At 39.9% G+C, this 288358-nt stretch overlaps 6 protein-coding genes across 9 annotated transcripts; 3 read left to right on the top strand and 3 right to left on the bottom strand.

Moving 5' to 3' along the window:
* Positions 1-68767: 68767 nt before the first annotated feature.
* On the top strand, positions 68768-77445 carry NRSN1 (neurensin 1). The gene is made up of 3 exons (XM_038129708.1): positions 68768-69150; positions 74604-74801; positions 75849-77445. Exons 2-3 carry the CDS (start codon positions 74613-74615, stop codon positions 76245-76247), a joined length of 588 nt encoding a protein of 195 aa, XP_037985636.1. The 5' UTR covers positions 68768-69150; positions 74604-74612; the 3' UTR covers positions 76248-77445.
* Positions 77446-89033: 11588 nt separating this feature from the next.
* On the bottom strand, positions 89034-144211 carry DCDC2 (doublecortin domain containing 2). Its single transcript, XM_038129463.1, has 10 exons — positions 143807-144211; positions 139462-139513; positions 126770-126846; positions 126519-126650; positions 121771-121914; positions 119782-119836; positions 118129-118303; positions 104275-104375; positions 92974-93312; positions 89034-91700 (listed from the first exon to the last, which is right to left on the bottom strand). The coding sequence occupies exons 1-10, from the start codon at positions 144097-144099 to the stop codon at positions 91593-91595; spliced, it is 1476 nt and encodes a 491-aa protein (XP_037985391.1). The 5' UTR covers positions 144100-144211; the 3' UTR covers positions 89034-91592.
* A 5884-nt stretch (positions 144212-150095) lies between these two features.
* MRS2 (magnesium transporter MRS2) lies at positions 150096-162773 on the top strand. The gene is made up of 11 exons (XM_038127290.1): positions 150096-150353; positions 150592-150665; positions 152191-152227; positions 152822-152934; positions 153353-153526; positions 154181-154311; positions 155004-155120; positions 157774-157926; positions 159023-159140; positions 159903-160016; positions 160986-162773. The coding sequence occupies exons 1-11, from the start codon at positions 150152-150154 to the stop codon at positions 161094-161096; spliced, it is 1344 nt and encodes a 447-aa protein (XP_037983218.1). The 5' UTR covers positions 150096-150151; the 3' UTR covers positions 161097-162773.
* Positions 162774-163391: 618 nt separating this feature from the next.
* GPLD1 (glycosylphosphatidylinositol specific phospholipase D1) lies at positions 163392-185861 on the bottom strand. 3 transcript variants are annotated; one of them, XM_038127287.1, is made up of 25 exons: positions 185704-185861; positions 182789-182844; positions 182211-182289; positions 179602-179699; positions 178682-178792; positions 178376-178424; positions 177842-177896; positions 177113-177220; positions 176410-176437; positions 176190-176329; positions 175185-175250; positions 174824-174947; positions 174191-174330; positions 173027-173213; positions 171951-172061; positions 170873-170947; positions 170259-170415; positions 168436-168577; positions 167787-167886; positions 167587-167680; positions 166262-166438; positions 165788-165948; positions 165494-165520; positions 165351-165401; positions 163392-164195 (listed from the first exon to the last, which is right to left on the bottom strand). In XM_038127287.1, the coding sequence occupies exons 1-25, from the start codon at positions 185798-185800 to the stop codon at positions 164118-164120; spliced, it is 2511 nt and encodes an 836-aa protein (XP_037983215.1). In that variant the 5' UTR covers positions 185801-185861; the 3' UTR covers positions 163392-164117. The 3 variants fall into 3 exon arrangements, with proteins under 3 accessions (XP_037983215.1, XP_037983216.1, XP_037983217.1); XM_038127288.1 differs by having other exon boundaries at positions 174824-174944; XM_038127289.1 differs by lacking the exons at positions 182789-182844; positions 185704-185861 and having other exon boundaries at positions 179602-179734; positions 182211-182258.
* Positions 185862-186106: 245 nt separating this feature from the next.
* Positions 186107-194619, top strand: ALDH5A1 (aldehyde dehydrogenase 5 family member A1). The gene is made up of 11 exons (XM_038126906.1): positions 186107-186145; positions 186940-187479; positions 187613-187696; positions 188562-188732; positions 188867-188983; positions 189403-189546; positions 190368-190511; positions 191254-191412; positions 192732-192901; positions 193662-193720; positions 193873-194619. Exons 1-11 carry the CDS (start codon positions 186107-186109, stop codon positions 194076-194078), a joined length of 1833 nt encoding a protein of 610 aa, XP_037982834.1. The 3' UTR covers positions 194079-194619.
* Positions 194620-198357: 3738 nt separating this feature from the next.
* KIAA0319 (KIAA0319 ortholog) lies at positions 198358-255048 on the bottom strand. 2 transcript variants are annotated; one of them, XM_038129385.1, is made up of 21 exons: positions 254730-255048; positions 242754-242918; positions 233201-233970; positions 225714-225900; positions 223413-223511; positions 222644-222741; positions 222177-222264; positions 221532-221624; positions 220778-220910; positions 218862-219090; positions 216385-216508; positions 214893-215025; positions 213813-213961; positions 211774-211925; positions 210562-210700; positions 209197-209356; positions 207992-208134; positions 206892-207014; positions 205832-205922; positions 204209-204300; positions 198358-203362 (listed from the first exon to the last, which is right to left on the bottom strand). In XM_038129385.1, the coding sequence occupies exons 2-21, from the start codon at positions 242800-242802 to the stop codon at positions 203184-203186; spliced, it is 3231 nt and encodes a 1076-aa protein (XP_037985313.1). In that variant the 5' UTR covers positions 242803-242918; positions 254730-255048; the 3' UTR covers positions 198358-203183. The 2 variants fall into 2 exon arrangements, with proteins under 2 accessions (XP_037985313.1, XP_037985314.1); XM_038129386.1 differs by lacking the exon at positions 254730-255048 and adding an exon at positions 254465-254670.
* Between the last annotated feature and the right edge of the window lie 33310 nt (positions 255049-288358).

The following is a 288358-nucleotide window of genomic DNA, read 5'->3' as shown; positions in this document are numbered from 1 at the left end:
AAACAATGTGATAAAGGTCAGCCCAATTTTCCAGCAAACTCAGGTACAAACAAACTCAGATTTGGGAGGGACAGTGTGTGTTTTAAGTGACAGCTTTTCTGTCAGGGTACAGCTGCTACAGTAGGAAGAGTACTTCAGCAGTACCATAATTCTCTTTCACCCAACCTGACCTATGCACTGAATGAGACAGCAGGCCTCAGAATACAAGGTACATGACTACATAATTTTTATCACTGCAAACACACAAGTGAGAAAAATTTTGAAATTTCGGCTGAACTACTTTAAGTACCATAACTCCTGGAAAACTGGTCTCATAACCTAAAAAATTTTGTATGCCATTGTGTGCCATATGCTCTCTCACTGTTCTTCGCTTCTTTGGAAATGAAACTCTTTGCAGAGAATGCAAGATATGGTGATAGGGCACTCATCAGCCCCTCTCTTCCCACTAAGCAATTGGTTTAATTACAACTGAGCTGAGAGGAAGAGGAAAAAGGGGTATTTTTTCCCTGCCATTTCAGTGAGTCACATAAGGTCACAAAGCACCCAGGGAGCACAAGGGCTGCTGCAGGAGGGATGACGATAAATTGCACATCCTAGAAGGTAGGTAGACAACTTGGAAGTTGTCATAAACCATCGAAAATCTCCAGAGTGCACCCAGACTTATTGCTGAGGTCTTCTGCCAGAGGACTGTGCATGAGCCACAGCATTGCAAGAGTGTTAAAAACATATGCCCCTCCCAGGGGAGGTACCTGGGCATTCCCACCTGAACATGAACCTATATTAACATATGGATTTCTGTGTTTTATGGGCCTCCCTCACCCGAGACAGATCAAGACTGCAACCATCACTTCAACCAACAGACTTCAAAATGACAACTATTGTCTCATCACTTGATCCAACAGGTGGTGATGTCTTTCCTCTCTGCTAGACTTTTCCTTCCTTTCTCTTTCTTTCCTATATCAACATCTATATCTATATCTATATCTATCTATATCTATCATCTATCTACACACACACACACACACACACACATATATATATATATATATATATACAAACACTGGTCATCCAGTGTCATCTCATTCTAATCTGCCCCCCAAAGGATCTATTAACAACATCAGCTACCCTCGCCTTCAGGAGTGGGTGATATCTTCCTCCCCCCAGTCCTTTATTTTCAAAGAGGCATGGTGCATGCCATGTCACCAGAGCCACTTTGAGAGGCAGACTCTGAGGCATATTTCTGCTGCAGAGTCTAGGCATAGCCAGGGAAACAGCCTGATTAGAGTAATTGAGCAGTAAAATGCTTCATGAGAGTCAAAGGTCTCTGAAAGCATGCAGGACAACAGAAGCAGATTGAGAGCAATGCTGTGTCCTTAAGCAGGAAGAAAAACAAAACCAAGATAAATTAATTTCTGATAATAGCTGTTGCATAAAGCTTGCTCTGTCTTGTTTATCTTAATAGCTTTTCAAGTCAGGCAAGAGGTAAAAAATTATGCAGCAGAACTACAGGAATTTGAGGAGTACTGCACACTACAAGAAAACAAATCATTTTGGAGGAGACACAAAGCAGATAAGAGCAAAACAGACACAAAGTGTTGTAGAGCTCAGAAGCCTATCTCACAAATGCAAAAGAGAGTGAGGAAAAGGGATGAGTATGCTCAGGAGAAATCCTCATCATGGCAAACCTGGCAGGTGGATCACTCTGAAGCTCCAACTTTAACACATGATCACACAACTGGAATTTGAGTAATAGAAGCCACAGAGCCTGTACTGAAGCTGAAGGAGGACTCTAAAATGGCATCCAATTAGACCTGAGCATGACAAGGCAAGTCAAACAAACTTATATCATATCTGGTACAATAAAGAGAATGAAGCCTGAGTTGTTCCACTAGCTCCATCAGCACACATGATGGGCTCAGAGAATATGCCAGATTAAAGAAACTTTACACTGCTATAATGGAAGTGGCTTGTGGCAAATCCTTAAAATAAAATGAAAGGTTTTAGTTAATCACAAATGTGTGGACAAGTACCACCAGCAGTAGCATTGACACTGAAAGGGAAGACAAGGGTGGGCAAGAAAAGCTGGAGGGCAAGTGTGATGCTCTGATAAGTCCTCCCATATGACAGAGTCTGTCTCTGCAGACATCTGTCATTTCATATATGCTCAAATATACCCAAACAATATGCAGCTTCTTTCGAATATTAAAGGGTAAGGTGAATGGTCTGAGTAAGAAAAAGGCATGAGGCTACAAAAAAAAGAACTTAACAGAGAATTGAAGAATAGAAGAATTAAAAGATGAGAAAAAGTGAAATTACAAAAAAAAAGAAAAAAATAGGTCAACAAGAGGCATGAGAACAAAACTAGTTGTCTCTGATTTATGCAGCAATTCAAGTTGCTTTTTTTTCAGGCTTGGCCTCTGGAGAAGCTCAGTCCCCAGAGCAATAACACATAGTTTTCAAAATCTGAGAAACAAAAGTGATTAAACTTTAGTTCCACCCTTGCCACAGAAGGGAAGCAACTTTTTGGGCAAAGATGGGGTAGGCAGCCATGAACATGCAGATCCATCCCAAGCAGCAACACCTGAAGAACAAGCACATCCCTTATGAACAAAGGAAAGGCTGAGCTTTCTCTGCATGGTAACCCTCACATTCTTTCCATCTCCTAAATGAAAGAGTTATACAGCACACAGAGGAATTACTGTTACAGGAGTAGATTCTTAAAAAAAAAAAAAAAAAAAAAAAACAAAAACAAAAACAAAAAAAAAAAACCTTTCTGGATGCCTCCAGTAAAAACAAATGCCTTATGTCACTTACAAACAGAGACCCAATAAAAGACTACATGCCCTGGTAGAATAACATTTTTTGGGCATAAAAATGTACTTTGAACAGTTTTCTGCAGTACTTCAAATAACAGAAAGCTGCATTTGGATTGCTCAAGGACAAATCCCTCAATGAGAGTCACAGACTGCAATACTTCTAAACACCAATGTCCTCTACAGGAGGGTGAGCCAAAGGAGTCTCTTCCTGAATGCCTGCAGCCTTCTTGCCACCTCTCCTTTTCTGTTCATTTAGCAAGGAAAAAGAAAAGAACTGCGAAGTCAGAGTTAAAAGCTCCCTTGAAATTGAATTCTGACTATTTTTTCAGCATGTGCATACATGTCAAAGAGACCTTCAGCAAACTACCGACTAGCTGTACTGCCACAAAGCCATTCCTGGCCCAGAGCTGCCATGGATTTTGGTTAATATTAAGCTCCTCCTGTCAAAATAGCAACAGCAGTCACCATTTTCTATCATGCCTCCCCAGCCATCTTGCAAATGTTTGCCAGGCAGAAGATTTTCTTCAAATTCCTTTATGAGTCAAGTTGGGTGCAATATACCAGAACAAGAAACATAATTTCATTTGGAAAGGTTATTGGCTCTCTAATTTCTATTCTGAAAGCAGATCATGTTTCCATCTACCTTTAACCAGACATTTGGGATGTTTTTTCTCCTTCCCCTTTCTTTTTTTTTTTTTGTAATGAGTTAGCGTTGACATTTTTAACAATCAGTCATTTTTCCTCTAGTACTTTTGAATATATACCAGGAATATTGTGCAAGAAACACTATTAATATGAGGAATAGATATCTGTGGATGCCACAGTAAAGGTAGAAATGCATTCAGTCACAACTTACCCATTCTCTTGTACAAAGTTTCTAAGGTTAAGATTTTTTTTAAAACATACAGAATTAACACAAATTCTATTGTACAATTTGTATATGTGCTCACATAGAAATTGTTACTATTTATGCAGAGGTTTAATTGTTTCTGCCCTCTTATGACTATAGAAGTCAAAGTTATTAGTGTAAACAGATTAATATGAATTCTATAAGCTATAGTATTTCAATAGCTCAGTCACCAGTTTTAATTAACACCAGACAGAGGTTAATCATGTGCATGTAGACTGTGTTCCTTGTCTGTTATTTATTTTCAGTCTAGGAAGAGTATGCACCAAGTAAAGTTAGAAGAGTCTAGAAAACTTTAGCACTTAATAATCCTAGCTTTAAAAAGAGAGGACATTATACAGAAGTGACTGACATCTACTGATTAAAAGACTGAATTTGATTTGCTTGCTATCCCAGATCTCATTTCTAGGAACTTCATTCTTCTTCCTACAGAAGAAAAAAAGGAAAGAGGAAGGGAAAAAGTAACACCACTAGATGAAGATAATTTGGACATTGAATTTGAAGATATGTATGTCTACAGTAGAATTCCTAAAAATGATTGGCAATGATACAGTGACTCGAGTAGTCTTTGATCATTTCAGGAAGCCACAAATACCAATGATTCACAATGACAAATATGTAACCACCTGTGAAGTGCATTCCTAGTTGACTTGTCCACATTTGCAGGTCTTACTCCCTAAGAAAAGGTTAAACTGGCTGATTCTGACATCTGCACTAAGAGCAGCTGCCTTCCAGGAACGGAGCACTTTAATCTTGTCAAGCATTGTGTTCAGCACCCATATGAATCCAATAACAAGTTATACACACTTGGTTCTTGCTTCAGTGTTGTCAGCACGGAGATGACACCCCTGCCTCTCCCCTCTAACTCAGCAGGATCAATTGGGCAAATCAGTCACCACTGAGCTTACATTTGCCTTATGCATTCCCAACAGAAAGCAGAAGACCAAGCTCTCTGCCACGTCTGCCATGTCTGCCATCATTCAAGTTAACACCAGCGAATATTTGTGAGCTTAGTGAGTGAAAGGAGGCAGCTGCCAGGCTGCACCTTCCCCAGCCAGCAGCACTACCTCCTGCATCCAGCTACACCCCTCACACCCGGGGCGCTGATGGAGCGCTGACAGCTCCACAGCAAACCAAAGATTAACTTCTCAGCTCAGATGCTCATGATGAGTGTTTTTGTTTTGGAAAGCAGTCAAGCATATGAATAATGTTTAAGTGCTTTTTTAACCCCGAGCCCCATCACAAGAGTTACTCAGTGAATAATTGCTGAGGGGAGTGTTGAGCCCAGGATATGAGAGTTTTTGCCCTTCACAGAACATTTTGAGTTGGGAGAAGTTAAAAGAGCTTCTGAACAGAATGCAATGCCAAAAGAACAAACAAAAGATACAGAAGGATTTTATAACAACAACAAGTAGCTAATATCATGCAGAATACTAATGCTTTTTAGACTAATCTTCAATTTTATTCCTAAACTATTTACTAAGTTTACTCCATTAGAGGAGGCTATTACCTAACACTATTTTACCTTCTTGGGATTATTTCTTTTTTTTTTTTTTTTTTTTTTTTTTTTTTTTTTTTTTTTTTTTGTTGATGATGGGAAGAAAAAGAGAACTCCAAAGAGTCTTTCATTTTAAAGTAGGAAACATTGTGAAACTAAAATGGTCAGGAGTGCATGGCAAGAAGAAAAAATTCTCATGGTCTCCCTGCAAAGAGGTGGTTACAGTCTCAGACAGCTCATCCTGAGCTGGGCTGCCTTGCCACCATCCTAATTTGGACAGGGGAGCAAATACCAAGCAAGTCAAGAAACCTTGTCAGACCCACCTGCCAAAGACTTGTGTAACTCTGTGCCAGTGAGGCTCCCCCACCCTACATGGGCAGAAGCATCAGATGTGATTTGGACAGATGTGATACAGACCTAGGGAAAAAAACCTTCCCTAGATGACCTGGGAGACAACCTCTAAATCACTTCATTTATATAACAAATGTGTTGTTTACGAGACGTCCAAGATTTTTTTTTTCTACTTCTACATAATAGATACGTCTATAGTACACATAAATAGCTTCACCCAAGCACAAAATAATAGGATGCAAGGATCAAAAGCATTCAGAGTCTCAGCACCACAATTCAGTGAGAGTAATGAGACTGTGTAGGGAGGAAAAGATTGAGAAAAGGCAAACCAGGGATATCTTTTACTGGCTATCAATACAAATAGCTAAACAGATTAAAGGCTTCTGGATTACATTATAAAATGGGAAACATAATGCATCACTGGACAAGTTAGCTAGACATTTAGCGTAGGCTTAACTTTATTAAGAATCAAAATACTGAAAGCTCAAATCAGACTGAGCATTGACAACTTCCAAGAACTCAGCCTATAAACAGAATAACCTTCTGAGAAAGCAGAAAAAAATGCAGACACGGCAAAGGCTTTACAATAATTTGAAGATAATTCACACAACAGAACAGAGCACAAACTGGCTTATATAAGCAAATACTAGGAAATTAGGAAACCTGGTGATGAAAGGTAGATGGCAGCAAGTATTTAATTAATGAATAAGGGAAAATACTGTGTAGTGCTAGAAAAAGTTTCATTAAATATAATGAAAGGATCTCGCTAGGAGAGGCTCACAATTGACCCAGAGATTGTGTGTGCATATGTCCTGACAGGGGATCAAGGTCCTGCCAGCGCTAGACATTACATGTGTGGGTTGTACACACACACACAGATGATTTTTCATAACAGTGAGGGAAAATTCTGGTGCTCCAGGCAACAAGGACTAAGTAGCCTGTAGCATTGCTGTGTCTGCAGTCTTCGTAGATCAAGCAGGTACAGTGAAAATCGAGAGGCAGGAAAAACGCAGGGAGACAAAGCCAAAGTGTGACTATGGAGCAGATTGCCAAACGGAGCAGAGCAACAAGCACAGCACAGAGCAGAGTTGCCCAGAGAAGCCTGGTGGTACCAAGGTTTTTCTGGTACAGTTTTCATGCAGCATGACAAACACTCTTTAGAGGCTGCATTGCATACAACAGACTAGCAGACCTCCCACTCTGAGCTGGAAACAGAGAAGGAACAGTTCTGCTTAAAGTAACTATACTACAAGTTCATCCTAAGTATCTGCTAAACTACAGAGAAGAAGGAAAGCATAAAAACAAGTTTCAAATCAGAACCATCTGCAGTGAATTGGGATTGAGTAGTGAGTGGCATCAATATGCAAACAGTTTTCTCATTTTTCAGGAGCACCTAGCACCTGTGTCTATACCAGACTTTCCATCATTTTTCAAGATCTCAAGCTTGCCAGCTGCTAGGAGAAGCTGATCTCCTTCTTTCTCCTCAAGCAGAAAAGATGTTCCCCTAGACTGTCCTATCACTAAGCATCTCTCTCACTTCTCCAGGTATGGCCTGGAACTTACCTAGACATGCTTATCACACATTCATCTTCCCAGACTAGAAATCATTTCCTGACAACATCCCCCTCAGCCCTTTCCCCTCCAGAAAATACATCCTGTTTATTTCAGCCAGTTCTACAGAGTCATAACACAGTGGTGTCTCTATATCCGTAGTAATACAAGCTCCCATGTCTCTCACCAACTCTCCCCCTCCTTTGGCTTCAGTACAAGCTTTTCTCATCTTTTCCTGCCCAGGGAAAGGGACATAAAAACCCGATTGCCACTCTTGCAGGTGTGCTTGATACATGTTGACTGGTAACATCTGTAGGTTTTGGCTCCCTTCAAACACAGGGGAGCTGTTCCTCTTCTGACTCTGTTGTCACAGTCACAATTCCACTTTCTTGAGTAAGCTTGATATTTAAAGAGTCTGGAAGCTACCAACTCCCTCCCACTGGTAGTGAATTAATGTAAGCCCAGATAATTGCTGGGTCTGTGTAACTGCATTTAGTGCTAAATTCCCTAATGAAAGTTTTTTAAAAAGAGCCATAAATTCCAAACACTATTGTCCAGAAAGTTGGAAAAAATTCCAAGAGACAACCAAGACCTCTTTTGCATTTCACTTGTACCACAGTCCCTGACTTTATATTACTGGGTATTTTCTGTGATTAGACAGTATTAAAAAATTAAAATACATATGGTGTTCATCCAAATTACTGCACAGAAACATCTTATATTGGCTAAAATAATGTATTTGACACAATCTTGACACAAAAATGCCCTTTCTCAAATACTTTGTTGTCTACCTAAGTGACTAGTATGATTGGAAAATGCATTGAGCTGTAAGTAGAGGAAGCGTGAATTGAAGAACATCATGAAGAGTTATCATTGCAGTCTTACAAGACAAGAGTTCCAGAAAAACATACACTAGAATTATATAGAATAGATTAATCCTATGTGATATTGTTGTTCAGAGATATATAATCTCTGAAGAAACTATTTGAAACTATTTAAGGAAAAATTAAATGTCATATATATAATTTTAAGACTAAATTTTCAAACACAAATCTCCAGTTTGAGGGTAGGAAAAAAAACAACCTAAAGTAAAACAACCAAAGAAAACCACCAAAACAAAGAAGCCCAGGAGGAAAAACAACTAACCATGCCCAAGATCTAACCCAAAATTTTTTTTGCCATCACCTTTCTAGTTCACTCCCAGTCTAAAGCTCAGTCTAAGTATTTGAGGTTGAGCTGACAAGAAAATAAGTTCTAATGAAAAAGAATAATATTTGGTAATACACCACCCCAAAAGCAATGTCTTAAATCACGCAAAATCACACCCAACTGTTGTTTGGATATGAAATTCAAAATACCAGATTAGTTAAAGGAGGAGGAAGGCATCTGGAAGAGAAGAGTGGAAGTAAGGAAAAAAGTCAAAAGGCTTCTGCAAACATTGCTTGGTTTCTTGCTGATCCAGAAAGCAGCAACAGCAGAATATTTTTGGGATGCTGTCTCAGTCTGTTCATCTCCTGCTGTCCACTGACTGCTTCATTTCCTGCTGTCCACTGGTTTCTGTCTTCACTAAGATATAATTTCAGCTGAGTTTGACTTTCTGCTTCAAATTCTGTGCATCCAGCCTTGCTTCCTGATACTACCCCACTACTTGCATTACAAAAGAGGTTCCACAGTGATCACAAAAGCTACAGTTGCTATGCCATATTTTTCCACCTTTGATACCTTTATTTGAACTACATTCAAAAGTTCAGACAGACAGAAGGGCAGCCACAGGAAAAAGATATAAACCATCTTTTTGTCTAATTTGTACCCTAAATAAATCACATCTTGTTTTCACTGCTTCTCTCCCTTGAAACCACTTGCATGGAACTACTCAGCTGTAGTATCTTACAAGGGTTTGGGAATGTTTGAAGCCATCAGATTGAAGACAACACAGTAGAAGTCAAAGTGGTGCAACACTTGATCATTTAAAATCTGTCAAATGGAGGGTGGCAGTTCAGGTCAGAGCAGTAAAGAAATTTTTTTGAGATGCTGGAAGGACAGTGCTGATCCTCTTTCAATAACAGTGGCTTTGCTGTAATTTAAAACAGAAAAGGAATGATACATTGAGTGCCTTGGAAAAAGTCTGGCTTTTTGCCCTAACTGATAATTAATAAAATGCTAAAAAGCACCTTGACTGCCCTCAGAGCAGAAATCTCTTCTATACAAGAGGCAGCAGCATTTGAGCAGCAGCATTTAAGACCACATGCAGTAAGAAACCCAAGTGGAGAGGTGGTTAGTCTGCTACCAAGCTAAATTGAAGGTTCTTGCATGAAAGCAAAATTCCAAAGTAAGCTGACAAAATCCCAAAGTCTCCTCATTATGTGAAACAACACCCTCATAAAGTCTGGAAGGCCATCCAGAATACAGCTTTATGGGGAGCCTCTCCTCCTCCATCAGGAAACATTATTTGCAGTTATTTCTCTCCTGTTCAATCACTTACATCCAGCAGATTACTAATAATCCAGTCTCACATATTAAAATTGACATTATTATGACCCTCACAGAGACCAAAGGATTTCTTGGCAGTACTTACTCCTCAAAAGGAAACATTTGGATTAGCTCAGTTGGTTAAAGCATGGTGCTAATAAAGCCAAGGTTGTGGGCTCAATCCCTATAAGGACCATTCACCTCAGAGTCGCATTTGATAATCCTTGTGAATCCCTTCCAACCCAGAGAATTCTGTGAACGCTTCCCTTGTTGGATGGCTTTCAACTACTCCATTCCTAACTCCAGAATCCTGAACACTTTGAAAGTTCTTTCCCCATAACATCATATTTCACCCTTCGGTTCCTGCCTCGATATTTGTCCTCTTTTGTCCTAAACTAGCAGTTACCTATACACTGTCAAAGCCACCATTGCTCATTGTACATCAGTACAAGGCTCAGTTAAAAATTCACAATACATCAAGGATGGATCATTGTGGTGAGGGGAAGTTCATTATGATCACAGAAAATGAATTGTGGAAATTAAGATCAGAAGAGACATCAGGAGGTCTCCAGTCAGTTTACATCCTTTTTTATTGTGCTTCTATGACTCACTACAGAAGATCCCATGTCCATCCTCTTGATAAGCTCCTCAGATGTATTGGCAGGCTGCTATGAGGTCCTCTTGAAGTCCTCTCTTCTTCAGGCTACACAGGACAAGTGCTCCAGCATCTTGAGGGCCACCTGCTAAACTTGCTCCAGTTCATCAGTATCTTTCTTATATTTGAGGTGCAGCAGGAATATAGGACTCCAGGATTTGCCTAACAAATGCTGATAGAGAGGGGTAATTCTGTCCTTCAATCTACTGGCAGTGCTTGCCTCTCTGCCTGGCTCATTCTCAGGTGACTTCAGTACTTACTAAGATGTGAATTTCTGCCCTCCATTAGCTAGCAGGACATGGGAACTACCCTGCACTTGCAGACCTGTAGCTGGAGAACCAGCCACTCTCCTGCTGCAAAGAAAAGGACTAAGCTTGTCATCTCCTCCATCAAACCAAATGGTTTCTGGCTGACTCTGTGCAGTCGCGAGTTCAGGCTCTCGCCTCTACAGGATCTCTGAAGATCGCCTCAATTGGTTTTTACTTCTTCCCCAGTGGTGCACATTAGCCGACCTCTTCCAGACTGACCTCAGTGTAGTGACACAAGTCCTCTATCAGTGCACACCTTGTGCAAGCAGGGACAGCAGCTCCCTCTGCCCTGACTTCAGCAAGAGGCCCTGGGCAGCTCTCTGTCCCAAACCCTTTAGGGCTGTGTCCTTCCTTTGGAGCTCCCTCAGGCTTCACGCCCTAGCTGAGGGGCAGTTCTCCAGCAAACACTGGAGACTTTACCCTGTGACACTCCTCCTCTCTAGGAGTGCTTGACACTATGCCGAGTCCCATCATGTCAAGCAGAGTCAAACCACCAGGTCTGGTTAAGCAAGTGCAAACTGGAACCAAGAGTAAACATCAGGCAGATCAGACAGATTTTTTTTTCAAGCATCCTTGTTCTTACTCTTTTTTTTTTTTAATATTTCTGTAGTAATTTCGTCATGTTTGGTCAATTTATATAATCTTTAGGTATACTCCACCAGAAGTATACATGTTCTCCACATGAAGAACTGTCTGTTCCTTCCACCCTGAATAGCTGTTACTCTAGGGAAAAAGGAGATAAATACTAAACATATGAGATCCTAACTGAAGATACACTGAGAAACATTATCTTGAGTCTTTATCAGCTAGATATAGATAAACTCTCCATATGTGCTATTCCATCCTATTGGTAACAACATTAAATGGGTGCATACAAGAAGGATGATGAGAAAGTTACTGAGCAGCCACAAAATTTCAATTTATAGTATTCAAGGACAACTAAATGCACTTCTTAGACATGATTTCCATTAAATAAAATATACACTGCTTTTCAAGTAGTAGATGCATTGAAATGCCTCTGAAAGAAAGCACAGCTTCCCACTTTTGTTACTGGACTTCAAGTATATCTGTTTTATAATTAATAATTATTGACATCACATTTAATTGGTATTGTTATTTTGCCAATGGCCTACTGAAGACTTATTATATTAATTAGTAGCAATGAGACAGTTCTAACCACCTACTGTCATTAATTTCTTAAATATGTACAATAAGATGCACACTAATTGTGACAGGTAATTGGTACCTGCCCACATTCTGCCTCCTTTGAAATTGCTCTGAAGTAGATCTAAGAGTTAATCATCACAAAACTGTACTTTTAAAACAGATTAAAAAACAGCCCTTTCAAACAAAATATTTCTGAATTTAAGCTGAAAGTTGTTCTTTTATGAGAAGGCAGAATTTGTCTATGGTCTTACAGATCCAGTTATCCATCCAAAAAGGCTGGAGGATTCCATCCAGTCCCACATTTTGCCGAAACCCACTGAAAGCTTCAGCCAAAAACACATCCTCTGTTCTGGATTTAAAGGAGTTTTGGAACAAAATATCATATCAGGTATGAGAGGCAGTCCTACACCTAGTAACACAGAGGAGAAACACCAATAAGCATTTGGAAATACAAACCTCTTGGCTTGCAAGATAAAGAAAATAGGATTAAACTTCAGCATTTCCACCACAGAAAACTGTTCTCCACATCTCTCCAGAGTCAGGCAGAAAGTGTCTGTTTTTCATTCTTGTCTGTTGGAGCTTCTCCCCTTGCTATTATTTGGCTATCCACAGATAAAAGGAAGCATAAATCCAGAATGGGACATACATGAAATACTGGTGGGTTAAAACTCTTGCTCTCATTCTTTCTTTGTATAAATACTGATTTATTCATACATTTCACTTATACTGCAAATATTTAAAAATAGCAAAAGCTCCCCATGCCCCTTTGACTGTCATTGAAGTTCTTCATTGATAAGCACTGGGGGTGAGTCAGCGCAGCAGGGATGGCAGTGTTACAGATGCTCACTGTGACCTGATGATTCCTCAGGGAACCGTGAAGGAAATTCATCTGACAGACACTGGCTGCATCCCATGTTGCCACAGCAAACACAACCTAATAAAAGCAGAATGTAGTGACTGAGAGATGCACAAGGGAAAGGGCATCCTCTGCATTCATCCATGGTCAGTAAGAAGACACATAATATTAGAATTACTGTAAATCCTGCAGTGGGAAGGGGTTGGAGGAGGGGGAAAAGGAAAAAGAAAGGAAAGTACCTTATACATAATTAGCCTTTGCCAGTAATCAAGTACAGCTTTCTGTATATCCTCAGTCCATTTCCTTTCACAAGCAAATCATTTTTGATGTAAAGAGTTCTGCACTTTATTTTTAGGCAGTTGCAGATGGGAACCAGGTGATCCACAGCAAAAGGAAGCCCTGTGTAAAAGACACGGTCTTCATTTGTGCAAGAGGAAAATTGTTTTTTATATGTTAGATGAGTGTCAGAAGAATGGTTATTCCAACAGGCAACATCCTATCCACATATGATTTGAAATTACATCCTACCTCCCGGTTTGCTGGATTAAAATACGGATCTTGAGTCTACAACTGTATGATTTCATAGCCAAGCACCTTTCTCTCCTCCCAAAGAACCTTTCGAAGCATGAGGGATATAGCCCATTCAAGGGAAATATTCACACAAGGCTTTCAACATCATAAGTCCCTACTTCATATAAAGGCCATGGAAAATAAGTTACAAACTGCTGGGAAAACTCTGAGTAAAGAATTTCCCCCCTTGTTAGATCTGCTGGCTAAGAAAAGTTCATAGTTGCAGCACTCTTTTGCTCCTGACTGTCATTTTAAGCAGCTCCATTCACATGTACAACACACAAGTAAAGTTCAAGTCTGTCTGAATGAAGATGTCATCAAGCACTAAACTAGAAATAAACAAATGCACAAAACTTTCTAGACGATCTTTAAGGTCCCTTCCAACCCAAACCATCCTCTGATTCAATGTCTGAGTTTTCAAGTCTTAGGCCTGTATAAAAAAAAATAAAGGCAGCTCTAAGAAAATGCTTTGAAAATACAACTCATCTAGTCTGACCCACAAGATGTTGGGGTCTAATGAGTCACTCCTTTGCACTCATACTTATGGTAGTCACAGGTATTTGTCAGCCTGACAAAGACATTTTAAAAAGTTAACCATGCTGAGGAGGCTGCGTTTTAAAAATTTAATTTGCTTGTTTGTTCTCTACTAGTAGGGTTCAAGCAGTCTGGATAAAAGCAAGTTGAAGATTTTGCCCACTCCTCTTGCAAAAGACACGAGGAAGTGTCGTTCATGACCATTTTCACATGCCATTTTGGAGATTTGTTATTTGTATAAACAGGTAGTTACTTACCCTCAAGAACACCATGGTCCAGATGCAAAGGCTAAGAAAGGGAGCAGCTGTGGACTCCAGTAGCATTTCCACTGATCCCTGTCCAAAGGCTGGCAGGTGAATCTCACAGCTGAATCAAAAATGTCACAGGTACTTGGTGCTATCCTTTGCCTTCAACTCTGACCATCAGCCAAGAAATTAATATATTTTTGGAAGGGAAAAGACACAAATGCACAAAAGCCCAAATTCAAACAGCCCAGCCTCTGCCTAATGACTTGCATTTAAACAATCTTGTGAATTTGGAGTCTCCACGGTTTAAATGCTCAGGGTGTGGGAGTATGAGGGAGGTCTCAGGCATAACAGTAAGGCTATACATGTATTTTTCTTCCCTTTGTTAACCTTATTTAACTGTAGCTGACTTAATCTTAAGGACCATGCTTCTGCACAGCTTGCCTCCACAATAATCCCTCCACCCTGGAAGCAGCTTACTCTTCTCCCTGAGCCATTGTCTGAGCCATTGTCTGAGGGAAGAAGCAGAGGGATGGAAAAGAACAAGCCCTGGAACTGTTTTTGCCCATCAGGACTGTCATGGAGAGCTGGAGCCATGGCTTTTGCCACCACTGGGAGATAGTGGGTATGATTAATGGTGCTTCAGGGGTGGCTGCCTCTGTAGGAACAACAGCCTTTCTCCCTCACACTTTTACATATTCTTTGCCTCTGTGAAGATGAACTGAGCTACATTTGAAAAACAAATATTGTGTATAGCTAACACAACAGTTAATAACTCCCAAAATTCAACCCCTGATGACTCTATCTCTCTTCAATCCAAATAAGCCAGAAGGACAAACAAAGATCAGACTGAGATACAGAGTGTGCAATAAAAAGTCCCACTCTAATGCCTTAACCAGCACACTTGAATGCATTTTTTAGTCATTTTTTTATTAGATCCAGTAAGCCCTGTTTATGGAAGATGACATACTTCTGAAGAGAACTTTTATAACTAAGAAATGTAGTCTGTTACTCTTGGATAAGTGGTATTCTCATTCATTTGTTAAGATTTATTAAAAACACTATACAAAACTAATAGAAACCTCTTCTGAATTTTTTTAATTAAATCATTAAAAATTATTTTAGAAGTCAGAAAACCTAGTGCAGTCATAGCATTATCACAGGCTACAGTCAAATTAGATTTCAAAATGAACAGTTCTAATTTTGAACTCGGCACACAAGGGAGAATACTCTTCAGTCAACACCTTTTCCAGGCTCCATTTTGGTTTCATATTGCTGAAGGAACGTAACTACTCATACTCAAACCATTCTATATATGTTTTTTGAAATTTCTCCTCTGGCACAGACCCTATGTATACGTGGCCATGAATTTCCACAGATGCACAGGTATTTTGAGTGCTTTCAGGCCAAGACTCTTCAGCTTGAGTGACTTGAAGAAGCAGTTTACAAAAAGCACTGAGCATCCACACTTGACAACTGAGGCCAGGCTTTCTTCTGAGAAACTCTGCGCCTTCTCTAGGAGCTGTGTGTGTCCATACACGCACATAGTCATGTATAGACTAGCACAACACACACCTATAAACTCACAAGTATATTTTCAGGAAGAAATTGCTATTCTCAAAATTTTAATGGAGAGAGATGTCACTTCTTGCGATATATTGTTAGGTTTCACAGTAATATAGCAGGTATTTGTTATCAGAATTTTACCACACACACTCATTATATATATATATATATATATATATATATCTTCCACATATATATTTTATTTTCCTGGAGCTGTCAAAATCAGTTATTTGTATTAACAAAGCAGTTGGAATAAACCCCAGTCCCTTATTTGTCCAGCAAAGCCTGCAGGGTTTTAGTTATCCTGTGAGAACAGGCTGGTTTGGTTTTTTGCACACAGTTTCAACCTGAGACCCAAACCAGGTAAAATTAGCCTAAGGATGACTTCTGTTTGCACCATTGAAGGGGAAATTCTGGGTTTCAAGAGTATGGGAACTGACCACCAGAGCTGTTTGTTGAGCATTGTGACAAAAGGTTTGGCATGAAATGAAGGAAGAAGTTACTGCTTCCCCTCTCACCTATTATGTTCTTCATTTCCTGCTAGACTGTTACTTCACCAGGTACCTTGTTCTCTTCTCCCCTGGCCTTTTTGCAGGAAAATGCAGGAAGAACAACACTGAGCATTCACAGGTTCAATTACTGGACATGCTGAAGTGCTATGAGCGAAGCCATCACTGGAATGTGATGACAGAACACTATTTTCTGCAACAAGTACTTAATGGGGAAAAATATATATAAGAGTATTTTAGTATAGAGGATGGAAAATTGGAGATTTTGTTTGCCTCCTGTTTTAAAACAATTTCAAACCATTTCTGGACCACGTTCTGGAAAGAACTCTTCTTCAAAATCTGTTTTTTCTTAGAAACCCTAAAATGACTTTAGCAAAGAGCTAGTGAGAAAAACATATCTATGTGTTATTGAATAAAAGGGCAGTACATTAATAACTGATGAGTGAAGGAAGGAGTCTGAAAGGGCTTGGAGAGTTGTCTCCTACAGCAAAAACATACTGCAAATGTGTAGCAAGGAGTCCATTCTTTAAGCCTTGTGCCTGACAGCAAAAGGCTGAAATTCAAGGTGATGACCACTGATTCCAAAACTGTATTGCTGCCTCAGCCCAAATTACCTTGAAGCCAACTTATTCAGTTCTGACAAATTATGAGCTGCAGTAGTTCAGTAATTCAGATAATCATTCAAGCATTAAGTCGCAGCTTCTCTAAGTGTCATTCTCAGCACTGCTTTTACCAGAAGTGGACAATAACGCCCATGCAAAGATCCAAGGCACCTTCTTGAGGGGTTTCTCCTGATTCTCGAATTCAGTCCTTGGCCAAACCCATCCTGTACCCCTCCAGCTGCAGGAGGGAAGGCTCCACAATAACTTTTAGTCACCAGATGGCACTAGTACAGAAACCAGACAACCACATCACCCTTCACTGCCGTAACATAAAACCATACTACGATTTATCTGGAAATATTTACTTGAAAACCATAACCTGAGTTAATTAATGCTCTGAAATACTTGTTAGAGGAGTTGCAATTTCTGATATTTAAATAAATATGGATGAGAAACTTGACAGGCACCCGCTGGGAAATTTGCTGTTTACTTTTAACTATGCAAACCAGGGTATACAGTCTCTCACTGCACCTGAAAGCATTCCACCTGAAGACAGTAGCTTTGGACTGTTACAGTCCAAAAAAAAAAAAAAAATCCACATTGCATTTAATTATGGCATGCTACTTTACAAGTGAAGGGCATCCCTACAGTAAAGGTAGCTGCAAATCTAAGGAGAAAATTAGAACTGGGGGATGCATCCCTCCCGCTCCCCACCTCCTTTTTTTTTAGCTGCATGTTGACACAATCTCTGTCATGGATACTCTATTCAACAATTCTACCCTTGAGATATTACGAGTCCTGAAAACAGACAATGTAGCTCAACTAAACTCACAGAACCTTCACCCTCAGGTTTTTACAGCAGTTTGAAGGTAGACATACATTTTTCCATATAGCATTGCCACCAGATGGAGAGTGGACTGCCCGAGTCAGTTTGCAGACTCAAATACATTAATTCAGCATTATTTGTTGGGATTCAATCCCAGAGGTGACAATTTTGGACCCACATTTTCTGGTGTACTAATTTTTCCTTCAAGTTCAAAAGTCAAATCATCCTTCCACAGGGCCCAGATAACACATAGACTTTTTTGTTAACCAAAATACCTGCTTTAAAGCTCTCCTCCCACAGGACTAAATATAAATACACATTAAAGATGCTTGTGTTATTTGGGTGTAGACAGATTGAGACATTGCCAGGACACACATTAAGCTACTGACTGAAGGCAAATGCAACATCTTGTGCCTAGCTTTGCAATTGGCTAGAAACACATTTTCTACACAAATTCTCTTCAGAGTATAGAGTTCAACACAAAAAACACATGGTCCACAAATACATAAAGGAGAAAAAATATGGCTTTTTAAATATTGATAGAAAACAGACATAATACAGTACCAAATAAATGGCATTACAGGATTCAAGCGAGCATATAGAACAAGCTTGCTGAAATAACAATTGTGTATCTCTGATTTTTTCAAGGTGGAAAGTTGTGCAATTTGTCTATAAAATGGTGATTATCAAAATATATCAATGAAGTCAAGAGTTAGAAGATTTCATATAAGTTCTATAACTATTTAATCCTAATAAGAATACATAAAGCTGCATTCAGTAGCAGGGGAAAAGTGTAGAAATGCTCATATTATTCAGGGCATGAGTGAACCTCTGAAAAAAAATCCAGAAAAAATTCAGATCATTCTGTCTCATAATTGGCTACATTTAATTCCACTAAAGCATCAAGCTTTTTCAGAAATAACATACCCTGAGCCTTTAACGCAATTTCTATGGTCACATATCCCTGCCTCTCTCTAGCAGAGCTCTCAAAGCAAAAGAAGAATTATACATAGTCATGCAGAATGAGAGCAGCAAGGGTCAGCATTTATATTGGCAATAATTGCTTAGAAGGCAACGACTGCTCAGAGACGGAAATCAGCAGCTTGCCAATTGGCCAGCATGTGCAAGCTGACATCACATGGCTCCACAGCTTATAAGTATCTTAAGATAGATCTTTGCAGCTTTCCTTCTTTTTAATCTACATAATATTAAGTATTTTAAAGAACAGAAATTGAAGGCTCACTCAGATTATAAAAAGTTACTGTCTGAAGCAGCACCAAAAACACAAATAGGTTAAGCCAAAAAACCCCAACAGAAATGAACAAAAACAAATGAAAGCCACTGTGGTGACATTCAGATTGCAGGAGGCATCTTCTGCTTTACTATTACTACTGGAAGTAGAAGGGTACTACCCACCACCCAAGAGAAACAAACAGACACCCAGCCATCCCTACACAAAAAGCTCACTAAAAACATTGGCCCCATAAACAAGACTTGGACACATAGATCCAGAAATATTTGAGTCCACTCACACAATACAAGAGGAGTAAGAGCACTTCTGTGTCTGACCAAGTTTGAAAAGAAGTCTCCCAGAGTAAAAGAAAAGAGTATAGTGTCACTGAGAAAGGTGGGCTCATTTTTTCCCATTTCTCTACGGATTTGGCCTACTGAGAGAAGGGAAAAGTGTGCCTCACCACTTCATAAAAATAAGCAAGAAATTATAATGGAGGATGGAACAGGAAAGAGAAAATGAAAGGTAACAGTTCATTTCCTACTGGAACTGGTGAGGGTGGTTAAGGTACTTTTTAACATTACATGGAAAAAAATACTTGGCACAATTGAATTCCCTTTGAGCTTGTAAACATCAGGAAAGCACCCAGTTCCCAAACTGATTATAATGGAAAATAGACTGGTTTATGCTGGTTTTTTTTTTTATACCCACACTGAGGGAAGGAAAACCAGATTTTATATGAAAGCCTAATACATATTTCAAGTGAAAAGACGTAATTCTTGTTAATAATTTTTCTTTGTGCACTACTGAGAGGTGTTTACATAGACTGTGCTATTAAAGGCAATGTAAGGCAATTAAGTTATACCTTGGATTTAAAAAAAAAAAAAAAGTCTTAGGTTTTACAGCTATCTTCAGCTCTTGAATTAATCAAAGCATATTACTAAGATTTGTCTAAATATCACCCCCCTCCTTCCCTTACAGCTCATTAAGCCTGGCCTTTTGAAATGCTGCAGCAGCTGAAGCAAGAGGCAACACAGAGAAGATAAAATGCAGCTGCTCTCCACCAGGCTCCAGGCTGCCCAGTCAGCTCCTCTGCCAGCATCTGCCTCAGGCAGCAGGGTCAGGCACTGGTGATCAGAGAGGGCACAGGTACAGGGAGGTTTGGACGCTGAAAGCAAAGCCATTTTACTTGGGCATTTATATACACAGCCTGGATTTCAGAAAGATTTGGGGGATGTGTATGGTTTCTTTGAACACACAGGTGTTGCTTTACATTTGTAAGGGTGTCAGATTTAGAAAGGCACCAGGTACCTCCCTCTGTATCACTTGTTTACTGATTGTCTGAGGTGAGAAAACTTGCAGAAGAACAACTGTGAGGCAACATTTCCCCCAAAGCAGCTGCCACACTTGGATTAGCTAGAAATACTGCCATTGGTATTCCTATTTGCTCTCAGTACGAAACAGCTGTCAAAGATGATGAAAATGAAAAATGTCACTCTTCCCTCTCTCATGGTTTCCCCTCTCCCTTCACAGCCCTGTTTCTTTGCCACACTACAGCACTTATGGAAAACTACATTCTTTAAATGTAGAAAGCTTGACAACATTGGAGATCATGGCACACGTGCCACAGTACAAGTACACTGGTGTCTGAGGACCAGTTTAAGCACAAAAGGGCAAAGAGAACAAGATGAGGAATTCCAGAAGCAAAGCCACATAAAAATCAATTTTGCACATGCTGGACCAACAAACCCTCATAGTGAGTCCCCTCTATATTCTTCCTTGATGTTCCTGATCCTTGACCTTCTGGCTAGGTTTCATTTAGGGTTGAGATTTTGTTTTTCTAATGAGAGAAAAGCAAATAATGAATTGTGTAATAGGGTCTTATTTATAATCAAGCAAAACGTGACTTTACTGGAGAGACCTTGAAATCACACACATGGTACGTTCTGCTGAAATTACTTTGATTTTAAATATGACATTGGGAGCATTATGGCAAGTAATGACATGGAGCTTTCTGTAAGTCACTGAAGAAATATTTTGCTTTGCTAATAAGTGATCCTTTTGTGAGTTATCAGCAACAACCTATGCATCTGGGCCATGACATGAAAGATCAATCTTACACCAATGTAAAAGTATTAATACTCAACTTCTCCCTACAAATCAGTTTAAGAGGATCCCAGTTCTTGGATCTTTCTCTACCTTCCTAGATGGTCAGTGATGCAGAGTGAAAGAACAAGTTATGACAACACCACCTTCTTCATGTTAGATAGTAATGCCCTGGAAGATGTAAGTGAGGGGAAGCAAAAGTCACACAAGGCGGGATTCCATTTTCTGCAGTTCCACATCTTGTTTCTGTCCTGCCACATGCCTACCCATGGAAATCAACAGGCAGAGTGTTTTCAGCAAGTGGCCCAAGAATAATTTTTTACTATGACGTTTCATGGCATTTGATGATTCATTGGAAGTGCTTGATTATGCACATTTTGATGAGCTTTTTTCACTGTGGAGGCTTGGGGGAAAAGCAGACACACAGAAAGTAAATACCTCCTCTCTGACATTGCTGTTGTAACCTTCACAAGTCAGTCTATTCATTTTAGGATCATCAGTTTTTTATTAACTTTCTTTCAGCTTCTGCCAAATATGAATTCTTTTAGGTTCCGTAGTGTAAGTTAAGGAGGGAGGGAAAAGGGGAAGGTGAACAGTTAGATTTATTCTCTATGAAAAAGCCTCAGAGTTTATCCAAGATAAAATTTGAAGAATCAAACTCCCAATGTCAAAATTCTAAGGTAAAGTTGAAATCCCTTACAACATTCACCAATCTTGGACAATACCAAGATGCATCCCCTAGCAAAGCCTGACTGAAGCTATAAAGGTGCTAGAGAACACAAAGCTTTGTCCTTTTAGGAGCACACTAAAAGTACATGAGAAATCACTCCAGGCATTAGCATTACCAGTTTACAGCTCAGATCCCTTCATATTTCAAATACATCAGTCACATACCCCTATTTAGACATCTCTCAGTCTCAGGGCACTAAAAAATCCTCTAGACAGCTTCTTTTTTACAAACAAACACAAGCAGCATATGCAAAGTATCATTTTAATGCTACATAATGGGAACTGAATTTGGTCCTGAATGCAGTGTCAAAATTCATAAAATACATTCTAACGGCTGAGTTATCTATTACTCATCTTGGATATAGTCAAAAATAAGCCAGATCCCAAATTTAGGATTTTTTTATTAATTTTCCTTTTGTTCCACACAGTGATATTACTGGAGCATTGCTTTAGATTCTGTACCATCCTGAAACCATGAGCATAATTTTTGGGTACTGTTGTATTTTTGCTTGCTACAATATAAATTTTATGGACAAACTAAAATCTTTGGTAGGAGTGCAAGAACTAATGTTAAAACAGTTCTGTGAAGGACTGCAGGCGATGTTTCTGAAGATCTAGCTGTAATGCCAAGATCTGGCACAGACTGGGTATCACAAAGTAGATTGCTCTCCATTTAATTAGAGTAAAATCAAATTTCTACCTGCATTTACACATGAGATGCTCTGTTAAAAGTGAAAGTACACAAAAAAAAGAGCTGCAGATATATGTAACACAAGGACAATCCTTGCATGGATATGCAAGGATTTAATTTTAAAGGATCTAGGCTTGAATGAATTTTCTCAGTGAAAGAAAACTCTGCAGCTACTAACATCTACATTGTGGCTTTTGTGGATGCTGTAGAAGGACTCACTGCACCCAGAAAACAGAGTACTGGCTTCTGCAACTGCATGAGTTAGCTAAATAAAAGTGTAACACTTTTAAAAACCCCTACTCAAACACATCACAGCTGCAACTGCAAAATCTCTACCAAAATAAAAAAAAAAAATCATCTCTTAAAAACTGCAAATCACAACAGTGCCTAGACCAGAGGAGAGAATGGCCCATTTTATCCCAATTAAGTTCTAATAGCAGAATGACACGTGAACAGATATCCAGTGAGTCATAGCTGAGTAACATGATTTTGTGCAACAGCAGGGAAGAATAATTAAGGAAACCAAGCTACCGTAATATGCAACACAAAAATTTACATGTGGATGAATTTAGGTCTTTTCAACTGCAACAGCAAGCATTGCTCTTTGGCTAGGTAAGCAGAGAGAAAGAACACAGAAGTAAATCAGGAATAGTCCCTTAAATGCTCAGATTGCAATTGCTCTAGAAGAACATCCTTGTTTACAGCCTTTACTTGAAAATTTTAGTGATGTTGCAAGAGAGCAAGGCACCACTTCTCTCCAGTAATTTTTTATCCAGACATTAATGATCTCCACAGACCAGCAATGCACGAAAATTAGAAATAAATAATTGATGATTTTACACAGTCTGAGCTGGCTGAGTCATCTCCAACAGGCTATTAAAACAGCATCATGAGCTCAGCTGGTGTAAAATGCCTAGAAATCCCCAGTTCTTCCTGCAACTGGAGCCTTTTTTCCATTCTAACTGAAGACAATCAGAAAAACAAACAATTCAAGGAAAATCTGAGGAGAAGTTGGCAAGGGGGGCGTTGAGCTTTTTACCCCCCCTCTTTAGACATCTGCCCCTTTTCCTTATCTAGTTTGCACAGTTCTAGTCACAACTTTCTCTGCATACCTATAGCTCTCATGAAGGTGAGGGAAACAAATAGCTGTTCCAAAAAGAAAGGCCAGCTCCCAGATCAGGACCATAAAATCAATAGCATCGCTTCTGGGATACTCTCAGGGATACAGAACAATTACAGATCTTGGCATTGTAGCAATCAGCGTTCCCTTGCCTGACTGTGAGCATAAATTCCACAGCTCTGTATTCACATTTGTTGGGGCGACTTTACCCCCATACTGCACATACCAAGAGGTTTTTACTGGTTGAACCATAAAATAAACTAAGCCAGTTTTTCCATCTCCCCAAAGTGAGGGGATAGTTATTGCTGAGCTGTGGGAATCACTGCTCAGCAACCCCACTAGAGAGCATTTCTGAGAAAGCTTTCTGAGCTATCACCACAAGGGAATAGTGGAAATCAGATTTTTTAAAGACACTAAGGCCCTTGTTACCTTGTTAAGAGAAAAGAGAAGCCCAGATTTTTCTGACTCCAAGTTGTGTTACAGAATGATAGAATCACATAATGGTTTGGGCTGGAATGGAGAAAGTTGACCCTGAGATCAGCTCAGTTGGTCAGAGCATAGTGCTAATAGCACCAAGATCACAGGTTTGATCTCCATATGGGCCATTCATGTAAGAATTGGACTTGATGATCCTTACGGGTCCCTTCCAACTCAGAATATTCTATGATTCTGTGAACAGAAGTCTACCAGCCAACCTTTTCTGGTGGTAACCCTGGTGACACTAGATAGGACAATTTCAGACAGTCTAGTATATCAGGCAAGTTTATGCACCTATTTGCAGAAAAATATTATCCTGTCTTGGTTCCAGCCAGAACCATTAGTTTTTGCAGTAGACAGGAGGGTGCATGGCTAAGAATCAGCGCTTTTCAACACCACCTCACATCATTTTCTGGGAACACAGGTGAGGGTACATGGAAGCAGTCAGGAATTGTCAGCTCTGCATGGCATTGTGATGAGCATTTGCATTTTTTACACTTTGGTCACTAATACTGTCACTGTTCCTGTTCATTTTCTTATCTCATTGCTGTTTCCAGTAAATTGTTCTTCAAGCAACTCATGATTTTCACCTTTTGTGCCACCAATCCTCCTCTCCAGTGAGAGGAGGAAGTGGGGCATGAGCGGCTGGTGTGTAATTTGGAATGGTCTCAGTGGGAACACTAAATTAGGCAATGCCATTCCTAAACCATGACATATCCACATGAGTATTGTAACTCCCCCTGACAAAGTTTGCCACCAGGAAAACAACTATCGTATAGTCCCACAGCCTGTACTTTATCATACTGTTCTTATACACACACCCCTAAATCAAGCAAGACTTGTATGAGGATAAAATTGGCATTGCCAAAATAATAAAAATGATAATAAAAAACCCCAAACAACAAAGCCCTGCTGCAAGGCCAGTTACTCAATTTGTGACCTTCTTGGAGCACAAGATGTGCTCTTGGATGTGTCAGAGCTGCTAAAAGACAGGATGGAGAAAGCACCAAGGTAAGAAGCCAAGCTGCAATTTTACCTATACCTGACAGCCTAGTTGCAATAAGCCATGAAAAGGGGCCTTGCTCTCCCATCCTCCCCCCTGGCCACAGATTCTCATTATCTCCTTTCTACAGGCTGGAAGCTAAATGGCAGATACTGCTCATGCATACAAATCTAAGTTTTCTCTGGTTTAGCAGGCTTACTGCAGCCTGTTTGGTATTAAAAAAAACCCCAAGAAACCACGTTTTTGTTTGTTTGTTTTTTTCTTAATTGCATTTAGATGCTGGATTAATTTGGCTGCACCACAAAGTCCTGTCTTTGAGGGTACTCCAGGAGCAAGTTGTTCTATAGGACCCAGCAGAGCAAGGGGCAGAATTTCTAGCTCAGGTCACAAAAGCAGACCAGTAGATGCTGAGCACTAAGCTGTGCATGTCTCTAACTCTGAAGCACAGAGGTGTCCCATCAGCAGTAGCAATTTTACTTTCATGACAGATCAAGGCTGCCCCGATGCTGATAACTGAACAGATTGTTCCCAGCACAATAAAAATAATGTACCAAGGATGATCTTGCACTATCATTGCTTTGCAATGATCTCAAACCCTGGCTTCTCATTCTTTTCCCAGTTTCTTACTTTAACATCAAAAAGTTACAGCTATGAAAATCTGAGTTAGTAAAAAAAATATTCTATCTGAATTCCTTCGGTGAAATTCTGGTTTTGAATAATTAACTGTTTCCATGCCAGAAGCCTAAAAATACTTAGTAAGAGTAGCACCCCAGACCATAACATTTTTACCCTCCTAGCTGGAAAGGGCAAAATCTTTGGAAAATTATGGCCCAATGAAAAAATTGTCCTAAGGGAAAAAAAAAGGCAAAAAAAAAAAAGGCAAAAAAAACCCCAAAACAAGCCAAAAACAACAACAAAAACCAAAAAAACAACCACACACACAAAAAACCCCCACAAACATGTCATACTTTAATAGAAAGGATTAACAATTTCTAATTAATACGACATCCAAAATCCAGAAAGTAAACCAAAATCTGGTCATTGTGAACTAAACATGTAGAGACCTGATTTTAGGCAAGATATACCTCTTCAGTGGTATCCTCTACCCATTCAGAGTCTCCCACACATCCCAGCTATCACTATATTTATACTGCTGCTACTACACTTATGCTACTGTCTTTGTGCAGCCATTTAATAAATGGCCATGAGAATATTTTATCAGTTATCCCAAAGAGATAATAACCAAAATTAATTATGCTTTTCTTAGTGTAATGATGGTTATAGATTAGGATGGGGCCAAATGTTTGGGACAAGTGAGTGCATTTAATAGAAGCCAGTTCTGGCTATAATGTTTGAAAATATACTACCCAAAGAAAAGATAAATAAGAAAATCCTAAAGTCTGTTTATGGCAACTAACCCTCATCAAATTACTGCTAATTAATGGTTCAAAATGAGTTAGAACATCCAGATCCCATTTTATTGGGCAACATTACTAGATTCTCTCTTTTTCCCTGATTCATTCATTCATTCCCTCTTTTTCCCTGAATAGAGAACCTAATGAAATTCCTTTCCTTTCTCCAGCCTCTCAAAAAACTAAAAAAATAAAACCAAAAACCAAGGGGAAAAAAAACCAAACAAAACCAATCATTAAAGAAAAAAAAAAAAAAAAAAAAAAAAAAAAAAACCAAAGAAAAAATCTACCATGCAAGGCCTCCAAGATAGGGAGAATAATTGGGTTCTTGACAAAAAATGAATCACTTTTGGAAACCTAAATAGCAAAACTACATTAAAAAAAACAGCAACTTATTTATGACTGAGAACTCTGTCTAAAGCAACACTTGCAAAAAACATCCAAGTAGAGAAAGAATAGGGAAATAAAATGGTTAAGAAAAAAATCAGGTTCCTGGAGATACCATTACAAGTGCCTAGGGGAAAAATATTACATTTTTTAAAATTAGGTACCATTTTCTAAACAATTCTTTTCTATATCCTGACAGTTTCTCAGTGCAAGATGTGCACTGCCAGAACTATCCTATTTTCCAGGACTTCTGATGGGAAAAGATATTATGCTATAATGAATCTAACAATCTTATATCCTCCATTTATAATGGACCCAGAATGCTCCAAAAATAATTGGAGTCGTTTCTTAACTTCAAGTCTTCTACTATTACCAGTGCTTAGCAGCAAAAAGAATTGAACACTTTACTAAGAAATAACATGAAAACTCAAAGAAAAACTTTCCAACATACTGTCAAGTTTTATCAGGCATGGAGTGATTAAAGTCCAGTTCAGACAGTGGTTAGATGAGCCAGAGGTAGGGGGTGTTACCCACTATATATTAAAATACTACATTGAAACAGAGCCTGGTGGAATGCAGAAAGACTGAACAGAGCTAAACAAATCTCATTAAAGACATCAGAATTTACATATCCTCCAAATATCACTTGTAGATCAAATCTTTCCTTGGAAATTGGTGAAGACTTAATATTAACATAATACTTGATATGGAAAAACAGATCAGCAATGCTACTCAAAACCTTAACGTTGCAATAAGACCTAAGTCAGTATCTGTGCATCTTTAACCTACAAAAGAAAAACAAGTCATCCATCTACTTCAACATTAATTAACCTCTAATAAGCCCTGATACATATCCATGGTAGATTTCCATTTGTCTTCCTTTCCCATAAGCAGGGTCACCCTCTTCTCCCAAGTTCTGGTCTTCCTTTGAATAAGACTCTTTTGAATAGGATCTTCATACCCCAGGCCCTATCCAAGCAATTACAAAATCTACTTGAATGTTTTCATTTGCAAGACAAATAATTTAAGTCTAATGTATTCAAATGTTACATAGAAGCAATACTTTCAGGTTGATTTGTGTTGGTTTCTTAAACATCCATGGGCATTGCAGGTTTGCATTTGCTCAGACCTCCTGCATAAACAACCTGAAATGGCTGCGATTTTGTGTCACACTTGCATTGTTTGCTGTAGCTTTATAAAAGCACAGCATTATTAATTATAGCAACATTATTAATGTATTACAAGTACATTTAATCTGATTTCTTTTTGTCCCTAACAGCTCTAGTAGAAAAAATTAACTCTCAGCTACTCTAACTACAATTCTCTGTAGCTATTTTTACTAAAAGACTGTTCACCTGTAAATGATTTCATCAGATACAATTCACAGGCATAATGTTATGAGTACATTTAATTTCTAACATCTCTAAAGAAATAAGGGCTTAGGTCAGTCAAGATTTCTGACGGAAACATGAGGACTCCTCTTTCATATTATTTGTTTATGACTACCTAGTATTTAAAATTCCAATTAGTGTGCATTGAAATATCATTTACTCCAATTCTTCTATGCTTAAAAAAATAAAACAAACAAGCCAAAAAGCCCCCAACTACAGACAGGAAACCTGCAAATAAATTAAAAAAAACCCCACAAATATATAGGAGATCAAGATTCTGTTTATTCTGACACAAAGTAAAAATTTTCCTAAAGAATATTTAGGGGTATTTTTTATACCATGAAAAAAGAAAACAATTAAAGAGGGTTTTCCTGCCTTTTTTTTTTTTTTTTTAGCCTCAGGAGATGCAATTTGCTGTTCCTGTCTGAAATAAAGTACAAATCCATTGACTGCAACATGAAAATTTCCAAGAACTCATTTGTTCAAGAACACATTTTGGTTGTTTACAAGGTGCTTGGCTAATGGGAAAAAAGTTTGGAACAGCAACGTTCAATTTTGCAATTAATGATCTATCACATCTGTTCCTTGAAAGATACTTACACCTCAGCAGAACTGATATACTTAGGCAAGTAAGGCAACAGAAACACTTCAAATGCGAGGAACAATTTCACTCTTAAGTTTTATAGCAGCCTATGTATTATCCTATTTCTTTCATTAGTAGATATTAATTAGTACTTCACAAAAGAGATCAGTCCTCTTAACCTCAGCTTCCAGGTGGGGAAAGAGATTCACATTGAAACACAGTATTGTCCAACAGGATATGGTTTGGCCCTCCCATACACTATATGACCTATCAGGTTGTATTTTGTCTTGTTTTGATTTCCTGGCTATAAACCTGATGTCAAATGCACAAACAGAGGTAATACATGCGAGAACTATATGGAAGCCGACTATAACTCAAATTTGTGGTGCAGTGGAATCAGAGCCTTTAGGAACTGAGTTTTCTAGGTTTTACATAAATAATATAAAGCTATATATCAAGAATATACTAGAAGTTAAAGTGTACACATCATCTCCCACATCTCTGACCAAAAAAAGAAAATCTGACTTTATCTTATTAGAAGTGTCTTCATTCTTCAGGCTCTAGAGTTGTGTCTAATGCCACGAGGAAACGCACAGTGAGGGTGTCATGTTTGTGCATGCCCGTGACAGCGCATTGTCAGATAGCCCTCAGGAGACATCTTTGCCTCTTGGGTGCTACAGATGTAAAGGCAACAAAACAAAGGGCAACAGATGTTGTTTTTCAAAGGGTGCACTTATGCAACTGCTTGCAACTTAAGGTTTAATACTCTTGAAAAATGCTCTGATATTGACTTGAGATTAGATAATTAATTAAACACTAAAAAAAGGCAATTGCTGAGAGGTGGCTAGCAGTTCTTTCTTCTAAAAGTGCATATTACCTTCAGAGAAAGTTTCCATGTAGACACATCTTAGTTTCTGTTGTGGAGAAAGCTAAAGAAGAATGGTCAATAAAAAAAATTTTCTTCTGTTAGCCAAAAAACATCTATGCACATCAGCCAGTTCAATTGTCACTCTTTACAGCCACAACAAATACAAGCTTCTTTAGAAAGGTGGGGAGATTAAACAATGTTTGCGATACTTGTTAAGTATTTCTTGACAAAATACTTCAGTGTGATGATAATTTGTGACAGAAAAAAAAAGCAAACCCTATCACTGCATTAGCTAAAACACACTGTATCTCACCACCTGCAGCTCTAAGAGCCATCAGCCACTCCATTTATTTCAGAAAGGACTGTTAGGAACCTCTGTTGGAAAAAGCCTCATTTCATTCAAGGTACTCTGCAAATCAAGTCCCTGATGTTCACAAGCATGAATGAACCCTGGTATAGCCCAAGAAAGAACATTTCATTCTCAGGCTGTTTCTGAATATAAGTACCTGTCTTCTTTGAAATCCCATTCTAAGAAGGGAGCAGGAAATTCCTATGGAAAGGTTAGCACTCTGATAAACTCATAAAACACTGATGGCTTCTGTGGCTTGCTGAGATCACAGGTACTTCCACATCCCCACATCATGACTGTGCTATGGTTATTAGCAATCTGAAATTAAAATACTTACTCTGAAAAGGGATCATTTTGCTGTTTCATGCTGTCAAATTAACCTGTAGGTGGGCAATGAGATTTCACTGGGGGCTGAAGGTGAATGAAAACGGAATTAAGCTGAATGCTAAATTCAGCAGTATCATAGGAAACCGGGGTCTCTGAAACCAAAACAGATGATTCTTGCAATGACTAAGTATTGGATTAGCAGCCTGAATGCTTCACCAATTTCATCTTTTTTACCAATATTATATAAAAAAAGTCTCCCTGCTCAGTTCCTGCCAGTCAAATAGCCAATCAAATGAGTAATCAACTCCAGACCAGGCTGGTGGTGTACAGATAGCAATGAAATCACCCTGTTAATATGGCATGAAGATTTCAAGGGACAAAACACTAATTTAAAGTATCCTGTTTTGTCTTTAGCAGAAGGCTACCTAGCTTGCAGTATATGGGACATAATCCAATTTTAACTTTTCTGTTGCAGTGATAGGAGGGCAATCTGCCACTGCCATTTCTACTAACCTATCTCCAAATCAGAAATTAATTAACCACAGAACTGCAAGGATAGAGTTAGCAGAACCTTCACTAGTCATTTCAGTGAGATTAATTGACAGAGTATTTTAAAACCCATTTTGACAGCAAGACAAGTTGAAACAAGGGGCTGTCCTGGCTCTGTTTTCTCTGTGCTTGTAAAAGTGTCAGATACCATGTTCCACAGGGAGGAGGGAGGCAGCAGAGAAGAAAAGTTGATCCTTCCCCAAGCACATCAGGGTGGTATATGGAAACCTTTACTCAGACACAAAGATGAATAGAATGGAAGCCATGAAAGCTATAAGCAGGCACTTCCTAGCAAATTACCGTCTTCCTGCAAGACAGCCACTCCTGGAGAGCACAGGAACAAGAAGATATGTCTGCTGGTACCTGGGCACAGCTCATTCACCTGGCAGCAGAATATGCTGCAGGCTCTTAACAACAGGAATGCAGTGATTCCCATTTTTGCCAGTAGGGGAAAAAAAGTGGGGGTTGTTTCTTGTTATTTTTAAATGCACTGCACTTTTAAAACTTTTTTTAGTAAAAATGTTTTCTAGATGAACATGGGAGATGCCTTACAAGAAAAGAGCTGTTTGCAGGGTCATTGCTCTGCTCTTCCCCACCAGAGTTGTTTGCAGAGGAGAGTGGCTGTGAACACTTTTACATGAGCAAGCTGTATATTTCTATCACACTTTGCCAGACAAGAATTCAATCTGAGTACACTGTCAAAGGAGGGCTGATGGCAGGCAAGTAATTCATTCCCTATTCCAGGCTGTTTGCTTCCAACAAGCCCATTTCATGGGATAGTTAACAGATCCTCTCATGATAAGGATGACTGCTGAAAGCACTTAGGCTGATGTTGCTTTAATACCAAATCTATATTGAGGTGTTTGACACAAGTGGTGCCATACAAAGTAGCTTACAAAGGCTGGTGGAGTGGAACAAGACATGAAACCTAATAACAACATTCCTCTGTTTCTGAAATGCCAATGAAATCTCTTGATGCAGTATTTCTAAATAGGATGCTTTCACACAGCATTTTAGTTACAGCAGATGTAACTATGCTTGCAGATTAATTTGATGGGTAAAGATTTCACTTTGAAAGTATATTTCCAATTCTTGAAGCCTTTGCACACCTAACATATCCTTAGTAACATTTATGTGGTATAATATTATTGCATTTTATTTCCTTGGGGGAAACCACCTGAAAAGTGGTTTATTGCATATGTCCTGATTTTATGCAGTGTGTAATTGTTTATATAATAAATATTTATAATGCAGGGCAATAAAATATTGTACAAAGCTTCTACAGAGAAGACATTTTCAAGCATTAATGATGAAAGTCAAACAGTTCAAACAATTCTCCAACAGAAATTTTTCCTCCTGTTTTCCAATAGTGCTTTTGACTTGGAACATCACACTTGAAATCATCCTGGCTGCTTTCACAAGCATTTCTGGAAAATCTCCTCTTTCTCCTGCCATGAAGGTCATTTAAACTTCATTTCTGCTTGGATCCTTTGAATTCTTTTCCAGGTCATTAGGTATCTAAACTCAGCAGAACTCCCATGTTATGTGTTTGTTCTAATTATCAGAAGCCCTGAGTTGATTGATTCAATAGTTGATTCATGAACCTCTTCTTTAAAAGAATGAAAAAAAAATTACTTCAATTAATCTGGTTGTAAGTTCTTTCTGTAGCCTTTCTTTTCACAAAGATACACACAGTCCCATGTCACTTGGTCAATAGAGAATGACTTGCTTGCTGCTATGCTGCTCACACTTTCACCCTCTACTTGCATTAGCAATTAAAAAGTATTAACTGAGCATATGGATTGCACTGAAAGTCAAGACCTGTTTTAAGTCATACTTAACAATTTGTTAGGAGCAACCATTGAACAGTACCATCATTATAGTATCTGTATGTCTAGTGAAAACATATATTGACTGCTTTCATCAATATTACCTTATTGCATCAACTGTTTATAAACTGCACTTCCCTGTCACCATGGAAGAGGGACAGTGCAGAACCTCAAAGTGTCAGTGGAGGCTACCATGCTTTGGTTAAAGCACATGGAGATAAGTACATGTCATCTCAAAATAATTATTAGGTTTTGGCAGTTTCCCTGAATTTTGAGAGATTGCTCACAAAGTGGCTCAGCCAAATATTCTTTGGGGCCTTTCAAGTACCTGGCAGTTTGTCCATGAACAAATTTTCAAATGTTCCCACATATCTAATATGCTGTGTTCATAGCCCAGTTAGTTTAGTGTTGAAATGGCATTCTCTCCAAACCCCCCACCAAACACTGTGAATTGAGTAAAGAATAACAGTTTTAAATATCAGATCTGAAAATGCATCCTGAGATTTTGCAAAAGCCAAAAATCTAATTCTGGGAATGGTAATTAGTACGGGGATACCTGTATTTGTCAGCCAAGAATCCACACTATTAACCTGTTTGCAATTGCACTTAACATGTTCATTGAACATACAAACATCAAATCCAGAACATGCAATTCCCTTACCAACTGCTGCTCCTTGCAGTGCTGACCAGTAGAAAGGAGTGAACTCAGATCTGTTGTGCTGAGTTCTGCCAACAACATCAAGGTGGATTAAAAAAAAAAAGTGGGGGAGGAAGAAAAAAAGAAGGAGTGTGTGGGAAAAATGCTTACACAGTCACAAAAGGGACGTGTGGTCACAACAGCCAGATGCAAATTAGTTGGTCAGTTACACGCAGGAAGGGGAAAAAAAATCTGCATACACACTGAATACTTCTACTTCACGCTATGGCCAAACCAAAACTGATGACAAATGTCAGCACTCACATGAGATATCGAGCAGCAACTCCAAAATGCCCAAGAGGCCATGACTTTTTCCTCCTCCACCTCAGATCACTGGAATTCCTCACTGGAATCCCAACAGGCAAGCACCACACTGAAGTTCCACTAGAACAAAGATAACGGTGCTGGAAGACTGTTGAACAGCTTCCAAGCCCTACATTAGTGAAACTATGAAGATATTCTTACATTCTAAAAAAGTTGATGGCCTCAGTTACGTTGGAATATAGCTGTCTGTGGTCATCAGTCTGAACTTGTCACAGCTCCTTCATGGCAACTATAGGAACTGAATCACAAAGTGTCTGGGGGAAAGTAGAATCCCAAAAAAGCCAGTGAGTCACCCTACTGTGTCCCATTACTTCAGGGGATGAGCACTATTCCCAGTACTCATGACAGTGAGCAAGCCTGACTCGTCCACCTGATTTTTTCCAACACTAAACTCGGAAACCTGCATGGAATCTTACTCATGACAGTGGGCTTAGGGATTGGTAGAACAGAAATTGTTGGAGTTTAGGAGCAGCAGTCATCAGAACTAAGTAAGGCATGCAGTGAATTTATGGTTTAATAAATTTTTATGTTCCATGGTTAGCTTGGGAAGTCCCCACAGGAACCTAAGGGACCTTCTGCACCTACTTCAAGAGGCTTGATATTAACTTTGTTTTTAATAATTAAGTATCTAATGAACAAAAGTAACAAAATAGCACTTTTGTCTGTGTTTCAGGAGTAGCAGTTGACACAGTAATGTTTTCATCTAACATGCCGTATTTCTTCAGAATACATTCAGCTGTCAGACTCTGAAGAAATGAAGAAAAATTAAAAAAAGAGAAAGAAAATTACTTTTCCTGTAAATAGTATGGAGTTTTTCCAATAATTCACGATCATAGCACTATTTCCCTCCCTACTGACACGTGGTACTGACAATGCAATGCAAATTAACAGCAGAAGGCCTTTCTGCAGACAGAATCATACAGAGTTGGACTGAAGCGTCAGCAGGACATTAAAGAAGCTACTCTAGAAAATAAAAATATATATATTTTTTAAGGGAATACCTCTCCCAGCCATATCATACTTCACAAGTGGAGTCTGAAGAACAATTTATGCCTTTTGCGAGTCCTACTTGATTTCTGAATTTCTTCTTCAGAGAGGATCTGAGTGACAGAAAACACAAACTGCTGAGTGCATGAAAACACAAACTGATCCCTTTGTACTGGAAAGGAATGAAGAAAGCAGCAGCAGCAACCAGGCCTCTTTCCTCTACCCTCTGAAACAAGTCCCAGCATGGCCTTAATTTAGCAATTTTCTAATTAATACTCGAAAAAAATGTGATATATTCATACCCAATCCAAAATATGAAAATTAAGAAGGTTTTCAGGCTGTGAAGCTAAAACATCAAGCTTCTTGCAGCTGGGCTGAATGGATTTAAGAATCCCTTAGAGTCAGCATCAACCATCACTGATGCACAAGCATAGCACAGTTTGAAGAGATTTGTGCTTAATTTGTGATTAAAGGCTTGCAATTCATAAAACAGAAAGAAGCAGAGAAAGAAATCTGCTTGTCTGTAGACAAACAGATTACAGCCTACCTGCTTTTTGTACTTCTGTCCATAACTCTGGTAGCTGGTGCTTTTCTGTGCTGATAAAACTATCATTGAATTGATTGTCTCAGTTGCTAAGGAAACCAAAGGGATGATGCTAATGGATACTATTTATGACACTGGGAACCTTTGGAAACATTTGCCATGAAAAGATGGTGTCACAAATTAGTTAAAATCTATGTCAAGTCTTAGCACAGAAAAGAGAACTAGATAGGATTTTTTCCTTTCTGTCTTCCCTCTGACATTTTTTTTTATCAGATACTTATAGCTTTATGCTTGGTTTGGCTGTCAGCACCACTTCATAGTCATTTTTCTAGCTTTATTTCAAAACACAAGGAGTTAGGTCAAACACATTCATTCTAATTCTAAGCAGCAGAGTCCAGGATTTTTTTAAAGCATCACACATGATGCAAAATAGGATTTAACTTTGGGAATGCTCTCCAGAGGATAAAATTTTTGAATCAAAACCATTGGATTTGATATGCTTCTACCTCTTCTCTTATGAACTGTAAGTTATGGAAGATTTTCATTACAGACATAGCAGATCTCATAAACCAAACTGCTATTTTACAAATTATTACTATATTTTCAGGAACCCATGATTACATTTTTTAAAAAATAATCTCCATTAAAAAGAGACAGACTTTCTAAAAGCATTAAAAAAGCATCAGGGAACAGTAAGTTATTTTTTCTCTTTCCACAAGCTATATGTTCACAGCATGAGTCATCTATCAAAAGCAACCACACAAGTCTGAACTTATACCAGTGAAGGATCAAGCTCCAGGCACTTATTTATTTACAGAAGGCTCGAGGAGTTATTTCTGCACTGGAGTCTCAGATGACCCATAGTCAGACACCTTGTTGCCATGGAAATCTCACAACACCATTATCTGCCTTGCTCCCATCCAAGATCCTCCTTTGCATCCCTGGTGATCCCTGCTTGTCACAGCTTCCCTGGGTCCCTCATTTTGGGCAGGCAGCAGCTGCTAGTAGGACTGGAGGACATTTAACCCTGTCTGGAGCTTCCAAGTCATAGGAAGGTCAAAACAATATATTTTTTTAGGATTATGATACTTGACTGAACATCTTCTGCCACTTTACATTCTCATGCACTCAGACCTCCAAAGTTGCGTCTCATTGTTTAATAACAAAGAAGTAAACAGAGAAACTAGTGTCCTCCCGTGCTGGTGAGAGAGTAGGAATTGACAATAATTAACCAATTAATAATAATTTGTTCCTGGAGAAAGGAAAGAGAAATAATATCCGATGACTACTCATTCTCATGGGAGAGCAAATCACTGAGACAATTCAGTGACAGCTTATAAGGTGCATCCAGAACAAAGCAATATAAAATCCCAAAAAAATTCTTAAAACACCAACCACCCAAAATGTTGAGAGGCACAGGAAGCATACACTCCACCTGAGCATACAATCACAAAATCTCTTGAGTTTGAAGGAACCCACAGAGATCAAACTCCCTGCTCTTTGCAGGACTACCTAAAAGTAAACCATGTGGCTTTAGATGCTTTTTGCAAAATCTCTGCAGCTGAAAATCTCTGCATAATGGGCAACAATAATTCCTCTTTTTTTTTTCTCTGCTGCACCTATGCTTCTACTTTAGACTATCCACTTCAGGATTACACATATATTTATACATGAAAAATACTGCTCTTTCCTAATAGAGCAGATAGGAACAAGTGCCTAAAATAAGTTAGAAAAAATAAGAATCTGAAAATTTACTGGAAGTATGAGACAAGAGTACATCATACCACCCCAACAAATACAGGGCATTAAAGTCATATAGAGTACTTCTCTTGGCATGACCTGGTTGCAGACATTGACCCTAGGTGACATCTGAAAACATTTAAAAAATAATAGTAGTGATTATTCTTCATACAAGTAGACAATTCCATTTTCAGAAAGATATCTCAATTTTACCCAGCCTGTAAGCATTAGAACTGCAACCTACCAAGATACACCTATTTGAAGCAATTTCAGTATGAGACCATGAGCAAGTGAAAGGGGGGAAAAAAAGTTGTGACATTTCCAAGTCAGCTCTAGGCAAAACCATTTGAAGAAAACACCTTCTCACAACTGCCCAGTGCTGCTGTTCACCTTTTAGTCTCCTCTGTGGCCTCAGGAGAGAAAGCTAAAACTGGTGTTCCTGACACTTTTACAGCTTGTGAAATTTAAATAGCTCTCTCTCTGTTCAAGATTAAAGGGTTTTTTTCAGTAGTAGTAGTAGTCCCAGCACTGAAAATTAGCCCATTCCAATTAAGGCTTCAACTAGAAGTAATGTCTCCCTTCAGGGAATACATGACATTTTAAATTAAGAAACATTCCAGCTAACAAGCCTATAAATCTCCCCAATTAACTGTATTCTCTACTATTTTATGATTCTTCTGTTCAATTTGACAATCCTAATCTCCCAGAGAGTGCAAAAAAGGATGAGACCTCTGTGGTAGTTGCTTTCCATTTGATGTACTGGAAAGGGATACAGACACTCTCTCTGACTGTACTTTTATTTGAGAGATCTGAGCCAAAGGGCACATCAAAGCCCAGTACTCTTCACTGCCATCAGGTGAAAAGGTTTCCAGTCTCCCAAAAGCCTCTGGGACGCATTTCTCACTCTCCACATGGAAGCTCTGTGGCAGCACCACTAGAAACGCAGCACCAAAGGACTCTCTCACAGGAGCGCTTTGTGCACTTCTCCACTGATTATTCTTTTACTAATCAAAGCTTTTAGGGAACACAGTCAGGGATTGTCCTAGGAAGCAGTGTCACACAGTGGTGATTGAGGGTGCCAGGTGAGATAGGCTGGAGGAAAAAGCAAGGACACCTGTCAGGAGCATTAAATGTAACTTTCCTCTCTGTTATATAGATGGTTTTGTTCCCTTTTAATATGTTAAGAGGGTAGCTGAAAAGAACTGCTAAATAGGAGATATAAAAGAGACACCTGTAAAAGTCACAAACAGAGAGAAACATAAGCCTAGCGCATGGAAAGAAAAAAAAAAAACAGTAGCTGAAGAGATCACTGTGTTTTTTGAAAGACAAATGTCAAAAGCTATCATCCTAAATTGGGTGAGGCAAGCTGGGGTATTGCCAGACATACTGTAAAAACAGAGCCTGCTGAAAGACCATGTTGGCTAACCAAGTGTGATCATGGAAACATGGAATGGTTGAAGTTGGAAGGGACCTCTAGAGACCATCTAGTCCAACCCCCCTGCTAAAGCAGTTTCACATCCAGGTGAGTTTTTAGTATCTCCAGGGGAGACTACCACTTCTCTGGGCAGCCTATTCCAGATTCTATCACTCTCATAGGAAAGTGGGTTTCAGTTTACGCCCATTGCCCCTTGTTCTGTCACTGGGCACCACTGAAAAGAGCCTGATCTCCTTTTTTTTTGAAACCCACCCTTATGATATTTATAAGCACTGATAAGATCCCCTTTTGGTCATCTCTTCTCCAAGCAAACTGGCCCAGTTCCTTCGGCCTTTCTCGTAAGAGAGATGCTCCAGTCCTCCATGCATCTTTACAACCCTTTGGTGGACCTTCTCCAGTTGTTTCTTCTCTTCCCTGAAATGGGAAGCACAGAACTGGACACAGAACTCAGATGTGGCCTCTCTTGGGCTAAGTAGAGGGTCAGGATCACCTCCCTCATCCTGCTGGCAATGCTTTTCCTAATGCACCCCAGGATCCCATTGGACTTTTTAGCCACCAGGGCACTGCTGGGTCATGGACAGCTTGTTGTTCACCAGGACCCCCAGGTCCTTCTCCATAGAGCTGTTTTCCAGCAGGTCAGTCCCCAGCCTGTCACGGCACCTGGGGCTATTCCTCCCTCAGATGCAGGACCCTGCACTTGCCTTTGTTGAACTTCATTTGGTTTCTCTCCACCCAACTCTCCAGACTGTCCAGGTCCCACTGAATGAGAGTGCAGCATTCCGGTATGTCAGACACTACTCCCAGTTTTGCATCCTCAGCACCTCTGCTCACAACCCCCTGAGCTCTGCCATTCAGCCAGTTCTCAATCCATCTCACAGTCTACAAACTCATCCCACACTTCCTGAGCTTACCTATAAGGATGTTACAGGAGACAGTGTGGAAAGCCTTGCTGGAGTCAAGGTAGACAACATCCCCTGCTCTCCCCCATCTACCCAGTCAGTCATTTCATCCTAGAAGGCTTTCAGAGAAATCAAGCATGACTTTCCCCGGTGAATCCATGCTGACTGCTCTTGGTAATTTTTCCTCTACATGTTTAGAGATGGCATCCATAATAATTGCTCCATCACCTTTCTTGGCCATAACGAAGGTGAGGCTGACTGACCTGTAGTTTCCTGAGTCCTCCTTGTGTTTTGAAGACAGGAGTGACACTGGCTTATCCCCAGTCCTCAGACATCTCTTCAGTTCTCCATGACCTTTCAAAGATGATAAAGAATGGCTTAGCAAATACATCTGCTCAGCACTCATGGGTGTATCCCTTTGGTGCCTGTGGTGTGCCCCATTTGGGCCCATAGATTCATGGTTGTCAGGTCTGCCTAAATGACCTCTAACCCGATTCTCCTCAAACAAGGGAAGGTCTTCCTTTCTCCAGACTTTCTCCCTTCCCTCCAGGGTCTGGGATTCACAAGGGCTGGCCTCAGCAGTAAAGAACTGAGACAAAGAAGGCATTCAGTAACTCTGTCTTCCCTATCTCCTGTGTTGCCAGGCCACTCACTTCATTCAGCTGGAGGTTCTCATTTTACCTACTCTTCATTTTGCTATCAATGTACTTAAAGGAGCTCCTGTTGTCACACCCCTGCACACTCTGACAATATCCCTGTATTTCTCCTAAGTGGTTTGCCTCTTTTTCCACATTCTGTAAACTTCTTTTGCCATGATCTTGTTGCTAAGCCACACTAAAGTTTTCTACCCACTCTGAGCATGCCTATGAGTAAGGAATCAAGCAGTCTTGACCTTGGAGGAAGTGATGCTCAGTCTTGGACCTGCCATAATTCAGAGGTGTACAATGTGGTTCAACTTCAGGCCATTTCCATGGGACAGTGTGCTTTGGCCTTAGAAGCTGCTAGTTCACAACACAGAGAGCAACAGTGCACTGTCCTACAGATACAACCATAAAAGAACAAACAAAATATTTCACACAGATATTTGAAAGGAAAATTTTGCTACTGTAAAAGGAAAACAAAGTAATTTTCCCAAGGCTATTGTCCCAGGCCAAACTACTGGGAAGTGTTGTGGAAAGAAAGAAAAAAAAAAAAAAACAACAAAATACATCACATGTCCTCTGAAAATGTACCATGTGTCACTACCTTCCATGAGGGTAGCATGAAGCAGTTTCTGCAGTGTGGCCTTTGCAAACCAAACAATATTTGTCTAGCACAACTGAGAACATCCCTTTACAGCCAGCTCTAGGGCCACTGCAGCCGATCTCCATTTATGAAACTACAAAAGCCTCCCTTCCCAAGAAGCTTGGGACTTCAAAAAAAGGCAGGTAGTAAAGGAAAGGAATATTCTGCTGTCCTTTTAACCTGCATCCTGAATCCACAAGTTTTAAGACAGCCTGTATATCAGGGCTGCCTCTCAGAGCAATCTAAATTTAGTAGATCCTGGACAGAAAGTAAAAAAAGACATACATATTAAGATTCCTCATTCAAAACAAAAGAACCAAAAAACAAACCAGCAACAAAATAAGCAAAAAACAAAACTGAACACCACAGCACATTCCAGTAACAACAGAAGTGCACCACCAGGTAAATGAGTTTGTGTTTACAAAACCTCTAATGTTCAATTAGGTTTATTTAGCACTGTGTATTACTTGCTGATCTTAATGTAGCTTCTTTTATGCTATTGCTGCCATGTAAAAATCTGTACAGTGATAGAAACCTTTCCACATAACCACCTTAATGAGGGTGTTTGCCCCATTAGTCAGGAAACAGTCATGCTCTAATTAATTTGTAGGAGGCAGAAAATGGGTAACATATGGCTCTACTCTTACAAAATCAAGGGAAAAAAAAGAAAACATATTTACTTGTATTTCCAATACTAAGGGAACATCTCTACACATTTTCCAAGTGTTTACCACCTCTTCTAGAGGCACATACAACATCTTTTGTAGGTACCATTCACTCTGATGTTGAACACAATGAAATCTCAGACCCAGAGGCAGACCACATGAATGACTCATTAAAACAATTATTGTCCTTATAAATCCAAACAGAAAAAAAAATAATTCAGAATAAAGGTATCTAGTTAATCCCTACCATGATTACAATACCAAGAATTATTTTATTAGCCAAAACAATGGAAATATTAACTCATATTTCAGCACACAACAAAGCAAGAAAAACATGAGATTTAACATTTCTAGCAACAAAGGTCTGGAAATGGCTTTGGGTCAGTGAGTCCTAAGTCTTGGTAAAGTTTAAGCCCCACTTAAATAAGTGAATAAATGAGGGGGAAAAATCAAAAGCAGCCATGGTCTGTGTAAAGTTTTGGGAGTGCAGTTTTCAAAATAAGGAAATCATGGATAGGTAAATTGTGAATCTTGCCTGGATATGGAAATTATGAGTTAGAAAGTCATTACAGTCTCAGGACAGTTGTTTTGTGGTACATTGCCCAATATCCAGCCTCCAACACAGGATCCCATTATTCCCCCACCTGACAAGGAAGTAGCCACAATACATTGCAGAAATGATGCGGGCCTGCCTAAGGGGAAAATCAAAAGCAGGGGCATGGAACACCTCCTTGTCAGTGGTCAAACCAATTGGCAGATAAGTTAGCTTAAAACCAAATCCTTTAAGAAGGCTCTTTTGTTTCCCTCTTGTCAGAGGCCTTTATTACTTACTAAAAGATGTTTCTATGAACTGCATATGAAGCATTTTGCTTATAACAAAATTTTTACCATCTCCAAAGTCTTCCTAGCAAGTTCTTCCATCCATTGTGAGTTGCAGAGTCTCATCTGAGCAGAGGAGGAAGTTCCCTTGTGGGAACTGGAAGAAGGATAGAGCGGCCCCCACCCCAGCATCCTGCTTCTTTTGAAAACATATAAAATTCGGAGCATATTACATGTTTGCAGTTATTGCTTCGCACTGTAAGTTGCAAATCGCCAGGACTAATCTCCAACCTTAATGTGGAGATGGGGTGAAGCGCTAAAAGTGGGGCAGATGGGGGCAGAACAGAAACATCTCAGAGGGTTCCCAATGTTCCATGGCCCAGGACCCAAGAGGTTGGAATTGCCTCCCACATCACAGATCAACCAGTAACTGGTGTATTTGTCTACACAGAGTACTGGACTTCATTGATTGGTTTTCCAGCAGAGAGGGAAATATTTAGTGCCCTAGCTCTAACTGATGCACAGATATAAGTGTCTTGGTCTGAAAAGAAATCATGTCACTTTCTCACTTGCACATGCACTCAGACACACATATGGGCTCTTTTCTCCATCCACATATTTTTGTGACTTGAGAAATGCAGCTTGATCTCAAAACTCAGTTTTATACCAGGGACAATAAGCATATATAACAGGGAAAACAACAGGCAATAAAGCAAGAAAAAGTGAAGTAAAATCAACAGACCAAGGAAAAACACTTAACGTGAGAAGTCTGTAGTTCTCCTGAAAACAACCTTGAGAATAACTACCCCATCTTACAGCTCTGAGACTTGCTACAGTGGCACTTTACACCTCTCAAGACAAAATTGTTCACTTTCTCCAGTTTCCCTTAGACTGAAATGTAGCAGAAAATGCATTCATTGCCCCAGCATGCAGACAGAATGATACTTGTTGAACAGAAAAGAATCCTAAATCATTTATTTCTTGAGAAAACTCAGACAAGAAAAGTAAACACAAATGTTATTTTGATTTACTTTGGCCTATTAAGATGCCACTATAAAGTTTCCAACTGGAAGAACAATCTTTTCTCCCCTTTCTTTTTCTCAAATAAATTAGAGAAAAAGCCATGACTTGATTTCATCAGGAAAACATTGCGCTTGTCCATACTGACTAGCTCCTACTATTGGAAACTTCAATAAGAGGGGCTGCATGTCAAAAATACTTCTTATCAAGAGAAAAAGAAATAAACAAAAAGATGCTACACTGAAGGGTGCAAAAGTTGTTGAGATTTAATATTAAAACCTTAAACTTTCAAATTAAAGCAATATTTAATAAATCAGACACAATTCCTTTTGCAGCAAAAATGCGCTGAAAAGCTGGGGAAATTTTTGTCATATCCAGAAAGATCTTGGAAAACTTCAACTTTTAGTCTCTCAATGTTACTTTTCAGACCATTGCAAATCATTTAATTAATTTCCCCCCCCAAGTCTTTCATCAGGCCTTTGGCAGTAGGTCAACTGCCACTCGTGAAAAGGCAGGAGACACAGTCAAGTGCCCAAGAATCCACAACAAACAAGACCCACTTGGTTTTCAAGGTTTACAAGGTGTTTAGAAGGAAAATAGGAGTCAGGACACTGCTCAGGTTTCTTCATTGTGAACAAAAGAAAGGTGGTTGAAGAGTGAAAATGCATGAGGGTGAAGGATGGCCATCTGCCACCTCTCCCCACAGAACATAATTTTCAAACTCCTCCCAACATATAGTCTCTGGATCTCATCCCAGCTTTTCCTCATGTACACCACCCATGCTGGCAGGTGCTTCCAGCATTCTTCACTGGATATCTCATGTTCTTCACAGCAACTCAACTCACAGGTGCTCAAAAAAAGGAAGAATTAGCAGTAGCTCTCACTCCTGACCCCTCAAAAAACAGCTAACTGATTTTGAGTCAAGAAACAGGGATGAGAGCAGTGGAAAAGCGGAAGACACAAGAGACACTGGCTATGAAAGACAGGGACAGTTGGGAACTAAAACTTGTTGATGTGAATTTTAACCCTTGAAAATGAGCACATCATAAATCCTATTCAGTGGCCTTAGCCCTCTCAAAAACACCCAATCCCAGGAGAATCGCTGGTGCCCAAAAGAATTGCCAAAGTCCAATGCCATAAGGATCCGATGCCTTATACCCCAAATATTACAAGAACTCTGTGTGATTTAAATTATATTGGGAAATCAAATAAAAAATGCACAGCAGCATCAGGATCAAAGGAGTGTGCAAGAGTATGAATTTTGTGTGCATGTGTGTGGCATTGGGTTTTGTTGGGTTGGTTTGGTTTGGGGAGGAAGGGCTGCAGGGGGAGGGAGGGGTTTTGTTTTTGTTTTTTTTAATCTTATTTCTGAAATGTGCTGTCCATATCTCAGCCAAGACAGCTGCTCACATCAATGAAGCTGCCTGGGTGTTGTAATGCTTCCAAAATGACATGCTCCATGCCTCACTTAAATGTGATAATCTACATGGGTAGCATATTTCTAAAGGAGAGAATTAGGGACACACATTCATTATGTATTGCCTACAGAGAACAAAATGGTTTGGTTTTGGTTTGTTTTTTTTTTTTAATTCTAGCACTGTGAGCTTAAGAGTCACAGCTCCTAGGTGATTAGGACAACAGCCATGGTCTTGCTCTCGGGATGGAAGCATTATTTCCTCGCACATTCCACAGCCACAGCATATATACATTGAATATTTCTATACTATATGATGCCAACACAGCTTCACAGCTCTTCCACAGTTACAAGACCTTCCTGACCTCTAACACAATTATAACTGTCACTCCTTTTCTGCCTCCTGCCTTTTTTCCATGATTCTCTTTCATTCAACATGAATTTTTTTCCATCAGTGCCCATGGTAACATCCATAGAATTAGCTCCGGGCTAGACAGTGGTCGTGAACAGCTCCCTAACCATGGAAACCTGACAAAATTTATCACAAATATAAGATGTTCCACAGAAGTAAAAAGCACAACAGCGCTTCTTTAACTCTTTTGCAGATCCTTGGCACATTGTGGTAGAGCAATTTGTAAACATGGCAAACTGCCTGTCTTGCCTTTTTACATTTATAAGCATATGGATGGCCCTTAATGGCACGCTCAAAGATTCTAAGACTATAAATTAAACTAAATAGTTACCTTTACATCAGCCATCAAATAATATGTGGGTCACATTGCTGTCAAAGATGCTACTGTGATAAATATGTGCAACAAACAGTCTGCCTCGTGATGAAGAATACATCTAAACTGTTTCCCACTAGAAAATTTTGAAGATGCATGCTGGATATTTAAAACTTGCAGCAGTTACAAATAGGAATTTTGGGTATAGGGGGATTGCTTGTAATTTTTTAAGTAACTTTAGGTATGAAATTGGGATGAAGGATGACACAATCATATTCCATAGAAATAATGTTGATAGCTTGAAATCCTGCAGTGATTTCTTTTAAAACAATCACCAATTGTCTCCCGGAGTGTCTGTTTACTGAGAACATCAAATAATTAAGTTTACAGTGGTGAATCAGAATGAGTAGCAGAGCCAGACTTATTTGGGAAGCAATGAAACTATAATTGGACTAGAAAACATTGAATGCAATAAAACACAGATATGCATGCTGTTAGGAGGTTCCACACAGGGGCAGAGAAACATTTGGCACGCAGCAGAGAAGACAATGCACAATAAAGTCCATGCTTGGCTGCTACAGGATGCTCAACTACACAGTTTCTCCTCTCCTTCAACCAGTTTAAGATAGCTTTTCCCCAGAACACAGAGAATCACATCCTTAACTTAACCTCAGATGCCATTGAAAAGCCTTTGCCTTTATATTTCTTATTTTCATCTGATGCTTTCTATTATTACCTGGAATGCTTGGTCACCTGTAAAAATACTTCTCTTTTCTAAATCCCTACCAATTTATAGGTTATTAGCCCTATGGATGCATCAAGCTTTGTACAAAAGCTTTTATCACAGAGACTTGCTAATGGCTATGTTTTAACATTAATACATTCAAGACTGCTCACCAGAACAAGATGATTACCATAGTTGACAGTATCACTGATACCTAGAAGGCTTTATTTGCAGCTCCCCAAAATGTGCAAGATAAATGTGGCTTGTACAATCCAAGGTATGAATTTAAACTGGTATACCACAGCAGTGTAAAACTTGCACACACACCTACAACATTTTCCCATCAATTTTTCACATAGGCTTGGGTGGAGCTATCTAATCTATCTACATCTATGTAATTACTCATATAGTAGAATGGTTTTGGTTGGAAAGGACCAAAGGACCTTAACATTCATCTAGTTCCAACCTCCCTGCCATAGTTTTCACTAGACCAGGTTGCTCAATGCCCCATCCAGCCTGGCTTTGAACAATTCTAGGGATGGGGAATCCATAACTTCTAAGGGGAATCTGGTCCACAGCAAAGGATTTCTTCCAAACATCTAATCTAAATGCGCCCTCTTTCAATTTGAAGCCATTTCCCCCTTCCATATCCTATCACTTCACATCCTTGCAAAAAGTTCCTCTCCAGCTCTCTTGTAGGTCCCTCTTAGGTAGTGGAAGGCTGCAATAAGGCCTCCTCATATAGCTGAGTAACCCCAAATCCCTCAGCCTGGTCTTCATAGGAAAGGTGCATCAGCCCTCTGATCATTTACATGGCCCTCCTCTGGACTTGCTCCACAGGACCATATGCTTATGTTGGGGACCTGAGACCTGAATGCAGTACTCCAGGTAGAATCCATAAAAGTGGAGTTTTGGGGTTCCCAGCTAGTTTTCTGGGCTGTGAGTGCACATTGCTGTCTCATATTGAGCTTCGTATCTCCCAACACACCCAAGTCCTGTTACTCAGAGCTGTTCTCAATCCATTCTTTGCCCAACATGCATTTGTGCATGAGATTGCCCCAACCCAAGTGGATGACCTTGCACTTGGTCTCATTGGAACTTCTTGAGGTTTGCATGGGGCCCACCTTTCAGGCCTGTCAAGGTCCCTCTGGCTGGCATCCTTTCCCTCTAGCGTGTCAACTGCACCACACAGCTTGGTGTCATCAACAAACTTGCTGCCAGGTGAATTCATTCCTACTGTCCATACTGCCAACAAAGATGTTACACAGCACTGGTCTCCACACAACCCCCTGAGGAATACCACATGGCACCAGCCTGGAGCCACTTACCATAACCTTTGAGCACAGCCATCCAGCCAATTCCTTATACACTGCATGGTCCACCCCTCTGCGCTGCTTTTGGACAGCCTAGTGTTTGGTAGCAGAGGGCCACAGAGGTGACTCCTGTGAGAAGCTGCTAGAAGCTTCCACCATGTCTGGCAGAGCCAATCCCTGATGGGTCTGAAGATGGACATGCCACTGGCCAAGCCTGAGCCAGTTACAGGTGATGGTAAACACCTCTGTGATAATCAAGAAGAAAATCAAAACAAAGGGGGGGGGGGGGGGGGGTGCAGTTTTAATTCCAGCTAGAGAAGAGGAGGAGGTGAGAACATGTGAGGGTAACAACATGGAGACAGCAAGGTCAGTGAAGAAGGTGGGGAAGGAGGTGCTCCAGGCAGCAGAACTGACATTCCTCTGCAGGCCATGGTGATGGATGACCATGGTGAAGCAGCTGTGCCCCTGCAGCCTGTGGGGATCCACTCGCAGCCCATGGGGGAGGTGCCCATGCTGGGGTGAGTGGATGCCTGGAAGAGGCTGTATTCCAATGGGAGACCTGGTGGAGAGAGGGGGCCCCTGCTTCTAGGCTGGAGCAGCTGGAGGACTGCACCCCTGGAAGAGTGATCCATGCCACAGCAGTTTTGGGAGGACTGTTTGCCCATGGGAGGACTTATATTGCAGCAGTTTTGGGATGACTACTGCTCTTGAGATTGGAACACATTGGAGAGGTTTGTGGAGAGCTGTGTCCCATGGGAGGGACCCCATGGTCTCACAGGAGAAGGATTCCTCTCCCAGTGGAAGAAAACCTCAGATGACAAACTGACCAAAACCCCCATGCCCTGTCTCTCTGTGCTCTTCATGGGAAAGGGGGAGGGGTTGGGGGAAGAAAAGGTGTTTTTTAAGGGCTTCTTTTACTTCTCATTATAGTCCTCTGATTTTGTTAGTAATAAACTCACTTTGTACCTCTAAGTTGAATCTGTTTTGCCCTTGGAGTTTTTTCTCCCAGTCCTTGTCTCAACTCATGAACCCTTCATTATTTTTTTCTTTTTTATCCTCTGCCCAGTTGCAGCAGGGAAGGGTGAGCAGTTGTCGTGGGTGCCTGGCATTTTGCCAGGGTCAAACTGTGACACCATCAAATCCATGTTCCTCCATTTTACAGACAATGACATGAGGTTCAGTGTCAAATGCTTTGTACAAGCCCAGGGAGGTGATGTCAGTTCTTCTTACATTATACACTTATGCTGTCATCTCATCAATGAAGGCCACCAAACTTGTCAGTCTTAACTTGTCCTTAGTGAAACCATGTTGGCTGTCACCAATTGCGGTGGTACACTCCCCCCTGCTCCTTTCCAGGCTGCAGTGTGATCTGACAAATGCTTCTTAGGCCTTAGCCTTGAAAACAGCACCTGGACTCAGCTCCTTCCGAGCTTATCAGAAACACTATCTGCTCCCACTAACTGCCAACAAGCTGCTGTTTTCCTATGACCAGCCTCAGAAGATATTCCTCTTGCCTGAATGGCATAATGTTCCTGTTCTCATTCAAAGTGCTCACCCAAACTGTGGCCAGGATGAAACATTATTATGACCAAAGCCCACTCTCTTGCAACCCTATAAACAGCAGTCCAAAATTTCCCTTTGAGCTCTCCTGGACTGCAGCAGGCTGCATCCAGCAACCTCCTTCTGAGGAGGACACCTCTCAGAGCCAGCAAGCCCTCAGGTTTGCTATATCTGGAAGATTGCCGAAAGACAATCTTGGGCCAATACCTCACTCCTCGAGGCCCAATCCTTCACTCGTTGGGAGATGTAAAAGCATCTGAAGTATTTCACTGACCTCTGAGAGGAATTTTTCACAGGTACCTTGCTTGCACTGACTGTTTCTGTCTGCAAGCATGCCCCTGCATATATGCTATAGCAAATCTGAGAGAAATACTTTCTTAGATATTTAAGTGTAGAAGCAGCAGCCTGCTGCAGCTGTCCTGACCTTGATGAGAGCTCTATGTAAAAGCAGCAGCCTGTCATGTTTATTTCGACTTTGATAAAGGCTCTCTGTTCTCTTGGGAAAGGTGCATACCAAAGGATTGACTCCAGCCATAAACAGCATATGTGAATGTTTTCCTTTACCACACAGAATGCCGGGAGGTGGCATGCTTGAGTGAATGACTGATAAGGGCGGAAACGTCTTCTCAGGTGCTTGGTGGTGTGGCTGTTTTGTCTTTTCTTCTGCACCTTCCCAAAACTTTCCCTAAACTTTCCCATAGTAGAAACATATAAATACTGAAGTCTGTGTAATAAAAATGACTCCTGCTAGAAGAAGCAGTGGTCTCTGTGTTTCTTTTTATCCAAGGTGCTGCATTAAGTGTCAGATATCTACGTATCCAGGCCTGTAAGTAAGGTTAAGTTATAGTTATAAGCTTACTTAAATGCTGCTAAGTGTTGTTCTTTTCCTAAGTTTTTAGACAAAATTATAAGCCAAGCTGAGTGTCCTTCTGACAAGTTGCTAAGTATAACTTTGAAATTATAAATTAGGTTAAATGTTGTTAAGTGTTATTCTTCTCTTAAATTGTTATGGTTAAGTTATATCCAATTTAACTTATAACTTAATTTATAAGTAAAATTTATAAGCTTAAGGTATAATCTAGGTTAAACTACTGTTGAGTGTTGTTAAACTTTCGGGCTGTGGTCGTTTTTATCCTTGCCCTGACTGTCCTTTTGTCATTGGTACCAGTCATGGTCATGCACACACACACCCCTAAATAGTTCTCAGTTTATTTCTGCTTTGATTGCCAGGATTTTGATTTTTTTTTTCACTGTTACTTCCTTTCCTTTGTTGTTCCTTAGCTGTCCTGCAGTAGTAGAGTGAATCTTGCCCATGAACTTGTCGTGGCTGTTCCTTAATATTAAATCTGACTTTTGTTCATACCCTTGCCAATGATTTTTTAAGCAATACCAAACAGTCATTTGTGACACCAATCACCTCTTTGTTTTCCAGGTGTCTTAGCAGAGTTTCCAGGAGGCTCTGATTCTTGGCCTTGCCAGGCACCAAGGTGAGACTGACTAGCCTGTAGCTCCCTGGGTATTTCTTTTTTCCCTTTTAAAAAATATAGGTTATATTTCTCCTTTTCCAGTCAGTGCAAACTTAACCAGACTGCCACAACTTCTCATATACAACTGATAATGCCTTATCTGCTTCACCTGTCCCCAGGACCCACAGACACATCTCATCAGGTGCCATGGACTTATGCACCTTCAGGTTCCTTAGTTGTTTTCCAGCCTGATATTCTCCCAGCTCCTGCCTTTGCCTCTTGTGACTTGGAAGGTATGGCTGGAGCCCTTGCTGGTGAAGATCCAGGCAAAAAAGTCATTGAGTATCTCAGCCTTCTCCATGTCCAGGACAACCACGTCTTCCCTTTCCTTCCAGAGAGGACCCACATTTTTCCTAGTCCTCCTTTTATCACTGACATACCTATAGAAGTTTTTCTTGTCACCTTTGACATCCCTGGCCAGACTCAATTCTCCCGCTGCTTTAGCTTTCTTAACCTGATCCATGGCTGCTGGGACAATTTCTTTGGATTCCTCCCAGGCTCTCTGTCCTTGCTTCCACTCTCTGTAGGCTGCCCTTATGTCTTTATGTTCGTCCAGGAGTTCCTTGATCATACCTGCAGATCTCCTGGCATTTTTGTCTGACTTCCTCTTCACTGGGATCCATCACTTCCGAGCTTGGATGAGGTGATCCTTGAATACTAACAAGCTTTCTTGGTCCTCTCTTCCCTCCAGGGCTTTATCCCATGCTACTTCACCAAACAGATCCCTTAGGAGGCCAAAATCTGCTCTCCTGAATTCCAGGTTAGTGAGCTTGCTATGTGCCCTCTTTGCTGCCCTAAGGATCTCAAACTCCACTATTTCATGGTCACTACAGACAAGGTTCCTCTTGAGTTTCACATTCCCCACCAGTCCCTACTTGTGAGAAGCATCAAGTCGTTGCTCAGTGGAAATTAGGAGATTTTCCATCACAAAATGTGAGGTGCTGGCTTTTATCCAATCCACAGTATCTTGTCATACGTTGAAAAAGAAAAACTTACTATCTCACTGCATGTTTTGGAGGACATGTAGCTTCTAACTAGGATGTAAAAAGCTCTGACACAGCACCACAGAAAGGTAGTCTGTTCCCTTCCAAGCCAATATACAAGCAGAGTTTATCCTGAAACTGAACAGAGAGGGCTTCAGTAGCAGAGCAGTGGTTTCACTTGTATTGTCAATCCTGTGACAGTCAGTAATTTCTTATAGCGCAGTAAAGTCACAGGACTATTACCAGTTTGTGCTTGGTCAGCAATTCAATATTCTCAGCTATTCTCCTTCAAGCCATTCTTAACAGCCTCTGACTCACCAAGGAGAACTAAATATAACTTCTACTTCATTCACTGCTGCTACAGCTGTGAGAGGAAAGCAAGTAGAGGCCGAGCACAGGGGTCCTAACCTCACCACTGCCTCAACTTAGAAGCTTCACATAAACCACATTGGTTTCCTCCAAATGCTCAGTGAGATGGGCACCACCATCTTAGAAACAGTTGTAGAATCTGTAGTGTCAAGGGAACTGCAAAAAAGTGGTATGTCTGTAGTAACTAGCACTTCACTAATTACTGTCTAGGTAATGAAGCTGAACCTTTTTACACAGCTTAATGTTACTGCAGCATTTTCCTTGAAATGCATAAAGACTCAAAGAACATCAAATCTCTTCAACAATTTTGGAGGCGGGGGGGGGGGGGGTTGGCTAATATCCAAGTACAATTTAAAAGATATAATTAAAATATCAATTTCATGCTTTTCCAAGAATCTAGCCTCTTATGATTTTACAGAAAAAAACCCAGCAGTCAGACGAGAAAGATTTTCACCAACTAACAGAACCAGAATATCACAACAAAAATTAATTTTGTAGCCTACAAGTTCCAAGAAGAGAAAGCAGCACTAAAGGGCAACAGAGTTTCACTATTGGGCTTGAAAGAGAAGGCCTTAAGGTTACATTTTTCAAAGCTAGCAATGAAGCTGAAAATTATCCTAGTGAATTAGGTGCCTTAAAAAAATATAGAAGCAGCACTGGTTTCTGTAAAACCAACATCCTTGGAATAAGATGCAGTACTTACAGAAAATTGCTCCTGGGTATTCTTTCTCAAAAGCAGTCTGGAATTCAGTATAACTCCTAAAATCATTTATATATATTTATATATAATGTGCATATCTATATAAAAGCAAACACAAACTCAATAGCACTTTTAACCATCTGGACTTGGATTTTAAGCATTACTTTATGTAAACCAAGTCAATTACAAGTCCTTGATATACTGTGTAGCCTGCAACCGACCCTTTCATCAGGGTTAGGCTGCATGCATTTGTTTTAAATTTAGAAAGTGGCCCACTTAACCTTGAACTTATGGAACAGCTATCATGTGGATAATTGATTTTGGTTACTTTCTTAATTGTTTTTCCTGGGAATACAGCAGAAGCATGTGTCCCTTTGACTTTCAAAACACAAAATTGCAAGTTAACACCTTTCCTGTTTCTGCCCTTTCCTGTTAACACCTTTTCCATTAAAAGCCTTTTCAACAGAAAGTGTCAGAGATTGAGGGTGGCTGTGGTGCACATAAGACATAAACACCAAGAACATAGAGGCTACCAGCCAAATGACTTTGATGGAGGATGTGCACCCTCCTTACCGTGCAGTTGAGGTGTGCTGCAAACTACTGGGATGGAGACAGCATGGTTTATGCTACAAAAGGACAGAGTATTGCTGTATGAGAAATCTTAAACCCAGCCTCAAGCAGTTCAAGACTAAGCTGTGGCTACCTTCACTGCAACATCCATCACTTCATTTTTGGCATCTTTTATCCCAAAGGCATCCTAGCTGTAAACACCTGCATGCCCACAAAAGCCTTACATTTCCTTTGCCAAGGAAAACTGCATTCTCAGTCCACTTTTAAAGCTTGTCTCAAAATTCTCTTCACAGTGATCAAGGTCATGCACCGCCAGATTCCAGTGCTTATATTTTCAAAAGGCCAAAGTTCTGTATCCACTTGCAGTTACTAAAATTCACATTTTTCTTCTATCACCTGAGAAGAGGGAAGCCAGTTGCTTAAAGCATAAAAAGCAGGAAAGGAAGCATGGCTTTTGATGGGACTGGTACTATGTATCCATATTGCCTTCTGTCAACAGATTTGTTCAAGGCCTGCTTCCATATTTCACTTACATTGTTTCAGTGTCTCACAGAAAAGGAACAGAGAGAGGTACAACTCCCTGTTCCACAGAGGCTCAATGTGCAAGAGGTCAAGGAATGCTAGCAGAGCATCATCCATCCTTTTCCAGGTACAGTGAGCGCTAAAAGCATCACCGTAAAGCTGTGTGCAACTTAATTGCTTACACTAGAGGTTTCTGAGCTCAAAAGCAAAAGCCTACAGATTTGTGGGTCTCATTCTTGTATCACAAAGCCATTCACTCTGTGTTGAAAATAATTAATCTTCTGATGCAGAGCAGCTGGGAGGGTGGGAAGTTTTACACAGAAGAGCTGAGCAAGTTGTATGCAAGTACTGAAATGTAGTGGGTCTGTGGCATTAAGAGGGCATTGGTGATGTTCATAATAGCCCTTATTGAAAATAAGGGAGAAAAAAAGAAAAGAACCAAAAGACACAAACTTTAAACACTAACATGCTTGAATATCAACTCAAGAAAATCTTTTGCTGTGAGCAGAGAAAATCTCTTACTGCAGGACACATGTTTCTAAAAGCAAAGTAACCAAAACAGCAGGATATTAATCTTATAGCAAACCAATATCTTCAAAACTAGTCCAATCTGAGCAGGAACTGGAGAGTCCCTGACTGTTCTGCTAAAATCCACTGTGAGAAGGAATAAGAAAATATTTTCAGAAGACACCCATTAGGTATAAGAATCAGCAAATCTTAACTTTTATATTTTCCATAGTTCATACATAAATTTATTCTAGCACATGGGACTGAGAACCTCAAATCAGGTGTTTAGGCACCTGTGCCACAGGAAGGACAGTATCTGAGGAGACAGAGGTGAATCTCAAGGGGCTAGAACAGCCTGTTGAGATACTCAGTATTTTATGAATTCCATTTTCAGAAAACAAAGGAGCAATTTATGCTCAAATTCAGGGCTCTTCAGTCATTGTTCTAAAACCTTGGAAGGCCTCATACTCAGATTTCTCAGGGGTATCTTAAGCATTTAAATCCCATTATCATGTATGAGCTTTCACAGATCAGCAGCTCAGCATGTAATTCAGGGGATTTTCAAGCATGCCTTCCTCCCAATAGCTCCTGTGTGAGTTAGTCATGAAAAATAAATGTAGGACAGGACTAATTATAGAATAAAACCTGACAAAGGTGGTCTATCTAAAAGATTTTCTTTGGAATAATAATTTTAAGAACAACTATATTTAACCGTATAGCTGAATTCAGTTAAAAATTAGTCCCTATTACTCAAGATAAACTCTTGCTGTGCAGTTATGTCCTGTTCTCTGCAGTCTTAGCAGGCAGCTGATTTTCTCCATTTTTGTAACAGTCTTGAAATCTTATGTCCCAACTTCAGTCACTGCTTTAAACAGAGAACAATTCCTCTACACTTCCCTTGAAGGACATACATAGGCTTTAGTTTTACTACTTCTGAATTTCCAGCACACACACTCTGGATATTTCCAGGATAATCATAAAAATTCAGCAATGCCCCAATATTGCCAAAAGGAATATTATCTTGTGCATGACTGTACTGTGCAGATGCCTTGGAATGGCATCTTCCCTGTGAAAGAGCAACATACTGATGGGTTTGTCTATGTTAGCTCTTTTCCAGGTCACCTATTTCCATTTCCTTTTCAGTTTTATTCAATCACTTTAAAAATCAGGCCTCAAGCCTATGCTTTACCTGTTCTCTGAGATGACACCCATCCTCTTATAATCTTTACGAGATAGCTGCTAATGGTACCAGACCTGCTTTGACTCACTCTTTGCCCACTCAAGTATGAAAATGTTCCAGTTTGAAGGAGCTTGATTTGGCCTTTTGAAAAGCACCCATCCTTGAAAAAACACTGCTTAGAACAGAGTAATTCCATGGTAGATGCTCCATTACAATCCCAAGTGGTGACTGCAGTCATACAGGTGACTGCACTCAAGCCAGACATAACCCTGGTTATCCATCTCAGTTTCCATGTTTTTGACAAGGCACCATGGTCTTATCAAGGCTCACTGGCATCAGCTTCATGTCTTGGAAACAAGGTCCTAAGTGACCATGGCTACACACTCTTCTTGATGTATAAACACCACAATACTTAGCTCACAGATTTTCCCACATATCTCCTGAACCATCGGAAATGGGAACTTCCACATTACCCCAGGTAAGATCTGTAGTCATGACTGAACAACACAAAACATAAGGTGGGCAATAAGCCACAGGGTGAATATTCTTCTTATATACTCTTCTCTCACATCTAGGGGAGAAAAAGTGAACACAACACAGTAAGTATTTTCTCAAGAAAACTACATTTCTTGCATATTATTTAAGATTAGTAAATGGGTATGCCTGTACATGTATGAGCCCACATCAAAAATTCAAGTGCACAGAATCTAAGAGCAGACAGCAAAGACAGAGGAAAGCAATGAGAAATGCCCTGTTGTGACCTCACCACCTGAGGAAGGTGTTAATGCCTAACAAAAGACATCTCTGTGGTAAACTACTGAGCTCTTAAAATGTAATTACAACTTCACAGTGGCCTGAAACAGATAATTTACAATGTCAATACTTTCAGGACTCAGGTAGAATCTTGGTGTAATTAGGCAATTTATTTCTCAATTAGCAATGAATTTAACAAGCACAGGAGACAGAAGATACGAAAGTGTGGATTTCTAAAAAGTGAGACAATTGAGGAGTATATAACATAGTAAGTTGTGTTCAGGTCTATTAAGTCAGACCAGGATTCATTTGCAAGCATCTTAAGGAGGGAAAGGTCACCCCCTCTGTTTAACTGGTAAAGAAATCAGATATGCAGAGACAAACCATCCTCCTTCATGCAGCCACCACTTCATCAAACAGTCTTGGAGCCCTTCAAGACTCCTTCCAATACACTCTGACCACAAAGGCTATCTTCTCCAGCCACAGCTGATGTATAAGTTCCTCTAGGCTCAGGACTCAGAAGAAGTCAAGTTCCTTCTGATTCAGAGAGAAGATGAGGATGCGAATATGGAAAACAGCAGAAGGGGGATGTCACTGAACAAAGGGCTCTGGAGCATGAACCTGGAACTTCATTGCCATTCTCCCATAGTTATGTCTGTAACAGTGATCCAGGAAGGACATAGATATGAACACCTTCTCATGACACTGCTTGCTGTCACACTGATCCCATTTTGAATCATGTCACCCAGACAATTTAAGGACATAGCCACAGAGCATGCTTCTCACATGCAGCATGAATAGTGAGGAAAAATGGGGACAGACATGCATGTGGCCCTACAGACAAAAGCCAGGCCAGGCCAAGTTCCCTCAAGACCACACAGTAAAGGACCTGGACCATTTTATTTACTGATAAACATTTCCTGTGAATTAACTGGGTTGGAAGGGACATTATACTACCTTATAGAAGTACTGGGAACTGCAGAGATAATTGCTTCTGTTACTAAGAGATGGCAAGTTTTCCATAAAAATTATAATGGTCTTCTTGGTCTAAAAAAAGCCTAACGTCCTTTTATTTTTGACATGGATGAGTCAGCAGATAGGAAAGGCAATTCCCAAATATAGTGCCTTGCACCAGAGGACACAGCAAGAAAATTTGATCAAGGCTTCCTCCTTCACAGAGATGACATTGCTTGTGATGAGCCACATCAGTCAAACAGCATTGCCCATCACCAGCCCTTCCTTATAAGATCCCCGGAGGGTTCCAACAGTGAGGGAAGCAGTATTTTGTTTGGTATGAGATGAGATGACTGCCACAAACTTTCTGATGGGGTTAAGACTGCTTGGGGTACACAGCTGGAACAAGAAAAAATTGACCAAACAAGTAGCTTCCTGTATTGTTACACTCTACCTGTTTTTAGCTAAGTCTCTTACTAAAAGCATATTCTCTCAATCATTTCAAGCTTTCCCTAGCAAAGGCTTCCTGGGCAGGCATTCCAGACAGGATACTAAATACTACACACGCCTCTCAACATCGACATCGTGTTCTGAAAATCTTGTTTAACTACAGGTCTTTTCTAACTTTTGGCTGTATTTTAGTTCTGTGAGATGTAACAATCCCATAGTAGTCCAAGACAATCCCTGGCTAGCCATGTTTTTCTGAAACAATACTCAAAGTCCAATCACCGTGAATCATAAGCCTCTCTGCAAGATAAAGGGTATTGCTATGCAATTCAAATTTCAGAGAATTTCAGGCTTTACGATCACAGGTCCCAGAAGATGAGATTCATCACAGTTCTACTAAGTTCAAGCAGAGCTATATCAATTTACTCAAAAGAGGGATATGATACGAGTACTTCTGGACTTCTCCCTGATGAAACAGCCATGAAAAAAAAATGTTTTTAAGAATTAGCTATGAAGATTCTAGTATTAGCACATCATTGTATGGGTAACATGTTGGATATCCTTACACATTTCTCCTTAAAAGCACCAAGCTGAAAATACCTTCACTAACATTTGAGAGCAATTTTTGTGTAGTGAGTTATAGAATGTAGGAAGTTTCCTTTTTTGCAAGGCATCTACATACCCAGGAAAAGGAATGCTTTTATGAATATAAAAATGTGATCACCAGACCCTGAAACGTCTTGCAGAACTGTTTTTGAACATAAAAGTGAAACAAGTACACTCCAAATTCTTTGAAGACTGCTGCATCTCACTAGAATGCAGCAAAAGGTTTGAATGGAAGTGTGAATTGCCAAAACTGACTGTAACATTCAATGTCAGTGTTAAGCAGACTAGAATCAGATTTTAGGAACAGAATTTATTAAGGCTGTGTAATGCTGAACATAAATGATGCCATTTATAATAATCGTCGCCTCAGATGACCTTGATAAACCTACCAGCCATTTTCCACTCCTTAAGTCATTGCCTGGATTAAGAAGATAAAAATCTTCAGTTATTTCCATGGATTTCAAAACGTTTTGAAACTTCAGCTTTGGGCATTGTTTCTCATATCTTCAGAATAACATACGCACATTTCTATAAAGCTGTACAGTTACTAACATGTAATGATAAATCACTACAGTATGCAATCAGGTAATTTAACAAATGGTAGATAAATTCAGGTCTCCAAATCCATGGGTATCAAACCACTTAGTCCTATTTCTATCACTGTCTCTATTCATTTCCAGCTCCAACTCACTCAAAATGTACTGGACACTGAGTATATGTGCATGCCAAATGATTTTACTACAAAAGGATGGAATGTATTTTTGAAGGACATGTGCTAAGGTTCCCAAAATGTTAAAAAATAAGATCTCATAGCTGCATCTTTTCCCAGTTTTTAATCCCAAGTCACTGAGTACATTATCTATGGCTATTTGGTGAGTGAAATGTCTACTGTGATGTATGAACACATAGTTAGGAATAAATCTTCCTTCTTGAGAAGTCCATTAATTCCCTCAGTGCCACCCAGAGGTTGGGATGTTCTCAGATGCAAGAACAGTGGGTATGAGAATCCCTTCCCTCTAAGATGTGCCTCTAATAAATGAAGCAATCAAAATAATCAGGCATCAATGTCAAGCACCTCAGATTCTTTTTTCCTCCCACAGCTTTAGAGCACAGCACCCAGCATCTCTTGCAAAACACATTTAAGTCCTATTAAGTAAGTATACAGTCTAACAGGTAACATGTTCTGGGGACAGAAGACACCAGAAGTATAGAAGTATCTGGTCCAATTAAACAAAAACAGATAGCAAACTCCAACCTGGCTTAGCATTAATGGAAATCAGTAAAGGTGTTTCCTAATTCACCTCATAGTTACCAAGATCAGGATCACAGACAAACATGCAAAAATTATAACAGAAGAATGCCCCCACTTACTAAAGCAGATACAAGTAAAAAAGAGCAAGTTCTTTGCTGACCTTTATATATCAATTTTTTCCTCATCAATAAGAGCACAGCATGAATATAATTAACATACAAGGGGAATAAGAGTCAAAACAAACAGGATCTCAAGAGAGGAAATCATACCAGCAGCAGATGGAGGCAGCAGTAAACATTAAAGATGCTGGCAAGGCCCAGTTCTCTCCTCTGGCATTTTTGACAAAATATTTATTTGGAGTTGAGCATATGAACATAATGGTCAACTTACAATGAAAGAAAATTCTCTTGAGGGGGGACCACTGTCAAGTGAACAAACACAGTGCAGCAGTACTTCATAGCCAACTCACACAATCAGCAGATGAGCTTCCTTCCTTTCAGCATCCTCAGGGACTAAGCTTGCTCTTGTAAGTAACTTAACTTTTGTTTGGCAACATGCAATTTAAGGCAAGGCTTTGTGAGAATCCATAAAATCTGAGGGTTTTGGGAAAGCTGCGGAAGGCAAGCTTCAGAGACAGCAGAACTGTGATTAGGGCTAAGCAGTAGCCATGAGATAGGTCAGCAGAAAAATTATGTAAGAAGTAGAAAAGTAAGGACAAATAGAACAATGGTCTGTGTATTAACGCTTGTGTAGAATAACTCCTTAAGCTGCAGAAAAGTCCATCTAGAGAGATATTAGGAAGTTCTAAGCCTAATAATGGAGCTCTGTGCATTGTATCTTAAGGCTTACAAGCAGGTATTTTATTGAAAATAAGCAAGCATTGTTTTAACCAAAGGTATGTGTGCTTACAGTGATTGGATGGAACTACTGTCAATGTGCTTTTGCTTTGTGTGATTGCTCAAAAAACTTATAAAGTAAGTTGTAACATGAAGTTCTTTGTCTGCTGCCTGGGATGTGAGCTGATGGCATCTTCCCGTTGTCATAACCATGTAATGAGACTGATGCTGGAAAATAAAACAGCTTGAGAAGCATTCCTAGCAGTCCTGTCCTGTTTGTGATTTGTACATAGCCCCCCAGCTGGCAATAAATGGTGTTCCTCTGTGAGGAGGATTGTTAGACTAGGAGAATAAAAAAGAAGATTGTGGACAATTCGATTGCCAGAGGCCCAAGCTGTTAATAGGAGGAATGGACCATCCCCTTGGTCATCTCTAGCTGATATCCTTGTAAGTAGTAAGTATCAACTTTAGGGGCTCCTGGGCAACAAGATGGGAAATCATCTATCTAAAACAGAATGGGGGTTTTTTTACTGGCTTGAGAAAATTTTACAGGATAAAGGATATTCAGAGATCTCAAAACATGAACTGAAAGACTTATTCATCTGGGTAAAAGTGAATACTCAAAATATAGCCTTGAAGTCTGCTTTTACTTTTGATTTTTGGGACCAGATAAACTGGAAAATTTATAATCTAGTCTCTCTCAAAAAGGAACAGACTTTGGTCAAACTAATGCCTGTCTCCAGAGCTTTAATGGAGAGTTTTAAACAGAATGATCGTAATAGAGACTTTCTCGAACACCAGAACAGAACACTTGGTTCTGAGACTTTAATTCCGAATGGTGCTGGGCCGTCATCCTCTTCTGGGGGGATCTTGGGTTTTGTTTGGGGTTCCTTCCCTTCTGGCGTGTATGGGGTATCTCCAGGCAGTGTGGACAGCACCCTGATCCCCAGGAAGGGGGAATCAGATCAGCCTCCACATTTGATCATGTCCTTCCGGGATTCCCTGCATCACTGATGCTGCAACCGGGCATCCTCCTATTCCTCCTGGGAATCATCCACCTCCGGATCTCCCGAGAAAGCATTCGGGATTTTCGTTGTGTTCCGAGAATTTGGGGAGTCAGGGGTCGTGTTCTGGGGAGGCTGGGAGTCGAGCGTGTCTGGGAGATGAGAGTTTGGGAAGGCTTTGCAAAACAGGGGCTGCTGTTTCTGTGCCCTGTTCTCTTCCAAAGAACAGAAAGAGCTGCTACTAACAATCTCACACTCACTAGTTTGCAATCTACAGCCCTCCCTTTGACTTTACCACAAAAGAAGTTGAGTTTCTCTTCCCTTCATAAACCAGGCAACATGTGTGAGTGATCATCAGTATAGAGCACTCCTGAAGCTAGGTTTAAATAGGGTAATAGATTAAATACCTACTAACTAGAAGTCAAAGGGCACACGGGTTATTCATCATGCATTCAGGAGCTCCTTGAGCCACGGTAGCAGTACGTTTTAATTGGGTTTTCTGTTGAGACAATTCCTCTTTTTTGATTTATGAAGAAACAAACTAGTCTTATTTTGAAATGCTACTTCATTACGTAGCCTAAGATTATTTAAACAAACAAACAAAAAAATAAAAAAAAACAACAAAAACGCTAAAATTAATCAAAAACACCTCCACAACCACCAAAACCCTGCTGTGGTTAAAGGAAAGGTCTGAAGAAACTATCTAACATCTCTGCCAAGGTAAGTCTGGAATGCCCCCTCACTCCACTTAATCTCTGTGTAGCAATTCTAAATGCATTATAGTAAGCTCCCTCAGTACAACAGGTACTAGAGGCATTTGAAAGTGTCCCTGGCCTAAGGCTTGAAGGAGTCTGAGACGGAGGAGCATTGCAATGCTATTCTTCCTCCTAACTGAATTGGAATTGCATTTAGATGCCATTACTACAACAGTCAGGAAGGAAGTCCAGTTTCTTGGCAAAATGCTTTTATCATCCTCACCTACACAATTAAGGTTCAAAGCAAAGTTTTATTCCACACAGCCACCTAAGCTAAGGAAGCACTTTAGGTTGAGTCAGTGGTGAAATGTGAACTCTATTGACATTGTAGGGAATTTTGCCATTGACTCCAATGGAACTATACTGTTGCCCAAGAGGTAATTAGAGGTGTTACTGTCTCTTAAGATAACATTTAAAAGCATAAAAGTGTCTTCTTGTCTTCTACATAATTCAGAAAATACAATAATAATAATTTTCAGACAGCTTCTGAATGAAGCCTGTTATTTCTTGTGGACTCAGGCGTCTTCCAAAAAGACTGCCAATCTTGATTATGAAATTGGACAGAGAAGAATCTAGCAAACTCCTAGGCAAATTGCTAAAACAATTTGTTACAGTTAGAACCATGTTAGCCTGCATTAGCACTGCATCAATTTTGAGCACCTTTATCACAATACATTATTTTTCTCTAAAATTACAGTTGTTAACTACCAGAAATTGCCTCTACTACAACAGCTACAGTGTTGATTACAGCAATGAAAATGCTATAAATCAGCTAAAAAGTCTCCCCTATAAAAGCCATAGCCTATTCAATGTCATTAAACAGGTTATGATCAAGATGTACCCTAACAACAGCAAAACCGTTTAATCACCGGAATGAGTAACCAGGAAAGTCATTAACCCCACTATGGCTGGAGAAAAAAAAAAAGGGTTTGGGGTTTCATTACAAAACACAAACATTTATTTTGAACTGATACAAAATTAGAGGTTTTGTATCATTTGAGACTAATAAATTTCATTGTATTATTTTTTCTCTCTCTGTCTTGGTCCATTTATTAAACAAAACCAAACCAAACTCTTTTTAATGGAAGAATCAAAGGATTAGGTTTCAATCCAGAAATATTTTGATATTTCAATTGTTATTTGAAATACTTGATTTTAAGAAGTGCTTTAACAAAATGCTTTTTTCAAAATCTGTCTGCTCTCCTTCCATGTTTTCCTTTCTCCACTGAACCAAACAGAAAGATATTTCCTTTCTCCAACCTTCCAGAAACATTTTTTTTTCAGTGAATTTACAATCTTTCAAAATAAAATTACATCCTCATTTATAGAATAGGTAAAAATCATTCCAAGAGTTGGAGAACAGAATTATTGCCCTTGGTATGAGAGATGTTGAATAGCCCAGTATACTGTATCTTTCAGCCTTGAAATAAATAACCTAGGCAAAAAGAATTAGAGAACTTTCTTTGAATGCTGAGTATATTGCTCATGAATGGAAGATCCTACTTTTTCCACTTCTAAGTGTAGAGCATTCAAATTGCATTCAAAACCCCTAACAAAAAGGCATAGTTGCTGACCCAGTGAAATTTCCAGCCTATGTCAGTACCCACCAAACCATGTCAGTGACATCATGATCATCTTACCATCAAGTAAAAAATCATTGGGTATAATTCACGGTAAAGTATTAATTGGTGAAAACAAACAAACAAACAAAAATCCCAACCCCCAAACAAAAATAAACAAACAAACCAAATAAAACCCACATTAATTCCCTCAGATTTAAAAAAGGCATTCAAATGTATTATTTAGATAACTACATCTCATTGATTTAAAAGGGCTTAGCTTTCTTAAATGAGATACCATTGCCTGAATAATTAGATCCCAATGCAGTTTTGAAGACTTATCCCTTAATCTTCAATATTTTCAGCACAAAATACCCAGAACTATCAGATGTCCTGAGCTATTAAACAAGGGAATAGAATGAAAAAGTGGCTTAATTCCAAGTTAAAAATTCATTCTTGAGAGAACACAGTATCATATGACACCAAGCAAGCAAACAGAAGAAATGAGACTGTGAAATATATTTTGTTAGGTGTTGTGTGCTATTTCCTCATGAAGTCTGCACACAACTGTTATGAGGTCAAAGATCCTGGACAGAAAAGGAGCTCTGCTGAATTACCTCTACCAACTGCAGAGCACCACGCTCACAGTGAAACATGGTCATAGAAATCAAAAGGGTTTTAAAACTCTGTGGGCTCAGCAGAAGATTTGCATCCACCAATCTGTCCTTAGTACATATTCACAAATGCAGCAATGAAAACATTGTCCCATATGGATGTCTGAGGATGATGTCAAAGGGATGATATTGACACGGGATACTTGCTGGCTTACACATCAAAGAGATTACATTTCTCACTCTCAGGTGTGCATGAGAATGGAACTTGGTTGCCTATGACTGTTTTCTGTTTACTTTTGAACATCATCAGTGAATTAAGGTAGACAGTGTCAGCACTGAACTTAGACTGTTTCTCAGTTCAGAAATAAGTGTTCCCTTGAATGGTCTCTTGAGAGTACTTGCCCGCAATCCCACCAATCCCATGCCCTCTAAAGGTGCATTAGGATCGAAGGTGGAATGAAATTTCTGTTGGACTGGCTACAAAGAAGACAATATTTTCCTTCTGTCTCTATTCAAACACCTTGGATAGATTTGAAATGCTTATTTTCTCATGACATCTATATGTCATAGGAACAATCAGTGTATGCTCTCCTCCATAAATACACAGCTGGTCTCAAAAGCTGAGATGGCACTTATCCTTCTCACTGCTCTCGGAGAAGTAATTGTTTGGAGAGACTTTTATTGCTTAAATCTAGCAGGGTTTTCTGAAGAAGAAATATGGACTAAGAGACAGTCAATGACAGCCTGGCAATTGATGCTTGGTATAATGGCTAATTACATTACAAAAACACAGCGGCTGCACTGTTTCAGTGAACAAAAACAAAGAACTCCTTGAACCAGAAGATGCCTTTGCACAGAGGTCTTCACAGCATCCTCCAGACAGCACGGTTCCTGCCTGATAGCAGCCACAGTCAGACACTGCCAGGATACATGGGCAACAGCACCAGCACAGTTGGTGTCAAAATATGTCTTTTAAAACTGTATTTATGTTGATTACATTGTATTTGTGTACTACCTTCACTCTGCCCTATTATTAAGATTTGTATTACATATAATGATGTAAAAAAGACCAATTCCATATTAGTTGCATGATAAACTTCAATGGCTGCTTTATAAAAGCCAACCAGTTTATTAAAAGATAGGAAAAAATACAATGGCTTCTGGAAGAGAAATCAGACACATAAAATATTAAGACTCCAGGGGATTTTGAGAGCAGTTTTTAATGTCATTCTCATGACTTTCAGCATTCACAGCAGAGGTCAAGTTTTCAGTTGCTCCCATTTCCATGTGGGCACCAAAACACAAAAGAACTTGGTGCATATGAAGCAACTTTAGCAACCTCACTTCTGGGAGCAGAATGCACAGGCATGTGAGAGTTACCAAAAGACTTTTTGGTTCAAATATTTTTCCTCACAGGCACATAGGAATACAGAAGAGAGAGAAACTCATCTGATGTGCCCTATCAAACACAGTAACCCACACAGGCAGCAGCCACAGCTCAACCTGCTGAGAGAAACTCAGCCCCTGGCTGGCTGTGCCACTGGGAGCAGAGCACTCTGGAAAGCCTTCCCTTGGCAGGGGTGCTCTTCACTTGAACGTTACACCACACCGCCTCAGGAAGAAAGTGACTTTCTTAGAATGACTGAACAGTTTCCCTCCCCTGCCCATGGCTTTGAATTCCTCTTCCCTTAAGAAACCAAATTTGAAAAATTAACCCAAGCTCCCAGGCACTGATCTTCATAAGCAGCGCATTTTAAAACAACACGGCCGTCTAGCGGCAGTAGGAGCTGCTGCTGCAAAGAAAATACTCTCTGCTGCACACATTTGCTGTCCAACACTTGACACTTCCAGAAAATGGTGGGTTCGATATTTTGCTGTTTCATTTGGGTCTAAATTAAAGCTTTTTGCCTATAAACCATTTAGACACACTGCACTTGCAAAGCTTATTTGGAAAAAGCTAGGCCTAAGAGCAAGAAAGTTTCTTACTGAACACTGGAAACACAAACATGATGAATGGAAGCAGTCTCTGAGTGAAGATGGGTCACTGAAATACTTCTAATTCCTACTGCCTATTCCTCTTCACGCAGCATCCCCTCACAGGCAAATGTTCACTGACACATGTAAGGTCCCTGTCACATCTTCAATCACTTCTGTATGTGCATTTTAGATTGCACAGCTCCTAAATATTTTCAGGGATTATGATATTCAAATTCACCAACACCAACAGGAATGAAAAAGAGAACAAACAATTCCTATCCCATATATTTTCAGTGTAAGATAGAAAAAAAAATCTAGATTTATGATTTTGATTGTCAAGAAAGCATCTTCTGTATTTCTGGCTCAGGGGACAAGAACAAATCTATATCCAAAGATGGTGATGGCAGAATGTGACAAATTATGACAATTAATCATTTTTGCTAGCTAGAACACTTTGAACAAAGCACTGAGAAAGCAATGTCTGACAAACAAGTAGCCAAGCACTGATTTCTGGACAATAGCAACAGACAAACCACCTCATATAAAACAGGAAGGCAGCAGCTGGCAGCATGTCTTGAGTCTGAAAAAGATACCTCTTTGATTCATAAACCATGCTCGGCATCACAAGCTTTGAAATATAAAATACTCTTTACTGACCTTCACATTTTTGCCCCATTCCTCCCCAGTATTTCTGGCCACTCAAGATCACCCCCTTAATGGCGGGGCAGCTCCTTGAGGAGACTCCAAGCCAGAAGAAGGGCAGACAGCTATTGGTCATTAGTTCTTGTGGACTAATTGTTCCTTGTGGATCTGTGTCAACTGCAGGTTTTCCAGAAGTGGAAGCTTTAGGGGCCTTGCTCTCCAGATGAAGGTGAGCCAGTCATTAAGAAGGTAAGGACAGGCAACTGTGTCAATAATGTCATTACAGCAAAACTATTCAGGCCACAACACATGAAACAGAAGAACAGCCTCTGGAATCTTGCCATCACCATTAAGCAAATAGGAACAGACATCTGCAACTCAATGAACTTGAGTCTCATACTAATTGCTGCATTTTGCTACAGGAGAAACGTATTTTTCAGGAGCTGTAATTTCTCCCATTCAGCAGCCACCTAAACCGTGTTCATCAAACCCGCTGATAAAATCACTTCAACTCTCAGTAAAAGAGAAGCCTGTAAACTCTATGGCAACCAACACCACCACCTACAGAAGTTCTTGACAGGATTTTTTCTTTAGCATGCTCACTAGTATCCATTATAAACCTTTAGAACAGCAGATGGAAGATAAAGAAAGCACTAGACTTGGGTTTCCTTTCCACAAGTGGAAAAAACCCAAACCCTATATACAGCGTGAGGTAGAATATTGCACTTCCTCTCCATGTCCCTACCAGCTGAAGCCCCTAGGATAAACATAAATTTTTTGAAAACTCGTAACTGAGGAAAGACTACATTTGGAAATTCCTTCATATACCAGCAGCTCAAACCCTGAGTCCCACCACGACCTATAGGTCCTGCTGTTTTAAAACATCTTTGCATTGATGCAAAGGCTATTATTTCAAGGCTAAACGGGGCATTTACACCCTTCTGTTCAATGTTTCTCATAACCAAGTTCAGCTACACTTCAAGAACACCTCTGATTTCAGGCTGACTTTAAAGTTTTCCTAATGTGTAAAAGTGCACTAGAATCAACCTATGATACCACCAATGGTGATCCCTTGGTAACCCCTTTAGGGTAACTAATTTGGAGTTCACAGATCAATATTACTGCAAATGTTTCCATTGCCAAAACATTAATTTGTCTTGGTCAGCTGAGCATGTAACTTCTGTGTTAAAACTGGGTCAACACAAGTATTTAATGTTCTTTTTATTTGTTGTTTTTGTTAATAGGTAAGTAAGCAAAAGCAGCTTTGTAAACAGAGGAAGGACTCATCATGCAGATTAATTGCTTTTTCTATAGAAGACATCTTCCTGATCTGAGATAAAGCAGCATTCAGTGTAACTGCAATACTACATGTAAATCTGGTGTTAGTTTAACAGGACAATTATTCACAGAATCTCTTTTAAGACTGATAGCCCATCTGGCTTCTCATTTATCACCTCACTGTATTTTCCTGGTTTTTTTCACAAATAGTTGTCAGTTTATTACGTGCTAGCTGCTGTGGGCTGGGGTATGCTTATTATACTCACTGAATAGCACACTGCTGTGAAGTAGTTCTGGTAGGTCAGGGGAACACTTTTACACTTTTGGCATTACTCATTGCCTGAAACAACAGAGGCGTAACAGTTTTGGAAGGACAAGATGAAATTCACTGAAACCAACATTTCTCCCTCCAAATCTAATCCCTTCCTTGCTCTTTTTTTAACAGCTATTTTTATGATTCCTAGTTTGCAACTACCCAAACTCACTGTCGTCATGAAATGCGGAGCTTTTTTCCAAAGAAGCTTCCAAAGAAGGCTATTAATGAAACCATTACTCTCACTTTCTTCTTTACATACTATGCTTAAGGCACCTTGGAAATACCTTGTTTTTCCTTTGGCTAATAGTACCCCTTTTTGCTTTAATGCACCTCCACTTTTTCTGCATGCAACAACACTCTATTTCTGTGCATATTTTAGCGCACCATGTGGATATGAGTGTTTAGAACTCTTGACCTTTGCATTCTCATTAATTTTTCAGAGGAATTACATACTGCACCTTTGTGGCATTCAGTTCAGCATCTTCAGCTCTTAGTGCCTTGTCATGCTCTTCCCTCAGTAGCTTCCTTAGCCCCCCAAACTTGCTCTTTTGCAATCTTTTCCCACTGACCATCCAACTTGTTGCTATCAGGCCCTCAGCCTCACTCTGTCTCCCTGAGGAGTCCCCCTTGAGCGATCCATTCCCCCAGCCCCAGATCTCAGTGCCTCGTCCTTCGCAGGACACCCTCTGTCACGTCTGTCCACCCGGCTGGACAAACACCACAGCACGGGGTCCCTGCGGTTTTCTATGCTGACTACAAGGGGGAGGAGGTGTGGGGGGCGCGATCAGAGGCCTCAGCGCCTACCCCCACGGAGGGCACCGCCGTGACCTTGGCGTGCACCTGCGGGCCTGCCCGGCGCGGCCGGCGGGACCCCGAGCGCCGGCAGCCGGGCAGCGCCGGCTCCCCGCGGGCGGCCGCCCTTGGGCGGGGGCGGCGTGGCGAGCGCGGGGGCGCCGTGGCGAGCTCGGCCCGGCGCCGCTCCGCGCCCGGCGGCGGCGGCTCAGTGCGCAGGCACGGCGCGGGAGCGAGCGGCGCTCCGGGCCGTACATAATACGTGGTGTCTGGGGCCGGCGCGGCGCAGAGCGGAGATGGGGCCGGGCCGGGACAGCCGCAGCTAGCGCCGCCAGCGCGGGGGCTCGCCGGCCGAGGGCAGCGCCGGGAGGGACAGGTAACCGCGGGGCCGCCGCTCCGGCCCCTCGGCAAACTTGGGCTCGGCACTTCGGCGGGGGCTTCAGTGGCCGCCGGAGGGCTCACGGCGGGGGGGACGGCGCGGAGCGTCCCGCGGAAGGCACCGGCCGCCCTGGGCTTCGCCTCGCGGCTCGGGGGGACGCCGGGCAGGCTATCGCCGCGCTGCCCCGCCAGTGCCGGGGGTCGGGGAGGGGTCGGCCGGACCGGGATTTCCGCTGCCACCGGGGCACCGCCGGGCCGGGAGGGTCGCGGGGGCCGAGATCTCGTCCGCGTCCGGGCGCTGCGGAGTTCTTCCGCTTCGGCCGGGAAAAGGGAGATGGAGAGCATCCCGCTCCGGCGGCGGAGCGGGCGGGGCCGCCCCCCCAAAAACACGGAAGAAGATGCTGCTCGCACCCCCCCGTGCAAGGCAGGGGAGCAGAACTGGCTGCCGGAGGCAGCTGGGCATCCCGGCTATCCTCAGGGAAGCGGCAGCAGGTGCCCCTGGCAGCGCCGCAGCCCCGAGCGAGGGCAGGGCGCCGGGACGGGCGGAGCGCGGCTCGGCCCCGCTGCCGGCCCGGGAAGCGCCGGCAGCTCAGGAGGCATCGGAAAGGCCACCTCGGAGACTGCTGTCAAAGGCAGGCTGTATATGCCAGTGGTCCCCCTTCACAAAGAACGCTGTCTGTAGGTAAGGACTGGAAACATGGCTCTTTAAACAGAAGGGTCAAAGTATGTAAATCTGAAGAATGGGGAGGGCGACTTCACCTGTGCCAACCATCGTCATCCGTGGCTTACATTCGGTGGCAGTGTGGTGTCACAGAGCAATGACACATCTATATTTCCTTTTGTGCTGCTTTTTAAATGACAATTCCTTACGCTTTAATTTTTTTTTTAATGTGTTCGACCCTGGCACAATAAAGCAAAGTATTTGGAATTTTTTTTTTTTTAATTTTTCGTGAAGCTTGCTCATCTTTTAATCTGTCTGTTCATCAATCCAATCACATCTCCCCAGATCAGCAGAGGATAGTAAAGCTCAAAGTAAACAGGACAGCTTTTGCCATGGAAACAAAAGTTGCTAGGGGATGGATTGCTACTACGCAGTGGTGTTCTCTGAAGCTGTGATCCTACATCCCACATTTTCCTGAGCACCTTGGGTTTAGGCACTGAAAAACTTAATGATTAAGCTGCTTTTTTCAGCCTGGATGTATGTTTTCAGATTGTGGATAACACAGATTTGGGTAACAGTGACTCTCTTTTTTAGCAAAAGTTTCTCAACATTTCAGTGTTTAGTTTCTCAGCCCTGAAGGCAAGACATGCAAATACACATCCACACTCAAGAGATCATAGCTACTGCAGTATTTATTCATCCAATGTAAATTGGTGCTGTGACACACGTTTCCTTCTTACTTCTGGAGAACTGTTTTCTCTCTGACTGGTTAGTTCCTGTGCCCTGTCTGTAGGTAGCAAGAACATTATATCTACATTGCAGCTGAGAAAAGAGACCATCTTAGCCCAGATTACCAGGCTGCTTCATATAGGGCTGGGGAGCTGCCTTCTCTCTTAAGGGGCAAGATATTTTTCAAAAGATAGATTATTTATAAGTGAAAGAGTCTGACCATGAAGAAAATGCTCAGTAGAATTAAAATTATGCAGTCAGTGCTTGAAAAGAATTAATGATTCCTACAGTCCTTTTTTCCCCCTTCCATTTTAAAAGGTCATACTACTTGATGGTATTACAACTCTTTCAAGAATAAGATCATTCTTTTGTTTTCTGTTTCACCTCCCAGCTCTTACTTACAATTTTGCTCATATACCTGACCATAACCACCTATTAGCCTTTTACATTGTTAAAGAAAAAGAATCTAAGTGTCATGTAAGCTGTGTGGTCGTTACAGGCAGTTCTTCATCAAGCTTTTAGAAACACTGCATCCTCCTTTTTCTCTCTTGACTAAGCCTATAGGCAGTGCAATGAATGTAAGATCATGTTTATACAGGTGTCTGTCATGTCACATTGGGTTTTCTTAAATTTATCACAATAACTAAAGTTGCTCAGCAAAGTGCTTCACCTCCTTTCTGAATGCTGCTGGTGGCAGCTGGAGTAATACAAACAAGCTTTGGCAGGCCACATTATCCAGTCATGTTAATTCTGGGTCTTCCCTGAGTTGACCTTATGGAAGCGCTTACACCGGGGGAAAATACCTACCATTCTGCTCATTATATGATGCTAAATTGCTTACCTCAAAGATTTAAGTTGGCCAGAAGTTAAGCATAATTTATTAAGAAGGTAGGGTTGATGTGAGAATAAAGATCTAAGTAAGGACCCAAGAGAATGAGTTTCTGCAGAATTTTAGTTGACTTCTTTATTCTGTTTCTGATGTGTGAGATGGAATCTTTGCTTAACCAGAAGATGGGTTGAGGGGGTTGGATTTAAAGGGTTCTTAACATTGAGGTACGGGCGGTGTGACCCTGCATGAGAGAGCTGGAGCAGCTGTGGTAAACTGCACAATTTCTTCCTCTCCTCCTTTCCCCTTGAGGTATGTTTATGAGGTGGGCAGAACTCTGGTTTTATGAGAACTTATCAGTGCTTGTACTGTTAAAGATGGCAGCTAGCTGTTGATGAAATGGTGGCAGTGAGTAAAGAGGACTTCTTGTTCTCTCTTTTTGGGTAGGGAATAAGCGGTTTTCCTGAGGGAAACAAAAAGACCCTCCAAAAGTAAAATAACTTGCTTTTCCCCACAGTAGTCCAGATTATATACTTATACATATCACAATTTTATATATATATTTTTGTACCTCAGAAAATGATAGTGTTCAAAACTTCATAGCATGATAATAAAAGCACATCAAACTGTCCTGATTTTGACTGGGGTAGAGTTCACTTTTTTCTCAGTAGCCGTTACAGTGCTGTGTTTGGGATTCAGTATGAGAACAGTGTTGATAACATGCTGATGTTTTGGTTGTTGCTTCATGCTTGCCCTAAACGAAGGACATTCTCAGTGTCTCATGCTCTGCCAGTGAGGAGCTGCACAAAAAGGTGGGAGGAAGAACAGCTGGGACAGGTGATGTGAGCTAGCCAAAGGGGTATTCCACACCATAGACCATCATGCCCAGTAGAGAAATTGTAAGAGTTACCAGGAAGGGGATGATGGCAGTTTGGGGGACAAGGTTTGGCACTGGTCAAGGTGGTGAGCAACTGTATTGTGCATCACTTCTTTTCCTTGGGTTTTATCTCTCTTTTTTTTATTCAGTATTAGTAGTATTATATTTTACTTTGTTTCAATCATTAAACTGTTCTTCTCTCAGCCTACAAGCTTTACTTTTGATTCTTCTTCCTATTCTACCATAGTTGAAGGGTAGAGGGTAGATATGAGCAAGTGGCTTCAAGGTGCTTAGCTGGGCTTAAACCATGACACCAACAAATGTTTTTCAGTATATTGACTATAGTTGGAAACATCATTGTTAGCTATGTACAACTAGACACAGGGTGGCCCCAGGGCCAGGCTCTCCCAGTTCACCTGGTGAGCAGCTGATGCTGCCCAGTAGTTTCCTGCTGTCTCAAGGTCTCTCTCCACCATGCCTGTTTTTCCACCATTCTTTGGAAGGCCAGCACCTTGAGCACACTGACGGACACTGGTGATGTGCTATCAGCAGAGAGCAAGCCCATCCACAGACTTCGAAAGCACTTCTTTAATTTCCTAAAGCTTTACAGTGGCTGAGGTGGAGAAGGGAAACCTGCAGGGAGTACAAAGGCAGTTAGGAGTTCAAAAAAGGGGCTTCTGACAGTATCTGTGCTTGGCACTACCCCTGTTGCTCTGTGAAGCTCCGTCACCAGCAGTGTTCCTTCTGGCCCTTGGCAGGTCTCCCAACAACATGTGGGCTGCCTCCTCCACTGGGTCATGACTTCTGTGAGAGCCTTAAAACCTCCTCACTGGGTTGTATGAGAGATATTTGCAACTCTTAAGATGCTGAGATCATGAAATGCCAAACTAAATGCATATTAGATATACAAAATAAATAAAACCCCAAGATAATGGGTTCCTGTAAAGAAGAAAAAGCAAATCCCCTTCTGTTCCTGAGCCAAGAACACAAACAGATTCCCAAAGGCTGGAAGTTCAGTGTTTATGCCAGCACAGATTTCTAGTAGAGCCATCCAGAGGATTCAGTCAGACTGTTGCTATATACCCATCAATATTTGCTGGATTCCTCTTAATTTGAATGTTTGCATACTCAGGTACTTCATACTTAGGAGAATCACTCATTCCCAAAGGGCAAAGGTCTGTAGGGCTGCAAAATTGGAAGGTCCCAGTGGCCATGAGCACACCAAACCTTCCTCCCTCTAAGTGAAATTGCTGCAGAAATCTGACGTACTGCTTGAAGCTGATATAAATTGAGCCATGACTTTCAGGTGCATGTTCTGATTAACAGTTCCCTTTGGACTAAGGCTTTTTGAACTTCTTTAAAGAAAAGCCAATGAGCCTAAGTGACATTGAGCTATTGCTCAAGTTGTTTTTAGGGGCTAGTATTATTTCAGTGAATTCAGTAGCATCACACTCGCACAAGCTAGTTCAGGCCTTGGTCCTGCATAGTTAAATATGGATTTTGTGTGTTAGGAGAACTTACATGAAATAGAAAGAGTAAGAAACTTTGTTGGTAGTTTTCATAGCAGGCAAAATTCTGATTTTATAAAGTCAGCAGGAGCTTGGGCATCAACTTTTTCAAGAGAGCAGTACTTGGCTGTAGGCTTCGTATTTCCATTTCGGTCTCACTGAGCAGATTGATGCTTTTAAGGCGTTCCATTTTTAATTTTTTTTTTAACTATTCATATTTAAATACAATTTATATACTCTTAATCTGTCTAGGACTTACTGTGTCTCTGTCTCCTAGTCCTGTCTATACAGGACTAAGCATTGATATACCATTCACAGCTCTGTTTCCCATAGCTGTGAATGGTATATCAATGCTTAGTCCTGTACTTCAAAAGCTCAGAAAAAGCCATTTTAAAAACCCCCTCTTATCCAGCAGTTTGGAAACTTCATAGGGTGGCAAACTCTAGAGACTGACAGAGACAGTCTGGAAGAGAGGCAACATGAGCCCTTGAGGGATGCTGGATTTTGTTACCTGGCATATCCTGCTTTTTTTAGTCTCCATGGAAACACAGTAGCACATTAGTGTGAAAGACGGGGAGTGAGCACCCTGTGTATGGGAGTGAATGTTCCCTGCAGCACCTTTGGGCTGTGCTGTGCCAAGTCACTGAGTTCCTTGGGTTCGGTCAAGCTGAGTCACTGCATGCAGCTGTACCCGGCTCCTTTCTCGGTTTGGGAAAAAAATGAAGGAAAGGTCTCTCCTGGGCCGTTTTTGGTTTTTTTTTTTTTTCATCACATCTGGAGAGTTTGCAGCCATTTTTTGTTTCCCACTACACTGATAATGATCTGCTTTGCGTGAAACCTCTCGTTGCAGGTAGGAAGGATGAGCTCCTATGCTGACATCTGCGGGTCCAAGCACACGCAGGGCAGCACCGAGGGAGGGTACCAACGCTACGGAGTTCGGTCCTACCTGCATCAGTTTTATGAAGACTGCACAGCTTCAATTTGGGAGTATGAGGATGATTTTCAGATCCAGAGATCGCCGAGCAGGTGGAGCTCTGTATTCTGGAAGGTACTGCCTGTTGCTTTTTACTGGAGAGAGACACTCCCATTTCAAGACTTTCCCTGTGTAACTACTTCTATTAAGTATTCATCTAGAAAGGCCTTTTTTGTTGCTCAGTTTTGCCTGAGGTGACCAAATAACTATGTCTGAAAGCAGAGCACTCTTATCAAATATGTCAGCTCTCTGGGGTCTTTGGATCATCTAGTTTCTCTGTCCCAATGTCACTGAAACACCAAAGTCTTGTCTGGGAACCCCATGTACATCTTGAAAGTGTAGTTTACCTCTGCTTTGCACCTATAGAAGTCCTTCCAGATTGTTTGGAACAGGACTGGTAGGTTAAGAGCAGAGTGTGACATAGGGATCAAGAAAACCAGAAGATCTCCATTAAGGTCAGGGAATTTGACAGAAATGGAGAAGAGCAGAGGTTGGGTGGGGCCTGTGAGGCCATGCATTCCCTACCCTGCGATGATCCCTACCCTCAGGAACATTCTGGGTGAACCAAATTTTGTACTTACACTTGAAATGTGCTATAAACACTCTGTGATCAGTTCATACAGCAATAGCAACTTCTTTCCAATCCCTGCAAAGGAATGATATTTCATGAAGTAAAAGCAAGTGGTGAATATGACAGACTACCAGCAGTTGGTGCTAACCACCAGCTAAAGTTAAAGAAATAATCAGTTAAAGAATAAAGTTAAAGAAATAATCACAGCACTGGGGTTAAACTCTGATCCTCTCTCTGATGGGGCCTTTTAACATGAAATGCTGTTCAAAGATAGTAATAATGCATATTCATTGTTTCCAGAAATGTCAGTACTCAATTATATAAATATGAGTTCTAAAAAGACCATTTTTTCCATATATTCTACTTCTACTAGCGCCTCATATATCCTAAAAGAAAAATACCCACTTTCTGCTAAGAGAGAGAACTGTATTTGCAAGACACAGTGAAAGATAAATGCTTCCTAGGAGCACTTCCCAACTGAAAACTGGAAAGGGAAATTGAAAAACTGGAAATTAATTGGGATTTTGTATGTTTCTTTGTTTGTTTTCCAGGTCGGACTCATCTCTGGGACGGCTTTTATGCTGATTGGTGTAGCTGTTCTTGTAGTGGGTTTTCTTGTGCCACCAAAAATAGAAGCCCTTGGGAAGGATGATTTTGTCGTTGTGGATACCCGTGCTGTTCAGTTCAATGGGTCTCTCGATATATGCAAGCTGGCAGGAGCAATCTTGTTCTGTGTTGGAGGGTCCACTGTGGCAGCGTGTCTGCTGATGTCTGCTTTTGCTAAAAGTTACTCCAAAGAAGAGAAGTACCTCCAGCAAAGATTTAAAGAGAGAATAGCTGATATAAAAGCCCATGCAAACCCAGTCACAAAAGCGCCAGCACCAGGAGAATCAAAGATACCTGTCACTTTGTCCAGAGTTCAAAATGTCCAGCCTTTATCTGAAACCTGACCCTTCCCTAGGGTTTTGTTTCTCTTGTAGATCACTTTAAGTGGAAAATATCAGCCCTTGTTGGCATCTGTGCTAGTCAAGTAAAACATCGAGTGCTCTGCTATGTAAACAGGCAGCTAATGGGGGAGCTGCTCTGGTAAAAATTTAGGATTGGGAAAAAGGAAATTATGTGATTAGACCTGTGACTAATATATTCAGTACATTTGAACCTTTTAATCTGTGTGGGTACAGTAAGTTCTTGCAACAATTATTAGGTGTTTAGCTTATCAGATTGCATCCCTGGGAAACCTAAGGTGCACTTATTAAAGCTGTACCAGGAGCACTCTACATCCCACTATTTAAAGTTTAGATTAATTTGCTATTATTTCAATTTTATTAGTTAGTTTAATTTTTATGGTTTTTTGCCTTTAAAATACTGTTCAGTCTTACATTTCCCACCTGGTTCTGCTGTCTGGGAAGCCAAGATTCTGCCCTTGTAATTTGCACTTGTCCTCCTGCCACATGCTACAGTCTGTATCAAAGTAATACTGCACAGGTGAAACATACATGTCAGGGAGAGCCCTTAATTTGGTCCTGGCACTTCCCAGCAATGTAACTTCCTGGCAAAGGCAAGTTACACTTGATCCTGAGTTACAGCTAACCTGTGCTAAAGTGCCACTTCTGTCTTAGTCATTGCTGTGTTAGCAAAAACTACAAACAAAATAAAGTTAAGGAATTCCTGTGGGAGGAGGAACATCATACTTGTGTGTCTTTGCTTTGATATTGTTTCTTTCATTAGATTATTATGTTGAGGCTAATACAAAATGCTTTTGTTTTGTCTGGGTGAGAATGAATAAATGTGTTTGACATGCCCAGGCCCTGTATTCTGTCAGTACATCAATGCCATGTTAGATGATCTCAACATGCGTATCTAAAGACATTTTGAAATGCTGTTTATATTTTTATAGAGAATAGAAAAAGTTATGCTTAATCAGATACATCTGTGTAAATGCTTACCTAAAGACTTGTCATTTCATGGAAGACCCCTAATTATTTTCTCACCCAGGGCAAATATTTTACTGTCTTAATCTATGGATTTAAATTAAAGTGTATAAAGAAAGATGTGACATTTGTACTCTCTGACAATATGTGCCACCTTATAGTTCTGTCTATTTTTTGAATGGATTGAATAAAATTCTAGGCGTGAGCCACCCATGGATTTTGTGAAAAGTTTCTTTCTCGTCAAAAAAAAAAATTTAAGAGCACTGCTTAGAGGAGAGATCAGCAGTTGAAACTCACTGGTCTCTTAATGCAGTCTGTTTTCATCTTACAGCAGCAAGGAAGCCACTTTGGTGCTGAATCAAAGAGATTCTGCCACAATCATGGCAGATGTGGGGTAAGAGCTGTGCTCTTTCCCTTGCTCATAAAACATTTTGTGGTCTGTGACACTCAGTTCAGGCTTACAACATCAATAGGCCAGATCATATGTGTTTGGAAATTTCAGCTGAATCTGCAATAATTATCATGGCCATGGGAAGGAAAATTTTCTTCTGCAAAGAAAGTTCCCATCTTGGCAACACAATTGCAGAGTCCAAGCATTAGCACTGAAAACGTGGACAGTCGAGAGCTCTTCACATGCACACATGGTCACAGAGAATGGAAGAAAGAAGGTGTAAAGGCATCTGGCAATTCACTGGCACCCATATATTAGAAATGCAAAGGCGCATTGCACCCAGTACTTCAAAATAAGACTGTAATCTCAGGGGAGAAGTAGAGATGAGCAGTGCTAAAGAGGAAAACATTAGGAGACTGGCAAGGTGAGCTGCATATTTATAAAGAAAGCCATCAAGCACAGGGGTGAGGGGTACTGATTACTCACAAGGCACATGGAGAGGCTGTCACTGCTGCTGCATGTTAGTTATTCCAGGTAGAGAGGGTCCTCAGTGTTTCCTGTCCAAGTTGCAAGGACTGTTGTTTATTGCCATTGACTTTCGCTGCTGTCAGGCTATCAGTGTGTGGGCAGCTGAGTCAAGCTGTTCTGGCCTTTTCAACTGAGACTTTTTAATTGTGCATGGAGGTAGTGTGACATTTTAAGTTTTACAGTGAAATTCACAGAAGGAGATGAGAGTGAGGGCTCCTGTAGCTGAGTCCCTTCTCTTCACTTGCATTTTGTTAACAGTGTGCTGGAAGTTTGACTGAAAATCCAGCTGGAAAAGAAAGCAGAGGTTTACCCAAACTAGCTATATGGGTGCATAGTTCTCTTTAAAACACACTCCACCACACATGCAAGTGTCACAAAATTGTCATCCAGAGGACAAATGACCCAACAGGTGATTGATAGAGCAGATCCAAACATCAGGTGCTCAGTCACATTGCACAGAACTGAACATGCTTTGACAGTACAAAAGCAGATGAGTCATGGCATGGCATTACCCAGGTGCTAGGAGAAAAGAAATGCCCTTGAGGATTTTACTGAAGCTTGCTGGGATAGGAAATGCACTTGGGATTTATCAGCAGCAGCAAAGCTAATAATGCTGTCATGGCTAACGTTGCCACACACGTTTCATCTCATTAAACCCTTGTTTCGGTTTCTTGGAGCTTTTCTGGAACTGAGACCTCCAGAGGCTGCAATCTTTCACAGCAGAGAATCAGTGCCACACACAGCTTTTGTAGAAATATTGAGCAGAAAATTGCTCTGTTACTATTAAGAAACCACATCCTGGAAAGATTAGGACACCTGAGGAACATTTTTAAGATCCATTTTCTTGTAATGTTTTACCACCTTTACCCTTTGCTGGAGGAACTGAAGCATTGGGAAAAGGCAGTGGCAATGTACTATGCGCTGTTCTTATGGAAAATGCCTGATATGGCCTCCAGATGGAGACCAGCAAGAGGCAGTCAGGCTCCCTGGGAAGTTTCTAGTGAGGTTAAGGGCAATCTGTCCCTGCACGTATCAATTTCCCTACCATGTAACTTTTTCACTTTTCCCATCCCCATTAAATTGCAGCACACACTCAACTATGGGACTGCCTGGGACTTCCCCTCCAAGCACTGACTGCCATCAGCTTTCTATAAGGACCTATTAATGGAGACCGCAGTGCAAAAGAAATGGCTTAAGCAGCCAAGGTCTCCTTTCTTCAACCGTTTGACCTCCCTGCTCCAGAGGCTACTTTCAGTTTCTTCATGCTCATCTTATTTCTTGCCCTTTTTCTAGCCACATTTGGCTTGAAATTACAGTGCAATCCCTCCCAGCCATTTTCTCTGCAATTGTAGTGAAAGAAATAACAATTTTCATCTGAGTAGTAATTACTGGCTTCATTTTGGATAATAGATGTTCTGAAGGTTAGCTCTGCTTGTCCAGCACACTGTGCAGAAAAGGCTTCTGTTAGCATCTGTTCTGTCCTCCGCTCTCTAGGCTGTCTTGACCCCTTTATTTTCCATTTTTTCCTAGTGTGTGGTGAATCACAGACAAAAGGCAGCGATGGAAACATTCCTCCTCTTGAGCTGCCTGTAAGCAGATAGTATGAGACTTTTAATCATGCACAAGTACAAGCAAACAGCTCTTCATGAAAGCAGAAGCAGTAGAATAGGGAGGCTACAGAGAGAGAGGTTTGGCAGGGGCGGAGCAGCAGGACAACCTGCATGCACACCAGGGAGGCCACTCAGCCCTTTAGGACATGAAATGCAAAGGAGACAGCAAAAGACTACAAGTACCTTAGCTGGATGCACTTTCCCAGCAGCTTTCTAAAAGGGCTAAGAATGGAACAATTTTGGTAAAAAAAAGGAATTAGCACTTGGAATTATTCAGCACTGACTGGTCATCCTGCCATTACACAGCAGGCTGCCCTCTCAGCTCATGGCATGTCAGGGGTAGAGAGACAATAAAATACAAGCTGCATGAGCAGGCTGTAGAGGCATAGGCTCACACCTTCCGTGTCCTACCCCTTACACAGCTGAAGGAAGCAATATCTCCACAGAGCATTACCCTGCTCCAGTTATTTGGGGTTAATGTCCATGCACCTCTTAGAGAAACAATGCTTGTTTTATGCCAGTTCATCCCCATGGGACAGTTTGTCCCAGAGGAAAATAATTCTAAATGGGAAGACTCACCAAGTTTTTTTCCTATTTCCAATATTTAGAGATGGTGTGTGATTCTTCTGGAGCCTTCTGGTCTCTGGGCAAACAATCCATCCACCCCCTTATTTTTCTTCAGTTCTTATCTGGACGTGTGGCAGACCACACAGTGTGCATTTCCTGCATCAGTTCACTTGATGCACATCAAGCAGGCCAAAGCTCAGTTTTGCTGTCAGATAATTTACAGAGGTATTGGGTTGAAAATAATCTTTGCATATTGACCATAGGTGAGGCAAGTACCTTCAGAAAAAAAGCCCTTCAGAAAAAAGAGCCAGCATCAAATGACCTCTTTTATTGTTTTTTTTCCTAATTATTTACAGCTGATTTTTGAAGGCATTCTTTATTTCCCAATAATTTTCCTTTCATGGACTTTTGCAAATATAGATGGGACATGAGTTTTAAACAATACTAATAAGCTAGTCAATTTAACCATGTATGTTGTGCTGCTCCAGCAATTTCAGCCTCAAAACATAGGGCACTCATCACTTCAGGCCATTTCCTAGCTAAAGGCACCCTTCAGCCTGAGGCTAAAGGGATGTGATGGTGTTGGTGTTGGTGCTGTTGTAATCATCTGTCAATGAATATCAGAAGAGACAGTCAGTAAATATTGAAAGCATAGAAAAACTTGCTGCAGGTCTAAAACCTGTGACCAGAAAAACATAAGTACAATGGCTAAAATCTTCATAGAAGTCAACATTTTTTTAAAAATCAACTTTTGACAGCCATATTCTGTCCCCCGGTGCTAGACAAGCATGAAGACCTTATTGTTGGACAAGTGCTTTATCTATAATGCAACGACATATTTTTCCCTTAAAGATACAACGATAAGAAAAGTTTCTTCGGGTAGCTTCTGCTCAGAATTGGTTCAGCTCTTGAATGACCCTTTGCAAAGGCACCTCTTCTGAAACTGGAGCAAGTTTCTGCCCTGACAATAATCCTCACTTCAAAGACTGCTGAACAGAGCCACTACCTCCAAGAAGCACAAATCGGAGGGTGCCCCAGTATCTCCCACCTACAGGCTGACTGGGTTTCTGGCTCCCTGCTTTGTAAGGTCACAAATGAGTGGGTTCATCTGCACCTTCCTTTGCATATCAGAGGTGACTGAGAAAGCCCTGAGCAAGGCACACATCAGTGTGAATCAGAGCAGAGGCATTCACTGAGACCTAGGGCAGCCACAGAAGCCAGTGGCTGCTTTTAGCTCTGACCTGTAGCTGGCTTTTAGGGCAGAGGCAGCTCCAGCACTCTTCCAAAAATCAGCATAGCAGCCATGTGAACTCCCTTGTGCCAAAGTCTTAAGATTTCACCAGAGGGAGACTGTTGCAGCATGGCAGGGCGGTAGAAATGCTGCAACCCTTTTTGAGGAAGCTGCTCAGAGTAAGGCCACAAGAACAGCCACTTCAAGTCCATGCACATGCCACAAATACCTCAGCGGGGAAAGACAGGGTCTTTGCATGATATATTCCAGTGAGGGTTTTATTGCATCTACCACACCAAAGGGACCAGAGACGAAAGACCAGACTGTGTGGTGAGCACAACCTAAGCAGGGGGTCAGTGACCAGTGACCTGAGGGCACAGGGGCAGACAAAGGGCAGGGGAAGGGCAGCAACCTGTAGGGGGATGAGGGATGAACAACTGGGGTGGGCAGTGTTATAGGTAGATAATGAGATGATTGGCTCTCCCAATTAAGGGATAACGATTGTGTGAATATTAAAAAAAGCTTTAGTGATGTATAGTTATGTTATCATAGTTTAGATGTCCTCTGTTCTCCCCATAGTTCCCTTTTCCCCCTGTATTGTTGCCATCAGACAGCCTGGGTTGTCTAGGACAGGTAGAGAGAAGGTGTGCACATGTGGCTCTTACCTGGGGCAGTTGGGAATGGAAAACCTTGGTGCCTAGGGGGTGCAGCATGGCAACACCTGATCTCCAATCAAGTTACAAAAAGCAGACTCCACCGATAAATGGCAAAGAGGAGCTGACTGACAGACTTTGGGAGGGGCCAGGGCTGGATGATGCAACCCCAGGGGTATAAAAGACTGAGCATCTATCTGGAAGATGAACTGGCCATATGGTGTCAATGAGGGCAGTTCGCAGCGCTGTGAATTTTTCTTTATGTAGTTCTTTTGTTGTATTTTTGTCAAGGTTTATTAAACCTTTCAAAATTTTAAAGTGAGCAGTTGTTTCTCACAGCGGTGTCAACTGGCCAATGGGGGAGGCAATCTAATGTAGATTAGTAGGCAGTAGTGCTGCAGAGCACCATGGGTTAAGTCCTCTCTATCAGATTAGGTGAGGAAAATCTGTGATAGTCTTCCAAGGCAGGGCCTTGGGGACTTCCATGAGGGGGAGGAGTCAGAGGATTCCACAGGGGACATCACCATATTATGCCATGAGGGGAGCAGTAAGAGCTTGGTCCCTTGCACTGAGCACCAGTCAAAGAGAGATGATTGCAGTACATGCAGCCAGCCCCTCTTTAGCTTAAAATCACAACAGACTGGACGGCAAACAGTTTGCTCTGACCTCCAGGTGATCATGTAACAGGAAAGTGGTAAATTGAGTTTGTTGGTTTAAACGTGTCTTGTGTTTTACCATAGGTCTTACATGAGATGTAGACAGATCTTTGACCTGACATGGAGCATTGTCTGAGTCCTCTGCCCTTCTTCTGCCCCTCCAGCAGCAGTGACTGCCCTCTGAGGAGTGCCTCAGCATGGCTCGCTGAACTGAACTCCTTGCTCTTCAGGCACCATATGTGCTTAGCCAAAAGTATGATGGGAAAACGTTCTCCAGATCACACAGAAGTTCACCTGCCTGAACTACTGGCATACACCTTGAAGGCCCCAGCTCAAAAGCAACCCCAGACCTGATAGCCAGATTGTTTTGTCTCTGCAGATGCATTCATGGCTTCAATGTTTAGAAGGCTCTGGTCTTTAGTCTTCTAGTGTAATGCCAAGTCTCCTCACTCAGACTGTCTGCGAGCAAGCCAACAAGCAGGCCTACACAAGGCAGGTCCCAAACCTCCCTCCAGGAGTAGTGCAGACCAGCCCATCAAGTCCTTATCTTTAAAACACCCAGCTGTGGATCACACAGGTTTAGAAGAAACTGAAAGTGGACACCAAAGTATCTCCAGATCTGCTGTCTAAGGAGGCTGCTGGCCATGTTTCCTGTGCACGTCAGGCCTGTACTGAGGCACACTCACAGCAAAGTGCAGAGAACGGACATGTCAAGGACTGCAGTCTGCATCCCATGTGTAAGGGAACTAATCTAGCACTGGCTCACTGGCTCCTTGCTTGTATGCAGGGCTGAGCAGTTAAAAAAGCAAAGTTGCTGGGAGCACCACACGGAGCCCAATGCCCACAGACACTGGGGCACTGACACGTTTGTCACTTCTTTTGTTACAGGAGCCCTCATAATGCAGTGTTGTGTGTAGTTTTTTCACCTGCTGGAAGCTTCCAGAGGAGTGGGCATTTGTCGGAGAGCAGTGGCAAACACCACTAGGTCAGTCAGCAAACCATGATCTGCTTCCCACATGCGCCAGCCAGGCAACTGCCTGGCACCTGCCCAGCCCCAGCCGCCACGCTCAAGGGCCCTTTGCAGCACCAGGGCTCTCCCTGCTGTGGGACAGCAGCAGAACATCCAAGTGTCGAGAGGTACTAGTGAGTGAAAAAAGTTTTAACACCAGTATTAAAGTCTTTGAGATTAACTACCCACCCCCCCACCAAAACAAACAAAACTCCTTTTATGCCAAAAAACTTCTGCTTCAGTTTCCCCACAGAAAATCATACTTGGGAAGGTTCTTCCAGGGAAAGGTTCTAATCCCCATGAGCAAGCATGATGCTGCTACAACAGATGTCTCCCTCCCTTTGCACACACTCGGGACCATCCGCAAGCATCAGATGTGCCTGAGGGTGAGGCCCCCAGCCAGAGGCACCCAAGAGGCTTAGCTACCTCACCTTCCTTGTCCTGGGATAAAGCCACCTACAGTCACGGGGTTAGGGCACTTTGAACTCTGAACTCTTTGCTCATCTTGAACTAGGCCTTGTGCTGCATGAAAAGGGGAAATAGTCTTTACCCATGCCTCTTTCACTGCAGAAGGAGACTACTTTTAAATAGTGGATGCAAATCCTAGCCCTTGCCTCACCGAGGTAATTTCTGTTTGGTGCTAACTCAGTGGAGATCAGTGGGAACAATAAGAGAATGACGGGAAGGGTGTAAAGCTCAGGTTACTCAAAGGATGCCAGCCTTGAATCAACAATTTTAAGGGAGAATGTGGTACAGGCATTATTTTTAGTAGTATCTTTTCTTACAACCAAACTGGAAGAAGCAAACGCAGCAGAGAAACAGAAGAATGAGGAGAGTGTATGCAGTGATGAAACCACAACCCATGGCAGTAGAGGAAGAAAGGGCAACATCTTTGTGAGGATACCAAGCTGAGTACCGAAAGTGCAGTGGCAGTGTGACTGGTTATCTCTGACACCACCACTTCATCACTGAGACAGGGGAGTTTAAATCACTCAAATCTCTAGTTAAATCAGAGGTCCTTCCCAACTAATACAAGAAGAAAAGTCTATGTATTAGTGAAGTCTGAACACATTTTCTTCTCTCAGGAGTGGGAGAATTCACTCACCTATGTGAACCCAAACCTGAAATACTACCTACCCCCTGACTACTTGGTAATAAAGTAAGAATTTTCTCATATCTCAAGCATTGATTTTGTTGAGCTCCTTGGTTTTACAACATTCAACTGGTTCATCCAAAAAACTACTTCAGCTGAAGGCTGGACTGCTTATTTCTCCCCCCCGCCTCCCCCCAGGGTTGGCTGTTCCCATCTTCTCAAGCAGAAGTCCCAAAGACACACCACTTTACCTCCTCCCAAGCAGACACAGTTTCCAGCCACTGGGATACTCACAGTTTGGGAAAGTCTCGCTCAGTTAGAGAGGAAAGGGGAATTGGGAGTTAATTTCTTAATGACAAATATCTATAAGAATAATCTAATTTGAAAAAAAAATTATTTGCTTAGAAATAAATAGTGTGATATTGGGGAGGAGAGGGGTGGTTTTAGCATTTGACAGAAATTACCAGGTGTAGCATTTAAATTGGAATATGCATTTCTAGAAATGCTTTTTCATTCGACTGTGTTGAACAGCCTTGAAGAAGAAGGAAATATAAATGGATAAATGGTTTAATATTTTAAACTTTAAAATCTGAACAGTTTTTTTTTAGTTTCTGATAGAGATAGGATAAGAAAGAAAAAAAACAAGAGTAGCCCTAAACTAAGAATTGAAAGCAGTGCGGTGAGTTTAAAGAAATGTACTTTCCCTTAGATCCTTATAAAACCTTTTGGTTTAGTGTCTCAACACAGTATTCCACTATGGGGAAGAAGCCGTGTTACTCCAAATGGTGAGTACAAACTGCTCTTTTCTGCCAAGCAGAGGGGCCTTGATGGCCTGGAGAAAGGGGCTGGAACTACCTGCAGCTCAACCAGGGCAAGAGCTAAGTACTGCACCCAGGTGTTCAAACTGGTTCAAACACAGAAGAGCCAAGAAAAAAAAGTCTCTGTGAATAAAATAGATTGAACCCAAAAAGGTTCGAAATATACCCTGAAACTTAATTAAAACCAAATGAAGTTAGATGTTGTACCAAAAAAAAATTGATATATTTTATTTAATAGCAAAAGAGGCAAAGAGAAAGAAAAAGAAAGGAAGAACAAAAGGGGGAGGGTGGGGATGACACAGGGAGATAGTGACTTGGATTAGGTAGAAACATATCACCCTCCTGAGGGTCCCTATGATGTCTTGTTGCTCCCCTCCATCTAGTCTTTTTGGTGGTGAGGGTTCCCCACCTCCTGCTGCTGAAAAGTATAGAATTCAATGGATTGATATGCATTCGGGCCAGGTGGGAATGTCCAGATACCTACCATGCAGGGAGCCAATTTGACACTGTCCCTTGCAACACTGTGGATCTGTTGCATCATGTTTTGGTGCTCCAGTGTAGGGTCTGGGGACTCCTTTGTGGGGGGTCCTTTGACAGGCCACAACACCTCCTCTGCTGTCCTTCATGTGGATGTGGCTCTTCCTTGGATGAAGAGGCCCCAGAGCTGAGCTCCTCTGCACAGCAGATGAGGGGTGCTCACTGCCTCTGGCTGGAGGCTTTTTTACCACCCAAAACCTTTCCTCACCCCCTCCTTTGGTGTTTGAGTCTGGCAGCTGATAGCCCTGGGGCTGTGGTCTCCACCTCGAGGGTGCCAAGCTTGATCCCTCTGTGAATGTATTCTTCTTTCCCCAGCCCAGACCTGAGTCACTTCATCTTATCTCAATAAACGAGCAATGCAGAGCCTTAGAGTATGGTGGTCTTCTCTGCTGCTTTTATACAGTTTTGCTACAATAGGCCAAAGTACTCCATGAAGATGTTTAAGCCATAAATTAAAGCATTTCAGTCTCCAACACCAGGGAGGGACAAACCCTTGCAGCAATAGATGCTGGGGCACAACCAGCTCTGAAGCAGCCATGCAAACAGCTGGGTCATGGAGGACCCCAGGATGAGCCCCAATTTGAAGGTGTGAAAGCGCCCTTGGGGCAAAGGCAGCTGACAGAGCCCTGGACTGCAGTAGGCAAAGCTCTGGCAGCAGATGGAGGGAGGTGACCTTTCCCCTCATCTGTGTCCAACACTGGGCTCCTTGTGCAAGACAGACACTGGCCATACTGGAGAGAAGTCCTGTGCCAGTGCCTTCCTCAGCTCCACGCCAGTGCTCATTGGAAGGTGGGTCAGTGGGAGCCAACAGCCACCAGATGCAGGAGGCATGGAGCAGTGCTGGCAGGAGGCCTGCACACTGATTTCCATATGTAGAGCCTGGCCAGGGAGTGGGCAGCCTGCCAGCAGGAAGGGATGGGGGCACCTCCATGTCCTAGATCCCTTGGTCTAGGATGGTGGAGGGCCTGGCAGAGATGCAAAGGGCTGCCTTTCACCCTCCTCAGGCCGTGCCCCCTGAATGTGCAGTCAGCGGGGTGAACTGGTGTAGGAGGGGTGAGGGAGGGAGGAAAGGTTCTGCAGTGTCTGGGAAGGAGTGGAGTGGGTTGGTAGCCACCAGGAACACCACCATATCCATGCTGGGAGTACTGGGAGGAACAACCTGCCTTGCAGGGCAGACAGCTCAGGAGGGCAGAGGGTCCCAGCTCCACCACACTCAGGATGTAGATGCCAGATGGAGGCTCACCTGTGGCTTTCTAAGCACAGCCTGGTTCTTGCAGGACAGTCCCAAGCACTGTCCTCTGACAGCCCCATCTGGCAATGCTGGGGGACTTTTCTGCTCACCAGGTTAATACTAAAGACCTTTCAATGTTTTGGGGTCACATGTTACACTCTAGATTTGTACTTTATTTCTTGAATTTTCCAAATCCTGTCCACTTCCTTCTGGCCCCCATAGCTTCCAGTAGCTCTCAGGCCAATATTTCCTTTTTACTTCAGTGTTTCAAGACTTCTGAGCTTGGTTCAGCAAAGCACTGAACTGTACACACAATATAAGAAAATACATCACCCTTTTTATGAAGTTATTACTAGGTTTAGATATATATAAGATTATATAATCTTGTATACTTATAGCAAATTTCAGCTACAACCAATAACATTTTCCCATCACTAATGTTATAAGAAGATTAAACCATTAATATGCACATGAGTTATGTGTGCAGTGTTTGTGAGCACACAGCAAATGCCCGCAGTTTCAGCACTCACACACATCTCTAAATTGATGGATACAAATGTGCACACAGAATAATCTACAGAGAGCAGATGGCTCCACTGTCTCTTGCCATGTCCACAGCACTTCTTTTAATCAAAACTTAGATTGAAGGCTGTCAGCCACCCAGAACAAAACATCCTTGAGTCCATCCCATTCAATCATTTTGGTTGTAACTACTTAGTAAACACACCCTCCCTGGAGATACATCATTTGGTATTTACATTTATTATCTAACTGTTATTTTAAAGTACATTTGGGGTAATCAACCAAAACAGCTCAGCAACAATCCTTTCCCTGTATTTTCAAGTGATCAGAATACTCACACTTAGTCCTTTACTCTTCTGCACACAGATTTATTTCACTGTACTTTAGATGAAACTGAGCAGGGATTGTATTTTCCTTGTTTTCACTGATTGTTTTCAACAAACTAACTTTATTTTGGCTCTGAGATGTCAAGGTACCAGAGCATTAGTTAAAATTCAATGAAAACTACAGTCTTACAGGATTTAAGCCTATGCTTTAATGCTTTGCTGAAATTAGGAATCACTGCAGGGAGACACACACGTAGAAGTTTGGTAATTGTCCCAGAAATTGCCAGTGAACAGATAAAATTCTTGTCATTTGCTGAGTATTGGCTGAACAGTACACACATCCCAATAACCCAGGCCTAACCTGAACTGTGACATTAAAAAACTCCCTAAGCAAGTTTAACTGCACCAATAGCCTTACATTTATAACTGTGTATCACAACATATTTTCTTTCACAGTTGCAATAGGAAAACTATCAAATCTGGTTTTTGGGTTTTTTTGTTTTTTGGGGTTTTTTTAAGTTTTAGTTTTGGGAGAAACCTATCAGCTGCAAAATAACCAAATTTATAAAGTCAGTAAATCAAAGACAGATTTAACATCAAACAGGGCTTGATATGAGAGAAAACACAGGAATATCTGTTCTAGTTCTCTTTAATAGCAAATTATTTTTAAAAATAAAAGCAAACCAAGAAAACAATTCTTTAAAAAAACCCTCAGCATTGTTGTACTTAGGCTTAATAAAATAACATTACATAAACTTTACAAAATAACGTATTTCTCAGGTAAAACTGAGTTAAACCATCACACACAGCAGATCATGACAGAGAAACTACTAGCAAGACCACCTGTATCATTCTAGTTTAATTTCTACTAGAATTATTTGTTAGGCATAAACTAGTTCCCCAAAATAAAAGAACCTGATATAAAACTCACATTGTCAGTGTTGCAAAGTGAATGATAAAATGGTCATATCTCTATTTCCAAACAATCTGATTTGCTTTTCTGAAGAAATATATCCTGTCTTTCTTACAAGACAAGAGAGGGGGAAACATTTTCAAAGTTGAGTAACACTCACAGGAATTTCATGTTCCTATGAAGAAAAATGATAACGTGACATTTCCATAGAATTTAGTTTAATCCTTTAAATTATTGTTATTGATATCTGTAAGTCTTTTGAGCATGGAAAATACCAAACTTTTGGGGAAAGGAAAGAAATGATAGAAACTGCTGGCACTCAAAAGCTATAAATAGAAACCAACAATAAAGGCACCTGTGTCATTTTACCTCACTATCACGCACAGTTATTTTATCCAGTCTGTTTCAGGCTTTTGTTGTTGTTGATGTTGGGGCGAGGAAGAGTTGGTTGGTTTTTACATCTGCTTGACTATAAATGTATTTTTAAATCCCAGAGAAATCAAATATATTTGAGCATAGGCTTAACTGCTATCACAAAAAAAAAAAAAAAAAAAAAAAGAAAAACAAAAAAAACCCAAAAAAACAAAAGAGAAGCATGCATACTTCTCTTAAGAGCTTGGCTAAATTAGGAGCTTATTTTGAACTGATCACAAATGCAATATTCCCTTCGATCTTTGTCAGACAGTTCAACAGAAGCTACAGGTTTCACAGATAGAAGGTTTCACAGACAATTCAGGGATGAGACAGGGCAAACTGTTCTAACCCTGTTCATACATTTTTTAACATGTCTTTTATACCTACATGGCCAAAGCACAGAAATATGCTGAAGGATCTCCACAAATTTCTATTACTTTGGAAAAATATACTCAGTAACTAGTAGAAGAAGGAAAGATGTTTCTTTGAGTTTCAGTTATGACAAGTGGCTCTTCTCATTCTTTAAACAGTGCTTCAACTTCAATTTGTTCATAAATGTAATTCTTGTCTTAATGGCATGAAATCAACAAAAATGACACTAAGTTTCTTGTAGTAATAATTTACTAGCATTAATGATAAGGAAACCCACTATTTCTTTTGTATAATTAATAAAATTATGCTCAGGGCTGTATTTCTATGAACTACAAATTATTCCCATTACTAACAGAGAAATGATAAGAGCAATGGAATCAGTGTCATTAAGAGAATTAATATTGTGGATCAATGCTTTATTTACTAATGCATATTAAGCCACAGCCTATCAGGAGACAGCTTGCTCAAAAGGATGATGACACACTTCCAACCATTAAGCCTATGCAAAGGGTTCATAAATGCGATAATTGTTCCTGACTTTTACAAAAAGCTGGATGGGCTCACCCTGATGTCTCACATATTAAAATGGCTCCATCAACAGCAATGGTTTCATGGAAATTTCAGTCTGAATCCAGGCATGTGGTTTTTTGGTTTTTTTTTTTTTAATTTCATTAATAAATTAAGCTTCTCTTAGACTGAATTACAAATCCATCCAAATTCGAATTTTTAAACTAATATACTATGTTCTCTTCCTTTGTTTTTTGTTCATGATGACAATAATTCACTATTAGTGAATCAGTGCAGGACAATCAACAAAATTTTCTGTTTTAAATGGAAACAAGCTGCAGTATTGCAAGCTGTCCACATGTACTCATAGTGCTAAATAAGTGCTATTTATGCATACAAAACCTAATAATTCTAATTAATATACAGAAAATAGACTATTTAGTAACATTGAACTGATTCCTCATTATAGTAAACCCTTTTCTGCAAGCATAAATCCATTCGGTGAGGAACATATTCTAGTTACATCCTAATGTTATACCTGGAAATTGTACCTATCATGTGGAATTTTAGAGGAAAAACTACACATGTCCTAGTTAAAAGGTGAAAAATAGTTTCTTTTCATTAACAAATCAACAAAGAAGTTTTGACATTGAATCTGGGTGGGTCTCTTTTCCTTTCCCTGGAACAATGTAATTTTTGTGGTTGTTCTATTACTGCTAACTATCTGACACCACTGAACAATTAATTTATTTCTAATACTACTATTAGAAATCCTCAAATCCTATCAGAAAATCTCACCCTGTAAAAATAATTCTATGTTCTTCTACTAGATATAAATGCTTGTTTTTCATCAGTCCATACAGCATCATCATCTCTCAACTCATTACATGGGTGCTCAACCTTTCTTCCTTACCAATCACGAAAAATAACATGCTTTATATTTAAAGTGTTATCCTTTTTCATTTTCTGCTCATGACATTTCTTCTTTAAGCAACTGCCGCATAGTCATTGCTCTGGTCGTTCTTTTCACTTTCTTGTGGGCTGGTGATTGTCACCCTTGGACTTGTGGATGCTTTTTCAAGACCAGGATCAACCTCAGGAAAAAGGACAGGCACTGTAAACATCATCAGGTACCAAAGATTTCACTTCATTTCAAAACAGCATTAAGCACCTAATACTAAAATTTCCACAAGGTATTCTTAATGTGAAAAAAATGTTTTCCAAGAGTGATCATGTTAAAATTTTCATTTATTTTACACTTATATGTCTTCCAAAGGAGAAAGCGCTCACATTAGAGGTTCCCCCCTACAGTTCTTTCATCAAGCATCCAGTTACCCACATATGCATTTAAAGTGAATGCTCACTCACTTTTTCCATTTCCATAAATAACTTCAGCTTATCTAAAACAAAAAAAAAGTTTCAAATATATGAAACACAGAATAAATTCAGAGCCCAAGAAGATGTCATGTTACTCAGCTCTCTCACAATGGAAAATATTCTTGTGTGTCATACAGGAACAGAAGAAAGCCCAGTTGCAAAGTGCAAGAAACCACTCCCAATGTCACAGGAAGCAGAGAAGAGACTGTTTTTCAGCAGCCTGTAGGCAGGGAATGTGCAATCTGCCCTGCTTCTGACACTCATGAATCCCACTCTTCCCAGACCTGGATTCTCTCCATCAAACAAAACACCTTGTTTCCCACACTCTGTGAGCTGGTCACTCCATCTGACAGTCAGGGGAGTTCTCCTTATTTATGTGGGTTGCATCCCTCCATCTAAGCCAACAGCATGTTACTGTGTATCCTAAATTAACAGGATATTTGCTTTTAAACTGACTAAAGCCCCTTGCTTTGCAGGATCTTATTCATATCCACTGTATATTTCAATTTCTAAGAAAAAGAGATGAAACTTCTACAAAGCAATGGCAAAAGCTCTTTATGAAATGCAACTTTTGTGAAAGTTAATTCATCAAAATAATGAGGCACTGGTGTCATAAACACACCCTTCTTCTCTGTCCTAAAAGACAACATACTGTGGAAATATAAAATGATTGTGCTTTTCTGGAAACTGCAAGAATTTTTTTTTTTTACTTTTTATTTTCAAAATTCAGCATACTAAGGAAAGTAGGAGATGCAGATTCATCAAATAGTGAGAAACATCTGCTCTCTCAGTTGGAGGGCATATAATGTAAATACCGATGTAACTGATCTATACAGATGAAAAAGAACTTTTCCACAAATCAAAGTTCTTGTAAATGGTCTCAGGACTTTATCAGAAATTCACTACTTAGAGACCAGATGAGAACCATAAGCTTGAGATAAATGAGGGACAATACCATAAGAAAAACAGTTTGAAGGAATAAACACTCACCTGGTTCTGACTGCCAGAATCCTCTTTTATTTCTTCTTCAGGCTGAAGATCACCTTGGTAGATCAAATGCTCCATTCCTTCACCATTTTCTTCATTGTTTTTGCCATTGAAATAGATAAGTTCCTTTTCCTCTACTTGGTCAACATTCTGTGTTTCTCCTGCTTCATCTTCATAATTTTCATTTAATTTCTTTTCATTTTTTTCCACTTCAATTCTTTCTTTACCAGTTTCCCCACTTTCCTCTCCATTCACTTCTGGATATTCTCCTTTATGTGGCTCCTCTCCCCTGTCATCTTCCTCTTCTACATTTTCTTCTTCATCTACAGTTTCTGCTGGTCTCTGGTGAAAGGAAAAGCAGCAGCATTGTCAAGCATTTTAAATCAGAATGCAATTCTGAAACGTGACCAACATAAAATTCACAATTACATCATTACTGAGGAATAAGTATGCTAATTTGAGGTTTGTCTTCATGGACAGGAAATTATGCTCCTGTATTTACACCCCATAATGCCCTTTTATTTTTCATTTCCAAAATGTGTTGGTGAGATTTAAATTTATTACACGGAGTTTAATCCATTTGACCACACTCAAAACAACTGGAATGAGCTAAATTTCATTGACACAGCAACAGCTTAGTCTGTTCCATCTATTCCAGGTTCTATGACTTTCCAGCATCTAGTACATACTTGTTTATTAACTCCTGTCACAAGAAAATATCATGTATTACTAGCCTACAAACTGTTCTCCAAGAAGCATTTTACTATGGACCCGGCCATGCCATGACCACCACCAGTCTTGTCTTCTTTGAATACACAGAAAAGTAGTTAGAGAGATGAGGCAGACCTACCACTGGTCACTTCCAAGACATCATTCCCCTTCCCAAAGATCCCTGTGTACACTGGCTTTGTTAGGTTTTGCTGGACATTTGGCAGCAATTTTTTTCCTACACAGAATTGGACTAGTAGCCAGAAGAAACAAGATCTTGCCTCACCTTTTAGAAGAGTTATAAGAAACTCGCTATGGATAAAGCTGCTGGCAGCATCATCTCATGACAGCCTGGGAGATGGATGCACAAATTATCTGGTCTTTGTCATCTGCCTACCAGTTTCAGCTTTGAAGAGTCACCTAACTATTCAGTCCACCAATGCTCCCACCTGCCAAGAATACTTACATACTTGTGCTGAGGTATGAATGAAAATAAAGTGAAAAATTCCCACAGGAGTGACAAGGTGTCTGCCTCCCACCCAGCCTCATCAGACTCCAAATCTAAGCAAAGAAGCTGAGAGCAATAGATTATCTCCTAATCAAAACTGTTTGGAATTTTACTATCCTCAGTAGCTCCTTAATGCAAGCAGCTATCTGTGACAGAGAAGTAAGTTGTCTTCTAAAAATTTCTTTTCCTCACTAATCATAACATTTCAAAATAATTCTTTCATCACCTTCAATGTATTCATAAGAGCCAGTTCAGTAAGATCAAGAATTTATTGAAGCCTCTTGATGAAATATCTTGATTTTCCTTTGATATCTAAGTAGCAACATAAGATAACTGCCAGTGCACAATGCCATATTGGCACAGCTGCAGAAGAACAAGTTATTGTGTTGCAATAATTCACAGAATATGGAATTACTAGGAATACTACATGGGTACACAACCAGGTAAATAGTGGCTCCATAAGTGATTTTTGAAGTACAGTAATTTCTATGTGGTTTTTATTCAAGCCTTTCTGACTCACTTTCATCTAGTAACATCAAACTGGCTTTATTAGCACTAAAATAAAACTTTAACAAGCCAAGTCTTTACAGAAACCTTCAAAGAAGGCACCATCCAAAGCAAACTTGATCCAACCTTCGTAACCTGCAGCACATAAAGATAGCAAAGAATCTGCAGATCCATAAATTCTCAGAAGTTACCGGCTACTCTTAGACATGTTATCTACTAATTTTCTTTCAGTCTGCTAAGGAAATTAGCAGCTCTGGATTCTGACCAGAAATGGGAGGGTGGGACAAATTACATACACCAGACACCACTAACTAAAAATGTGTTTGGTTTTACTTAATGACACCTGCTTGCCATGACATTACACACACTAAATGAAGCAAGGATAAGAAAAGTCAACACATTCTTTCTCAGTTAACTGTTGTAGACATCCAAGACATTACATTTCCAGCTTTTTGGTAGTGGGTACAAGTGGAAGGGAATATATGCTCTTGCCTGCATGGCCTTAGTATGGTGGCTCATTCTGGACTGCAGAAGAAAGTGTGTAGGCTTTATGCCATGGTGTAAACATATGTATCTCAATGCTTTAACTGGTTTCACCACTGTGGAAGAAGTCTTTGGCATGGAAGCACAACGAACATTTGAGAGACAGTGACTTCCTAAAGTGCTATGCCAGCTAGACTCATTTGACCTTATCTGTCTAAAATAGGTGTGGATGCAAATTTTTGAAGAGTTAAATCTGAGCAACATAGAATATAAACACAGCATTATTGAACTGCACCCAGAAACTCACTGAAAGCTCACAGAGAATAGTACTGGCATGAAATAACATTCAAATTCCAACTAATTTAACTTGATCAATCAAGCTAAATTGCAAGAAAAATAATAGTAGAAAACAAGATGAGTAGAACTCCCATCAGTGCAAGTATGTTTTCATAGTAACTGAAAATTTCAGGATAGCTGAGCATATTACTACAATGGCATCACTATTACAGACAAAAATAAAAAGCCACGTTTTCAGCTAATAATTGGAAAGCAAAACACAGTCTTCATTTAATCTCCTTTGAAGCTACACTACATAAGAAGGGACATTTCAAACAAGTTCAAAATCAACATTGATTCAGAGTAAAAGACTTTTCACAAGGTAATCTGAAATGTAGTACAGTTCCCTCTGCATGCAGAGACAAAAGTAGCCTTTCAAATATGACCACTGACTGTGCATTTCAGACTGCATAGCAGACCTAAGACAGGACTATAGGGAGGAAACTGAAGGCCAAAATCACCCACCAAATAGTACATTGCTCTTTACATAAAAAAGTGCGATACTTTCTACTGAGATTTTATTGACCTATTCACTATGCATAAATTAGCATTCTCTATTTTAAGTACACTTTCTTCACTAAGAAAGAGGTACACTTAGAAAATTTGGGATTTCATATTTAGGGAAAGTGAGTGTTTATCTGCATTTTTACATGCAGGGAAGAAAACAGAAAAAGGGAGAAAACCAGAGGTCTTAATAGTGCAAAGCCTGTAAATGCTGTACATGCTTAACTTTACCTTCTTGAACAGTTTCAGTGATAACAGTGATCCTGAAATAGTAAACTAAAGCCTACATTAAAGTACTTGGTGGGTCAGGGTGTAATTTAAAGTCCCCTGCAGTCATTTGGAAGATTTTCATTGAATTTGATGCAGTCCAGCCATACCTCCACCTACGGCTGCACGAATTGCCTATTATATATGCACCAAAATTACCACAAACTGTGCTCCCTCAGTCAGAATAAACCAGGATGGGCACACTGAAAGCAAAACAGGTATGCTGACTGAGACCTACCTATCCTTGCAGAAATTAGACTCAAGTCAGCAATGACCTTGTATACTGATGCGGAAGCAGTGACATTTCCCATCTTAGTTTTTAGCTTTTTATCCGTCACCTTTTAAATAATCAAAATATTCTCAGTCAGAACTTCCTGTATGGAATGAATTGGATGGATTGCTAAGATAGATGTGGGACTGCTCTTGTTGCTCAGAAGTCAAGAGTTCAGCCTTCAGCCATTGTGTTGGCTCACAGGAAGTTGTCCCTCACATCTGTGGTTCCTATAAAAGCTCAGGGCATCTCAAATCCAGAGAAACAGCTCTGGATATATCTCCAGGCCTCAGTGCCTCTATCACCTCTATGTAACACAGTTATCATAAGAATATCAAGGATTATAACAGAGAACAAAAGGCGCATCAAAAATTCATGTTGGAAGTTACCAGCCAGTTGTAGCCCAGTGTAACTGAACATGGCTACTATAATGAACTACAAAATAAATGTTCCTGCATTAATTTAATCCCATCTACACACCTCCAAAAACAAGAGCACAACTTGAACTTGGACTAGAGAAGCATTCCTATTCCTTAAGGTAATTTTCACAATCAAGTGAGTTCTAGAGCAGGGAGCTTTTCCAGTCACTGTGTGAGATTATCACCATTCCTCTTAAAGCCAGAACTAATCATAATAAGGTTTGTAATTCTGCCTTTTGAATGGTGGGAAGAAAATAGGAAATAACCTTCCTTTTTGCATTGCTGAATTCATCTTTTAAGCAAAGGTGATGCTTTTGCAGTTTCATGCTTAAAAGCACATTACTTAAAATAACTGGTTTTCAGACCATACCTGTGTGAATGTGAGAAGTGTTCTTTGCTTGTCATGGACCAGCAATAAAAAGACTCACTGACAAAAGACTTGCATATGTACATTGAAAAGCATATTCAACCAAAGGCATGCAGAAAAACTGAAGCAGTTCTCAGCTTCTTGCTGGAAATACAGACCCAGCTCGCCTTCTGGAAGCCTCCTGACTTAACTAACAGGTTGATGAGAAACAGAGCCAATTTCATTTTGCATTCAAGAATTGCTTGACAGTATTTTTAATCTCAGCAAAAACAGAGTGTTTAAAAAAGAAAGACATATTCTAATTACACTCATCATGCTATCATTCATTAAGAGCTACATTACCAAATGCCATCATCACTCAAAAGCAGTAAGTCAGGAAATCTTCAGACATTGAAGCATTTGGCTTCTTTTCCTCTAGGGATGCTAATGCAAACCTCTCAGAAGGTTTGTACATGACTGATACTGAAAAGTGCAGTATCACAAATCATTTAAGGAAGAAATTATTTTGTACCATTAATATAAAACAAAATTTTGCTTTATTGAAGTAGTTTGGAAATGTTTACTTGGCTAATGGTCACAGCAGACAAACAATGAGGTAGACAACAAAAATCTTAATGGTGATGAAGAGCAGCATGAATACATCTCACAAATGCAGCAACAGGAACACTTGACTTCAATTGCACCAAAGCTCTCCAGAACAGAGCTCCCCTGCTCCTACTCAGGAATGTTTCGTAGCAGCACTGCATAGATTCCAACAGCAAAACATTTTGTTCCTGAACCAGAAAGTGTTGCTAAGTGACAGCAGCCCTCTTCACTTCCACATCATTTACAAAACCCAGGCTCTTGAAAACAAGCAAATGAATAGTTAAGGTTCAACTGTCTTACACTTCCCACATAGTTCCCACATTTGCACAAAATGCACTGTTGTTCCTGGAGGCAAAAAGTCTTTATCCCCACAACATTTAAACTCCAACTTTTTCATGAGATGGGTGCCATTATTATATTTTTTTTACAACACATACAGCACCTGAATCCACAGAGTCTAATTTTTCATAATGTCACAGCACCTAGAAGTCCAACTAGAATAAATGGAAACTAAAGAACTTGACGTCTGGAAAAAAAACAGCTTTTCAAACTCCCTTCATTGGTTTCATTGTCTAGTAATTGGAAGCATACTTCATTCCTTAATTGTAATGCAGCCATGATAGAGAAGCCAGCATCTTTGAGCACTGCCCTCTGGGGCCCCCAGCATAAGAGGGATATAGACCTCTCCTATGAAGGCAGGCTCAGAGGGCTGGGGGTTTCAGTCTGGAGAAGAGAAGGCTGCAGAGAGACCTCACAGCACCTTCCAGGGCCTGAAGGGGGCCTTTGTGAAATCTGGAGAGGATTTTTTTACCAGGGTATGTAGTGACAGGACCAAGGGGAATGACTTCAAATTGACAGAGGCCAGGTCTGTATTGGCTATTAGGAAGAAGTTCTTTACTGTGAGGGTGGTTACAAACTGGAACAGGCTGCCCAGAGAAGCTGTGGATGCCCCATCCTTGGAAGTGTTCCAGACCAGGATAATGAGGCTCTGAGCAACCTGGTCAAGTGAAAGGTGTCCCTGTCTGTTGTAGAGGGATTGAAATGAGATGATTTTTAAGGTCCTTTTCAACCCAAACCATTCAAAGATTTTATGATCTTATCATAAAATTAGAAAAATATTTTCTAATATGTTACTAAGTCAAAAATATTTTTTTCCATCTACTTCAGTGACACTTAAGTTTATTTTTCCCCACAATATTTTGCAGGCAAATTTTTCAACAAAATTTGCCTAAACTTCACTTCCTATAATATAATATGATCAGCTGAGCATACCTGTAGATAATGAGAAAATTGTTAAGCATTTTTAAAAATATCTTACTGAGACTGCAAAAATACAAGTTAAAGCAAGTAAGTTATGCAATTTGGGAAACTGCCTGCTTTAGGATTGCTGAAATTTTTGTAAACAGGGTTACACTGAAGAAACTTTTTCAAAGTGGTATCAAAACTAGTTTTACAAGAGATTTACACTCCCAGGCTTCGCTCAGAAGAAGTGGAGGCCCTTCATCTGCTGGCCACACAGGCCTCTAAAGACAAGGTCAGGCATTGCTACTACAACTTCATAAATCACAGTTACCCAATGCAGATGATGCCTTGAGAAGGTGCTCTTGTACTGCCCAAGGTGTATCCATTAAGGCCTTTTAATAAATCCCTACTTTATTCTTTAACTCTGTCTAGCCTCTGTTCTAGGTCAGCCTTCTCAAGGCACCAAAGAAACTGAGTAAAGATCTCCCTTCTCATTCTGAACTGTATGGAACCAATCAGAGTAAGTTTCCCAATCTCACACAGACAAACAATAACAACATTAAGTGTAAATCAGTGGAGCTGAAAGAACAACATGCAGTGGAAAATATTATCTGCTGGCTTGTCAGCACTCAAAATTCATAAGGCTTAAATTACAGCTGCATCACTTGTAGCAAAATTTGAGCATAAGAAGTTCTGCATGCGTTCTTTCCAAATGCCATTTTGAAATCCTTACTGATGTAGTGCAAAATGTTTCCTCGTGAAAAGTTGTAGCCTTTTTAATCAAAGAATGTCTCTTCAAGCAGTCAGCCTGTTGTAATGATGAACAAACATAAACTTTAACATTTTGCCTTCGGCCATGGGGAAGATAAACATTTTATTCTGCTCACTGAGGTGAATCTTGGGTCTCTAAAGCAAAATGTGTACTCCATAATGAAAACTGAAAATGAAAGGTGCAAATTTTCTGCTACTGATGATATACTCCAGCTCCAGCTCACCTAGGAGAGATACACAATCTCACATCACATCACAGCCCAGGAAATGGGAAATAATGAGTGAAGCACTGCATTAATCAGTGGACATGTCTGTAAAATTGGAAAGCAAATGGATAATGAAAGAACCAAGAATGTGAACATCTACAGAAAAACTCCAAACTAGTGCCTGTTAGATAAATTTATTGCCGACTAATTTTTACAAATAAACACAGAAGGAGAGAAGCAGATGAGGATGATGAATCTGGAGGGGGGAAATAACCCAAAGGACAAACCAAAACCCAAACCCAGAGTCTCTTTCTACATCACATCTTAATAGCCAGTATCATATACCCCATGGCAAAGCAGGCTGGCACAACATGCCTGAATTCCTTATGGGGTCATGCACTGGATAACTTCAGGTCTCATAACTCTCCTGCTTACTCCACTTCCCAAGGGCTCAGCATGGGAGAAGAACAACCATGCTTATGGAAAGGGATAAACAAGTGCAAACTTGCAGTGTTATTTCAGTACTATCACTGGAAACTGCTGCTTTTGTATTTTAGAACTTAGAGAGAATGAAAGAAAAAGAGCAGGTTTTTCTGAAGGCTTTAAAAGTTAGAAATTTTTCTCTCAAAGTTACTTTGAATATATTTGCATTATTACCAGCAAATTCAAAGTAACACACCTAATTACTATCCCCAATAAGACATTACTATTGTTTTGCTGCCTCCCTTTCAAGAACCACCTTGTTCCCTTGCTATTTGCACAACTGATTTCATCGTCTGTCACCAGTCCCCATGAATGTTGACACGGTGATGCAAACAACTAACCTGGAGTAAGCCTTCATGTCAAAAGAAGAAACTAATCATTTTGTATTTGCGAGCTGAAGTCTTGGTGAAGAATACAGAACAGAAAGGTCTGGTTTGGTTTAAGGCAAAATATTCATTTTTTCTTCCTTGATGTTCAATTACAACTGTCAGCTAGTGTGGAGTAAAGCAAACCCTGTTCTTTTAATATGTTTTCAGCTGGCAGACAGCATTTTACAGAACAGGACATAAGCAAGAGTCTAGCCAGTATAACGCTAGGTTTAGTTAATGGCTAATCTGGCATTTGTTCAACTGTGTATTTCAAACAGTGAGACAGAGAAGGTGCATAAAAAGAAAAAAAATATTAAGCTCTATCTTCACCACCTCATTTATGTGGCTGATGGAAATGATAGCCTATCAGAAGTGTCAGCATTCTAGTGAAAGCTGGCATGTAAATATTTATGAATTATGCAAGATAGTCAAGCCCTGGCTGGCTGTCCTTTCCCATATTTCTAGCAATAACAGACACTGCAGTGCAGATAAGAAAAAGCTAAAAAGCTTTACATCACAGAATTTAAAACAGTTTTAAATGGTCATTAATATAAACCTGAACATGCAAAATGCTCAGTGCTTCCAAGGTTAGAGTGACCTTAGTAATCTGGGAATAAAAACTACTCTGTGATACTCAGAAGGACATGGCTTCTTGTGAGATTACCAAGGAAACTATACATGAAGTCATAACATTATATATAAACCATGGCTTGTTTTGCAATAAATTTTGGTGCTTTGCTTGGCTTTTATGGAAACATGAAAATCAGATTATTCGTAGTGTACATGACTGATTTTTTAATCTTTTTTCTCCATAAAGAACAACTGCTTGCAGTTCCTTGTCCAGATAGCAAAATCTGTTGGTAGAAAAATATTTCCATCTGAACATGAGGAATGGACCTTGGTACATGAACCTAGAGGTATTCAGCAAGTTCCTAGCATGGCAAGCTTGCTGGCACATCTGATGCTCACTGGCAACTATGTGAACAGTTCCACTGCCAAACAGAGAAGTGGTAGTAAAGAGTTTTTCCCCTCCCTAGGGATCACCCGGAGGCAAAGGCAAATTGGGGAGACACACAGAGCTACTGCCCGTGCTGTAGGATCTCTGTGGAGAAGTAAGGCAGCTGTCTCCAGGGTTGGATTTCATATGAATTGCAGTCAGTCTAAAAACCAAGGCCTGACAACCCAATTTGCACAGCCAAATGTTCTACACTACCTAGAGGAATTATTTAACACACCTCCAGAGACCAATAAACAGGCTAATAATTTCTGAATTTGAGTATTACACTGTCAAGACCACAGTAGGATGTGCTTCAGGATGTCATAAGAAACAAAGATTAGGAAAACAGCTGGCATGTTCTTCCCCAACATCAGTGCTATCAATATAACACAACACATCCTAATTATCACTACACCTCACCAGGACAACCACAATTAACAGGGCTGATGAGCCCAATGGTGTTCATCATATAAGACTCTGAGGCTGGGGCAGGTATGTGCTGTGAGAAGACACAGTTGTAGCATTCCTTCTATCAGGGACCAAGACAGTCATGTTCTTGTGGCCTCTATCACCTGATTCATGTGTTTTCAAGAACAATGCCTATAAAATAACTGAGCAACATTCCTTCCCATTGAAGTGAATAAATAATGAGAATGATCCTTCTTAGCAACAGATAAAATCTGGTTGTTTTTTTTTTTAGATGATATGGTGTCAGTCTTCAAAGAGGTTTGTAAGTTCATACAACATTTGTTTCCCCTCAGGTATTGTGTTTAAAAGCAGAACACAAGCTAAAGGTATATATGTCTAGTATTCTTTTACACAATACAAATAAATTGAAAAAGAATCAGCCAACTAAATAGTAAGCACTGTTTAGTAAGCAATTTAATAGTGTCATAAGCTCTAGCCTGTAAACGTTTTTGTTTGTTGCTGCGCTGAACTTTCTCCTAAATATCTCTCCAAAATACCTTCTCCTAAATCTTCTCCTCTTCTGCTGACAAGGACTCAAGGCTGGAGTCTAGATGCAACCTCAGAGGTGCCGAGTCAGGAAAGATAATCAGTGACCTTGATGTGCTGGCTGTGCTTTTACTGACCCAGCCTGCACAGTCCACCTCATCCCCACAGGGAGCACCACCAACTCAACTTGCCAACCACAGGAGCTGCATGGCCTTTCTGCAGCTCCTTTCCAGCCCACCCGTCTCAAGACTGCACTGAGAGTTAGCTGCACTACAGGTGCCCAACTTTGTACCTCTCTTTCTTGTGGAACTTCATGAGGCTCCAGTCACCCCATTCCTTCAAGCTGTTGAGATTGCTCTGAAAGACAGCCCTGCATTCACCTGATAATGACAGCTGGGCCTGAATAAGGCTGTGTCCCACACCATCATCTGTGTTACCCATGAACATATTATAATGTCTCAGATCCAGTATCAAACCATGAGGACCACCATCTGCAAATAGGTGCCAGTTAAATCTCAAGCAGATGACCTTTTAAATCTCACCAAACCAAACCAGCTGTTTTTTCACCTACCTTTTAGCTCACAAATCCAGTCCCTACCCTCATTAAGGATATTTTCCTCCCCATACTTACTACACTTCTTCCAATTTCTCCTATAAATACAGAAAGTATTCTCCTAAAAAAATTCTCCTACAAATATCTATACTGAAAGCAAGATAAAGGACAGTAACTGCTGTTACTGTTAGGTTCAGTTTACCTAGTCCTTGTAATATTTCAGTCCACAGAAGTGCAAATCAAAATACAAAAAGGGAGATATAACCTTATATTTAGTTATCAAGACCTATTTATTGCACATAAATCTTAGGATTAAAAAATTGGCCAACAAAGCACTGTGTTGCTCCAACAGAACAAAGTGCTGTCAGCTTTAACAAAAATCAGATAAATCTGCACCTGTTGTGGTCCAGGATTGGAGGAATACTGCTGTACCAGTATAAAGAGACTGCAATTCAGGTGAACTTATTTGGCAGGATGCAACAGTAGGGAGTCCTGAATCTCTAAGGCTCTGTAAGAGCTGTCAGAGCAGTTCTGAAGCTGATGAAAAGGTAACTGACATTTGACATATTAACACAGAAAGGGAGATTTGCTAAAGCTGCCATAAAAGAAGCGGTATTGTTGAGCTTACAGTCATCCCCACAGAATTATGCTGTACACTTCAAAGAAATTGAGGAAAGAGAAACAACACACAACCTGAATTCCTAAAAAAAAAAAAAAAAAAAAAAAAAAAAAAAAAAAAAAAAAAGAAGCCATTTATTTAAAGCTTTATCACTACCTGGTCCAGTGGAACTTCCACAAGAGTATCTTCATCTTCTTGCACTTCAACTGCCCCCCACATCTCAGACCCCTCTTCTCTGGCTTTGTAAATATCTTCACCTATAATGCGAAAGATAGAGTAGAAGGAAGTGAAGTCCAATAGTGACACAGTGTGGCTCAACTACTGAACTGCACATTCAATTTTGCTTCTGAGAACAGCTTTCTGAGCTGACCCATCAATCCCCATACAGTTCTTCCAAGTCTTCAATCTCCCATTACTGTCGATTGGTTTTTCTTTCCTTTTAACAACAATACTTACATACTACACCACTTGGGGAAGGGGGGGAGAAAAGGCAAAGGGAAAGGGAACTGAACAAAGTCCTGGATCTGAAGTTCCTTCACTCTGGGCAAAGGTCCAGTGAGAATCCGAACTAGGTACATTACAACAGCAACATAATTCTTCTGTTTCTACAGTCAATTATAGTATCCTTTAGTAATGAGCATTATAACATACATCTATCAAAAATTTCAGTCTCTGAATCAAAAACAAACATGCTGAATCAGTTTAGGGTTGAAAGATTAAGAGAAACAGTTGGATTAGCTCTACTCTTCAACTCTGGGCACATGCATGTAGAGCTGTGGCTGAAACTCCACATCGACATTAAAAAGCACATACTCCTAGAAAACAAGGATTAACGGTTACATTTTGCCAAAACTTTACACCATTTAGTTTAAGTAATTTCTTTTCCCTGAGTATAAGAAGTAACTAGGGGTCTTTGAAATATCCAGCACAAGTCTTATGGTATCAGCTAATTAGGAAAGTTAATACAGATACATGCAGCAAACAATTTCCACATTGTTTGATGCACAATGCTCTGTGCTGTGATGCACAATCCTCTGTATTTTCCTCTGAACTGAAAACAGCCCAGAAACTAAAGGCACAAGTTACTCCAAATCATCTCTCTCCATTAATCTAGGAAAGATGAAGATGTGTCCATATCCAACATAATATGTAACTACAGTAAAAAAGACAAAAAAGTATTTCCACTGTTCCTCCTAGTTCTTAATAAAAGATCTGAACTTGGTAATGTCAACTGACCATGCAAACTGATCTGCATTGCTGCACGCTGCTAAACAAACAGCTTTAGTGTAGTACAGAACCACTTTAGTGGAAAAGTAATTAATAAAACCCCAAGACCTAGAGAAATCCAGAGTCCATCCGCATAAAAAGTCAGCACTGACTACTCTGGTAGTTTTCCAGTTAGTCTTTCATCACTATGAGAGCCAGGGGAAGAATTTGCCCTGGGAACAAATTCTGAGGCACCATACCGTTGCAAATGGCTGACTGGAGGGGAGGTGCCAGATGGCCTTGGACATGCCTGATAGCCACTGCCCAGAGGACCAGAAATGAAGGCCATTCCCACAGTCTGAAATGAAGAGGAAGAAATGGGGGTTTCTGTGGCACATCACAATGAAATTCCAAAGCGGTACTGCTGGGTGCATCTTAGGAGAAAGATTTCCTGATGGACAAACAGCTTGACTACCCAGTCATCAGTCCTGCTGGAACCTCCCCACCCTACCAAAAGACCCATACTACTACATCCCTGGAAGTATCCCTGTTGGAAATACCAGAGGGGTGTGAGCATCATTGCTTGGACTCTTATCCTAAATAACTCACACATGTTTTTCAAGACCTCATTTTTGCACTTCACATGAAAATAATAATTTTCTTTTTTAGTTTCCTTTTTTCTTGGGATTTGTTAAATACAAGACATGTGCATGGATGTTCCATTGAAACCAACAAAGGACATTCAATACTTGATAGCAGTATGATAAATCTTGGACAATCTACCTGTATGTATCTTGTTAAAAATCCCCTTTGACACAAGACTTGTTTAGTTTTTTTTTTGACAAAATCAGCAATAAAAACATGGAGTGGCTGAGAATAATAAAAAATGCATCTGAACAGATGCTACTTGTACTTTTTCAAATAATCAATGCACTTCACATTTCCCATTTTTCTGAGCTCTGTAAGAGACAGAATGTTCTGTTTCTCTTACCTGGTGTTATCATTGTTTCCTCTCATCACAGGCACTTGAGTTATAGATTTCCACCATATTCTGAGAGGAAAACATGATGTGTTCCCTAAAAGCCACCATGAAGACTCTCCTATTTCAAGGCTTTCCCTTAAGTACCTAAGAAAATAACCTTGCCCTAAATTCCTTGGCTCACTGAACTACAAAAAGTCAACTCAGTGTCTGAAAGAACTGCATTTAACAGCACCATCCTTCCATTTAGGCTCTGCAATAATACCTTTGCCTTCAAGGTCCCCAAGTCTTTCAACCAAAACAGGGACTGTCTGGCCTCTAGAGGTAAGGATTTAGGTGCAAAGGCAATTTTCATCAGATTTTTACTCCAGGGCAAAAGGAGGAGTACAAGGGAGATGAACACATGTTAGCCCTGGAGGCCAAATCCACTCAAGAGCTGAAGATTCTCAGTTTTAAAGCACCTCTTCTTAGAAGAGCAGATCAGGCTCGGGGCTATGCTGAACAACCCAAGGAGACAGACATCCAGTATTTTGAAAAAACTTACTCATGGATCCAGGAGGGAGCAGGAGAGAGGAAAGAAGACTGTAAGTTTCAGTAAGGAATCATATTTCTCATTTAAAAGAGAGTGCCCAAAAAGGTAGTAACAGCAGGCTTTCAATAAGCAAAATCTGAAATCTCCATGGAATTTCCTCCAAGCGCTTTCTAGCAGGTGTTTGCTCAGAAAGCTGGTCATAAATGAAAAGATATTAGTTGAAAAGAACTCTGCACAACACTGCAGCATCTCTCGGGGATACCACTGTTCATTGTCTTGCACAGAAAGCAATCTCAAGAAAAACAGCACTCCTGTTCTTCCACACACTGAAAATATTATTTCAGGAAAATAGAACATTCGCAACAAGGGAAATTAATTATTTACCTCTGCACAAACATAAGAGAATGGAAGACAGATGTCCAAAATACGTGTACAGTCAGGGAACGAATTAAAACACTTAGGTCTGAAATGTGCCAAAACAGATGAAGAAAAAAATGACACTAACTGAAAAATAGGGAAGTTGTAATACTTGAACAAAAAATTCCAAAGGAAATGGCAAGGAATGCAATTAGTCTTACATTAGGACACACACTGTTGTCTTTTGTTACAAAAAGTGAAAAGAAATACAAAAATTGCAAAATAATTTACATAAAATTCATTTGAATAAATGGAGCCATTGAATAAATGGCTTAAAATGTTAACATTATTAGCATTGCTACTCTACAGCCAGAAGTGTTTACACTTTCTGCATGTGAAGTTACAAATATCTGGAGGATGGAAGCTGAGGGAAAGGCCAACACATTTCTTGTTTGTTTGATTCTGTGTCAAGATCTTGTCAACAGAAGTTTGCAGGCCACGTTAATCACAATTATCAGTGCTCTGAGTTACTTCCAAGGAAATGTTTTCAGTTGGGTAACTTTGCCTCATATTTTATAGATAATGCTTTTAGGCTTAGGAAAAAAAAGTTTGAAAAAAATCTTATTGATGCAATATTTCACATCTCTGCGTCTGAATCATTAGTCAGTTTCTTCACATGTCTCTAAGGGAGAAAAAACAAGAAAGCATTTTAGAAAATTCCATAAATTACATGAAGCAACATTTTGCAAGTCTTCATCCTGTAGTGTTATGGGCTTCTCTTGCAATCTCTGTTGAAGCAGAAATATGTGGTGTACCCTGCCAAAAAGAAAAATTCCAGCACTTCTATTAAATGGGACATTTATGACTACTCCAAACAGTTTATACAGAATTGTAGATTAAACATGCTCCTCTTTTATGAGTTAGTTCTTATTTTCTTCTGCCTCAAACTACCTGAGAACTGACTACAGACAAGGCCATGGCAACACTGGGGCAGAAGAGCTCTGAAAGGGGGTAAGAAAGGAAGGTATGTCTCCCCACAGCATTGCTGGTAAGTATGAACAGAGGATATATTTCAGTTAGGTTCTCGATTCTCCATGCCACAGCACATGCAGCTTCTGTCAAGAGGCCAAGCAAAATATTACTGAAATTTTCATGAACTTTTGTGAGGATATTTTTCCAGGGTGTCCAGACAAAAAGAAGACACTGGAGTTTTTCAAGTTTTGCCAGTCACTGCATGACAAAAGACTACCTTGAGCCAAAAATCAGCATTATTTTTTATACCCTAAACAGAGAGAGTTAGGTAACCAAAACATCTCCTGTTATTTCTGATTATCTTAAAGCAGGGTCATGTTCAGCAATTTAGGCAAAAAGGGGGAAGAAGAACCTGCAGAGGGGCAAAGAACAGATCATTCAAAAGAAGCAGCCGGGAGGAGAGAGAGAATACGCAAAGGCTGGAGGATAGAGACACTGAGGGAGATGATGAAGGCACAGTGATGTTAGAAAAAATATGTGGAATGAGGAACTGTATAAGAGCAAATGGAAAGAGGAGGAAATACTCGTGAGAAAAAGGGAAGCAATGGGGTCCAATGCACTGACTGGAAGGCAGAAAAAATGCTTTTAGGGAGTAAAAGAGTAGAAGCTTGAAAGAATGAGAGGGGGAAAAAACCAAGTCAGCAGGTATCCAAGCCAATTTAAGCTTCCTAAAAGAATCTTCCTTCAGGAAAGCCTGCAAAGAGGAATGCTGTTGGACTACTACCTACCAGCAATTGAATGTCTATGTTCTGACGTTACCACACACACAGAAGTGCAGCAAAAAAAAAAAAAAACAGCAGTGAAAAAATGCTCGTTGTTTTCAGGCAAGTATTTGTACTGATTTCTTCAACAAACAAGACTTATTAAGACTCTGGAGAATGGAAAGAGTTCTTACAGGATTTTTTGGTTTCACGCTGAAGAGATGAACGAAAACTGCAACTGTAAGTGCTTTCCTATGGAGTATCTTCAAGAGTTGTGCTCTCTCCCCCCTCTTCTCCAACTCCATAATCCCACAGAGAGAAAGAGTGATGAAATCTCAGGCGGATCCAGATGGCTTAAAGCTCTGAATTCCTTGAAGTCTTGTCAGGGTTACCAGGAAAGGGAACATTTGGAGCCTGGTAACAGCCCTGCCAAGGAAAGGTAACTACTGCCTCAAAAAAGCCATGGACCAGCTCAACCTGCTCCAAGTACACTGAACTGATACAGGTGTTGAAACACTGGCACCTACTTAATGGCCAACCTCTACAGCTAGAAGCAAGGAAGACATACAAATAGCAGGAACAAGAGAAATTTCCAGTTGAAAAAGGCAGTGAAATTACAGGAGAAGGATGTTACCACTACATTTAGTCTTTGGTAATCAGGTCCAGAGGCTACGGGTAAGAGAAGGACACTGTGGTCAAGTTTGGATGAGAACCTTGAAAAGGACAATAACTGGTAAACAGAGGGTGAGGTTTCTGATTTTGTATTTGGCCAAGGTCTATCTCAAAGTAAGCAGCTTAGTACTCAGCTGCTTTCACCAAAGATAGAAGGTGGTACTGTATTCCTGCAGGGCTTTTCAGCTCCGAGTTTGTTGCAAGTGGACAGATAAAACCAATTCTATTTAGGACAATTTTAGGACTTCTTAATGACTTGCACGACTCTTAAAAGTCAAAGATCTTAATTTTGAGAGTTACCTACTTTGCCCTGGCCCTTACCCATATCAGCTCTTGCTGGCTTTGCAGCCCTAGGGAATTCATTTGTGTGAAAGGGATTCTGCTGCCCATTCAGGAGAATTTACTAGCTATTTTCTAGATATTTTTTACTTCCTAATCTCCTGATAGGTACAGAACAGGTAAGTTACCAGCAAGAGCAAATTTATAAATGCCCAAAAGATTTCGACTAGCAACATTTCACTGGTCACATTTTAGTAGTTGTCTCAACATGGAAGTGTTCAGTGTATTGTGCATTCAGTTCAGCATGTAGAGAAAGAAACCACAAATTGGTGCATGTATAAGCAAGCAAGTCCTGGCTAAAATGGAAAGATCATTTTCTGTTTGATGCCATTCAGTATTTCAGCTGAAATTCGTTTTCTACACTTTGATAAACAAGGTTATATGACTTTATTAAATACCAATTAAGTTACATATTAAACTAACTCATAGGAAATCTGTACTTTTTAAATAATTAAGCACAGGAATAAATGGCTTTTATTTAAGCTCCCTTCCTAAACATCATTAACTGTGAAACATTTATTGCAGTAAAAATTACAAAATTATAGAGATATTAATGCATTTCAAATTTGTAATAATAATCTGCCCTGAATATTTTGTGGAAATCTGAGGCATTTACTATGTGCAAGCCCTATAGGTAAGGAAGGAAGTTAATGTGACTCTAAAATAAAAATAATGTGACTTACAACAGAGGCTGCGTTATAAAAGCAGTGAGTAAAATTAAAAACAAGATGTAAAAAATAAAAAAGTGGCTCATAAAATTGAATCGTTTGCTATGAGGAAAAGGAGAGCATCTGTTTATGCCTGCATATGACATAATTTTATTTTCTCGTTTTGTGTGTGTTTTGGGGTTTATTTAATTTAAAAGCATCTCTGTTGTACAAGGCCCATTTCCAACAAAGAGCCACTGCCTTCATGATAGTTTTGCATGTGTGTTCATGCCTGTGAGTCCTGTCATCCAAATGCAATGGAATTGAAAAGAACCTGCTAGGAAAATACATATTAAACTGTGGAGTATATTAAAAAGTGCATATTTTTCTTCCCTTGATACTACTGCAGCCTCAAGTTTTTAAGCAATTGCTTCCTCTCTTTCAAAAATTTTAAATCTGTAATATAATTTGATGCTATTAGAGAATGCTGACATCTGATTACCTCAACAGAAACCGCAGAAGGTGCTTCTAGAGGTTGCCCTTGTATGCAGCACTCTCCCTTACTGATAGGAAATATGGTAATGCTGGAGCAAAGGAAAAGCTGCCATAGCTTTTCATCTTTATACATCTTTATACATCAACAGCTACAAAAATAAAGGACTGAGTGTCATAATACAAGGGTTTTTTTCTTCTCTCTCCCTGTTTTGGCCCTTCATCCCACTTACTCTCCATGTTTCTAAGCATCCAAATTATTATTTGATTTAAATTATAGATCATTAAGGAAGGCCATTTGCATTTTTAAATTAAGAAAGCAGTTCTCATTCAGCCATGTTGTTTTTTTTTTTTTAATTCCATGCCTGTTCCATAACTCAGCCTTCTCTTGAGTACAGTTGTGTGCTATGGGCTAAACTGTCACTAAACAAATGAAAAAGCCCTGAAAATGTCTGCCCTGGTCCCATCATTCCAAACTTGCACACCCTCCTGCTAGGAATTAAGCAGCATGTAAGTATGTCTTTTCCTATTTAACATTTTGTGAAGTATTCATTGGCCTAAAAGCAAACCCAAAGAAACTCATCTGTGTGAATAAAGTGGCTGCAAGGTTTATCATCATCTTAATTCCACACTAACATTAGAACACTCTGGCTACCATGAGCCAGCACTGTAACAATACACACCTACAGCAAAAAGGGCTCTCATTTCTTGCTACAGATTTGTCTCCCACTATGCAAGGAATAAGCCAGCAGGTCTTGTAAAATCTCCACAAATGAGAAGCTCTCTCTTTCTTCAGCAGTCATTCCTCTGCTTTGACAATAACAGAGTGATATGGTCCATGTTTTAATGGCAGATAGGTTTCTAATCTTAAAAGTTGTCAGCAGGAAAATGTAGACAGCAGTTTCAGCCCACAATGCAGAGTGGATATTCAGCAGCCCAGGTTTGTACTCTTCAGCAAGTTCATAATTTTACTGAAACCATTTCAGAGCAGGACAGCAATACCTGGGGTTCTGTGCAGCTTTCCTTGTAAGTAATGGTTGGCCTTTTTCTTCCTTTTTCTAGCCAGTAACAAACCCAGGAAACTGAGATGACAACTAACTTCTAAGACATCATAATAACTCAAAGATAGATCTGAAAAACTGTGGAGTGGGTCAGCCCACGTCCACTCTATGACTTCGCCAAATCACAGAAAAAAACTCAAATTCCACAGTCTACTAACTCTAGAACTTCTTTTATAGTTTATGTAGGGAGTTACTTCGCAAGCCATGTGACCACAATTAAACTACTGTATTTGAATGGAACAGGTTTTAAATGAGGGTTCTCTCCTCCAAGAATTTTTTGCTACACTTCTGAATTTGCTACTTTCTTGATCAACTTCCTACACATATTCTTTACAGGAGTGTGGCACAATTCAAAAAATTAATAGGTTGGGGTTTTTTTTGGTGGTTTGCCATCTTTTTTTTTTTTTTTTAACCCTCAAAACAAGCTGCTGATAATTAAATATACCTTTGGTGTCACTTTCATAAACCCAAATTCTGCTGAACCAGATGCACAAGTCTAAGCTCTAAACTTCACATTTCTAATTGCAACTACTGTTGCATACAGTATATTCAATGTTATTAAGGCTTCTGTGAGTGCAGTGGAAGTCAATCATAACATTAATAGTGTGCCTTATAAGTAACAAACACAAAGCATCAGCTCACAATCTACTCGATCTGCCCTGAGAAGTGGTGAATGTAAGTCTTGCACAAAGAGCTTTCAACTCTAAGAAATTCTTTAATCATCTTGATTTAAGAGGATTATGACATGGATCAGTTGTAATATAAATGGCATGCTGGTGAAATTCTCAGTGTATAAAAAAAATAAATTCAAAGTAAATACACAGCTAGCCCAACTAAACTCAGTTGGAAGATTAGGTTGAGACTTAAATACACTGTGTGCATAATTCTTCAGGTGTCAAGACCCAGGCAACAATCACTTTCAAACAGTCTAGCACTCAAGAGAAGAATCCATGCAATGCTAAATTGGCAGGGGAAAGGACAGCAAAGAATACAGGATACATTCGCTACTAGGAACATCTTCTTTTTATCTATTTCCATACACCCCAAAATATGCGTGTAAACTCACTGTGCAGTTTATTGGTTTCAGATTAAAATTAATTAATCACTTATCAGTGACAGCCAAATGCAAACAGTTAAAATGCCAATAGTCTTTTTCACTGTCCATCAGGAAAAAATAAAATTATAATTAAAATTAACTAAAATTCCTAAGATAGTGACAAATGCTTCCCTTACTCAATCCAAAGCCTTTGAGTTTGAAGGACTGTTTAGTAATAAAACTGCAAAGCCAACTTAGGAACTGCAATGAGCCTTCAGAATAGACAGTGGAGCTGTACTGATCAAAACAGTACTTGGGAGTCACCATTATCACTGTGTTCCTGGAGCTGGCTTCTAGTTTTCCATGAAGAGTAAATCTCCATTTCTGAATAAGACTCCTCATTCTAAAATGAACCTGAAAATGTCATCATTCAAGGCAGCAAGGCAGCAATTACATACCTACTTCATATATCCAATTCTTCAGCACCCGGTCTAAACTAGATTTCTAATTTCATGGTCAGCTGAGAGAATAAACCAATCTGATTACCAGCTTTTAAGGTATTTTCATCAGCAGCCTTACTAGTCACACAACCACTGCAGGGGTCTGTCTCACCCCGAGACAAGGTGACAAACCAGGACAGAGCAAGGGGGATTCTCTGCTGGCAGGGAGACTTTCAGAGCACTAAAAGCACACACTTTAGGAGAAGCTCAAACAGCCTGTATTCTGCCCTTTCAAGCTGGACAGGATATTAATGCAGGTCTCCATTGTATGAAGAGGTACTGAAAACAACAGGTGAAGCAATGCCCCCAGAAAAGGGAATGTACCCTTTTCCTGTCCTTTGGATCCAAACATAATGTCCCAGCAACATAAGTTCCTTCCAAACCCAAAGGGAAGTATGAGAGGTCCTCAGCAGATATGTAAACAAAGCATACAGGCACAGGATAAGTACAAGTATGCACACGGCATGTCTTGCTGCCAGAGAAAGCCATGCCCACTTATTTGTATTCTGAAACCCAGAGGTCCAGCCCACTTATTTGTATTCTGAAACCCTGAGGACCAGTATCTTTAAACATTAACTTCAACAAAGGTTTTTTTTTTTTTGTTAAAAATGAAACAGCTCTTTGTTTTTAAACAAGATTTGTCCAGTTTGCCTGTTGCCTTTCTTTCCTGTTGGCTTTCTTTCCTTTTAAGTAAATTAAAAATTCTTGTTCCACAGCTGTAGCACAGCATTCACATTAACTTGTAATGAATGCTTAAAATAAAAAAAAAAAAAAAAAAAGCTCTGTAACACACTTCAGTTGTGCAGGCTATGCTTAAAGGCTGCATGGCAATAAAGAGAACAAATCATGAAATAAACTAAGCATCTGAGATAGTAAATAAAGGAAATAAAAATTGCCTTTATGGTATCAAAATGACAAGGTAAAACAACAGTTAAAAGAATCCAAAGGAAAGCAAAAAAACCTTCGGGAAAAAAAATTAGAGCTGACATTAAAACTCACCAATCCCCCAGCTGTGGAAAAAATCCAAAAATTAATAGTATCACCTGAGGATTGAAATAGTGGTATTTGGGAAAACCCTGATGAAAATGCTGATGAGGGAGAATGAGTCTCCAATGAAATGACTGAACCTCTAGGTCCTCTTCTAAAAGCCATGGTCAGAACTACTCCCTGGGACCCCTTGCGAGTGGCAAACATACAGGAAAAATATGGATGAAAACCAGGGGAGTCAGAGACTGAGCATTTGCTGAGAGTAAGTCTCTCAGGAGCAAGCAGAATATTGCTGGATGGAAGTGAAGCTGACAGATACTGGGGGCCAGGAGTCTTATTAAACCTAGGACCTGAGCCTATCAATCAACCCCATTCAATAATCAGCAGGGTTGCATACTGGGCAGGAGGAACAGAGGTTATGGAAAGAGCAGGACCAGCTTCCATACCCATGTGTTCATCTCATGAAATATTCACCGCTATTACAAGGCAATGTATGGACACTTAAACAGATACATCCAAATCTCTACAGAAGTCAATCCTAGTATGTTAAGATCTCTATTGAAAGAAGCCCTGATAACATTAAAAATGTTTTCAGTAGGGTGACAAGACAAAATAGAGAAGACAAAGACAAGACAAAGAGGAGACGTAATGCATAGTGAAGTGTTACAAGATCCCCAAGATGACCTTTCCTCTTGGGCAAGACTCCTTCATGACACAGTAAACCACACTAGGGAAATGGGCTGAGAAAATCTGTCCAGGAGAACAAATTTGGGCCTTTGAGAGGGGCCCAAAAGCTGAAGTGCAGAGACTTCCTGAGTACCAGGTGAGGACTTTTAAACATACCCTGCTTGAGCCAGAAGAAGGATCAAAACACCCCTGAAGCAAAATGAGCTGTGGAGGACAGCAGCAGCTTTAGGTACTCCCCATGCAGCTCTCAGGCAACTACCACAGAACACTTAGTGAAAAGAGTGCAAGGGGGACACGTAAAAAAAACAAAAGCTTTCACAGAAAAAAAAACATATCTCCTCTCTTTCAGGAGAGGAAAAGAGACGAAAAAAAAAACCTAAGTGCTGGGAGAACTTTAGGCTTTATCACCTGGTGCATTATGGCCTACCAATTTACTTACCAGTAGGCCTAGAAAACATCCATTGAAATATGTGATTGATAGAGGAGCTCAAATTTCACTAAACACCCCAATGGATGCTGAGAAATTGGACATAAGTTTAAAAAGAAATAGGGCCCACACACCAGAATTTAATGAACAAAGTAATTTATGTTATACTGCCAAAGTCTGTTTAGGTTTACCTGGGGAAAGACAATGGACCTCACACACTCTTGCAGTCACAAAACATGAAGAAAATACTTTAGGATACAATATCTTTAAAGGAGAAGTTTAGCAATTGCCTGATGGGAATATTTGGTCAATCAGGCCCACAAAAAGTTTTCTGAAGAGAATGAGACAATTTATTCAACATCAATTGGTTTTAAACATGTATTGATAAGAATGAAAGTGGTATTTGGACTGCTAGCTGTCACTAAAAGCAGGTATGCTAATGCCAAAGCATATTTCAGGGCTCTATAAATGCTTTTCCAGTCTTCCTGTTCCAGATTACACACAAAGTGGCAATGGATTACTCCTGACCAGCATGATGGTATAGCACTGGGACAGAAAGCAGGGTATCAAAGGAATTTTTTCATATTATTATGAAATTATTAATCTTATTATCCCCAAACAAACAGGATGGTGGAATGTGCTGATGGCTTGTTGAAAAGCTACTTTATACCTCATGCATCTGCGTGGGATAAAAGGTTACCCTCTGTATTATATGAGATGGATAAATGACAAGGACCATGGTCTTCTGCAATGCTGGCTTTCTGTCAAGGGCAGTCTTTGACAATGAGGGTTGGCTGGGCAAGGGATACTCCTACAGCAGCATGGCTCACAGCTCCTACAGCCTGCCTGGCCTGGGCTTCAGGTCACTCCATCTTGAGCTATGACCAGAACAGAACGCACAAAAGACAACAGCTTTGCAGGAAGTGACTCTTTGGAGTCATTGTAGTACCCTTCTTTTAACCACTTCACTACAAGCTACCAAAGTTCTGACTACAGTGGAGCTCACACACTCCACTGAGTGAGTGAGTCATAGGTGAGTGAAAAGACTTTAATTTCTCAAGAGTTAGAATCATAGAATAAGTAAGGCTGGAAAAGACCTTTAAGATTATCAAGTCTAACCATCAACCCAGTACCACCACCATGTTCACCATTAAACCTGGTCCTTGAGTACCATATCCTTACTTTTTTTGAATATTTCCAGGGATGGTGACTCCACTCTGGACAGCAGGTTCAACGTATTACAATCCTTTCTGTGAAGAAATTTTTCCTAATGTGCCTCTCCTGGTGCAACTTGAAGCCATTTCCTTTTGTCCTGTTACTTCTTACCTCGGAAAAGAGATTGAACCACGCCTGGCTACAACTGCCCATTCCCAGTTTTACTAACAGGTCTTTATATATGGAAGTAAAACAGAGGATCACAGAGCTTCTCCAAAAATACACTTGAGCTCAAACTAGACAATCTGCTGCCTTGAACAGCTTCTCCTAGTTACACAAGACTCACAAAGCATAGAAAAGCTGAAGTGAGAAGCAAACAGTCACTTCTTCAATAAACTTAGAGGCTTTCCAACCAATTCTGTCAGCAGGTGGAGCAGCAACAGCATTACATAAATATTTCCCTAGATATGTTCTATCTATCAAATATGGCTGTACATACATACATATATATATTTATATCTATATATATATAGATAGATAGATATATTCTAGCTCTGTAAAGAAATGGGGGGGAAGGGAATATCACACTATAAGATAAGAATAACAGTTTCTCAAAGAGGATGTTTTTGCCTAAATTTGCCAACTTCTGCCACTGCTGTCACAGCACAGAGAAGGGCAAATTCTGAAAGGGCCTCCAACAGCTCTGCTGTAGAATTAGTCACAGCAGCTACCAGCTAACTGAGGCTTCTGTTTGTGTTACTCCCCCAGGGTCTAGTAATTTTGCTACACAGAGCCAGGCAGGTAATCAGGGATTCTCAGGATCAGTGAGGGGTTTTTGAGAACATCAGCTCCTTTTCTTCACTTTATTGCAGCGCAGAACAATGGGAAAATGGTGAAAATATCTTTTTTATTTTCCTTTACCAAAAACATAATGATAGAATCATATGAACTTAGCTTCCAAGGTATACTAAAAATCATACACCACCTCTTGTGCTCTGTAAATGAAGCCAGGAATGTAGTGGCTATGCACAGGTGCATTTCCTAAGCAGAAAGAACTTTGGCAATTCCAGTTTCCCAAAGTAAATGGATAATTCCATACCTATTTAAGTTATTCAACTATTCAAGTTATTCTACTATTTCACTGGTTTAACTGAAGACCAAAAGCCACTATGCTACAATAGTGTTTATTTCAGTACTGACCATTATCCTGAAGGACTCCTGTGGAAGCTTTTACTGTCTGTTTTGCTTTAGAAAAGTGTCGTCTGGACACAGAATTCTCTGGATTCTGGCTTTTTTTGTCTTTCCTTTTGGGAAGCTGAGGTGAGGAACTGTTTTCTCCCCGGTCACTGGTAGATTTAGATTGCAAATCATTCCCCTGAAAAGAAGAGGATGTAATTATCAGTGATGCAAATTAAAAAGCTTATTTTTAAATTTTCATTAAGGACTGGTATCAGGTGTAAAAGAAGCATAATAATTTACAGTCAGTACATTTAAGTGATATCTTAAATCATCCAGAGAATTATAACTATCCCACTGTATGATCTGACCAATTAAATTCTCAACAGCTTCCAGAAGAAAAATCACATATTTATGATATGAAAATAATGTTTCATTTAATGAAAGGAATGGCTAGATGAATCTATGCATGCATGCATATTATATGCAGCTATCTCTCATCCATATGTGTGAACAGCCACAAGATATAACACCTTAATATGACTTGTTAATAAATCACTGTCTGTGTAAATGAGACCTGAGCATTATTCTAAGTGTCAAGAGAAGCTGGAGGAGAATGACAGTCTTCCCAGAGCAGTAACACATTCAGTGGAATGTGAACAGAAACTTGTATGTTTTTATTTTTATAGTGGCTCCAGAGACTTTTTTTGTTTTGTTTTGTAAAGAGTGAAGGGACATGATCAACTACCACAATTATAATGACAGACTGTGAGTCTGATTCCCTGCTGTCTTGTACTTGTACAGCAAACTGCACTTGTGGAGAACTGGCGAAAACCAATACTTATATTCTGTTTTGGCACTAAAATTAAATCCACAGAGGACTCTTCTTGTAGCAATGTGGGGTTAGGCTCTTCTCCCAGTCAACAAGCAACGGGACACGAAGAAAGGGCCTCAAGATATGCCAGGGTGGTTCAAGTTGGACATAAGGAAGAATTCCTTCACTGAAACAGTGATTAAGCATTGGAACAGGCTGCCCAGGGCAGTGGTGGAATCACCATTCCTGAAAGGGTTTAGGAAACAACTGGACGTGGCACTTGGTGCTATGGTTTACTTGACACGGTGGTGATAGGTCAGAGATTGAACTCAATGACCTTGGGGGTCTTTTCCAACCTTAATGGTTCCCTGACTCATTTTGTACGCATACAAATAGCTAAACCAGATACAAAGCAATGAAGGATCAAGCTCTCTATGTAGTGATTTCCTAGAATAAAACATATCAGATTGCAAACTGGTTTAGGACCTTTTTCAGACTCAGTGTTCAGAAACACTCTTTTGTGCAAAATATTTTGTGAAAGGTTCTGTGTTCTTCCTTTAGGTATATAATTTGAATAAATAAATAAATACACAAATGATCAGGTTTATAGGAAAGACCTCAACCCAGCAGCTGATCTTTGCTATGGAAGCTTTTATCAAAAACAAAGCAGCCCTTATCACAACAATATTTTCTCAGATTTCTTCTGTCTAATTGACACTGCAAATAGCTACAGATTCATCAGGCTTTAATAAGCATGCCACCACGTGGCCGTGAATTTTTTTCTCTTTGGATTTAATTAAAACCCAAAGGACAGGGACTTTCCATCTTCCAGAATTTAGCTGAATTAGAAATTTGATACTTACGCTGCCTTTAGACTTTCGAGATCCCACAATTGGAGGTAGTACAGAGGTTTTGGAGCTGCAGGAATAAAGCATATATTAGAATTGTGTACCCTGTCACTGGCACAGACACTATGTATCTGTAATCAAGGCATATAACACCAAGATGGCTATGGCAACAGAGATAATGGCTTTTTTCACTGCATGTTTTCACTAAGCATCACTTTTTCTGTTTACTGGACTATGTTTAAATGCATAATCATTAACTTATTCAACAAGTTCATTACCCCACAATGCATACTTTATTTACCAAAACCTTGCAGAGTCATATCCAGTGAATTACAATGTGAATTCTCCTTACAACTTCCATTTCTTTCCTTTTATTTCAATGAAATGGTTCCAAATTCTCATGTTTTCCAAAAGTACAAGAAGGACAAGTTACTCCTTACAGACACCCAGTTTAGGACTCTATTATGTGATTGTTCTAGCCTACAAAAAATAGACCCAAACATGAAACAATCTTAAGGGAATATATATTTCCCAAAACATTACTAACCAAGAGTCTGGGAGCCGCCGCTATAAGGGCAACCCCAAAATTGTGTTGAAAAGTCTTTTTTCCAACCCTGGTGTCGAACAAGAAGTCAGAAGTCTTCGGCTGTCATTCTCAAGGTTGTTTATTAATTGTTATCTAGAACATTTTCTGTCTGGCCTGCTGCGATCTGTTCAGCAGGTCAGCCAGAGGCACACTGCCCGCCCAAGAGGCTGGTGTTGTCTTTATACTATAAGCTACGTACTCGATATTTACTATTATGTTCCAATACCTATCACCTATGTTAGACAGTGACTTTCTACTCTAGACCAATCTGAAAGTGCCATCACCCAAATCATGGAGGCTAGGAAGAAGAAAGAAGAAGGACAGTGCATGCCCAATTCCCTCCATCTTGGGACTTCAAACCTCCATTCTAAAATCCTCAAAATTCCACTTTTCACCCTGTGACAACTACTATTATGCTACTTAAACTTTTGTGACTTGTAATTCTTCACACAGAGTTGGTAATTTGCTCCACGGCATAGGATTGAAACCCCACGTGTCTTTGGCTGCATGCCAGGGTCTTAGAGTCCCCTGCCAGGGGCTCGGGCCATCCAGGGCACCCAGAGGGGTATCCTGGGTTCCGACATCTCCCCCTTCTCTTTGTACTAAAAATACGTTTTTGGCAGCTTTATTTAGGGCTTGCTGCACACACTGAAGAATGCATGGCTGAATGAGCAGAAGAATTACAAGCTTTATTAAAATGCAAAAAGCTATCATTTGACAAAAGTTTTACAACATTACTGATTTTCACACCTATGAAGAAACTTAAAGTCCACAATCTTCTGTGGACTGGCAAAGTATAAGGGTTGGAATCTGTGTAGTTTACATTTGTGTGTCTTCTTCTCTGCTTGTTGAGTGCTTAGCATTTTTTTGCACTTGATGGAATTTCACATTCTTTACTGAAATCTACTTGGATTTTGTATTTGTTAAAACACAAACAAATCTATGTCCCCGCAGGAACTGGAGGACTTTTTCAAAATCTCAGAGGTGAAGAATGGGTTTTGATATGAAAATGAAACTTTGATTGGTTTTGTTTTGCAAAATTGCATAAAGAAATATAAGATAACAGTAGTTAGGAACCTAATCTCATTCAGATGTACGCATCATTCAGATGTACACAATCTCATTCAGATGTACACATATGTATCCCAAGGAAATAAAAAAAAGGATTACTTTGACTTGGGTTAATTTTTCTCAGATGCTAATTTTGTGATACATGATCAAGGGAATGCTTATGAGATGAACTGGTCTTCTGAATTTCCATTTCTGCTTTCGTTATTTTTATCTCAGCTTTCTCAGAAGCTGACAGTGAAATTTTGCATCCATACTAACCCATGTATCATTCTTGGAATAATAATTTTGTACCTTACTATTGACACACACAAACACACAGGAGTGTATCACACATCTTTAGAACTTACCCCTGTGGCCTTCTCATTGTAGATTTGGACAGCAGATCACCATACGGCAATTTCTTAAACTTTTCTCTACCCACTGCAACATAAATTTGCCCATTCTCCAAGTCTGACCCATTCTGAACAAGTTTTCCATCTACAGTGTAGAGTCTGAAAAATATGAAAATGCTTATTTTAATAAACCTCAACATTCAGTTAGGTGCATTAAGAGCACTGAAAGCTATATTAATCTAAACTCACTAAATATATGTTGAATTTCCAGATACGAAACCAAATAAAGTACAGCAGACACCATACAATGATCAGCAACCACATTTTTTAAAAAAACCTGACCAAGCAAAAAAACCAAAACCCAAAAACCCAGAGCAAACAAACCACCAAGGAAAACAGCAAAATAATTACTTAAATCACAGCTTATATGAACTAACGAGGATGAAGTGCTATAATAGATGTAATACTCACATAATTTCTGGAAAGAAATAAATTTCTTTATATTTCTAAAGTCTTCAATACCTTTTCCCTGTTACTTTGGAAGGAATCTATTCCATGAGTTCCTGACCCCCTCTCCTACCAAGTTCCACCTTCTATGTGTGCTCAGGGAACTCTGCAGTAACCTGGGAAGAACAGGGCATTCATGACTGAGAGCCCTGTCTACCTAACACAGACCATGCCAATAATGTTGCATTTATATTGTTACATTGAGTAGATGAGAAGGTTGGAACCTGATGGGAACAACAGGAAATACAGTACTACATTAAAACAAGAAGCCATGTACCTTGGGCACATACCAACAATGACTATGTCTATTATACAAGAAGGATTTTTACCATACTGACTTCTTTTTGAGAAGAAAGAAATGCATCAGGGACTGGTGGGGGGAATTTACTTCCTTGACAAGTTTGTGATTTTATTTTAGCACAGTCAAAACAGTATGTAAGGAGGAACATTCAATAATAAATTAGCTCTTTCCTACAAAGCATGGTTCGAAACTCAATAATATTTATATTTAATTTAAAAGTCAACAATAACAACTTTCATTAAAGTCTTAAATGCAGGAATGTTGAATGGCTATCTTAACTGCCTTTCTAGGAGCCTTCTAGCTATACTAGACCTATACTATGTATGAATTTATAGTCATAAATTTCAACACAAGGCAAGGAGATGTAAAAATATATACACAACCATACTATGAACATTTAGGGAAGAATATCAGGAGGCTACCTTGAATACACCCGTGACTTATAATGTGCAAAAAAATTCAGTTTAATAGAGAAAGAGCTTTTAAAACTGATACATGTGGTGGCATAACCTTGAATAAACACAGAAGAAAATCATGCACTTTACTGAACGAGGAATCACAGAATATCTGAGGGTGAACAAGATGTCTGGGGACCACCTAGTCCAATCATGCCTTGCAGAGCAAGAATAACTAGAGTAGGTTGTTCAGGACTATCTCCAGGTATGTTTTGAACACCTGCAAGGATGGAGATTCCAGTGCCTCTCTGGGCAACATGTTCCAATATATGATGACCATTACTGTAAATTTCTTCTTCCTTCTGTTCAAGTGAAATTTCCTTCTTTCATTTTGAGGCCCACAAGAGGCCCATTGCCTCTTGTCCTATCACTGCGCACCACTGAGAAGAGTCTTCTTCACTCATTCCCACCAGGTATATACACACATTTAAAAGATCCCCCTGAGCCTTCTCTTCCTCAGGCTGCAGAGTCCTAGCTCTACTCACACTACAAGTATCTTCAAGACCTTCCTCTCTGTGACCCTTTGCTGCACTTGTTCCTGCATGTCCATGTCCTTCTTGTATCACGCTCATGAAAGTAACCTAATTTTTTGTTTGTCTTCTGCCACATGGGAACACATTTCTAAGTGCAAAGAATGAAAATTTTGAAAGGTGAAATTGCAGCTATTTTAAATATAGATTACATTGCTGCTTCCTTGAGAAGAGGTATGCTAACTCTGGAGCACCTCGTTTGTATTACTCATATTTATTCCATAGTGCAAACATTCTACAGGAATGCCAGCAATTCAAAGAGCAATTTATGTTTCACTACCACAGAGTCAACATCAGTTACACACAAACAATGAAAATAAAACAAGCTATCAGAAAATCAGCAGGAAGCCTATTTCTGAATTAATCTCACTGTGTTCTGCTAGATTGCACTTCACTTTGGGAACTCGGGGGAAAAAAACAGCAAATCAGCGTACCACAGCTTAAGAATTGTTTATATATTTGTATGGGGCTGCATATATAGAGGGGTACATACAAAATAACTGGGGTTTTTTTTTGTTCCTGATCTTTCATTTTGCTTCTACTTTTAATGTTATATTTAAAGCGCAGAAGTTGTTTGTTTAATATAACTCAAAAAGAATGTTACAGATTACCTGGCAATCTTTAATTGCATTTTTCACTCTGAAAATAATAATCACAATAGCGAAATCAAACATAATCAGTCTCTGAAGATGAAAGTGAAATAAAAGATGTATTTTTTTTAAATGGATCTTCAAACAAATAACTAACTAAATGGACTTAACAAGCACACACAAGTTTTGTGACACAAATTTCTAAAGCTACCTTTTTTACAATTTCTGAATTTGAAGTCACAATTTTCACCCTCCCACTTGGCCACAACCATTCACAGACCAGCTGGGTTCTCTCTGGCTTGTAATATGTAACAAAAATGTTCTTGTGGTCACTTCTTCCGAGGATGACCTAAGTTTGCCCTGTGAGATGTCAGTGGACTTCCACTATCCCTCCTGAATCCAAGCTAAAAAGTGACAGCCAAAAGAAAGCAAGCATACAGGCTGAGAAAGGGAGACAGCAAAGACACAATTTCTGGGACAATATCCCCAAATTCCAAGTTGCTGATGCCCCCAGTATCTGCCCATCAGGTTGCTGCACCCCTCCCCCATCAACAATCTGGCAAGCAGAAAAGCTGCTTTCCTATCATATCCCCGCTCATATTTCATCCTTGCATCTCTACTCTGATTTGGGTGATCAATAATTTGTTTTCTAAAAAGTCCCATGTGAAACTGTGAGACTTGGTAGCTTTTTAAGTCTTTTAATAACATGGAAAAGAAAAAGAGAAAAAGCTGCCCTGTACACAATGCAGGTTCTTGTAAGTCCACTTACGCTTCTTTAATGAGAAATTACATCTTCCCAGCACCAGTGGTCTTACCAGATCTTCCCTAATGCTAACATAGTTTCAGTAAACCCCAGCAAGTAATGTGCAACCTACTAGAGAACTATGATCACTTTACTAATGGATTTAATATGTATTTCTAAGATTTTAAAGAAAAGAAAATGAAAACTGAGTTAATAGAAAAGCAGCAAGGGGAAAACATTAAATAATTTAAAATGTCATGTCCATTATCTTATTTTTGAAGGATTAAAGATGAGCACCGAAGGGAACATCTCAAAAGGAATCTTAGTTATATATGGAATGCTGAATAACTGAATACAACATTCAGTTTCACCAGAGTGACACCAAGTAATGAGAATAAAATGCGAAAGATTTTTAAATTGCTAAACAACCTGAGAGCAGAAAGAATTGGTATGTTGTAAATGTCTTTTCTCGCTTTGTTCACTTCTGAATTACACTAGTGGAGAAACAGTCCCAGAAAGCTTCAACACATGCAGGTTCACTTTACTGCAAATGAAAGTCCTCAGCAGACAGCTAATAGGAGCAAAGAAGTGCTGGGCTGAAATAAAAAAACTTGATGAGAGCTAATATTCAACAGCATTACCTTAATCTTCTCTCACCCTTATCAAACAGGAAAGCAAGCAGAAGAACTAAAAGACTACCTTATCTTCACTGTTTTGAGAAAGATTTTGCAGCTTAGCCTCAGACATTGCATAGGCTGTGAAGAATGATTTTCCACAAAAGGTCCTTTCCCACCTGATGAAGAGATTTCTGTAATGTGCTCTGCATGGGGCAACACTGGAATGTGGGTAATTTGCTTGCACACCTTGAGAGCCCACTTACACTGCAGTGTTTCTCCCGGACATCACATCTATCATTTTGCTCTAAAACTTACAAAAACTACCAAATGCCATTTTAGTTAACTTATTTTACATTGTAAAAGCCTTAAGGGACAGAAACCTACCTATCCAAGAGGTCACCTCGTGTTCCTTGGATACCTCAACAACTCAGACCACCTGAGATACTGGAACTGGCAAACCCCAACAACAACTTTGGCCTTGGCTTTTATTAAGAGGCTGAGAGCCGAATATGAAGCACATCCTAGTCTTGCATCAGGTATACAAACCCCAAAGAATCTATAATATTCTCCTTGAAATTGTTTGCCCCAATGAATTTAAAGAACTATCAAAATTAAAAAGTAACACACATCACGTGTATCTCACATTCCAAATATCTTCAATAACTTTACCATGCTCATTTATTTCATTATGACATGTAACTTATTTATTAGTACTAAATGTATTGCATTATTATTGTATTATTACAGGCCTGCTAATTAAATAATTAATTAATAAATATTAATTTAAAAATAACAGTTCAAGCAAATTGTGGTTATTCTTTTTTTAAATAGCAGTAGAAATGAAATGTGAAGATTACCTAGAGTCAACATATTTCCACTTTGTGGCCTTTTGATGTATTTTAACTTTCTTACAGTGAAACTTCCCATAAAATAGGAATGATCCATTATATCTACTTATGGAGTTTTAGAAACATATCTAGTCATATAAAATGTATCTTGCACATATTTGGCTTCCTTATACCTGTGAACAGCTCCACTTCTGAGAGTAACTTTCCCTGTAACCATTTCAAGAATATGGTCCCAGTGATTCAGTGTTTTCCTGGGAATGAGGAGGCGCACAGCAGGGCTAATAAGGTCTCCATTAGCAATCAGGCTGAAATAAAGCAAAGTAAAATAACTTGGAGGAGCATTTTAAACAAAGCTCACCTGAAGTGAACACAGTACCACCACTACCCCTGAAATGGCAACCCACTAAGTGAAAATTCTACTTACAAAATAGTGTAGGGCTCCTGGAGAGGCTTTCGAAACCGTGCTGACACAGTGATCCTACTGTGAGTAACTGGCTTGACCTGCAAGAACAAAAGAATTAGAAGTTACACAGTCCTCATAGTCAGAAAACATTTGCCCTGACCACCAACAGCAAGTCGGACAGCATGTCTTTAAAGCATGCATTTTATCCCATTCCAGCTTCACCTTCTGCATAGCACACATAATTACTGCTGCAGGTTTATGTGTGTGCTGAGCAACAACCACAGCACAGCATACCACAGTGCACCATGGCACAACACATGGTTTGCACTGAGGAGTCAGAATTGTATGGGCATCTTTGTTTTACAGACCCAAAGAAATACTCCCAAATGCTGTTCTTGCTTTCTTAGTCTTGATTGCTTATAACCATGACACAGGCAATTTAACTACCTTTTTAACAATAAATGACATTGCTAGATCCCTCTGCTGTTATAATAACTACTTTTGGTCTTGTACAGGTCTTTAATTCAAATCCATGAGTAATTTATAAAGGTTCCTGAATACTTTGCTCATTTTAGGGCAATGACTCAAAAGTGAGGTGAACTGAAAACTTTTAGCCTTCAGAATAATACACAGGCTACTTAATTCCCAGCATTATTCCCTATACTATTTTGAACAGACACTACTTTGAGATCAACATTAATGTTGTTATTCTGAACAGAAAGTTTTAAAAAAAGAAAAGGATAAACCCAAACTCCAAAATCATTAGGAAGATTTCTTTTTAATTCTTCATCATTAGCAAATCACAATAAGGTGTTAAACCCAAATAAACATTCAAAAGTTATAGTACATACATTTAAAAGTCCACTACATTTCTAAAAAAATACCATAGAAGCTTAAAGGATTAAATAGCTGGTGTACAGAGAGACATGCTCTCAAACAGATGTACAAAGTTTATTTAAACTGGCAATTTTCCAGTCACCATGTAAAGCAGTCTAATGACACAGTATGTAGCAGTTTTATCACACTCTGTGCTAACTTGACCAGTACTTCTTATTTAATTTGTGGGAAATGGTCTGAACTCCAGTGCTTTTAGTCTTTGCTTGGAATTTCATACAAACTCATTTAGTAATGACTAGAATGCTTTCCAGTTGTTTCTTGGGCATACACTGAAAAGAAAGGTGCTCAATCTAGTAGATATGCCGAATGAGCTAAAAATTATTATTAAAATAATCAAATCTGACTTCCCACATGGGTCAAAGAATGTCATACAGCAAATTCTGCACCAAGCACATAAATTCTGGAGGTGAGATAGCAAACTTAGGAGAAAAGGAACCAACAAAACAAAAGCAATAATGATAATTCTTAGTGCACAATCATTTCAAGTAAAATACAGCAACAGGTAAATCTGTTGAACAAAATCTGTTTTCAATGTCTGCTGAAAAAGAAGCATATTCATTCTGAATTCAGCTCAATTCAACTTTTTGTGTTTTTCAAAGGCCCTTGTGAGCTGTGTAGCTCTCTCAAACATTTGTGTTTTGAAAGACTCAAAGGACATAAAACCCCACAGTGGTTATGGATGGAGAAAAGCAGAACCAACCCTTGCAGAGCTCCATAGACTAAAAAGACTAAACAGAAGCAATCAGCCCCAGAAGGGCATGGTGAATTGAAACTCAGTGCAAAGGGATATTTTGGCCAGAAACATCTACAAGAGGAGAGACAGCAAGGAAGATGTTACTACTGCATTGTGCCTGCATTGCTTGCACACCAGACTAGGAAGCAGACTCCTGACATGGCTGGGGACCTTCCCTTTAAGCAAGCAATTCACAAGCCATTTGCATTTACCCAGACCTGTTCTGTAGATGCATGTTTGTTTTGGCCTCATACAAAGAGAAATTTTGTACTAGACTGTACATGCACTAATGCCTAAAGTAATTGCAGTTCACAGTCTTGCTGTCAACTCCAGTGTGATGTGAATCAGGTGAAAGATTCACACCTACTACTACAGGCTTGGAAACAGAGTAAGAGGTTGCTATCATATACCTCATTAGGGAAGGCAAAGACATTTTTTGAGAACTGCCAAGTAACTTAGGAGCTCAGCCATTCTTGCAGAAACATTTGAAGCATATTCTTCAGAGCATAACTGGTCATTTATGTCACCAAAATTTGAAATGAAAATTTACTGGAAAAAAAAAAGAAAATAAACCTTAAACTGCAACATCTGAAAACATTTCTATTGCTGCTGTCAGCCATTTAAGGGTTATTTTCTCAGTGTAAGCAATCTAATAAAGAGCTTCAGAATACAGGGGGAAAAAAGTAACTTTCTAAAGGTTATGCTACTGGAGACTAAGAAAATTCTGATTTACTTCCATGGCATAAGGTCCTAATGTTAAGGCTCCAAACACAAAATGGGAGTTACCGAACCTTGGATGCCCTTATACCTTTCTTTGTAGCTGGTAGGTTGCCAGCATAATCCCCTATAAAATATCCAATAAATAAATAGTAAAATTATAAATCACTTTTTCTAAAAGTTGATTCCACATCCATTCCTGATGCTAACTCTTATCCTGCTCAAGCTCTCCCACAGTCTCTCCAAACAGTCCATCAAATTAAGTTCTCTGCAGTCTGCAACACTCAGGTTCCAATGCTCCACACTTTACTGGAACAGCTAGAAAGCATTCACCAAGCATAAAGAAGCCCTTTAAGATAGCCCTAGGTGTGTCCTATTACTTGGTTACTCCTGCAGGCTGTTGAAACCATTAATTTTGATGTAGGCTCCTCAGAAGGAAGTAATTGCACATAGCCCAGTCACCAGACCCTGGAGAAAACAATAACCTGAGAGATGTAAGGAGCCCATTTATTATTTGAAGGACTGTATTTCTGCCCCTAATAGATACTGAAGCATCAATTTGGAAGTTTGGCTTTTGAGTTGCTCTCTGAAGATCATTAGTATTTCTGGCAGCCTTCTGCCCCTTACAAGTTTAGGCTTGTAATTAAACAAACAAACTGCAGGGGATTACAACATGGGACCACCTTGGGCCAAGACTAAATATTTGCCTGTTCTACCTAAGCATGGCCTAAACTGGAACAAAATATAAACTTGCCTTGTTTATTTAAGCCTGTTTAAATCAATGTACCTTCTGTATTAAAAAAAAAAAAAAAAAGAAGAGAATATGTTAGTGCAATAGTACATTTGATAAAGTGAAACTACAAAAATCAGTGCAAGGAAGCATGCTCTGAAGGCCTGTTCTATAAAGATCACACTACACTGTGATTAAAAAAGAAAAAAAAATTAAGAAAAACCCACCACTTCCATACTAGACATATTTCTTTTCATTAATCTGACTGTTCTGTTTGTAGAGTTTAGGATAACTTCTGCCTGATCAATGTTAAACTATTTATGGTCGTGAAAAGCAAGACATCTAACTTCAAAATACAGAAGTATACATTAATAAAAGACCAAGTGCTCAGCCACAGTAAAACAATTTATTTCCTTTGAGGTATATGGAGTTCCACGAAACCATCCCAGTGGAAGACTTGGTCCAGGGGTTAATTAAAGACTACATAGTTCTGCTCCTATTATGTTAGTAGGAGGCACCACATTGTTGCAGTGTCTGGAATATCCTGACCCCTCTGGCACTGCAGAGTTACATATTAACAACAAAGTGGTCTTGGGTGAAAGTTTGTGCTTACATTAACAGACCAGCATCACTAGCCCCCTAACCCCTTTATTTTCTTTTCATTTCACCAGCCACATTCTCTGATGATGTACATCAGCACTTTCTCATTTACGTCAGCAACTGCAAGCAGATTTACATTAATCAGTGGTCTGACCCCATTATGATTTTATCTTTAAATTTTGTACATTTTCGGTTTGTTTGAAAAGACCCATTTAAGGGCAGCTTCCATTTCCTACTGACAAACATTGCCAACAATTCATAATTTGTGATGAGATACTTATCTGAGGTATTACGTGACAACACACAGCAGCAGCACAAAGTGTCCAGGGGAGGAAGGAGAAACTCAGAGAAAACTTTATGGAAGCAATCAATCCAATGACAATTTGCAAGGCAACAAGAGTTACACAGTTGGAAATACATCATGGGATCACAGACACTCAAAACCACTATAATTTTTATTTTTCTATTCTTTAAACAAAAGGTATTTCACACAGAGCCTCTTACAGCAGAATGGATTTTCCTTACTTAAGAGAGGAGTTCCCATCTGTGAAATGACTTTGGAAAGCACCTTACAGTGTCTGGGAAAAACAAAACAGCTAAACTCAGCACAGGTTAGGTTCTGGGAATGGAAATCACTCTGCAGTGTTTGAGAAGTCTATAAACACTTAAATCTCAGAACAGTTTTTACAGAATCTCTTGGGAGTCCAGCTTTCATCTTTGGTCATAACACAGTGGGGTTGAACTTGTGATTAGCTCTGTGCATCTCCTAACAGCCCTTTGTAAATACAAACACACAGCACATCAGCATCCAATTGAAGAAAGGTAATAAAATCCATGCCCTCACAGGTGTTTGTTTTAAACAACGTCCTATATGTTTTTCACTTATATGCTAAACATAGCTATTTTCTAAATATTTACAAAATTCAACAAACACAAACATAACACTTAAGAAACACATACAACACATTGCTCAATCTACTTTAGGTACTCACCTCTTCCAGTGTTGACTGTTTGAAAAAAAAACCAAAAACAAAGCTAAATGATCAGCAGCCAAACCATTACCTCAGGCATACTGTCATATTTTTGTAGGAAAGTAGGAAATCCATTTTGAATTAGTCTGTGCATATCCACATGTATAGTTGAATATAATATGTGTGTATGCATAAATATATATACACTTTAATACCATTTTTATTTTAAAAATTCTGTTATGTTTATGTTCAGCTGACTACATGAAAACAAATTACAACAGTAAGTTTTCTAAAGCCATTGCAGCACAAGAAAGATCTGTTTCATAGAAACATGGCTTTTTTTTATAGGCATTTTTATACTCAATGACAAAAGATGCAGAGTCAAACCCATTAACTCAATAACTAAAAACATGTCACTTCTTTTTAGAACACGATGGATGGGCTTGCTTATGCAATCTTTCTAACTCCAAGAAGTGTTACACTGGGAAGAGAATGTCACACATATGGTAATAAACAGAAATCATCATGTTTAATACCAATTGTGGTATTAAACAATCATCATTCTCATCATTGAGAATGGCTATTCATGTAAGGACTCTGAGCAAGGCACACATTGGTTGGAAGTACACAGACAAAAAAAAAAGGTTTTCTGTCTTTCTTCAGACACATGCTAACCAGTAAAAGATAATAAACATAATCCCTAACACAGAGATGTATCAAAATTAAGTTTACTTGTTTTGGTTGGTGTGAACCTATTTGCTGATCCCTACGCATAGAGTTTTTGCTTCTATGAATGCTACACTATACTTCTCAACACTTATTATAAAAATATAGACTGGAAAGTGGGACAGACTCTGAAAACTACCCAACCTCCTCTTGGCTACTTGGGACTTTCAAGAGGCACATGACACTTCACAGAGTCAACCCTTGTATATAAGAAAACTGTACAGTTCATGAATTAGTACTTTAACTGGCCTCTGAACACGCCAGTGTACATAATCAGTTTCTAAAAAGGTGATTTTTATGCACTTGAGGATGGGTTCAAATAGAAATGTGCCATTCTTATCTTTTCCTTTCAGTGGTCATTAAATAATTAGACATATGCTGAATACAGGGATCTGGCAGCACTTTCACAGTGCTGCCATGAATACATACACCAGTTACTCATAGCTAAGAAATGGTATTACTAACTGATTTATTTCTTTTCCTTACCAGAAATGTCCCCCCATCAAAGGGGGCAATTAAACAGCTGCGTGATTTACAGGATAACATGTACTTACAAAGCCACACTGGACAGCAACAAAGCAAGAGTCAAAAACTGTAATGTGTCTGAACCAGATGCTCTGGGCTACTTTGATTTGTGCAGGCTTAAAAGCTGGCCTTTCTTATTGCTACCAATGTAGTCCTGGGTGCTATGAACATTTCACACATTACTCACGTCACTTTATAACTAACCTTTTGAAGCTTTAAATATTTGAACACAATGTCACATTCCAAAATTATCAGCTCATGCAATGAGCCATGGCCTTGCCAGTTTGTTACAATGGCCTGTTTGTTAATCAATGTGCCCAGGAAAATTGAGAACAAATATTTACATTTCCCTGGGGTAGAACTGGGGTCAAAAGAACCAAAACCCCACTGATACACACCATCACCACCCTGTGATGTGAAAGAAAGGAATGTCCAAGGTTCAGTGATCAAAACCAAACTAGAACAGTAAGTTTTCTAAAGCTATTACAGCACAGGAAACATGTTATCTATTTCATAGAAACACAACTTTTTTTAATGGACATTTTTTACACATTGACTCAAGTTGCAGAGTCAAACTCACTGAGGTGTTTGGCTAGTACAAAACCATTTCAGTTATCCTATGCAGTAGCTAACCTGGATAATGCACACTTCCCTGGCTACTTTGCACTGCTAGATCGTGCTCTGGATAGTACAAACCAGCCTTGAGCCAGAAACTACAAATATTTCTACTGGTGTGGGTATAAAGCAGCATTCAAACTGCTGTTAACTGAGCACCAGGCCACAAGGCCACAGCTGCACACAAACTTCTCAGCACACATAAAACATGGATGAGCTGGAAATGAGCTCTTCCACAGCAGACAGTTGTGTAGTGACTAAGGGAGCCTTCTAGACTGCAAAGCTCCTACGAAATTCCCAGAGTGTTTAAAGCCAACCGGTTCACCTCCAAGGTAAATTGCCCTCCTTTTCAGCTACAGTAAATGAAATGGAGTTTATATTCTCTGTACATCTCACCTCAGCTATTTAAAAAATCAATCTGGATCTGCCATGACTTTGGGACATTGGACAAGTGGCCAAATATTCAGCTGGGATAAGTCAAACAATGGCATGGCCTTATTTGGCCAGACACACGGCCTGTGCAATGCTCCAAAATAGATCACATCTGTGTTCCCTCTGGATCCCAAGAATAGCTCCCATTTCTTCTCTGAGTTGCATGATGCTGTACCCACACTGCTTACAACACACACAATGACGGCATAAAAAACAGAGTTTATTCAAGCAAAACAGATCCTGATATTAATTTCTGACACTGACATGATACTGACAATTCTGGCTGGTCTTGCCTCTCACATTTTTTGCAATTTCCCCAAATTCCTTAGACTAATTAAACCAAAAGGAAGTCTCTGGCCTTTATGGCTTATCAGAAAGACCTGAAGCTAAGAATAGTCAAACACCTGAACAACAAAACACAACACCCCAAAAAATCTTTGTTTTTTCTTCACCATTTTTAATCAAAGGTGAAAGCTGGTAATGTTTCAAGTAAGTCAATTTAATATACAGCAACAAATTATAATGAGACTAACACATGCCTCATTAAAAGTTTCAGTATTGGCATCTCTTCACTTACTCCTGGCCTCTTCACAGGCCAGGAAGACTGGCTACTCAACTGAATAAGGCAGGTCTTAATCAAGGAAGAGAACAGTTTTCAAGTTTCAGATGAAACTCCATACAGACCATGGAATTCTCCAGTAGCATGAACCAAAGTCTTTCTGCTGCTCAAAAATTCAATAAATCCATTTGTAAGCTAGTCAAAATACTTGAAACTGCACAGTTCAGGTAATACAGAAGTATATAAACACAAGTTTTATGCATCAAAAGTTCAAATAAGGAATAAAAGGGCACAGCTTATCTTCTAACTGGTTAACTAGGCAGTTCTTCTCTAATTCCTCCTGGTATTAGGCTGTGAACACTAAGGAAGAGTATTTGTTTTGTATGTCTTGTTGTGCTAATTATGTTACCAGGATACTAAATACCAAACAATGGCATATCACATTTAACTATTAAAGATGTTGCTCAGGAAATTAAAGATATATATCACATTTTTTTAAACTTCATATTTTAATAGTCTTATTCCTTAAAATGTGCTTACAGCAGAATTACTAATTAATTTAGCATGAGAAAATAAAAAAATTCTTGCCCAGTCTGTGATGCCAGCAGTAGAAGAAATCAAATGGGTCAGATATGGAGTAGCAAGAGGGTTTACAGAATTCACAGAATGACTAGGTTGGAAGAGACTTCAGGATCATCGAATCCAATCCATTCCCTAACACCTCAACTAAACCATGGCATCGAGTGCCACATCCAGTCTTTTTTTAAACACATCCAGGGATGGTGACTCCACTACTTCCCTGGGTAGATCATTCCAGAACTTTATCACTACATCTGTAAAAAACATTTTCCTAATAGCCAACCTATAACCTATAGTTTTGCATTCTGGCAAAGGAATATGAAGTTGACCTTTATACACAACTTGTTACCTTCCAAACAGTATTTTGTGTTTAGCAATTTTGGGTAGCACAAATAATGTTTGAGTGTTTTTAATACTTAGGAAAGAATCTGGAAAGAATATCTTATGTAGTTACACTCTTTTGACATCAAAAAGCTGTAATTTGCACAGCCTGGGATAATTTCTAGTATCTATTCAGTCCCTTTTACAAAACTATCTTCTGTACAGAGAAAATATCCATGAACTATTTCTAACTGACAGTTAGATGTTAAAGTGAATCAAGAGCCCAATAATTGAAAAATGACAAGATTTTTCTTATTGATTAAACATGTATGTTGTCAAACATTATAAACAGTAGTTTTGAAATAAAAAGTAATTATAACTACTGTGATTTTTCATGAGAAGGTACTTGAAAAAGAATGACTCACATCAAGTTAGATACAAGGTGTATCTAGCATGAATACACCAAAATAATTTGTGAAATCAAGACAACATCATAGACTTCCAAAATGTAATTTTTGCAGATAAGTGCAATCATATTACTGCTGAGAGATGAGCAGTGACTTTGTCAAGCAACAAAGGATGAGGAAAAACAATTGCCATAAATGATACTAGAATAATTTCATTTTGAAATATGGAGGAACAGAAAGAAATGCAGGATATGCAAGTCTTCAAAATAATTTTATAGTATCATTTTAAATGCTTTTTGGGAAAATTTTAGTGCTCAGTTCATATCTACCAAGTCTCAAACATTGTATTTTCTACCTCATACTCCCCTGTCATGGTGCTTGCCTCTTCTGCCAGCGCTGGAAAACAGGGACCAGGACCTGTCCCAGGACCTCACCAAGAACATAGTGGCCAACTGACCTACACTGAGATTTGCCAATCAACTATGCCTGGTCCACAAGACCCCCCCAGCAGCTGCTGAGTGATGGGCTGTACCTGGAGACCACTGGTAGAAGACATTCTGTCAGTCACATTTTCACTCTGCAGTCACACTTCATCACAGGCACAAACACGTCCTGTGAAGCTCCCTAAAAAGCAAAAGCACTTTACTCCATGTCCTAGCCCATGTCTGTGTCTTCCAGAATGTGACCAACATGAGAACTGGATCAGGCACTGGATCAGAAAAAGAAATTTAAAATTATAAAACATCTAGACATTCACTCAAATCCTTGTGATCACTAAGTGTTTTCACGAGGGAGAGATGTTCTGGAGGTGTATACAGATACAAATATGCCAGTCATACATGTAGGATAGCTTTGAGGAATCTTTACTAATCCTCTGAAGAATCATTTGTAAAAATATTGATTATTCCATTCAATAAATACACCTATAAATGTGACCACACCTATACCAAATGAGAAAACAAGAAGTTGCAATCAAAAAGGAGCTATGGAAAAATAAAATAAGTTTATGTAAAACAGTGAAAAAGTGATTTACCACTGGGAAAAAGTAACATAGTTGTGTCAGAGCTGCCCACACAATCACCTTGTCCTACAACTCCAGGAGAAAGAGTGAACGCAGACAAAAAAAATGCAATGTTCTTACTACCCAACATCAACCAAGGGCAAATGTACGAACAGTAGAGTAGCTTACTGCTGGCCTGCTATGGCCTTCTGATAACAGATGCTGTTTCATACAGACAGTATAACCTTCCTTTTTTCTCTCAGTTGCGAGAGACTGGTTCTTCAATATCAAAATACTTCTTTTCTTGGGTACCTGCAATTCTTCGCTGTTACAGTATCGCAGGGCAAAGTTCATTTACTACAGTGTGTTCAAAGAGTAGTTGATCATAAGAAGTCAAAGAAGAAATGAGGCCTCAGCTGAACATATTCTTATGAAGCAAAGAGAGTTTAAAATAAATAGCTGCCTACAGGATTTGCAAATACAAAAGCTCAGTTGATTCTTCTTCAGCTTGCCCAGCCCCAATGGGAAATAAAATTCATCTTTTTGAGTGGAGAAGGAGAGACCATGTAGATCAAACAGTGCCTAGAGAAATATAAATGTTAAGACTTTCCCCATTATAATTGGAAAATAACATTCAGTACCTTTTAAAAACAATTAAGATTATAATAAACAACTGGTAACTCTGTTGATCTGTATTTTCTCAAGAGATCAATTGTTAGATTCCTCAAGCACATCATTTAACGTGTATTTGGACTTGCACATCAGCTTTGGTACAAAAGGGATCTCTCTTGAAAAACAAGAAGCTCAGCTGCCAAAAGAAGTGATGGATGGAAACACACCTGAGAAAGAGTTTGCAATAAAGCTTTAGCTTGGGTCAGGATGAAATTTTTTTCCTATTTTGCCTACCAGTAACACCAACGTTAAAATTTTGAGACGTTTTATTACAGCATGATGGCTCTGCCAGAGGATTTACACCATATCTTGAACATAATTTTTTTCTTGCTTTATTCTAGTTTCACACACATTTTCTAGTTATTTGCAAATTTAGAGTAATGGAGATGTTGCCTCCAAGAACAACATTAAAGTGCTCCCAAAAGCAAATGTCAAGCATTTGGCAGTTTAACTAACAGAAAAAAACCATACAGCTGCATACAAATACACAGTGTACAGCTGCTGCATAAAGTTTTCTTTGTTTTGACTCCCTGAACACTAACCAGAATCAGATATTTGTAATTGTATTAGTGGAGAAAATGCCAAATTACATGTACTTGATACAATCAGAATTTATACCCTTGTACTTAAGCATGATAGGAATAATGCTGCCTCTTTTGGTCCTACAACAAATCTAGGATTTTGATTTCTAAGTGAAATGTGGGAAAAAAAAGTTACTTGGGACTTGCTGCCTCATATCATTTTAACAAAAACTAATTTAGGCATTAAAACTTCTGTTACTAGTCCCCTGAAAGTTCACTCCCAGGATTAAATTATTAGGGCATAAAGACAATAGTGTTATTCATAAGCCCAGATAAAAATCTCTAGACTACCAAGATGTTTCATCTCATTTTTATGACTCCTCTCCCCAAATAAATCAATCATGTTAAAGTTAAATTCAGCACAGGGATTTAAGCTCTCCACAGGGAGACAGTGGAGATTGCAAACATAAGTCAAATATGAAGAAAAAAGCTGAGATAATGGAGGGTTTATACTGGATTAGTTCAAAGCCCCAAGACATGGCTGAAAGTGTTAAGATAATATACAATGAGCACTGATTCCAGACAAAATAATAAAATACTCTTTTATCAAACGTGTAAATAAAAAAACTCACAACTTTTACAACTACTTCTACAACTGCACAGACTTTCTGTTATATCAAAAATCTTCTAAGGATTTGCAGCAAAATAATCAGTCTTAAAACCAGCCTTTATAAGCAAGGCTGTAGTTGTACTGATAAGTATCCAACTAAGAATAAATTTACAGGGTAGTTGTAGCAGCAGCATATCAAATCTTCAGCTTGAATTTGATCTTCCTGTTCAGTGAGCCCATTTGAAAAAATACAGGTGACAAGTTATGCTAAATTAAAAATTGTTGTATTACATAGCTTCTGAATAAGAAGTATCTGAGTATCACACTAAAGGTCATTAGGGCAATTTTGAGGATCTTCTATTGTCCTACTGTCTGAAGATACTTGCTATACAAACCACTGAATTGCTGACAATGTGGCCCAAGAGCACAAGGCAAAAGAAATTGACAAACGAGTGAGCTGATGCTTCTTGTGAGGCAGAAGCTGTAACTCAAATTATGTTCAACAGAAGCTGTGAGTCACTGCTACCTCCATATACAATAAAACAGTAAAAATAATGCAGAGCTATGCATCTCACACAAATCCACATGATGCTTTTGCAAGCTTGCAGTTATCTCCTCCAACTACAGCATAAGCACTGTTGAAGAGAAACAAGTAAGCTTGGCAAATTACAAACTAGAACTAGTTAAAAGTTTACACTGGCATTTTTCAAACAAAAATGTATCTTCTTCAGAGGAAATATCAAGTTTTGAATAAAATTTGCTGGTCCAAAACAACTGAAATTCTCATTCCTACCATTTTTTTCTGCAAGTACAAATCTCTCTTAGGTTTATGACCAGATTCAAGGAAGACAACAGGAGATCTTTTTTCTTACTGAGTTTTTAACTGGATGTGAAAATTTAGAAAGCTGAGCAGAACTCCATATATCATCCTCAGAGCAATCAGAGTAATAAACACTGAAGAAGTATGTACAGAATGGTAGATAACTGTGTTATTATAAAATTAAATAAAATAAATGTATATTAAAAATCAGACTTAAATGCAGGCATGTCACTAACATAAACTGCAGGTTTATTTCTTCAATATTTCAGCCATCTTACCTCATTATTGACTTCAGCAGGTTTTTTCTTTGTTTCTCCAATGTCCAAGTAGCTGTGGAAAGAAAACAGGTTTGATTATTTACAGGATCATCTAATTTATACAATACCAATGTGCTGCACTTCTTTTCATGCATGAAGGTTTTAAAACTTGCTATGCTTCAAAATAACAGAAAAGGCAAGTAATGATTAATTTTAACTAATGCTTAATATAGATCTTCAGGCTAGCCCTCTGAGCTAATATAAAAGACAGGGGAGAACCAACCACCTACCTTCAAGTCACTGGTGATTAGAACAGACCATCAATAACCCCTTTGTGAGAAAGAAGCTCATATACAGCTGTGAGGTGGATCAAAAATTCTCAGCACAGTATCACCCTACCACAGTTTTCAAAATCATCATCTTGCCTCTTAGTTTCTCACAGTAAGTCTCTGATAGATTGAAGGTTTGCCTGCACACCCGAGTTCAATTCAGGGCATCAGTAAAATTCAAAAGGATCTATACCATTTGGGTTTCAATAGAACGTGGACACATCTGAACACTCGTTTCTTGTGGCTGGATGAATCAATAATAGCTTCATAATGATTTTATGGATAAAATACATGCCTCAACTGGATGAGCAAACAAAATACACCTATTTGGACAATATTATGTTCTCCTTGTGATGTTCCATGATCTCACTTCCAGTAGGAAGGTGCTTTACCAGGAGTTTCAGACTAGAAGACTTTATTTGAGAAGTCAGGTGTACCTAAAGCCAAGCACCAGTGCAAGCTCACCGTAAGACTTCAGATCTTGCAACATCTGCAGCCCTTCAGTAATATCATGCTCTGTAGTTAATGACTGGGATCAGATTCATTTGCCATAAGAAACTTTCCTACTTGGCCAAAGTTAAGAATTCATGGGACTTGAATGAAGGTGCAAAAGCAGGAAAGATGGGGAAAAAAAGGAAAGAAAAAACATCATTCTTTCTTTGAAGGAATGGCAATCTTTAATCAGGGTACACAGTCCCAGGGATTTCAAGGCTTTGTTGTGAGGGGACAGTAAGACACAGCAAACTGCGAGGCCATGCTTGAAAGTGCATGCCAATGCTTTGAAAAAGGTAAGTGTAGCAACATAGGAAAATATTTTTAAAAGCCCCATGTTTAGAAACAAATAATAACAACTGATCCAAGCTCTCTCGGTATAAAAAGGAACGAGTTCTCTTTAGACCAAAACCAAGAAATCTTACATCCTGCAAGACTGAAAAGAAATAAGTGCCTCAGACAAAATGGTTCCAACAGCCTGTAAGAACATCTGCTGACTGTGGTTCTTGTTTTTGAAGCACCTGTGAATTACTTCACCGAAAACTAAGAAAGTGACAAAGAAAAGCAAATATATAGTCAAAGGCTTAAATTCACTGTGCAGAAGTTGGACATTCATTCATCAAATTTCAAGGACCTGCAAATCTGAAAAGTTCTAAGAGCAAAGGATTTTTTTTTGGATAATGACACTCAAAAAAAACCTCAAATCGAAAATTTTACAAATTTATTCTCACTTACTAAGAGATCAGAAATGCTTCCAACCCATGGCTAGCCAAGCCAGTGATGAAACTACTGTTTAGAAAGATTGTTTAGAAAGATACAGCTGGAAAGAGGACAATCTACCATTGATGAATGAGCAGAGATTCAAATAAATAGGCAAAGGGAAGAGGATGGAGGAGTAGCATGATGAAAAAAAAGCTAGAAATCAAAACCAGCTCTAGCAGAGACAGTCTTCTTTCAGGACGCTGAGAGCTGGGGAACAACTCCACGGGGGTGCAGCCTACATGGGCATTCTCACTCACCCTGCAACAACTCCAATATACCAACACACCTTACCACATAAACACCAAAAAGGGATGTGTTAACTTAGGACACCTTTAAGTGACAAAACACTTTCCTTTAAGTTGGAAAACTTGTTATATGTTACAAAAATTACCAACATTGACTAAAAATGGACTTCCTCCATTGAAGAAAATTCCTACTTTTTTTCTAAAATCAGAATTTCTAAATATTGAATTTTTTATTAATTTAAAAAATTATTCAGCAGTTTATCTAGAATATATGCCCTTAGAACAATCAACCTCAAAATGTTAAGAGTCAGGGTTTGGCTCATGTGCTAAAGGTGAACACAGTTTAATTTTGAATTCACCGTGAACAGGAAAGAGATTCACTTCTCAGTATAAGGCATCTGAGAAGTAACAAATGCACTGCTTGAAGCTGAACAATGACAATGACACTCTCAACTTCTGCTACTCCTTGGATACTTTCTCCATTACATTCCCACAGCTCCCACACATCAGTGCCACAAGCCTTCATTTCAAAGTTCAGCCCTGCATAGTCTGTCATAGCAATTAATATGTCGAATAAGAATCACTGGGGGAAAATAAAAAGAAATAGATATTAAAAAAAAAAATCAAACTTCTTGCTGCCATCAAACCAGATTCAGATCCCTTAAGGCAGATGCTTTGGTCTGTCACACTGTAACTGTTTACCTGTGACACATTACACAAACATACACATTTTTCTTCAATTCCTTCACTTCCTTGCAGAAAACTGTTCCTTCCAATTAACCCTTCCTCTCCTCTGACTTTTCTGTCTAAGATGTCTCCCTAATTACCATTCTGTCCACAACCCAATTAAGAACAACTTCAACATTAAGCCCTTCAGCTTCTTTTTAATGCTCATAAAAGCACTGCCAACATTTCCAGCACTATGTAAGCAAACAACTATGTAAGTGAACAACTCCAATTCTGAATACAGAAATGGAAGGGATCTCAAGTCATCCCATTTATACTCTCTACAGCACAGGACTAGGATATTTTATCAAGGGATATATATATAGAACAGCCTTTTTTTACCCAGTCCCTTAGGTTAGCTTTTTGTTTAGTATTATCTTTGTTGGCCTTAAATAACTAGGTACCTTGTTGCATGTTGCAACCATAAAAGTCTGAAAAAAACCTCACCATAAAACTCCAACCATATAGTGTGACCTGACCAAAAGAAATACTTTTCCCCATGCAATATAAATTCAGAGTGCCCAGTTCTCTAAACAGCGCATGCTAATGCCAAACACTTACTTACTTGTAGCCTGTCAACACAAAACACATTTAGGAAGGTGTAACACGATGTGCCGATAACTTAACAATTTTAAGCCATCCACAGAATCACAGGATTTAACATGAAAAAGAAATGGTAGATCTTTCTAAGAGCTGAGCACTGCATTTGACACAGAAAAGAGAAAGTACTATTGGAAAAATGCTTATATTTAGCCTGTCATACATCTTTCTCTCTGGCTTTCCTACTGAAGTGCAAGAAGCTTCAATAAATCTTTAGAAGCAGCTAGTGACAGAAATGGTAAGGGTGATTATAGAGATCCTGTTCATTACAGAGAGATTTTTGCCTAAAACATAATGAGCCACTAATGAGCTCTCCTGAAAAATATAACGTCCTCGACTGTACAGAACCAAGATGAGGAAGACACTGTAAACGTGGTAGTTGATGATATGAATTCTCAAACATCTCTGGAAAGGGATGTTAATTTTGAGATTCATTTCCATAAATTCAACTGTAGGAAAAATGCCCATAAAGACAAAGCAAAAGATCGCATGGTCAACTGAGACCATGACATTCACTGACAGAAGTAAGAACGGTTACTGATCACATGCAGAGCCACTCTGGAAACACACCTAAAAGCTCAGATCTCCTTCACATTATCCTCACAGTGACTCACTAGAAAACAAACTGGTAGCTTAATTCTTGGTGTCCAGGCAGGAAAAAGAATGTAAATGGTCATCTTTTAAATAACAGGAGAAACATTAAAAGGCTGCATACGTACTCAAAATGAACAGAAGTGATGGAGACAGACAGCTGGGTAGAATACTTTTAGAATTTTAAAAAATAAACAAGAAAGGAAGCATTGGGTATTGAATTCCCAAGCTCATCAACTTCGTGGCAGGACTGTCAACACTCCACGTTTTACTGCTTTCACCATGTTACCCCTGAGCACAAATACGGATACTGGCCCTTCAGCTAAGCACAGACATCACAACAACATGCTACTCCCGCATGTCCTTCGGGTTAAGGGTCTGTTTCTCCTTTTCTACCGTCATGTCAAGGAGTTGTCACTGTGTGACTCATGGTACGAAGACCCTTTCTAGGGCTCAGCTCTAAAGCGCTTTTCCTTTCGCCCTTGTCACAGCTTCTTAGTTCTCTTTCCGCAATGACTAATAAAAGGGACAGGGTGAGGGGTCATCTGAAGCACTGCCACAGAACCAAACCCCAAATGCTGATATTCATTTCTGTATAAATCTTACATTTCAGTCACTCACTTGAGCTTCTTGAAGGCCTCCCTGCCACCAGCCACGTACTGCTCCCCACTCTGGAGCTCGTCCAGCTGTCGGACACGATGCCCACCCCGGGGGGTATAGATGTTTCGCACAGCTCCAAAGGGCGCCTGCACCCCGCCCGTCACCTCTTTCAGGAACACATCAAAGTTGGACACTTTCTTCTCGTGGATGACAATGCGGCGCCCCGGGAAGAAAGGGTCCCCGTTGCGATACACCAGCACGCTCTTCACGCTCGGCTGCGAGAGCCACGACGCCTTTGTGCCAGGGCTGGCCATGCCGGCGGCTCTCCCTGCCGGTCCGCGCAGCCCGAGCCGCCCGCACCTGTGTGCCCGGGAGAGGCTCCTGCCGGGGAACCCCTCTGGCCCTGACACCGCCCACGCCGGGCACATGGCACACCTCCCGGGGAGCGATCGCGGCCCGCCGGGGCCTGGGCACGGCCCTGCGTAGGCTGTACACAGCGGCTCCTCCCAGGCAACCAGCGCGGTGCTCCGGGCGCCGCGGGAGCGCGGTGCGCGGAACGCCAAGCCAGGCGGGAAAACGCGGCGTGACACTCGGGCCGGCACAGCCGGGACACGGACTGCCGGGGACCGCGACCTCGGGGGCTTTCATCCTCCGGCTCTGCCGTGACGGGAAGCCCCTACCACCTTGCTTTCCTCGGGAGACTTGACCCCGGGTGTGCTGGGCCTCCTAGCCGGGCAGCCAGGCGGGAGCCTGCCGGGAACCTGCCCGGCCCGGAGCCACCGCGGGAAGGAGGGAGAGGGGCGGCATGCCTAGAGGAGGGCAGAGGGAACGGGATCCGAACGAGGGAGACAGGGAAATGCCCTCTCTGCCTCCTTCTGCCCGACCGCCGCCTGTTCCCACAAGGGACGGGCCGGCGGCGGAGCTGCCCTGGCGGCGGCAGCCGGGGAACGCCGAGGCGGCGCAGCGCCCCACCGCACTCTGGCACACCCTGGGGACAAGAAGCCGTAAAACCTGAGAGAAAGAAGTGCCTTCCATTCAAATGTAATTCCTTCAACAACCTTTTTCCCCCGCCGATAGCCTCAAGTCTAAAAATGCACTAGACCTTCCTAACTGAATTTTTGTAGTGTACAATAACGATTGTCTTTTCAAATGCGGTTTAACACGCGGGATGGAAAGAATTTTCTTTCCTTTTATCTTACCTCCTTTGATGGGAAAATTACCCCCCTGCTGTGAGTTACAAAAGAGCAGTTAACCATTACAAAAGAGCAATTTCAGGGTGAGGGCAGTCAAACATGCTACTGTTATTGGTTAACAGCTAAAGTTCCCCACTTGCTGCTGGTCTCCTTCTGACTAATAACGGGGAGAAGCAAGCATTTACCATCCTCGAATTAACACTGTTTAACACTGAACTACTGTAACCTGAAAGGAAATTTTTATTAAAGATAAAGCTTTTGAGTAAAACCCAAAAATGTTGATGACCCTCACACTGCTCTGCATTCAAGTAGTGATATGTCAACTACCTGCTATTTTATACCAGATTCTACCACATTTAGTGATCTTAGGTCTAATTTGTAGTCACACTACATCTTTGACATAGGAGTAAGACACTGAATATTTTATTGGTGCACCCATTTTAACACTTTTGATACTTCAAAATACTGTTGGTCTTTACTTATGGACACACTAGTTGCAATCAATTTATGGGTTGCAATAAAATATCCCTTAAATGGTACCAGGGCACTGCTAGCCTCAAAGCAGCCTAAAACTGGTGGACAAAATCTTTGTTTTCCATCTCACCTAAGTACTGCCACTGACCAAAAGCTAGGAAAAGGTTAGACACTTCAGTCCATAATAGCAGTGCCTTGAACCATGACAATTTGTTCTTCCTAGCTTTTCCAAGGTCTGATCTTTTATTCCCACTATTGTTTCACCTTGCAAATAATCTCCTCTCACATTCTCAACAGCAAGGAGTCAAGCTGCTGAATCCACTGACATGATTAAGATAAATGCAGAGACACATGATCTCTTTATGATGGAGCAACATCAGACCTCTCATCTTACATGAGGTTGGTGCATGACGTGAAGTCTGTCAGGTCCGGTGTCAGGATCCCCTGAGGTCACACAAGGCATAACATACCAAAATGCTGGGGGATGTGATGAGACAGAGCCATGGCATAGTGTAGCATCAAACAGGGGCATTTTTTCTGCACTAGAATGCCATGAGGTCTCTGCCATTTCAGAACCAGGAAGGATTTTGCAGCTTGTTGCAGGGCCTTGCTCAGTGACAGCAAAACATGAAGTCATGAAGACAGAAATGTCCTAGTGCTGAAGACCAACAAAATGGACAGAATGGAAAAGGATGAAGTTTCTCGACACAGAATAAAATTCAGCTTATTCTATTGCACACAGTGCTGAGAATCACACTTAATAACTCTGTGCAGCTTATCAGAAAATCAGACTAAGCCATAGCAGCTACTTTATTCCCAGCTGTAAGTCTGGAGTAGCCAGACTGTCTGCACTGGCAGTTTAAAGCACATAAAAACCAAGTGGTTCAGCTCACATGCACACACCAGAAGTAGTAAAATACCAATGCAGTTGTAAATTTTAAAAACTCCTTAGCATACCATGATCAAGTATTTTTGCTTTAAAAAATACCTTAGACAATCACAATTTAAGCCACAGCTTTTGACTACACAGGTCCTGTCCAACAGTATTCCTGAGGCAGCCAAGATGCTGAAAGATTACATAGGGAAAAGGCTTTAGCAAACCCTTAGAGGCACAAAAGGAAATGGTTCTCCATGGAATTACAAATTCCGGTGGGTTACCTTAAGTAAGGAAAAGGTTGAAAGATACCTTCCATGTGGTCTTGGTATAGAGTAATGAAAGTGAAGTCATCCTTCTTAAGCAAAGATTTCTCACTGAGTTGCTGTAGCTACTTTTGATCAAGGGACCTGAGATTATCAATTGGGTATTCCTGATTCATTCATGTGAGAGCAATTACTGTAAACATGAGTGGGTTTTTTTGGCAATTTTTCTATGGGATCTTTTCTATCTCCCTCTTCTTGCGTAGCACCCATCATCCACTAAACACTTACGTACTGTCTGGTAGCACTTTTAGGGTTTTTTGTTGTTTATTGTTCTGGTTTTTATTTTTGTCTCAATGTGAATAAAACTGCACATTTCTTTTAGGAGAAGAACCAGGTCATAGGTACAGGCACATATTTGTATATAAAAAAAGATTGATGAAATGGACAAGTTAAACACTGAGAATAGTCTATAGACCAAGATGCCTTTTTACCGTAATTTTACCAAAAAATTCTCTGAGCTTTTGTTCAGCAGAGATTTATAAGGACCACTCTGATGATACCTATGTTTTCCTTCTCTTTCTGTGTCTTTTTCCTTGGTGTTTCCTTGGTGTTTCTTTGCACAAAGCCCGGCTACAATCAGAGCAGTCCCCCATGTCTGCGCTGACATTCAACTGGCAGTGCAACTAGTTGCTCGTGTCCTTCAACCTCACAAATTGCTTCTGGTTTGGATGGCAGTTTCATGACTAAGCAAGCCTGTGCTGGAGCTATCCTTTCTTTTTGCCTGAATGAAGAACAGCCATCATGCCTGTCCTTGTCAGTGAGCCTCTTCAGCAAACAGCAGATGAGCTTGCTCCGCTGTTTCTTTGATGAGATTCAGCAAACAGTTCCCAAAGGCCGGCACTGCAGGACGGATACCTGACAGCAGAATCAACAAGCAGCTCGTTGGTATTTAGAGCTACAATAAACAGATGCCAGTTCTAGATCTCCAGTTATCTTCTGCCAGCAGCAGTGTAAAGTCAGACATTGTGTGTGCGCTTTATGACTTGTCCCTGCTGTCAGTGCACACCGATGTGCCGCCTTCACCTCTGAAGACAGAGGCGACACTTGGTTATTGTCTGCCCTTCCAGAGAGTTGCAGTGGTGGCTGATAATGCAGCTGTAATGAGATACAATGCCGGTGCTTACCACTATTTTGGCCTGTTGGATCCTACACAGCAGAGTTTGTATCAGTACAGATTCAGTGACAAGTTACATCATCTTATTTCCAACACTTCTGTTGTCTTAGTAGTCAGAAAAAATAGAGGAGCAAAGGAAAACAAATAGATCAACCCAGCAGCGTTTCCCTTTTAATTGAAGAGTGTGAAATGTCAGCTGTGTAAGACTTACCGCACATTAATTAAATGTAAATTTCTGGCAGATATCCTTTAGATGCTTCCCTAGTTTTTGCATTCCAACATGCAGAGCCAACATAAGTTGCCATTAATTTCCAGCAATAGGGTGCACTGGTTTCCTGGCTTCCTGAGGTTATTTTCTGTGCTGTCTGGTATTTACAAATATTAAGCATCTCTGATGTCCCAGAAATTAAATTAGTGTTGCGCATACTGCCACCTGCTGAGATTAACCAAAACTAGAGCTAAAATACTCAATTTAGTGTAATTTCAGCTTTTTCAAGTATGAATAGGGACAACATTTGCAGACATGTGTGGTTACCCTTTAACTGAAAGCCTCTGATGGCTTCAGTCTGCATATACATGCTGTCCATAACTACTGAGGAACTTTTTCATTGAATTACTTCCTTGTGAGGTCATTCACCTTTATGCAAGGTGTGTGTAAACCATCCTTTGGATTCTGTGCATGCCAATCCACTTGGAACAAAGGGTCATCTATGTATGTCAATGTATATGTGTACACACAAACATACAAATGCACAGGTCATCTGCCGCAGAAAATAAAAGGACTTGTTATAAATATAGTGTTGTTTTAAATATTCTGATAATATAATTAATTTAATCATATAAAAGAGTTAGTTATGAATACAAGTAGAAAAAAGGAAAGTATAAGGTATAGCAGTGTTAGGAGTGCTGTGTTTAAAATATGCAACCATAGAAACTTCACCAAGAAGTCACTGGATTTCTTATATTTTGTTCAAGAAACTATGCACACCAGTTATGCTGCTCGGAAACCCCACACCCTTCCCATCTTGATTTGAATGTCAAGGATTCCATTATAGAGCTCAGCAGAGATGATCAATGATTGTCTTAGAGTAGGAATTTTAATGAAGTTATATAACTCGGAAAACAAATTTTTGTAAAGGTTAAATTTAAGAGCGGACCTATTATGCATAGTACATAGAAAACTTATGTAATGATGACTTGGCAAAAAAAGTATATAAAATGGATGAATTTTGTTTACTAAGTGGAACACGTTTGGAGAAGTAATCCTGTGTGTTCCCAGCACCAAAAAAAAAAAAAGAAGTGTCTGTTTATTCACATCAAATTGGTGTTGGGTAAGTTTCTTTTGTCCTGTTTGGTGACACTCTTGTTTTCAAAATTCTGACCAGTGTTTAGATTTGTGCCTTCCTCTTGGAGCAGCAACACTGCACGGATCATTTCATTAATCACTTCCTTTTTAACTTCCCTGCTGAGGATTAATGAGTACTCTAAGTACATTCTGATAACGTGTTGTGCTGCAGGGTTTGGATGCAGGCTTTGCCTCCAGGCCGGTTTACACACTTCAGCAGGACTAGCCAAAGGACCTCTACTACCTGCATTGCACTTTTGCACATGAAAGCTGCAGTTTTGAAAGAATATACAACAGTGGAAGCTTGTGGGCTGCTAATGAAACTTTTACATCTCAAACTACCCAGGTTGTCTCTATTAGATACAGAAGTAGGGCAAGGAAATTTAATTCCAAGATATTTGCTGGGGACAAAACTGTACTTCACTTGGGAAAAAAAACAAAAACAAAAACAAAACAAAAAAAAAAACCAAACAATGTATTTTAGAAGATCATCCAGAAGTGGCTGAATGTGGCAGGGAAAATCCCAGCCACAGTAAGGTGTGCTCACGTTATGAGCTCTGCTGGAGCTGGGATTTTAAGAACACTTATGCCTTTGGGAACAGTTATGCATTAAATTGGATTTTCAATTCGGACCTACCTCACTAGAGGAGCTCAGATGAGCTTTATGGGGTGCTGGGTTTTTTTTCCCCAGTCTCACAAATCACCATGCACAAAATCCAGTTAATTTCAGTGGGATTGAACGCAGCCTGGATGAGGTGGTGAGAAGGATCACGGCTCTGTGCGTATGCACAACAACGGCTACGAACCTCCAGGGCGACACTGAGTCACCTCAGAGCGTTTAGAAAAACAGAAGCGGGTCAGCAGGACCTACCACTCCACGGCCGACAACTCCGCAGCCGGTCCCGCCACGGCCGCTCCCAGGCCGCGCCGCGGCTGCCGTCACCCCGCCGGGCTCCTCCTCCCCCGTCACCTCCCGGGCTCCTCCCTCGCCGCGGCTGCACGCCGGGAGCGGTGCCGGGCCGAGGGGCCGAGCGGGGTCGATGCTGCGCGGGGCTGCGCTGCTCCCCCGCGCCCTGAGCGGCGGCTGCTGCTGCTGCTGCTGCGGAGCCCGCGGCTGGGCGGGCGCGGCGGGCGGCGGCTCCCGCCCGCGGGCCGCCCCGGGGCTGCCGCCGGGCCGCGCCTGGCACCGGCCCGCGGCAGTGGCGGCGGTGCCGCCGGGCGCCCGCGGGCTGCGCTGGGCCGGTGAGCGGCGCGGCCGCGCTGTGTCGTGTCGGGCCCCGGGACACCCGGGCGGGGGCAGCTGCGGGCGGGCGGGTCGGGATCGGGTTCGGGTTCGGGTTCGGGTTCGGGTTCGGGTTCGTCGGGGCCTTGTCGTGACCGGCGCTTCCTGACGTGTGTGCCGGAGCCTGAGAGCGGGGCACCGCGCAGCTCAATGCCAAGGGCGGTGTGCTGGAAGTAGAGCTGTGTTCTCTCCCCGCAGGTAAATTTTACCAACATGCCCCCACTGAGACCTCCCAAGCCACCCTAGCCAGCGTGTCTCCTGTTTTTGCAGTGGTAAGTACCTGCAGGCATTTCTGCCAGCGAGGACGGCCGTGCAAAATGATGGTGCTTTTCCCCTCTTGTTTGTTTGGTTGCCTGTTGGTTGTTTTTTAATCTTAAAGCGTCATAAAAACAGATGGATATGTGTCTCGGAGAACATCCCTAAGTTCTTAATTGTTGCTTTGAGCTACTCTGATTTGAGGACCAGTAGAGTACATAGTGTTGATGAAAATGCTTTTCTAAGGCTCAGCATCTGCTGGAAGTTCTCTGGCTCTAATTGTGAAGGCAAGTCAACTCTTGGAAGTGCTGCAGTCAGAACTTTTTTCTCAAGTTTATCAAGGCTTGCTAATACCTTATTGGTCCTGTGTATTGATAGCTGCAATTCTAAGCAAACATAGAATTTGGTGAAAAACAAGCTCTCTCTATGTTGTCTTTTTAAAGGCGACTGAAGGCTGTTTGCAAGCTGCTTGGTTTGCACATTATGGTTTTCTTTCAGATATATATATATATAGTGATAAATCACATTATTAGTGCCAGTGAAGGAAGATGTGGTCTCCTTGTTGATAACGAAAAGCAGTCATTCTGCTTTTCAGCAAGATGCCGTGTAACCTCCATTGCAGCTCTACTGGAATGAATGCTTAGGTAGGATTAATTCACTGAAAGTCAGTTTAAAAGTCAGTAATGTTGGAGTAAGTTGCACTGTTTATGAAGAAAAACAATAAACTTCATTATTAATCCAGAATGGCAGTCTTTCCAAGAAAATTGTTTTACTAGGAAATACAAGCATTAAGTGAATAATATGAATGACAGATGCTAAGAGATGAAGTATTTAGGTGCAGTCTACAAGCTAGATAGTATGTCTTTGCAATACCTGATGTGGGCACAAAGCCTAACCATACAGTCTGTGGTAATCTTTACTTTTTAAGTTTTATTTGTAAATTTTTCAGAGTATTACAGAGCAAATAGCTGAATTTTCAATCCCAGATGTAAGATGCCTTGCTGGTCTCCTCTCCAAGAGATCCAGTGATAGGATGCATGGGAATAGCTCAAAGCTGTGCCAGGGCATTTGGACTGGACATTAGGAAGCAATTCTTTACCAAGAGGATGGTCAGACTCTGGAACAGGCTTCTTGGAGAGGTGGTCAATATCCCAAGCCTGTCAACATTTGAGGCATTTGGACAGCATTGTTAATATTAGGCTTTAACTTCTGGTCAGCCCTGAACTGGTCAAGCAGCTGTACTCTGATCATTGTAGGTCTCTTCCAACAGAAACAGTCTGTTCTAAGTCTGATCCTCTGTAAATCACCTTAACAAGGTTTGTGTAGGAACATGGTCATGCAGATGACACTGGTCACAAACACAGTGAAACGCGGTCAATTCATGCAATTATTTTGCTTAATTGTGAATAGAGAGCATAAAAGTTGCTTTCTCTTCTTAAGGTGTTTTCCATTTGGCTTCCAGGGAAGTGCAAATAATTTTAGAACTTGATTTCTTGTTTTATACTGGTTCTGTGAAAAAAAATATTTTTTCTATTCCTCCAGATGAAGTTTGACAAAGAGGGAAATACTACCTATTTTGGTAAGTATTCATTGTAGTTTTCTTTGGGTTTGTTTGAGCTTTTTCCTTGTCCATTACAGAAAAGCCCAATTAAAATCTGCTTGGCTAAAAAAAATTATGTTTTGGATATTTCACTGTGTTTATGTTTGAGATGTTGCAGCATTTCTTCTGTTTTGCTGCCTTCCATTGGGCCTTCCTAGCATTTCTATTGTTACAGTTTTCGTATACTAAGTAATATTTTGAAAATAAAATGTTACCATCTCTCATAGGAAGGTAATTTTTGCTTTACCTTTTTTTTTTCTGACCACTCTGCTATTTTTCCTGCCTTGTCTGTCCATGTAGGATTACATGTGCTTTCTCAAAGGAGTCAGTTGTTTCTGATGTGAAATTAATTGTCGTGGCCAACTTTTTCACTTATATCTAGAGTTTTTCCATTCAAAATACAGTCTTTTGAATGTTGTAGAAAATAGCTTAGATTGAGACATCAATAGGAGAAAAACCTTTAAGAATAGCTGGGTTGTTTTGTTGTGGGACTTGGTAACACACTAGGATGTAATTTCGGAACATATGTGCTTGTCCTCTAAATGTCTTCATCTAAAAATATTTTCATGATAGAAAAGAAGAAAACAGAATTGTACCAGGAGTTGGGTCTTCAAGCTCGAGATCTAAGATTTCAACATGTGATGAGCATTGCAACCAGGAACAACAGGATCATCATGAGAATGGAGGTAATGGTTTCCCTACAGCTGAGTGTAAACCCTGTCTCATCCTTGCACTTTTATTTTCTTGCACAGCAAGAAAACAGCAGCTTTCTGTGACATGCAGTCCAGCAGTAAATGTTTATTTGGAGCTCTGCCTAGCAATCAAGTGTACACATTAGTGACCATTTTCCTTGTTGAACCCTGGAGAAACATTACTAACATTGTCACAGAAGTAAAGGCTGGTGCGGAGCCTCTTCTCAATCCATGGCACAGTGCTGTGTCTGAGCCTCTTTGCAGTTAGCATGAGATTTTGTTATTTTCCTGCCGGAAAATGACATTTTAAGATTGGTTTTATCAAAGCCCAAATCATCAAATGTGCTACAGTGTTACAAGACATCTTCAGTGAGTTTTTTTTCAGACTCCTTACATGTACTGTCTTTTTCAGTTCTTGAAGGCTGTCATAACACCAGAGTTTCTTCTGATACTAGATTATCGTAATTTAAGTCTGGAACACTGGCTCCTCAATGAACTAGCATCTCAGCTGGCTGGGGAAGGTCAACTAGTCACATATTCCCTGCCCTTTGAATTCCGAGCCATAGAAGCAATTCTGCAGTACTGGGTGAGTCATCTCATTTTTAAAAAATATTTGGGAAGTTCTTGCTACACAGAAAGGGCAGTATGACTTTAGTCTTGTGTTAATATTTGCACATACATATTTTTAAATGTAGTCTGCATTTTCACTTTCTCTTTTTTTGTTTTGACCCCTTAGTTCTTACAGTTTTGTGTGTATGTGTGTTTTCATTCCCTTTCCAATAAAGTGCTATTTGGATATGATGCCTTCACTATCATTTGGATAATTAAAAAGCAAGTCAGAATTTCTTTCTAGAGACATGTTGTAGCTAGGAATGAAAATCACACAAAAGTGCTGAGGTTTTGGCCTCTTAAGCAGGAGTCAGATGAGATTTCTAGCTAGCATTAGAAATCTGTGGTTGCTAATTCTAATGTAACGTTTATAGACAATAGTGTTTTAGCTTTATTAGCCTTATTGGTGTGGTTGTCACTGGGTTTCAGTTCACTTTCTATGAAATACTGTATTGTGCACTGGCTTTGCGTTTATGGGGTATCCATATAGGAAGTATTTCCCAGGCACTGGAAAGCAGGCTGTATTAAATACGTATTACTGTGAATTCTGTGTTGAGAGACAGGAGTCAGTTGCCCAAATCATTCTAAATGAATTATTTTAATTCTTATGAAGGATCATGTTGTTATCTAGATCAGCAAACTGCAGGGAAGACTTAACACTTTGCAGCCTCAGATCCTTGAGACACTGGAAGTCCTAGTGGATCCCAAGCTTTTATCCGTGGATAGGAGTAAACTACACATTCTTCTGCAAAATGGCAAGAGGTAACTAAGAATAAGCTGTGAAGACACTAGAAGATGACTATAGAAAATGGCATGCATTAAAGTGTTAGAAAAATGGTATCTGGTAATAATTTCCTAGATTACTGTACTGCTGGATTGTGCATCTTATTTGGAAACATAAAAGTCAGTATATGAATTACCTAGTGATACGGTGGGAAAAGGAAAGAAATTCTGAAGTCAGAAATAGCGTCATGCTTCTTAAATAGCATTTGACAAAACAAAATAATACCTAAGAGAATCAAACAGTGTGAAAATGTAAACCTTAAAAAACCTTCCCTTTATTGTAAACCTTTGTAAATCTATGTACATCTGTGCTTTGAGGTTACCTGTACAGTGCTACCTTCATGTATTGGCCTCTCTCATATGATAGGGCAAACCTGTGCTTGCTATGTGCTCAAAGAGTGCTTGTTTTTTTGGCTTGCAAACACATCCAGAAATACATTTGGATGCCTTTTAGTGTGTGTCTGTACCTCACTGGTCTCCAGATAGATCACTGCCACAGCTAAGTGTGTGGCTTGTAGAGCATGTTTTGAAGGAACTCTTACAACCCTGCAAGGAAGTCTTCCCTGGCCACTCCCTCTGGCAAGGGTGCTGGCTGGCAAACCCATGTAGAGATTACCTTTGGGCACTGGTGCCACTGGGGATTATTTGACTTTTTGCTGTTTGTCTTTCAGCTTGTCAGAACTGGAAACAGATGTTAAAGTTTTCAAAGAAACAATTCTGGAGATCTTAGATGAAGAAGAAGTAATAGAAGAACTCTGTCTGTCTAAATGGACTGATCCACAAGTATTGTATGTATAGTTTGAAACCACATACATTTTTTTAACAGTGAATTTTGTTTGAGGAGAACTTGAGGACTAAACTGGATGTTTACTGCTAAAAGCCAGAAAGAAAAAGTCTTTCTAATTTTTTTTAACCCTAATGCTTGCTACTCCAGAAACCATTGTAGTTGCCATTTTGGAGAGGAATTCCATTGTTACACGGTTACAAATAGTTCTTGACACAACAGGCTGGATCATCTAGTATGTGATGGGACAGGAGCAGGATAGCAGAAAAAGCAAATGTTATTTTTCAATATAAATCAACACATTCTGGGAGCATTTTCTTCAGTTTCACCGAAACATGGCAGGTTTTAAAGCTTGTCTTGAATAGGTCAGACTCCACACTTCCTTTACTAGAAGTGTTCTGAACACCTTGCTCCTAGCTTTTTGCTGAAAGAAAGAGGCCTTGGAGCAACCCTGGGCACCTGAAGAACAGCATTCCAGGAGATGTATGTGCAGAAACAATCCTATTGTACTCTGGCGTTCTTGTGCAGGACAGCACACAGCAATAGCAGTGCACTGGTCACTTTAATAAAAACTGAAAAACAGAAAGATAATGTATACAACTTCCAGATATGTTTTGGGCTGAATTGTATTTAAATCTCGGGCATAGAGAGGTGTTTTATATATAAGCAGACAACAGAAGTTGCCTTCCAGGGTACTTTGTGAAGTTGCTGAATGATACTTTTGCCTGACTGCATTGCCTGTACATTTTAATCCTGTTCACACGGTGTGTGGGTTTGAAGTCTTGCCCTGCAGAGCTTAATCTAAATGTGCAGCAGAAGCTCAGTGTTCCAGAAGTGGGACATGGTTTGCATTTCTAAGGCATCTTCCGGAGCAGTATCAGAGGTAGCTCTAAGTTTCAGCTGCTCCTGAGTCAGCAGCTGGTGTTTTTCCTGGTTTGGCTCACAGCCTTCCTTTAGATTTAATACAGTCTGCTGGCAAAACCTTTGTTGCCTCATGGCAGACAGTGTGTAGGGGATCTAGGAAAGATCTCAATGGCACCTTATGCTTGTGTCAAGGGAAACACACAGGCATCCCTTCTTTCAGACACCGGTGCACAAGGGTAGGAGAGGTAGTAGGGGGTTGTGTGAAGAGCTGTGCACAAGGCACACCAGGAGACACAAGCCATGACAACACATTTGGAGGCACATTGGCCATGTGTGAACAGCTCTTTTTGGATCCAGGATTGATACAGCTGATAGGTGGTATTTGATGAACTCAAATTTGAATTCATCCTGAAAGGATGTGGAGGAACCCAGTTAGGCAGATAGGTGCTGTCAGGGATCTTCTGCAGCAGAATGGTGAACTTAGCTCAGAGAGATGAGGCAGACCTCTTAACTTTGTGTGAAGGAATGTCAGAATGTGGAAGAATCATGAGACTGATGGAGACTAGTTAATGAAAGCACATTCAGTGGCAGTTATTTTCATGTCTTTATGGCTGTCTTTATTTTGTCTATCCCCAGAGGAGCTGATGTAAACGTAAAGATGCTCATCAAGTCTGACCTTGAGCTGAATCTGTAATACTGCAGATAGTGCTCTAAGACTTTCAAGTCTGCAACTCCTCTCATCTCCATGCAGTAGAAACCTTAAGGTTTGGAGGGCTTTCAGATCAGGTTGGCTAACTCAGTTTCTGCCCCAGAAAGAGAGAAACTAGGGAGAGAACTAAAGGTCCTCAGGGAGCATACATGAGTTGGTGTGTAAGACATACCACTTATTTTCATAGAATACCATTTCAGAGATGTTCCTTTAGCAGTCAATAATATCAGGAGGAGATTCATTAAAAACTTCAGTCTCTCCAGAGAAATGAGATCATACCACAAAACAAAAAGATACGAACAATCTTCCTGGCTTTGCTGCTTAGTTTCCAAGCTCTTATGGACCTCAGGTGCCTCAGTTTCATCTACACAATGCCAGAAACATGTATTTCAGAGGAAGGCTGCTGCTCCAGCAGTAGCACTCTGAAGTAAGATTACCGTCTTACAACATTCTTAAGAACTTAAGAGAGGAGCATCTTTCATTAAGATGGTCACTCCTTGGCTGCTTCAGGATTGAAAAATGCTTTGCAGCAATTGCTGTGGACAGCTCAAATGCTTTACTGTTAAACCATTTTAATATAACCTAACCCATCTCCATCACCGTGTAATTGTTTGTGCATTGACTTTTTGTTGTTTTATTGTTGGGAGTTTTTGACTGCGCTGTTACCAGCTCTCACCACTTGAGGGCACCAAAAAGTTAATCTGTCAAAATAGTTAACTTTTTATAATAACTTAATAATATATGAAATTTTTATAACTTTTTAACTTTGTAATATCCAAAAAAATAAAATTTGTGATGGTGTGCATACTTTGAGCACATCAAATGTTATCTTCACCACTTAAAAATAACTGACTGCCTCTGCTGAGGTGCTGATAAATATAAAAGTATTTATTTTATTTTATGCTGTTGGAACTGATGGAAGGTCCTCACCAAAAGGTTGGATTTTGTGGTGTAGTGTCTAACAGCATTCTTGTTCCCCACAATTACTATGTGCCTTAACACATCAGTAATGCATTTCTATACAATATGTATGTATATACATATATGTATATATAACCAGGAAAATAAAAATTGTTGCTCACAGTGAGGAGAGTACATCTGGGATTGACCATGCAGAGGAAATGGAGCTGCTGTTGGAGAATTATTACAGACAAGCAGAAGATCTTTTAAATGAAGCTCGTGAACTCAGAGTACTGATTGATGACTCAGAAAGCATCATCTTTATCAACCTGGACAGGTTAGCTACCATCTGTTAGATTACCAAAATCTGGAATTTAGACTTTCTTGGCCTAGACTTTCTCAAAATTTACTACAAGGAAAGTTGGAGAATTCTGTTTTAGTGAGGGTTGAATGGACTTGTAGTCACAGCAGCTGTATTGCACTTTTCTAGTCGTGAACTGGATAAAGCAAAGCAAGAAGAGAGCCTAATTAGTGTGTGTAATTAGTATGTAACTCTATAGCTAGGCGTCAGTCTTCCCTAGCAGCAAAACCCAGCTTCTCCTAGACCCTTCAGGGGAGGTATCCAATACAGGAAATGTCTGCAAATTGAGAAGCATATTAAAATTCTGTTCAGCAAAGACTACTAACCAGAGTCTGGCTAGGCTACTCAGGTTTCCAGTACAAGTTAAATTACTACTCTGTAGAGTGATACAAAAATTAGTAACTCAGGAGCAAGTTTCTCTTTCTCTCTGTATGCTACATTTTTCATTTTTAGTCAGATTTCTTACTGAAAAAGAGTTGTAGCTTGCATTTGGACGAACATGCCACTGTGAGGTCAGCGTTTAATATTCTTTCTTCTCTACACTGAGGAGTTATCTGTAGAAGCACTTTGTGGATGCTCTATCGGGAAACCACAAAAATCTTTTTGTGGAAGACTTGAATACGGAATTCACCCAAAAGGACTGAAGTTTGTAGTCTGCAGCATTTAGCAACTCCATTTTTTGTAAAATGTATTAATTTGCAAGGTAACAAAAAATTTTTGTCCATTGTGAATACAGACATAGAAATTGCAGCCAGATGGTGGTGAGAGGTTACAAATTTCAGCAGAAATTTACTGTTACTCTGTATGTATACCTCTGAGAAGTGAGCAATACTGGAAAGTCTGATGGTGGTTAAGCAGAACCTGCTACCTCTAGAGGTGTCCAGATGTAGCAATGTCAAAATGATAGTTTCTTTGTATTGTTGTTTCATGATCTTTGCAACTGAGTTACATAATTTCATCATGACTTCCTCTCTTTCACTATTTGTTTTTAGTACATTTTATATGGAATTTAAGAACTTAGGCAGCAAATAAATTTTTGGGTTCCCCTTACAGATGTTTCTCCCTTCTTTAGCCACCGTAATGTGATGATGAGGCTGAACTTGCAGCTGACCATGGGGACTTTCTCTGTCTCTCTCTTTGGACTTATAGGAGTTGCATTTGGTATGAACTTGGAGTCATCCCTTGAAGAGGTAAGGATCAAGTCCTGCGTTTATCATAAAATGTGTGTCCTGCTCTTACAGCTTATTTCATATGTGCTAGAACTTCATTCTTTCCCTGGACAAAGCTCCAGTGATTCATGTGTTCATACAGTCACTTCTTTTGTAAGCAAATCACTGCATGACAAACTGCACAGTATTGAATTGCAGCCTTTTTTTGGTGTCATGTCCATGGAAAAGAAATGGAAAGACAAATTTTTGGTTGTATAAGTAGTTGATTAAAAAGTAGTATTAAAGTTTCATTAATGATCATCTATTCTGACAAGAGCAGCTTTGTCTTCCAGATACAAGGGTATCTGTCAAGCAGCCAGGACATTTCCAACACATCAGAGGAGTACTCTACTGTCAGTGATTGTTTATACCTAAACTGGGGAGGAAGGGTTAGAGGCTGAGGGGGTACAACTTTAAAACTGCACATGCCACCTTTAAAACAAACAAAGCAAAGAGTTCTTCCTTTTCAAATCAGTTAAATATAAGATTGAATTTTCAAACTTCCCAATGAATGAAGGAAAACTGCATGGAACATTAGCAGAATACACTACAGTGATCCTAAAATGAAATGCTTTGCTGTGAAACAGCCTTTTTTCCAAGGAAGGGCTTGGCTGTTGATGGTGAAGAGTTTACTGCTTCCTCCCATAAAGGAAGACAACGCTGCTGGGGAGTGAGAGATTATTTTTGGGTAATCCCTTTTCTGGAGATATAATTGGATGACTGATGGGAGTGTTCTGTTGGTAGGACCCCAGGATATTTTGGTTGGTGACAGGGATTATGTTTCTGGGAAGTGGTCTGATGTGGCGGCGCTTACTTTCCTTCCTTGGGCGGCACCTGGATCCTCCACTACCTCCTCACGTACGTATGGCTGGCTGGGGCTCCTGCCTCATGCTCTGCATGTACAGTCCATTCCTAAGGCAGAAAATAAGATGGCTTAGATGGATAGGCCACAAAGCATGCCAAAAATTCAGCTCAGGGTCTGCTCCATGACAGAGAAGGTGCTCCCTAGCTGGACTGAAGGAGATGGGGAGCCCCAGTACTGGGCAGAAGTGAAGCTGCAGGCTGTTCCATGAGAAGTGCTGTGTTTACTTTCACCTGGAAGCCCAAGGAGAGCTGGGGCTAATGGTGGAAGCAGTCCTCGTCCTCCTACCCACATACTAAGTCTGGATCCGTACTCCCTTACTTGTAAAAGAGTAAGCAGAGCTAAAAGGATGATGAGGACAAGCACTAGCTGTATCATCTGTCTGGAGAATGATGCCATGGTTGTGATGTCCCGACTCTCAGTCTGAAGTTTGTAATAGTTTCTTACATATGCACCACTTATCTTTGTTATTGAGGGTACCGAGCTGTCAGAAGATTTCCAAAGAGACCGTGCCCAAATTAGCATGTATGGGTCATTTTCCCTACTGGCTGCACTTTCCAGGACTTGTGGAACTGTGTTGTCTACCTCATCTCTGCACTGTAATGTTTATAGCAGAAGTATCAGTAAAGTCAAAAGTTAAGTTGTTACAAGTGACAAAGGGAGGTTCAGATAAACACCCCTTCTTCCCCTCTCCTCTTTTGCTACTAAGAATCAGCTGGCAGTAGTTGCGGATTGTTGACTATGGCTACAATTTACTAGAATATCCTGAAGTGTAGTTCAAAACAAAGTCCAGCACATACTGACTGACTTGGAGAAAGATATTGGGAGGTATTAGGGAGGGAGAAGCCACTGTTCTGAAAATAAGGGGAGCAAAATCAGGGTTCAAGCATCTGTGGAGCCTTACTTCCTTCTACCACATGTAGAGCAGCTTCTCATGTAATCAGGCTGTTTTGTTTCTTGCCTAGGTTCCTGCAGCTTTGAAAAAATCCCAACCAGCAGCTGGAAGAGTGGATATAAAGACCAGTCTTAAAGGAGAAACATTTGGGCTGAGTAGAAGCACATTAACAAACCAGTAGGAACAGCAGGAATGAAGAGACTTTGGTTGTTACAGGGTGGACTTCGAACTCTTTCCTTGTATTTGTTCTTCCTTACTGAAAACTGCAAGAATTTCTAAACTTGCTAATTTAATATATATTTTGTGCCAAAAACCTACAATGAAATTTTTAATGCTCACGCACATTAGGAGAGAAACACGAGGGCAAATAGCAAAATGCTTTCTATAGTAGTTTCACCTCCATCCCATGTATGTGCCTTTAGTTTTCTGTATCACATACATGTACTTACTTTTTGGGCATTCTCATTTGTAGTGTTTCTGTCAAATACTGCTTTGCTTAATGGCCTTTCTTACAGAGAAAAGAATTTTTGGCTTAAAGAAGGAAGCAGTCAGGATTGATCAATAATTCTGGTTCTGAACTGCAGATTTAGGAATCTGACTTCAAAGAAAAATACACCCCAAGAGTGACTTCTTGAATGGATTTTTAAGGCCCTATTTAATTGCAGAGAACAGGTTTTCTTCTAAAGCAAACAGCATACCCACATCTCTCATGAAGCATGACTTCTAGATTGGCAGCAATGAGAAAAAAGGAGCAATAAAAGGCTTTGAAATGTAGCTGCTAATCTTGTATATTCCTTAACAATTAATTTAGGCTCCAAAGAGCAGTTCTAGGAACAGGGCAAGCGAGCCTATGGATAATGCCCACTTGAGTTTTCCATCTGACACTGTTTCAACAGTGATACAGCTGCAGTTTAACACCTCCTTGTGTTGCCATAATTCAAATTCTGATAAAAATCATCAGACAGGTTGTTGGTTTTTCTTAAGGTGGGCCGTGCTTTCTCTCTTCCCTCCAAGACAAAGCATGGACTAGCCTGTACCACAGTAAGTAGCCAGGTTAATTAAAGGTGTGGAAGCCTGACGTCCTGTGATAGGCTGAAGGAAGGAGTAAAAGCCTTATGGCAACTACTTCTGTTTGTTCTTAGGACTTCTCTTTAAGGGTGTAGTTCTCACTGGTTTCTCTCAGGTTGTAGAGGGAGCATGAAATGTGTCTAAATCACGTCACACTCTGTCCATTTCTTCTTTGGGATTTTTTTAATCTATCTGTAACACAGGGAGCAGCTCTTTAGGTGCTACCATGTAAATCATTGTACTGGCAGAGTTGAAAAGACAGTAACTGTAGCTATGAACATTCTTCTCAGGACTAATGAGTCAAAGATGGAAATAAAAAGGTTCATAAATTAAAGTTGTCCAGGCCTGTGATTCTGGTTAGGTTAAAGTCAGTTGTATGTAGTTACTTTCCAACAGCTCTTCTGTATGTGACTTTAAGTACAGATACTAATGGCATGAAAAGGTGAGAAGGATAATGAGGCTTGTAATGCTTCTGACTTTTTAGCTGATTTTTTTTGCAGTCTTTAAGCTTAGCAGGTAAAGTAGTAAAAAAATCACCCAATTGAGCAGTCCAGTGGAAAAAAACAATTACTCACATACCTTGGCTGATAAACCCCAGGAATGTCAGTGTGTGAAGGGAGACAGATGCTGATATTTTCAAATGAGCTGTAGTTTCTTTAGGCCAGAACTGATATGTGTTGGTGCAGCTGTTAGGGAAGCTTTCTCCTAAGCTTTTTTGCAGGGAGGCTTCTGTGAGCTCCTTTTGACTCTTTACCTGACTCAAAGCACAATAAAAACATGGAGCAAAAGACATGTCTTCTACAAGACTGCTTTTTATCTATAGACATATGCAAATGTTTAAAGTTTTTCTTACAATTCAAGTAATCAAAATGCAGTCAAGTGCAATAAAATTATGTGGAGGTCATACATAGAAATAAGCCAGTGGAGAGTGTATGTTCAGAATGGAATTGCTACAGGACATACTGGTTTTGTCAATTTTGATTTGAAGAGAAAATCTTTATTCTGCCCTTAAAAGCACACTGCCCCTTTTGCCTCACACTGCAGTTAACAGATTTGTAACATAAGTACTGCAATCCCAGTTGTAGCAAGTTACTTCTTTAATGAAGGTCAGATTTAACTTCTTTTTTAAAGTGTTCTGCTATTTGGGCAAGTCTTCAAAATATATACCAGAATGCATTGTACCTCAAGCTAATGTTCACCTTCCCTTTTTTGATTTGTTTAGAACAACATCCTTGAGAGAGAATTCCTAGGAAGGTAAGTTGAGGTGTTTAATTTTGGAGTATGACCTTTAAAATTCTGTGCAATTTTATTTAAAATAAAAATAATGCCTTGCCTTTGTGAATGAGGCAAGAGAGAGGAAACACATACGTGTCTACAGACTAGCATTGGTAATAATAGTATCAACACATTCTGCTGCTCAAGTTGTTTAATAGATAATTGATGCACACTGTTAAACCTGCATCATACAAAATTAGTGTTAATTAGTTAAAGACAATACTGTTAACAATAAAAGCCATTAACAACTCTATGTTACCATGGTCATGGAATTTTACACAAAAGCAGAAAGGATGTCAAGAGTAATCAGCGAAATTGCATTTCCTCAAACTTTATCAGTCTTGCATGTTCTTTTTTTCCTGGGAGATCTGAGCTGCACTACACCCTCAATGCATGCCTCAAGACTTGAGAGAGAGAAGAGAGACAGTCCTGTTGATCAGCACCCACCTTTCTGTCAGTCTTAAAGCGGTCCCTGCTCCATGCTTGTTATTTTGACAGTAACTTTCTGTAACTTAGAATCCTTATCACAGTATGTAAGAATTGTAAATACTGTGCTGCAGTTTCCCAGTTTTGTCAAGAAGATACTCAAATCTAGCCAGTAAAGGTGGCCACTGAACATTCCTCATACAGCCAAATACTACTACCAAAAATGCAGCTGCTTGCTCATTTCAACCTCAAAGGTTTTCAGACCAGCTTGCTTGTTCTAGGTAAGCGATGCTGCTGCCCACCACAGAATACAGCAAAAGCTTGCTGACATGGTATGTTGCTTTGTGTGGTTTCAGGAAAGTAGCACAAACACTACAGAGATTCTTCACTAGAAGACCAGGTGTGCCCTGGTCTTTAAGGCTACTGCGAACTTCTAGAGCGAGTAGACAAAAAGCCTTCCACCAAGTCGAGCTTTTGCAGAACTTCTCTCTGCTGCCACTACAACTTCTTTCTGCAGGGATAAAGAGCAAAGGTTACCAAAATGCAACTGCAGGTGCATGTCTGCCTTAAACTTCCCTTGTGGATCTTGACCATCTCATTAGTGTCATACAGAAATGTGATGGGAAATGAGAGAACAGCCCACCTCATCAGAGTAGCAGTTAGAGAATAGTTTGGCAAAACAGACTATTTCATTTGGGGAGCTGGAGCAAGCTGGAACCAAATAAAATTAGTCTCTTGCCCATATAAACTTAGCTTCTCAGGGCTAAGATCAATAGGAATGAAGGGGGAGTGTGGACTAGATGGTGCTATAGCAAGAGAAAGCAATTGCTTGGAGAATGGCCTCACTTGCATTTAGCAGTGCCTGTGTTTCAGGTGTTGGATTATGTACCCTAATCTAGCTGAGAAGAATTTCCAGGTGTTTCTCCATGGCATGTTTTAACACAAGAAGTTGAACACCATTTGTTGAAGACCTCCTCAGTCTGGTACTGAGGCTTCCTCTACTCACACAGAGAACCCCTCATGGAGGTGATGTTAGAGTGAGCAGGACATTGGAACTCAGCCAAACAAGCCCTAAGTAACCTACCAGCTGAAAAAAAGGCTCCTCAGTGCATGGTACAAATGTAGCAATTGGTGTTTGGTAAAAAAAAAGGGCATCTGAGGGAAGCAAAGAGAAACAGGTACACAAACACATCCTAAACCAGACAGGTAGGAACTGGACTTCTGTGCTTAGAAACACATGACATATGAATGGCGTTCACTGTGGGTGATAGTCAGGACAGCAAGCCTGTAAAGACTAAATGAGAGGCATGGTCTTGGGTGCCTGGTTTGCTCCACAGCTCAGCATCCACTTTGCATGCAGGTTGGCGTGAAGCCACGAGGCACCTATGCTGCATTTCCCATGGAACCTTTCAGCATACTCCTAAGCAGTTTAGAATTCAGGCTGTTTTAAAGTGATTCAAATTTTTTAGTTTAGGTGCCAAAATTTTAGCAACTCCATAGCTCATCAATCTATAAAATGGGTTTAATTGTTGGTTCAGAGAGTAACTTAACTATGTAAAGAACTTAAGACTTGAAAATGTGTAAGATACACATGAGGTGTTAGCTAGTATATGCAAGTGAAGCAGAAGGATGTTATGAAACAACTAACCACAGTAATTTTTCTCACCTTTCTTTCAGAATTCACAGTGGTAATGGAACTCCCAAATCTTGATAGTTCCTGTAAAATAACATTGCTGGTTATAATGCTGCTAGGTTTTTTTAAGTAGGACTTTTTAGTTTCTCTCAGTAATTTGTTTTCTGATTACTTACCTCAGGAGAAATCAGGACATACTGTGCCTAAAGAAGAAAAAAAAAAAAAAAAAAAGAGGAAATAAAAGTCAGTGGAAGAGAGTAGGAGACCAGTATGATAACCCTGGCTCCTAAATCGCAAAGTAATTTAAGAACAAACAGGAGGAGCCTGAGAGTTTTCCACAGATTCAGAAACCTGAGAAAACATTTTGTTTTCTGTAACAAAGGCAGAACACACTTGGTATGTGTAGTGGATGCAATTAATTAGTTGTCATTCTAAACTTATGTCCAGAATTTGTTTTCATGTATTCTTACCCAGTCCTCAGGACAAGGAGATGTCCATGATGTGCAGTGGCTTGTCACATTCCCTGAGGATGCCTGTCTGCCGTTGAAAATATAAACACGGCCAGCAGCCCCACCAGACAGGACTGAGGTGACACCGTTAGTTCGCAGTGGAGATGCCACAATCATTTCATCTGCACATATTACAAAGAGGATATAACACAGCAGAAGTGAATTAATGGTAGACTGAAACACAGGAGAGCTGCCATTTACACGCCTTTAGATGCCGTAATTCCTATTAATGATGCAAACTAAAATGTTTCAATTTCTGATTGAGTTGATTGGGCATTTAGAGAGGCCTTCCTGTAAGGCACAGTGGAATACTGGTACAATTCAATTGAGAGAGCAGACTGTGTTTAGCGCTTGTGTGTGAATATGTAGGTGACCAATTTTCCTGTTGTCAAAAGTCAAACACTTCACTTATGGTCTGGATTCATCAAGCTTTACCTAGCCCATCGCTATCCAGATCACTTAGGTGTATGTCTCCTCCGAAATGAGAAAATCTTCTGTCCCCACTGAATGTACTGAGCAGAGAAGGCTTGGTGCTGTTTGACAGGTCATATACCAGAGCCAGTCCAGCTTGATGCAGCACTGAGGACATAAATAAAATCCTAGACAGGCTGTCTGGAAAAAAAAACAACCCAAGAAACACATGTTGAGCATCAGACATAGGAACTCAGGTTTAATAACTTAAAATTATAGGTAATACTGGCATTACATACAATTGACAAAATTAATACAATATATCAAATAACATCAACAATTATATGGGATTAACACTTAGCAAAGGAAATTAGCAAAGGAAAAAAAAATCTTTTAGTCATAGTACCAGGGGAGAAATGCATTCAAGTTAGACTTCTGCAGTTTGACATCCTCAATTCCTTGCTGTCTACTGCCACAGTGAGGACAAAATACATTTAATGCTGCTCACTGGGCTATGGGGTGTACCCAAATAGCTGCATCAAAGCCGGATAGCTCAGCTCTAAGGAGAGCCATTCCTCTCGAGCTCTAGCAGTGCCTCCAGCCTGCGCCTCAACAAGCCTTTAGTGATATTCAGCTTTAGTGATTTTCAGCTCATGAGTGATTTCAGCTCTTAGGCTTGCTAGGCTCGGCTGGGGCATGCAGCAGGCATTCGGTAGACCAGGAAAAGATGAGAGTAGAGAGGCTGTGTGAAATATTCTGCAGCGATGTCCTTTATTATCTTCTTTCTGCAAAGGGGTTCAGTGACAGCTCTTCTCTGATGAGCCAGGCAGAAACAGGCGTTTATATAGGGCAAGAGGGGATTGAGAATTGTCCAATGGTAAGGCTTAAAGGAAAGTGACCTATAGCCTTACAGAGAGATAAGCAAGGGTCCAAGAGCGGGAGAGAGGGGCTCCTAAGGTCCAGTCATCATGACTCAGCATTTTGCCTGTCTTAGGCCTCTGAACACCAAGGCAGGTTTGCAGGGCCTGCGCCTGCTACAAAATACTGTGTTGTTTCAATTCCGAGAAATATGCCGTCTACTAGAAAATCACTGTTACATAAATAATGCAAAGTGGTAATGCTGTTAAGCCCATTTTAAGGAAGGAAGAAGATCCACTGAAGTTGAGGCACAGTAAAGAGGACTCTACATATAAGGCATATACAGGTGATTACAGTGATTTCTATGGTTTTTTTTTTTTAACTACATAGAAATTTAAAGGTCCCCTTTCCCTTAAACATTGTATCTCTACTCAAGTCATGCAGAAACAAACATCCTAAAGCAGAAATGGTCTCAAATTTTCAGGACATACCTGCAGTAGGTGAACCCACCACCAAAACTTTCCTTGTGTTCCCGGCCACAGACAGCACACCACTGGCCAGAGACAAACCCATTCTGCCCATCTCCTGTTAGATTTTTAAAACACCTATGTAATTTCTACAGAAAGTCACTTCACTTCAAATTATTCACAAATATTCTCAAATTATTCCCATACTAAAGAAGCAGCCCTACCTTGTCTCCAGTTATCTCAAACCAGCGCTCTGTACTTGGTGGGTTATACCCGTACACCTTCCCAACACTCTGTCTGACATCCGGCAAGAGGGGATTGCAGCTTGAATTGCAATGCAAAATAAGTTTGTATGTAATAACATATTATTGTACATGTTCTCCCCTTTTACTTTGGAATAATAACGCCTGACAAATTCTAGAAATCTACTTTAGTAATCGCATACTTGTTCTAACTAATTACACAATACTTAGAGCATAGACTTGGTCTGTCTACCCACTTTTTTTTATCATCTAATACATCTTCGTGTTTAATTTGCTTTTAAAAATGCTATCTCAAAGTAAGAACTATCCATATGGTTATTTAAAGCACATTTACCCATCAGTGTTTTTGTGACCCCTCCTCCTTCCTCAAGGAAATCCAAGAAATACTTAGGTGTCTTTAAATAACAACAACCTGCTCTAGAGACGGTCTAAAAATCCTTATCTTGATAAAGAAGAGTGAAGACATAAAATTAATAATTTAATTAAAATATTCTAAGCAGAACAAAAAGGGAACTTGCTAAAAAGCTGGGATTCTAGTCTATTGCAAATCTTAAACCTTGCAGAAGTAGAGCAGAAGGGAGAAGACAGCAAGCTGTCACATGCAACACACCTAGAACAAGTCTTCCATGTAGGGCTACCAATCAGCAGTAATGTCATGTTCTCCAGCTGGCAGCTGGTAAGTGAAAATCCAAACCAAGCATAGTTTTCTTCCCCCTGCACCATCCAGTTGGCATCCTGTACTGACAGAAGTCCTGAGAGACCAGAAAAAAATATGAGTTAAATCTTGTGTGCCCTGGCACTGAAAAACCCATTTGCAATCCTCCACTGATTCATCCTATGACAAGTTTCTCTGCACAGTTACATTGTTCATGACATGGCATCAGTAGTTGTTGACTTTGCTTGCTCACCTTGCAGCTCTACTGGCTGGTGAAAGCTTTCATTTGACACAGCCTGTTTCTCAATCCTTCCAATAGCCTACATGAAGTACATGAAAGCTACCACTTGAGCCTGTCCTAAACTACTTTCTGTTTATCAGAATTTCAAGGGTGCTGGGTGGGAGAGCTTCATACCATTCTGGCTATAATTTAAATATGTAATTCTGTGCTTTGGTTTTACAAAAATGTCAGTTAGCAGTGTTTTGAAACCCATGTGGTTTCTAATTTTACATTAATTAGAACAAGCTGCAAAAATTAAGCATTATTGTAATAAAATCTCAACTACATGATTCTGACAAAGCTGCCCAAGCTTTATTATTTAGTTCCATATATGGCATTTCCTCCCTCATTCATTAGAAACTTCATCTCCTGTACTCATTAACTGTATTCACTTGTAGCATTCCTCTTCAGCCACATGAAGGAACGTACAGAATGATAAGTATTCATTTGTTGAGGTTCATTTGCAATTTTCCAAGAAAGAGCAGTGAACCTACCCTGGACTCATAATAGATGGTTGAATCCATTGCTTTAGTAAAGCTCCCAACACAGTTTCCCACAACTGTTCTTGCACCCAAGCTGGGACATTGCAGTCCAAATGGACAGAAAACCAGATGGGAAAAACCTGGTAGAGATCATCCCTCTGACAAGAGCAGAGAACCATATGTTGCTCTCTGAATGCCTGCAACAAGTGGAGTGCTTTCAGGGATCAATTTCTTGGCTCATCCTGTTGCTCACTTTATTATAAAATATTTAGATAAGGCAAAAAGATGCAGATAACAGGAGATTGCAGGGGGGTGGTCTCATTCAGAGGCACCCAGGCAGGCGGGAGTAACAGGCTGACAGGAACCTCACAAAATTCAGTGAGGACAAATGCAAAGCCTGACCCTGGGAAAGGAGATGCCCTTGTACTGATACAGCTGGGGACAGACTAGCTGAGGAGCTGCCATGTGGAAAAGGCCCTGGAAATCCTGGCGGGCAGAAAGTTGAGTGTGAGGCTCTGACAGCAGACAGCCAATAGTGCCTCAAACTATGTAAGCAGGAGCATGGCAAAGAGACTGAGAGAAGTGATTGTTCCCTAGATCACACCTATAATAGGTCATTCCATAACAGGAAAGATGTTGACAAACTGGAGCAAGTTTAGTAGGGGTGTTCCATGCTTTCTGTGCCTGTAAGGTCACTATGCATGGTGGGAGGACAATAGACAATGAACATAAACTGAAATAAGAAAGTTTCATACTGGCTGTAACAAGAGTTTTTTTTTCCCTATGAGGACTGCCAAGAAGTAGAACAACTGCCCGGGGTGTCTCTGCAATTTCTACCACTGGAGGTTTTAAGATGCAGCTGGACAAAGCCCTGAGGAATTTGGTCTGGCTTCACAGCTTGAGTAGGAGGGACACCCTCTGAGAGCACTTCAAACCTGAAATATGCCATGATTAATAAGGAACAAATAACCAGTCACATAAACGATGGGAGGGTTAATTTACCCAGCAAATATTACCTTGGTGACTCCTGTTGAAATGAGAGTAAAATGCAACCACAAATCCTCTCTGCTTCCCACCACCGGGTGCATATGGAGAGCCCACAACCAGATCAGCATTTCCATTCCCATCAACATCAGCTGCCAGGAGGGACCAACCAAGATTACAGTAGGAATACTGCAATAAACAGTTAGTTTAAGTCTGAAATAGAACTGAAACCATCAATTCTGTAGCAAAATAGAGCAACTTAATTCTAAAGACCTAAATTTGCTTTTGACCAAATTACCCTCCCACTCCCTGGCTTCGATTTTGTTTTCTGAGGTTTTTTGTTTGGTTTGGGTTGGGGTTTTTTGGTGGCTTTTTTTGGTTTTGAGGTCTATGCACTTTTCTAGTCATCCTGCTGCCTTCCTGCACTGGGGTATAAATGTCTTTCCCAAATACAACCAATCTAACCAAGCACCTGCTTGCTCCATCCCCATCAGTCTAAACTTCCTTGCAATGATAAGCTGAATTTTAACATTCTTTTTTTAAGCCCATAAGCTCTTTTCCCCTTTATCTCACCTCCTGCCTGTTTAGCCCTGTGTTAGCCTGGCTAAGAGGGTAGTATAAACAGGACATTACATTATCAATATACCTGACAAGTTATGGTAACGTTTGGCTGAGATGACAAGCCTCTTCCCTCAGTTCCAAAGTAGACATACACAGCACCCTGAACAGCAGAAAAAGAAAATAAGGCATGAGAGCACCTGCATGTCAGTATCAAGTATGAAATGCAAGGTCAATCACAAGGAGTGGAACAGTTCTGCAAGGGCTATTCATACAACTTCATTTTCCTTCTCAGAGCTTTCCCATTATACTTTCTTTCCCACTCCAAACCTAAGAATATCCATGGGTAATGGGTACTGCTGTAACCAAGCAACAAAGTAGAGAAGTACGTGTCCATCATACTGTGTGTAAGGAACAAGGGCAGTATAGTGTATTTATACTCATAATACACATGTTCACATCGCTCAAATTTTGACAATTATTATTTAATGCAATGGCAAACAGTGCCAGGCACAACAGATGCACACAATTTCCCAAGTGGTGAGTCAAAATAAAAGCAACTTAAATTCTTATTTAGACAGCTAAATTAGTACCTAAAATTTGGAAGAGTTTTAAGCTTAATGGATATAGTTTAAATCAAAACATTTTACCTCTCAGTTTGCATGGCCTAAAAATATTTAGGGACCATTATATGGGCTGATCTGATAAGCTGCAAGTCATTAAGCCTCTGTAACTTGATTATTTTAGCAAATATGTCTGTGTTCATATCACATTTTAGATATCATTTGTTGGCCTTGTGACAGCATACGACAAAATTCATTGACCCATGAGGTACATTCCAGACTCTCTGCTCCTAAACAAAAAGGGTACATTTGTATTTCACAAATGGCCCCTTACATTTCCAGCATGTCAGTGCTGCCAAGTTGCAATCTGGTTTACATTTCTAATGTGCAAAAAGGGCACTGAAAGAGAACTACAGGTAGCTGTCATTGCTGTAGTCAAAGTAGCCACAAAGGATATAAACTTCTGTTTAAATTACAATGTCAGCTTAAGCAACAACAGAAATTCTCTTTTTCATTTCAATGTTTAAAAATTATGTATAAATAAAAACATTCAGTTTGGAGAACTTGAAAAAAAAAACCAACAAACCCATGTTTGGAGCTTACTTTGTAAGTAAGAAACTGAGATCCCACAGAAGGTGCTCCAATTGCCAGATCTGGCACTCCATCCTCATTGAAGTCCAGGACTGCCAAGGCAGAACCAAATCTTCCTGAAGGCTAAAAGAAAATGGATTGCTCTCATGTTTTCCAGTCAACACCACAAAAACCAAATGTACATTTGCACAGGGAATAACTGGCAACAGATGACAAAAGTCTATCCCAACAATTATTTTTCTTCTAAGTAATTACCCCCATGATGACACACTAAATTCAAAGTCAACTGTGTTAAAATTAAGGACAACTGAATATAACATGGTGCTGCTTTGCTATTTCCTCTCCTGAGTCCAGTGCACCATTGATGTCAAGTTTATGGTCTTTCCTGTTGACAGCATTATGACTGGGAACCACTGAAACACTCTTTATGAAGACAGAAGCTGTTACTCCACAGTTTATAACCACAGAAACAAATTAAAAGGAAATGTATCTCATTTCTCTATATTATCCTCTTTATGAATAAAGATATTTTCTACAGAGGATCATATTTAAAACCCAAAAGGCTCATTTGCTCTTACTTCTTGGTTACAAACCAGCCACCATTACATCTAATCAGAGTTTTCTTTTTTTTTGTTTTTCAATATTCTTACTGCAGACAAAATTATTTGGAGAGAAGTTATCAATTAATGAAGAAATGTAGCCTCAAAGGAATTAAAATATATAAAATTAATAATTTTAGATTAAAAAGGACAGGAAATAAAATATTTTCTTAAATGCAGGCACCAGAATTAGCTATACTGTGACTTACAGAGACACAACCTTAATTTTATTTAAGAGCATTTTATGGTCTAATACTCACTTATCTGGTACAGTAATGGAAGTGAACCTACAGATCACCATCATTTCAAGTGTTCCTGGGACTTTAATAATAATTATTTTTCTTGAAAAGCACATGACATTATAAGACATCAGGAGGAATGTTTTAGGAATAATACTCATACACATTAGTGATACTATTGCTCATTCAAAATTCACCAATTTTCAGGCAAAAAAAAAAGAAGTGACAAATTTTTGCCTAGACCCCTTACCTGATGACCCTGTAGTACTTGGTCAGCTTTCCCATCCAGATCCATGTCCTCTGGTGGCAAACCTGACAGATTGCCATAGACCACATACACCCTTCCTATCTGAACATGGCCCATGGTGCTGTACCCTGGTGCTCCAGCCACCAGATCTTCATATCCATCCTGATTTAGGTCAGCTGAGATCAGTGCCCTGTACAGCAAAGGAGCATTAGCTTCAACAAAATCAGCATTAGTTTCCAGACTACCACAACATTAGTGGAAAAAAAACCCATAATTCAGATAAACCAGGACCTGTGATTCCCCATATTGTTTTGTAAAGATCTATACAGCATTTTAAATATTATGTATTTATTTGTGTTTTCTTGAACAAAGTAAAACCAGAAGAATCATCTTCCATCAATGCATCTGAGATCTGCAGGAGCTGCTTTTTACTGACATTAGGCATTTGAGAGCAATCAGAGCAAGGAGCATTAAAAAGGGCTGTTTGCATATGACAAAGACTACAAAAAAAAAAAAAAGAAATTAAATATCTTTTAAACTGATCATCTAATTTAATCAATGGACTTAACAGGAGATAAGCAAAAGGTCTCAGTAACATGCTGGAGTTTAGAGAGGGACTGTGGAAAGAACTAATTACTGTTAATTTAGCCAGTGTGAAGTAAACTCAAGAGTTAAATCCAAATTTTGAGGCAGCATAAGGGAAGTTAAATAAGCAGCAATGAAAAATTGTTTTATTACTCTTCCTTGCTGCAGGTCAAGGTAGAACCTCATTGGCAAGGAGAGAGATTATTCCTCTCTCTGTCCTGAATCTATCTTTGAGCTCCCTACTAGTCTAGAGTATTTCCAAGAGGTCTCACTGGACATCATCAGTCATCAACTCATGATAGATGATTAATTTTGCACAAACATCATTCAACAACCAATAAAGGGTAGCAATGATTTTTACTGTTCAGAACTAGAGACAATGGTAGTTCTAATGTTGGTTCCCTCCATTCTGAGCATGATCAACATCTGAAAGAAAAATCTTATACATTAACTTGCCAACTACCACTAATTGATTTGCACTGTCACTTTAGAAGAGTATCCAAAGGATCAACAATAATATTTTGGTAGATACTCAAACTTTTCAGAAATTAAGAGGAAAGTGGGATGAAAAAAAATACCAACCATCCAAGCCTAGCATAGGGTGAAGTCAGAAAATATGAAGCTGCTGGCTTGGAGATGTGCTTAGAAGATTTCTGATGTGTAGCTCCTAATGCTCTCCAGACATTGGTTTTAAAAGCATGGTTTATCAAGCGGAGGGATTTCTGAAATAAAAATAATAAGGAGACACAACAGCAGCTAAAACTCCAGAATGTTTTGGGGCACCTCAAAAATCAAGTCACCAACACTGGAAATCACCACACAGATTTAAGAGGAGTCTGACTCAGATCATAAGCACCATTTTAGAAAGACAAAAATCTGTATGCTTTAAAGGGAGCACTACTAATCATTCACTGCTATGCTTTGCTGGGAGTTCTTAACCCAAAAAAGCCATATGTCTGTAAAATGTAAATACTAAATATATATTTTGTCATTTTTGGCATTGCAGGATGTGTTCTAACTTCACTATACAATGAGCAAAGTTTAAAACTTGAGTATTTATGATGTACATATATACATTAACAATGGTACTGGAATGCCCATGAAGTCAAAGACCATCCAGAGACCCTGCTCCTTCATGTAGCATTTCAGGCAGAAACAAAAACAATATTATATAGAGATGACTTTTACCTGACACATCTGTTACTTCTCACTTACTGTTGCCCAAGGCTGTATGTCAAATTGAACTCCTCTCTCTGTATAGTTTATATTCTTCTCAAGTGTTTCTGAAAGCAAAGAAGTTGTATTCTTGTGATGTTCATGTTTTGATTGCTTGTTTCTGCTAAAATAAAGAAGGCAGTGATGAATTAATATAACTGAATAAAGACTTGAGGTAAAAGCTGCTCTTAGGTTCTGCACACTTCCTTTATATAAAACTTAGTTATTAGCTAAGAGAATCTCAAATTCATACACAAAACAGTTACCCAAAATATCTCTAATTTTCAGTAGCTCACTGTCCACATTAGCAGAAGACTCTCCTTTCACCACTGAGTCTTTAAACCATCAGAGCTATACTTACATGTGGCTGTCCTTGTGCTCCTTTGTGCAGTTTATGAACAGAGGGTTCTCAGGCAGGTAGCAGTCACTAAAGAAAAATACGGAGAATGCACTTTAAAGATTTTACCACAATGGAAATGAAACTAAAAATACAACTTTTATCCTTACTGATTCCTCTGTCAGAAGTCATCAGTTTTCTCAAGAAAATCAAAATCAGAGCATCATCATAACCCTTAGAAACCCCCAGGATGTTTATTTGATGACCTTGATTCGATTCTAGATGAATATCATGCCTTTATAGAGCTCTTGAAGGAAACTTATTGTAACATGCATGTATGTGAATCCAAAGTGCTTTAAATCAAAGTGTTAAAAAAAATAACAGATTGTGCCATTCTGTATTTCAAACATAATGTCCCAAAAAAACAACAGTGGTATTTGCCATATAAATGGATAGATTAATTGCCACTGGTATTTTAAAGAAGGAAGGTTATATTTGTAAGAGAGCTGTTCAAGCTTAAACTTCTATGACAATATGAAATTGTGAGTAGAAGCCTGAGTTTAAACACTAGAATATATACTCCTACTCTTTCTAATCCTATTTGCCTTCAGAGTCTGAAGGTAATATCTGACCTCTCCTCAAAAGGGACATCTTTTCTGAGTGATGGCAGCAGCCAAAAGGTGCAGACTCAGACTGCCAGTCCAGGCAGAACCTCAGGGCATGGCTATGCAACATTTAAGCAAACCCTTGAATATGCCTTTAAGAATACTCCAACTTTTCCCTGGTAAGTATCACCAGGACACACCAGAGGCACGCTAGGGCAAAGCAGTGTGAACATATAAAAAATACAAATGCAAGGCCTGCATAATTCTGTGCACCCAGGTAAAAGGCAGACATGGAAATCCCCCTGTCCAAGTGAGGATCTAAAGCTCAGCATCTATTCTAGCAAAGATCCTGCTTTAAGAAGAACAGTTAAGTGGGTGTTAGCACTTGACTACTGCATTTCATAGTTTAGGACACACACTATACCTGGTTCCATTCTCTAGCATATGGCTCGTCAGCTCAAAAATGTTGTTGGTCCAGAATGCCATGTCATCCACTCCCCCAAGGAAATATTCGTGGAACTTCTCCACCAGAAATGGAGATTTACTAGCAAATGTTGAAAAAAGCTAAGGGACAGGCAACATACTCAGTAAGATGGATCATATCATCTCCATGTTCATTTTTATAAAGAAAACAGAAAACCAACCTTGCCAACAAAAATCCTTTCTCCGTGCCTGAAAAAAATTAGAAATAAAACTTGCTTAATTTATTACTTAATAGTTTAAATAGTTCTTTTCAAAAGTCCTACATGGTAAATACTATGCAAGTCATTACATTTCCATGTTGATTGTTAATATATTTTTAAAGTTGTAATGTAAAACAATATAAACTTTATTGCCCTTAATTTTGAAGGATTCACAGTTTTTGTAATGTTGTATGACTATTGGTAATTAACTGAAATACAGGATACAGCTAAACTGTTCAGGATATTCAAAAGCAGATATCCAAAGTCCTTTATGAATTATTATTGGACTGGAAGGGATCTACATAAAATGTTGATAGATAAGGTATGTATCTGGAGACTGCTTCAGTGCATGATAATTATAATGCTAACTCACCACAATGCAATGGTACTTGAAGACACAGCTGTTCTCAAATAAATAGGCATAAATATGTTAAATGTATAAATGCATTAAATAGCCAAGATTCACCATCTGTGAATTTACCAGTCATTATGTAGTCCAAATTTGAATCCTAGTCATTAAAAAATTCAGATATTCTGTGATTTTGGGTTCTAGGAGGGAGTCTGCATTGCTGACATCAATGCGTAAGATGTTTCAAATATGATTATCATATTTCTCCTATATATGTTTCACTTACAAAAGCTCGGGCAGAGAAATTCAACTTACAGTTCAAAAAACAGCAGATAAGTACATTCAGCAATTGTGCTTTCAGTTACGATCTCTTTTCCATAAAATTCCTTATAGATAGCAGCTAGGTCTTTGACAGGTACATACCTAAAAACAAAAGGAATGCATTACAACAATAGATAGTCCACATCACCCAATAAAATACTGCAGTTCTTGTAACAACAACAGCCTATAAATATTCCAAATCTCAAAAGACTACATAAGGTCATGAAGATCTACAAATACCAGGATTGCACATGCAATTGTGAGGAAAAAAGAAGTGGATATCTAAGTCTTCTGCTCATTTTTATGCTTTTAAAACTGAATTCAACATCCTCAACTTCTCACTGACATTGTCACTTAACTGAGTTATTTAACTAGCTGCTAGGACATTCCAGCAAAAGGTTTTCACTAGTTATTTTACATATAACTACTTATAACTTAGAACATAAATAATTTAATCTTTTTTGCTGTGTTCCTATACATAAAACTCTCTTCTGTCCTTCCACTTTTTATGTCAGGGAACAGTAAGTATGCCTATAAGGAATACTGAACTCATAACATTTAAAAGAGTTGCAAGGGTTTTTTTTGAAAGAAAAATAAAAGAAAGCATTAAAAAAACCCAAACCAGACAATACAGAATTATGTGATATTATATGTAATTTTATTAAATATGATTATACAAAAAAAACCCATTAAATGTGAAAGAAGGCAACCTCATTATCTTACCAACTCGATGCCAGGTAACTGAAGTCCAGCTCAAACTGACTCACTACATCTCCTCCTGAGGATGAAAGAATGAAAAAAAATCCCCACACAGCCCAACAAACAAAACCTGTTAGGTATCTGTCATGGGTAACAGTGTGCATGAAGCTAGGTATGGCTCTTCTATATTCATTTATATGGCAGATCTTCCAGCTACATATTTAGAATACACAAATAGTTCACCTGAAAGTATGCTGCACATTTTATACCTCCAGAGAATAATGTACAATTTAAAATCACAGTAGTGACTCCATCCATATCTTAGCATCCTTTGGTCTGCATTTTGTCTTTAATCCAAATGTCCATATGCCTTATCACATCTCCTGAAACCTGAGGACAGGTACAGCAGGGCTTTGCAAGCCATGGGCAAGCATACAGTGTCCATATGCCATCCTTAACTCCTGCATTGCACAGGACAAGAGCCAGAATCAACCACCACGGTTTTGAAGAGGACTTATTCCAGTACAAGGATCTATGATTGGCAAACAGAAACATTACCAAAATCTCCAACACTGTGAGCTTCTGAGTATGAACCATGAAAATCAATCTGGAGAAAGAGAAAAACAAGAGAACTGCCTGTTTCTTTTCATATGAGCAGAAACAAACTCTCCAAGCAACACTAATGGTTACTGGTCCCAAACCTGACCAACTTCACTCTTATGAAGTTTGTGACATTGTGTCTCTCCAAAAATCTTCTTGAAACAGGGCTCCAGCTTTTCTCTTTCCTCCCCACCACAGTCCAAAGCAAAGCTATCCATTCCAATAAATCCAGTTGTATGAATAAATAAAATAATACAGGCTTACTTCTCCCATGGCCCTCAGAAATCCTTGGTCGATGCCCAGGCTATGCCAGCTAACATCTGCCACCATATGTGAAGCAATTCCAAACAGGAAAGCCACCAGCTTCTCTGTAGCCTACACAACAACAAATCCATTTGTCCATCATTTTACTCCTGTCTTTAAGAAATGGTTAGCATTTTCTGTATATGCATTAAACAAGGATACAGGTGAGAAGCTCTTAAAGCCCAAGAGTTTCTCAAGAAAAGTGATGAAAGCTCATTGCTTGATGCTGTGATCAACTTTTGTAACTTGAGAAGCTTTAAGCAGTTTATACAGTCCAAGGCCATAGAATTACATGGTTGATGTGAGGGTAATTTGCATACTTCAAGTTAAATGTGTACCAAACTCTTTTTCTGGACCAAGGATAAACACTTCCACTTCCAAGGACTGAACTCCCTCTGCCACCATGGTTGCTGTGTAGGCAGACAGAGGAGAGAAATACGTTCTTCTGCACGCTCACTTTTGAAAATTGTTTTTCCTTTCCTTCTACATAGCTTACAGACCATTAACAAGAGCAAATCCAGACTAAGTTCAAGATCTCGCAAGTAAGAAATCTAAAAGGTGTCTGGTTTTCAAATGGTAAACCCTGAACCAGATCTCACAGGAATGCAAGACCACAAATTATATTTAAAAGTTTGGACCTATGAAATGTGTCATAAGCACCAGACCACAGTGGAAATAACTGACAGACTTTATATTGAAACTGTAAGTTTTTTGAATGGTAAAGATTGAAACAGGGTTTCAAATGTTACTATATAAGCAGAGACTAGTATAAAAACATTGGGTTTTTCTACACCTCACAAATGATGAAATTACAACTAGTGAAGATGACGAAAACAGTTGAAAACAAAGCCAATCAAGCAATAGTTAATCAATTTTCTTACCTCTTCCCAAGGATGAGGATAATTCCTTCTGATGTAGTCAATACTTGCTTTGAGAAATGGTGACCAGTGAGTGTCTTCAGACACATCATGGAACATTCCTATTGCATTAAATTTTATCAGTATTTGATTTATTCTTTGGGGAAAAATGAAATAGAAAAAAGGAAAAATAAAGGGTTTTTCTCCATTAAAAACCCCACAGACTTTTGTTCAATTTTATGTCAGACAGATGATACATTTTGCACTCCAGCTCAGGAAAAGAGCCAAAAGAGACTTACTTTTATCTGATTCATACTAACAAAACAGATACTAGGTTTACCTTCTATGATTTTGGTTTGAAACATCTGAAAATTTTGCGCCTGCTCCTTTTCTCTGTGCCTGTGAGTAGGTACAGTACAAGGAAAAGCTGCTTCCCAAGCAGAGAGGATAAAGAGAGCTCACAGAGAACCTGCTAACTAAATTAATGCATCCACTTGTATGGCAGAAAAGCTGTAGGGAATGGCAGCCAAACCAAAATGTCATGTTTTCTGGCAGGTATCAGTTTCCACAGGGCAGAGGCGGGCTATGTCATCTTTATCACCACAATCATTTTCAAGAGAAAGGCAAACTAGCCAAGATACTGTCAGTGTAGGAGGGGGAAAAGGGAGGAAAGCAGGAAAAAATAGGTTTCATTTAGAAGAATCATTTACTACTCTCACCTGAATTTAGGCAGAAAGATTGTGTAGGATCTATCAGAGACCTTGCCTAAAAATTTCTGTGTACCTACACAAAGCTAAGTGCAAAGGGATGTTGACATAAAGAGATCAAGCAGCACACAATGTCAAATTCTCTAAGGGGAAAGAAGGTAGGCAGGAAATTGTTCAGACCATCAGTACTCTTGGAGGAAGAGTGTGTGTTTGTTGACACAGCAATGTGAAACTGCACAATGTTAGGGTAGATCAAACACTGAGAGAGCAGACCTTGGGGGGAAATTCAGCTACCTTTTGGCCTCATGACATTTTACAGTGCAGCTAAACTAGATAAAAGAAGGATGGTCCTTGCTTAGCAAAATCAGAGTAGCCTTCTACATCTAAGCTTGTCTCCTGCCCAAAGAGGAAGTCTGGATGGCTTTGGTTTTGATCTTGTCACACAGTTAAAACAGCTCAGGCCTGAAGAGGTACCAATTTCTTCCATATTAACTAAGAAAACTGCTGACAAGTGGTCCAACTCTAACAAGGCAAGACGAACTCCAAGGTTAGTGAAGGAATGAAGACTGGATACTGCAGGAGACCTGGTATAAGACAGGTCGAAACAGTTAGAAAGGAAACATGAAGTAGGCAGATATAAGCAAGCTAAAGTAGGAACTGAAAAAAATCCCAGGAGAACATCAGTCATGAAAACAAGGGAAGCAAGACCGAACTTTGGGACAAGAAGATGGCAGAGCCAGGCAGAAAACCAAGATGAGTGACCCAATGAATGACAGAAGACAAAACCAGTATTAAATGCCAGAACAGAGAGGTGATTTGGATGTGAACTGAGGATATGAGGCAGCCTATAGTTGGCATAACCAACAGGCAGCATCAACAACCTCTGTCTGATAAAAATGAGATGTGTGATTTGGCTCTAAAACAAACAACGATCCTAAACCAGCCCCCAAATTTCATGGAATTTGCATGGCCCACTAAAATAAGCTACTTCCAATACTTTAAACTTCCAATAATATCTCAACAATATTGAAGCCAGTAAGGCCAGATATCCTCACACAAAGTACTTACCACTGCCCTGTCTCTGGTATCTGCCTAAGCACCCTAATAGCTTGTACCTGAAGGAGAGGCTCTTTATCCCATTTGCCAACTGCTCACTATCCAAATTTACCCTTTCAGTAGCAAATATCCTACAGAAAGCCCTAGCTGGCTGTTTTATAGCTCTAATGTTGCTGAAGAAGCTTCTTATGATCAAGAGCTGACCTTTCAGAGCTGAAAAATCAGGAGACCACCTGCAAGTGAAGACATACTTTTTACAGCTATTGCAAGAGGGTGCTAATTTTGTACTGCAGTCTTTTGATCTGCAAGCAGCAAAATTAAGACTGAAATTAATTTCCAACAAGAAGAGTAGAAAGCAAAAGACTGCGCTCTGGAAAAAAAAGGCTTTAAACTGGGAGGTTATTAACATTTGCCCATCCACCCCCAGCAAGTCCTAAACTATTTTGTTGCTGTGGTATTTTTAGATTGTCCTATCCTCTTTTTAACTGATCTGATAGAAACTAATAATTTTTAATACAGAAATAGCTTTAGGCCTTCCCTAAGATTTATTAAAAAACCATCATTTTGTCCTCTCTCTACTCAGTAATCTGACCTAATTTAGTCAAACAGCATCCTTCTATCAAATTATCCTACCCATTAAATAGCTAATTTTACCCAAGAGTTACTTTCTAAAACATTTTCAAATGTGTTATTTCATTATAAATTTCTACAAAAAGACTCTATCAAAAATGGTGGGTAGTTTTTGCAGGAAAGCATTTTTGGCCACACTTCATTTCTTACAATGTACCCATTTTCAACCCACTAAATTCTGTAAGATTTCCACATAAAAATGTAATTGTTATAACATTGGACTTATAAAACTTCTCTTACCACGTTTGCAAATTGGAGAATAAAAGGCATCAGGATAAATGCTTCCAGCCTGAAAAGCATCTTGGTGATTTAGTAATAACTGGGGAAAGGATTGGGGGGGGAAAGGAATCAGAATGGTATTGCACAGCACAAAACCACATTTTACTGCCAACATCAAAGACACATTCTAAATAGCTAGCAAAATATATATAACTAGTATCTTGGTAAAACACACCATGTAGTGCACAAAACCTTGCTGTCATTTTGTTGTCCTAAGGTTTTTTAAATCTACTTTCCCAAAATCCTCTACTGATTCTTCTAATACAACTGCTAACATAGATTATGACTAAAGAAGATAGGAAAACATGCAAGAAACCACAAAAAGTATATATATATATATACACACTAGTATAATTGCTATATTTCTGTAATAATATTCAGAAGGAGTCAAATTATTTTGAATAAAAAATGGTAAAAAATACATTCTGGGCACAATACTGACACACATATTACTGAGAATAATAAACAAAGGCAAGAAGACAGAAAGAAAAGCAGTCAGAAGAAAGGTGTACAAAATTAAGAAATAATATGCTTCCTACCTCTCTATAATTAACACTCCCTTCATGCTTAGTGAAAAATTCCAGAGCTCTATGTGCTGAAAAACAATATATTGAAATGTTGATTTACAGGTACTGTGTCCAGACCCACGTTTTGTTAGAAGCAGTAGCAGAACCAGACAACATCACATTTGCATACCTAAGCCAAGCACCAAGTGCATGAAACACCATTTCTCACAGAACTGTGTACCTCTGAGAAGGTGTGTTTTCTCACCCAGGGAGTTAATAAGAAAGTGCTCTTTCTGTGGCACATCTTCAGCCTCTCTCTAATCCCTAGCTCCCAAGCTGACCAACCAAAATGAAATCACTGGGAAATGAACTCCCCATGTCCAGAAATGAGCTACAGCAGTGAACTGACAGGACCACACACAGCACATGTAAAGCATGGACCATAAAGTTTTAGCTGTACTGTAGTCAAGCTTCATTGTTGCCCTTAACAGTGAAAAAGGTATGTTGGGAATCAATGTGGGTGTTTAACGGTTTGATTAATTTTTAACATGCATGGAAAGTAACAAAAATCTAAAGGTAAATCAGCAAGGTAAATAACACTACTTATTCACTGAATTGGCAGATATTCTTACTGCCAAAATCTTTATTTAGCTGGCATAACAAGTGAATGAAATGAAATTACATCCTTTTCTTTAATGAGGTCTCCTTATTAATATTAGATCCCAGGAATAATCTATCGACACTATTCCAAAAATACCCAACAATTCTTCTAAAGCTATTTTCAAAGATGAATTTGTTCCTTACAAAATAAATCACATCACAAAAAAGCCCCAAAAAACCAAACAACAAAACAAACAAGCAAAAAACTTCCTCTACCAAATCCAAAACAATCCATTACTATTCTGGAATAAGATCTAGACAAAACTGTGGGGGTTTGAATGATTTTCACTTTGAATTTTACCCAATAATCTAAATCATCCTTATACAAGTAAGATACCTTAAAGACCAGCCTTGCACCAGAATAGAAACAGCAACAAAATAGTAAGTAATACTCTAAAATTTTAAGGCTCAGATATTTCTACACACATCTCTGATTCCAGTGTGGGAGAGCCTCAGTTTGGCAGTTTGCTTTTTCTGCCTCACACCTCCCCTGCACTTCTCTCACTTCGCAGATGGGCCCAGGTTCTACAACTCCACAAGGAATTTTATGCCAGATCCCCACAGTCCCACAGAGCCTCATAAGTCTGACAGGAACCCCCAGGGCCAAGAGCTTCCCCACTCGGACCTGCCTCCAGGCACGGCCATGCAAGTAGGACACAGCACAGCTCTGCCAAGCACACTGAACACGATCAACATTCTGAACAGGCAGAGCTTTTCTCCATTTTAAAAGTACATTCAAAACTCTGTCCAGGATTTCTTTGGCGCTGGCTTTGAGTAAGAGGAATTCCTTTCTATGGTTTGTTGTTTTGATTTTTGTTTGATTTTGTATTTTTTGGTTTGTTTTTTGTTTGTTTGCTTGCTTGTTTTTGTTTTCCTGGAGTACTCAGTGTTTGAATTTTGGAAACATTTTCATCTTATCATCATAGACTTTTATGTGAACAACAATAAGAGCACTCATTTTAGCAGCATCAGAGCTGATCACAGTTTAATGTAATTTTCCGACACATGAACAAAACTTGTTGTAAACTATAACCCAACAGTTCAGTGTACACACAACTCCTCAGGCAACCAAGATCTTTACATTATATGAACACAAGTTTTTTGCAACATGCTCCCTTGATTAGAAAAAGGAAAAAAAAATACTGCTTTGGGACGGATCTGTAAACTTCTCTTTGCAGATTTTTTTTCTTCAAACACACTGTATTATGGCAAATCTTTTATTTCAAGTCCTCAGAAGCTCGTACTTAGTAATTAGAGCCCTGAGCTTGCAGAGTTGTGTGCACTTGCCTAACCTCAGGAAGCGTGACTTCTCCTACAGATTATTATGGGTTTCTTGACACATTGTTAGGAAAAGCAAATTGTTCCAAGATGCTGACCATGGGTACAACACTCAGTAAGGGAACACACTCCAGTCTCAAACACCATGAATAATCCCAGTCTTTAAATTGTTCAAAGTTACATGTATTGTATTCAGTATTTAAAGTCTGAGAAAATTACCTGAATAAAGGCAACATCCTACATTTTACCATCTGTTTGAGCAATGGATTTAGAAACAAAACCAGAAGAACAAACAACTTAAACTGTCAATTACTATGAGTAACTCAGAATAAGCTCACACTGTTCGTGTTTGCGCTCGCAAAACTGTGGAAGAAACCAGATTTTAAAAATAGCACAGGCAAACAAGAAATTCAAAACAGAAATATTTCTCCATTTTGATGTTCACTCAGTTCTCTCCTTCATTCTCTACAAATCTAGGCTGTTCTGGCTACAGAGACCAACCTATCAGAAAGAGACACAGAACAAAATTTTTATGCTGTTAGTTACAGACAGAAACAAATTACAGAATTTTATCTACTTGTGCAAGTATGGCATAATTAATACACAGTGATTTTAAAACAGTTACCACAAAGAACTTGTGTTATTCTTTAATTTAAATATAACAATCCCACAAATTGCCTAAAGCATTCCTTTTCTTCCTCCAAATCAAACTCTGTCTGTGTACGACTCACAGACAAAAACATTCCAGTTACATAATGCCTGTGTCTTAGGAGACGGAAAAATACGCAACCCAAGTCAACTCAAGCATTTTACTTACAAAACCAGTAAAATTTCAAACTCCAAAAATCAAACTACTCATTTATCCCGTCTGTTATTCACATTTTCAAAATTATGTAGACTGCTTGTTACTTTAACATTATTTCCTCCCTCTGTTTTCCAGCTGAATCTGAATTTACTTCTCTTCACAAGAAACTCAAAACACAAGAAAATCCATTTTGAACATGTCTTACCTATTTCAACATGTGTTGAAATTCCACACGGGATACATCTCTGACAGAAATGGTAGAGTATAACCAGCGAGACAGACCAAATCTTCAGACCAACCATGATGCTGGCTCCAACTGTGGTTTTCAGAAGCCTGGAGCAGTAGCACTGTGACCTTTGAAATGTAGGTTACGGAGCATGCCTTTTCTTTCACACATATTGCTGACACAGCAAGCAAACGACTGCCAAATTTGAAAGGCTATTTTATACCAATGCTTTCTTTTACTGCAAATAAAGTGATTTTTATAAAGAAATAAATAAACTGTGGGTATTCTCCCCACTTGAATTCTGTAATATCTCTGGGATTTGAGCAGTGTAATCAGTGCATCACTGCACAGCAGCACTGAGATTTTTGTCAAATGCAACAGCATGGCAAAGAGTATCCTCTCAGAGTTTGTCCAGCTCGTGGTGTGCTTGCCTTACAGCAATTACATCCCATTTCACAAAAGAGATTAAAACCAATTGCCAAAGCAGTCTTAATAGAAGAACACTAGCTCCTGAGTTGCAGGTGATACAAGTTCATAACCTTTGGTGAGCTGACAGGATATTGCGCACTTAAGTCTGGGTCTTAGGGTCAGTATTGAAAGCCCAGCTGATATGTGGGAGACTCATGGAAGTACTCCTGCCAAGTGTAGTGCTATGAACTTCTGGCTGCAGAGGCTGGACACCCTGCATTTCCCAGCCACCCTTCACGCACGTGCCACAGGCTAGATGGTGGCAGTGGGCAGGGGCTTTGCGTGGCCATTGTGCCACAGACTGACCAGCTGTCCTGGGACCCAGTGGCCCAAAGGCTTCCACAAGCAGTTAAGCACAAGTTAGCCTGGAGGAGACTGAGAGCCCTGAGACCTTATCATGATCTGCAACTTCCTCAGGAAGGGGAGAGGCAGACGCTGATCTCTGTGGTGATCAGTGACAGAACCCGAGGGAATGGCATGAAGCTTTGTCCGTAGTGGTTTGGGTAGGGAATTAGGGGAAGGTTCTTCACCCAGAGGGTACTTTGGCACTGGAACAGGCTCCCCAAGGAAGCGGTCAGACCGCCAAGCCTGACAGAGTTCAAGAAGCATTTGGACAACGCCCTCAGGCACATGGTGTGACACCTGGCGTGTGCTGTGCAGGGCCAGGAGCTGGACTTCGATGATCCCAGTGCGCTCCTTCCCACACAGGATACTCTGTGACACTAGGCCTCCCCTCTCCCTACGAAGCGGGGGTCTCGATGGGGCGTGGGACACGAGGCTCCGGGAAACAGAAGCCCCCTCCCGCCCCCAGCCCCCCCGGCTGCGCTCCCACCCCTGCCCGGGCAGACCCTGGCCGGGTGCCAAGGGCCGCCGTGCCCGGGCGAGACGCCGCTTGTGGCCCGGCCCCTCGGCAGCTCCTCCTCCGGGGCGGCGCGGGCGGGCCGCGCCGGGGCTGTGCCGGGCCCCGCCGCCTGTCGCCGGAGCGCGGCCATGGCCACCCTGCTGCCGCGGGGCGCCGCAGCCGCCCGCCGCCTCCTCCTGCTGCGCCCCGCGCCGCTCGCCCCGGGGCCGGCGCGGGCCGCCAGCCGGGCCCTGCCCGCCGCCCTGGTGCGTCGGGGCGGCCTGGTGGGCGGCCGATGGGTGGAGACGGCCGCCGCTTTCCCCGTGCAGGACCCGGCCAGCGGCGAGGAGCTGGGCCGGGTGTCCGACTGCGGGGCGGCCGAGGCGCGGGCGGCTGTGCGGGCCGCGCACGAAGCCGGCGCCGCCTGGGGCCGCCTCCCCGCCAAGGTGAGCGGCCGCGGGAGATGGCGGCGAGGGGGCCCCGGTCCGGTCCGGTCCGGTCCGGTCGGGTCTCCCGGGGCCTCGCTTGCCCGTCCCTGCGTGCGGCGGCCACGGCAGCCTTGTCTCTCCCTCCTCCCAGGAGAGGAGCGCGCGCCTCCGCAGATGGTACGAGCTGATGATGGAGAACAAGGAGGAGCTGGCGCGGATCATCACAGCCGAGAACGTGAGTGGGGCAGCGGGGGTGGGCACGGGCACTGCCCCGTGCTGGCACTCGCGCTGGAAACCCAACACAGGCAGGCGAACAGGGACACCAAGTAAAAGTGACAGCCGTCAAGCCTCTCCCTGCGTGTTTCACCATATAGCCATCATGTCCTTTTTAATAACTTTGGGCATATTGTGCACTCACGTTGCTCTGCTAGGTCAGTGGGTGACGTTTGAAACATTCCTCCTCCGGACGTACATAAAGTGCATTGGTTTGATAACGGTAGTACCTAAGCAGAGGAAATCAGACCCTTGTTGTCCTTCATGGCCTGCAAAAGCCTTCATCCACCTAAACCATGATCCCTGTGGCAGAAATGTTTGTGACTGGGAAAAATCATGCAAGTCTTCAAGCTGGATTCATATAGTCTGTATCACTGAGCAGTCTGGGAGCTCACAAACTGGTGTAGTTTTGAACAAAACCTTGCTGGAAGATACTTTAGCAGCTCCTCTGTTGAGTCACAGCTGCTAGTGGTCGTTCAGTCCATGGGATCAGACCTGGGGGTGGTCCAAAGCAATATTCCTAAAACAAATATGCCTGGCATAAACATAGTAAATGCATACTACATTTGCTATTTCTCTTCCTTGTCCTGGGCAGGTATGAATCCAGGCACAGCATACAAATTATTGACTATACTATGACTGTATATTGAATCCACTCAACTATTGTGGCTGCAATCATATAATCCTTGCTGGAGATCACAGTATATGTCAGAGGGAGGGCATTATAAAGTACTCTGAAAATAAGAGAAACTCCAAAATTACTTGAATTTGTTTGTATTGCTTCTATTTGCTGCTTACAATGTATCTTCAATCTGATTTAATCAAAGGGGAAGCCTCTGAAAGAAGCACAGGGTGAAATCACGTATTCTGCCTCGTTTCTGGAGTGGTTTGCGGAGGAGGCTCGACGGATTTATGGTGATGTTATTCCAGCATCGGCAAAGGACAGAAGAGTCCTGGTGCTGAAGCAGCCAGTAGGAGTGGCAGCCATTATAACCCCAGTAAGCATAGCTGAACTCTTCTGAGTCACATGAAGGTTTTCAGCTCAGCCCCTAGTTCAAAATGTCACTTACTTCTGCAAAAACAGGAAGCAAAATTTTCCCAACTTTGATTGTACTATTTTCTCTCTTCCTAGTGGAATTTTCCCAGCGCTATGATTACCCGGAAGGTTGGTGCAGCTCTGGCAGCTGGCTGTACAGTAGTGGTGAAACCTGCAGAGGACACACCTTTATCAGCATTAGCTCTTGGGGAGGTGAGCTTTCAGTACTAAGCTTTACCTCAACAGTGGACCGGTTCTGTAAACCGGGAATCACATGGCTTGGAAGGTAGCTCTGGCCAGCTTCATATATGAAGAAAGGACAAACAAGTATTTTAGTTTATTGAGAATCTTTGCAAATTGCCTCTAATATGGTCTAGAGCCTCAAAGTGGATCGGGCCATTTTGATACTCAAAATATCCTTATATCTTTATTTTAGTTCTTTTGAACACAGCTTAAACCAGAGCAAAGGTGCTCTCTCAAGCATCTGTGGCAGCTGTTCCTGGTTGTGCTGAGTCCTTTTGGCCTCCATTGACTTACAGACTGTTTTCTTCAAAACTATGAACAATCATTAAGTGACTGTTCCTCTTACAAAATGCACTAATTATGCAAATTCTGTTTTTCTTTTGTTGCAGCTTGCAAACCAGGCTGGAATCCCAGCAGGAGTGTATAATGTTGTTCCTTGTTCCAGACAACAGACAGCAGCTGTTGGGGAAGTTTTATGCACTGATCCATTGGTATCCAAAATATCTTTTACTGGCTCTACAGCAACAGGAAAGGTACATACGTGGACAGAATATCCTTGAAGATTATTACTGTGGTTATACTAGAAAGGTAGGGGGAAAGTGTGTGCTTTTATACAGAGCCTTTTGTCCTGGCTACTGTACACAGATTGTCCAAATAATTGTGTACCTCTTGAGATACTGCTTATATGTTTTAGCATCAATACTTCACAGAAGAATGCCTGTCTGTAATTCTTGATAACTGCCTTGTATTAAACTATAATATCAACAGTCCTGTACACCATGTTCTTGGTTTATATTGTAAGGCGACAACATACTTATAAGAACACTGAAACTGAGTTTCAAATGTGCCATTCAAAAATGGCTTCAGCACTTGAGAGAAAGTATTAGAGGAGTGAGGACCTGGAATCTCTGCTATGAACTGTAGTCAATGAGCAATCTTGTCACCATCTCTAATTGAATCACTAAAACTGAATGAAGCAAAAGTCTGGTATCAAGGCAAATCATAATACCAAATTCTGTCACATCTTGGAAAACTTTTGTAAGAGTAGTCAAGTTTTTATTACCAAAAAAAAAAATAGAACAAACAAAAAAGAGTTGACAATATTAGTGTATAAAAGCTTAACCTGACCTGAAGTTGATCAAAATCTTTCTCTGCATTAGTCCTTGGCCAGAATTTCATCTTTAAGGATTTTAATGGATGAAAGTTGCTTTTGTCATAGGAGAGGGTCTAATGTTGTAGAGAAGATGCAGATTATTTCCTTGCCAGAGTTCATTTTTCACTCCCTTGCATCCATGATTCCACTGTTCACATCTGTTAGAGGTACAGACGTGTGTGTCTCTTCTGTTGCCTACAGATCTTGCTGAAACACGCAGCTGGCACTGTGAAGAGAGTTTCCATGGAGCTTGGAGGACATGCTCCTTTTATTGTGTTTGACAGCGCCAATGTGGACCGGGCTGTCGCAGGAGCCCTTGCTTCTAAGTATAGAAACTCAGGACAGGTGAGAATTTTTGTCCTTGTTTCTAGACAGTGAAGAGTTGTACATAAAGTTTAAGTTGTAAATAAGCTATTTTATGTAAAAGGAAAGCATAGAACACTTCATTGTGAAGAGAAAGGTGCTGCACTCACAAACGGTTCTGGGCACTAAAGCCAGTTACCAGTAAGTCTAAATAGCAACACTGAAATACCATGTATTTTTGTCAGAGCAAAGGGGTAGCGCAAATAGACCATTGAAAGCACTTATAAACAACTTTCAGGAAGAAAGCAAACTCAAACTCAGATAATAAAGGAGTTAGAAAAAAAGACCCCTGACCACAAAGTGTGATATGAGTTTTTGCTGCTCAGTCCAGCATTCTGCAGTCTAATTAGAAGGTATTTCATGCAGCTTCTGGACCTTGGTTGATCCATATATCTGAGTCCACAAAACTCACAAAACATTTCCCCAACATAAGCAACTCAGCAGTGTGACATATTTCACACACCCACTACTGACAGCTTGTTGAAGTTGTATTTCTAAAGTGAAATGGGTGGTCAAAGAAATGGCATAGCTGGGTAACATCTTAGGATGAGGGATGAGAGGCAGGGGACATCAGTGTAGTAACCTGATTCTGTGGCGTGAAGGCCAGAATGAATTAATAGATGGATTAAATACAGTTTAATACATAAATAGATGGATTAAATTAATAAATAGATGGATTAAATACAGTTAAAACTAACTAGGGTTTTGTCTTGTTTGTTTTCAGACTTGTGTTTGCACAAACCGTTTTCTGGTGCAAAAGGGAATTCATGATGAATTTGTGGAAAAGTTTGCTAAAGCTATAGACAAAGAACTACATGTTGGAAATGGATTTGATGCAAAAACTACCCAAGGACCACTAATAAATGAAAAAGCAGTGGAGAAGGTATAAGTAAATATTTCATTTTTACCATTCTAATTTTCTTTTTATGATCCATAAAATAACTTCACATTTATGTTTCACCTTTTTTCCCTTGTTTTATTAGAGCATATTTGCAGGGTGGCTGGAAGTGTATTCTGTCCCACAAGACTATGTGCACTTATAGACAAACAGATGTAGACAGTTCATGTATCATCCCTCTGTTTCCTTTAAGGGAGAGGCCTACTTTAGGAGAAACTGATTCCTCCTGATTACTCCCTAGCTGTTCTCAAGTCCATTCACTGAAATTGGATACATTGTGAGAGCTGTACCACTGTACAGCTGCAGTTCTGAAGCACTGTGATTGACAATTTCTTTTGAGGAACAGTGTTTCTTTTTGGCAAAAGCTAGGCAGAATAATTTCTCGGGGTTAAAAATACCAGTACTCTGGATGTTGTAATCACGTGAAACTTCATGTGCATGGTTTGGGTCTCCTGTTTTCGTGATCTGCAACTCCAGGAATATTTACTTTTAAAAATATCCTAACAAATCACATATTTTATAATATTTCGCTCTTTCTAAGGTTAAAGATTATTGAGTCAAGTTGCCCATACTTTGTAAGATATTACAGCTCAGTTGCATGCAGGCTTGGTTTGAATCCATTATACATGAATGCTGCCAGATTCTCTTTATAAAAGCATAGGAAAATATTCAGTTTTTTGGGAGACAAAGGATATAGTCCTTGAATCTCTTTCTTTCATGTCTTCCCTTTTTGCATCACAAAAGTGTAGTATGTGTATCAGGTGCAACTGTATATACAAATAAACAAACACTGAATATAGTCACTTCTGTAATTTCAAAGGACAGTATTCTAGGTGGGGATTGCTACTTTAGTTTTCTTATTGCTTTGTTGTCTTTAGATGAATTGTAAATATAGGGGGTAGGTAGAATCATAGATGTAGGAAAATGTTCTTTCCAGTTTCATCTTGAGAGTTGTTTCTCTTTCCATGGCAGTCATACACTTCATTTCCGTAGTGCTTGATCACTGATAGAAGATTCAGTTTTTAGTCCTGCAAAGACTTTTCCTCATATTAGGTGTAGGCTTTTAATTTCTACAGAAAAGTGGGCTGGGGACCACATTCATAATTTATCCCTCTGAAATTATGTCAGACTGAGAGAAACAAGAATTGAAGAAAATAGATAATATTGCACATGATCCTCTGCAAAATGTAAACCTCTCTTCAAAATTTTCTCTTAAATATTGGGAGAGTATTATTTCTTCAGTGGGAAATGTATTATTGCTCATTCTTAAATGTTGACTTTAACTTTTGTTATGAATACCTCAGGTAGAGAAACACATTAAGGATGCAGTTTCTCAAGGAGCATCTATTGTGACTGGAGGGAAACGACACAGCTTGGGGAAGAATTTCTTTGAGCCAACATTACTTACTAACGTTACAACAAAAATGCTTTGCACCCAAGAGGAGACATTTGGCCCTTTAGCACCAGTTATCAGGTAAGATTATTAATTCCACAGATTAAAATTAACAATTAAAAACCAATGAAAGATTATTTTGAATAAACAAAATTTGAGACACAAAAAATATTTTTGTATCATTACACAAGTCTTGTAAAAAGATTGGGGTACACATATGAAAACATACTTTGGATATGTGGCTTGTTTGTTTTTTTCTTGACCTGCATCTCTGCAGCATCTCTGTAGCACCTCTGCAACATTTTGAAATTTAAGGTATCTCAATGGTTAAGCAAGACTAGATAACAGCAAAATCTTCATTGGCTTCATGATCTGTGGTATGAAACAGGAGACAGGACTTTTGAGTTTGTTATGTGATTTGCTAGTCCTAAGCTTTTTTGACAGAGGATGACTTGGAGCTGTCTGTTCTCCTTAAAGCCTTCCCTGCCTTTGTGCAGAGCAGTAGGATGTGATTGAAGAACATCCAGTTATCTCTCAGACTTCAGAGTGCTGTGTAGTTGGGGAAATAGGTAGACTAACCCATGTGAAGTAAATGTCTTGGTAGCATCTGGCTACCTCAGGGGGATAAAGCCAATCTTAACTACTTAACTGCAGTTTAAATTCAGAGAGAGGTAGACACTTCAGTGTTTCAAAATGAAAGTTAAATTAGCTTTTTAATGTACACTTTTGGGAAAAATAAATTGACATTTTAATTCCCGATAAGACTGCTTCTTGTCAGTAAGTCAGCAAGACAGCAGGTGAACTGTGGGCCTCATTTTTCTTTTTCTCTTTCTATTGACAGATTTGAGACTGAAGCAGAAGCTGTTGCTATAGCAAATGCAGCTAATGTGGGTTTAGCAGGTATGTTTCTCTGTCAGATAAGTGTATTTATTCAGTTTGGTGAGCTTTTGTGCTGTGGGGAGATGATTTTCAGTGTCATTAAGTATCTTTTTCAGTCTTCTGCAATTCTTCTTACTGATTTTCACTCCTGTATCTCTGTGTCTGCACGACAGGATATTTCTACTCCCAAGATCCAGCTCAGATCTGGAGAGTTGCAGAACAGCTGGAAGTTGGAATGGTTGGTGTTAATGAAGGCATTATCTCATCAGTGGAATGTCCTTTTGGTGGGGTAAAGGAGTCTGGCTTAGGGCGAGAAGGCTCAAAATACGGCATTGATGAATACTTAGAAATAAAATATGTCTGCTTTGGAGGATTGTAAAAGCCTTCAAACAGCACAATCCCCACAACTTGGGAAAGAGTGCTGTTGTTTTTATAAGCTTCTTGAGCCAGAAATAGGTATGAATGCAACTTCTACCTTCATTAGAACTAATCAGCCTGTCCTGTGTGTGTATAGAGATATCTACAATATTCTGTGCTGCCAAATGTTTTTACATAGTCTTTGTTTATACATCCAGTTTTTCAGCAATGTGATCACAATGTCCATTATTTTTAGTAAAGAGTAGAGATGTACATTTATTGTTCTTGGATTATCCCTGTGTAACTGGGAGAACTTTGAGATTTGTACATAACGAAAAGAGATTGTGACCTAGGGAAACTAGAGCACCATTTTTTACTACCTTTACTCTAATTTCAGTGTGGATAAGGGAGGCTTTGGGATGGCAGTCTCCCTTTAGAATTTTGTGTAAATACTCATACTTTCTGATGTGGTTATGTGACCTCCTTTAGAAGCAAGTGTGTGGGTTTTTTGGTTTTTGTTGGTTTTGGTTTGTTGGTTTTTTGTTTGTGTTTTTTGTGGGGTTTTTTTTGGTTGGTTGGTTTTGGGTTTTTTTTTTTTTTAAATTGTGGGAGAAATCTGCTGCTTACAAAAGGTGAGGAATTGTTTTAAGCTATATCTAGGCATCCACATAGGCTAACAGACAGCTTTTTCAGCACTGTTAATGCTGACTGCAGGGCTGCTTTAAGTTTTTGAGCAAAGATGTGTACTTCGGGCTTAACAGCTTGCATGTCTAGGATGAAATACAGCTCTTGTTTGATGCCTGCTAGCCCCAGGAGTCCTGGGAACAGAACTGTCCAGGACAAAGAATTGCTGGCTTAGTGAGAAGCAGGAGAAAGATAAGATACTCACAGGAACAACGTGCAGAATTATAAGGGCAGACTGTAAGGGCTGTGTGAAGAAAGCTCAAGTGGTGACATGATAATACAGATAAACTCCCTCTCTTCCATAAAAAGACCATGACTCTCCTTGGGTAGAAGTACAGTCCCTGATGTAAATATTGCTCAGTGTCTAAAGGAACATAACTCACCCCCTTCAAAGAATAGGAGCAGATATCCATCCCTGTGGGTTTTGTGTCTTGAATTGGATTTGTGGTTACACAGGTGAAGGTCCATTAGGGAGGAAAGTTTAAAAACCTTTGAACATGGCTCATTTGCAAACTAATAAAGATCTAAATAGTGGTGATTAGAGGTGAGGCTCTGACCTTAGGCTTGACCTCACTATTCTGTCATCTTCAAAAGATGATGTAAGGCTTCCTTAGTATGAAATAAACAATGTTGTTAAAAACATTTTAATAGCAGTCAAAGAAAGCACTTCAAATGTGCAATGTTAATTTGGTGAATAAATCATCACAGCAGAAGTTAAGTGGAATAAATTTTGTTTCTTGTGTTCATTATTAAAAATACATAAAAGAAGGCTACGGAATCCTTCTTCCTGTAAAGTCATGAATGTACCCTTTGAAATGAAATATTTTAAAATATTTTATCCCATCAGGCAAAGAGGTACCAGGTAACACAAGACTTGGAGAGGGAGGGGAGATCAAGCTGGAATGGAGTTTCACAGGCTTTTTGTTTAAAGCGCACATAAAGTAGCATTGACTGCTACTCCTTATTTTTAAATATTTTTTATGGTTGTATTTGTGTAGTAGTTGAGAGCAGGTGGGTCTGGAGCACATTATCTGTCAGTATTGTGCGCATCATGCCAAATCAAGGGCCATTAAAGGGTATTTACTGCCCCTCCAGTAATTCCCAATGCACCAAACCCACATATTTGTGGACTTTAGTAGTGTTATCTGTGTTTGTCAAAAACACAAAAAGGATGGCCTCTTTCTACACTAGTTGCAAGAAACTTTCCTATACCCAGCTTCTAAGATAGCACTGCTAAGCACACAGGCTGCCTGAATTTGGGGAATACAGTGTTGTGGGAGAAAGCTGTTTGCCAGCCTTGGCTACCGACATGTTTAGTATTACTTGGAAAAAATTACTGGGTAAAAGAAGGTCATGCCTAGGTTCCCAGCTTCCACAACACAGTGATGCAGGCATAGTTACAGGTATTGTACACAGGTAGAATATCTGCCACTGAAATTCAGTTGTATCTGCCTGTGAACTGTATAAGGTCAAAATTAAAATCATCTTACTTACAGCTGTATGACAGTGTAGTATTTAATTTGAGTGTACTTCTTGGGACAGTGCAGTTGGAGGATAAATTATTTAATCCTTGCTCTCTTCACTATAAGTTACTGATGATGCATTGGTACATTTAAAATCTTAATGTCTTTCTAATGTGCTTTTCTGATAATAGCACTTTTAATGAGTGTTTACTTTTCTTTTTTTTTTTCCAAATAATACCTTTTACAATGCCTGATAACAAGCACAAACAATAATTAAAGATAATGTTTGTATGAAACTTAAGAAATACTTTTGTCTAGATTGCATTGTGGTTGGATTCCAGCATAATATCCTCATGTCAGTAAAGTCTATATCAGTTAAGCACAGGATAATCAAAGTTATCTTATAGTAAAAGCTGGGATTCTTCAACAAAAGACTTACTTGAATTCTCACACCTCAGTTGTGTTGATTGCACATGTGATAGTTTAGCAATTCCTGGATATTAAAACTGTGATTAAAAAATGTTTTCAGTTAATAAATAATTTCTGTGAAAGCATAAAATTTTGTGGTTTATTACATTATTCAGTGCTGAATTGACAAATTGACAGCAGCCACATTAAGTTCAGTTTCTCAGATTTGCACAGATTTTCTTCTGACAGCTTTATCACTGGAAGAGACACCACTTCTTTGCATCCACATGTTCATATAGTGTAAGATTTCAGCACCCCCAATTACAGTCCCTTGAATTAAATCAGATAGATTAGATGACTTGGGCATAGTAATATTCCATCAGTCATTTCGTATGCCAGTCTTTTATGCTGTGTCAAACACTTTTATCACAAAACAGATCAGAGTGTCTTCCCTGCTTTTGTGATGTGATTACTTGCATAATTCTTTATTTCATTCATTAAGATTTAAAATAGAGTTTTGGGAGCTCTTTTACTTCTATTTTTTTTAATACAGTCTTGAAGCCTGAGAAACTGTTTAAATTTCCAACTTGACACAGTCATGGCCAAGTTCCAGTTTATTTTCATAAGTTACTCTTTAAACAGCTGTTTCACAAACACACACACACACACACCCCCCACTGCATGACTTCTCTGTGTAAATAAGCTCTCAAGAAACTATGTTTACTAGATATTTATGTTCTACTAGATATTAAAAACTTAGCTATCTTGAAAAATTAAGTATGTTGTTCAGAAGCTCTAAGTTACATTTTAGCACTTGTTTAAAGGATTTCTAGGTCAAAACTTCCTGTTTAGGTCCTTCCAAGAAGAACCATGAGAAACTGGTGGTTTAGTCACTTCATCAGTGAGTGCCAAAGCTGCTTAGCACAACTGGCTGAACTTGTTTTGGAATCATGCCAAATAGCTTCTGTTGCACCACTTACAGGGATGGGGGAAGGTTACTGCTATAACCAAATGTTCAGTGCAATAACAAAGGGGCAGATTCCATCCTTCAACAAAGAATACATACATCTCATCACCTCATTCAGCTGCCAGGATTCCCTTGCAGCCTTGCAGTCCAGTGGCAATGTCTTGTGCCACCCAGACCGTGGCACTGTGTATCCAAACACCCTTAAAAAAAGTGGCTTTCATGGTGTGTGATTTTTTTTCCTTACAGAAAGACACTTGTATCTCATAGCACCATTAATTATCATTATTTGGCACAAACTTAATACACAATGATGGAAGGATTTTTCTTTTCTAGTTCAGAAACAAGTAGCATAACTTACCCCTCTCTAACAGCATATTTTGGGTTATCCTGCACACCTGTATCTCTGATTACTGCTAAGCAGCTGACTCAAGTATGGAATCTGCTACAGAGTAAGCCCCTACACCTGTGAAACCACCACACTTGGCATGACAGCTAGTGATTACTTACACACAGCCAATTAAACCAAGTAAGGACAAGCACCACATGAAAATTTATTGTGAAGTGCAGTAAATTATTTTTTTTCCTGCTCTCTGATCTACTGAATTATGTCACCTCTCTAGTAAAAGATGCTTCTGCCAGTAGGGAGGGAAGGAATCAGCTACTGCACTGCTTTTATGTTTGAGTATGGACAAGCTATAGGAAGACAACATATGTCTATTAACCTGGCCTATCTGATCCAATACGGAATACCATGCTTAAAAGAGTACCTGACAAGTTTCTAAAAGGAAAGACAAAACTTTATTAATAGTTACATAAATGTAGTAATTTCAGCTCAGAAATGGCTCCAGTTACAATACAATAGCATTTGCAATAAATAACATTTTCTAGAAACAATTCCTAATATAAATTCTGTAATAGCTCACCCATCCACCCACAGGGAGAAGTGCTTTCATACAGAGACAAAATACAGATGTGCAGCTCATCTGCACCTGATTCATAGCCTGTACAAAAATCATTTGCCTTTGTTGCCTCCTTCTTAAAATTTTATTTCTAAATTTTATATTTCCCTCCTTTGCCTTGGGGAGTTAAGGATATAAAAGGTATATGAAATGGGTTTTTCTTTACTGCAGAAGTATAGGATTAGTATTCAAGTTAGGGATCCCTGATAAGCAATAACTGACATTAAGAAACTAATTCACCTGTATCCTGTTTCCCTTCTCCTGGAGGAATATTTTCCTCTCTCAAATCTCACCTAAATGTCAGAAGAGTACATTTACTGTTCTTTTCTTACTACCACCCTGAAGCTCCACCTGACTGGGGGCAAAATTAGTTTCACTTGAGGTGAGCAGGAACAGAACAGGAATAAAAGCAGGAATAGAACATTTCCCTAGGAACGCAATTATTTCAAGAACATTAGAGTATCTGAGGGAAGTCTGTGCCAGCACAGAGAACACATGCCTGCACTCACTGTCTCACTGTTAAGTTCCTTGCATGTCTATGAACTTCTGATTGCCCAAAGGAGACAAAGTAAAGGAAAACTGACATCATATAAGCAAACAGCTGACAGCAAAAACCAGATGCTTCAACAGTACTTTTATCTGATGCATCTGACAGAGGGAGAGTAAGACTGTTTACTAAAAGGATAGAATTGATAATCTACCCTTACACACAAAACAGGAATAACCTTTTTTCGCCTATGTAAATAAACAATTGTCTGTAATTAGACATACTGCATTTTGCTTTGCTTTTTCTACTTAATACGACAGGTTGAACCACAGGACAGAGAATTTGGATGGGGATCTCAACAGATTTGCCATGGTAAACTTTCTTCCATACTGCAGTATGATTCTAGTTAGGAAAATAAAATCCACAAGACAAATACCTGTTCGCAGCCATGGCAGTTTCATGCTGTGTATGTACTGCAATGAATACTACAATTGGATGCTGAACCTGTTTAATACTGTCTTAGCTTGACAGGGAAGTGAGTTTTTGGGAAGTTATTGCCAAACCAATCAGTGGTCAGATTTGAATACTGACACATGATGTAACCACTGAAGACATGGATATGCCTCAGAGAACACCGGGGGTTAAAAGCAGAGAACTCCTAGAAGACTTTCTCTTTTGTTCCTGTCAGTGCAGAGTTTGGACCTCCCCTGCGCAGCCACAGGTTGGGTGGCGAGGGGAAGCCATGCAGCCTAGGCTGAGGTAGGCTGGGAACCCTGGACAGAGATGGGGGTGAAGGGGATGGAACCAGGCCGGCCCCTGCAGGAACGGAGGGGTGGAGAAATACTGGGATGTCCTGGGAATCTATAATAACTTGAACCAAAGGGTTAGAATCCAAATTTTGCCATTGTGTTTGCACCATTACAGCAAGTTTTCTGACCCCTCATTCAAGGTATGAACTGACATTCTGCAAGAAAGCAGTAGTACTAGAAGTATCAATTATACTGAATCAAGATACAAGGCTTGCTATAGTCCCTCCTAAATTCCTGACACAAACATGCTTGCCCAAGTGACACAAACGTGATACCACAAATTCACAGAGCCAGAAATTATCACTTTCAGCTTCTGTGCAAGTGCTACATATTAAAAGCAAGCCTGCTCTTATGGTAAGAGGAATAACTTCTTCCAAGCAGGTGGAATAATCAAACTACAATCAGAAGCAGCTGAAAAATTTAAACTATATTCAACTTTGAAAACACAGCTAAAATACTGTTAACAACAAAGAAGTTAAAGTATCATCAGAGAACTAAATTTACCAAGCAACTTCCACTTGTTAGGGCCTATACAATGAGAAATTGGTCTAATATTTCTTATTTGTTAGAGTGAGAAACACTTAGCCAAATCAGGCATATGTTCTCATGGCCCATGAACTTACCAGAGATCCAAGGATCTGTGCCCACCAGTGTGTGTCTGTGGGCAGGGGAATAGTCCTGGAAATTCTGCAGCATTAAGGAATGCAGGTTTATGATTCCTGGAGTTGTTTTACTAGAGAAACAATTCTTCATTTTGGTGGGGTTTGTATGTTTGTTTGTTTTCTTAAAAAAAGATATTTAAATACCTTCAAAGAACATCCTAGGTTTCAGCACTGGCTTTAAAAACATAAAATAAACCCAAAAGACATAAGTCACTAATTTCACAAAACTGACAGATGCTGCAGACTGCACTGACATGTCCTAGAAGGTAAGCTTATAGATAAAGGCACACTGGAGACAGTATTTAGCAGAAGCATCAATGGCAGCACAGCACGTACGAACTTGAAATTATTTAGGCAACTTATTTCCTTGTTTAAAAATGCATGTTTTCAAGAGAATAATTCCTGCTAGAACATTCTGCCTAGCTGTTCATAATGGATTAAGCCCAACATTTGGATTTCAAAGTAAAGAAATAAATTACTGTTTTGAGTGGGCTTTAAGTTTTTTCAGGAATGTTTTAAAGTGAACACTGCTTTTATTATGTTAACACATCTGGAGCAGGAACTGAAAGACATCGAAAGCTGACCTTGCTTTTGTTGACCAAGATATTTAAAAAAAAAAAAAAATATATATATATATACATAAACATTCACACTCTCAAGAAGAGGGAGAGTGTGATAAAGTAGATTTGTTTCAAGAAATAGCCTAAACTCCCTGTACACGAAGTTTAAACTTGCTTTCTGAATAAAGTAAACCATACCATTCATACTGCACTGCTTATGGGAAAAACATAGACAACACCTGTATTAGCCCTTTTTAGCTCTTCACAGCCTCCCACCACAATGACTCCTGCAGCCACACAAAGATCTCCAGAAAAATGCAGGGCTGGACACAGGGTAAATACTCCTCATTGCTGAATTTGTAGCCTTAGGGACTGTTGCTGACTGCACTTGATAATCAAAACTATGAAACAAATTATGAGCATGCTATGTTGTTGCAACTTTTGACCACTGATTTCTTCCAGTCTAAACAGTTCTGACTGTTGCCCAAGTCCATTAACAAGAGAAGCACAGAACCCATAGTGTTCAACCCAGCTACTCTATTGCATCAGACTTCAAAGAAAGGATGGAGAAAGCCCCAAAATCTTCAACTCCCTTATTCCTCATGATGGAAATGGGCTATGTACCCTCCCTGACCCTTGTAAACTGCTCCCCTTGATCTCTATACTGCTCCTTCCTCTGATAACAGGTTCTCTAGACTGGATTAAAAAAAATCAAAACAACAAAACAAACCCCCAAAACATTAAAAAAACCACCAAAAACCTCTTCAAAACCATCTCAGCCCTAGACTTCAGTACATCAGTAGAGTATCCCCAGGAAAAGCTGATGTCATGGCTAAACAGTACCACTGATACAGATGCTCCCACAAATGAGGCCTGTGAATAAAAGTCCGGTCTTCAGTTAGAGATTTCAAAAGCAGTATTTGGGGACGTGATTTTAAAGCCTAACAAGCAGACTGTGAAGAAATTACCTAGGCTGTGAACAAGAATGTCAGAACTGCAATACACCTATCCTTGCCAAAGACCGAAAAGGATCTCTTTAGGCCAATACACCCAGTCACTCAATAGCCAGAGAGGAAAAAGTCAATCAATCTTATGTTCAAGCTAAAACATTGCTCAATACAGATTACCACGACAATGAAAGTACAAAGAACCTCCTGCTCCACACAGGGTATTTGCCACAAACATTTCACTGCACAAGTGCCCAGCACATCCTTTAACTGAGCACTTGATACTGACAGATGAAAACTCACCTCAGCTGAGCATTCAGTCTTAAAAGGTCCAGAGCTCATCAAAGTGATCTAAAAAGGTTGTTTGGGATGCTCAAAATGCTTCTCAAGGTGCATCGTACCAAGTCCTTCCTGATATAGTTTCCTGGATGGACATGGCAGAGCCAAAGCAATTTGATCATTATGGAAGCAACCTAAGGCTGGATTTCCCTGCAGACACCACACATCTTATGTTAATACAGGGAATGTTGCATCCTACAGGACACACATGTTACATTATAGCTGATCCAGTGCAACTGGTCCAGTTTTTAACTTTCTCTGAAAACAAGAATGTTTTCACCCAATGAACACTACCCTAGAAAAGGAAGTCCCAAAGTACAGATGGATAAAGACAATGCACTAAAAATGCCCTTTCTGTTTCCATCCTAAACTAAAAATTAAGATGGAGCCTGTGGCCACATATTGCTCTCTACAATTGTAAGGAACTTCATCTATATTGGCTTTTGCTGTTGTAAATCACACCACTTCTCAAAGAGAGCATTAGGAGCACATATAAATCTGTATGCCACTCTTAGTTACCATAGTTTGTAGCAGAACAGCCCTGGCTAGTTTTGTAGCAGTGATATAGAAAAAAAGGCCTTCTGAAGTTCAAACATTCAGCACAGAACATGCAAGAAATAAGATGTGCTTTTTCTTGTTCCTATAATGGTGACAAGAGGAGTTAGCTGACCATCTAATCCTTTCTCCCTCCTTCTGCCTTCCCCTACCTGTGCTAAAAATTTACCCTTTAATCTGCAATTAGTTGACATTTTAGGAAGATTTTGGTTCTGGAAAAACAGAAGTGGGCCAACATGTTTCAGATGTGTCGCACCAGTGTGTTCTGTGCTTTTACCCTCATTCAGTTATCTGTCTTTGGAGCTGTAGTTGAAGGAAACTCCATTTCTGACGGACCCATTTATAAGTGTTCTAGCATTCTCTCTTTCAATCTTTTCTCTGCTGAAGATAGTGTCCTGATCACTGTCAAACTCTGATTCAGAGACCATCAGACTGGAGTTGTGTTCTGTACTTCTGTGTTTTATACCTGACAATAAAAAAGCAAAACAAACTCATTAGAAAGGCTTGGATTTTTAGTAGCATATTACCATCTTCTACCCTGCTGTGATAGGAAAGGTAAGTGAAAACATTCTCTGAAGTGTAATGTAACAGCATACACCAATACAAAAACTGACTTTAGAAGTATCCTATACCATTTCAGATACTCTTATGACTTCATTGCAGGCCCATCAGTTTACAACTCTGAAATGTGAATATATGTATTTAAATTTAAATGTAGTTAAACAACTAGATTATCTTACATACCCAGTGTATTTTTAATATCTTGAATCTGGAATCAGTCTGTCCACTCAATGACCTTATTAACATGAGTGGCAATGAAAGGTCATGATTTCTACGGAAACATGATCTCTGTCTTTCTAGGACAGCAATTTCTCAGAATGATTTTGTTTTCTTGGATTCCAACATTTCCCTTGCTAAAAACTGAAAGTTGGGTAAATTAAAAGACATGTAAACAGCAGCTGAAATCTACTGATGTCTAACAGGGCACTGATGGGTCAGGAGGGAACTGCTGTGCAGCCACAGAACCAGCTCCAAATTAAAGCATGGGCAAAGGACGAAGGCTTACATGGAGAAAATCTGTGGGGCAAATGAATATTCTAAATTAAGATAAAATCTGAAGCTCAGAGCAGAGGCTGAATCCAAGGCTTTATTAAAGAAATTAACGATTCTCCCCCAACCACTTCATTGTCTGTCTCAGCCATTCTTAAACTTGTAGGCCTGCTTCTGGGCTCCTCCTGCCTACAGGTATCAATTCACACACATTGGCTGCATGCTTGATGGGTGAGCTCCCAGGCTGCCATACAGCACGTACCATATTTGGGCCGTAGCTCCATTCTCTCCTGTTCGTCTATGTTATCTAGGATGGTATATTTTGTTTTCTTTCTTATCTTTGTCCTCTTCCTGCTAAAAAAATAGTTACCAAAAAGACATTTAATTCTCATGTACACACATAAATATTCCCCCCACCTTCCTTTTCATATACATGCCCCAATATCCAGAATATCATTGTACTTTCTCACCTCCACTTAAAAATATTGCTAGTTTATACCTGAATAAGGCAGTTGTACAATATGGACAAGACAGTATAGCTCATTTTCACTGATATAAAAAGATGAAGAAAGCAAGGCAGATTGATTTGCTCTCCTAAGCCACAGTTTATTCAATTTCAGCATAGTAACTACAAACATAGTAGATGAATATTCATGTGCCTCCACAGTTCACAGTGGAGAAGCTACCTTGCTGCTCAGCCAGCATTACAGCAACAGCCAGCCTTGGCCTCCCCTCCATAGCGTTCTGTAGAATTCATCTGGAAACTCAAAGTTTTTAAAAACTCCAAATCTCCAGCCAAATCTTGAGTCTACACTGTCTTTTTCATGTAGTTTCCACAAGGCAAAGGCAATCTCTTGACATTCTGTCCCATGTAATTTCCTCCTCTTTTTCACATGGATCTGTATCAACCAGCCCTCACTCTCAGGCACAAGCCATATGAGGACAAAGGACAGAAGCAGCTGAACTTACAAAAAAAATCCCTCAAACAATCACCCAATATGCACAAGGCTGTGGGGCTCCACCCCACACTGTGGGAGTGGAATGGGACACACTGTACTATTTAAAATTTTCTATTAACAGCACTGTTCCTTCAACCATAAAAATAAAATTGGTATCAACTCCTACACATCGTTTACATACTGCAAAGACACCCTAGAAAAAGATGAAAACCCAGAAAGATTTTGATGGCATTTTATTTTTGCTAACATCTGAACAAGCTATCTATTTGCTGAGCCATTTGAGCTGCAACAAAAACACTTGCTCTAGTGACAGAACTTGCAGGGGCTTGTCACTTGAAAGAGAATTTCTCATCAGCTCACTAGGAAAGACTGGAAGGGAGGCAGGGAGGGAAACAGCATTCAGTAGTATGAATGCTCTTGTTTAAGGAAAGAGGAAGCAAGAAGTCTGCATGACTGAGATCACTAGAGTACTCCTTGTCTGTAAGCCACATGTAGCCTGGGCACCCACCCTTCTTGTCCAAAGCATAAAACAGACTGCAAGCAGATCCTTTCCATGGCCTAGAACACTCCTACATCAGTGACCTTCAGGGTGTGCCTTTTGGTTTTTTAGCATGCAGTACCTGCAGGACTCAGTAGGAGACTGAAGATCTGCAGTATACTCTCAGCATTTTAGCATCAATTATCACTTAATATGAAGGATGCTGCAACATTAAATTTTTGGTTTTCATAATGCAGAAGAGCACAGACACGCAAATGGATACTCCTTTTTTTTTCAAAAGAAGTGTGTGTCTACAGAAACAGCTACAGGAAGCTCCTCATGTGTCCAAAATGAGCTCAGTGGTTCAGTGCTATGGACTGGACTAAAATGTGGCAGTTGTGTGCAATTTTTGTGTATACCCCATCAAAAAGAAACACAAATCATGTACCTTTTACAGCAGCAGATGCAGAACCAGGCAAGCCCTACCATGACCACAATCAAAATAAAAACACATACAGTCACATAGAGTATACTCCACTCTGAAAAAAGAAACACAACAGTGCTTTTTAAGGCCATATGAATAGAATAACTTCAAATACAACTCCATTAAAATAACCAGTCCTGAGGAATGGGGAGTGGCAACAGGAATGTAGGAAAACTCAGCAACAACATATTCTTAGATGAATTCCTAAAAATCTTTAAGCTTTAAGACTAGAAGTGCACATTAGATATACTTTTAGGTATTATATGCTCTCAAATACCTTTTACCATCCCAAGATATCTGAAGTCTATGTGGGAACTGACAGTCCTGCAAAGGGTTATGGTTATCACCTCAGTTATAATTCCCTAAATGAAATAAAAAGAGGTGCTCTGGGTTTGGCACTCTATTAGTGCTTTAGAAGAGGAGCTGATTAGACATAGATCCTTCTAGCTGCACATTTATATTTATAAATCCAGGTAAACAGGAAAGGATGCAGGGAGATGTGCAATCATTTGAACTCCAACGTGTATACTCACAGCTGTCAGTGTTATCAGGTTCTAAAGGTCAGTATTGGTCAGTCTTGAAGACTGATGTCTTCTTTGCTTAGATCAGATCATATTCTGGCACAGAAGCATCAACCACCCACTCAGAGAAATTGAAATTGCTGCCTCTTTTCCAGCTTTGCAACAGTCCTACTCAAAAGCTTTGCAATGCCCATGTTATTCAACAAACCCTCCAACTGGCCCCAAATTGTTGCAAAATCTCCCTCCCATTACCAAGTTTTCACATTCTTTCATCAAATAGTGATTATCTTCAAAATTTAGGCTACTACTGTCAAGATATCATTTCAAGAAATTATTCAAATATCCTCCTATAGAAAGGTATTGTTGAGCTGGAAAACACAGACTGTTTTAGTCTCCCCATAGCATCTACCTCTCAAGTATTCCCCATTCTGAGAACAAATAATCTACAGTCTCACATGACAATAAGTTACTCTTGAAAGACATCCCACAACACCCAAACTCACCACAATTACTCTCTCCATCATTTAGATAACGATGAATCAAGTTTTCCATCCACAGCTGGTAGCAAATGCAGCGCTTTGTTATGGGGTCACAGTGCCCATGTCCAGAGCATTTCAAAAGACAGGCTAAGAACAGAACCGAACACAGGGTCCGTTGTGTAAATGGACAACTTGTCATACATCCTGCTAATGTCAGACTAGATTGGTGGCAAAGCATCTGGCTCCTAACACTGTGATATGTTTTGAAACTCCCTTTCCTTTGGGGTTATGTGTCAAATAGATCTACAGTCTAGCAGACTGCTGGCTGTGTGGAGAAAAAATGTAATCAGAGTATATTTATAATAGAACAACAACCTTTTCAACCAGTAAATAAAGACAGAAATTACTACACAATCAGTGACTATTTTATCACCAGAGCTTGCTTACTTGTTGTGTCCTGATTTTAAATTATGGAGAAGTTATGTCTGTAATACCTAAGGATCATAAAGAGTTGACATTACTAGTGAAGCTTAAAACAAGCTCAGAAGTTCAAGCATCATTTTGGGCAAAAGAAAGAGTTCATTACAGGAAACCCCAGTGGCCTGTGTACATTGCAAGGATTAGAAGACTACGTGGTAAACACAGCTATCACCCATTTTGCCTGATACAGGCAGATAAGAACAAGCTAGATTACAAGCCTATTTACTGAACACTAAAAGCCCTGAAGGAAGCAAAGACATGAAACATATCTACTTCATGGCTATATTAACTTTTGCACATCTTCTAAGCAAAGGTATCTTTAACCTCATATCCTCATTATCTCTAAATATACCTTAAAGGTATCTTTATCCTCATTCCACAGGCCTTCCTGATGCAGACCAGATTAAGATGTGCTTTTGCCCGCTGATACAGATGACGTCTTTTAAGAGTGACTGACACCAGTCTACCTACCACAAATCATGAAGCATTTTAAGTATTGTCCTCAACATCATCTTTTTTAAAGCTACACCACTAAGCCCAGACACCAGATGGCAGACAGAAAGACTTCATGCAGTGTTTCCAGGTGTTGTGTTAGCCAAAAGTCTGCAAAGTTCTGAGATAGGCAAGCAAAGTCCAAAACATACCAGCCGTGTCAACTCGCAGGACTTTAAAAAGCAGGAAGTCAGCCTTCTGTTTCAAAAGCTGCACATGCAGAGTCCGTGAGACATCTGATGCCTTGATCACCATGGAAGGATGCCCATTCTGCACGTAGAACACAACTGCGGTGCTGCAGTTGAAGAAGAACAGCTAAGGTCAGGACTGCTGTCACAGACCACTTTTGTCAGGCATTCAGCAATAAAGTATAAAGGCATGTAGCATTTAGTCTTTTTTGTTCTGGAAAGCCAACATCAACACTGATAAAGATTAGGGAACTCTGTGGAGCCCTCAACTGATCTTTATTCTGAGCTGGGAACACCAGCAGTTCTTGGGATTCTCAGTTTCACAGAAGACAGAGGAGGATAACAGCAAATATAATTCCCTCCTTGGGCTTCCTGACTTTTGCTTTAAGTACGTATATATTTGCATTCTCCACTGTCATATAGAGTCTGTCACAAAACACTCAGAACAAGCTAAACAAACATCAAAATGGATTTTAAATTACAAAGTGGTTGACAAGAAGTTATTTAAAGCTAACTCATGTAAACAGGTTCTACAAATCATGCTGAGAAGTTTCTCAGGGTATACACAGCCATTTCTAGCATTCTACACCAAGTGGCGAGAGTATTTCTTCTTCACGGTAAAATACCACATTTAAGAGAATCCACTGTGGAGTTTTCTGTGCAAAAAATGGATTTTCATCACCAGTTACCTAGGAAAATGTTTATAAAATATTAAGAATATCAAAACCATGGAGAAGATGTAGAAAAGAAAAAGGGGAAATTAAAATAGGTTTGATTAAACAGATCTGGAACCTTATTTTGAAATATAATACATGCTTCACTGTGAGAAAGTCTGTTTATCTCACTCCATCCAACATTTAGAAAAAACAGCAGTAGTGTTTGGAACAAAGACACAGAAATATATATGCATGCACTTTCTTTAAAGGAAAAAGAAAAAATTTGTTAAGAAAAGCAATTTTATAAAAACAAAACACGTCAGTTCTGAGCCTCTACAGAGTTTACTTCATCAATTTTCTACCACAGAAGAAATTCACCTTTTAAAGTATATTCTGTTCAGAAGTATAGCACTTTTTGTCATCTTAGGAAAGATTATTTTGCAACTAATTATGAGCAGTGAGAGAGACAAAGTAAATCACAAGTCTTTCTGGCACAACAGGACATCTTCGTACCTTATATCTGAGTAGGCTTGTATCTTCTGAACTTTGATATCTGAATCCAAAACATTCAGCAGTACAGCCAACTGTCTCACCAGAGTGTCCTTCTGCTGCTCACTTAGCTGTCCCACTCCAACCTGCAGGATCAGCTCCACCAGACCACTCCTTTTGGGATCTGACAGAAGAAGAACATGCTATTCCTTCAGAGCCTGGCAAGTATTTCAGTACCAACATGCAGTATTTGAAAGTATTTATTAACACTATAGCTTTCTGCATAAGACCCTTATCACTGATAAGCAAACTCTTTTGTGTTCTTAGAGAAGTACTCAGCTTATTTTGTCACATTATGAAACAAACCTGGTGGGTCCTAAGATAGTAACCCTTTATTTCTATATCAATAGAAATAAAGTACTTCAGGGTGCACTTTCAGCATTTACACATTTCCGTGCAGAAGAGCAACTTCTGCTTTCCTAAATGCTACCATCTTAAAGTCAGAGGTAAGCACTAGATGAGTCCAATAACCAAGTTCCCCGCTAGTAATCTACTGCTGACAACTCAGCAAAAGGGAGCTAAAGATGGACTCTTATTGCAGCATGCAAGACAGTGAACAAGTCTAAATGAGGATGGTAAATTTGAGCAATATCAAGTATATTTACCCTGCCTACCCTTGCAAACTGAGGTTTCTGTTATATGGTGCTTGAACTTCTGGAGTGCCTTGCAAACAAAACAAACTTCAGAGATATACCATGAGAATTATAATCCAATTACTATGACTTATGACTACATTCAACAGTAAACTGAGGAACAAAAATAAAATCATTGCCCAGAAGCCAGATAAACAAGGTATCTCTGACAGACCCAAGATTTCAGACTCTTTTCCTGAGACTTCAACTTCCATCATTTAGTGACTTCACCTGCATTTACAACCCCCTGAAATTCTTTGAGGAATTTTGTGGTCTTTCAGGATAAAAGGAGAAAAACAAACAAAGCCACACTTTCAACCATCAAACAGCAGCATTTCTACTTAGTGGTCAGCTCCCATCTCTTTCTATTGGCCAAACTAATTAACAACCAGAAAAAGAAACAAAAAAACCTACAATTAATGAGAAGCAACAAAAGCCTAATGAAAATATTAACTAGTAAGTGTAATTTTTATTTATTTACGGTCCTAACTGTGGCAACTGTAGTAGTTAAGAATCCTTATGTCACCTTTTAACACACTTGGGCCCAGTCAGAGGACAGTAAGAAGGCAGAAAGAGAGACACCTGTTTGCTCTGTGTTTTAACTTGAGAGATTCTCATCAACATCTGAATAAATAAGTGAAGAGGAGAACAAAGATGCGGTATTCACAACATGTCGATGACCTTTTAATTGTCATACCAGGCCGCACTTCAACAGTTGCTGAATCAACATCTGAGTCTCCCTTAGCATCTGTCACTTTCAAGTGGAAAATATAGGTTCCTTCCACAAGGTTAGTTAGCTGCAGTACTGCCTCGTGGTCTGAGCCATGGATCACATCCTGCAAAAACAAGGTCCAGAATAGTTACACCCTCAGACAAAGATTTCATTTGCAGGTTTCATTATCAAGTCAGCTATCTGGTATGATGCTGTGTGTTCTTGCTTTGACTTTTGGGACAAATGTGACCTACCCACAGTTTAATAGCAGAGTAATGAAATTTGGAAGCTACAGTTAATGAGGATGTCTGCACACTATGGATATTTTCATTAAAAATACCCAAAGAGAGAACAGCTGACAATCTGAAGAACTCATATTCTTGAAAATTCAAGAGAGTTACATTATTATTTCTCAATTTTATTCCTGTATCCTTAGTTCTGCTTCCTTAACTCCTAATTTCTTCTCCTTGGAGTTCATGCATTTTCAACGATCAACTCTGCCAGCTATATTAAAGCTAAACCTCTTCAATTCTTACAGCGTCAAGTGAATTGATTCTAGAAGGTTTTTTTTTTTTTTATGACTTTGCTTTTTCTTCTCTCCCAGTACTTGCTGATTTACTGATCTTGCTGATCTTACTGAGACCAAAGAGCTGTCCACAACACTTTTTGCATAAGGAAAAAAATTATCCCACTTTTATTAGCTGACACATAACTGAAGTTTATCCTCAGGTATTTCTGCTGTCTGGCCCACTCAGAGAGAAGAATCCCCTGCCCTAATGCCCCAGGCTAATCGCCTGCCAGGGAAAGTGCCTACACATGTAATGCCAAACACCATTTTTACCTTAAACTTTATCTCATATGCTACCAGGCAGGATTCCTTAATCTTTATTGGTACTTGCTCTCTCAGACCCTTCCTCCCTTGAAATACTCGGATTTCAGATTTCATTTTTCTCTCAAACACATTAGCTTCATACCATCACCAATTACTCTGCATTGCTGCAGTCCTTAGTTACTTTATTCTCTAGCTGTACTGAAAATATCACCAGCCTCTTGAACCACAGCATTACAGAGAGCAGGAGAGACAAACCAGTAACAGGCACCACACCTAACAGCATCTTATGGATCATACCTGCTCTCCCTGCTGCAGTTACATGCATAACAAAAGCCAAATTACATTACAACCTTCAAGAAACTTACCCCAGCTGCTGGGCTTTGACCATCCCGAATCCACAAATATGACACAATCCCCTGGTCATCTGCAGACCCTGAGCCATCCAAGGTAACAGAGTTGTTTGGAAGCACTAGAACGTGCTTCCCACCAGCATGTGCCCGGGGTGGACTGTTGTTTTCTAGCCATAAAAATAGTGGAGAAGGATTTGCTTTCAAAACATGTGACATGCCATTGCCAATACACCCACACTGCAACTCTTTACCTGACAATTACAGACAATAACAACAGAATTTCATATCAGAGCTACAGGGAAAGGATGAGTGGGCATACAAAATCTGGCCCTGAGCATACTGCAGTTGAGGAGAAAGATCTTTTTCAAAAAGCATTGTGGAATATTCTACCGATAATCTCACAATAACTTAAGCATCAGATCTTCTCAGTCAAGCAAAAAGATTTTCTGCCTACTTAGAAATACAGCACAGCATGAGATCACCATGCTGGGACCTTTTCATCTGGAAAATCACTTATTACCCAATAGAAGCTTGTGCACGATCTTGTTTCTTCAAAATGCCTGTATTTAGGCAAAATGCAATAAGGAAACCTAAGAGTAAGTGTAATTCCCAAATGTTTTTTGCTCACCACTAGCAGTGAAACTAAGGCATGCATTAGGCATATGGTGAAAAAAAGCCAAAGAAAGATGAACATGTTCTCTTTTCAGAAACTAGACATCACTGATTTTTTTCATAACATAACTAGTAAGCCAGGGCTCAAGGAAGCTGTGGGCCTGAGTGAAATACCACACTGTACACAAATAGTGGGACATAAATATTCAATCCTGGGCAGATCTCAAGGGTGTTGTCTGTTAACAGTACAGAGTTGCACCTCTTCCAAGTAAAATCAGTTGACTAAACTTGGTTATTGGAAAACTGCGTAATTTTAATATCAAACCCGCACCTGTAGACAGAATTTAATGTGGCTACACTTCACAGCACAAACAACATCATGGACACATTTGGGCAGAGCCACATACTTCTAATTGAACACTAACTGAAACTCTGAAATAGTTCAAGCAATGATGTACATGAGCAAAACAAAGTCCAGCTTCTTCTCCAAGATGCACATGGGTCACAGAAATGCCAATCCCAAGTATAAGTTGGGCAGAGACTGGATTGGGAGTAGTCAGCATAATGCTTCTAAGCCTTGAAGAGATGGACTTGGGGTGTTGACTGACAAGAAGCTCAACATGACTCAGCAATATGCACTTGCAGTCCAGAAAGCCAACTGCATCCTGGGCTTGCTGAAGTCAACACATCCCTGGAAGTGTCCAAGGCCAGACTGGATGGGGCTTTCAGCTACCTGGTCTAGTGGAAGGTGTCCCAGCCTATGGCAGGAGGTTTGGAACAAGATGACTTTCAAGGTCCCTCCAAACCCAAACCACTCTATGATACTGTGATTGACCTAAAGCTTCTTCTACAGCATACACTTTGGGAAAAAAACCCACAAGATGTAAAATACCCCACACTACAGCAACTGTTTCTCCGCATAATTAAAAAAAAAAAAACCCAAGCAACCCCAACAAAAACAAACCCACAAGAACACACCACCAAAAAAAAAAAACCAAAACCTAAAACAAAACAAAACAAACAACCCAGGTCTTTTAATATTAAATTTTTAAGGGGAACTTGGTTCACTGAGATGTCACTTCTTGGATGTTACTTTTAAATCCACAGTAAAACTGCTTTCCTGCTCAAAGTTTAATTTCAAAGATAAAATAAAAACATATCTTCTTAATGATGTAGACATACAATTGTCTAAAAATATTACTTTGTAGCATGTTTATTACAACTAATTTTGCATATAGTGAACATTGTAACAGCTTGCATCAAAGGAGATTAATTCTGCCAGTATTCACAATACTACTTCACTACAAAAGAGCAGTTTTCTTAAACACATTTGAAATATAACAACAAATATGCTAAACCTTTCTGTTCTGATTTCCTTCACATTCCACTGAATGAAGTGTCCAGTTGCCAACCATACCCTAAGAGGCAGCAGCCAGGCTTACCTTCCTTCACAGTAATGGAAAGCACAGATGCACTGCTCAAGCCCTGCTGGTCTTTCACAGTCAGCCTGAAGTGGTAGGTACCAACCTGGAGACCAGTCACAGTTGCTATTGCCTTGTCAGTGTTTTCCATCTGCACAGAGCTTGGCCCACTGAAAGAAAACATCTCACAAAAATAATTGTGCCCAGCCAGCCAAACTGTGAGTTCAGCAGCATTGCTCAGGCCTTTTAATTCTAAGTGTTATAGTTCTACTACTGCTGTAAGCACTGATGGCTAAAGAACTATTTGAGACATGAGTTTAGTTTAGAGAATTCATTAATGCTTTTTTTCAAAACATTCAAAGCACCCAAGAACACATCCCCGCCAATCAGAAGAGTAGAAAACACTCCCCAGAAGTTCAGCCTCACCATGGTTCTATCTCATGAGAGCATGAAAACAGAACTATAACTAATGGCTATTCCATGCAAATTATACTGCTCTAAGAGCCACTCACAACTCACAACCTGTACTGGCTGCCAGCAGACCTCTTCCTCTACCAGGTACAACAGCTGCACAAACTAAACCTTGCCCTCTTACTAAGGATCAGTTAGGTTTGCACATAAACATACAGTCATAAGCTTTTGTAAAATATTTTCAATTATCATTCAAGAGTGATTTAGTCACCCATTACTGGAAGTTCAGGACAAAGTGACAGACACTTTACTGTTCAATAAACAAGTGACTGAGAAACCCTAGTTCTGAGCATAAATGGAAAAAACTTTGTATATTACAGGATGCAACCCAAGCCTGCTACTTGCTTTTTAACAGGAGACACAGAAGTTCCTGTCATTTTCTCTTAATTTTATAAGAGTAAGCCTCAAAATGAAACATGACAAAACATACGCAGAGACAGTCTGAGCTTTTCAAGTTCAACTTAAAATTGCTATTTCTTACACTATTACTTACCCAAGTGGGATTGTCCTGAAAACAATTTCCCAACATAATTCATGATTCATCATTCAACATCATTGGATAAAAGGCTCTAGACTCAATCATTTTCACTGTTCTCTATTTTACTGAGGATTAGTAAAATCTTTTGATACCTGATATTTTCCCAGTGATAGAAGACAATGCCTTGGTCATCCTGGCTTTTGCTTCCATCCAGTGTAGTACTTTCTACTGGGAAGGTCAACTCCTTGTCAGGGCCAGCCACTGCTACTGGAGGACTGTTATTTTCTGCAAAATTAGTATTTAGTGTATGACATTTTCAAGGTAGTCACTGGAAAGGCTTGCCAATCAGATTTTACCTAGGGTATTTTAATAAAAATTTTATATATTGGCTCAAAAGGTACAAACCACAAGTATGACATGCACAAGTCAGCAGGTGGGAGGTTCACTGTGCAGCAAGCCAAATCCCACAGCAAGTGGGATCCCAAATCCCACAGCAAGTACTTCACTTTTTCATAGTCCTATCTGAAGGCAGTCACACTCTCAAAAATCTTGCTGCATGCTCAATGCATCATATGAAATGTCATAAAACATGAGTGATGGGGTATTCTCCTGCTTCTATCAGTCCACCCTTTCAAAACCTCCCAAACAAATATGATTCTTTGCCCTCAGAGAAGATACTAACCCATTCTGTCTGCTGCTCAAGGCCACTAAGTTAATGCCAATTGAGAGCCTTTGAGAATTTAGTGAAGAAACATAACCTGTTACCCTGTTTTCAGCCTCTGCTTTTGTGACATGGTAAAACTGGCAACGCTACAATTTTCCTGCGTATTCATTTACCCTTGAGTCTGACTTCAGCAATAGCATCTTTCTAACTCCACAGTATAACGGGTTCTAAAAGGCACCACCATACACCACACTTCCAATTTATGTTCTTGTTTCTGCAGTGAATGACTGCTGTAAAGTTGCCCCAGAAGGGATAATCTACAATCTACAAAGTATGTATACTAAGCAGCAACAGGAAGACAAGACATTTCCCCATGGTGGAATGTGAGACCTGCACAGGGGGCAGAAAAGGCTACTGCAGATGTAAAAGGCAAACATACTGTGAAAAAAGAAAGGCATTAAAAAAATCACACGAGGCCCAGATCATTTCAGCTTATTCATCATTTGGCTTCCAAACCTAAATAAACATGTGGAAGATGCAGCTTTTGAAAAGTCCTTGGTCGACACTTCTTCCTGGGAAACACAATGCAATTTGTTTAAGTGAATTCAAATCACACAAGGACTCTTGCAGGAGAATTGCAAAACAGTAAGAAAATTGAGCAAAGCACTCTGAGCAGCTTTCAAAACAGACTCTGTAGGACATTAAAATCAAGAGCTACAATTTGGGTTTTAGAAGCAGATTCAAACTCTGTTGACTTACATAACCAGGCTGGTGTGAGACCTCAGGATCACCACCGGGATTTTGTTTTGATTCTACATTAAATGCCTGCTTTGACAGAAAATGGAGGTGGACAAGTGCTTGATCCAGGGGTACCAGGCACTGGGTCTGCCATATCAGTGGTAAAATGTGGGGAGAGAATGGAACCAAGGCACCAAGCTGGGCCAGCCCTGAGGGAGCCAGCCGTGCCTGCACTGACTTACCAGGCTGCACGATCAGCGTCACCTCGGCTGTGGAGCGCTGCCGCGCAGAGTCTGTCACAGTCAGCTGGAATGTATAATCTCCTTCCTGCATTGCAGACAGCTGCAGGTACGGCGTCCGCACTCCCTGCGCAGCATCGGCAAGGACAGAGCACGAGATAAAACAGAAATGGTTGTGGGTAATGAAAGGTCTTACAGAGCAAATGTAAGGAAAAGAAATGCTTAAAGTCATAAATACAGTGTTTGAGCAAGGAGTTCATGCACCTTGCAGATAAAGAGAAGGCTTAAAATTTGGTGCACAGACAGAGGTTATGTGTTCACTATTCCAACTCTTCCTACCAACCCAGAGAAATATCTATAGGCAATAAATCCTACATTCTTCTGTTGGTGCATACTGCATACAGCACATCTCCACATCAATAATTGTGAAACACAATGGAACACTACCATTCTCAAATAGGAAATTAAACATTGATGAAAATTCCTACAGCTTATTCCATCTCCTTAGGGATATTTTAAAAACAAACATAATGACATCCTTTAGTACTTATAAAAACTGTTAAATGCAAAACCAAGCTTGACTTGAACCCAGACAAATAGGGTTATGGAAGAACCCAACATATTAAACAAGACAACTCTGTTCTGAGTTTACTCTTCCAGCAGCATTTGCTGATACCTACAGAAGTCATAAAATTATTGGGGCCTGCTATAGGTCCTTTTGCTAATAAAATGAACATTTGTGGCATCTCTCATATGAGGAATACCAAATCCTAATCATAATGCAAATAGGTTTGGCAAATAGGTTTGGCTTTCTTTTTTTCTTTTGGATAAAGACGACAATAAGAACAGAGACTTGATAAATGATTAACTAACCAGCAGAAGTACTTGTTTCCTTACATTGCACTCTAACAGTGGATATCGTATAATACACCACAGACCAGCATCCTCTGGCGTGGTCGAAAGAAGGGCCATGAAGATGGGTCAGAGGGCTGGAGCACCTCTCTGAAAAATGCTGAGAAAGTTGGGGTTATTCAGCCTGGAGAAAAGAAGGCTCTGGAGAGATCTCATTGCAGTCTTCCAGTACCTAAAGGGGGCTTATAAAAGGAGAGAGAGGGACTTTTTATATGGGCAGATAGTGATAAGACAAGAGGGAATAGTTTCAAAATGAAAGAGGGCAGGCTTAGATTAGGTATTAGAAGAAATTATTTACTCAGAAGGTGGTGAAGAAGGCACAGGTTACCCCGACTTGCTGTGGATACTCCATCACTGGAACTGTTTAAGGCCAAACTGGATGGGGCCCCGAACAATCTGGTCTAGTTAGTGACATCCCTGCCCATGGCAAGGCAATGGAACAAGGTGATCTTCAATGTCCCTTCCAACCCAAACCATTCTATGATTCTATGATCCTCATCTTCAGGCACATGAAAAAGATTGCTAGTCTGTTGAAAAGAAACTGTAACATGCACTTGCATGTTACATTAAATACTCAGTGAATCCATTGGATATCTTGAGCAGTTATTCCCCTTCTTCAGAAAGGTTGCTTTAAGATTGAACAGCTCTCAAAACCTACAAGTTCAGTTTGCTTGGTTGCTTTTGGAAAGTTTTTGTCTTGGTGAATGATCAGAAAAAGTCATCATGCTGTAAGTCCTTCCATAATTTTTAATTTCCTCTACACTGCAATCTTGCATTAATAATATTACTTCTTTCCTAAATAGATCTACAGTGATCTCTTTTCAGTTCTGTATGTCTAAAGCATTTGCCAACATGGCAGAAATCAAGTCTTATAAAACTGGCTCCTGAGTTTCAGCTGGATTCATTACATTAATTATCTCAACCACCTACAGAGCTGTAAGAATCTCCAACTTAACAAATGAAAGTCCAATGAAAATATTTATTAACTTCTTAGATTAAAAAAAAACCTGAAACAACAACAACAACAACATAAACAGTCATGAAAAGAGAAGACTAAACTCAGTAAGCCCTCACTGGAAACCCATGTTTTAGAAATCCACTGCAGAGCATGGCTGCATAAACACCGCCAAAATGTCTTGTCATCTTTCACTCAGAAAATGAAGTTTCTATTTGAATTCCACTCTCTCCAGGAGAAAGTGTTTCAAGAAAACTCTGAATATCCCCACATTCTCCTATAACCAGCTTTCAGCCTGCCCAGAGCCTCAAAAGATGGAAGTCTGTGAAACAGCTTCTAGGGTTCAATGACAAACAATGTGATCTTGAAGTCTTTCCAAATCACCAGGGAACAAGCAAGTTTGTTTGGCCCCAAATAATTAAAAAAAATATGAAAAGGAATTAAAAGTAGTATCTAAAATAAGAGCTGAATACATGTGAGAGAAAAACAAAAAAATAATAACATAACTCTAGGTATTTCAGTGCTCTGAGCAGTTACTTAGGTATGTGTTTGCTCATGTTAGAGGCAAAAATAAAAGAGCTTTTCAATCCTATGAAAGGAGAAATACACATACCTGCATTGCTACAACCTTGCCTTTGCTTTTGGGACTAAGCGACCACTCATAGCTGACAATTTCATGGTCATCACTGCTCTGGTTTCCATTCAGTGTAATGAAGTTCTGGGGCAAAGTGACTGCCTGATTCGGTCCTGCATTAGCAATAGGTGGGTAATCCACTGGCTTGTTGACAGTCAGAGATGCAATGGTGGAGTTGGCTGCTCCATCTGAATCAATCACTGTGAGTCTACAACAGGAAAAACAGTATCTGCTAAGATGAACTTCTGCCAACTTCTCAATTGAAATATTAATCTTTTAATCTTTTTCTGGCACTTTTTCAAACACCACCTAAACAAAAGCCACTGATTATATGATATAAACTTCTGCTTCAGACACGCATATCCCTCAACTAAGGCAGGAGAGAAATTCAGAAAACTTTACAAAGAAAACTTTCAACCTTTAACAAAAAAAAAGCCTAGATATTCTGAATCTCTTTACCTGCTGTCAATGGCAACTTCACCATTCACTACAAACTCTTTTAGAAATATACTCAGTAAAAAGCAGGGATGTTATTCATCACCTATAGTGAAACAGTACCAAGAAACATCAAAAACTACTCTGGATGTTCAGAAGCTCTGTTTATGCAGCAGCAGCAGACCCTCACTTCTTATTTCTTTGTGGCACACCATTACTAATTTTAATGGAGCTTAATATCAATGTCAAGTTACAAAACTAAAAATGTACAGGGTTTTGAAAAACCTCTGACATTACTGCCTCTCAGAAGCACAAAATAATCTTAAAATGAGATTACTGCAGGCACTTCAGAGGTGACCAACTAACCTGTAATCCACCTCTGTTATGAAAATTGCATACAGCTGACCACATGGAAAGGATCCTGAGCAGAAACAAAACTAGTGCTCATTACCTCAGACATTAGGGAACACATACATTTTGCAATGGGTGCACATCCATGTGTATCAAGGGCACTGGACTTTTTTGTTCAGGTAAGTGAGCCTCCCTCAAAGGTGCAGAGATGCAACAACTGACTTCTTAATTCCCTAGGGTTTGGAACACACTTGGAAGCATTGCTTGCAAGCCAGACTCTGCCCTTTTTAACATGGAAAAAAATTACCACTCATTTCTGCTACTGTCCAATATGGAACAATTCCAATAAAAAACCACAGAATTAAGAAGTAGAAGCTGTAAAACTTTTGGTGGAACTTATGTGAAGCACCACAGTTAATGTATATATATGCTGACTTCAACAATCTGCTGATGATGGATAATATATTGACTGATAGGCAACCCAATGACAGCCAAAGAACCCAAGCTGGGTCAGTGGGAAGCATGCCTCTGTATACACTGGGCTTTAAGTTAAACAGTTCAGAAAAAAGACTGATTTTTACTAAAGCACCTTGAACCACAAACATTGCTTCCACTATCTGGGCAGCCCCCAGCTTCAACAATGCACAAATGGAGGTACCAGTAGCAAGGTAAATGCTTTTATAAAGAACAGAATGATTCTTGGTAAAATAAGCACATAACAATGTCTTGTGAGGACCAGTCTGCCAATATTATTCTGTCTGCCACCATCCTTCAGAGGATGACTTTCACAGCCTGACTCATAGTTTCATTCAGCCAAGTTCTAGACTAGGAAGAAAAAAATTAGTCTGCCACAATTGTTATTGCTGGAAGTGGGGACATAATTAATTTATGATACCTTCCTTTCTGTAATGTTGAGTTATAAAGGATCACTGCAAGCATTTTTTGATAAAATCACTCCGTATGTTTCTCCATGGTGTAAAATGAAGAATAACAGTATGCAGAAGAAAAATTAAATTCTTTTGTTTGAGGAGATACATATGAGCACAGAAAAAAATGAAAATTTAGCTGGTATCACAGATAAGCCCCCAAGAAAACAAACATGCAGGTACCTGAAGGTGTAGTTTCCAGGAACAAGGTTAGACAAATGCAAGACAGGTGTGTCAGCAGATGCCTTCTGCTCTCGCAGGGGACCTTTAATTTCCTCCCAGTGGTAACTCACTATCTTCACATCATCTATGCTTTCTACATTCATTAAAGAAAAACCCATCAGTTTCTTGTAGCAATTGCTGGAATGAATATTTAAGTCATTCATATGTTCATCCCTAACTGGTTTTCTACAATTGTCTCTACGAATATAATTGAACAAGCTTCATTAACCATAGAGTCATACCAAGCTACCTTTGGTACGATTTATCTAAACAATTCTTCACACACATGAATTAAAAATAAAACCAAAAAATCAGTCTCAAACTCTACACACTCTGACTTGTCTGCACTCAGTAATTATGAATATAGTTACAACACCTCATCACACCCTATCTGACAGCTCTCTACTATGGCTCCAGCTGTACTGCACAGAGACTCTCTGGGCAGGACAGGAAGAAGCTTTAAGAGTAGCTGCTGTCTGGATGCAGCAGTCTCTGACACACTGCATCTCAATCTCCACATGCAATGTTGTGTTTTATAATTTTTTAATTTATTAAAATAATTTATAACTGGACATATATTACCAAAATAAATAATTATTCAGGGAACTTCTGGGAAGAGTGAGAATAAGAAATTTCACTTGAAACTGACAAACAATAATGTTGTAACCGTATATTAAAAATATAGGATATAAGCACAGGATGGTCCAGTACATACGACTGCCATCAATGAAGGTAGAAGTTGTAGGCAAGGAAACTTCTTGCACTTTGGGTGAAACAACAGCGACAGGTGGCTGGTTAATTCTGACTGCTGTGAGAAAGATGGTGGAAAAAAAAAAAGGGAAGAAAAAAATATTAGTGAAAGCCCAGGCAAAACTAATGTTAAGTCTACAGATCAATAGTCCCCAGTGATTAAATCTAGGACACACAGCTTTGCAGCATCTGCTGTCCTTTTTGGACAAGGCAAAGAAGAGGTTACTGATAAGCAGTGTGCTGACGCAGCAGTGTTCCACTGCAGTGCTCCTATGTGGTGTAATTCAAATCAGAGCTGTGCACTGTAACCTGCAGACAGAGCCGGATCAGCACATGATTGCCGTCCCTAGCTGGAGAACAGCACCAGGAAAGGTGGCATGATGATATCTCAGGCTTTGCCTGAGGAGGGGGAAAGACTAGAGAGCCCTTAAACACAGTGAGCAGGACCCTTAGCTCTACTTTCTTAAAACCCCTTGTAGACACCAAGATATGAAACACATCAGCATGACTGGACTGCCAGATGTCCTTGACAAACAGTAACTGAGAGACTGTTTGATAAGTATGCTGTACTTGTGTAGAAGAAATTTATTATATCACTCAACTGATTTACCTGGTTTGACCGTGACATTTACAAAACCTTCACCAAAGGCATTTTCACCAGAAACTGTCACTTTGAAGGCATAAAGTCCCACTGATAACTGAAACAAATATAGAACAAATAGGGTTACATGTTGAATTATACCAAAGTATGCTTATATCTGACAATCATATCACAAAAGAGTAAATATGGATGTCTGAATCCTCAAACCTACTTATAAACAAATATATAAAAGGCCACTAGCCACTGCCTGGAAGTGGGGAATATGAAGCAAACACAGAGGAGTTTTTACTATATCTTAGAAAATTATTAGAGCACTCTAAGATACTGGCATACATTTAGTGACACAAACAAGTGAAGAGACTCAGGATGGCTTGAAGCCATTTGTACTCCTTGAATCAAGGTGCCCTTCCCCACAGGTTACAATTCTGTGAAAGGATCACACAAACACAATGAGCCTGAGCTTACAGCTAACTTACATGAGAGAGCTTCAAAGTCTGGCTGTGCCTGCGCTCCATTTCCCCACTGTAGTCAGCAGGGTGACTGATTAGGCTCCACTCATAGGTGTAGGCTGTTTCTAGGAGCAATAACACAGTGTAAGAACAATCAGTTTTGTGTTCAAGATAAGCACAGAAAACAAAGAAATCAAGTTCACCACTCATCAGATAAAACGCCACAGTCATGAAATCATGACTGCTACTGCTTAAGCCTGTAAAATGAAGCAGTATGACCACATGGAAACTCCCAGTGTGTTCCAACTTGGTAAAGCAGCAAGGATGTAATGGACTTCACAAATAATCAACTTCTTCACAAAAACTAGCTTCATGTGAAGCCAACATATTTTACATAGCTACTTATGAAACATCTTATACTTGCTCCTGAAATTCAGAAGCTGGCAGTTTTAAGGCAAATGTTGCATTCAAAACCTACTTTCCCATCTCTCCTGAGCTTTACAGCAAGATGCTATAAACTAGGTTTCATCATCTTTTGGTAGACATTACAGGCTTTCTATTGAACCATCTGGCTATTAAGTTCAGGTTCTGAAAGTAAAAGCCACTTAAAAAAATTTCCTCTTTAAAATCCAACAGAGGAAATCCTCTCTGCAGTTAGAGCTGCAAAAGAGGCAGTATTAGAAATAAGAAAAATTGTTTTATCCCAAGTGGTGGATGTTCACATAACTCAGAACTTGTCTGCATTTACAAGTTGGTAGTGTATGCATCTCCTTGTGTACCAAGGCATTCAACTCACCTGTAGATGGTGGTGGGACAGCAAAGGCATTCAGTTCAACTTCATTTTTGGGTAACACCACTTGTATGTTATCTCCAGCAGACACAGTAAGTTCTTTAACTGCATATAAGACAGGATGAGTACACTATGTTATAACAGATGGAACTGATATAAATTTAGTATTGTCAAATATTATTTGCAATGGATTAAGCAAAATTTGACAAGTACTCTAGAGAGAACAGGCAGCAATAATTAAAAAAATCCTTAATGCATTATAAAATAATGATCTATTTAATCATGACAGTGATTCCTTCACCTTTTACCAAACAAAAGTGTTTTTTTTTTCTTCTCCAGCTATGATGTTTCATTTTCCCTACTACTGTTTCAGAGAAAAGCATTCTCATTCTTCCTTTATATCAGAGGTAACAATGCTCTGCATAAAGAGTTATGTATTTTTCTCAGTAATTGCAAGTACAGGAATTAAAAAAACATAGTTACAAAAGACAAAAAATCATAGTAGAACTTTAATATCACACTTCCCTTTACCAAGAAGTACTATTTCAATGTTCATGTGGCACTTGCAAGGCAGGTTCCAATGTCCATCTTGTGTTCCTTTAAAAAAATCCACTTGCATAGCAGGGCAAATGGTTATTTCTTATCTGAACTGCCTATTCAATCCACTTGCTATCCAGTCCTTGTCTGTGAAAACTTTTCTCTTTCAAAAAATGCCAAAGTACACAAAAACAGCCCCCAGGAGAAATATACCAAAGCACAACTTAGTCTTGTATTTCAAATGTTTCAAATATCTTCCTTTTAATATTGGGAAACCACAGAACAAAACTTCTCCAAAGGCAGCATTCACTAGTGTCCAAATGTCCAACTTACAAACTCAGAAGAGATGCCAAAGAAGCTACTCAGTAGTGGCAGCTGATGGGTCTAAAAATGATGAAATGAAGGCACTGACACTTTCTGTCACTGCTACTTAAATTCACCCAAGGCTTCACAATTGATCATGGAAGTTGCCCTAGACACCTGTGGAGCGAAGGTTTGCACTTGGACCTTTACATGCGATGATAATAAAATGGCTAGAAGAGGGTGATGGCCAAGAGAGAAGGAAGGACTGTCACTGAGACTTTCTAGACAGTCTGGCTGAGAACACACAAACTTTAGGCAATCCTTGTACAAAGCAATACCTACTGTGAGATTCATCACAACCTTCCCTTCAGCTTCTTCTTCCAAAGTCCTTTCTGGGCCCTCTTCAATCTCCTCCTTCACAGGAGGAGGAGGGGAAGAGCTGCCTAGCCAACAGTCAATGGTAATGATGATTCATTGTCTTGGAGAGGAATCTCTTGTAGCTTAGCTCTTCCTCTTACCTTCTATTGCTATCCTGGCTGGCAGGTTGCATTTTGGTAGAGGGTGTCAAAAATGTCCCAAACCACACTTTCTCTACCAAGAAGCAAAGGGCTTAGCTCTCCACATCCCTCAGTACACTAGGAGTGCAGAAAAACACACATCTGTGCTTCTCTGCTTCTTGTGGTCCTTCTAACCCTTTGTCAACGTGCACAGGGAGGCAGGAAATTCAGCAGGAGAAAGGAGATACATGAACATACACACAGAATTTAACACAACTACAGAGGACATGGTAGTTAGAAGTCCTTTTCAAAATAAAACCGATTGTTCTGCAACTGTAAGTGTGATAAGCTTTCCAACAGCTTTGAAATTAGAGCAAAATTTTGTTTTCCCAGGATTTGGAGGCCATGTTCTCCACTGTTAAGGGCTGAGGTTCCTCAGGTCTCACCTATGTTGCTGCATGGTATCTGGCAACTATGGATAGGCTTCTACTGCAGAGTATCTGAGAGGGAGCAGTGCTCTGAAGAGTCACACCAAAAACAACAATATGGCTACAAGAGACTGTTCTGAAACCCCAGAAAGCTTCAGGTATTGCTTACAAAGTAAAAAAAAAACAACCAAAAAACCAAAAAAAAACCAAACAAAAAACAAAAAACCAAAACCCAAAAAACCATAAAACATTTAAAACAGGTCTTAATCTCTGCTTTTTACTTTATTTCCTTGAGCTGTCATTTCCACTAATGGTGGACTTGGTCAGAGTTTGCCTCAGAATTAAGTGACTACAGGGTCTGGGGTTTGCAGTGTTACTGTAGGTCTACAGGTTTAAAGTGGGATTATGTGACATTTGGATAAAGAATGAGCTCTTACTAACAACAGGTTGGAAACCTGATAGTAAAAAAGTCATCTCCACCCTCTGTCCAACCTGCAGGTACCCCTCAGCCCCTCAGATCATCAGCTCTGTTGAAACATTACCTGCTTTAGCAGCAGTAGCAGGTGGTGTGAACAGCTGCATGGGCTCAGATGGTGCAGCACTAGTGGGAAGCAGCATGATCCCACCTTCAGTGGTATTCTCTGGGGCTACTGTGGGAGTCTGGGTTTTCTCTGATACGCCTGGGGAGAAATCTGGTTTATCTGAAGAAGAGAAAGGTGTAGCAGCAGCCTGAAAAAAAGGAATTATAGGGAAAGAGTTGTGAGACATTTTTCACATTTCTTGATTTAGAGGTATGCTGTTTTTTAAATAGCATGTAGGATGACCCTAGTGATTTATGTTACTAGGAGATTTTATGCACGTACAGAATACTCGTTGAACAAGGACTGGGTTTTTTTCCAACCAGGCTTTGTAACAACTGCTAATAATTTTCCAAGTTTCAGACATAGAACAGTCATGTGGTAACCTGGAATACAAGTAATGCTACCAGTTACCAAAATATTAAAAAAAATCAGTATGACAGGTCTAAATACAGTCATAAACCTTTAAAAGCCAATGTCAGAATGCCTAGGTGGTATTATTGTCTTTGTGCTGTACACAAACGTAACAGAGCCCTTGCTTCTTACAACATCTGCTCAATACACAAGTTGCTCATGCCTTTTTATCTCCTCAACAGTAATAAAACACCCTATGTGTCTCTACTTCAGGCATCAAGCAGCGCTGCCTCACCTTGTTAGTAAACCAGAACTGTCGCAAAGGACATGGCAAGTGTGGCAAGAATAACTCAGCACTGGGTTAATCTTGCCTTTCAACCACACATTACCCTCAATGGGCCAGCAGGTTTTCATTAATACTCTTAAGACTTATTTCTGATTCAATGATATGGGAAAAGCATTTTTCTAATTATGGCTACTGTGTTTGGCATATGAAGGTACAGCAAAATACTACTATTTGTACATTGTCTATTAACTGAAGAATAGGATTAATGAAGGTTGGCAAACTGTATACTAACATCACAAACAGCTAGGGTCCCTGGAGGTAGCCCAGTTCAGCCCCTGCCCCCAAAGCAGGGTCAGGTACAGCACTGTTCAGGGCCAAATTCAGTCAGGCTATGAGTATCTCCAAGGACAGAGAATCCACCTCTCTGGAAAACCTCCAATGTTTCAGCACCCTCACAGAAAAAAAAAAAAAAAAAAAAAAAGGGGGTTTAGTGTTTAAATAAAATTCCCTGTATTTCATTTTGTGTCCATTGTATCTTGTCCTGCCACAGAACATCACTGAGAAGAGCCTGGCTCCATCTTCTTCACACCCATTAGAGTTATTTATACACATCTGTAAAATCCCCTGAACCCTCTCTGCTCAAGGCTGAACAGTCCCAACTCTCTACTTTTTGCATTCCAGGCACTCTACTTTCCCTTTGCAGTTTGCCTCCCTAGGAAATAAGAGCAGCCCTGCCTGCCTCCTGGACAGGAGAAAAAGGTCCTTGTGCAGCTGGGAATGTGAAAACAATGCCAGGAACTGCTCCTTCCCAGCCTACAAGAAAACAGAGCACAGAAGTCATTTGCAACTCCTTCTCAACCTTCAACAATGGACACAGAGAATAAATCCCTATGCAGTGTCAGGGATTGCGGCTCCTCACCCTTGAGGATGCTGAGGACAGCACCAAGAGCTGCACTTTTGGGTGAGTCCATAACAGAGGCAAGACAAGCTCCTTTGTGGTCACATGGCTCTGCTCCATATGCAAACAGTACTCTGAGCAGCTGGACACTGAGAGCAGGATCAGGGACTGCAGCTCTCCTAAAGTAGTGCCTTCAGGAATCTCACCTTTGACAGAATCATGTATAGGGAGAACCTAAAGCCCATCCTGTTTTGTATCTTGACAAAAGGTCTTTCCTCCAGATAGGTCTCCTTTACATACTCATTCCACCCCTCATCTTTATAAAAGATTTTCTTCCCACACTTGGGCAAACCACAGTGGGTTTTTGCGTTCTGAATTTGAGGGAAGTTTACTTTCCTGAGCTTCCTCTGGCTCCTCTCCTCTCCTCATCCTTTGCCAATCTAGCAGCTGAAAAGCAGCCATCATGGCTTTGTAGGACAGATGGAGACAAAGTCAGCTCAAACGTACCTTTCCAGGGTGCCTCTTCTGCAGTGGCACCAAACATCACTTCAGTCAGCAAGCCTAGGCAAGACACTGCAGTCAAAAAAGGTGCCCTGTGGCACTGTCACGTCTGAAGTGGTGTCACAGCCAAAAAGGCAAACTAAAAATGTTAGCAGGCAGCAGTCAACTGGGGCAGGGACAATATCAGAAATTAAGCTCTCAGACAGAAACTGTTACTGAGAGATTTGCTGGAACAGATGTGGAGAGCAAGATTAACCTAAATTGCAGCTTGGGAAGTGAAAGTTAAAGGAAAGAAAAGAATTCTTTCCGGGAGTGAGTCCGATAGGCAGTTCTGCTGGTAGGGACTTTGTGGGCTGTTTGCTTTTACCCTTTTTTACAGCCACTATTGCTTGATACAAACACACCAATGGTGAGGGCCCACATCCTCCAGTTCCCTGGGTTTGACTTGAGTGCAAATCTCTTGAGAATTCCAACAGAAAACAAGAACAATCATATAACATGAAGTACAGACTTCAAAATAGAAAGAAAGGTAAATCTAAATATCAAAACATCTTTCAGGGGTTTTATACATCCTCTATGGATCAAGTCAATGTATTTTTAACCAAACAGAACTGTTCAGCTTCTGCAGACAACAAAACTGAAAACAAAGCCAAAACAAGAGACGAACATCTATGTTATTCAGCTGCATTCTAAGTCTTAAATATGAATTCTGAAGGCAAGCCAATCGGACACTAAAAGGCTCACCATCACATAGAGTCTGTCAGCCATCTTAAGACTTCTTAGGTAGAGATTTATGCATTTTGACTGCACCATTATCCCTGCAAATACAATAAGCACAAGAATTAAGTCAGGCCTTATCTATTGAGTAAATGTTTGGAACATTGCAGCATCAACATAGCAACAGCTAGACTCTGGCTAAGACCTTAAAAACCTTACTTGGCTTAGCAGATCAGATGGAAATTAACTGGAAATTTTAAAAAGAAATTTTCAGTAGAAATTTTAAAAAGAAAATTAATTCTTTGCAGATATCTCTCTTAAAGGATGGGCAGCACTGCAGATTTCTGATCTGGGCAGCTGGGCAGCACATACTCTGTACAGATTTCTGAATGTACTCATGCTATTGAGCTGTCAGAGACTGACAGTCTGTAAGATCCCTCTGTACTCTGATGTAAACCAAACAGTCAGGTGACTCGTTTAAGTGACAAACCCCATATTCTCGCTCCCAAATCACATACAGAAATTCCCTGTATTTGACTGCATTTATGACAAGGATGCTCCAAGGGCACAGATTCCAGAGTTCTGTGTTTGGTTGGTTTCTCATTTTAAAATCTCTGTGCAGGTCCTTGCTCAAAGTACACAGCACCTGACACCACATCCTGCTGACTACTGTGAAGGGAGGGAATCAGGGAATCACATTTTTGCCACCTTGCTCTGTCTGGCTTGTCAAAACAGCTTTGTCTGGAAGCTGCAGAAGGGAGTGCATCAGCACAGATTTAGGAACAGAGATATAGAATTGCTGTGGCAGAACTGAGAGGATGATAGGAAAACATTGTATAATGTGCAATAAACAGGGCAATTCATTAAACTTAGTAGCAAGCATGAGTTTAAGACCTTCATATTTTCATAACCTATACAAAACCACCACAGTTTGAGAGGTTGTTTGGATTATATACCAATGGAAAAACTATTTGGAAACCTCTCGGCATTTTTCTTCAAAGGTAAAATTTTAAGATTTTCTTCATAACAAAATTTGGTTTTCAAAAACCAACTCTTTTCAGAAGGAAACACAAATATGTGCTAAACAATCCATATGAGATTTGATGAAAATATTTGCTTGCTGGAGAAAGAGACACATAAGAAGGAAATCTTATCACCACAGGCAGCTTCTATTTCACTAGACTCACAAGTAAAACTCCCAACCAGAAAAACCTGAAGCCAAGCTGAAAATTTGTGTTGGGCATACTTGGCAGGACTTAGGTGACAGAGGAACAGCTGCAGGGGCCATCCTGGTGGTCCCAGTCAGTTTGGCAGTAGATGGCATCAAGCTGCCATGCACCAACACCGTAACCTCTCAAACCTAGTCAAAAAAAGGGCAATAGCCACTGTGGGCAGGGGACACAGGAGGATGGAGGGGGAGGCACAACAGGAAACATCTGGAAGCAAACATTATTGTGCAGAGGGCTGGAGACACCCTCGTGGAAACATACACTCCATGCCACCTCCCAGGGAAATGAGGCCCACAGAGAAGCCCACACCAGTGCAGATGAAACAAAAAGGAAGGAACAGTTGCAGGAAAGAGAAAGAAATGACAAGTGGCAGAAAGGATACTGCCATGCACTGACCCCAACCTCTTGTGCCACCTGTTTCCTCACCAAAGTGACCAAGCATAATCTGCAGTGAAAGGAACAGGAGTGGAGACTAGGAAGGGGAGAGGAGATGTGTCTGCACTGAAGCTGATTCTAGGGAAGGTCAGGGAAAACTATTTGCTAAAACTGCTCATCATCTCCATTTCTCCACATGTGTCTAAATTCAAAGCAATTCCCACCTAGGAAACAAAGGTCACTTAGACTTTGGCAGTTTCTGAAAGCCTTCTGCTTCCCCAGATTCCTTCTTTACATTAATAGAGAGCCTTTAGAGCCATTTCTCAATACATGTCATGAACAGCTTTTGATGTTATCCCATTAATATGCTTTCTACAGCTCTGCTGACAGAGCACATCCCAACAACCTTCTAACTACACTTGTCTTACCAGTTCTTCAGCATCACTATCAGCTGTGGCAAAAGACTGACCCAGGTTTGGCATTTCATCCCTTCTACACAGAAAGCAGCAATCTCATTCCTCAGCCTTTTTATTGGAATTTCAGTGGCTGTGCTAGCATAATGTTAGCATAATATAAAGATCACAGAAAAATGACTATGTGTCCCAGTGAGAAGTAGGTTTCTCTCCATTTCACTTTCTAATAAACTCCCATCTACAGTCAGTGTAAAAACATAAAGCAAAATCTTTGTATTCTGGCTGGGGTGGGAAAATCAAAGTAGAGATCTACAAAGTAGGCTTGGCCATATATATTTATCACTGCTGCAGGATGTGAAATCTCAACTTTCAAAAAATAGTATTCACATGATGCCTTAGAGACAGGGAACAAACTTGCTCAGCTCTGACACATAGTTTAGGTGAACTCGAAATTTTATGACTCCTCTAAGGCACAAGGCATAAGCAGTTCAGTCAGCAGGGATCCTGACAATTGGCTAACAAGTAGCTTCCATTAGACAGCAAAATGCAATGGAAACAAGTTTCAAGTCTTACTGCACACCTAAAGTGCAAAGTATGGTGGAGCACAGAGCAACTGCAGATTCTTGGTGAGGCTTGATTTCCATCAAACTACACAGGCAGCAACTAAAAGATACTTGCAAGCTTCCCCTTGCAGATGGAAGGAAATATGGGACATGAATTTAGTATAGCTGTGGTCAGATGTCTTTTATTTTAGCTCAGCTATTGCCCTCTGTTAGAACTACCTACACGACATGTCACTCTAAATGAAAGAATAAAAGAATGTCATGAAAGAATGTCACTCTAAATTTTATTAGCAGTGACAGTCTCCTTTGGTATCATACTCTTCATATGTACACATATACATACTTTTTGCTAAGAGAAAAGATAACATACAGAGATAAGATAACATACTAAGAAAAAAATAATCAATATCTACTCTTCTCACCTAAACCCCAATCTTTATTATGCTAATTTTGAAGTGTGCATGGTAGGAAGTTTTAAAAAGAAGTCTCCCATCATCAATTCTGCTTGCAGAAGCAGTATCTAATTTTCAGCTTGCCACAGCACTCCTTCTGTTGTCAAGTGTTCTTCCATACACATGAAGACAAGTTCTAGTCTCTTCTCACTTGTGCCAATACACTCCAGACCAACTTAGTCAGTCATAAAAGTCACAGGCTACCTTGACTCTACAGGAGATGGTCCTCAAAAAGCAGCCTGCTGTCATGGCCCCCAGTTAACTCCAGGGCAATCTCCCTTGCAATTCTTCCAAACAGATCCCCCAACAGGCCAAAGACTGCTCTACTGCAGCTCACGGTTGTGACCCTGCTTCCTCACTTATTTCTGCCTCTCTAAGGAGCTTCTACCTCATGCCTGCATCCCTAATCAATCCTTTGTTTCCTGCAAGGGTGAGGTCCAGCAGAGTCTCGCCTTCTCAACTCTTGGAAGCAACTCAAAGCAATAACCTTCTTGAAGTTATCAACAACCTTCAGAAACTTATTGCACAGTTTTTTCCCTGCTCTCTTACCCTCCCAGTAGGTATTGGGGAGTCTTAAATCCACCATGAGGACCAGGGCTGTTAATAGGAGGTTCCTTCCAGTTACCTGAAGTCTTTATCTGTTTCTTATGACTTGCTGCTCTCCACACACACATCATCCCCTCCCAGCACTGCAGTTGTCACAGACTTCATGCAACTTTCTTATTTGCTTGCATTTTACTTCCCTACAGTAACAATAAATTACCATTTTTACAGCAAGAGATACTTGCTAGCTACAAAATCTTGTGGTATTTAGAGCAAGTCAGCTAAAACTGATCAATTTCCTCTTTCCTCTGGTAAGGGAGTCAAACCCATGGAATGCTGAATTTACAGCCTGTTTAAACTTTCCAGCTGAACCCACCCTGTTCTTAAGAACTCAAGGCCCTTTTACTCTCAACTGATCAAACCAGTTGGCATAAATAGAGAACAGGTGCACCTTACTTATACTGACTTACGTATTGGATTTTAGGTAGTTAACTTATTTTTCTAATTATCAGACTCAAGGATTCTGAGAACAGAAACACTTTATCCACTTTATCCTGCTGCACATCATGGTCTAAAACCGCTATCATCCCTCCTTAAGTTCCATGCCCCTCTCATGTTTTAAAAGCATTATAAAAATTAACTCAGCACTTACACCTGTAACACCACTGTGGATTAGTAGCATGAAACCCATGAACAGGCCTAATTTTATTGATGGAGGAGCTTATGTTCCCCTGGCCTTTGGATACCAGAGGGTCTACTAGTACTGTTCTGCTAACTTCTTCCAGTTAGTCATCAGGGGTCAGAAGTAAAGACCACTGCAACACTATTACACCATGTCCAGGTTCACTCATTTGTACACTTTCAAGGAAACCTCACAGTGCCCTAAAGGGAACTTTACTCCTTATCATCTGATGAAAAAAAAAATGTCCTTTAGTGGTTCACCTGCCACTTAAGACAATCCTATCCCCTTCAGCCTCTTCTACATGGTAACACGACTGTAAGTCACTTGAGAGTTTTAATATTATAAAGCAATAACCTAAGATTTTCAAAGATTTGAAAACTAAAATAATTGCAAAATAGCCTCATCATATTCTGCCTGCTTTCTTAGGGGCAAACATACCTCTTTTTGCAAAGCATCCTCAGGTTGTGCAAGGAGTGGAACAGCTGCTTCCCTTTCAAATGTCTTCCCAGGGAGTGGTGTAATCTCCAGAAGGGACGACCTCTCTGTGGAGTGTTCATTGATGGAAGTTAGTTCAGAGCTGTTTTTATTCAGAAGGCTTTCCACCTTCCCAGCTTCCCCTTTCTTTTCAGCAAAATCTTCCTGGTTATCTCCATCATCACCCGTGGAAGCGTTGAGGCCATTTTCACCTGCCACTATCAGGCCCCAGTCAGCATAATCCATACTGTCCTTCTGCTCGTGTTTGATGCCCACCTGAAAGGGGTCCTGCTCCAACTCTTTATAATCATCAATGTATTCAGGTATCTCCTCAAGGCTGGGATCTTTGCCAAGCAGAGACAGCTTCTTCAGGCTACTCACTTCCTCTGATGGCTCATTCTGGAGTCCCACAGAGTGGACCATACTTGGGATCACTTGCCCAAACCCTAGCAGTGAGGCTGGCCTCTGAGAAGGCCTCAGCACAAAGGTAAGGTAGGACTTGACAGTTTCAATTTTTTTAGGTTCACAATTGTCTTTGTGTTGGCAGTTCACGATGTAACAGCGTCGTTCAAACATCCAGGACAAGTCACAACCAGAGAGATCACAACACGCTGCAATGCAGTCGGACACTGACAAAGCGTGAGGAACTCGCATGATTTTAGTGGTTTCTAAGTTGGGAGATATTACTGCACCTGAGTATGTGGCTCCTTCTCTGCACTGCTCACAACTGGAACCTGCAACAACACCACCAACATAAGGCACAGCACTACATCCAATTCATAATACAGTTTACTGTGACCATAAATAGCTTTCAGGATAGAGACACGTGGTATCCTGTTTAAAAAAGCTAATTTCCTTTCACTAATATCACCACTACCTTTTTTAAGCATGTCCCTTTGCAGCAATATTTTTACTTTGGAGGATTTTCCAGTGTAGGACCTTGACATATTATGTAGAAGTACCTTTTACTCCTGTGCTACAAATTCAAATACGTAGAGATGAAAGCAAGTTGCCAACACTTAAAAACAAGAAAAGAGCAGAGAATAAAAACAAAACAAAACAAACAAAAAAAACCCCACCCCCCAAACCAAACAAAAAAACCCCAAAACCATGTGGTACCTCCATTACTTCTGCAGCATCTTCCTACTGGGATCTTTAGAAACATGTTTTAAAACAAAACTCAAATAAGATGCTGTAGCATGTCATTGTTTCACTTGAGGGAGAAGGGAGCAAAATTCTAAATAGGAGAAAGATTTGCCATCTCATCTGAATGTCATGAAGAGTTCCTCACTCCAACATACTTACTGGTCTTAATATAAAACCTGGATCAATTTCTCAAACTTTTGCTGCTTTAACCACAAGTTCATGTGAAAATCCAAGAGCTTGCTCCAGTATGGAGCTCTTTCCTTCATTTCCAGTAAAGCTGAAATTTTTTAACATGACATTAGAATTATTTTCATGGCACATTACAGACTGAGTGTGAAATGGTCAAAAAGAGCATCTATCAACATATTATATATTCCAGTCAGTTTTTAACATCTTTTCTAGGTGTTTTTCCCGTGCTTATAACTGCTCTTCATAATTCTTCTCTCTAAAATCTGATAGTGTTTCAAGAAAGTTGAGTAAAACCAGAAAATTACTCTCTTTGGTTTTCAACTGGACTTGCTGTCTCAATGAATGAAAACAAACATGCCCCCACTGTGGAGCCAACACAGGAATAGAAGACAAAGCTGACTTCACTTGCTTTGTACCTCATTAGTCATAATAGGAAAAATGAAATCAAGCAGTAGGAATAGGTTGGCAATAGGGATTAGGTCTGAATACAAGATGCAGAGATTCTCTAACACATGTCCAGCACCACATTACAGTTACCACCCACCTCATCTGGGCTGAACTGCAGCACACTCCTTCACAATACATGGTCAGAATATAGCTATCAAAATATATGTGCAGAATCAAACTGCCTGGGAAGAACATAAAGCTTGCAAAGTAGGTTAGTTCAATGCAAAAAAAAAAGCCCCAAATCAATCAAACAAAAAAACCTGCACCATATACTGAGGGATAGAGTGGGCAAGATGGGATGATGGTTTTGCAGAGCTGGCTGTGTGGGGTAAGGAAAAACATGAAATGAAACAAATTTTAAAGAAGATTGATGATACGCAAATAAGTACAGCTGAATAGGAAGCTGACAAAAAGGATAAAGAGCTTCAAGTACCATTTTTCTGACTGCAGCTGCTCCTTCACACAGTTAGGATGCTGTCAACTGTTCCGCTTTACACTTTCAGTGAAAAAAAATCTATCCAGGGAAACATGCACTTAAAACAACCTATCCTGCATTTTTTTTCTGTTACGCTGCATATAAACATTTCCTCTACATTCCCTTTTACCTCCAAGAACATAAAGCAGTGGAAGAGACTCGGAATTGTCATCACAAGTCTTTTGTTTAAGTTGTCTGCACAACTTAGAACAGGGGAGCCAGAAAAACTGTGGGTTAAAATGAAGTATAAGAGTCAGGCATCCCATTCAACCATTCTGTCTTTTTGTAACTCAAATGCATTTAGTTAATCCCATAAATCAGTAGAGAGATGAAAAACAGGCCTTTAAAAAGGGAAAACAGAAACATGACTCTGTGCAAACGTGTAATATCAAGTCAGTAACAAATCATTACAATGAATACTTTATGAACAGCACTATTAATGTGGGCCAAAAAGCTTTTTTGATGGCTGTTTTCATCACCCCCCTTCTTTAACTTATTCCTGAAAACGAAAGTGAAGAGTGTGTTAAAAAAAATAAAACTGAAGGTTTCACTACTTATTTGTTCAGAACAGAATGACCAATAGTTCTTGCTTTAGAGACAGGCCTACACAACTGGGACACTCCACAGCTCTAACCTGAGGCCAGACTTCAAGTCCTCAATCACCTTCAAATCTCACTCCACCACTTTCAGTTTGACACATCAGTTATCACACTGCAGAGTCAACATCCCTCAAAATTCATGGTGATTCTTTAGCCATAAAGAGAAACAAGTCCAGCACATTCCTAAGATGATACATGACTTTGAACCTAGATCTCCCAGGTACGCAACCTAGCCACAAGCCTTGGCTATCTGCTTCCACACATGTCAGATGGCCTTGGTTTCATCCCAACAAGGAAGAGAAAAAAAATCTCAAAGTAATGGAAGTTTCATCTCTTGCTTTATCTAGCGTTACACTTGAATTGAATTGTAGCAGTAGGTGTGCAAGAAAGGATGAATTTATCAAGCTATTTTCGTCTCACACTGGGTGTGTCCACATGAAAAATATTTATGATCTACTTAGAGTGAACTTTCTACTTAGAGTGAACTTGATCTGATCTCTAATTTCATATTCTCTTACATCTCATCTCCAGTCTGCAGTGGACTCAGAGATAGTGAGGTTTCTCATTTACAGAAAATTTACTGAAGGTGTGCAATATGAAAGTTCACTTAGTAACATTTGTACCTGCTGCAGTATTACCCACTGTGTGAGGTCATAGCACAGCTATTTTATTTTAGTTGACTGATCTCAGGAATTAAACCTCTGTTCTACTCTGACCAGTAATGGCAAAAACCAGCATCATGCAATCCTCTGTTTCAGAAGAACTCATTCAAGTCACCAGCAGGAAGACTGATTCCCTTTATTAAAAGCCCTGAAAACCCTTTGGAACATGAGTCAACAGCCTAAAACTTCTGCAAGCAAAATGCTTCCCTTCCTCTTAGCTGCACCCTGTTACATCTACAGTAGGACAACACTGACATATCCAGAGACATATTCAGGCAAGTTGGTTACTATAAAAGAAAAAAAACCCAACCTATATCCCCTACCAAAATCCTAACAGAGTCACAGTGTGGAAAACAGTTTCATTTTAAAGAGATTCCCTCCTTTAATGAGGGAACATCCACACCTTTCTTTGAGCTTCACACTTCTGCTCCTTCACATCTTGGAGCATGACTCCATTGATGTCAAGAGCCCATGGGGAACACAGCTCCATGTCTGACATAGAACTGTCACCCTGTTGCAGCTGGCTGGAGACCTTTCCTCAAGTGGACATGGAAACCTAAGAGTTTCTCTCCCCCGTGCTTACACAGCCATGAGCACTTGAAAGATTTGGTGGCAAGGATTCTCTAGTCAGTCAGTAGAAAACTGACCATGTACTAACACTGAGGTCATCACAGCTCATCACCCCAGCAGGAAGCCCTGCAAGGGCAGAACTATCCACTCTGTCTGCTTTCCCTAGCAGCAAGCACTGTAAGAAGAAGCAGAAAGAAGTGGCAAGAGGAAATGTACAGTAATAGAGAAAAGCTCAGATTCAGACCTTGCACCAAGAAACTTCACATTTGACCAGAATCCCATTACCTTTTTGCTGGCAGCACAATACTGACAGCCCACATAGCACAATATTCTCACAGCCTAAAAGCCTCTGAACTACCTGAGCATGGAGGATTCTATAGCAGTTTGCTACAGGAAGAGTAGGATTGTCCCTGTTTTCTTGCCATATGCTCCATCTACTCTCTTTTAGCAGCAAACCAGTTCTATTCTGTTTTTAGGCTTACTGATCTGTTTTTAAATCTATTCAAGTAACTTTTACCCCATTTGATGAATTTTGAGATGAAAGACATCACATCAGTAAAAATAAGTTTTGTTTTGTCCTACTACCATTATAACACACTGAAACAATTTTGATACATTTCTGGAAGCAAAATTAAAGTAAGTTTTTAATTTTAGTTACAGTCATCTAAGAGGAGAAATTAAAATTCCAATTTTCAAGCTAGAGATAATTTCCACAGCACAGCTATAAAGCCCTGCAAGGCACACTTCATATCATAAATTATGAAAAAGGCTTATACTCCATCAGCTTTGGTAATGCCCTACAGAAGGTACTGTCCTTGAAACCAGAAAAGCAGTATTACTGCCATCTGAACATTTCTACATCTGAAATGTCACTGCATTGGTTCCTCTAGCAGCAGCTAACATCTCTGCACACCTTGAAAGCATTTTCATTCTTTTACTTCAGGCTGCCCTGAGGTTGTCTCTCAGGTCTTTAAACACACATACATATGCGACAACAAAGGCTATCAACAGTAAACATCTAGTAAACATCTGCAAATAATGATCTGCGAAGCCTTTATGGTCATTACAGCAGTCTTCACACTTCTTTTGTCCAGAATCTGTCAAGGCATCATAATTAGTTCAGTGGGTCTGATGATCCTTTCCAAGTATTGTTTTCATTCCATCAATTTTCAGCATCCCTGTTTGCTGCTGATAAACCAACTAAGTGCTATTTAAAAAGAAAGGGAAAAAAAAGTATAAGAAAAAAGAAGGGTAGATGCACAGCTGCAACTATTGCACGGCTGCAACTACTGCATCCCTCCACAAGGAAATACCAAACCACTTCCAATGCAGGTATGCACAATGTGAACTAACCTGGCACACGGCATAACTCACTATGATCTCAGAGATTGTAATCAAGCACTACACCATCTTGTATCTCTGGAAAGACCTGTGTGAACCAGGACACCAGAACATGTAGGCATGGCAGTATAAGTAACAAAGAATGCACCATGACCCCAGGGCAATGGTTCCACTGTCATTTCAAAGGCACACCCACATCATAAAGTGTTCCTTAACACTCCTGGCCTGGGCTTTACATGTTAGACATGTAGGAAGAAAAGGGTATTAATCTTTTTCAATGTCCAAGACCAGAAGTAGTGAAATGTGTTGAAAATTGAGGGCTTGTAATATATTTAGAAACACCTTCTATTAGAGTAAAGAAAAGGACATGGGTGAAGGCGATGAAGGAATCTGGGAGGTCATACAATCTACATCTGGGCTACGCGGGCTTGAAAACAGGAGACTAGATGACACAACACCTATGACTGCAATAACCTGGTAATCGCTGTTTATATTTTTGTTGGAATGGCTAATCTCAAAACAAAGCACACAACACACACACATGCAATATGAAAAAACAAGAGTCAGCCATGAGAATGCCATTCATGATATTTGCAGAAATGCACTTTAACAGCAGTATTTGCAAGGTCTGCTTCAAATGCCAAATTAAATATGCCTGCTCAAGATGAGAGCTAGACTTAATTGTTTCCAAGATACTGGACTCCAAGTTGCAAAGTCAACTCACTTGTCTGTGCTGGAAAACAATGTCTCTTCTCTCTCATAGAGAAAAAAAATAGATACATTAGCAAAAAAACATTAATTAATGGCCAGAATAATTGAAAAGTATTTCAATATATGCTGCTTTCATCAATGAATGGATTCAAAAAACTGAAACAAGATTATAAGCATGCTAAGGAATATGTATATGGATAAATTAGGAGCTGCATCCAGAGATTTTGGAAATCCATCACCCAAAATGCATGAGATTTTGAGTGACAGAGGCATAGTACCCACTCATACTTATTGCTTCACTCAGCTCAAGCCTCCTGAGAGGCATGAACATTAGTCAGTGATGGATATCTGTATCAATTAGGTTTATGTGGCACATCTTGGTAGTTGGGGGCAGGGGGAAATGGACTGCCAGAATGTCTTTGTGAGAAGACACCAGAAAATGCACCATGACAGGACAAAACCTGTTACAAGACTGACTCCCAACTGGTCAAGGTTGAGCCAAACAGGGATGGTGGCAGCTCCTCTGTGATAAGGTTTTAGAAAGAGGTGAAAAGTCTGGCACAAGTGCAGCAGGCAGGCGAGAAGAGTAAGAAAATGTGAGAAAAGCCATCCTGTATACAGCAAGGTCAGTGCAGAAGAAGCAGGAGGTGCTCCAGTGCCAGTGCAGGGATTCCTCTGCAGTTGTGGTAAAAACCATGGTGAATCACTGCTTCATTGTCCTGCTGCAGTCCATAGAGATCCACACTGAAGCGCCATGGAGGTGCTACCCCTAAAGCCCATGGAGGACCCCATCTCAAACCAGGTGGGTAAGCCCTTAAGGAAGTTGTGAACCCTTGAAAAACTCAGGCTGGAGCAGGCTCCTGGCCTGAACCCCAAGTTCATGAAGAGGAGTCCACACAGGAGCACATTTTCCAGCAAGAGCTGTGACCCCACAGGGGATCCACACTGGAACAGCCTGTTCCTGAAGGACTTTCATGTGAAAAGGACCCATGGTGGTGTAGTTCTTGAAGAATTTGAGCCTATGGGAAAGACCCCATACTGGAGTAGGGGAAGGGTGTGAGGAAAAAGGAGCAACAGAGTGGAAGCATTATGAACTAATTGCAACCTTCATTCCGTGACTCTCCAAGCTGCTCTCCAAGAAAGAAGACTCTCCAAGACTCTCCAAGAAAGAAGAAAGAATAATTGGGAGTAAAGCTGAATATGGAAAGATGGGAGAAGTGAGGGCAAGGTGTTTTTATAGTAGTTCTTACTTCTCATTATCCTGCTCTGTTTAATCGACAATGAATTAAATAAACTTCACTAAGTCAAGTTTTGTCAGCTCTTGACTGTAACTGGTACATGAACAAGACATGACCTGTCTCAATCTCAGTCCATGGAGTTTTTAATCTTATTTTTCTCTCCTATCATGCTGAGAAAGAGAAGTGATAGAGTGACTTGCTGTGCACCTGGCAGCCAGCAAAGGTCAACCCACACATTCATTAAAAGCAGTAAAACACTATTAGTCAAAAACTATCATGCATGAAATAAAACTAAATAAACCTAAACTAAATCACCTAAACAGAACAGAGTAGTCTACCTCAATTTCTTTTAATAAACCAGAGCATATTTTTCAATATCCTTCCAACATTATTCATCAGTGAGGTTGTTTCTCTCTTCTCTCAGTGATGAAGTATCAAGCCTTTCTTTCCTATATTAAGTCAGCATTCTCATTATCTTAAATTAAAATAAGTGTTGAGATAACTTGAGGGTTTTTTTAAGAAAAGATAGCCTCTAAAAGCACAAGCTCATGTGCAGAAAAAAAACGTGCAGAATGAACATTTAGCAAATTCTTGAGTCTCAGTCAATTCACCTTAAAGCCTGCGCTGAAAAGAAGTCCTTTTGACTTAGAAGAGGTAAGCATTTACTGATACATTGTAGCAAACACATCCTGGAAATTAGCAGGAACCTCCCAGTTTAATTTAATGTTAATTGTATTAAAAATACTGCAAATTACTGAGATGGAAATAAATACTAACATTTTTACTAAAATAATATGAGCTATTACATTGTATTATCCTCTAAACACTATGAACTGGTAGTTGAGATACAGGTAGAGGCTTGAAATACAGCCAGCATTTTGAAAGCAATGGTCTTGTTCTCAGATAAGCCATAGCAAATTTGTAACTAAAACCAGGTAACTTCCTATATGTATGTCGAAGATGTTCTAATCTACTAACAATTAACAGTATTATCAAAAGCATGAAGCTGTGACATTCTCTACAGGCAAATTTCAGTATTTACTGCACATTACTGTCTTCTGCTGAAGTTGCTGTGGGGTTTTTTTTTCCTAAAGATGCTAGCATAGACCCTACAGCAGGTTCTCAGTATCTCACAGGAGAGGATTTTATTTACAAAAGGCACACTTCTTCACTACAGCAATAAAAAAACTCAACTCCATGTTCTCTTCAAAAAGCTTGGCACTATGAGATCCGCATGGTGATCTTGACTACCTCGAACAACACCTATGAGCTCAGACATAGTTATTGACTATCCCCCTTAACTGCAGGATATCCATCCCATTTAATCCAACTTTTCCAAATTCAGCAGTCAATTTAAGCTTTAGCACATTAATCAAGTCTCTCCCTCATGAAACAGCCCCTTCTGTTTATACTACAAGAAGTGAGAGTCAGACAGCAGTGCATTATTTTCTCAATTTCTGCTAATATGGACACTACCGGTACCACCAGAGATAGAATTCAAACAATATTTTTTTAAGGAAATAAACTCCAGTTCTTAATACATTTTTCTTCAGTTACCATATCAAAACTACCTGGACTAGATTAAGTCTCTCTATGACAGAGGCAGTATCAACTATAATTCTTCATTTTTCTGGTTATGGAAATAAATTACTTATTCCTGTGGCTGAAGCCGAAACTTACAGGACTTTCCTGTTTTTTGAAAGGATAGATATGTTTGTAGAGAGTATGATGAAGTGAGAGATGTGAACCAGCACACTCATGCTACTCATATATAAACCACCTTATGATAATTCAGAACAAAAATGTAGCTCACAATGCAAGCAACACATTATTCTTCAATTGATCTCCTGCAAGTGAAAAAGAGGGAAAATTCTTTGAGCTCTCCCACCACCCACTCTTGCCCCATGCATCTCCCCCAAAACAGCCTGCTGAAATTGGCTTCAAACATTTACTCACAACTGCCTTCCGCCATTGCAACTTATGAAGCTGTAAGTTACCAAAGCTTTTTGCACCAAGGAGTCACAAGATTTCCCAACTTTTGTCTTATTCATATTTATTTCACAGCTGTATACACACTCCAGGAGTATTTAATTCACTTGTTCTGTCTGGATGATTCAGACACAGGAGAAGTACTCCTACCTGTTATTGTCCATAGGAACAGGCAGAGTACACCAGGTCCAAATGCCATGCTGTACCAGGAAGGCAGTGACAACCGCTTTTCCAGCCAGTCGTGCGGGAATTAGAGGTCTTAATGCTGGGTTTTTTTTCTAATACTGTTTAGTGTCCTGCTGTGGCCATCAAGCACTGAAACAGACAGCACAGGAAAAAACAGGTCAGATGTGAGCATTAATTAGAATGTCACAATTAAAGACAATAGACAGGTGACATGCAGGCTTTATCATTACTTCCTGACTTCATATCAGGCATACTGAAGATACAGAACAAACTACCCACCTGGAAATCTCTTTCTCTAGAGATACAGAAACACTCCAGAAATATTTGCACTCTTGGCCTCCAGTACTTCAAAGCCCACAAATACTCTGTCTGCAGTTATCCAGATCCTGGTTTAGCTGTGACTTTAAACTAGCAGGTACTTTTAACTGAGGAATCACAAACAGCATTCTCCATGCTAAAATCCATGCAGTGTTAAGTCAGCTTTTGAGGCAGTGCTCAAGCTATTCTTTCCCAGCTATCAAGGCAATGCAAGCAGACACTGCTCCAGAATTTCTAGGGAGACATTCCTTGTCAGGACACTAAATACTCCAAGTAAGGTGAGCAACAAATAGATGTAAGGAATGAATAGTTCAAAGCAACATTACTCATGCAAGACTCATGCAACAAAAAAACCAGTTTAGCCAAACTCCCCCCAGATAAAGGATCCTAAAAATGGATGCTTGACACTTCTGTAAATGAAAACCCAGGGAGTGGTTTTTTCAGTGAACAGCCCCTGTCAAAGCAGAGTATCATACGTTCATTACATGACTTTCATTTTTCAGCTGCCTATATCTAAATGTGATAGAAGTGCTGCTAACTGGCTACTCGTGGCAGGTTCCTTGCCACACATAATTTTATATTATGAAAAACCACCTAGGTTTTTTCCCTGTCAAAAGGAAAAGTAAGTTACTTAGACAAGCCAGGAGTGAACTAGAGTAGAAACCCTAGCAGCCCACCAGTTGGACTTTTGCTCTCCAAAAAGGGGTCCTTTATAGGTGGCACGTCTCTAAGTCACACGAACAACTGGACCCTGATCTGCAACTTGCAATTCTGTGACTGACCACAGCTTTTCCAAGGCAAGACATGTATTTATCCCAAGACAAAAGGGACCAGATGTTTGTTTTAGATGTTCAGAGTTCTATCAAAAGCTGAGTGGATCAACTGACGGAATAAATATTTCCTCCAGTTAGCTCATTAAAGAGTGTGGCTGCCTCCCTGAGGAAGCCAGACCAGCACAAGCCAAGTAAACAGGTGGCTTAACCTGATACACAGTATTAAAACGAAACAACTAACAAAAAAAAATTTAAAATACAGCAATGGGCCTGAGCTAGCTTCAACCCGCATGTCCCATTCCAGTGACAGAGGATGTCCAGTGTTGTGATGCTGGGATTATAGAAACCAGTGAAGGGGATCATACTGGTATTCAGATAGAACTGTATATTGCCACTGCTACATTTTGCCAAGTATAATGGATATTTGCATTGTGATTTCAGCATACTTTGTATTTATTCACTAAATCAGAAATCTCATGTCACAGTAAGTATCTCCAAATAATTCAATCTGATATTAGACATTGCATGCTGTACACATGGAATATCTAAATGAACCTGGTCAAAAAATACTGGACTCTGACAATTGCTCCTCAAGCCTATAGTACAAGCACTAACTTTGCTCAAAACACAAACAAAATGATTACAGAACATGACTAGAGCAAGGACTGTCCCAAGTACAAAAAGATAAGGCTTTCGGAAAGCTCCCTGTAAAACCAGGAGAGACTGTTACTAATTTTCCAAAAGCCTGATACTTGACTTCTGCGACCTTTGTTCTATCCAACATAAAACAAAACCTCCTTCCTAAGGCAGCTGCCTTAATGAAGAGTAAGCTGGTCTCCCAATCTATTCCTATGCTGCACAATTAGAAAAATTATATCTGATCACAAAAAAACCCAACAAAAAAAAAAAAAAAAAAAAACACAAAACAAAAAACCAGAAAAAAATCAAAAAGAAATACACATTATACTGCTTCTAAGATGATGCTATTTTAATATCTGTAGTTAGATGTTCTCTCAGGAAGCAATTCCTGCCAGAAGAGCTGTGTTCCTCTGTAGCAAATTTAGTAAGGCTTGACCTGAGAAAGAGCAAAAGGTTATCTGGATGCTTCCAGGTACTACTTCTGTGATACAAAATTTTCAGCAACAGGGCCAGTTTTTGCTTTCTTGCATTACTTAATTGCTCACCTGTCCTTCCATCAACTATACCTTATTCAGTTTTGTAGCGGACAAAAAGACCAAAAATTCTTATTTTCTTTAAGCCAAGTTATTCCAAATGCTCCACTTATGCAGCCACTGAAATAGCCACTGAGCAGGGTCAGGGTACAGGATCATTGGCAAGTGAAGAGAAACGAGCACTTTGCACAAGAGGGAAAGTGCCAGTCCTGAAGGTCCCACAACATGGAGCCTTGTATTTTCATTTCACTGTAAAGGTGAAACAAATGGAATTGCTTAATTTCACACTGAAATGAAACTATGGAGATTAACACAACCCATCCACAGAATGGCTGAGGTTAGAAGGGACTTCTGTAAGTCACCTTATCTATCCCTCAGCTCAAGTGAGACAGCCTGGAGCTAGCTCCTGAGGACCGTGTTCCAGACAGATCCAGTATCTCCGAGGATGGAGTGTCCACAACCTGCCTGGACAATCTGCCAGTATATGGTCACTCTCACCATGAGAAAGTCTATTTATCTGGATCTCATGATGCAGACAGGGATCTCCAGCTGAAAAGAGATGGCTTCTTAAGCCTTTCCTTAAGCTGAATCCAGCAGCATACACTTGCCCATGTACATTTATTCTAACACATTACTCAAAGTGATTATTTTTATTTGGTGCTTTATTTCAGACACTCAAACTAAACCAGAGAGATGTACAGAGCGTACAATTTTACAGGCTTCATCTTTCAATAGTTTTTGAAACATTCCTGTGGATTTTGAGAAAAAAAACACAGAGTAGCAGAAGTATACTATGTTCCTACTAAATATTCCCATCTTACTAGCACAAACCCCAAAATCTTCATCCTTGAGGGATGGAAGAGATTATTATGGTAAGATCACAATTTCACATACAGCTTTTTTCTTGTTTCTATGGAAATCCTTCTAGACTTGGAAAAGTTGCTAGCCACAAAAAAAAAATAAAAAAAAAAAAAATTCACTATTTGCAGAAGAACTTACTACTTTACTACTGCATATAAATGTTTCTGAGATATTGTGCATTTGCTGTAACCCTCACCCATTCCCAGAAACAGCCAAATGGACCAGACACCTAAGAGAGACTTTTAGTTCTTTAGCCTAAGGAAAAATGCATCAGGCTTGGTATCAGAACATCACGAGGTAAAAATTAACCAAAACCAGAGGCAGAAAAATATTTTATTTATTTTATAAGCCTTTTCCTCTGCAAGGCCAACTTTACAATCTCACTATCACTAAAAAGAGACAAGTATCAGCTTCTTTTTACCATAGAACAGTTCCCTGAGGAGTCCACATGATAGCAACACTGACATGATAGTCCACATTTTAGCAACACTAAGAAAAACACTGAGAGATAGTGCAAATGATCCAGACTTTTTCAATGTTACTTGTCCCGGGTTCAGAAACAAAAGTTGCTGAAGCAAACAGTCGTGGATTTGGTTGTTTGTTTTGGTTTGGGGGTTTTATTTGTTCATTTGTTTGGATTTTTGCTTGGTTTGGTTTACATTGCTGTGGTTTGTTTGTGATTTTTTTTTTTTTTTAAAGTTTTGGTTTTTTGGGTATGTCTTGGTTTTTGTTTTTGTTTTTGTTTTTGTTTTAATTTATATTAAGAAAACATGACTTAAAAAGGCTGCAAAATGCTAGACTTTGGACCACATGTACAATCTTCATTGAATCCTAATAGGACACACCATGTGAGGATACAGTGAATGCACAAAAGCAGCACTGTGTCCTCCCATGCTCCATTGTGGCTCCACATCTATTGATGTTTAATTTCCACATAATAAAAGAGCTCGCATTCACTGCAACACTAGCTTGTGCTTCCTGATATTAGGATCAAGCTCAGACACAAAGCACACCCAGTCACAATTCAGTGCACAGCTTCTTACCCACAGATGAGAACAAAGCTACCAGACACTACATGCCTTCTTAAACTGTTAAAACAGTAAACAGTGCTGCAGTGTGTGCATGCAATGCTCTTCTTATCTTCCCCATGATACTTTTCTGTTCCACACAAGTGCAAGTTTCATCAACAAACACAAGACATAGTAAAATTTAAGGTGGCCAGCCCTGAGATCCCGGCAATTAAAAATAACTAAGACCACAAGATTAATTTGCTAGCTGAATCTCTATCCTTCACATATAACACAAAGTCTCTTACTTTTGTAAACAACACAAGCAGACAGGATTGCTGGTAATTACTTTGGCATTTCTTGGCTCTTAAAAGTTCAAGTCTGACTTGCACTTTTAGCTAGAAGAGGGATTGCAGCCTTGAGCAGCAGGTATGGTCAAAACAGGTATGTATTACACATACATTGCCTTACTCTGAAAACTGTGTTTTTCTGTTCCAGCTGGCAGCTTTTGGCAGTGCTCTAGCCAACAGGATAAGGGAAAAGTCTGAACTGATCTGTCTATACAAACATTTTGACTCCATGACCTTTTAAACATATGCAGTTGCTGATCAGGACCACAACATCTTTTATTAGATAACACATGAACTACAACAGATTTCTAAGGAAAGGAATTACCTCTATATTCTTCTTCTCCTCCACACCAAATGTCACTCTGCATTCTGGTTCACTTTAATGCAGACTCAAGTAATTTTCTCCCATAGAGAGAGAAAGGGGTCAGCCAAGCAGAACTATATTGCTACTTCCTACACATAATTAGGCCAGGGCCATTAGCAGTAAGAACATGTACAGACTGAATTACCTGTGTCTGGGAATACATTCAAATCCTTCAGCTGTGAAACTGCAAATAGAGCATAAGGTGGTATGCTGGTGCTCCACAGAAGGTGTAGCAGAATCCCTGCATGCCAACAAAATCAGAGACAGGGACAAATGGTGTCATGAAGGCAGTCAGAGAGCACTGCCTGGCATCAGAAACCTTCAGGAAAATGAGGGGCCTGAACACTGGGGCCCAGCCACACTGGCATCAGTGAGAAAGGTAGGCAGGAGGTCCTTGCCTCCTTGCCCTTCTGGTCACTAGCACAGCTAGGGAACATGCCGAAAGAAATACTGAAACAGCATCTGAAACTCAAACCACAGTAAAGCAAATCCCTATTTTTGAACTGACAGCATTTCCATTATAAAGCAGGCTGGCTGAGTAAATGAACATACAACCACACTTAATGAAAGTGTCTATGCTCATAAACACACACACATACATACATACATACATATTTGTCAGCATTTCTATTAAATGTAGTACAAAATAATCCTTCAGGAAAGCCACCTCTCACGAAAAATTCAAGTTAGTTATTTTATCAGTTTTGGTACCTGCATTAGTACCTGAGACAGTTACTTAATAGCTGAGCATTAACACTGCATAAATACCGCAGAAGGAAAGAAAAATTAAACTTTATGCCAGCAACAAGTGTCCCTAGTAACAGAGAGAAATACTCAGGACACGTGCAGCCACTAGGACTTCTAACAATAACACGTGTTGTCTGAACACACATCATCAAAACTGCCACAAGTTAGGCATCTAAATAAAGGAGATAATTTTCAAACCCTTCAGCAGATGTGGAAGATATTGCAGAGTCATCAATGCTTATGACCTGTGCCAAGTCACCTTCCTCTCACACAATTTGCTAACAATAGGTACCTGTACTTGAAAACAAAACCATGATGGAATGTTATAGCAGCTGCAGGATATAGCTATAATTGCAAATGTCTCTCTGCTTTATTAAGAGGGTCTCCCGCAGGTCCTAGTGAAGGCTGACATTAGACTGGTATTACATCCCAACTCTGTATCAATTTCCTCAGTCAGGTCCAGGGCACAAACAGCAACGTAATTGTGATAAAACAACAAACTGAATAGCTGAATACGTTCTGCCATGTTAAGCTGGATTGGATACGTGCTCAACTAGCTCCACTGGTAACTACAGCTCTGTCAACTGCTAAGTGACACCAAACAGCCAGATAAAGAGAAAAGAGCAGTGCTGCACAGCAAGACCAATTTTATTCTACAAGATTTCAGCAGCCTTCATTACAACTGCGGTGGACAATGCAAACAATAGTGGAAATCCTAAAGCTGAGAGAGTTAGCAGGGGTATACGGGGTGAAGAGCTATTGACAAGGAAGGAAAGATTTTGAACCCACCAATGAATGGTGGAACTACCCTGCTAAGGTATAAAAACACTATAATTAGTGTCAGGATTGACATGTTTCACTGTTGTTACTACTTAATTTTCAATACAGACATTTGCATAGCCCTGAGGTCAGACAGCCCAGCAAGGAGGGAAGGCTAATCAAAAACTAACCCTTAGGAAAATTAATGGCACAGAGTGAGATCACTAGACACCTGAGAGCCTTTCTCTCCCCACAACAGGCCAGACACATCAAAATATCTCTCTTCAGAAGGCAGTCAATCTGTTGGACAGCTCCTTTGAACCACTATACTCAGTTTCCATTTGTTTTCCAATTTCACAAGGACATAGAGGAGAGAGAGAACTGATAAGTGAGGCAATCTTCAAAAATGTACTCCACAATGAAAATTAAGTGAGACCCATTAAGGGAGAGCTTGTGCCTTCCACAGCAGAGGCAAGACAAAGCAACCTTGCATAATCCTCTGGATTTTCATCTAGCCTGTCATTAGCCTTCCGAAGGGTAGTTCAGAATCCATCTATCTATCTACTATCTGTCTGTCTTCTAGTATTTCAATACTTTTTTTCCCTACAGGAAAACAGGTGACAGAAGAAAACTATTTGATGGGTGTACATAACATCAGTTTTGAGCTTTGGATGGAAAAAGCAAAACCAGATTTAGCAAACTGCCTTCAAAAAGACACGTACAACTGCAGAGAAGGTGGTAGAAATCTTCTTCAGTTTGCAGAATCCAAATTTGCCACTGCCCAACTGCTGACTGAAGGCCTGTGTGACAAAGTCGTGTGGTCTCAGTCGACTGCCTGGTTCCTTCAACTGCCATTCTGGCAGAAAGCAATTACACACAGCAGGCTGCACTGCACAGCAGGCTCCAGCTAGGTACTGAGGCATCCCTGCGCAGCTCAGGGACAATTTGCAAGTGCAGGTTGATGATTCTGGAGAAACTTGAGGAAATTAAAAGGAGAAGTGGAAGAAAGATTCTCACATGGATAGTTTAATCTGGATCACATGATTGAAAAGAACACAAAAATGTATTTATTTTGCACCTGCTCAAGGTCAAAAATGACTATACTAAATTTATGAAAAGCTTTGCTATACCATTGAGCTGCAACTAAGAGCAATTATTTTTCACTTATATTCTATATCCTCAAATTAAAAGGAAAAATTAATTGATTCAAAACACCATTATTGAATTGCAGTTCTTAAGATTTTGACAAATTTTCTTAAAGTGCCATTTCTTGAACTACAGTAATTATTTAAAAAGTCTCAATCTTCAGTAGGGGAAAAAAGCCCTCTCTCTACTGAAGAGAAAAATCCCACAATTTAAACCAATTTAAATTTAAAACAATTTAAACAAGATTCATAGTTTTCATAGATTGGTCAAGACTTTAAATATTGCCCATTTTTTTAAAGAAAAACTTAATGGGACAAAGTCACGACCACATTTAAGTCAGTGCTAGGATTTAGATGATCTCTTTTATGATAACTTCAACTGTTGCAATTGTTAATACTGCTATATAGTATCTAATACCTTAAAAAAAATTACTCTTCTTGTAACATGATCTCTACCTAAGCATCAAAGCTAGTATTTCCAGACCAGAGACCAAATTTTCAAACATTCTATGCAGGAACCCCAGACACTGATCTCAGAAGTCCTGAATACAGAGATGATCACACTTCAAAGGAAGTGGCAGACACTTTCTATCTTTGAAATGTAGAGGACAGCTGTCACATAAAACACATAAAACATGAGGTTGTCTCGAAAAAAACCCAAGTTTGTAACCTCAGCCAAAGCAACACTAGCTACAGAAAGATGTAGGTAGATGTTGCAAAAACATCTGTTATTGTCCAGTGCAATTTGCTGCACTTAAATTAACAACTACATTTTGCTTTGATACTCTAGCAATATTAGCACTCACAAGGCAAACACTGTGGAGAAAGACAATGCAAAACTACTACATTAAAATTTAAGTTTTTACTGTAGAAGTTCTCTGAATCCACTTCCCTTACAGGAGATGCAAACTTTCTGATTTATGGCCTTCAGTTGATAAATAATACCTTCACTAATTAACAAAGCATCATACAATAGAAGAAATAACAGTCTGACACTTGAAGTCAAATGGATGCACTAGGATGTTAGGTAATGGTAATGTTTTTTGTATCATGCTATGGTGTGATAAAATCAGGCTTGGAGGTGCATCTAATTTATGAAATTAGAGACTGGATCAAGAAATACAAGTATTAATGTCATCTAAGTTAATTGATAATTTCTGAGATTAGAGTATTGAACACCCAGTGACTGCCTGAGATACAATAACACACACTGCAAGAAAAAAAGCCTGCATAAGGGGCATGGGTACAACAGCAGATAGCCAGAAAAGCCCAAATCTTCCAGATGAAGTACACAAACATTCTCTCCATTTGTCTTGCTATTTTATCACCTTCAAGGAAAAAGCTTTAGAGCAGTTGGATGCTGCAAACCCATTTCTAGTCATGGGGAAGTCTTTTGACAATGGCAAGTTTTCATGCCCATTGTTAGTCTGCTGTCCTGTAGAGAAAAATCTTGCCTGAAAGATTTTTTCAGTTATGTACCCTTTAAGCCATTCATTGATTTCAACCAGAGAAGAACCGATTACCAGAAGGTAATTAAGTTCTCATGAGTTTTGTAAAATAAGCTAGGCCAGAGAAGACAAAACTGCAATTTGAACATATTTAGGCTCAAACCTCATACAATGTTCCATCCAGTTTCCACAACTGAAAATGGCAGCCCATGTGTCGTGAAATCAGTCCAGTCTGTGGAAAGAGGAAGCTACATGGCAAAAAAAATGCAGAAGTACAGGGAAAGACAATGAAAAATTCAAGTTTTGACCTCAAGACACAACTTTACAGAAATTTTAATTAACTCTGCTGTTCAGGAAATCACTTGCTTGTAATGAACAGCTAAAGAGCATGTGTACACACAGACTCCCCTAACATACACACTTCTGGAGACCAATCTCAGATAACTGAGTATGTTTTACTTCTCTAAAATCCATCTGTATTTTACTAGGGGAACACCTTGCAACACACAAAACAATTAACAAACTGTACAGAGGGCAGATTTATCAAAGAAAATGCATCAGGATAGGAAACAACCTTTGAACTGCCTCTTCATCACGGTTAACTAGCCTGAAAACTGGCTTTAGCCTAACAACATTCATATCACCAGCTGGACCGACTCAATTCCAATCTGCTCAGTAAAAAGTCACATCATCCTGAAAAATACTCAGTGGTCATTCCCTGGCATAATTCAGGAAGAGATTAGATGCTTAAATGGAAAAGCAACTATATCTGCTGTTAAATTAGATTATAAATTTGTACCGAAAGATACCTTGTGATAGAAATTGAAAGCTAACTGCCTGACAGTAGAAAAGACTCCTCCCTATGGGTACAATATCCATTACAATGGTTTTTGCCTTCTCCACTGTCCTGAAATTGGAGACTGCTGGATATGCAGCACTTGTTCACAGCTCTACCTTTAATCACTGGTTTTCCATTAAGGATATACATTTAGTACCTAACATACCAACATATCAAAACTAGCATACATAAACCTTTCCCACACACTTCCTTAAATAAAAGATCTGTAAGCAAATCTGTACCACTGGTATGTGTGTAAGCCCACAGAAAGCCTTTTCCAACATCACAGAAGGTACAGCTGGGAAGGTTTAGAAAGAATCCACCTGAACCAGATATCGTGTCCTTTCACATGGGTAGGAGGGAGAAAAACTAATTTTAAACCATTCCTGATGGAGATTTCATTGGCAGGTTCAGAAACCTGTCCACAGTAACTCCTCCATCTCCACGCCACTGAAATTAGCAGCCTGCTCAGAGAGCATCCAAAACCAAAGTGGTGAGAGGCCAACTCTATGCAAAGCTGAACCAAACTACAGCATCTCCAGGTCACCAAAACTTCGTCACTTCATGCATTTTGTTAAAATCAACAGAATTACAGGTCACTGATACACAGCTAGTGAAGATGAAGCAGATTAATAGTTGCATGTATTCTCTGTGGAACCTGAAGTTTTCAGAAGTGTTACAGAAATACTCCTCCAGCCCTCCTCCCCAAAAGAAATAGTGGGGAAAAGACTAAACTGGGCAAGCAATCCTTGCGCACAGCATCCTCAAGTGGAATCATGATCATAGTGGTCTGTTACCTTAAATAATGTAAAATCCAGGCTATAGTGCATTCTCCACTGCCTTGTGCTTAGGGAAAAGCATCAGCCCAAGAAGCTTGTACACACTACTCTTACGTTACCTGCACCACTCAGACCTACAACATGCTGAGCAGCTCACCTCTCATCATCTAAGCTACAAAAATGAGTATAGACGGTATCACCTATTAACTCTGTGTAATGCCGGGTTTTTAAAGATTCAAATTTGGCTCAATACAATCTCTAACTGTGAAACATCGACTCCAACAGTCAAATATCGTAAAACACAAGGATACTTAAATGATACTTACATGAAACAACATCTCTCAAAATTGTGTGGCTGAGGATCAGTCTCCAACTACAAGATATTGCAAAGGCAAAAACAGATAGAGAACCTACCCCAAAGAGTTTAATGTATCAACTCCACTATCTTGTCATGCAGTCAATGTGAGGAACATGAGAGTATTCCTATAGTATAAACAGATAAGGGTGGAACAGAGGGCAAAACGTTTGTATTTCATTTTGTTCCCTCAACTATCTGACTATTCTGCAATAGGCGCCTGAAGGGGGTCCAGAAAAGGATGGAGATGCTTCTGTATAGCAACCATAATGCAGATAACACCCAAAACTGCAGTGATATAAAAATCACACATAGCACTTTCTCCTCTTTAAGCTCTGTTCTACTGCTCAGAATGCAATCTAACAAAGCATTTCACATACTACACATTAGCACCATTCTCATCAGGCACATAAATACATGTCTGGGCTGTAAGAAAAACACACTTTCACAGAAGACTGGAAGGCAGCTTGGTGAGAGTAATATTTTTACATTCCTTGGATATATAAATATCAATATATTCACGTACACAGAGAACAACATAAGGCTATGATATCTGATCTCGAATTGGACACAGCTAAATGCACATGAACACCTAGGAAATATCCTATCAAAACTGATCCTTCATACATAAATACTTATTTTTCTACAAGCACATAAATAAATGCATCTATCTGCCAACACGCACACACGTTTCCCCAAAGCAGCCCACCGTTGTATCTCCCCACCCTCCTGGCCTAACAGGTCGCACAGGATACACACTTTGCTTCACGCAGACCGGGGAGTCGAGTGAAGGAGAGCTCCCTGGCAGACCGGGCGGCTCACCGCTACCGCTGTCCCGCAGCCTTCCAGCCCGGCGTTCCCAGCTCTTTCCCGGGGAGCCCGGGCTGCGCCCCGCCGGGAGCCGAGGGCGGCTGCCCAGCGCTCACCTCAGGGAGCGCCTCACCCGGAGCACCGGCTCCGTTTACCGCCCCTTCCCCACCCTCGCCCAGGCCGCGGAGGCGATCCCATCTCGTGGCGACCCTACCTAGCGGAGGGCAGGAGCCGGCGCAGCCCCGCCGCCCCTCCTCGCTCCCTTCCGCGGGTGCTGGGCGCCGGGAGCCGAGAGCGGGCGTGGGGCCGGAGCCGGGCCGGGCTGGGCAGGGCGGGAGGCGCCGCCACCTCCTCCTCGCCGCTGCTGACTCAGGAGCAGGCGCCGTCCCTCCACGCCGCTGCCGAGGGGCGGCCGCCGCGTTCCGCGCAGGATCGCTGCCCACAGACCCCGCCGGGCACGCAGCGCCCGCCGCCGCGGGAGCGGGCCGCACCTGTGGGCAGCCGCGGCCGCCCTGGGCATTGCAGGGGAGGGCTGGGAGGCGGCCCCCGGGCGGGGAGTTGGGGTCGCTCCAACTCCATCCCAAGAGGGAGTGAGGGGGGTGGGGGTTTCCTGCCGGCGGCAAGGCGAGGGGGTGCCGCGTCTCCATCTTGAGGAGGGGGCGAGCGGGAGGCGCAGCCCTCTCGGCACGGGGTCCCACTCCCGCTGCTGTCCTCCCTCCCGGCGGGACCGTAGTGGCACTTTCCACGGGATTGCACCGACAGGGCTTTTACTGTTCCACGGACGCGACCTGGAGATAGAGCAGCGAGAGGTCTCCCAGGTCTGAAGACCTTCAGCAAAGGTCTGAAGGTGTTGTAGCGGGGAGGCAGCCGAGCCCTCTGCCTCAGCCACTTTGGGGTGCCTGCGTCCGAAAGGAGACCGCGGTATTGCTGTTGGTCTCGAAGGTGGGATCCCACACCCAATGCCTGCATGGAGGTCTCCCTACTTCTACCAGCTGCTCGGCTTTTCGCTGCTCTGTTTCCACGTATAGTGTTTCGGGGACACTGTTCCTGCTGGTAGGGAGTAGCCCGGTAGGGAGTAGTCGCGGTTTCCCACGGTGACTGGCTTCACGGCGACTGCAGCAGGAGGCCAGCATCTGTCAGGCATGAGATGCACTGGGGCATGCTCCCCAGCTCACACATCCTCGTTCTACCTTCTTTCCGATCCTTAGCTTTCCAATTCTCTGATGAACGTTGGGCTGGGGAGCCAGTGCTGCTCGTCTGGCAAAGTCCCACACCCTAATGGCAAATATCTCTGTTGGAAGCCTCTGCAAGAGAACCCATAGTTTATTCAGAATAGCTTTTCAACAAAATATTCAGCATTTCTCGGTCTTAGATTTTGCTCTGTTCTTGCCACATTGCCATTTTCTGTTTGCAGTCAGAGCATGCAGAAATGGTTTGATTGCTTCTTTGATTTTTACAGCTCCACTCCAAAACAATAGACCACTTTGATTTGGAAAGAGGCATTTTTCTACTCAACACCAAAGTCCACGTGGCATAGAGAAGTGATTTAAGTATATCCACCTCAGCAACATTGTAGAACAAGTGATTTCATTTTTAAGTGAAATAAAACAAAGAGAGCAGTGAATTTCAGACTGGCAAAGGTTTCATGCTGTTTTGCACCAGCCTATCAAGGTCCCAGATCCTCTCTTCCGCCTGTCAGTGATGCTACTGTATAGCCAAGTTCTGCTCAGGCTTTAATGAATTGCCAGTGCTTGACTCAGGGTAAACAGTGTTTTGCAGGTGCTACAGGATGATGAAAAAATTAAAGTGTTTTAAGGATGTAAAAATGTCTTCTCTTGGCTGAACAACAGCTTTTACCTCCTCGTCTGATTCCCACCTTACCAACTGTATTCAACAGTCGTCTGTTATGATATTTCCTGAATGTCTTCCTCAGTATGGGAAGGTCGTGACTCATGTGCTTGCTCTCTAAAGTAAGGAATGATATCTCAGAACTGTAATAGTGGATTGCTTTTGAATATATATATGAAGGAGCCTAAAGGAGCTGTCTGTTGACGTTTAAAAAAAATAATTTTTTTTGTGTTCTTGTGCCAATTTTGATTCCACAGTTTCTGTGATTTCTGCGTGTTGGCTGTTTTGGCCAGCTTAGGGAGGCTGAGTCTACTCATTTGAAGTAAAAAAGTATCATGTGAATTCCTAAAACATGTTCTACTAACAGCACAAAAGGAAGAGATGACTTATTATTTCCACTGTTGACCAAGTCTACTTGACTTGGAAGAGGATGTGTGTGCAGAGAGAGGAAGCCTGGCTATTTTTCCTTTGTGGCAGCCCCATTTCTCATGCCTTGAAGCCTTCCTGGCAGCACTGGAACTCGATTTACTCACCCAGTGGGAGAAGAAAATTGACCTCCAATGCTTCATATGGTTGTGTGATCCTAATTTTACTGACTGCCACCAGATACAGTGGCACTTTTTTTTTTTTTTAAATAAATTATTTTCTCCATAGGAAAGATTATTCACTCAATGTTAGCACTTTTTGAAGGATCTGTGCAGGCATGCAAAAGGCTCCTTAGCACAATACAAGCTTAGTCTTCTGCTTGCCCTGTCAGGAGGTTCTTCCCACTGTCTTAATTAAAACAGGGTGAAAAGGATGAAAGCAGTAACAGTCCCTATTTGCTTTCCCTGCACAGGGGTAGCTGATCCAGTGCCCTTGACTTTCCAGATTGTCTTCTCCACTGACTGATCAAGATGCAGCTGCTCCTACGCAAACACAAAGGAATCGGAGCAAACAGCTCCTGTTCGAGAAACCCAGCAGCAGCACCTGGTGCCTGTTCTGCTGCCAGTCTGCAACTCCAGAAATGCTATGAAATGGCTAAACTGATTGTAAAGGCAGGTTTGCTGCAGATGGGTGAGACTAAGAAGGTATTTTCTTGATGAGCCTTTCTTGCCTTTCATATAATTGATAAATTGATAGGATTAACCCTAACAAAATAATAGTTTTAGCATGCTATACTGCTATCTCAAAATCATTAAAACTTCAAAATAAAGCCTTCTAGGTAAATGTTGATCTGGTTACCTCCAGCTGCCTTCCCACAATAAGTGCTTTCATTTGATCAGACAAAAGTCTTGTGAAGCTGTTATCACCCAGAAAATTAACTCAGCGCCAGAAATCCAGGTTCATTTTGGAGTCTGCCTCTGACATGCACCTCCCATCACTGCCAAGTGGACCTTATGAGCAGCTTCTTGCTGTGTCAGGGAAGCCCTGACCTGAGACATAACACAACATTATGGTGATATACAGCAGGTCCCTCCGACCACAGGGGGCTGGCACAGCCCTTCCAGTCACCCTGCGCCCTACTCTCCTTCCCGTTTTCAACTGGATTGCTAAACCAGCTGCTCAGAAGTTTTCCATGTGACACCTGTTTCAAAAGAAAGAGGTTTGAGGCATATGCCACGTAGGTCACATTACCAAACTCTTATTAGATTGTGTTGCACTTTTCTGAAAATAACCTTTTCGCACCTCCCATTTAAATAGGTAAAATAACTTCATCTGTTTCAGTTCAAGGAAGTGTCTTCCAACACTGAAAAAAAGGGTAGTATTCACCTTCAAGGCACCTGAAACAGATGTATTTTTTGATTCATCAGTAGTTGTAAAAGTTTTTGAAAGCTGGAATGAGGTGAGTTTGCCACATTTGTGCAGTTGTTCTTACACGTCATTTCTACTGCCAGCCCAGATAGAGCTTCTGCCTTAACCAATTGTGTATGAGTAGGTTTTTATTGGCTTCTCTGACCCACCAGTGACAGTATCAGGAAATCTAATAAGAGTGCAAAAGGTTAGAGTGACATGGTATAATCCTTTCTTTCTTTCTGTTGTTGAAGCATGTTATGTTTCATTGAGGCACTCTATACTTTTTCCGTGTTCCTTAATCAAAACTGTAGTTTTACAACATTTCTGTATGTTTTTGAGTCCATTTATTGCCAAGTATGCATGGATCCGTAAATAATGACAGAGTAACTATCTTACCATGGTTGTTGCAGATGAACTATTACTTTCATTTCAATTGTAATGTAACAACATTCCTGCCTACTGTATCTTCCATTTAAGCCTCCCATTTTTTCAGCCTGACTGGAATGACAGCCTCTTTGTAACACATTTTTGCTACTTACAGTTTTGGATTATTTTCTATAGTTAAAATCAGATTATTTTCAATAGCTAAGAGCATAAATGTTCTTTAGATGTATACTTTTAGTCATGATAAAATAATTTCCTGTTATTACTGTGGTTTCGCTTCTCCCCCTTTTTTTTTTTATCCATCTAATTACTATTTACCTCACAGTTGTTTAACACTTCATTATTTTGTTATATCTCTTCTGTTTTAGTAATTTCAGGCTATTTTCATGTAGAAATGTTTAATGCTTTTCCTGAATCCCCAGAAGAAGTTGCTTTTCTTGATGCGTTAATCAAAATATTAATAAAATAATGCTTCTGATCATACGGAATTTTATCAAGGTCCACTGTTGTTTCTGATTATCAATGGGAGATAATCACAGCATTTTTTTATATTCCATGTTCATGTAAATCCTTTGTAATGGATAGTTTCCATAACATCATATCACTGATTCAGGAAAAGAATTCAAATTCTAAGTTGTAGCCTAATAAATATTTTGTTAGGTTTTACATTTTTTGTTTTTATAATGTTAAATATTTTGGTGTTTTGTTACCAGTTTGAGTTGCCATATTCAGCAGTTATTTTGCCTTTTACACCAATGTAAGAGGTAAATTGGTATAAGGACTCTGTCGCTTGACTATCAGCAATATTGGTACGTAGTAAGTGGTTTAAAATGTATTTAATTAAAGATGTAGTGCTTGCTTAATATTCAATAGTAAAACATGTAGCATTTATGCCTTTTTTTTAAAATATGATTGCTTTATTGTAGTTCAAAAAGATTTTTAAAAGCTGTATGCCAGATTTTCTCATTCTGGAAGAATGATTAATGACTTAATTGCACCAAATATAATTTTCTTCTTGCCTGTCTTTGCAATTAGAGAAATTAATTGTCTCTTAGAAAGTGTTATGACTTTGCTTTTACCTAATAAAAATATTACATCCCCACTCTTTCAAAGGTGAGGAAACACTACTGATCAAGAGAGGGTGCAGTTAGACAGCTCAAGAGATGGATCTGCAGGTTAGGCATGATGCTAAGTCACTCAAAGTTCTCAAACCTCTTTTTTCTTTTCTTTCTTCTCCAAATTAAAAACCTGTCCTATGTCAGCCATTAATAGCATTTTTCCTTTATTTCAAAATAGTCCTGAAGGTGCACAGAGAAACAAAAGTAGTCATAATGCAGAAGGGTGTGTAAACTGGTGCTTCTTTGACAAAGGATGAGTTTATGGTGCTTTCTCTTTCTCAGGGATCCTTAGGAATGTTGAATTCCCACCCCCTGTCTTCACCTTCCCCATGAGCCCTTTGGCTGCAACTCCCAGGGAGGGATAGGAGGTGTAAGCAATGAAAGCAACCATCATGGTTTTTCTTTCCTCTCAGCGAGGAAGAAGAGTACGTGAAGCAAATCAAAAGTTGTGAGCACTGTTTGCTTGTGCTGGCATTGCCACTCACAACCAGATGTAGGAGAACAGGGAACACTTGCTTTGTCAAAGTTACAGATGTAGAGGGATAACTAGTGCAGAAGAAATTCCTTAAAAATTCCAGTAAATATGAATTGAGGTTGTGAGTCTTAACTAGACTGCCTTTTTTCTGCATCATATGACCCTAATAATTAGACTTGCAAATTTAATACCACTGTTGTCACTTAAATTACAGTCCCAGTTCTTAACACTCAAATGCTCCCAGTCACTTAAGATGGAGGGAGTAATTTAATTTAACATCAGATTCATTCCTTGTAAAAAAACCCACATAGGTTAAAGGTGTATAAAAGGCAAATATGAAAGACAGTTTGGCAATGTGGGAAACCACAAACAAGGTTATACCACATTTTTATCTATCATCATAGTTTCCTTGAAAGTCTAAGCAAACAAAAAGCTTTTCAAAATGAAAAAAAAAAACACCAACCAAAAAACTACAAATGCTCTCTATTGCTGGTATGTTTCAGAGCTGATCCGTAAAAATTACCATGCACCTGAGGATTTTATGAGCTTTCAGTTATTTGGGAACGTAAATGAATAAATCAAATACTGAGTTTTCTGCCTTAGTTGTCATGAGACTTTACAATGATGGTTCTAAGCCAAGTTACTCCTGAGAAGCTTTCTGGGTATGTTAAGAATAGGTCCTTTAAAATTTTATTTCAGTTGTCATATCATGGTTTCCCATTATGTAGCCAAAAATAATGAAAAGCTGTGTCTACATGTGACTTTCCTTTACACCTGGGCAGCTCATTGAGGCTAGGAGACCAGGGCTCCTGATCATAGAGGAAGGGCTACTTCTCACTGTCTATCCCTTTCCTCAGTGTGAATGTCCTTAGTGATTTCATGTCATGCCATGACCTCCTGCAGCAGAGAGGCATGCCCATGACTGTGGCAGTGGGGCATGAGCACCCTCGTGCATGAGCAGGATGAGCCCCCTGCCCCAGCTGAGGGCACGGTGCAATGCCCAGCAAGGCCAGGCCAGCAGACCCCAGGGAGGCCCCTCAGGTCCCAGAGTGATGAGAGGGGAGGAAAGGGTGTGTGGTGAAAGAGGAGGTGAGATGGGAGCTCTTACCCCTCTGATCCCTGCAGCTGTCTTCCCCTTGTGTTTTGAAAGTTTATTACTGTTGGCTGCAGTGGCTGGTTGCCGTGGCATTAACCAGTCCTTATAAACAAGTGAACTGTAGAAAAGAGAGGAATTAAACACGCTGGCATAGGTTACACACATCAAATTAGAATAAAATGACTGGCCTTTTTGGCCCATGGTGACAAAGGTACTCAACCAGAAATTGTACTGTTATACCAGCCTTCCTAAAAGAAATAGCTGACTGGAACAGGAAAATAAAAGCAAACAGAGGCTCTTGAAAAAAGAAACGGTGTCATCATGGTCCAATTTTATAACCATATACATTACACTTTTTTTTTTCAGTATTGCTGAAATTCTGTAGTATATTTTTTCGTTTCCATGCAGCTATTTTCAAACACACAGCTAAACATCCCAATTTAATTTTTGTGTTCAGGTCAAGCCTAAAGATTTAGCCCCATACCTTGTGTCAACACTTTTGACAGTGTTACTAGAATCTTTTCTGCTTGATTAGCAGTGTTTTGAGGACCACCTTTTACATAAACTTGCAGCATCCTAGTGAATTCTGCATGTAATTTTAATGCCTTTAGTTTGTAACACTGGTAACTTAAGAAGTCATTCCTCATCTACAGTTAATATTATTTAATTTCGTCCTAAATTAAGTATCATGATGATGATGATGAATTTGCAAATCTCTCCATGGAAATGTTTATTCATCTGACTACTAGGATTCTTAATCAGCTAGCAAACTCAAAATTCAAACTTTGATGTAAGTTGCAAAAATCTGTTTAAAAGAGAGGAAAGGAGGCAATTTGACAGAAGAAAAAGAATTACTAATTATATGAAAAAAAAACAAACAGGCTTTCTTCTTCTGCAGCTAATCAGACTCCTGCCACAGATTCTCTAATATTTTAGTATAAGAATGGTCAGCCATCTAAAATTGCAATGTAATATTTTAAACAGAAGACTCTGGGTCTCTAGAATTTATTCTTATGTTTCTAAGCAGATTATAAGGCTGTCCATTAACTTTATCCAACTTTAGAAGGATAGTGTATGTTTCAGAAACGAAAGCCATTTCTATTTTTTTGCCCAAATTTTGTACATTTAAAAAGTTACTGTCAATAGTATACAGTTAACACAAGAAAGTACTATGAATTTCCTGTATGGATTTTAAAAAAATATTTATAAATTAAACATAGTGTCTTAGACAAGGAAACAGAGAGATATCCATTTACAAGGAAAGATCCCCAAAAATATCAAGAAGAAAAACAATTAAAACTTTCTTTTAGACACTTAATTCTCAGCATTTCTTGAAGTTGCAGCAGAGAGTGAATATCCGTTAAAAAATTAAAGCTTCCTCTTTCATGGGGGAAAAGATGTTTTTTATTCAGTTGCATTCTACTTCAGAAATGTGATCTGTTGTTTCAGACAGCAATAAAATTCAGAAAGGTTTCTAAAATATACTTTAAACTGTCTTTTAAAAAATAAATATTATTGCAACTAGGAGGATATATTGTGCTATAGCACCCTGTAACAATTTTTGCGTTTTTACAAGATCAGAAGTTATTAATTTTCAGCAAGTTGTTTGTTATATCTGAAAAGTATAGGTGTTCTTATTTTTTGCCATTTGAAAGAACTTAAAAGCTTAGATCTTAGTGAATTGTGTTCTAATGAAAATACAGGGGTTTATTTTTTAATATATGTGCACTGCAAAATTACAAAGAGCTTCTATTTTTTACATGCTATCTGATGGAGGTTATTAAAGGCTCAGTTTTTGAATACAGGTTAACTGTGTCTATTGTGTATTTCCATGTCATTTAGACACTTAGACATAGCAGTGCCCGCATAAACCTCTTCTTGAGATTTTGTGAGCAGAAAAACGTAAACCTAGTCTGGTGCACTTCCTATTCTATCTCTTTTTACATTTATAGGCTGTTTGGTCTCGTTTTGTCAGTTTACATGTTGCAGCAGACATTTAAAAATACTGTGGATTTTTTTACACAAGTACCTACTGTACAGTGCAAGACATTTTCGCTGCTGATAAGATAGTATTGACCTTAACTGAAGACAGTACTCTGCTCTGATTTAGTTTCTGTTGGTCTTGGTTGGAATTTTATAGGATCTGGATATTCCTATCTTTTGCCAGAAGGTACTCAAGTGCTTTATTTCAGGCGATGTAGCCATGTCATATCCATTTTATGTTTGGTGAGCATCCTCTCCTTTTATAACAAATTTGTTAACTTGGTTAATTCAAAGAACTCCACTGATTATGCCCTCAGGATTCAAATGCTGTGTCAAACAAGATGTATTGCATACATATGTGCAGCATGCAGGAGGACTATACCCCTGCAGTCTTGACTTGTAACTGCTGTATTTTTATGACTTGTATCCGTGGCAACCAATGGTGTGTAAGAAAGGCACCAGAATCACCTGAGTAACCATGGAAACCAAAACAATGTTTATGGGTAATTGCCTAATCTAACCGTCCTACCTACACAAAATAGGAAATAATTGATATTTAATACCTGGAGACACTGGCCTGAAATTAATCATTTGGAATGAGTTATGTCTTCTCATTATAATAATTATAAATTTTTATTATTATATGTTTCATCATTGTAATCAATATCATTGGGGGTTGGAATTAGTTCTTTAGGGTCTCTCCGATCCAAGCTATTCTATGTTTCCCACACATGAAGCAAAAAGCTACATGCAAAACATATGATAAAGAAAATGAGATCACCTCTCTGTAGTCTTTTCCTTTCTGATCACACCTAGGTCAAGTAAAATACCCTTGCCCCGTGAGGATATTGTTTAGTCAGTATTTGTTTTAGATGTCCTACAAGGAATTACTGAATTCTGATCTAGCCTTGATTTGTCTTTGATATAACATATTTATTCTCCTATGTCATTCAAGAAAAAAGTGTCAAATCATGTGAAGTTCTCCCATAATGAAAAATTATCTATGTTGCTGTTTTGAGTAAGATGTTCAGATCAAGACTGAGAAATGGGGAAAGACAGTTTGAAAGGACTGTGAAAATACTTTGATCTGTCTGGTCTTGACTGCTCTCTAGAGCTGCAATAGAAAACTGTAACTGGCTTCAGCTGTACTCAGGGAACTGCTATGGGAAGCAAGTCAGTGTAATCCCTGCTAAAAAAAAAGAGGTTTTACAGCGTACTTTTATCTAGGAACAACACCGCGTCCTTTGAGAAGAAACTGGCATGGAGGAGAGGAGATCTAAGACTCAGTGCAGGAGGCTTGATCCTTTCTTTCTTCCCCTTGAATTCTCATGCTGCATCTTTTGTGTGGGTCTGGAGTCCTTACTGATGAGCCTGGTGGGAGAAGGTTGCAGGGTCAAAGTAGAGGGCAGTGAGGGTCATTCAGTGAGATCATTACACTTGCAGCTGAAGTCTTATATCTACGAAACTGCCTTTGCCTCATAGTGGCCAGCTACTGAATCCAAAAGGGAAGCATAAGAGGAGTAGAAGATGTATTCATGCTAACTTACTGCATCTCAGGCTGTTAAGAAGCAGCCCAGAGAGTGTATCTGACAAATTTATTAAATCAGGGGAAAGGAAAGAATGCTGATAGAAGATAATCAGTAAGAGAACCTTGGAATGTAATTGCAGGGAAAGGAGAAGGTGTTGTAATAAACGACAATTATACATGATGTCATTGAGCTTATTGCAGGAAAAGTCACCTGCAAAAAGCACTGATTTAGGGTATGAAAGCTGCTTTAATCAAAGGACAGAAAGGTAATTACATTCAGGGACTTTTACAACAAGAGATCAGATACTGAGATATCTAAATCAAAATTAACTGCTAAAAAAGACTTTCAATTAAATAGGTGACAATGGGAAAGCAGCAATGAAGGTCATTAGCAAGTTGAAAAAAATGTCTGAAAAGTGAAAGGTAAGAGAGAGCATTGTGAATGAGTGGTCTAGGTCTCTTAGAGAAACACTGACCAAAATATCGACAAAAGCAGGTGTAATATGAGTTTGCAAAAGCACAAAGCTTGGTGATAGTGTTCATTCTATTACTATATACATAAAGCATACAAAGTAAAATCAGGTCAGAATCAGTCTAGAATGGTTTACATGAAGACCAGAGATGCTCTTTGTTAGGAAACAGGACCTCATTAGACAACAGGAATTCCTGGGAGCAGACAGTGTTTCCAATGATCTCAAGGGGAGCTTAACTGCATAAACGGCATTAATCAAGGCTTGGGCCTAACAAGCACTCCTGAAATTATAAAGCAGCCCAAGGGGTGGTGGAGGGATATGCACCTCAGCAGAGAAATATGATCACTTTGCCTAACAACAGAGAAATAACAGGTTTATTATTCCTGGGTTGAAAGTGATTTTTTTTTTTTGGACACCCTTTCTTACTGGGACCTTACAATAACATTTGAAAACTCCCGAAGCACAGCCATACTAAAGGATAGCTCCTGAAAATGGCAGTCTGGAGGAACTGGCTGGAGAAACAACTCATGTTAGCAGAAAGAACAACAAAAAATAAAGCTAGGATGAGTATCTAAAAGAATTACTACATCAAAGATTGAAAACTGAGCTTCTAAGCCATTTAGGAGATATTCACTGAAGCTAATGTGAGTAAGACCATGGCAGATACCCAGAATACTCTTGGAAAAGCATGGTAATAAATGGCTGCTCTGGAATAATGGTTTGTATGTGACCTTGTAATTGTAAAAAATATAAGCTATTTCATCTGTCCTTGGAGCCTTCATTAATTTAGGAATGATAATAAATTGCACCAATGGTTGTTTTGTGAAGCATCCAACATTACTATTTCATTAGAGGTGGTTTGAGAGATTTTCTAATTTAGTACTTCATGGCACTAAGAACTTAAATACCTATAGATATACTAGAATAGCTAAATATTATCTTCCAGAAAAGCATATATCTCTAACAACAAATAGATTTTTATTTTACTTTCAGAAAATCTGAAAAGACTCCTTTGCTTTCAGCAAATAATTGAAATAAATAATTTGTACAGTACACAGAATGCAATAACTAGTCCAAATAATTGGAGCACCATGTGCAACCTAGTAATTTATTTGAAAATCAGGATCAATACACTATTTATTAACTGAATGAACATTGAATATTAATTACCTCATACTAAATGATATCTCTAATTTTTATTTGATTTACCCAAATGTTGCTTGATCTTTTTTCAATTTTATGATCAAGGAATTGTGATGCTGACAAATTTAATACCTGCTCAAGACTACCTAATGTAATACTGAGGGAATTTCAATGTAATACTTACGGAATTTCTCATGCTTTCAGCACAAAACAAGCCTGTGACAAAGTGGGAATCACTACCCAGATGCTCTGATCCATCAGTTGTCACTGTCAACTGGGACAAACTGCTGTGCCCCCCTCTTCAATCAAGAATGACTCTTCTATTGCTGCATAGGGAATTTTCCTGTATTTATAAGAATTGACATGACTGTGTCAAAAGCATTCTGCACATGCAAAGTAGCAAAATGCTACCCTGAGATTTCTGCACTTGTGAATTAATGTTTAATGTAATGGTAAGTTTACTTCCTTTCTGTGGTGCAAATGAATTCCTGTAGATGCTCTAGTTTGAGAGTGAAATGGCAAACTTATTTTAGCTGCGGTGGTGTTAGTGAAATGAAATTCCCTGTGTTTTCCTTTTCTTCTAGTTCACATGTAGGTACTGGGGGGAAAAAAAGGCAGCAGAAGTACATGCTAACTAAACCTCCTTTATATTGCTAGCAATAAAGGTGCCTCTGGGAGGAGAAGGACCCTGTGTTCGAACTCCAGATTCCTTAAATGCAACCTGAACACTACTTGCCTGTTTATTTGTGGATTTTACAGACCATATTTGCTTTGGCCATGATATCATAGAATTGTGGAAACATTAAGGTTGAAAAAATCTCCAAGATCATCAAGTCCAGCCTTTGGTCTATCTTTGGTCACCATTCACTTGTAAGTGATTGTACATGCAAACCTTCGTGCCCATTTATTAGCTGAGTTTATATGAGTTTGTTGCAGCTTTATATTAATACTCTCTTCAAAAGTGCTTCCTTCCTCAAAGAGTATGGAAACATCTTTTTACTTTCAGGTAGAAGTGGAGAAAAAAGCCCTTCTTAATATGTAATTACGGAAGTCTGAATTATCATTCACAGAGTGCTTGGCAAACCAGATGGAGTGAAATAGAGTGCTGTGGGAAGCTTGGAAAAGAATCAGAGGGAGAGGTTTTAGAAATCTACTCTATGGTGTGACTTTCATATATTTTTTACTAAGCAATAATTTTGATTTTAAAAGGATAAATATCTGATGAATAATATTTTCATAGATGCCAAAATAATTAAGCAAATACATTTTTTACAATATTTAATTATTTCTAAAGACTATTTAATGACTAGCAAAGCTCTATGAAATCAAATATATAAATTTACCTACTAATGTAGGAAACCACAAACTTCTGATGAACAAAGTTGAAGAGGACAGGCTAAGGCAGATAAACTAAAAAGCCATGAGTTCTGAGGAAAAATGGGTGAGCAGCTGAGAACACTGGCAGAGAACAGATTCTTTATCCCCACTTCTTCCACCCATTCTTCTTTATTCTATTTTGTTTTAAGGAAGTAATTTTACATTGTGAAATATAGTCGAGGATGTAGTGAGGCCAAAAGTTTTAATGAGTTCAAGAGAGGGTCAGTTGAATTTTAAGACATATGTCAACATTACTGCTATAGAAAACTATTTTGATAACTAAACAGATTATTCAATAATTTTGCCTTGTAGCCTGTTGTATGTTTATTACTGTTGAAAAGAGTGTCTGCCATGCAAGCAGCACAACAGAACTTTGTGTTTGCAGCTCATGGGCGGTATTCATTAGATGATGATTATTTTCACTCATCTGAAATAAAATGGCAAACATTTCATTAGTGGTCAAAAAAATTTTGATTTTTTGAAAACCTACTTGCTGCTAGTCATATCCATTAGGTAACATTATACCCTGTAATGGAAAAAGGTAGTGGAATTTTACATGAGAGTTTAATATTGTTTATGCTGAAGTAAAGCTAAAGGGCAATCCTGGAAAGAAAGACTTGGCCTAAAAACTTGGAGCTGTCTGTGAATGAGAAAAGACATGCCTGGGTGATCTAAACAGCACCAGTATCCTAGCTCCTCTGGTACATCTCTGAAACCCTCCTAGTGTCATCTGGCATCATAAGGACGTGTCTGTCTCAAGACTGATTAAAGGAGCATCTGGATCCACTTGCTGCAGAAATGTTGTTGCTTTGCAAAGTTTTACTGCCACTGGTAATTCATAATAGGGGGTTATTGATTATTCAAATTGTATTGTACCTGAACAATTCAATAAGACTGTAAAGAAACTATCAGAAACCTGTGTCAGTCAAGATTTGGGGAGCCTCAATTTGGGTGGGGCACTTAATGTGCATGAATGAATATATACACTAGCAATTCTGGACTTTGTGTGCAAGCTCTGCTCCTCAGTCATCACTGACCACTTGCCATTTTTCTCAAGAGCCCCCATAGAGGAGGGTTTTGCTTGCCTGAAACACATTCTGCAAGCAGATTCACTGTGTTCCCATAAAAAATAGTGCTGCCAGTAATGAAACATTTCTTCTTAGCCTTTTAGGACTTTCTTTAGTGCTTTAACTTAAACAATTGGCAGGTGGGGGGGGGGGGGGGGGAGAATGAAGAAATTATTTAAAAGTTCAGTAAAGATTAAATCAACACTAAAACCATTGATGCAAATAAGCAATTAAATCCAGGGCCAGAAACAGTGAGATTAGTAACAGCTGGTGCAGGGTACAGCAGTCCAGAGAAACACTGTCCTGGGGTCAGAACTTCAGCACTAATTTCTGCAAATATGTACAGTTCCAGAACAAAGTTATCTAAAATTCAACACACAGAAGCCAGGACAGTTCAGCCCTGAGGCATGTGTGTATTCATTGTATGCACACTCATCATGTACCTGGTGTGAGCAGAGCAGACATTCAGCTGCTTTTCATCACTGGCACAGCCATGATGTACCCTTGGTTCATCTCCAGGCATTGCCATCATGTTTGGCATTTGCATGGCAAAAACCTTCATGGCACATTAGAGTGCAGACTAACAGTTCCCCTTGCCTCAAATTGCACCAATAAGCAAAAAAACCCCACATTTAAGAAGTACTACAGACAATATAAAAAAATATTTAAGGATAAAGAAGAGTGTGATGTACCAGTAGTATTGGCTCATTTTTAGGTAGGTATTGTGTTTACAGGAACAATGAAAAAGTTTGGATTTTATATTAGTTTATGTTTATGTTCTGCAGTTAGGAAAAAGCAAACAGAAGATGTATTACTTTTGAAGAATGTCAAGTAAACATGTTGTAACTCAGGTCGTGTTCAGAATAGGGAGATGAATAAAGACAGAGGGTTTAAGCCAGCAGTCCAGAAGAGCTTCATCCAGCCACTGGCCAAGAAGCTCCCTGAGCTGGCAAGAAGTTAGCACTGCACCAGAGTCAATAAGAGTGAATACGATAGTACAAAAAGTGATTAATCCACCAGCTATGATATTGATCCTGGGCAATGTGATAGAATGGATGCTTGTGGAGCCACTTCTTGATGAGGCTGCAACTTTGGTTGATAAAGGTAATATTTTTGATGTAGCAGACTTTTTCTTGTGAGGCATTTAACTTAGTGCTGCATAGCATCTTGATTGATTATCCAGCATGATAATCAACTTGGCACTAATAAATTTAGGGCTGATTAAGTGACAATTACCAACAGTAATTATAAATTAGAAATTACTGAGTGAGTGTGTTTCTCATGACATCCTGCACAGATCAGTTCTCTGACTTCTGCTTCTTAATGATTTTATCAGTGTTTGGGAAAAAAAGTCTAACATGAATTATGAACTTTGCAGTTATGCTGAAATATGAACTGTTTTATTTTGGGATACTTAGGTTATGAAGAGACCATATATTCAGAAGAGTTCTCTATTTCTGCATGTGCCACAGAATGCAGCCTATCAACAACTAAAATAAGATGGGGCAGTGGGTTGGTCTCTGCCAATCAATTCAGGATGGTTTAAAATTTTTTATTTACTTGTGGGAGTAAAGGCTGGAATAGATGCATGCAGTACTAATTTAACTTGCACTTGACAGCAAAGTCAGGATCGTGCATTCAGTCTGCAATGGAAGCAGAATAAGACACTATGGAGGTATCCACCAGCCCAGTTCTTCACAGGATGCTAGCAAGGTGTAGAGGTGTCTACAGTATCTAGAAACCTTCTTCTTGGAGAATCATCATGACTGCTCTGCTACTAGCAGCTGTGCAGCTGTTCTAGGTGGCATTAGTGGGTGGTAAAACCTGTCCTGTTGAGCCACAGGCACACAGGGCCAGAAGATGCTTGCACATCTCTCAGAGGACCAGATTTTGCCTCTGTATAGTTATTGTTATATTATTTTTAAATAACTCAATTTTCACACCACTTCAACAATGTTGGCTTCATTGGAGCTATTCCCTGAGAAAACAGATGATGAATGCTATTTTTGTTTCTCACTGTTAAGGTAATATAACCTATCAGACAGAGCCACGTGGCATGCTTTTCTTTGCAGCATAGCCATTTTTTAGAGTCACTAATTTTTCTGTGGTACCTGTTTGTTTGTTGTCTCTTGCTCTCCCTCATTTGCACCAGTCTTCCTGTTTTTTTTATATAAAAGACCAATGAAATTTACCAGCTTAAAGTAGCACTTTTGTTTGTGAGGACTGACAATTTTTCATTTTAATGGAGATCTTTGCAATGATGATGCAAAAAGTTGTATCAGCACATCTGGTAGATAGAGTTTATGAAGGAGTCAGAAGAGACAGGGCTAAGAGGACTGAGGAAAAGGAACTACATTTGCTGGCTTTGCTATCCAAGGGTAACATTATAAAAATACAGTTCTATGTGCTTTCACAATTTTAAACATGTTCTGCCCATTAGTCTCATAACACCTGTGATTGTTTATAGTATAATGACCTTCATGTGTTAAAATTAACATTTAAACTATTAAAATTGATCTTCATCCCTATTATGTCCCTATGATTCAAAGTAGAAACATTACCCTATTATCTTGTAGATAAATCACTTGCAAGGTACCTTTATTATGGAATTAGAATAATAAGGACAGAATAAGTCCTTTTGTGTGACTTTTATTTTGATAATACATGGCAAATCTAGCTCATAGAGATATTTCATATTAAGCCTCCTGATTATGATATTTTAATCATCCCAAATAGTGAAGTAAAACTTTAACAGGATGTCAACATTTTTAAGGGATGAGGAAGATTGCTATGGTCTGACTGCCAAATATTTCTCTGTGTTGAGAATAATATTTCTCTAATGCTAGGTGATTTCACAGAGAGGTTCAGAAAAATTTTCTGTTTGATTGCAAAGTATCAAAATATTTATATATTGTGCATGAAACAACTTGAATATAGCTGTCATGTATTTTCCCAATAAACATTAATAACTTCTCTTAATATAGATGTACCCATCTCACCAATTAATAGGAGACGATCTCCTCCTTTTCTTTTCCTTACTCACTTTTTGCATTTGCCTCAGTAACTCAGTGGTGATTGGAGGTGAAAGGAAAATTCTTAAAATTAATATGAAATGCAGTAAAAAAATTAAAAGTAAGATTTTAGGAACCAGGATTCCAAAAGGCATGCTAGAAAGTGTTATAGGAAGTTGAAAAATGAGGGGAGAAACTGGAAGCAAACATTAAGGTGTGTCAGATTCTGATTGGTTGTTTTGTAGTCACTTCAAATTCTCAAAATGAAGAAAAGTCAAGGAAGACTGAGATAAATACCATAAAACCCATAGTTCTGGATTCAGTCCCAAAAAAGAATTCAGGTTACTTCATTCATTTCCAAGTTGAAGCTTTTCAAAACTGCCAGTGAGTACCTAATGTAACAAGCTGCCTAAAAATTCTGTCATGCCAGAACATTACAAAGATTGTCTTGAACCATTTTTAAAACTATATTTGGCACATATTTTTCAAACTTTTCTCTACACTTCTTTAGACCAGGAGTTTCCTTAAATAATTGAAATATATTTGAAACCTGTAAAATTAAGCTCTAAAATACTTGGTTTCTATAAGGGAAACATTGCAAGAAACTATTTTTGCACACCTAAAGTAGCAAGTATTACTATCTAACTTGGTAGTTAGATAGTAGTAGTTGGTAGTTTGTAAAGACTGAGTTTTCAGTCATTTAAGTTGTCCGTTTCACCATTTTCTTCACTTTTTCAGTTTTATTCAGTTCTCACAGATAATTTTCAGAGTAGTCTAGGAGTCTTTCTCAGTCTAGTATTTGTGCCTTGAAAATTCCAAGATGTTCTGAGGATTCCTTATAAAAGATTCTCAAAGAAAGAGATTCTCAAAGAGATCCTAGAACATAGGCCTAAATTTGACAAAAAGAATATCAAGTTAGCAGTTGCAGTTCTAGTCTGTAACACTAAATGCATTTGTAGTCCTGGGCTTCATCAGCTTCAGTTGCCAGTCTGGCCTGTTAGCAAGATATTTCAGGACTCAAGGCTGTCTTGAGATCTCACTTTCCTTCTGTAGCATTGAGCGTGTGTCCTTAAGCACTGATGAAATTCAGTGTCACAATTACTTACAGGTTATATGTGGTATGAAGATCTTTTATTCTTTCTTTCTGGAATGAAAAGTGTTATTTGAATTAATGAAAAGTGCTTCAGTATAGCTATTGTCTAAATTACTCATTTTTAAACTAAAAGAAACAACCAGCTTTGAATGAATTGATGAACTTTCTCTGCAAATCTGAGAAAATACCTTGTGAGTTTGTGTGTTTGTTTTTTTTTTTAATTAGCTGTTCAAAATTCTTTCAGGCTTCTGTTAAACCTCTATGGAAGAGCTGGAGAAACAGATTGCAATATTGAAGATAAACACAGAATTTTTAGTATTTTTTAATATCTCCTCAGTTTCAGTAAACACTAAATAAGTAGTGTTGCATGTTGTTATGATCCAATTAGTGAGAGATGTGTCTGCCTGAATTAAGGTTCAGACGAGACCATGTGTCCAAGCCAATAATACAAATTTTATTTAAAACTAAGTGTGAAGTAGAGAGATAGAAAGAGATAGAAAAGACAAGAAGTGGGGAGAGAGGGAGAGGGAGAGACTGATCATGCAGAAGATAGTCATCACCCATGGATCCAACTGCATCCTATTGGTCCTTCCTCTTCCTCACCCATGCCTTTTCAGTGGTGGTGGGAGGGGGGGGATGGTCCCCCCTTTTCGCAATTTACACATTTTAGCAAAAAAAGGATTTAATGCTCATTGACTACACAGTTCTCTTAATGTATTGGTTAAATGAGTCCCTCACTTCTAATGGTGATTAGTCCCATGCTAAGTCTTTCTTTTCTTTTGGGTTGGTGGTTTTTTTGAATTGGTGGGTTGTGAGTCAGTGTTTGCACTCTCTCTCTGCCAGAATTGCATTTTACCCAGTCTGAGATGATTTCAGCACAGTTTCTGGGTTGCCTTTCTTTGTGGCCCATAAATTCTGTATTTTCTGCATCCATTTTCAGTGATACATTCTGCTTCCTCAGTTTTGTTTATCTCCCCTAGCTTTAATAACCCCCAATAGGTCTGAGATGACATCTGGAACACTTTTATCTTATTTAAAAGATCTCTTATCCCATCACAGTGACTTAACTTACAGACCAAGTTTCAGGTATACACAAAGGCAAATTTGGGGAGGGGCTTCAGGGGTCACAGACGCCATCTATCCCACAGATCTTTTTTTGACTGGTGATATGCGTATGAGCATTCTTTACACACTTACCTGCAGTGGGAATTTCTGCCTGGATGCATTAACCAGCTCTTACCTCTGCCAGGACTGGGGTTAGTGCCCTACAGTCACTTGTCTCCTGGCAAAGTCTTTCTGTGGCCTTAACAGTGTTTGAGGTAGGTAATGTGCTCTTTAAGCCCTTATACGTGTCTTTGTAGAAGCTTGTTAATAAGGTGTTTTAATACAAGTGAGTTCAGTTTCATTTTAGTCTCATTTAGAAGAATTTTTAACCCCTACCATGAATAGGTGGTAAATTGCAAGGTACAAACTCCACGTTAACAGCAAAATGATAAGGAATATTTGCTTCTTTAGTGGTTAATAAAGAAAACTGTGAGAAAGTCTTGAGAGCAACTGCAGCTCTAAATAAATAAAATACCGTTGGACTGCTGCCATCTTCTGGGATGTGAGACAAAGACATGTCACTTCTACACAATTAAATAATTTGACTTGCAAGACAAGAAGAGACTTAGCTTTTTAGATGTAGAATGATCAGAAATTATTGCAGGTTGGCTCAGTGACACATGGCTTTCTGTCAATACCATAGTCCAATTCCTCACCATTCTTGTAATTGACTTCCAAACAGTGGGTTAACAACATTCTGTAAGTACAGCAAAATTGTACTCCTGTAATTTAAGCTGTGGGGAAGCTGCTTGTAAGCACTTGTTGCACTCTACATCTGAGATGTTTCTCAGAGTAATTGCCTTGGAGAAGAGCAATTTTTTTTCATTTATATCACTCTGATTGAAGTGGCTTCTCATGGCTCATGGCTAGGGCTTACTGAAGTACTGTGATAATACAAACATATAATTCAGTAGATGTGTGTGTGTGATGCATGTTGTAATAGCTTAACTGCACACTTCAGCCTTTTTCTGCTTTGTGAAGGGCTGTAAATAGAGTGACAGGATGATTCATTTGCTCATTTTCTTTTATACTTGCTGTGTATTCTGTGTGCTTGTTTATCCTGTAAATCAGTTGCAAAGAGAGAACGTATGAATTTGATAACCAGCAAGAAAAGTATGACTGATCTTGTTATGAATGACAACAAAGATTGTTTTCTGTCTCCTCAGGTGAGAATGATTCATTATCAGGAGGCAAGTAAAAAGAAGTTGCTTAGCACCAGGTTTATTAGGGACAGATAATAACAAGAACCTCAAAAATAAATGCAGTAAGAACCCTTTGTTCTTCTTGAAAGGTATAAAACTCAGTTTTAAAAGCAATCTACAGATCCTGTCCAACCTGAAGGTCCTGCACAGCCACCTACTGGAATAAGCTGTTTAATGCATATACCTGGTCTTGAAGGGTGTCAACACTTATGCCCGCTCTCTTAAATATTAGCCTGAGGCATAGATAAACCTGGAATGTTTTCATCAATTGGCCAGTTTCTTAGCATTTTTTATCTCTACTTCAGGTTGGAAGCTTCCCAACCAAAAGTTTTGATTGCCTCCTGGGGATTTTTTTTTGGGACAACACATGCAGACAAACATAAAATATTGCCTGGTCAAAACTCTACCCACCATGTGTGTGTGGTAAGAGAAAAACTGCATGTGACTAGCCCCAGCACAGCAGGGAACTGGGATGGCCTTTGGGACAGGGCTACTAAATGCAAATTGTGTAATGCTTGGCACTTTGCCTTGGGTTTATCTTTACTGTTAATACTTGCCATCAGTCTTGTTTCTCCAGCACTTGACTGATCCTATAAGAAACTACTTCTGCCCTCTCACTGTCTCAAACTTATAAAAAATGAAATTGTACTCTTGGTGCAGCCAAGAGTATCTATCTACCTGTTGGGTCAGCGGAAATAACCCAGGTCTTGAAGAAGTCCCCTATGCTGAGGTGGGACAGCTGAGGAAAGCTGTTACTTTCTCCCACCCTCTATCAAAATCTCTATACTTATAGAATATTGACAAGGTCAATCACTGTACAACTTCATAAAACACCACACAAGAATAAGCTAAAGGCCATTTATCAGGATAGTAACAAAATCAACAGCTATATAGTTCTATCAATAGCTATACAACTTTAATCACATCAATCACTATACAACTTCATAAAGTAAATGCAAGGATAAGATAGAGTTAAATGTTCCCATCACCCACATATTTCTGCTGTCTCCCTTGCTTTGCTAATTCTACCCACTCTAATGCATCAAGCACTCCTGTGGATAAGCTCCTGGAAGATAACAAGGAGGGATCACCTTTAATACACCAAAAAGTGGTGCAAACAGCACATTCAGTAATTCCAATAATGGTCCAATCCAATTAATTGTACTTAGCAATTTTTGCAAGTCAGTCAATATTTGTATAAAATGCAGAATAATCACCATCTGCAGTTCAACACTTCAGTCTAAGATTTCCATACCCAAATACTTCCAGGGAGCGTGTTGCTGTTAACCCTTGAGTCAAACAATCACATCCCCTCAAATCTAATGGTACTGAGATTACATAAGGACAGATCATAGCTACCTGCCCATCAGGATTAACAAGACTCAGAGGTACTGTGTGGAAGGGGCTCACAGCTACTCTGTGAGCTAGGAAGAGTTGGTTGGACAAGAGGCTGATAAGAGTTGTGTTTACCCCTGAAAGGAATTCTACCAAGGTGATCAACATGGAAACCAAGAAGTAGAGAAGATAAGCAAGGGGGACCTGCAGTTGGACGTTAGCTGAAAACAGGGGTGGAGACCGCTCTGGAGACTGCCAATGAGCACTGTGTTGATTTGTTGTGACCAATGAGTAAGTATAAACTTTCTGGAAAGGTATAAAAGAAAGCATGCTGTTAAAATAAATAGAGAAGCCTTCTGAAATGCATGGTGCTTTGTGTATCCCAACTGTCTCAACAGTGACATCTGGTCATCCCAACGTAAAGGCAATTGAGCTGTGGGGTCCACAGTTGGGGGCGGGGCCCAGCGAAGCTTTGAGAGCAGCAGCAGGGACACTGCCAGTCCAGACCAGACTGATTTTGACACCTGGGATACAGGTGCGCCACTGGGGACATTATGGGTAAAAACTTATTCCCCATATTCTTCACCTATCCATTGAAGATAGACCGTTTTGTCTACTCAGCAAGCTTTGTTGAAGAGAAAAGATATTGAGACTACTGATTAGGCTCTTCACAGTATGCTACTGTGGACCAGGTCACAAGATTTTGAAACTGATATAAGTACAGCTTTTAGTGTGAGAGCTTGGAAAGAAGTTGGGGACAGACTTTGGGATGTGTTGGCAAAGGGGGATAAGACAGCTGCTGAGCTGGCTACCACAAGACAGCTGCTGAGCAGTCTCACAGAGACTGCTCTGTGAGACTTTGAAAGAATGGAGAATGGAGCAGGACAGGAGAGAGCAGGGAGTGGGAGGAGGGTTGGAGAAAAAAAAAAAAAAAAAAAAAGTTAAGCCTGTGTATCCCTCCCCTGTGCAGCAGTTAGCCGAATTAAGTGCTAAGTCAAAATATGCTACTCCTGCACAGCAGTTAGCTGAAATGACTTTAAAAGAGCAGCAAACTGAACTGTCTGCCCCTCCGCCTTCCCCCAACCTGCACAAACAAATGATACCATCAATGCCATCATCCTCACTGTCAGGTAAGAGAGGATATAAAATGCCAGTGACAAGGAAACTTGAACCAGTGCATGAATCTGTCCTTTGCAAACCCTGTAATAGATCTAAGCCTGCTGCTCCATGGACTTTACCCCCCATCAAGTGACTGTAACTGCCTGACACCCTTTACAATTTTGGGAGCACGTTAAAAAGAAGGCAGCTGAAGTGGGGGATTGGGATTTGTTAGAAAAAATAGGTCCACCAAAAATGTCAGAAATGCAGAGTGTCAATGTGAATGTTGCTTGTAAGGAGCCTATGGCTTTTCCCGTTTTCAAAACAGTTCCTAATTCAGGAAAAAGTGATAGTCATCAAGTTTTTGCATGGAAGGTTGTGCAAGACCTCCAAACAAAGGTGGCTAAATATGATATTAATTCTCCAGAAGTAATGCAAATAATTTGTGTTATTAATGCTGATGTGCTTGTTCGCTATGATATCATGCAACTTGCCAGAATTTTGAGTCAGCCAGTACAATATAGTGTATTTCAAAATACCTGGAGAAAATTAGCCAAACAAATAGCTTTGAATTACATGCAACTAATTCAACAGGACCCTCATCACACTGTAGGATTTGACTCCCTGTTAGGCAGTGGACCTTTTTCTAACCCAGATTTACAGGCAAGGTGGGACCCTCTAATTTTGGCACCGGCTCAACAATTAGGTATGAGTGCTTTAATTAAAACAATGGAAATGTCTCCTTCCACAGCACTGGACCTTGGCAACTGTCAGTTTTTTCCCCAACTCCTGCCACTGCTGCAGAAATTACTGTGGGCCAAGGAAAAGGCCACTGTGTCTTTGAAATAATAGTGACATCAGCTCCTGTGTCAAGTCTACCAGCAATATTCACTTGGGGGTGGATGGGGGGAAGGGCAAGGGTGAAAACCTCTTACGAGTTTTGAACAACACTTCCTATTAGATCTAGTAACCATTCAGGACCAAAGACCTTGGGGGTTCCTGTAGATCTGAACCATCCAGCTTCTCTTTGAAGAGATTCTGCACTAGGTACCTGCATTGCAAAAGGTATCTGCAAGAGGGACTTGAGACACCACAGCTTTCTTAGTATCCTGCATAGTTTTCCCTGTTTTCCTGTTTCCTCCAATGACCTATTTCTGTCCATTTTTAAGAGACCAACTAATCTAATTTCACCTCTTGCCAACATCAGATCTTTACAAATGCATTATAGAGATTCAAATCCCTGATTCCTCTTGCCTTTAACTGGGTCTAAGAGGGTTTTGTTCAAGATGCTTCGGATCAGTGCATGAGTGTAAACCTCCTTTTGTAATTAAACATTTTAGAAGAACAATGTAATGAAAAAGAAATAAGAATATCCTGTGGCTTGTTTCCTTCCTTATATTATTCACCTGCCAAATTATGTCTCTATATAGACATATACATATGTACAGCAGTTGAACAATATGAGTGTTCACACCATGGCACAAATCTGCCCAAGACAGTCCACATCAATAACCAGTAATGTACTTAGCCCATATCCCTAAGGTGAAAAGCATCCAATAGTATTTCGTGTACCTTGCTGTTGCCTATGGTGATTGTGGCAGGTGTGATGATATCCAGTCCAGCACTTCCCTTGGTTCTGGCACTGAGTACACTGCATGAGCCTGGAAGGGGTAGCTAGACCTATTCCCAAGCCCCCGGCAGCCCTCTTGGGGGCAGTGCTCATCCCTTGCTATCAAACTTAGGGTAACACTGTTTGGCATAGTGTCCCCACCTTCCACAGCGTACATGTAGCCTGACAGGGTGTGCCCTGTTGTTCCCTGGCACTGAAAAACCACCAGGCTGATTAGGGCAATTTCTCTTTAAATGCCCTCTTTGACCACATTATAAACAACTTCTGGAGATTTGCACAGCTGCAGTAACTTGTTTTGTAACCTGCTCCATTTAAAATTTTGTTGTCTTGACTTTGCTGCAAGTCTTAATCATATCTACCAGAGTACGATTCTGCAGCAGCAAAAGACTTGCCTACACTCTGCATTAGCATTATCCTTAGCCAGATGTAAAAGCAAAGTTTCGGGCTGCTGTGTTATCAACTTGTTTCTCAGTCACCTCTCTAAGGTGATCTATAAAATCACCTAAATGTGATATATGGCTCACTAAACTTCTGTTTAATCATTGTCCATGACTGGCAAAGAACCCCCATATCTGGCACATGCTGCATAGCAAGAAACGCGAGCTCTTTTCCTTGCTGTAGCACTAAGGGGTGCAACCTGGCTTGGTGCTGTGGGGTCCTATTTGGAGGGTCTTCCATGAGCTGGGGCGCACCCGCTTTAAAGCAAGGGTCATCCTGAGAGTGTTTCAGATTACTTAAGGCAACCTCATTCACTAATTGTCTCCACTGTGAATCAAAAACCAGCATCTGATTTGGGGAGAAGCAAATCTGTTGACAATCAAAGGGGTACTCATTAGTACTCATTTACTCATTAGTAATCATTTACTCATTAGTAAAGATACCTCATAGCATAGACTGACCGAAATGAGAAGTAAACCCATGCTACATCACCATGTTTCTTAAGTATTTGGTCACACTCCAACGAAAAGGTTCCCATCCAGAATGTTGCCATTAGTTCGGATCATGGGACATGCTAGAATCTGATTTTCCAAGTCTAGCTCCCCTGCCCTCCTGTGCTTGTTCATACAATTTTTCTCAAAATCTTTTTGGATCTGCCCCTCTTACCAGAACTGTTCACTGGTTCTGGTGCAAGTACTTCCTGCAGCAGAGGGGCAGCTGGCAGACATCTTGCTTCCTTTCACTCTGCTGACTCCAATGAATTGATCAAAACATGCTCTGGTTCTGAACAGGATGCACCATCAGCTTTTGCCAGAAGGGAGTGTGCTCGCCCAGCTGCAGCCTCAGCACGACCTTCACCACAGCACTTCTCTGGCTGTAGAGCACAGACAGGAGCCATCTGATGTGGCTGGTACAGCCCCACCAACTCTCCTTGGGGCTCAGCAGTCCCCACTCTGCCTGCAGCAGCAGCGCATGAAAGCAGCTCCTGGTTATCTCCATACTATTCATGGTGGCAGAGGCGGCTGTTTGTCAAGGGGAGCTGTGGCAGCTGGCAGTGCTTTCTGAAAGACCCGCATAGGCTCCTAGCTGCCACCCCAAACCTCTGTGGCTGCTGCAGTCACAGCGACTTCACCATGGCCAGGCTGGACTGGCACTGTGTCCCAAGACCTTAGAATTTTGTCATCAGTGTTTGGGGGAAGAGGACAAATCTCAGGTGATACTATCAGTTTAGGACCCTTCACAGAAGGAACAGTTATGGAGAGAGGAGAAGACAAAGGGGACATGGCTGCAGCAGGGGAGTCAGCTGCTGGAGTGGCAACTGCAACTGGAGCTGGGGGAGCGACAGTGGCGACTGCCACTTCTCTATAGTCCTATATTTGTAATAAGTTATCCCAAACTGCACACCAGATGTAAGCAGCCCTGCAGCTGTCTCATCCCCCAACATAACTGCATCCCACAGTGCATACTCTGCTTCTGCCCATGTTTCAACAAAGAAGGCAGTGTGTTCATACTTATGCCATTTCATCCACAACAAACAAACAAAGTGTGGAGCAACCCTTCCTTACACTTTTTTCCTTTCCTCTGTAGAATTTGCAGCAGGACATCCAAGATGGACTCTTCCTCTGCCAATATCTGAGCCCCCATTTCTGAGCTCCCAGCTGCCCACCTGGGGGTGGTGTGCTTGTTTGAATGTTACCTGCTCAGTTCCTCAGGCTCTTGCCTGGCTCAGTTCTACTGGCCCCCACCATCTTACTGCTTTTAGTTCCACTGTCATCTACTGAAATCACCTTGGGAGAACATCAGGGTCATCAGATGACAGAGGTGGAGGTACAACTGACACCAGAGAAGGCTTCAAGCATCAGCACTTTATTGTTCTTCAGTACAGCCTTTTACACCCTTCATCTTACATGCCTTACACCTGTGTGCCCTCTGTACCCCTTTGTGATTGGTCTGTGCACCTCGGCACCCCATGTCTCATTGCTTTCAATGCTGGTCGCCTGTCCTGCACAGCTGTAGCTCATTGGGAACGAGGCTTGGCCTCAGCCTCACTCCCAATCACCACAAACTGTGTGCCTACATATCTCCTTATCATAACAACTAAAATACAGCTTGGTGGTTCTGAGGTAGTTTATTGGTTATATATTGCAGTTTATATTGTATAGAATTCTAATTCATGATACCCAAGCTTATGTTATAATTTCACAAAAATAGCTTAGTTTTTTCTTCCATTGCCATGGAAATCCACAGAAAACAGGGTCAGTCTTCTGTACTTTTCTTTTAACATAATACTTGATAAAAAATTTATTTCATATTTATAATTCTGCATTCACACTACTTCCTTCATTTTTAGCTGTTTGACTGGGATTGTTAAGCCTGAGAAATTTGACAAAAAGAAAAAGTGACTATCAGCTTTTAGCTCAAGCATTTCTTTTTCTGTAGTAAACAGTATTTTGTAGACGATTGTTTTCAAAATTTATGCAGACAACCTGTCATCTGTCAGTCAGTGTTACTCAAGTTTTGTCCATGCCCCTAGGAAACATGAAATATTTAAATAAGTACCGCAGTGTAATTTATTTATTTATTGACTTATTATCTTTGAATCTTATGCAAAGTTGCTCTATACATTCTCACGTTAATGTTTTTGCTATTGTTTTTACCAGTTGTAACTTTGCTGGCACCATTGCTTTTATGTAGAGCAAAGGAATTTATCGCTTCAGCCTGTCCCAACATGTTCTCTTCTCTTTACAGTAAAGTGATATTATTTCTCACTGTACTTCAGCTGCCAAGTGGAAGACACAGAGTGTATAAAGTAATTTAGAGATGACCTTTGAGCTGCTTATGGGAGTGTAGTGCATAACAATTTATAAGTCATTATAAACATAATAAAATTTTAAATGTATTCTTATTTAGGTTACTTGATAGAAACTCCTTGTGCTTACCCACAAAGGAGCAGAAAGAGGTGGCTGGAGGGGACTCCAAAAATTACCCTGCCAGGTTGCTCCCAGGCCCTCACAGGAGCCATCAGCCCATCAAGGGCTGGTCTCCACAAGCCCAGAGGAGCACATGGATAGTCAAAGGCAGACAGGAACCCAAAAAGTGGATTCAGACTAGGGGAAACCCTGACTGGGCCCTCCTTGGGCAGCCCCAGGAAAGCCTCAACCCCACTGTGTAGGATGACACACATTGTGATGAATTGGTTTTTGAGCACCTTGTGACTTTGAGCTGTTAGCTAGGAAACAGGGCATATTAAGGGAAACAAGGCAGTGCATTTTGGGAATGCACAGGACTTATTATGGGATACTTAGGGGAGAAATCAAAGGTGAGGAAAGGGAGAGATTTAGATGATTTGGGGAGGAATGAGAATGGGAAAGCAGGAGGGAATAAGAGGTCTGGTATCATATATGCTTCTCTGGCCATGACCTGCTCCTCATCAGTCTATCTTCTTACTAAAAGCCTTTCTAACCCTTTTCCTGGATGAGGGATTCTCCATTTGGTATGAGATAGTGGGGTTTGGGAGGGTCTGGGTGGCAGTGACTGGAGTCACATCATGGGTCAGGATTGCCCCTGTGTCTTTGTGCCAGCCACTGGAGGTACCAGAGTGACTGAGAACCAGTAACAGCCCCTGGAATAGGACCATGGGCCACAGGGACATGTGACCCTGGTGCCAGTGGCTGGACTGAGCACCAGGTGTACAAATAAATGCGTGTGCATTACCACAGGTCAAGCATGACTAGACAAGGAGTAGCTGAAATTACTTGGGATCTGTGGGTGCCTCTGAAGGTGAGACCACAGTGGGATGGGCTACCAGGAGAGTGCCAGCTGAGGAGATCCACCTATGTGTCACCAGGTGATCTCTGTCCTGCGAAGTGCAAGTGCTTGGCTTCTGCTCATCGCCTGGTGCTTCTTTTTCACTTGTGTTTGAATTCGTTATGCCAAAAAGCAGAGGTTTGTTCAGAGCGCAGATGGATTAGCAAGATGGTTAGAAAAATGAAGTGGAATTTTGTGGTCTGGGAAGAAATTGAAACCTTTCTGTTCTTTCCCACTAGAGGTCTCTGCAGATAACGCTGAGAAACCTGAAAATCTCTTTGCCACTGACAGGTCTGCTGATGTCGCTGTTTCTGTGCAGACAGCTGCTTGCAAGACAGACGCTGTACAGACACTTTATAATCATAATGTGAGTAGATCCGATTCCCCCAATACCCAGTGGTAATGTTTGACTGATTGTCTGACTGATTGTCTTCTGTGATATTGCACCAGGTGAGGCTCTCAGCTGATGTCTTCCACTAAAAAGACTAATTTGAGTTTCATAAGTACAAGAAAACCAGAAGGACCAAACAATAGAGAGTCTTAAAAAATAATAGTGAGTTATCTTTGGTTTCATAAGGATATTCACCCCAAGAAAAAATCCTTTACTTCTAGTAGATCCTGAAATCACTACTTTTAAATTCTGTTAATTTTAGCAGAGTTACTGGTGACTTGAACTGGATTTACTGGTTCTTCCCTTTTTCAGATTTCTGTAATTGCATTTGTTTGTGTGATGTCTCCAATATGGCTAGCCATCTGTGAAAAATAACTGACATTAAACACACTACCAAAATTCACATTTATTTAGATAAAACCTGCTTTGTTTAAAAGAGCATTGTAAGGTTGAGTATGGGCACAGGTAGCAATACACTGCTTCATACTTTGGGAAGATGGAATAATCTTTCTCTTCAGAACTGAAATTTACATTTCCTGTTTATTACTACATGCAAATATTCTATTTTGGTTTTAATTTCCAGAAATGAAAACTTTTCCATATTTTGTAAACTGTCTCAAATTCAGGCTTGCTAAGTAAGCAGCAGAAATGAGCATGCCCTGCATAAATGGGACAGAGTAATACTCTAAGCACATAACAGAGGGAGAAGTACTAGAGCAAAATTTCTCAGGGATAAGTAATTTGCAAAGACCCTTTGGCTATGTTTAAATGGTAAGGCTGCTGTGCTGACTTTGCACACAACTAACAGCTGGGTGCATTTGAACAACTCCCTGCCGTGCCTATTCTGCCTTGGTTTCCACTGGAAGGAAGGCTGGATGTGTAGGCTGAGGACAGATGGACTTCAGGAGCCCTGAGGGAGGCCATGGAGCACATCCAGTGATCAGGTTTGATGTAGATCTGACACTTCTGAGGCAACTGCAGAGAAAGCAAGAAGAAAAATCCTTTCTAATACAGCATCAATCTAATTAATGTTGTGGAGGATTTGGGTAGTGAGTAAAGAGGTTAGATGCAGGGACACAACCTCCTGTGGAGTCTGTGATTGCAGAGCAGCTTGGAAAGAAACAAGTCCTCACTTTCAGATACTTTCAGCGGGCCTCAAGAGCTGGTGCTCTGTGAGCAGGGTCTATCGGAGTGGAGGACGTGACCAGAATACAGTGACACAAGACCTGGGACTGCAGGGTTTTGGAGCACATATTACAAATAAGCTGTGTTGGTCTACTCCAGCAAAGAGAAAACTCTTTTACAGATGGTCAGACTTCTCTGCTCTCTCTGTTTCAGAGCTTGCAGTTTCAGGTTTCCTCTCAGCAGGATATTTTGAATTACTGCGCAGCATTTTTTTTCTGCTGTGACATTAGATACATTCAAGTTAGTCAATGACTTTCAACATCTCTTTTTTTCTTTTTTTCTTTTTTTGGGTACAATTTTGTATAGAGGAAATCTGCTGTATTTTACGTGTCAACAGGGATCATAGAAGTGTATGACACATTTAATTTCTGTAGTTGTAGAAATCTTGCTACTACTTGCCAAAATACTACTTCTACATTCTGGAAAGTTTAGATATAATTAGTTCTCGATAGAGTGGAGAAATATAAGTTTGGACCTGAACCAGAAAAGCTTGTGGGTCACAGGGTAACTCATCCTGTCTACAAAATAAGAGATCTCATTTTGTCCTTGAGGGTATCTGCTGAGTTCATTGAACTGTATGTGGATTTAGGGACCTTGTATGATTCCAGTCATCCCCTTCATTCCCAGAGCAGTCTAACTACCAAAGGCCAGGCTTAAGGCTGGAGGTAAATGGAAATGTGCATGAAGTGGATTCCTTCAGTTTTATTATTGCTGTAACTCCAAATTAAATGGTAAGTATTTTACATTGATTATCAAGCAAAATCTGAGCATTTCCTATTGACAGTACATTCATTAATATATTGCATAGGAGAATAAAAGTCAGCTATTACTGTTCTCAAAGGACAGTACTACTGTCTTCAAAATCAAAATGAGCCACAATGAATTTAATGCAGTGAAAAAGACAAAAGTGCAAATAATCTTATTAAATGATGGTATATTTTACACCCCCATTCAGTAAAATATTTAAACCAAAATATAAAAGAAGGTGCCTTGTTCCATTGGATACTCACAGCTCTAAAGGTAAATGTGATTTAAGTATTATCCTGAAATACAGCCACTGAGCTGCATCTATGCACCTGAAAAAGATGTAGGCATTTCTTTTGCAAATAACAGCAAATTGCCCTGAAGGTATTGAAGTGGCATTATATTGCAATGTTGGCTAATTTTGAAATATCTTATTTACAAAGATTTATGCAATATCTGATGCAGAGTTAGAATCCTCCTGTAGCAATATGCAGCATTTCTTAATTTTAAATATGTATATTCATATTACTTTTTATATATGTATGTGCCACATTTTTCTTCTCATTAATGAAGTTTGACAATTTGTGACAGGGCAGAAAGGGAATTCATTATATTTAGTAATAGAAAACCCATTTCTCATTTTTCGAGAACCAAGCAGCTGCAATGAAATTGCCTAAACCACTATATCACAATTCCCCACCTTTGTGGTTCTTAAGGTCACCCTCAAGGGTCTTCAATTTCCTTATGTTCACAGCTTGGCACCTGGTAATTTTCAGAATCAGAAAATATAAGGAAGCTATATATTTTTATTCTAAGAAAGATTTTTTTTTATTTGAGAAGAAATAAATCTGTCAGGTTGAAAATATTAAAAAATCAGAAGCTTGACTGTAATAATCACAGCAATGTCAATGCCAATTTTGTTTAGAAAACTTTGGAATGAAAATTTTCTGCATGACAGAGAAACTTTCCCTCTTCCTGAAAGGAGTTGTCAATGTGTAAGGGAAACAGGGTGTTATTTTCATAATCAGTGGAGTATAAGAGTAATTTATGATAATAAGACTGCAAGGCACCTAGCATTACTTTTCCTTAAAAAGTTGCTCATTATTCTGGATGCTGACAACTCCAGTGGACTATAGCAGCTGACATGAAAGAATTTTAGTTGTTTAGATTAAATTTAGAGGAATTTTCTCTCTCTATAAAACCGTTATATACTTTGTATTCCAATGTTAATTATTGAGGAAATGCAACAATAGGCAATAGTAGAGAATTAAATTGATTTCCTAAAGAATGTCTTCAGACAGTCTCCAGGTTTATAAATTCCAGTCGCATAAATTGAGAAAAATACATTATTTGGGCTCTGCAATGTGATAAAAGAAGATGGTGTTTGATTTTTTTTCTGACCTAATTTCTACTGAAGATAAATTTTCTTATTCTTTCAGTGCATGACTTGAAATAAAGTACAAACAAACATTTATCTTCCAGTTAAATTTTTGCTATTGTAAGTAGTAGACACTGAATATGAAGACAGTAATTAAAACCAGCAAAAATTTGATAGATAACGTGTTGAAAAGCTAACAGCTTTGTATTTATTCACTCTATTGCAATACAAGCTGATCCAGAAATTCAGTCATGAGCCCTGCCCTATTGTCATAATCAATGTCACTACTGACAATGCTGTTCAGCATCAGATTTGTGCTCTTCTGTGTCCTGCCCTGCTCGACCCAACCAGCTCAGCCCTGCTTGGACTTGCCTTCCCTCAAATCCTCTGTTCCCGGTTCTGGGTCAGCACCTTCAGATCCTTAAAGAAAGATGTCTGAATTATGTAAATAATTGAAATAGAGGAAGAAAGGCAAATAAGTGAAATGAATAAAGTTTGTTTGTGTGTTTAGGTTTTTTTTTTTCCTAGTTTGATAAATAAAAGAGCTTTCCACAGCTCCATCAGGCAATGTAGAATTATTTGCACAAGAAACATAGTAATTTCAGTACTGTGATTAATACACAGATTTTCTAAGACGTTGTGGAAAACACCTGAGGAATATTCCAGTAGCTTATGGTTCTTATAGAGAGGACTGAAGCAGTGCTCCCAGCATGTCTTACTTTTCAGTAGGGTTAAGTTGGCACTGAAATATTGAGAATTATCTCTCATGGATGTCTGTAGCTATAGCAATAATCAACTAACTATCAAAGTAAATAGCAGGTAGATTATTGTCCTGATGCCACTTTTTATTACTTCTGATAAATTCCATCAATATCTTGTTTTATAGTGTTTGTTCTGCATAGGGCTTGCCAGTATAAATTATTCTTACAAAAAAAAATTTCACATACCAGTACAAACTGTTGGATTACAGTCCAAAGGGATATGATTAATTAATATGATTTACACAAATGTTTTAATCCTTCTGGATGTACCTTCTGACATGATTTATTTCCGGAATGCTCACAATGTGAATTATGGAGGAATTTTTCCACGTATATATGTACAAGAACTGAAATTAGAAGCCATCTCATCTGTGGGTGTTTTCTTTGTTATACATCTC

The sequence above is a fragment of the Motacilla alba genome, chromosome 2, assembly GCF_015832195.1.
Source record: "Motacilla alba alba isolate MOTALB_02 chromosome 2, Motacilla_alba_V1.0_pri, whole genome shotgun sequence".
NCBI lineage: Eukaryota > Metazoa > Chordata > Aves > Passeriformes > Motacillidae > Motacilla > Motacilla alba.
The sequence above is the reverse complement of the archived record's forward strand: the minus strand, read 5'-3'. Positions and strand labels throughout refer to the sequence as shown.

Excerpts from the sequence above, each read along its gene's own strand:
- ALDH5A1 (XM_038126906.1), top strand. The coding sequence starts at position 186,107 with ATGGCAAAGAGTATCCTCTCAGAGTTTGTCCAGCTCGTG. Across the intron at positions 187,697-188,561 it reads GGATCATCACAGCCGAGAAC|GGGAAGCCTCTGAAAGAAGC; the intron begins GTGAGTGGGGCA and ends ATTTAATCAAAG. Across the intron at positions 193,721-193,872 it reads AGCTAATGTGGGTTTAGCAG|GATATTTCTACTCCCAAGAT; the intron begins GTATGTTTCTCT and ends TCTGCACGACAG.
- GPLD1 (XM_038127287.1), bottom strand. The coding sequence starts at position 185,800 with ATGGTTGGTCTGAAGATTTGGTCTGTCTCGCTGGTTATACTCTACCAT. Across the intron at positions 182,845-185,703 it reads TTCAACACATGTTGAAATAG|CACATAGAGCTCTGGAATTT; the intron begins GTAAGACATGTT and ends ATTGTTTTTCAG. Across the intron at positions 174,331-174,823 it reads ACATACAGCCTTGGGCAACA|AAATCCCTCCGCTTGATAAA; the intron begins GTAAGTGAGAAG and ends TTTTTATTTCAG.
- DCDC2 (XM_038129463.1), bottom strand. The coding sequence starts at position 144,099 with ATGGCCAGCCCTGGCACAAAGGCGTCGTGGCTCTCGCAGCCGAGCGTG. Across the intron at positions 126,847-139,461 it reads CTGCTGAAGTCAATAATGAG|GTCAAGCCAGTTACTCACAG; the intron begins GTAAGATGGCTG and ends TTGTTCTTGCAG. Across the intron at positions 104,376-118,128 it reads AGGAGTCCTTCAGGATAATG|GTGAAGATATTTACAAAGCC; the intron begins GTCAGTACTGAA and ends TTCGCATTATAG.
- NRSN1 (XM_038129708.1), top strand. The coding sequence starts at position 74,613 with ATGAGCTCCTATGCTGACATCTGCGGGTCCAAGCACACGCAGGGCAGC. Across the intron at positions 74,802-75,848 it reads GGAGCTCTGTATTCTGGAAG|GTCGGACTCATCTCTGGGAC; the intron begins GTACTGCCTGTT and ends TTTGTTTTCCAG.
- MRS2 (XM_038127290.1), top strand. The coding sequence starts at position 150,152 with ATGCTGCGCGGGGCTGCGCTGCTCCCCCGCGCCCTGAGCGGCGGCTGC. Across the intron at positions 152,935-153,352 it reads GGATCATCATGAGAATGGAG|TTCTTGAAGGCTGTCATAAC; the intron begins GTAATGGTTTCC and ends TGTCTTTTTCAG. Across the intron at positions 154,312-155,003 it reads CTTCTGCAAAATGGCAAGAG|CTTGTCAGAACTGGAAACAG; the intron begins GTAACTAAGAAT and ends TTTGTCTTTCAG.
- KIAA0319 (XM_038129385.1), bottom strand. The coding sequence starts at position 242,802 with ATGGCATTTGGACCTGGTGTACTCTGCCTGTTCCTATGGACAATAACA. Across the intron at positions 221,625-222,176 it reads AAATGTCACGGTCAAACCAG|CAGTCAGAATTAACCAGCCA; the intron begins GTAAATCAGTTG and ends TCTTTCTCACAG. Across the intron at positions 213,962-214,892 it reads TATCACTGGGAAAATATCAG|TGGGCCAAGCTCTGTGCAGA; the intron begins GTATCAAAAGAT and ends GTTTTCTTTCAG.